The sequence below is a fragment of the Sinohyriopsis cumingii genome, chromosome 8 (genome assembly GCF_028554795.1).
Source record: "Sinohyriopsis cumingii isolate HCF-2022 chromosome 8, ASM2855479v2, whole genome shotgun sequence".
NCBI lineage: Eukaryota > Metazoa > Mollusca > Bivalvia > Unionida > Unionidae > Sinohyriopsis > Sinohyriopsis cumingii.
The window spans coordinates 73,039,533-73,327,890 of record NC_142968.1 but is presented as its reverse complement, the minus strand read 5'-3'; the positions used below and the strand labels follow the sequence as shown (position 1 = coordinate 73,327,890).

General features: G+C 37.3%; 2 protein-coding genes across 3 annotated transcripts; both read left to right on the top strand.

Annotated features, from left to right (window-relative positions):
• Positions 1–87,534: 87,534 nt before the first annotated feature.
• LOC149793805 (kyphoscoliosis peptidase-like) lies at positions 87,535–272,369 on the top strand. Of its 2 annotated transcripts, none has more exons than XM_089967803.1 (5): positions 87,535–87,724; positions 254,889–255,080; positions 256,316–256,431; positions 267,812–267,928; positions 269,044–272,369. In XM_089967803.1, the coding sequence occupies exons 1-5, from the start codon at positions 87,662–87,664 to the stop codon at positions 270,113–270,115; spliced, it is 1,560 nt and encodes a 519-aa protein (XP_089823929.1). In that variant the 5' UTR covers positions 87,535–87,661; the 3' UTR covers positions 270,116–272,369. The 2 variants fall into 2 exon arrangements, with proteins under 2 accessions (XP_089823929.1, XP_089823928.1); XM_089967802.1 differs by lacking the exons at positions 254,889–255,080; positions 256,316–256,431; positions 267,812–267,928; positions 269,044–272,369 and adding exons at positions 97,602–97,814; positions 99,223–99,338; positions 107,600–107,716; positions 108,556–111,924.
• LOC149793806 (kyphoscoliosis peptidase-like) lies at positions 146,341–212,314 on the top strand. Its single transcript, XM_089968910.1, has 5 exons — positions 146,341–146,364; positions 178,631–178,849; positions 179,918–180,033; positions 210,463–210,579; positions 211,717–212,314. The coding sequence occupies exons 1-5, from the start codon at positions 146,341–146,343 to the stop codon at positions 212,312–212,314; spliced, it is 1,074 nt and encodes a 357-aa protein (XP_089825036.1).
• Positions 272,370–288,358: the final 15,989 nt, after the last annotated feature.

Here is a 288,358-nt window from a genome sequence, read left to right as displayed (position 1 = left end):
ACTGATGAGATAATCCACTCTCAGATATGAGCAAATTCATGTGGGTGCTCTTAGGACTGATTGAATGTATATTTAAATTGTATTTGAAACAACTTCCAAACTCAATATCAAGCCCTAATAGTCATGGTTCATCATGCTAAAACTATTATACACATAGGTAGACATTTTCCGATCATATCCTAAACTTCAAAGCCTAGAGACAAGAAACGTTTGGAGGACATGTGCAATATTATTAATAAATCAACTCATCCATATATCCAGGATTGCATAATCCCTAAACTTTCATCAAAATGCTCAAGATAGCTAGTAGATTTACTTTGTGTTTTTTGCTTTGGAAAACAGTAACATTTCCAAGTCTGGACATATATTTGTTCACTCAGAAAGTGCTCTTGTGTTTACATCTTAATGAATCTCTCTCTCTCTTTCTCTCTCTCTCTCTCTTTCTCTCTCTCTGTCATTAAGAATATATTTCAACTCTAGTGGTTATTCATACACTTCTGCTGGGAACTAAGGCCAGCAAAGCGACAAATTTATTAAAATATATGTGATTTAAAATAAATTTTTATCTTTTTCAAATAATCTTGCTAAAATGTTTTTCTTATAAAATATATGTTGAAAAGGTAAATGTGTAAATCAAACATCGAACAAATATTCTCATGAAGGCAGTCACAGTCTCTAGGCTGAAAGTTTGTTTTGAAATCAATTTCATTACTTCTTTTTAACAGCTGAATGTGGTAACCATCTCTGATATTCTTCAACAATAACACCATCTTCAATTTAACTGCTGTGGTGGACATATTGGAATCCATATTGGCATCATTATTATTTAGGACCAAAAAGACATCATAAGAAGTCTTTTAGTGGAAATCCCATGTTGATATTACTTTCTATTTTGGAGGAGAACAATCTGGTGTATGCTCTTCATGTTAATCTTTAAATAATCCCAGCCCTTTCTTCTAAACATATGGATAACAAGTTGGTTCACTATATGAATTTGTGGAAAGCATTATCATATTAATGTCTACCAGTTTTTCTTTAAATCAGAAAATATTTTATTCTCATCATACTAAAAATATTTACAACTCTCTCTCTCTCTCTCTCTCTCTCTCTCTCTCTCTCTCTCTCTATATATATATATATATATATATATATATATATATATATATATATATATATATATATATATTATTGGATAGGCCAGATATTTAATATAAAGGCCTCATTGGTTGTTAACACCTGCTGTGTATCCAACTGTGTTTTGCTAACATCATCAGCATGCTAAACAATCATGAGCTCACAGTTAGCAAATTCCTCAGGAACGAGAGTGCAATGATCAGATGTTTACAGTGATAGTGTGTTTAAGCCCAAAAATAATTTTTATACCCATAAAAAAACAAAGTTTTGTACGGAGACTTCATTTATAATGCTATGGAAAGTAGAAGAAAGCAGGTTTGGATTACTGAACTATAATTTATACTCTGGAAAGCCAATATGCAGCTAGCAAAACTGCACGAGAAAAAGAAACCAAATAACTCTAAGAAACTACCCCTCCCCCACCCGGGAAAATCCATTTACAATGAGCTAGTAATAAGAACGCAAGCACCTTCCCCCCAACATGCAGTGGCCCAAATTCGCTATTTAAAATCCAACAAACCCAGACACATGTACTAAAGTTATATTAGCACCCCATGACTCCGTTCCAGCATTTGCTGGTAAAGAGTTGGAGGTGTCACACTGTTGTTCGTTTCTAAAGGTCATGGTTTGTAATTTATGTATTCCCCGTTCTCCCAATTTTGAATTTCATGTATGCATTTTTTCCTTCATGTCAGGTTGTTCTTTGTTTCATTTTGTCATATTTTTTTAGTTGTCCCTGCATGCTGGTTGTGAGATCTACTCCATTACCACCCGGTACGTAGGTCAGTTTCCATTCTCAGGTCAATACTTGCAAACACTAGTGCTTGTGAGTATTTTCTTGCCTTAAACCTTCCATGCATAAAGGGGCCCCGAGTGGCCGAGTGGTCTAAAGCGCTCTCTGTTACATATCACTGCCATCTCACCTCTGTCAGCATGGGTTCAAGTCTCAGATTCGGCCAATGTGGGTATGTGAGAAAGCTTGCCAGTAGCTTCTTGTGGGCTGGTGTTTCTTTCCGGGTTTTGTCTCTGGTTCTTCCTCCACCATTAATACTGGCCGCCATGTATAGCCTATCGTGTGCTGAAAAATGACATAAAACACAACAACAACAACAACAACAACAACAACATGCATGAAACTTAGGATCGAACTCCTTTTTCCTTTGCAGAAGTCAGGGTTAAAGTTTCCGCTACCATCCCCATTTTGTTATCATTATTATTTTAAAGTGAATTGCCATAGTCTTTAAAGTCTGGTGTGGTGCTATTTGTGTGTGTTGTGATGTAACTGTATGCTTAAAAAAAGATCATTAGAAATTAATTTAGACACATAGTGCCTCCAACACAATGTGCAGGAGAAAGTGGGCCGAAATCCCGCCAGCTGATGACAGATGGAAGACCGCAGGTGGTGAAGCCGAAAAGTAGTAATGGGGGCCACCATAGCCTCAATGGGAATTAGCATTACAGACCCCCCCCCAACTATAGCCTCAATGGAAATTTAACATGGAGAAAAATCGTGGGCCACTATAGCCTCAACGGAATTTAACATGGGAAATAGTCTTGGGCTATTCTAGCCTCAAGGGGAATTGAACATGGGAAAAAGTCTTGGGCCACTATAACCTCAAGGGGAATTGAACATGGGATTTTTTTTTTTAATTTTTTTTTTTTAAAAAAAGGGGTAGGCAATGGAAAGTCATTCTCTTTTCGAGAAATATGGGTGGCCCTGAAAAGGGCCCTTTGGTTTTTCTTCTTCTGCTTCTAACTCCTCAACTTCTTCCACCATCCTCTTATTTTTTCCATCATTCCTTTCTTCTTCTTTTCTGTTTCTGGTATCCAATCCGGGTGACCCATGGCTCGGAACTTCTCTTGGATTTTCATCCAGTTAGCGTTTAGTTTCTCTAGTTCTTCCTTTTTCTTTCTATTTTCTTTTTCTTTTCTTTTCTTTGACCACTTTTCTTTGATCTTCTTGACCTCTTCGGTCAGCACATTCCTCATTACTTCTTCCGCTTTCTTAAGCTTGTCTAAGCCCCACTTCACAAAATACCAATCTGTCCATTCTACAATGTCTTCTAAAAAACACCTTACACTCGTCACATAAACTATCGCTTCTTTCAACTTACCCACTTTCACATACGGTGGGTTAATTAAACCTCTGATTCTCTTCTCCTCATCCTCTATCATTTCTTTTACAATATCGATGGCTAAGTGGAGGCTTGTTACTTGTCTTGAAACGAAGTCTTTTGTCACTGCATGTCTCCATTCCTGTTCAAGCCTTTCTGCTACATTCAATCCATCCACCATCCAATACCAACTTCCCATAAGGTTGTTATACAAAGCTGAAGCTGCTGGCATCTTCTTGTTTGCTTATTCCGTAGAATGGTTTGAACGACGAATACTGTGGGTTCTTATAGTGAAAGCGCGGACTTGATGGAAAACATCCCCCTAAGACATAAAAAATTGATATTACCTAGATCATTACCAAACAACGCGCGGACGTGAAGGAAAACATCCCCCTACTTTCTCATTTCTTATAATAAAACCCAAACTATACTCTTCACATACGCTAAGAAACAATAAACAAACCCATAATCTACTATTCACACAAACTTACATGAGCAGTTACAAACACAAACACAAAAACAAACACACTAGGAAAAGAAGAGTTAGTGTTTATATTCACACTACTCTACCTACACACATCGGCAAATTAATAGTTATTTCTTTTCTAGAGTATTGGGTAGCCCTGGAAAGGGCTGTTGGTTTTTTTTTTTTTTTTGAACTCCAGATGCACCTATCTAATGATGGCACTTTCCTGGCCTGGCGCCACACACGCATCTTCTACTCCAGTCTTTCCAGTTGACTCGTTTGGTTGGGAGCGCAGAGGGAGGATGATTAACTTCATCACCCCAATCCTCTGTCTCTGGTATCTTGTAAGCCATCCTCTCTCCTATTTTCTTTTCCTCCTCTTCCCTCTGTCTTCTCTCCTCCTCTTCCTTCTTTATTCTTCCCTCTTCTACTATAGCCTCCGCAGCCAGTTCATTTAACAGGCGCCTGACATATTCCAGATGTATCTGGAGTTCAAGAAGTTTGCTTATTCTGGTATTCATTCTGGTGTTGATTAATCAACAAGGGTAGCTAGACTGCCCAGCGAGTTTCAATTTATAGTGAAAGCGCGGACGTGAAGGAAAACATCCCCCTAAAAACATAAAATTGATCTTACCTAGATCATGACCAAAAAAAAAAAAACAACGCGCGGACCTAAAAGAAACACACACTCACTTTGTATGCTACCCATTCCTATTCTAAAAAATTTTTTTCATTAACCACTTCAATAGACTATCCACATACACAAAGCAATCCAACCCCAAATCTACTCTCCCACACCTCAAACACCAAAAACAATCATCTTAATCTACTATTCACACCAACGTACGTGATCGGTTACAAACACAAACACACAAACACACAAACACATACACTCACACTATTAAAAAAGAGTTAATGTTTATATTCACACTACTCTACCTACACACATTGGCAAATTGATGGTTATTTCTTTTCTAGAGTATTGGGGTAGCCCTGAAAAGGGCTGTTTTTTGTTTTTTTTTTGTTTGCTATGGCAATCTTTTTTAGTTTCTAAGAATGCGATGTCCTCTGAGGATAGACTTTCTGGCGATAGGTCTGCTTCTTCGGAAAGAGAAGAAGAACTCTTTTGTGTCGATACGACAATCGACAAAGCCATTGTCAGGTTCAGGTTGCTGCTGCTGCTGTTGTTGTTGTTGTTGTTGCTGTTCTTGCTGTTGCTGCTGTCTCTGAAGTCTGTACTTCTCTGTCCATTCTTCTTTCTCCCTGTTCACTTCTTCTCTGAAGAGCTCTTCTATCAGGTCTTCAGCGACTTTTAGCATTCTCACATTCTCTATCTCTTCTCGGTTCGGTATCAGACTGTGTCTGACCCTATGCAAATTCACGTAGGCTTCGTTGAGCTTAGCTAGTTTGGAGCACATCTTCGTAGGAGGATGAGTCGACAATGGATGGTTAGACTGGAAACTGCCCCGGTTCTTAAAGTCAAAGCGCGGACGTCAAGGAAAACATCCCCACACGGTTTTCGAGCCGCAACGTTCAGTGAGTGTCATGAGAGGGATAGTAAGAAATTAAAGAGCATCAATCAAACATTCTTATAGCCAAACAAAAGACAAAGGCATTTTTTTCAAAACACAACATTTTTTATTCAAAAATCACTTAACACTAACCAACAACAACTCTAACATTTTTAACAATAATTCAACATTAATATCAAACATTTTTTCTTCAAAAAAATGACAAACATTTTTTCTTAAATTCACACTCTAATTTAAACAGGGCTGACAACGTTGTGAATGAAATTGTGATTTCCACTGTTGGAAGTCATTAGGCCATTGATGGACACTACGTTTCCTAGCTTGAGACAAAAGATAAGCATAATGGTCACAAAACCATCGATCTACTTTCACATCATTTCTTGAAGAAGAATGAGGATCAAAATGAGTCACTAAATGTTCTAAGGAATAGCCCAGGCTGCGATGATGCAGAAAATACACACAGTACTGTCCACACCCAAGGAATCTGTGCCTTGTAATTTCACATTATTGCATCGGGTGGTCTGAGCATTTCTTCTCATAAAGTCAATGATAGCGTCTTCCAAAGGGGGCAATCCGTACGAATCGAAATATTCCACACATCCTTCTTGAGGAAAGTAAACGACTACCCAGTGGGTTCCTGGGAGATGACTGTCGTCCGTGTTGATCACATAAGCTAGATGGTCTTGAGGTTTGCGATGAGGGAGTTCATCTTTAGCACAGACGACATGATTCCAAGAAGCCGTATACGAACTGTGGTTCAAAAGGTAATAAAGTTCCCAGGTATCCATTGTTTTGTGTGTTTTTTTCTTCTTCACAGGTAATAATAAGTCGTCAATTCGATCCTGACTTTTTGCTTGAAAATGTCTGACAAATAACCGTTTCTTCGTTTCGTCTCCTCACTCTGATTCAGGAGAGCTTCGATACGATGGATCTCTTGAGTGGTTAATGGTGGACAAGAATGTTCACGCAAGTCTTTATACCACTGATGCAACACGTCTTCGTCCGAGATGAGACTCCAAGCTTCGTCCAGATACTCGTCCAATTTTTCTTCTTGACTCAACATCAGTCATTTATCGTGTTGAATTTGACTGGGATGATCGTTTTGACATCCATAGCAATTTTTCTTGATCAATTCCGTCATTTTTTCGACCAAGTGTTTGGCAAAACAGCAGACTAAATGGGCTTCTTGTTCTGGCCATCTTGACTTCATCATGATATCTTCTTCGTCTTTGTCTTGGGATTCTTCTTCCACAGTTTCCTCACATTTCATCTTCAAAGTTTCTCCACTAGGTAAAGAGGGATAACAGTCTTCCATGGTTTCTAGTAATCTAGGATGACTTCTCTCAAACTGTTGATTTCTATCGTATTATCGAATTCTGCATACAGGATGACGTTCACTGTGTTCCCTGCATCCAGTGGACTCGCAAACTGAATTTCCACACGAATCTGGCCAGATTTTATCGGGTGGAAATGTCCCTCGTCGCTGCCTTGGTCTGGAGTGAAATCGAAAGCCCACAAAGCGTAGCCTCCTGCATAATCGTCGTACGTAATGCCGTGACTGGTGTTGGTTCCAAACTGTCCGGTAGGTTCGTACAGGGACAAGTACGATCTCAAATAATTCTTCGCGGCACCAAAGTTAGGCTCGAAAGGTCGGGTACACAAGGTCTTGCCATCGCGATTGACTTCATTCTTGGACACATTGTAATGATGAAAGTTGAAAGGATTTTCGTGGTAGGCTCCGTTGAAGGCTGAATTCTTGACGATACCAACAATCAAACGCTTGGGTAACTGTCCTTGGAACAGATGATCTTCGATCATGGATCGCTGTCCAGCAGGAATGGTGAATGTTTTCACTTCCACGCGTCGGATCGGATACTTGGCGGTCGTTCTGCTCAACGTCTGACTGATGTCGGTTCCCACTTTAGGTAACACTTCTAAGCGACGCACGTAGAGTCTGGCTTCTTCGATTTTGGTTTTGTAAGTGGAACCATCAGCAGCCATCAAATGGAAAGCGTCACTGCTGCGATTCAGTCTCAGGCGGACATCCACCCCGTTCAGCAAATACTTTTCTTGTAACCACATGTCCAAATGCAAGCGATCCATCAGTTCTAAACTACAACTTCCAGCAATTTTCTTTCGTCGTTCTACAAATCCCGTTGTATTTTGAGCATCCCCAGCAACTGTAATGCTATTGAACTTAGTCACTTGGTTAGGTTTCCATACCACGCAAGCATCCAGATGAGTGTTCTTGGCTTCTTTTCCGTACGTCAAGAGATTTTCCAGGTAGGCTCGGTAAGGGTAAGTATCCATGCTGCTGCTGACTAGTTTGTTATTCAAGTACAAGTCCACTTCGCTAAACAAGGAATGCATGAAATTATTGACGGGAGCTACTACATCATCATCGGCTAGGTCAGCGTTGGGTGGTTCGATCACTTTCACTTTCAAGTACAGGTAACTGCTATTCAGATCGATGTAATCTTCGGGCTGTCCTTTGATTTCAAACTCGATGGGAGCGGAATCGGTCAATGAGGACACGGGATGAAATTCCACCCACTGGGATTCTTGCATCGTCATCATGGTGGGGGGCATGGCAAACAGATCATGTTCCGTCTTGGAACAAGCGCAAGACTCTCGGTGCATCATTTTTTGTCTCTTTCTCAATAATCGAAAACGTCTAAGTCTCGAACGGTTCTTCTTTTCTTGGCCTTTCTAGCTTGAAGTCTGGTGAAAGGGTATTTTCTTCGTCGTCTCTTTCTGTCTTGTCCTTGCTGAAATCCTGACTCGGTAGCGTGCAGGGCATTTATAGGTGTGTCTCGTCGGCCCAAAAGGTCTTTACCCGTTTGCAGCAAGACATTTTTGCCTGCCCTCATGAAGGCTTCTTTAGGGTTTTGTTTGTCGATGATGACATTTTGGAGAAATTCTTTGCCTTGCGTCAGTGCAGCATCTTTCAAGGCGTGCAATCCGCGTGTCACCATCGGTTTTAACACCGGGGCCACCGAACGAAAGGCCGATTTTAACATATCTCCTAAACCGTGTCCTCGCTGTCGTGCAACCCCTCGGTACACTGGATACATGACTTACGAGTCGTGAGAGAACCGTTTTCGAGTTTCACCTTGACTTTTCCTTTGGTGAATGGAATATTTTGTCCCAAATCTCCTTTTATAGTAATGTTGACCGTGTCCAAATACGACTTGCTGACAGGCAAATAGTGAGGTGAACGTGGTAAGTGTTTCCACCTTCCTCGCCAGCGTTCGTGGCAGAATCCACTTTCAAAGGAATGACACGCAGTAACGGCACGGAGGTGTGTCCCACCACGTTGTACTCCACCACATCGGAATACACGAACATCAAATTCAGTCCTTGATTCAGTTCTACTGGGGTAAGAAATAACTTGGCAAAAGTCTCGTTGTCATAAATGATGGGTAATTCGCTTTTGTTCATTATGGTCATTCAGGACAAAATAAGAAAGACATGATTTTACCCTCCTCAGGGAATTTTATCAGGAAGCGACGAGCTGTTTTGTGGTATTCCAGGGTGACACTTTTTTTGGCATCCTCCAAAGCTCTCTGAAACACGCCATTAAACCTGGTGGCTATGGTGTTGACCAAATGTTGACCACTAAAATAATAGCCTGGAGGAATGAACAAGTGATAGGTGGTGTACTTTTGATTTTTTGTGCCAGGGGTGTTCTTGTCATATTTGCCATGGGTATCCAACCACTGTTGCACTCGCTCGTCATAAACTTCCACATCAAAAAAGTTTTGATTGGGAAGGACATTGAGGACTTGGGTCGGGTGAATCATTTCTACTAAAGCCACTTCCCAATGGGCTTCGTGATCTAAGGGGACGGCCTGAGGTAATTTGGCCGTGTAACAGCACAACGTGTTGTTGGGAAACACCTCCATGGAACTGTCACTGGGTAAGGTTAAGTAAAATTGGTTTTGGTGACTCATAATTCCAGAGTTCTGTGGCTCTCCGAGGGGTTAGTGGACGTCAGAGGCGTGTCTCCGCCCAAAATGGGGTTCTGGTTGTGGTTGTTATTGGAGTGGTGACTGACACTGGCACTGGACACAAGGTTCCCGTGGTTCCCGTTGGAAGAGAATTTCAGGGAGGGATTTGGAAGCAGGTAACCGATGCAATTGCTCAATAAAATGGTCCACAATTGTTTGTCTCCTTGTTGCAAACTCAAATTGGCGATGGTTACCCCGATGACACAATACACCACGAAGATTTGGCAGAAAAAGACGATTTGCGTTTTAGGCACACGTTCTCCGCACCACACCCACAAGGGTTGTTTCTGTAAATCTTGCACAGAAGAACTAGGTGAAGGAGTGGTCGACGTAGCTGCGTCTGTGTGAAAGGGCATGATGGTCACTTCTTTTTATAGTCGAAGACTTGCGAAACGTCGATCGAAGAATCAAAACTGGGTGGGTATCCTTTCCAACGTACTTTCACTTCTTTGACACGTCGTTTGCCCACTTTACGGGTTCTGCGTTCGAGAATGCTTTCGATGTCGTACACGTCGTCTTCTTTTTTGGTCACACGTTGTAACTCGGGCAAATAAAACGTTCCTTTGAGCACTTCTCCGTTCATGTCTTCCAATTTATAGACGGCAGGATGACGACCATGCACTCGTCCAGTGACACGAAACAATTCGGTCGTCCAGTTAGGTAAGTAACCTTTGTCGAAAGTGCGTTTGGTTTTACCAATGCGCACCCAATCTCCTACGGCCAACTCTCCACTTTTCTTGCGGACAGCCCTCGTCGGGGACGTACCTAAACAGGCGCTCAAACACCAACACTTCGTTCTCGGGAGTCACGTCTTGCGGGGCACGTCCGATGCTTCGATGGTAAGATTGGTTGTACGCTTGCACCAGGTGCGGTAAGATGTCGATGTACTTCAGAGTGTGGTGATGCGTAAAATATTCCACATGCGTTCTTTCAAAGTGCATTGAAAACGTTCCACGATGCTGGCTTTGGTTTCGGGATTCTCGGTGGTAAAAAAATGAATGTCACGTTTCTTTAATTCTTTTTGGAAAGCTTGGTTCAGAAATTCGGTACCTTTGTCCGTTTGCCATCGAAGAGGGTGACGACCGCTTTGTTTCAACACCCGTTGCAGGGCTCGCACTAACTCGCTGCTCGATTTGGAAGTCAAGGGCACGACCCAGGCAAATTTGGAAAAGACGTCGATGACACAAAACAAATATTTGTAGCCACGATTGTAGCTGGCCAAATGAGAGACATCGGCTAAATCGGCTTGCCATTGATGATCGATGCCTTCCACTCGGGTGCGACTTCTGGCAAACTTGCGTCGAATGGGTTTGTGTAAAGTGTAGGTAGCTTGTTCTTGTAACCATCGTTGCACTTGAGGTAAACGGGGACTTTTCAGTCGCGTTTTGGCAGCACGATACAATTTTTGAACTCCTGCGTAACCTGCAGGATGGGAGGGATCGAAGTAAATGCTAGCTAAGATTTTTCCATTTTTATTTTTTTTGTGTTTGTTGGTGTGTTAATAAGTCACCCACTCTTCGGTGATGCTACTTTGGGTGGGACGAAAGGGTGGTTTAGAAACGGATTTACGTGTCCGATGGGCTACGGGAGTAGAAGTCGAAGGTAGTGGTGGTGGAGGTGGCAATGGAATGGCTTTGGTCTTCTTTTCTTTTTTCACTTCTGGTTTCCCTGGGTTGTGGGGGACGGGGTCAACAAGGATGCAGCAATCTTACTCGAAATGGGAGCTGCTGACGGTGTTTGAAACACTTCTCGCATCTCTTCTTCCTCAGGTCTTCGTGGGGTAGCATCTCTGGTGACCCCTGGGGATGGTAGTAGTGGTGGTGGTGGTGGTAGTAGTGATGATGGAGCTGGACTTTTCATCAAGGTCTTAAAATCTTTCAAAGTGGGTAGAGCTGTTTCGTCTAAAGCTTTCTGGTGAAAGAGTTATAGTCGTTGCAAGAGTTGACCGTACTTTTGCGATTTTTCTGTTTCGGACAAATCTTGGCGATCCATCAAGGACTGCAATTCGTGTTGTAACTGGGACATCTCGCTCAAATTGGGATTGGGAGGCAAATGCGGGGTGCGTTGTTCTTGCCAACGATGGTATTCCATCCATCGTTTGTAAGGCACTAAAGCCAGTTTTCGTCCTTCCATGGGGTTGTCAGGGGTCGATTCTGAGATCTTGGGACTTCCGAGGGCCTTTTTATCTTGCTCCCACCAGTCCTCCCAACATGGTTCCCAAGACTCCTTTCAGTATGGGACCTAACAAGAGGGGTAAAATACCTCCACGTTGGACCAACATCTTCTTTATTTGACGAATGGGAATTTTCTTTTGAACCATTTGGCGAAGAACGTGACGATGTTTGCCTAAGCATTGTTTCTGGTGTTTGGACAAAGGGATCGTGCCTTTCAAGACGTTCAAACAACATTCGCACACGGTATCGATGACCTCTTTGGAGGCCGATTGAATGATTTTTTTTCGTAGGGGTGGAGAAGCTTTGGACAGGACAGATAACATGTCCCCATGTTTGACTAAACGTGGTGGCAGTCCTTTCCTTTTCTTTCCTTGGGGTTTTCTGGAGGGTGACATCTTTGAGTCTTCAGGAGCACCAAAAAAACACTGATACCCTACTTGGTAACACACCTTTTTTATACTGGAACGCGTCGCCACTGATTATCTTTACGTCGTATCAGTTTGAGGACAGGCATGACACGTCGTGCAGGGGTACGCAACGGACTAAATCGAGCCAGTTCTTGCTTGGACAAATCCAGTAAACTTTGTAACATGCCCGATCTTTCTTGGACTTTGATTTTGGGAGAAGGTACTTTGTGAGCAGCAGCCACTGCCACTAAATTGGAGGGTCCTGCCACTGGGGAAGTTCTTTTTGGGGTCATCAACGGAGAAGTTCTTAGTGTGATCAACGTCTCCAAGTACTCTTCAGTTCTTGGTGTCATCAACGGAGAAGTGGATGAACGTGAAGCTGTCGGAGACGCAGTCACAGCCGTGGCAGGTCGTGGTTTGCGAGTGTAAGGTTGCGTCCTGGCCGAAGTGCCTCTCTTGCGACTAGTTTTCTTCTGTGGACTTTTCTTTTTCTGGGGGCTTCTTTTCTTTTTCCGGGGTGGTGTCTGGTAAGAGGAGGGTCCCGCCACTGGAGAAGTTCTCCTTGGAGACATGGTCTTTTTCTTCTTCTTCTTGGAGCTTCGTTTGACTTTTTTCTTGGGGAGAAGTTTGGGGGCATTAGGATCCCATCTTAAGAGAGAGCGAATGATGACCCCTCCTAGAGTACCGCTCCCTCCAGGTTTCAAAATGATTTGTTTTTTGGTTTGAGTGTCGATGCGGGGATCGGCCAGTTGGACCAAAGCGACTTTGTTTCGATCGAAAAAGCGTTTGGTTTGATGAGGAATCTGAATGATTCCTTGGAGTATTTGACGTGCCGTCACCGTGAACCATCGTAAGACTTCTTTGAGACTAGCTTCTAAGACACGAGCTCGTATTTGTGGATTTTTTCCCGACTGATGCCATACAAGGCACGAATCAATTTGACGGGAAGATGCGACTGAAGGGACGTCATGTTGACGTTGTGTGAGACAGACGAAAAAGGGTCTGAGGTTTTTATAGATTTTTTATGTGGAGTGAAATTAAGTCGAGGACGGAGACGTGTACAGGACAGGCCCTCCGTCTTGGCACCAGTGGTGAAACAAGTGGGTACGAAATCGCAAATCCTCGGGGGTCGTAGGTTTCAAATCGACGAGTAAATAGGCGTGTGGAGTTTGAGTGGCATCGTCGTACGCCTGAGTCAGCCAAGGCGTTCCTAACTGTCTGGCTAAGACTTGCACTTGCAATTTGTCTCGAGGGCTTTTAAACAAGACCACGTAATGCGCATTGAGACTGATGGTGCGATGGGCTTTACTTTGTTGAAACAAATTTTGGGTGATGTAAACGACACTGGCATTACGGTGATGCCCTTTACGCGTGAACCAGTTTAACTTCTTCTTCGTCTTCTCCTAACATGTCGTCGAAAATGACCAAATGGGTTTGACGGGAGTCAGAGAGGATGCTGTCGTCTTCTTTAGGAATGCCTTCCACAAACACGATGGAATCGCCTTGACTTTCTCGCAAGAGGCTGTACGCCGATTGCCACTCTTTGTAACACCACACGATCCGTTGAGGTGGCCGATCCATCAAATGATGTTTATGTTCGATCAAACGTTTGACGAATTCGGTTTTGCCTGAACCGCTAGGTCCAGCAATGAGCATGTTAAAGGGATGGCGAAGATACAAAGCCTCCCAACTGGCACGATCTAAGTGTTCGTCGATGACTTTGACAGTAGAGGAAGAGGGAGCAGAGACAGCAGAGGTAGCCATAGTGTGAGAAATGTCACTTGTGACGCGAAAACAAACAAGACAAGAGTTTATATACTTTTTTCAGAACACGTTTATTGAATGTTTTTTCAAACATGAATACGAAAGACAAAAATACATAAAAGCCAAAGGCTTAAGTACAAGGATAAAAGGCACATGATAACCATTAACGTGGAATAAACACAAGTGTCTGTACAACAACATATTTTGGGTAATGTTCTAACCAGTTCTATAGTAGGGGGTAAGGTCACACAAGTGTCCTCCCGAAAGGGTCTTTCAGGCCTGTCCACGACAGTCCCGTCCTGGGTGACGGGTTCTTCTGGCACCGTCACTAACACGGGTTGAAAAGTAACTTTTTTCCTTGAACAACTCTCGTGCATACTGGGCCACTTCTTGGGTCCAAGCCTCAAAATCCCATTCTTTCCAGGCACGGACATCTGTCCAATGGGGATGTAAGTCACAAGCTACACACACATCGTCATACACGTCTTGGGTAGCTAAAAGTTGACGAATCTTTTTTTCCCGTAGAGGTCGAGAAGTATCCAGACGAAAACGCAAGGCTTTGAGCAAAAGGAGTTTTTCGTGACCATTTAAGGCCATTGAGGTGGTAAGTACTGATCGTAAAGAGTCCACAAAGAATCGGCTGGTAAACGAAATCCCAGAAAACAAGTCACTAAGACACACACCACTTGTCGTCCCAAATTGAATGGATACAGTTCTTGTAATAATCGATGGTAATGTTCCACGGTTTAAATATGGTCATTGAGTTCCTTCCACGGAATCTGTTGAATGACATGTGATATAATCCGTGGCATGGCAACTTGATTTTATAGTGTCTTTGTTTCGGAAGCAATAAAGGTAATTTCTAACTAAACATGTTCGTTCTCCAGTAGGGAATTTAAATGTTACATACTGTAACTGAAACGTCAAAGTTTGTCTAGATGTTTCGTCTTTTTCTAAGCAGATTCCAGGTAACAAATGTTGGTAATCCTTTAACTCGTCTTCCTCAATACGTTGCAATAAGTGAATCTCGAAGTAACCAAAATTACGAACGTCTAGTTCATCATCATTCACAAACTGAAAGTGTTCAACAAGGTCTGACCACTGAAAAAATTTCTGACGAATCAGTCCTCTTATACCATTCAGGCACCAGTGGTTAAAGATCTGATGACGTAACGGATGCAATTGTTCTTTACGTTTGACTTGTATTTTCACCAGCTCTCGGTAAATCCTTTCTCTCAACTCCTCAGGCAAGCCCAAAATGTTCTCTTGTAAAGTATCCATAAGTATATACACTGTTTTTGGAATCGTTGGGTGGTGGCCAATAGCCTCGTTTAACTTTGTGCCTAATGTAATATCCACTCATAATCAGTCTTCTTGTACTTTGGAACAGAGCATAATTTAAAAACGGTTGAATAACTTTGCGTTTGCGTTTCACTTGTATTTTGATCAGTTCTCGGTAAATGCGTTCTCTCAACTCCACGGGCAAAGCACGAATGTTCTCTAGCAAAGTATCCATGAATAGGTCATACTAAATCCTCTTTGGTCTGACACAAGAAATGTACTCTTTGCACAAACATGGTTTTACTTCAGTTCGAATTTAAATCGTTTAGTCACTAATCTACACATTACAATTCGTTCAGAAGTTTCCTCTTTCACTAAGTTGACATTGTGTTCAAGATGTTGGTAATTCGTTAACTCTTCCTCTGGAATTCGATGCAGTAAGTTTACAATGATGTAGTAGATAGAATCGTCCAAAACAAACCAATCCTTTTTAAAACCAGGGGATCGTTGATCAATGTCTGTCCAATGGAACACTTTCAATTGAATCAGTCATTGTATAGCCTTCAGGTACCAGTGGTTCAAACACCGGTGACGTAACGGATGCAATTGTTCTTTACGTTTCACTTGTATTTTGACCAGCTCTCGGTAAATGCGTTCTCTCAACTCCACAGGCAAAGCACGAATGTTCTCTTGTAAAGTATCCATGAACAGATTATGGTAAGTTACTTTAATGTCTCGGTCCCACTAAGGGTAAGTAATGACAATTCGGTGACCATCGAGCATGTTCTACGTAGGCCGAATCTTGCGGTTCCCAGTGGTGAAGTGACACACCGCAACTGAAGCACTTGACTTTATCTCCTTCGCCCAAGTAGAAAAATCCGGCTCTGGCTAATTCTTCGGGGGTCGGTCCTCCCAGATACTTAGGCCATTTTCCTTTGAACGATTGAAGACGATTTTCAAAGTCGCAGTATTCCGACAAACGCACAGGAAACGAATATTCGTCTTTCACAGGTTCGTTTCGATGAGGGTTGGGTGACATGAACAGGAGTTTGCTCAGGGCTGGATGACATCCTTAGGGGGTAGACGTGAAGGTGAACATTCCCCTTTAAAACGAAACCCAGTAAAATGTCCAAGAGGACGAGCGGCATCACTTTTGCATCCCTCAGGTTTGACACGCACAGCATCACTTTCCATGATAGGGGTAGTGACACTAAAGTTCCCATGATGCTTTACGGCATCGCTTAGGTCACAACGTACAGCATCGTACCCATCGCAAGGCTCACAATCGCATTCCACTTCAGAAGCCTCACACTTGAATTGTGCCTTTCTAAACAACTTGTTTTGTGTTTCTCTGAAAGTATTCATTTTGTTCGCTCGGTCTTGGTAGTCACAATGAAGTATCGATCTTGCCTACGGTTCCTTTTTATATACAGACCAATACCGACGTGTCAATACGGTAAGGTGAAATGACTGGGAAGTCGAAGTCGCTTCTGGTAAACGATTTGATAGACTTTTTCCAAGGGCCGACTGACGATGTTGTGAGTGGGTAAACGTACAATCTTGTTCGGTTGATAGGTGGTCACTTTAAAGTGTTCATCCTCTCCCGATTGCAAGGCTTCTTTCAATACCCCAAAGTTGACCACTCGATTGATACGATAATTCAGAGTCAGTCCTTTCACTTTGCACGTCGTGTGCACTTCTCCTTGTTTGTCACGGTATTCGTAGCCGTAATTTTTGGGACCGCCACTGACGAAACTTAGAATCTTGTCGTCGGGATGCTCGTCTGTCCAGGCTCCTAAACGGTCTCCTTCGATGTCAGGGTGCTGTTGACTCGGGTGATGAATGTAGATGCAACTGTCCGTGTCAAAGTACAGGACGCGTTCCCCTAACAGTTCTAAAGCTTCGTACAATTTTAAGCGATCATGAGCTGTCACGTAAGCCGCAATGATGACATTTCCAAAAGGGTCGTCTTGTACAAAGTCCAGATCTTCTTCGTAATTGACCAAGATCAAATCCTCGCGAACGACGTCCACGTGTTTCATGTATTTGGTTTTGTCGTGAATCATCTGGAAGTAGCGGGAAGGTTCTGTCAAATATTCCGTCTTGGGTAAACACGGTCGTTGTGCCATTTTAACCCACAAGCAATTTAACATCACTTTGGCAAACGATCGCCTGCCTTCCTTTTTCTCGATGTGGTCTAAAGAGATGCCTTCTTGTTCATAGTATTTCTCTTTGAATTTTATTTGGTCTTCGGGAGTGTGACACCAGAAAGGATAGCCGCTGGTTTCTTGCTTCAGTTTCAAAAAGGCATCCACGTAGTCAGCGAAAATGCCTTTCTGACTGGGGTCACCCTTGTGGTATTGTTGTGTCTTGGGAAAGTGGCAAATTTCGTACACTTCTAACAGTTGGTATCCCATGTCCAGAGCTTTGAACAATTCTACGCTGACCCAGGTTCCCGTCAAGGCATGTTCTTCCTGGGTGTGCTGACAAGGTTGGTCTTGGTTGCACGTTTCGGCACAAGTACGGCTCAAAGGAAACATCAGTTTGCCTTGACAATGGTGAGGTAAGACGGGATGGTATAGGTTCGTGGGAGGTAAAACTTTACACTTGATCAAGCCTTCGTATTGTCGAATGTTTTTCAGGTCGATGTGTTCCGTCAGCAATTGCGGGTGCCCGACAGGAAAGCGACAATATTTGCACACGTAGGGATACAGCGAACACACGTCCAAGTATTTGATTTCTTCTCCCTTCTCTTCGTCGGCTTGGTACAGCAAACAGGTGGCATTGGTCCTTCCTCCGTACAAACTGTCCCTAGGGTTCAGCGGGTCCATGAACTGGTAACTTTCCACGAGGCATTTAAACTCGGGATCGGTTTTCATACGGTGATCGTACTCGTGTTCCCACATTTCCACCACTTGGTATCCTTGCTGTTCCAACTTTAAGCGCCGCTGACATGTGTCCTGGTACAAGTCTTCCATGGTTAGTTGTAAAAACTGATTTTTAGTGCTACGGTCAGGGTAACAGAAAAGACATCCGTGAAATAAGCAACCGTTAAACTCGTACACGATCTTTGGGTTTTCTAAGTCCCAGCCATCGACCGAATACGTTCCGATGGTCTTTTCACCCCCTCCGTTGCAGGCATGCTGAATCCACTTGTCTTCCTTGTCGCACAAGTAATGTAACCAACGTAGGGCTTTGACCGAGTATTGACGTTTGACAAAGTTGGTCGTTTGAGGGCTGATGACAGCCACGGTGTTTTCAGGCAGGAATCGTTGTCGATACACTAAGGAACACGCTTTGGCAATGGTACAAGCTTCTTTCAAAGGATCGACCCCTCCGTGTTCCATGAACAGTTCTCGAAATTTTCCACAGCAACGCCGTAAAATGTCCACGTCGGAACGACAATACTTTAGCATTTCTTCCTGAAAGTCGAAAGGGTCCGAGGCGTGAGCCTGGTACCAAGCGTAGAAAGCTTCTCGTTGTTCGGTACGCATGTTGTCGGGGTCGTAATAGTGAGCCTCAGGTAAATGGGGTAGAACGGTGTGTTGATTGGCTTCCGTATTGAAAAAGTGTGGAAAGTACCCTTTAGCCATTTCTGTCATTCCAAACGTTTTAGGCATTCGACTCAAAGGCATGGCCAAATAGCTCATCGAATCTTTAAACTGTACTTGTCCCACTTGCATGAAAATGATTTTGGCTCCGTTCAAAGTGACTTTAGGACGCTCGGTGCCTTGTTCCGTATAGTATCTCAAAAGAAACTGTCCATCGTATCCGGAGAAATTGTGAGCCATCACCGTGGCATGACGATGACAATCTCCGTAACGTTCGATGTCCTCTTGGCTCCACATCTTGTCGATGGGGTCTAAGACCCATTGGGCAAAATCGGCTAACGTGTTCGGTCCCCGAAAGATTTTTTTCACGCCCTCCAGGAATCTTGCTGCAGTGAGGGCAATGACTGAAGATAGGTTCTTGAATGCACTTCTCGCACGCTCGATGAGCCACGCAGAAATTAGGAATGTGAATGCCAGTCTCTTGCATGTATTCGAAATCGAAAAAGATGAAATTGCCTTTCCTCTTGTGACCGTCCTCTTTCTCTGGTGGGGGTTGGTATTTTTGCACGTAGCATTGGTGTTCCAAGTCCACGATGTGGTGACAAATGTGACATTTTTTCTTTCCTCGACATACGTGTGCCTTGGCCTTATTGGTAAGTATGCCTTGTCCACAGGTAGGGCACAATCTCAGCAGTTGACAAGCACATTTCTTCTGTGAACCTTGTGTTTTCAAATGTTGTTGGTAACAGGTAGGGCTGACAAACGTGCGCAGACAAGTTGAACAAGGCACTGGTCCTTCGCTCAGACAGGGTGGAGAGGCCAAACATCCTGGGCATTTCATTCCACAATGTTTGTGTTGCTCTCGATTATTATAACCACGGTCACATTTCTCACAGTAATATCTGTATCCCAGGAATCCGGTGATGGTGGTAATGGTATCGAAATTGTCATCGTGATAATAAACATGAATGTATTTTCCGTCCTTAAAATCTTGGCCTCGAAACAACAGAGGTCCGCGCACTTCTTGAGGGTGCACTTTCAAGGTGTAGCGTGGAGCTAGGGCATCTTGCAATTTTTGCATCTCAGGAATGCCACAGGGTGTGTCTTTGGACAGGTCAGCTTGTTGCAACAGGAGTTCTGCTTCGTTTCGTTGCTTGGCTCGGTCCGATTGTCGAATAGTTTTCCAGGCTCTTTTCCATTCTGCCGTGTCGTTCTTGTTGGTATAGGTTCGTCCCACCACGATGGCTCGAGCTAAACACATCTGGTCTTGAGGATTGTGAATTTGGACAAGGCTACGCTTAATGCTGCGAAGCTCGTTCACCAATAACATCTTTTTGCGTCCGGTCCCTTGAGGAGGAGAGACGTGGGTCATGTCCAGTGTGGCTTTACCATCGGTGATGTCAAACTGATCATTAGATTGTTGTACGTGTTGAATCTTGTCCATGACTTTGGAAGCAGTCAATTCTGCAGGGGTGCTAAACTCGATCCAAACAGGGGATTTCAAACCATCGTGTTGTATGGAAAGTCTCAAGCGATCGTCTTCTTTGGGTTGACATTGTCGCTTGAGTGCGGTGTGCAAAGAATCCCACACCCCAGTGATAAACACTTCTGCTTTCTCTAACGGTACTTCAGCCTTGAAATCTTTAAACTTCACTGTGTATTTGTAATCCGTGGTTCTAAATTTTCTAGAGGAGCGCTTTTCCGTCTCTTGAATGGAATAGTATTTTTCAGGGTTGACTAAGGGTGATGAACATGGTTTAGAGGGTTCGGATTTTGGTTCACTCATGTCCTCTTCGAAATCACTGGCATGAATTTGTGCCAAGATTTCAGCCCTGGTACGAGGCGATAGATCACGTTTCTGCCTCTTACTTTCTTCTTCTTCTTTCTTCTCGAATGAATAGGATCGTTTCATCTTGAGTGAAAAACGTCAAATGACTCAAGTTTAATCACCATAGACTAATTTATAGTCATGGCAGACCAGCGTATATAAAAGGGTGTGTGTCTTGTCCTTTCACTATTCATTTCACTCTCAAGCCGAGCACAACGATGGAAGAGACTAGCCAAATCGAACGTTTCGTAAGAGCTTTGCGAGGGGTCATTAGAAAATTCTCTTCAGACCAGCCCACGGACTACTCTTCTTCCTTTGGAGATAAAAGTCAAGATACTTGCTATATCTGTCAGAAGAAAGGGCATTGGTCTTCAGAGTGTCCAGACCGTCAAAAAAGAAAAAAACAGGGGCTAAAAAAGACAAAAGTCAAGATACCTGTTATTATTGTCAAGAAAAAGGACATTGGTCTCCAGACTGCCCAAAAAAGAAACAAGAGGAGTCAGAAGAAAAGAGGAATTCTTCAGAAGAAGAGAGGGATTCTTCAGAGGAAGAGAGGGATTCTTCAGAGGAAGAAAGCAGACAGGTGAAGAAAAAGAAACAGGAGAAGAAAAGAAGAAGGGAAGAAAGTGAGGAGGAAGAAGAAAAGCAAAACCTGTGACAGTGAAGAAATTCAAAAAAAAAAGAGAGACTAAACAAGGAGACAGAAGAAGTCTATGAACTTTATATTACAGTGTTCTGTTGTGAATTGTGAATTAGATTGTAACTATGGATAAAAGAATAAATTAATGATATAAGGTAAGTGTCTTTGAGTTTTGATTTTAAGATAAGAACGTACACTCACACACTCATATAAACGTATTATAGTGGTAAAAATGGTTGTTCTTTTTTAGTTATTGGCAATTGAAATTGTATTCCTTTTCGAGAGACGTGGGTGGCCCTGAAAAGGGCCTTTTTTGGTGTAGGGGGTGAGTTTAAGCAATCAACTTTAACTGCCTTAAGCCTTTGCCACGGCCAAGGCCTACTTCTGGACTGCGTACTGTTGATGATGATGATTGGGTTGAAATCACTAAGGGTGGTACGGTAGGCTTAGTCACAGGGTTTACGTGTTTAGCTCGGGAAGGTCGTATTCTCTTCGGTCGTAATAAAGAAGTCTGATATATTTGTTTCAGACTCCTTAACTCCGCTAAAATGTCCAACAGTACCGTGACCGTTTGATTTTCACCCTCTTGTTTCTTTGCTGCTACTTCTTCTTGCTGTTATTGCTGTTGTTTTTTTCTTACCTCTTCTTCTTGCTGCTGTTGTAGGAGAAAAGCTTGTTCCGCTTCCTTTTGTCGTTGTATAAATTTCTCCAATTCTTCTTTCTGTCTCTGTCTAAAATTCTCCACTTGCGGTAATGAAGAAGGTAACGAAGGTTCCGGAACAAATTCTTGCGAGGTAAGAAAATCCACAAAATCCCAATTCACCTCTTCTGAAAGTAAGTCCGGGTTCCCTTGGGCAGTCTCCCCTGCTGGTGCACCCCAATGGATCGTTTTCTGAGTTTCCGTCATGTTGAATCACTGTCGCATAGATTGACTGCACATAAGCGCTAGCGAATCTATATAGACCACGTGACGTCACAGACTGCTCTCTTCGGATTGGATGCGGGCTGACTGAATTTTGTAACGCGTGTTAGGATTGGTGAATGAACTCAATCCGTTTCAATCCTACCTCTACCTATAAATAAGCGCAGTTCACTGCATTGATTCACCTGTTCTCGTCGCTTCAAGATGTGGACCACAGTCGAATCATCCACCCTTGTGTCTTCCATGATGTTTAGGACGGACATGCTCATGTATGTCCGGTCCAAGTGGACCGTCGTCGACAAGTCAGACACCAGTCTGTGGATACGAAGAGTGTATGTAGAAAGACAAGGTTGCCTCAAGAGGACACTGATTTATGGCCCTCGAGTAAGACGCAGCTTGAGGACAAGAAGATGCCGCAGATGCCCTTTATGTTAATGGATACATTAACATAAACCCAAAGGCCCTTTTCAGGGCCACCCATATTTCTCGAAAAGAGAATGACTTTCCATTGCCTACCCCTTTTTTTAAAAATTTTTTTTTAAAAAAAAACAAAAAAACAAAATCCCATGTTCAATTCCCCTTGAGGCTATAGTGGCCCAAGACTTTTTCCCATGTTCAATTCCCCTTGAGGCTAGAGTAGCCCAAGACTATTTCCCATGTTAAATTCCCTTGAGGCTATAGTGGCCCACGATTTTTCTCCGTGTTAAATTTCCATTGAGGCTATAGTGGCCCAGGGGGGGTCTGTAATGCTAATTTCCATTTAGGCTATGGTGGCCCCCATTACTACTCCGAAATCAAATTACCAAAGAAGACTGATAAGTGCACCCACATAAACACGCAACCTAATGATGAATGATAAACACATAAGGATCTAACATTAGGACATATACGAGTGAGTTATGCAAAATACCACAGGGGAGAATTAACAGAAAATAACCAAGAAATAGAGTACTAATTACAAACTAATTCTTAAACATAGGGCGAAATAAGAACAAATGAAACTTTTGAAAAAAGAATTTTCTTTACCTTGCCTACAATAAAAACATTGATACCCACGACAACAAAAACAACATAGTATATCTCCCTGGAAAAGCCATCTCAGGATGTGCTGGCTGAGAGGACATCAGACCACCTTCAAGCAAAAAATTGCATTAGAAAAATCATCTTGTCTATGGAAAGCCTTCCAAGGTGGCTAGTAAAATTACACCAGAAACTCTTCTAATTAGCATATTTTCCATCACGTCAGTGTGTTGGAAAATTTCAAATGTATATAATTTGAATCATTCTTAGTTGAACAATATTTTGCCATCACACCAAAGTGGATTTGGAATGGGCATACTGATATATGAATATAAAAACAGAAATTTCATGAAGGACGCAAGCAAAATAAAAAGGCATAAGGAAGACTTTTAAGGGCTCGAACTATGTGATAAAGGAAGATATAATGAAGGCAACATATGACTTCACAGTAAAAGTAAAACATGAATCTTTGTAAACTGTCATTTTTGTAATGGAAGAATAATGGGAACATGAATAATGATAAAAACTCAGATTCTAGATGAGAGAAAACCTGTCAAAACTAAAAGACCACATTCCCAAGTAAAATCTTACAACATAGTGCAATCTGACCAAGTATGTAAGTAAACTTATAAATTAGTATCATATAATTTTTAAAATTTAATATATGGAAGTGTTCCTTTCCTACAATATTTGTTATATTTTTGATACTAAATTAAATTGTTTGTAAAATAGCTTTTTTACCTATTTAACCACTAGTGGTTAGAGCACCTGCCTCGAATGAGGGAAGTCACAGGTTTGAACCCTGGACAAGTCATACCAAACACTTCTAAAAATGGTACTGACAGCTGCCTTGCTAGGCACTCAGCATTAACAAGTTAGTGTTAGGACTGGTTGGCCTTAAGTGTCCGGATAATGTGACTGGGTGAGACATCATGTTTCATGTCTACTGTATGATGCCCCAGTGATATACATCCCTATTAACTGCCACACTGCAGACATCATAGTGATATTACTGATCTTTTTTAAAAAGCTACATTAAAAATCCAAATCACACACACTCACACATTTAGCCTTCTTTCTATCTTGACAAGGAAGATAACTATTGTTAACCATGCAAAACTGTAATGGATGCCCCCAAATTACTTATTTTTTGCAATCATTATTTAATATAACTGGAGTTCTAGCTTGTGTACTTACAAGCAGAGTTAGAAAACCAGTCTGCTTTTGTTTGTACAAATCGTCTAAAGGCTTACTGTCAGACTAGAGAGCAATTAAAATCCACTTCTTTGATGCTGATCATGTATTACGAAAACTGGTCATGGGTGCAAGGGACAGTTTTTATGATAAAATTTAATGTTGCATAAACCTGCCAAACAAATTTTTTACATTAAACAATACATCAGTGAGGTCAAAGAGGGCCATAATTTTGGATAGGCATAATAAAGCAAAACATAAGAATATCACTCACTTGGCCTGATAAATCAATGGAAATTCACAGAATAAAATGTTTTTGCACCTTATCCCCAAATTTTTACATGCATTTTTCATGTTTGATGGCCTTCCATTTTTGAGAGCAATGTTTTGTGATGCTCACAGTGCACACCAGCCCTTTCCCTGGTTAATAATTCTGAAGAACATTGCCTACTTAATAGCTAGATGCAAGTCAAAATATTTTGTCATCCAAGCAGTTTTTGAGAATTCTACATGCCTTTAACCAATTTGTCTACTGTTATAACTGGCTAGCTCTGCTTCCTAGCTGACTATGGGTGTTTCATTGGCTACTAATTACTGTGCAGTGATTATATGAGGTGTACATGCCTCACATCAGTTTAAAAAAAAATCTAAAAGACCTAATTAACAAATATATCCATATCTTTAATTATTAAACAATAATATTTTTTTTAAAAAGTCACACCACAGCCTTAAGTTGAGAAATTTGCCATGTCCACTGCATCTTTAATACCTTGAGGGTGGGATTGGGGGTCGGTGAAGGGTAACCATTGGTAAGCCAAAAGCAAGATTTTTCACTAATACCAAATTAACAGCGATGAAGCAGACTACACAGGATGCATCATTTGGATTGCTGAGATATGTTAGATAAAAAGAAGTTACAAAACGCAAAGTTAAAAAATAAGTGACAAACAAGTCACAGCAATAATCTTATTAAATTACTGAGCATTGGTTTTACCATTTTAAAAACATTTAGATAGTTCACTTAACAACATGGACAATTCGTGTTTTAGGTATCACCTGTGACTCTGTTTACTTTTTGTCTTTCCTCTTTTCTCATTATCTTGTTTACAGTATGAATATTTATTTTATATGTAACCAAAGAATAACAAATAAGATGTTCACTATTGCAGTTTTGGAGAAGAATGTCTATGCAAATACAGAAATAAAGTACTCAGCAATGTCAAATATCATTAATTTTAAGAGAGGGACAATGGGTGAGTTATTGAGAATTGCCTCCATGGGTTTGGGGAGCCAAGTCAATAAAGGATGTTTTAAAAACCTGAAAAAGAATGCAATACTTAATATATCTATTGCAAGATTCGCATATTATAAAACAATGGGAGACATATTAGATCATGTTTGGTTTATGAATGTATCTTCAATTCCTTTGCATCCAACTCAAAGGGAATACATGTTTTTCTACTAAACAATAACTTTCAGTTTTCCATACACAGAGTAAAAGCAGATGTAAATGGCAACAAGATAGATTTAGATATTTCAGCTAACAATCACAGGTATACACTTATAAACAAAGAATATATAGTTTCACAGTATGCAGATGACACCACTCTCACCCTGGATGACTTTTCAAAGTCCCTTAAGTCAACTCTGTATGTTATCTACTAATACTGTAAATTTTTTGGACTCTGTATAAATAGAGGAAAAAAATTAAATGTGTATTTATATAAAGTACAATAAGGTACTGTGAAGAATATCATTTAGATTGGAATACATCTTATTTTAGGTATGTAGGTACATGTATCACATTCTCTATAGAGTTAGACAATATGGTCAAGCTTAATTATGAAAGCGAATTCAGAGAAGTTAAATATTTACTTTTACAGTTGTCGGTATGGCCTTGTTTATTTGATGCTTTTGTTGTTGTTGTTGTTGTTGTTTTTGTAGGGTTTTAAGAAATGTTTCAGCACATGGTAGGCTATAGATGGTGGCCAGTATTAATGGTGGAGGAAGAACTGGGAAAAACCCTGGAAAGAACCACCAACCCACGAAAAGCTATTGGCAAGCTTTCTCACATACCCACATTAGCGTAATCCGAGACTCGAACCCACGCAAACAGAGGTGAGATGGCAGTGATCCATAAGAGAGAGCACTTTAGACCATTCAGCCACTTGGGGCCCCTAATACTTTTGTTGAAAGGAAAGGAAACATTTAGCAGTTGTGTATACACATCAGTAAAGTAGAGTAATTTCAAAGGTAATAATGCAGTAAATTGTTAAAGTGCTCTTTGTCTCATATGAGATTAGCAATAAGAGAAAATAATTATTTAAAATAGTAACAGAATGCAAATATTGTCAACTTTATAAAGCTTGTAATAACAAGCAAATGTTTAATCTAGTGATAACATGCATATGTGCATGACCATATAAGTATATGTGTGTATATTGTCTAAGTGTTTGTGTTGATATATGTTTATATGCTAAATATGTGTACATGTAGAAAATGCTTATAATAAACATATGCTCTTTTTGTCACTCTCACTCTATTCTTTTTGTTTTGCACTCGCATTCCTTAAAAGACTGACATATTTGTCTCCCTCTATCTTTTCCTTCTGTACAGTAGCCAATATTAAGTTCTGTATTGGGCTTAAAATATAATGCTATATAGTAGTGTTAACCAATACTCCCTGTAAAGTCATGTGCCACAATGAATTATGATGTAGTCCGTCAGATGGTTCCCTGAACAACTGTAGTCTATGTTCAGGGAAATATAAAAACAAATGACCCTTTCTTTCATGGCAGTGGTGTTTTCCCAAATTGTTCTGTTAGAATTGTTGGCATAAGGTTGTATGACATTTGTGCAAATCAATTTTCACAGATGCATACAACAATTTTAAAATTTTGCAATGCAAGATTTTAGCTTGGATACTATATGTATTCGGATCCCTATCTTTAGGACAATATTTACAATCCTGTTATTATTATTCATATTAATTATTTAATATATTTTAAAATTATACAATGTGATCAGCACATTGTAATGCCAAATGTTACCTACCATTTGTTTGGTTATTTGATCTGATGCACATAAACTTATTTTTACTTAGGTCATTCTTTACCAGTAATGTTTCTATTGTCATAGTAATGTATTTTTTTTATTAGGATCTTACTTTTGTTGACATTGATGTAACCTAGGCCCAGTTCACAAGCATGCTGAAATTATTGTAATATTATGTACTTTAATGTAACATTGATTTGATACAGAGACAGAGAGCTTAGTTTGCAGGTTGGATACCGGCCTATGCCACCCTGGGTTAGCATGATATAGACAATAATGTGTTGAAAGTACAATAAAAAGGACAAGAAAATTGATACTGGGAAATGTCTGAGGCCCAAAAAGTATATTTAATATTGCACTATTATATATATATATATATATATATATATATATATATATATATATATATATATATATATATATATATACAAAAATTTGGGATTTAAAAAAAATACTCCAGGGGAAAAAGTGATAGGGGTCAGCAACAAAAAACAGAGATGGTCAGCTAACCAGAAACACACATATTTACTTTTTCTTGCCTAATGTAGTGATTTTTGCTGAGATGTGGCTTAAGCTTATTATTCTAAATGGCGAAATACAGGAAGGAAAGGTTACACTTGAGTGTGATGCAAGCATTAAAACAAAAACAACAACATTCAGACTGTTCTACAGTGTGAAATGGACATTTCTGACCTTGAATTTACATGGATAGAACAAAATAATACAGGGAAGAAGGCAGTAGCTGCATGAATATGATGATCACCTAATTATAACATAGCTGCTTGGGAGGAACTTGAATTTAGTATAGAGATAGCCCAATCCACTAAACTTAATTATTTCATTTCAGTAGATTTTAACTGCAAAAGTCTCTCCTTCCTGAATAAAAGAATATCACTGTTTTGAAACTTTAAACTCAGTTAATGTGTAAGGATATAGGAATGGTCCCAAATTTGGTTGGCTACATTTAATTCAAAGAAGAGTATCACAAAAAGGTACTCAAACTATCCAAATATTTATACATGGCTGAAACAAGCATGCAAGAAATTACTTAATGTAAACATATGGGTGTTATCTTTGTTAGTGATTCCTCATTGTACACACATACTCAATATATTCCTGACAAAACTTGCAAGGAAGTTTAAAACTTGAGAAAGTTTCAAATACAAACCAGATTGAGTCTCCTTGGAAAATGTTCACAATGGTTATATTTTATCAAGTTTTGGCTGAACTGCAGTCTCAGTTTCTTGAACCTAGAACTAATAATGACTTAATGGACAGAATTAATTTTGTGGTAACATACATATATACAGATCTAGTTAAAGCATAATAAAGATGGTCTTCCTTAGTAGATGTGAATGTAATAGTGCCACTGATGTTCTTGTTTCAGTTTATCTTTTTGTTTCTATTCAACTTAAAGAATGCTACAGAGAGCATACATTCTATGAATTCTGTAATTTTCATAAGTAAATGGTAGCTATTTTAAGTAAATTTATGACCTGGTATGTGTATCTGCCAAAAGAGACAGTCTCATTGCACCAGGAGTGACAGTCACATTGCAGTAAAGAGTGACAGTCACATTTCAACAAGAGTGACAGTCACATTGCAGTGAAGATTGACAGTCACACTACAGCAAAGAGTGACACTCACATTTCACCAAGAGTGACAGTCACACTGCAGTAAAGAGTGACACTCACATTTCACCAAGAGTGACAGTCACATTGCAGTAAAGATTGACAGTCACACTACAGTAAAGAGTGATAGTCACATTACAGCAAAGAGTGACAGTTACATTGCACCAAGGGTGTATGTCACATTGCTGTAAAGAGTGACAGTCACACTGCACCAAGAGTTGGTCACACTGCAGTAAAATGTGACAGTCACATTGCACCAGAAGTGACAGTCACACTTATTAAAAACTGATGGTCAAATTGCAGTAAAGAGTGAGTCTCCTTGAAGTAAAGAGTGACAGTCACATTGCACTAAAGTGTGTATGTGTGTGTGTGTGTGTGTGTGTGTGTGTGTGTGTCATTTGGATTTTTAATGTAGCTTTAACAATTTTCCAGTCATACTGCTACAATGTCTGTAGTGTAGTAGTTTATAGTGATGTCTAGCATTGGGGCATAATGTCACATTATCCTGACACCAGGCCGACTAGTCCTATCACTAACCTCTTAATGCTGAGAGCCAAGTGAGGCAGCTGTTAGAACCATTTCTGTAAGTCTTTGGTGTGACTCAGCTGGGGATTGAACCCACGACCTCCCGCGTGAGTCACATTGTACTAAGAGCAACAGTCACCTTGCAGTAAATTACCTAACTGGAAGTCCATAATTCATTAGAAAACAATAAATGGTTAATTGCAATCTACAAAACATGTACAGACTGTAAAATGGTGAGAATTACAGCAAATTCAATTTCTAAAATCAAGTGAAACATATATGTTACTCCTGCTGACACAAATGTAATATACTCTTGTGTTTGCATGAAGTTCAGGCATATATAATACCTTTAATTAGTTCGCCATTTTATCCACCATAGCATTCAATAATCAATAACAATGATACCGTGATGTTCAGAATCACTGCAAAGTTATAACACTTGTGCATGTCTAGTTTTAAAATGACTAGTAAGCACACAAACCTTAAGTTATCATGTTACTACATACTACTGCATACAGTATGAGCAAATATATTATTAATATTATTAATATTACTCTGTATCATATACTTAAGAATTAGTTTGCTGTTTTATCCACCATTGCATGCAATAATAAGTAACAATGATACCATGATTTTCAGAATCACTGCAAAGTTATAAAACTTGTGCCTGTCTAGTTTTAAAATGCCTAGTAGACACACAAACCATAAGATATCATGTTACCACTGCATACAGGATGAGCAAAGATAGCATTAATATTAATCTGTATTATGTCTAAGAGTAGCAGACAATGGGACATGTAATGCATTTGGCTTTATCCATGGCAGATATATTAGTTAGATTGCTTCTGTTCATGTTTAAAGCTTGCTTTTGAAGAAATCCATACTGTGAGTGAGACATTTTATGCAAAGTTTCAATCTATATGTCCAATTTGTACAGCTAGCTAAATATGCTTAGTGTTATGAAGTAAGGTTGAGGGGTAACTCACTGTTACCAATTTTTTAAATGATTAGCAATAATATCTGAATGATCAGCAGTCATTCCAGGTAATCAATACAGTACTAATACATATGACATAAAATAGCCAACACAAAACCCAAAACATTTAGAATTGAATGTTGTTTGTGTTCAAGATAGAGAGATTAGAGGAAATTGAGATTAGATTTCGGTTCAAACCTTAAAATGCATCAGAAAAAACACTTTTTTAAACATAGTTATAAGCTGTCATGAGACTGACCTTCTTGGATATATTTTCATATAATTTTTACATTTGGATAGAGAAGTGATCTATGATTTGTTTGCAAAACTGACAAGACACACGTTCTTAAACCTATTTGTTAGGATATTTTATGACATCAGCACTGTTTAGAGGAAAAGATACTGTTTGCTACATGTAATCGCATTAAATAAACTGAACTAATCAAAATTACTATATTGTTGCTATACATAATCATTTATTGTAGCAAGATATTGTTGTCTGCAAGTGTGTTTGCGAGAAGGACACTGATGCAGAAAATGTCATACAGTTTGAAAAAATAATAGCTACAGCATTATAGCTTTGAGTACAATGCTTATTTTTTATACTGGAGCATAACTCAATGAGAGAGAGAGAGAGAGAGAGAGAGAGAGAGAAAGAGAGAGAGAGAGGAATGGGTACACAAAACTTGTGAGGGCTGAGTGTTTTTTGGCTTAAAATTCATTTTGGTATGATAATCATATTAGACTAGACATGGTTCTGTATGTAAGTGGTTATGCCTGACATACTTGCTTGAAAATAATTAAATATGGTTCTGATAGCTTTTACTACTTTTTTTCTTGAATGCCTTTACTAAAGAGCAAGTTCCAATCTGTTATTTATTGTACACTTTTACACAGGTGTAGGGGAGCCATGCACATGAAATTGTTGATTATGTTTAGATCTTTATTGTCATCTTCTCTAAACAAAGGCTGACTGGGAACTACCAGCACTGATACTTTGAAAACCATGCAACTAAGGCAGGTGCTCTGATAATTAACAGAGATTGATGTATCATTGGACAATCAGGACCAGCAAATATATTTAGTAACACAGATTAGAGATAACTGTGGTTGATACTTGTACTAACAGCTGAACTAATTTTCAGCCTAACACCCTGTTGTGTCAAGGATATCTTCATTAACTAATTCCCATGGGCCAGTGTTGAACAGAGTCAGTGTTTGAACCCTGCTGCCTCTAATGTTAACCCTCTCCATTTGAAAAGAGCATCACCCTGAATATAGAATGAAGATGATGAGTTTTCTGTGCAGTTTATTAATTACAGTGAATTGAATAAAGGTATGTATTTCACTCAGCTGACAACTTATGCTGGTGTGACAAATTATGTGTGTGTGTGATTTGAATTTTTAACGTAGCTTTAACAATTTTTCAGTCATATCGCTATGATGTATGATGTCTGCAGTATGGCAGTTTATAGTGATGTCTAGCACTGCAGCACCATGACGCATACATGTAGTATGATGTCCCACCCAGTCACAGTATCCTGACACCAGGTCAACCAGTCCTAACACAAGCCTCCTAATGCTGAGTGCCAAGCGAGGCAGGTGTTAGTACCAATTTTGTAAGTCTTTGGTTTGACTTGATCAAACCCATGACCTCCCACATCCAAGGCAGATGCTCTAACCACTAGGCCATGAGAGCGGTCTTGAACAATGTAACCATTTGTAACTTTACACGAGCCTGACAATAATCAATATAACTACCATTGCAAATCTTTTAGAAAAGTAATCTCTAGATGCAATTGGGAACAAGAATTATGAAGTAGAAAAATTCATATACAAGTTATCTTGACAATGAAATGAAGTTCACAGTGATAAGACAGGGTATGGCATACAATAACTTTCTTTTATACGATATCAAGGTAGGAACTATAATGAGTTGATAAAAACCCAGAGGTTAATTCTGTTTTCCTTGTTAATGTAAGTATTTGTTCTTGGAGTCTGCTTCATTAGTTATTATATTGTTGACGCACAGAGCCGGATTTTTTGTGTTGTGCTTTTGTTGGTTTTGTCAGCACCATTATAACCAAATACTTTTCCCAAGGACACACCAAAGCAGTTAGCCCAAAGCTGGCTTGAGCAGACTGTCAAAGCTTGAATGTTAGGAACTTGAGTCTGATTCCCTATGAAATGAGCCATCACAGGTTGTTTTACTAGGTGAAATTACACACTCACACCACATACACATACACACACACATACATTCATAAATACATACATACATGCATACATACATACACACACAAATACATACATATATGCATCCATTCTTCCATCCATCTATCCATCCATCCATCCATACATACATACACACACACAAATACATACATTCATCCATCCATCCATTCTTCCATCCATCCATCCATCCATACATATATACACACACACATTCATCCATCCATCCATCCATCCACACACACACACACACACACACACACATATACATACATACATATAGTCTTTCCCATGCACAATTACAACACATTTACATAAATACATACATAGCCAATAATGATATAGACAGAATATGTGAATTTCTTGTACTTGGAATTGCTGTAAGACAGCATGTTCAAGTACAAAGTGTTACAAAGTGTGGAAAGTATCAACTACAATGAAGTTATAATGTCCTGAACATCTAATTGGGTCAATTATATATATATATATATATATATATATATATATATATATATATATATATATATATATATATATATATATATATATATATATATATATATATAATCTGTCTTCCCGAATTGTTTTTGCTTAATTGTGCTAAAATGTTTTTATTTTTAAAATCTAATTCTGAAAACTCCACATTCAGGTGACCCTGCACAGCTTCAGGGGAACAGCTGCAGAATCACATATCAACAGGTTTCTCTTTGTAGCAATTACAGTCAATTGGATTCCAACAAACTGACATTGATAATCTGAAATATGATAGCCTTCATGTCCTCCAGTCCAGTAGCTGGGTTTCTCATAAAAGGCAAACTGATATCATTTTGCCTGGTCATTTCTGAAACTCCATCCTTAGTGAAGTGACATAGGGGGTCCCTTCTATGATACAAGTCTGAGAGGGATCACACCAATAAACAGCAGAGCCAAATGGCACAGAAAGATAAGTGGGGGATAAAATACAATATGTTTGTTTTGAAAGATGTCTTGATGACAGAAAAAAGATACTTCAGATATCTGCAACAGCAGTCAGACAACATGCAAATGTATGTTTTCAATGTCATGATATTTGACAATTGATTTAATATTTTCTTTTAATTTGATAGTTATATTTTCAGTTGACTTTTTTAATCTTATATAATGTAATTTCCATAAACAAAATGACATCAAACTGGTTAATTCTAAACTCTAAGTAAATTACTTTCTTTTAAAGATGGATGAATATTTTATATGAGATTTTCCAAGTCATACGTTTTGTTTTCAATTTATACAGTAGATGTGATTAGCTATATTAGTTATGTATGTAAAATGTATTGGCTTTATCTGAGCTGCATATTGTGTTTTAGCTTAAGAATGGCTTTACAGATATCAGTAAATATTCTTTCAAGGTATTTTATATATGAATTTGATGTATTGTGACTAGTAGCACAATAATAACCCAAGCAGACCTTTAGTCTAAAAGACAATAACATCATTAGGTAATAAGAGTTGGAAGATATTCTCCACTTGGTCATTATGAAAGATACACAGTTGCAAGTCCGGTAATGTTAAATACTTCAACCATATATTTATTAATATTTGAAGCATTTGTGGAGAATTAAGTAAAAAAAGAACCTCTTCAATATATGCTATTAGTATTGGACACTGGTAGGAAGAATACAAAAGACATAATTTTATATATATTGGATAAATGATTATAAAAGTTCTTCATAACGAGGTCCTCAAACATAGACCATACTATAAGCTGGATGTGAGTTACCAAGGGAACTTCAGAAATTAAGAAAAAATCCCTTTGATATCAAGAAAACTGGTGGGGGGGGGGAGCGGTCATATGGAAATGTGCTGTTTATTGACCAATTCCTCATTTTACAATCATGTCGATATTAATTTTTAATAACGTGCTTTTCTAATGAAGTTGTTCATTATTCTGTTTAAATAACATTTATTTTCAAAATGTCCAACATATGAAAGATCGTTCCAATTGGTTTTGACAACCTATAACGTGTTACGAATTAATTAATTGGAATTAATAATAAGCGGGTTTTCAAGTTATCAGGGCATGAGTTATTGAGGGAGTGGTGTACTTTGTTAGCTTAATTCCAAATGCACACTTAGCTTATATTTTTGCAAATAAATGTTAGTGATTTTTCAGCATGTTCTGAGTAACTTTATTAAATTCCATTGTACAATTCAATACAGATCAATAAGGCCTAACATTTTTCCCCATCATATGTATCTTTATGCCGATGTAAAGTTTACAGACATTTTCTCATTTATGTAGTTGGTCTATGAGCCTTCTGTCTTTAGGACATTTGTGACCAAAAATTCAACATTTATATGCTTTAAAATGTATGTTTCTCAAGATTATATCCTTATTTATTTCATCTTCACAGATTTTATGCAGTTGGTTTTTAGATTAGAAGTCACAAATTAATATTTTTCTATCTTTGATTGCAGGAAGGAAAAGGATCAGAAAGCACAGACCAAGAGTTAGCTCTTGTTGAATACACCCACAAACTTTTGTATCTGGCCATTTTTTCCGATGAAAACACTTTATATTTTGTAACGAACCAATAGCAAAAGTGCAAAAAGAGAAATTGGCATACAGCAAAATGTCAATGAAGCTTGATAAAAAAGGCAAACATATTATATATACAGCTTATCTAGCATGTAAATTGTTTGGACATGTCACCAAAGATATAATTTCAATGAAAAATATTAACAAGAAGTGGCTGGAAACTAGAATAAGAAATTACTTAAAATAAATCTAACAATCTTGTCACTGTGGCACAAAACTGCAAAATTGATATTAATCATATGACAAAAGTAAATTGCTGTACGATCTGTGTGATTTATTTTCCTGTTGAGACCGATTTGATTCTTTCAAGACATCACTGTTTTGAGCAAAACTTACAAACTTTTTCAATCTTTAATGCTTAAATATTAAACTTATGACAATCTCTATAGGAAGTATTTTGTACTATTTTGTGAAGACAGTATATGCACACTTGTTACTGTTTGCTTCTTTACAAAGCTATGATTGCGCTATTTTAACCATTAGGGCTGTTCCATTTAAACATACATGGTACCCAGGGAAGGCAGTTTGCTTATACCAAGAGGTGCTAATGTTAAATGTGACTAGTTATAGATTTTATTGTGGAATAATATCTGGATACAAAGAAAGATGTCACCCCTACATAGAGTTTGTCATCCTGAAGATCATGCTAAGCCTTCTTTCTATGATCATTTGCAGACATGAAATATTGCAATAAATTCTTCCCTAAAAATGAAATCTCTTCATTTGGGTCACTTAAAAATAGGGTATATTTGATTATTGTCAGTGTTAGATTATATGTGCAAAAGTCCTCCAATTACGATGTTAAATCAGTTTACTTGGTAAATATATCGAAAATATAGGTCAATAAATGTTTATTCATCGTAAAATGGCAAAGTGATTGTCAGCTTTGAAATTTGAAATGAAAAGGCTTTACATGCATTGTTTGTATTAGTCCCATTGTCCAATTTGTGTGTCACGATTATAATCTGACTTTTCAGGGAGTATATGTCTTACAGTCATGAAATGTTGCACATGGATATTTTACCTGATTGTTTGTCAATATGTATTGTCAACATACAGTGCTTTTTATGTATCTTGTTTAAATTATGGCATTTTTTCTCAGCACACACCAAGCCAATGTATAGGTAATTAATCTGAAAATGTAATGTTAGCATAGGCATTTTAAATGGTTCAGTCTTATTCAGACCTTTCCACTTTGTATGGTCAGTGTAATTATCTGTTTAAGGGTCCATTTTATTTAAGGCATATTGGGTAGTAAATATAATATATTACACGCTTTCTGTAAGAGATGGCTTGCAATTAAATGGCACAGCATCGTAAGATATGTAACATTTCTTCCTGTCACATGGTCGTTTTTCAGATAGCATAGCCTTGTCATCATCAACTTAAAGCTGAGGTCTTCAATCCGTAGAGTTGTACCGTTGATGTGGCATTTGTAAAGTTCAAAAGCAAAATTATTTGTGAAATAGTTTATATATATATGATATATATATATATATATATATATATATATATATATATATATATATATATATATATATATATATCCTTCCTGAATGTTCGTTGTAAATATAATCCTTTATATTTTCATGCATGATAAACCATGGTTTCCCACCATGCCACATGACATTTGATTATAGATGTTGTAATTGCAGTAAGAAAACCTAGCATTTTGTGAGATAAACAAAGAAATTGTAACTGTGTAACCTTTCGGGCATGACAATTATCTTTTGCTGAATATATCTGACCATTTGCTTCTGTAAATGGTTATGTCCCTTTTTTACACATAGTGAGCAGGAACCCAAGTGTGCTGCTTTGCTCAGTTGGGCATGATTTGTGGCTGGATAGGGTAAAATAGCTAGTACAATTTAAACAAACATAATTTCTTAGCATTTTCACATCACATCAATGATCACATGAATGTTACACTCAGCAATGCATTATTCAATAACATTCTGAGAAAAAGAGGCTTTATAAAGTAAAAAGCAATATACGAAGGTGCTAGATAATCAAAAGGATGTTAATGATGCAGTCAAAATTAAATGTTTTAATGTTGTCATATGGTCAGAATTTTAACCATTTCTTAAGTAGTAGAGTTTGCAATGACAAAGTGAGTTGGAATAATCGTGCATATCCAGGTTAAACCCGTTATAACACGATTCTGCTTATAACGCTATGGCAGCATGGCTGGCATTTTTTATTTAAGTTACCTCTCTTTTGAACACTTAGATACATGTTCTCAGAAAAACTTATTTTTTTCTATCCCCAGCATATTTATATGATCGAGAGGCTAGATAAAATGGATGATATTGAAATTTCAAATGCACATTTTCTATGGGGAAGTTTTTCAAAACAATTGTTTACTCGTTCCAGCTTATATTGCGAGGTTAATCTTTGGACCCCGAAAATTGCGTTATAATGGGTTTTACCAGTATGTAATTGTATATCAAATTTACAGAGTTGTATACAGTGACACAGCTAGATACATAATGTTGAAAATAGAAATTCCAAATTTTGGGACGTGATTGGAGTTTGTATCATGTGTACAGCGCTGTCAGAATTTCATTTTTCCCCTTCTTTGTGAGTCCAGTCTAGTGTCATTGGTATGAATATATCATGGTGTTCGACAAAAGTGAGAAAAAGATAGGGAAACATTTTGTTATGATGCACACTTTTAAGTCTTATAATATACATGTTTCTTTATTTCAATATTTTGCTTATATGATATTTCCTTTTCCAGATGGGTATGATAACTTGACACAATAAGGTATTGGCATACATGGATATATTGACAGGTATGTAACATGCATATATACATACATAAGGTCGCAGGCATTCAGTGTTTAGTGTGCCATACTCATGTCAACAATGGGGTGGATTTTGGAATTACCATAGGATCAGTCTGGGCCAGCTACCTGGTCTGTCCTTGGCAAAATGACACTTAATTCCAGTTGCCACATCATTAAGTAACTGACCTTTTATGTTATGCCTTAAAGCACCAAAGCAAAATTAGCAAAGAATATACAAATGTGGTTATGAGGTTGCAATCCCAGAAGTTTCTAAAGGTGGGAACCAGGTAACCCAATGGTTATATATGCAAGATAGCGAAGATGTAACACTTAAATCTGAAAAGTATATTAAGTTATAGGTAGAACAAATGGGACCTTCTGTGATAGTTTCAAAGTTCAAAATCAAAGGTACGTCTTTAGACCACTCATAAATCGTGTCCTATAGTTAGTATATTGAACTGTGTTTTTATCTTGAACTGTTTAGGAGTTGCATGACACAGCGAACACACACATGCACACACAACACATACACTTACACAAGGACCTAAAATCCATTTTTTCTATACAAGGCATGTGGACAATTAAGAACCAGCATTCCCTAATATTAATTTTCTTAAAGCCCTTAGGTGCTCTTCCACCACCACAACCATCATCATCACTAGAGTTGTGACTTTCATGTAATGGAGTCAAGGTTTCACTCAGTACTTAGAACTATATGCCAAAATATAGAAGAGTAGAAACTTGACATAGATTTGGTTGATAGTTACTAATCATGCCCAGTTTTTTTATTATCGATTATTGATGCAACTAATGAGAAAGACATTTTCATTTTTTATTTAAATATATTTTATTAAATATTATTTACAGTTGGATTGTAAGATGTAACAATAATTATTTTAAAAGATTATTTTAGCACCAGATGTTTCCTATTTTAAGTGAAAATGCAACATTAATAGGAAAACAGAATATTTAGCTTCGAAATTTTCTACAAATTCTTTTATTCATTCGTCATTTTTTTATATATATTTTATTTCTGTTAGGTACTTGCAGTTTATCGTGACAATTGGAAATTAGTGTCTCCCTATGATAAAAGTATAAATTACACCACCATGTGTGATATAATGTAATTTTAAACATTCTTAATTTCAGCTTTTAGCAGAAGATAATATGGCAACAAGCTGGAATAACTAATAGAAGACCAGAGATAGATGCCTCGTACTTTGTCGATACAGTTGCGAAATTCCAAGGTAAATCAAGACAGTATCAACTCAACTAACGCCAATTAGAAAGTACTTACATGTTCATATATATATATATATATATATATATATATATATATATATATATATATATATATATATATATATATATATATATATATTACGGTAATTGCAGTTAAAAATTTTGAATCAATGTCATCTCAGTATTGTGTCATGTTTCGAAAATGAAATATTTGACAGGTATGTATTTGTCTTGGAATTCTAAACTGAGTAAATTTGTTACATTGCTTAGTATGTCTTCCTGTTCACACTCAAGACTGAAAGTTATTATACTAGTAACTGTTTTATGCACCCATAAAAGGATTTTTTTTAATCCAACAAGAAGTTAAAGTTACATGCCAACAAAAAGTGTTCGGTAAAATTTGAATTACTTGAAGACAGGAAATGTGATACCAAGATGTACGATTAACTGAACTATGTCATATCTTTTTGACTACTGGTGTAAGCAAAGCTAGATAGTATAGGCTGATTGGTCAGCCATACATATACATCTATTTGTTTGCAGACCTGGTGTCACACACGTAAAGCCTACTATTATGTACTAAACTTGCATTATCTCCACTACAGTATCTCTTCCGAAGGGCAGATTTAGAACGTGCATGATTTATATCATATGAATGATTCGCTCATCAATCTTAATTATTATTTCTAAATTGCCCATGAAGCAAATACTGTATTGGCAATTGGTTTTCGTAATATAAGGGAAAAAATAGGTCACTTACAGTATACTCATGGTGAACTAATAATTTTGTTGGTGTCTTTTCAATAACAGAAGAGTGTTGTTGTACATGTTACAATCTGTACAATAAACACTGTCACAATTTTACACGAACAGTTTATGTGGTAAGTTGGATTCCGAAAACATTTGCAAAAATTCAGTAAAATAACAAATCTTTTACATTTCCTGTACATCAGTAAAATACAGACAGTATTTAAAGGCAAAAGAGAACTTGAGCTTCCATCACAAAAGCCGATAGATATTATCACAAATTTTATATATGATGGCTTGATTAATACTATTATACTACTCTGCTTTTCAGGGTGTACAGTAAAAATGAAAGGCAACCCAGGCACTGAAAATTGCGTAATTGCTGCACTGCAGTTGGCTTTTCTTAACAATGAAAATGATTTCATATATTGTGAATGACATTTTAACCAAGCAGTCTGGAATTGAAATAAGAGTAATATAGGTCAATTTAAAACCATTACAAGTGCCCTTTTTATATCTATATATTGTATATATTGTTCAACTCTTGTCCATGATTGCAATGATCATATTTATTGAAGATATTGCAAAGCTAACCTTTGTTCAAGATTGTAGACTATCATCTCAGAAAATATTTGTTAATACGTTTACTTGGATTTGAGTTCAGGAAATTGGTTTTACCATTAGAAAATAAAATGTTCTTATTTGCCAGGTGGTTTGCTAAAAGGTAAAAGTATAAAGTAAACAGACCTTATAAATTTGATGAGTAAAGAACCCACATCTGGTCCTCTTATTGTCTTAGGTTTTTATATAAAAGTTGGTGATCAATTTTATATAAAGGTTATGATCAACATGGTTAACAACATATTCCTATTGTAACATCTGTCTAGTGGAATCTGTATTTTAGTTGTATTCAGTTATAATTTCACAGGATTTATATACTTCAATTATTCATTTGAATTGCAAAGTAATTACAGATGCTTTTGGACTTGATCACTCGTTTGGGATTAGTGTGAAATTTATTCAAGGACATTCGAGATTATATCATTGTGATACATCAAGATTATCACATCGGCACATTTACGACTGTAGGAAAATCAGCACACTCAAGGTCAGACTCGATTTGGAACAACACTGTAATTCATTTGGAACACTTTTTGTTTTGGGACATGTGACTACTATTTGGGGTTTATTTTGTAATATAAGCTACTTTTAAATTTTCACGTATTATGTGGAAATAAAGTATTTGTTTAATTTACTTGTTGGTTTCACTTTTTTCTGTTTAAGATCTTTGAGGCATAATACCTTTAAAGATCTTTGAGGCATAATACCTTTTAAGATCTTTGAGGCGTAATACCTTTTAAGATCTTTGAGGCGTAATACCTTTTAAGATCTTTGAGGCGTAATACCTTTTAAAATCTTTGAGGCGTAATACCTTTTAAGATCTTTGAGGCGTAATACCTTTTAAGATCTTTGAGGCGTAATACCTTTTAAAATCTTTGAGGCATAATACCTTTTAAGATCTTTGAGGCGTAATACCTTTTAAGATCTTTGAGGCGTAATACCTTTTAAGATCTTTGAGGCGTAATACCTTTAAAGATCTTTGAGGCATAATACCTTTTAAGATCTTTGAGGCGTAATACCTTTTAAGATCTTTGAGGCGTAATACCTTTTAAGATCTTTGAGGTGTAATACCTTTTAAGATCTTTGAGGCGTAATACCTTTTAAGATCTTTGAGGCGTAGTACCTTTAAAGATCTTTGAGGCGTAATACCTTTTAAGATCTTTGAGGCGTAATACCTTTTAAAATGTTTGAGGCGTAATACCTTTTAAGACCTTTGAGGCGTAATACCGTTTAAGATCTTTGAGGCGTAATACCTTTAAGTTCTGATCAGCATGCTCATCTGATTCAAAATAAAAGACTTTGCTCTGTAAGTGTTCTATATGTATGGTGTTATGAATGCAAATATAATTAATGTGAATCTTTGTAATACTTTAATCTCTGTAAGTGTTCTATATGTATGATGTTATGAAAGCAAATACAATTAATGTGAATCATTGTTATACTTTAATTTCTGTAAGTATTCTATATGTATGATGTTATGAATGCAAATACAATTAATGTGAATCCTTGTCATACTTTAATACCTTCTATTAGTTTAAAAATGGAAAGTTGGCATAAATCGTATCAGTTGGTATAGCAATTGCTTCCTGTTCCGTTTTTGTCTCGTCCTAACATTATCTTCACAGACATTCCTTTGGGTCATCATCATATACATTTAGGTCATTGTCACACCACATTAGGGTTATCATCAAATTTAGGTCATTCTCACACCACAGTTGGGTCAACATCACGAGTACATTTGGATCTTTGTCACACCACATTTGGGTCACCATCACAAATACATTTTGGTTATTACATATTCATATGGGTCATCATCGCACATACATTTGGGTCACCATCACGGATACATTTTGGTCACCATCACAGATACATCTGGGTCATCATCACATATACATTTTGGTCACCATCACAAATACATTTGGGTCACCATCACTAAAACATTTTGGTCACCATCACGTACATATTTGCATCAGCATTGTTATTTCATGTCTGATTTTTTTAAAATTATTGTTTTATCTAATGTCCTGTGAGCTCTTTCAATTGTAACATGTCATGTAAGAATAAACTTTTTGGAATGCTTACAAGTTGAAACATAATCAATTTGGATACATTGGATGTGGTACAAAAGTTGATTATTCTATGCATTATGTTCTTTTTCCACTGAACAGGATGATCAAAGTTTCAAAGTTGTTCCAGTTAATATGGAAAATTTCTTAAAACTGCCAGATTAAAACAGCTGCATTTTTTGGCATATGCATGGACACATGCACCAAACCATACAGACACACAAATAGAGATGTATTTGTGCCTTTTTCTTTTTTAAATAAATTTTGCTTCTCTAACTGTTCACTCTCTTACAAACATTTCTTAAGGATCACATCTGAGTAGGTCCACAGAAATCATCAACTGATTATACACGTCAAAATATATGTATTCTGTATCTTTATTCCAGGCTGTGCCTGCAATCTGTATATATAGTGCTCCTTCAGAAACATCTAAGAGACGTGGTAGTACTGTGGAACAGCCAAAGTATGCAGAAATAAAAAGTGAAGGATGTAGTTAATGGCAATCCGGATATTCATTTCAGTATTCCAGAAATAACAGGCTCGAATTGTACCAAAATTTGCAGCAAATAGGCTTAGCACTTTTCTGAATGATCTATTGTCATTTTTCAAATACCTAACCAACAGTTTGTGAAGGAAGGATGCGTTGATATCCTTCTCTATGTTTAAAATATGTTCTTTAGAAATAACGGAACCTATTATTATGTCGACTGCCATTTAATAGCAAGTGTTAAATACTGATGTATGCTGCAAAAACAAACGGGGCAACATCTTTTGAATTGTTTTCCTTTTGCATGATAAGCTCGTACTGTTTTATGTCGCCTGCATACTTGGTCAGAAAGCTCTAAAACATTCTGATAAATAATATAATCCAGGTCATTTTAACTTCTGTTGGTTTCGGAAACTAAACTTTCTTCTGACAAAGATAACTGTTGGTATTCCTGTGAAATAAGAGACTCGATAACTTGTTTGATTAGACTTGTAACATTTGTGCATATTTTCCTCCTGGTGTCAATATTATTTCATGCACTAAAATAGCAGTTTGTTTCTAAAATGTTGAATTAAAAATGAAGGGAATCTACTTTGACACAATACATTTTAATTTACATCAGCCTTTATACATTTATTATTTTTATTATGTAACCAAACAATGCATTACAACCTGTCATAAGCTGTTATTGCAAAGACTTTAAAGAACATGGTCTCTTAAGACAGGTTTATTGATACAAATCAGTTACAAGAAGCATTACAAAATGCTTCCTTAAGTCAGTGATGGGATAGATGCGTGGTGTACACGAACACAAAATATTTAATCTTAATAAACATTTTTTCAGGAGCAGAATCTCTGAGGCACCTGTGACAGAAGAGGAAATTCAGGACTTGAAGGAACTGTGTCAAACTAATTATATATAACTTGATCCAGATTTTGTTATGATTATACAAGAAGCAACAGAGACTTATCAGATACCAAATGCAGATTTTGTTAGGATTATACAAGAAGCAACAAAGACTTATCAGACACCAAAATGCAGATTTTGTTAGGATTATACAAGAAGCAACAGAGACTAATGAGACACCAAATGCAGATCTTGTTAGGATTATACAAGAAGCAACAGAGACTTATCAGATACCAAATGCAGATTTTGTTAGGATTATACAAGAAGCATCAGAGACTTATCAGATACCAAATGCAGATCTTGTTAGGATTATACAAGAAGCAACAGAGACTTATCAGATACCAAATGCAGAATTTTTCTGGATTATACAAGAAGCAACAGAGACTTATCAGAAATCAAATGCAGATTTTGTTAGGATTATACAAGAAGCAACAGAGACTAATGAGACACCAAATGCAGATCTTGTTAGGATTATACAAGAAGCGACAGAGACTAATCATACACCAAATGCAGATCTTGTTAGGATTACACAAGAAGCATCAGAGACTTATCAGATACCAAATGCAGATCTTGTTAAGGTTATACAAGAAGCATCAGAGACTTATCAGATACCAAATGCAGATCTTGTTAAGGTTATACAAGAAGCGACAGAGACTTATCAGATACCAAATGCAGATCTTGTTAGGATTATACAAGAAGCATCAGAGACTTATCTGATACCAAATGCAGATCTTGTTAGGATTATACAAGAAGCAACAGAGACTTATCAGACACCAAATGCAGATCTTGTTAGGATTATACAAGAAGCATCAGAGACTTATCTGATACCAAATGCAGATCTTGTTAGGATTATACAAGAAGCAACAGAGACTTATCAGACACCAAATGCAGATCTTGTTAGGATTATACAAGAAGCAACAGAGACTTATCGGATACCAAATGCAGATCTTGTTAGGATTATACAAGAAGCAACAGAGACTTATCAGACACCAAAAGCAGATCTTGTTAGGATTATACAAGAAGCAACAGCGACTTATCAGACACCAAATGCAGATTTCCTTAGAATTATACAAGAAGTATACAAGAAGCAACAGAGACTAATCAGACACCAAATGCAGATTTTGTCAGGATTATACAAGAAGCAACAGTGATGTAACGGATACCGAATGTAGCAGAAGACTTTGATACTGCTAGAAACTTTATTCTTTTGTCAGAAGTGATTACAAAACTGTATCATCAGATGTAACAGAACAAATTAAATTGAATTAAAATTATTATCCATACAATTATTATCTTTACTACCATGACATATAAAAAACTTTGCTTATTACATCTAATTATCTAATCTCATAGCATATAACAAGAATGACGGAAATCAGAAGCAAATACATATAATCTTGAACAAATATAATTAATATGGTCTTATGTATAATGACATAAACTTAAGATAGCAATAAATAGAAGAGAGGAACTGAGAGAGTGAGATGCAAGAAAAGGTTTTTTTTTTATTCTGACACATAGTTCTCCCTAAGTGATTGCCATATAATAACATGTAATTTGTCATACTGAAAAACAAGATAATCAGCATGATTCAAGGCTTGTAATGCCCCATCAAAAGGCATTCAGTAGTCCAAGCCAGTGTAATTGTTGTTTAATAATAATCGCTGGCTTAATGGAGGATAAAGGTTAATCAGCTATTGACACAAGTGCAAGTAGAATCTACATCTGCCAAGTTTTCTTTAATCAAAACAAATTAACACTTGTCACTAGATCATAAAAATAAGACTCTCCATCGACACTTGATGTTGTCGTTGTATCATGCTCTTAAATATGCCAATCCTAATATTGACATCAATACAGATATGCGTACAATTGAACCAGTATACAGGGAAATCAGATAAAAGTCGGTAGAAATGATAATATCTTTCCTGAACATGAAAATTCCTTGAAGTTTGCTAATATTGATGAAATTCACGAAAAAAAGAGCTGTGTGCAAATGCTTGATGACCGAAACAATTATATAATTGAGTCGTACATGATTGTTCTTATGTCACTTGTTTAGGCTGGAATAAACAGTAACACCAGAAAGAGTGAAAACAGCAAGCTTTGAAAAATATAATAAATAATTTATTTCCGTGGTCAAATACTGTACAAATGATAAAAATATGAGAACTTACGGTTTCAAATCCAAAAATAATACAATAATAATCCACGAATACAAATTTTGAAGTCCTAACATTGAAATGTCCAATGATTCCAAGTTTGAATCCAGATGAAAAAATCCAAGATGGAAGTCGATGACGTATGATGTAGCCTGTACTGTGTTGACGTCTACAGTTCCTTGTAGAAACATAATAATTAATTCTACGGTCTTGGAAAACCAAATAAAATTTTCAAGAAAGGTCCTTTTTCAAGAGTTCCTTATGAATATAATAATATTTCCAGAGAAACGATTTAATCTTCTAGAGTCCAAGTAATCAGAAGAAGAAATAACATCTAACTTCGTAAAGTCAAAATTGCAATACTTAAATACTGGTCAAAACAGAAGAAAACAACTTGACATCAAGTGTTTAAAAGCCCGGACTCTGAGAGATCTTTCTCTAAACATCATTATTTATACTAATTTTTTCGCAAATTTGGAAATGCCCAATTGCGAAATAGAGGATGACGTGATCATGTTTACATGTAAAGGTCACAAAGCTCCTCTATATCCTTGATAAGAACCAATCATTTTACTCCTAGAAAAGTTGTTTACTTGACGAAGATGAAAATTATCAGTGGCGTTACTGTTAAATGATCTGGTGATTATAGTTAGAAGACTGAGCCTCAGGTGTTTTGGAGCCGTCAGTTGTAGTCCTTATCTAAATATAGGGAAAAAATTTAATCACCGTCATTTAAGGAACCGCTAATTGTTGTCGGAGCCGCTAAGTGTTGCCCGTATAAAAATATAGGGGAAAATTTGGATCACCGCCGGGTACCTGCGGCTTTCCATGCCTGCGGATTTCCATAGCACCTCAAGGCTCACTATAGTACAAAATTGCTATATTAGAATGGTATAAAAAAAAATCAAAAAAAAAATCACGCGAGTGGAGATTCTACCAGGTGATAAATAGTATCAACTTTTTAAAGTTAATCATTTTATATACATGATTTAAATATAATATTTTAGCATAAACTATGACGCTGTAAAAACGTACAACTCCAGAAAACTTTCAGGTAAGCGATCACTACGTATTGACTAATACATGGCTATTCATCGATGTGATAGGTCAGCGGTGATGATGGTGTCACCGATGCAAACACAAAATGATTGACAGCTGGCGATGATTGAGTTTGTCGGACACACGACAGCAAAAGTCGAATATCAACAACCATATGCTTGGTTACATCTATAAATTGTTTTATATCCAGTATTGCAATACGACCTGCTTAATAACTTTTAAACAGAAACAAATAATATAAGCGAAACGCATATTTTTTTACACGATGTAACTTACCCATGGTTTGCATTGTGATCTCTAAATGTGTTCCAGATAATAGTGTGTTCGTGTCCTGATAATCTGTCCTGCTAACGATTAATTCATTCCCTGCACAGCTTCAGTTTGGGGAGAACGCCGCGTGGGAGTCTGCAACGTTTAATATAATATGTGGCGCATCTGTCTCGCGGATGATGGCGCCTGTAATGGGATTTTCCCCTTTGAAGACTCGACCTGTCACTCTAGCGGTACATTCGCATCGACTACAATCAGCATTCGGTATCCCTACACTGCAAATCTGTGTACAACCTGTGAACAGAATGAATGGAATAATAATAATAATAATAATAATAATTATTATTATTATTATTATTATTATTATTATTATTATTATTATTATTATTTTAAAAAGACCTGATATAAAAGAAATTAAACTTAGAGGATGAAAAAGAACAAGCTTTTAATTTCACTGCCATTGAGACTTTGAAGTCCATGCATGGTATCACAGATGTAATAAGTATCATAAATTTGGATTGGTTTACTGTTCTCGTCTTTATATGTTTATGTGTATATTCGGTTTCTTTATTTTAAATGATAATTATGATGCCATTGTACTAATAATAACCTGGACAGTTGAATGAATTGCAGTACTGAGACTGGGTAATATTGCTGAAGACACAGACTGCACTGACGTTGAGTTTTATGGCACAGCCTCGTCCTGGTTTGAATTCCTCTGCTGCAAGAAGTGGTGCATCCGTTCCACGATGACCAAGTGGTCTATTTTCCAAACCCTGAAAGAGACTATCAATGCCTTATTATATTGTAATCTAACAGATGCAGATTGAATGCCTTAACCATGGAGATACAGCGTCTATTGCATGTTTAGGTCCGAGACTGTTCAAATTCATGCTTAGGACAAATTATAGGACTTCTTAGGACATGTTAACACCTGCTTGTGGGTAAATAGGGATATTTTGCATTTGGATTTTTGATGTCAGCAGGGTCCTGAGTGGCTGAGTGGTCTAAAGCGCTCTCCGTCACGGATCACTGCCATCTCACCTCTGTCTGCGTGGGTTGGAGTCTCGGGCTCGGCCAATGTGGATATGTTAGAAAGATTGCCGGTAGCTTCTCGTGGGTCGGTGGTTCTCTCCGGGGTTTTCCGGGTTCTTCCTCCACCATTAATACTGGCCGCCATGTATAGCCTATCATGTGCTGAAAAATGGCGTTAATCCCTATAACAACATAACTACCTATAACAACAACATGATGTCAGCAGTATGGCAGTTTATAGATATATCTAGCATTGGGACATCATGCCGGAGACAAGTAGCATATGTCAAACCGAATCACATTATCCTGACAACAGGTCGACTAGTCTTAACATTAACCTCTTAATGCTGAGCGTCTAGTGATGCAACTGTTAGTACCATTTTTATCAATCTTTAGTATGACTCGGCCGGGATTCGAATTCGCGACCTCCCTCATCCATGTTGGACGCTCTAAACCACATTGACCGCCAGAGCGGCATATATATATATATATATATAGAGAGAGAGAGAGAGAGAGAGAGAGAGAGAGAGAGAGACAGACAGACAGAGACACAGAGATAGAGATAGACAGACAGAGATTTACTTGTGGTTAAATGTTTCTTTGAAACTTCAATTTGAAGTTTTTAATTAACATGTGCATGGAAATTTATGGTACATATGGTAAGAACTTAATAATTGTTAATATTGTTATACCACTAATGCGTACAACATGGGTAAAGATATAGCTTCATGGCTCGACACTTGTGCTAAAACGTCTGAGTGACAACACATAGTGTAAGAATAATACTAATATTATGTTTGGTAATATTTAGATTAGTCCAAATGAATCCAAGCCATTTTTTAATACGACACATATTTGCTTTCCGAAAAAGACATATGAACCCAAATGCGTGTCAGCTCTAACTAATATTGAATCCTCCAAAACCACAAATTTATTCAAAATAATGTTCACTGACAAGATTATGTGGCGCTAGGTTTTATTGGAGACTTGGGTGTTCGTATGAAATGTTTATTATTGATATACTCTTTCCAATCCAATCATCACACATCCATCCATCCTTCCGTCCATCTCTCCATCCATCTTCGATCTATCCAGCCAGCCAGCCAGTCATCAATCCATCCATCTCAGTAGTACTAGCACGTGACAAATGCATCTTAGCAACGAAATTTAAAGTGAAAATATAGGCATCTATATGAGTAAAGGATATATCTTCTTTATTACATTGAATGTGCATCATCCAGTCTTGCGATATGTGTACTAAAATGAGCTAGGGCACGATAATCGTAGTTGTAGTAACAAAGCCGATTATCTCAAAATCTAGATTAATCTGTCTTTTCGCAAGTCACAAACTTTCAGCATACAGATGACGTGATGGGTTTTAAAAGAATATGCAATCAAATTTGAAGTAAAATTACTTTCATGCATACCTTCCTGGCTTCGAATGCATAAATTAGGGACTGAATAAGTTTTAATATGCCCTATGTGATAAATCCCCAGACAGCTCATTATTCTAAATTTACTTTTCTCAAGTAAAATACTACACAGCTAAAACACTACAAATTAAAGAGAAAACATGGTATACTTAATTTGGCAATCAGCTCAAGTTTGAACTCTGATTCATTTTGAACGCTTTGTTCCGTAACACAAAAAATCGCGATTAATTGCCGCTTCTGTGGTAATGGACTAGGGATTTCTTTCCTATTTCTCTAGTGTCGATAACCTACAAAATTACTTTACACATATATGACTGATACAAATTCCTTTCTATATCTAGCCAATATATTGATAAGTCTCGTCGATAAGTACATCCCTCAAATTCTAATAGGGCGGTACAGTTATTTTCAGCTACAGAATGTATTTCATAATGCAAGCATTCCAGTGCAACTTCTACTATCATCTCACGACATGATTTTCTTACTGTCGTACTAATAACCGCACATAATATTTATCAGGTCTTTTTTTTCTTCTCTTTTTTGTTTCATTCTTTCATTCTTTATATATATATATATATATATATATATATATATATATATATATATGTGTGTGTGTGTGTGTGTGTGTGTGTGTGTGTGTGTGTGTACGTAGTCTGTGTGTGAGAGAGAGCGAATGAGAGAATGCCAAAGACATAGAGAAAGAAGAGAAGAAACGATATAGAATGTTAAAACCCAAGTTAGTGAAAACTAGCTGTGGAAGAACAGGGAGGATCCTTAAGATACATTTGCTTAGCGATTCAATTTTTTAAACAAAATGTAAAAGCAAAAGCTTATTATTTATTCAGTGCTAAATAATTATAAAAAAAATTAAAAGAAAGCAAGGAAATATGAATAAATTTATCAACGCTAATGGCACATAAGAAAAATGTGTAACACAAATGATCAAGTGATGATAAATTATTGTCAGAAATGATAACGCGGAACACACAGTAGCACTGTTCATGGCATGCACGTTGAGGTAGCTATATTGTTTGTTTGTCCTTTAATAACACGATTTTTATTACCTGACACATATGATCGTTTCATGATGTGACCTTTACCTAACTTTCCCACTGACGAAGATGACCTGATTTCATTACTGATTTATTCGTTTATAAATGTATTATTGGCCCAAAATTAGCTTACGTAACCTACCTATGGAATAAAACTGACACCTTAAGAAATGAGTTGATATATTTAGTACTTCTTATCCTCTTAACAGCCAAATGATAGAGAAATTTACGAACCTCTCGAATACGTTTATCGGCCTTCTTGAGCTGTCGTCTTGAGTAACGAATGCTGAAATGTTTACTCGAAGTCCTTACATAAACGATAATAATGGAACTATTCAGGCATCGTTTGCATTGGATCAATAATATATCGTTTTATGTTCCTACAGTTCCTCCATATGATTCAAAATTAAAACAAACTTGCTCATTATATGGTATTTTATTATGAGTATTAACATTCAAGATATTCTTTGTGTATTTTTATAAGTAATAAAATTAGAAAACTAAATGAAAGACTGCGGAGTATTGGTGGTGCATTAAAGCTTGGAGAGACACACGTAGTTAAAATTTGTATGCCCTCTGAAATGTTTAATACTAAACTAAGTTCTACAGACTGTCTTACCTGTATACTGTTACAATAAAATCGTATCGGTTCCTAATCTACTCCGCACAACATATATGTTATATTACATTGTGTACTATTTAGCTTCAAAACTATGGTAACTATGTTGTTATTATGGCGGAATTGTTGAATATGAGTACAAAACCGCGGAATCATCTTTAAGTTCATATCGATGAAATTACGGCCTTCGAAAAAATCAGGGACTAACAATAATTCAGTTTGTATAGCCTCTAACTTGTAATGAAAGAGTCGTGGAGTCGATACCCACCCTGGCCAACATGGGCCTACAGTGTAGTTTCGTCCTTGAGAAATGCACTGAGGCTACATTTCATATGCACGATAAAGCCAAAAGGTGTTGAAAGTTTGATTCGACGTGCCATAAAATATCAATCATAAACATGATCATCCACAGAGAGTAGGATAAATAGTGTTTGAGATTTTATTTATTACATAAAGACCATTCTCTGCTTTAACTCCTGCCATTCAAAAGCTACTAAATGTCCCAACACCGCTCTTATGGCCTAGTGGTTAGAGAGTCCGCCTCGGAAACGTGAGGTCGTGGGTTCGAACCCGGTCGAGTCATACCAGAGACTTACAAAAATGGTACTAACAGTTCCCTCGCTTGGCGCTCAGCATTAAGAGGTTAGTGTTAGGATTGGTCTGCCTGGTGTCAGGATAATGTGACTGTGTGGGACATCATGCTACGTGTCTGCGGCATGATGCCCCAGTGCTAGACATCACAATAAACTGCTCACTGCAGACATCGTAGCGATATGACTGAAACATTGTTTAAGTTACGTTAAAAATTCTAATCACACACACACACACACGATCGAATAAATAGATGCATACGTATGTGGTGATAATCATTAATAATAGTCTTAATAATACGACTTAATGGCGACAATGGCTTAATTTCTCAGTGGATGATGAGATTTCGATGTTTCAAGAATATTTATGTAACTTCCCGTTGGTTGGGCTAAATCATATGAATAGTCAAATTTGACGCAAACTGAGTAGTTTGATCTGTCATGTTGGGTCTATTGCGAAATAAAGTCGAAGTAGACGATATATATAAGAGCTGAGCGATCAGTTTTATTCTGATTTTGGAGTCATTCAGATTTCTGATGTTCCTGTTGTCAGTCTGCAAACGTGTTTTATGTTTTGCTATGATATTATTCGAGAAGAAGAACATTAGTTTCGACTATTCGGTGGAAAAGAGCATATTATTTGGATTATAATATTATTATGCAACTGTTATAAAATATTGGAAGGAATTCTGGACAACGCCATCTTGACAACGAGATTGTTCGTAAAAAATTTATAAAGAACTTTTCATTCATTTAAGACCTTCTTAGACCGTTATAAGGATTAATTTGGATTCACTTCATAATACTCTAAGTTCCTCTCACATTTTTCATAGCTTTGTTAAATTGTTTGCTAAGTTTTACAAACCTGTTGGTTATGTTTTTTTGTTACATTGCTTGTGACCCTAAAGTCGTAATAAAGAAAGAAAGAAAGAAAGAAAGAAAGAAAGAAAGAAAGAAATACAAGTGGCTCATTCGCTTAAATGCATAATACAGATTGTTCAAAGACGCTGAAACAATGTTCAGTGATTGATTCAGATAGGCATCCGGAAATTCTTTAAACATTTATTGACTTAGAGAGTGTATTGCAGTGAAATTTTAGAACACAAGCTTGAAAAGTCAATCTGTGATATTGTGCAAGGAATCTTTAAACCGCTGACGTTAACCGAGTCGTCACTGAGCGAGGAAGACATATAGATATATATACATATACATAAAGTCTCGTAATCGGCTTTGCCAACGGTGCGAGTTGTCCGCAAGTATTTTCGCGTGCGACTTAACACAGAACATATTGCTGTTTAAACACCCAAAGATTTCTGCTATGTTGACAAATCAATTCAGAATTTAATATGATAGTAGCTAGAATTGAAGCGATCACAGTTTGTCAGTTAAACAATGAATTTCCGTGTCGACTGTCAACAAACTCAAAGCAACGCACGTGGATAGAATAAAACCGACATACTTGTAATGTTAGGATTCTCTCCTCTGGCGGCATATTTGATCGTTAAACAACTTAATGCAATGGCAATGCATTATAATATCAAGATTCCTTCACGAGGAAAAAAAGTACAGGTGGTTGTCGATGAACAACAACAACATCGCCGCCATATTACAGAACGTATCGCAACTGATGCTGCAGCAAATGCATGACAAATGCAAATTCTAGAGTTTGAGTTACACAAATGTCGTAGTCATTATACAAGATTTTCATGCAATGACCCCAACTGAATAGGAAGCAGGTAAATACGGGCAAAACGTTTTTCAAAGATGCCTCCTGACATTATATTCACATTAAAACGCACAGACACCGCCGTTGTTTGCAATGAAGATTGCCGAGCTAAAGAATTTGTGCATCTCAAAGTATATTAAAACACTAGCGATTAGTAATTAATGTGTAAAATGATGACAATCGAGATTTTGAATAGGCGCTGCATCCACTGAGCGATATTAAAGACCATCATCGAAAATACTAGTAATACATGATAAAAAAGTAAGTCTGGCAACATTGAATTTTATGTACAAGTTACCAACATCATTAACTTTGAGCCATCTAACCCTGATGTGTTTGTTTGAAAAAAGGCCTACTGCCGGCACGACAGTCCATATAAGAAGGGATCTAATGACTGGTACGACTCTATTAGAAACACATATCAGGTAATTTTATGAAGATGATTTCGAATACCAAAATGAGTTTCATCAAGGGTACGCTGATTATCCACAAATCATGTAGCGCTGTTTGTCACCCGAAAATAGTTATCAACGTACCAGTTTAGAGATGTGGACGAATCCAAATGTAAGTTTACCGAATCTCCAATGATGTTTTCAAATCTTCGTACTATTAACAACTATGTAGTTCATGTACAAAAGCTGCTATTGTATTTGTATCTCAGAATGCGCATGCTGCGTGTCCACCGGGCGCTTGGATTTCGCTAGCGTGACTAGAAGGCGCTGTTTACACAAATAAATACAGACTTGTGTACAAAGGCCACAAGCTAGTTTGAGAAAGATGTAGTCAAACTGATGAATAGAGCCGTGTTTGGCAAACTTGAACGTGATAGTAAACAAAACCAACATCGCCTGCTTGTTGCTGACCCCATCTTTGAGTCACAGAATCTCTTTCATTGTGGACTCACTGCCGTACACACTGAAAATAATGAAACCAAAGCAGAAAAATCCAAGCTATGCTGGCGTGTCTGTTTAAACTTATTAATGTACGTGTAGTGATGTTATTGATTTTGTACACCATCATACCTTAATCAATTTTGACTGATTCAAGATTCATTTTCTTTCATAATTGTTGAGAAGTTCTATCATCGCAGATATTCTTCAGAGACTCCAACATACCAAATATGGCATTACCTATATTTGGATATATGAATTAGTTAACATGTTCATGACATTTGTTCTTGAATATATTGTCATGAACATAAGACTACGGAACTACTCCCCAATACTGTCAAAATATCTACACATGCTAAATTTATTTTAACCCATAATAAATATTTGGTGGGAAAAATAAAAACAAACAAGATATGAAAATTGAATGATCCAATGCCTTATTTAGATATATAAGCAAACTTGTTGTGTTATTATGCTTACTCGCTAAGACGTATAAATACCAGAGCCTAGTCCTTGACCTTGATATCAATCTGAGAAGTCTGACCGTTGCAAACAGAGAACGGGCGAATACACCTACGTGTCTAAATTATACTATTGTCGTAAGTTTAGTGAAATAAGGCATCTTAATCAGCAATTTTTTACTCGAATCCAGTATCAAGTTAATCTGGTTTTCAAACTTCTTCTAATAAGCGCTGATATGTTGCTGGTGACATGCGCGCTATTGGTTTAGAAACACTATCATATTACAAGATACGTTTGAGTGAACTCATTACCATAATTCATTTAGAAGTTGTGATAACACGAGAGTTAACATGTTGCCGTGCTGGAAGTATGAACAATACCGTTTTTATTCATGAACTGCTAAATATTTATATGGCTTTTAAGTGAAATATTTATGTTAATACACCCATACATTTGAGCAAATTAGAGCAGTATCATTTTAATATACACGTGTTTCTTAGTGAAAACTCCATGTCGTAACAAAATGGTGATGATATTTCGGAGCGTCTACATAACATGAATGGTTGGGCATTATGACGACCATTTCGGATGCTCAAACGTCACCATTTTTAGTTAGGACGTAACTGGACCCTATGATAAATGTAGGTCAAGATTCGTGCCAATCCTCTCTATTTTCTGGGCAGCGCTGTTCACAGAACTTGTTTTGAGTTACACACATCACATGGACGACTGATGAAAGCTGTTCAATGTTTAGACCACTAGAGCTAAAAATGGCAAGCCACTGTAAGTTTTTCAGATTTGAACACTGTTCCTACGTGATTGACAAGGGGAGCACACAACTAGAATGGACTCATAAATAAGCAATTGTCCACTACCGGTCCGTGTTTGTAAACATACCTTTCACTCAAATACGCATGTTATGACCTCTCTGGTACGTAGCCATACCTTCGATGTTAAACTTACAAAGTATCCTTTTTGACGTCATTTGCCTCCACCATGTTTGGCCTATTTACAATGCACCGCTGTTTCACGCTATTGGTCAGTTGGTATTACATTCTAAGGGAGGCAACTCATGAAATCCAATTGCTGTCTCTAGGACAATGCACTAAAATATCTGCTCGATCCGGCCAGGGTGTATTTGGGGTTATCATATCGGATCCTTGTTTAGCGAAGATGGCATTTTCTCCGATTGTTGACTTATATGAATATAAATTTTAATGTGATTACGTATAGCCAGTTATTCTGCCTGACGCATCTTTTCTCATCTAAAACACCTACTCAAAATAGAAAGAATATTTGTATGAATTATCGCATATCTTACATTAATGTTCCAAAATCTACCTTAATAGTCGAAATTTTAATATTGCCTCATTCAATAAATATATTTAAAATATGCATTATTTTATTACTGTCGAACATAGCCAATCTAAGCCAAAACTCACAGCTAATTATGCTGAGTACTTAATATAATTAGTATTATTAGTTTGTCTCTTTAATTAATTATAATAAGTACTTCCGATATTTCTCTATTCTTGTTTGATTAAGTTTGTTTCGAGATTGGTTCGTCGAGATCACAATACATTACTGACCTGTTCCAATATTGACAAAAGATGTTTGCGTTTGTATTAGTACTTTTTATTTGTCTATTATTAAAATCAAGTTATCAATATGTGAATAAATGCATCCACGTATAAAAGGTTAAGCAACAACAGCATATCTTTGCATTTATCTCTCTCCTCTGTATACTTTTCACGGATGATTTAACAAAGGCACTGAAAACAAACAGAACATACCTTTTTGTGTTTGAAAAATATTATATAATTACATAAGGAAATGGAAAGATTATATTAGGACACAATAATACTAACGATAATTACAAGGTGTAGGCGTGGGTGCTGACGAGACAGTGTGTGTGTGTGTGTGTGTGTGTGTAGATTAAATACATATCAACATTTGAAGTAGGATTTTCAAGTACAGATTATTTTATTTGATATTAATACGTTATTTAGCAGATAAGGAGATGCAAAAATATTAAAATAATCTTTTAGTTCGTATAATAAATGTCTGGTTCCCATCAAATATGACTTATCACTTTTACATCAATAGATATAGAATTTATATTATAATTTACGATCCGTCTAGCCTAAAGAATAACTCTCGTGTGTTATGTTTATAACACTGTACTTAGAAAAAATCTAAAAGAAAGTGATGGGAAGATTCCCGTTACAGCACACGGACAATCTCTGTTATATTATATATTGCTTCTGAAACGATCTATATTTATAGAACTGCAAACTAATCGCAATATAGTATGCATAATTTGTACAATTTTCTCCATGATGTAGGAACAGACAGACGCCATGCGCACAAGGGAGATAAGTATGACAAAAGAAAGCCTGACATGTATAACGCAATTCAATATTATCTCCAGTTGTTTGAAAGAAAATATAATCTTGTGTCTTGTTATAAACTTTTAAGTTGAAATGACATCATAATCAGTCTGCAGTTTGCTTCGGGTACTCGGCAATTAATCATATACTTCTAATGCATTGTGCAATTATTGAGATATGTGTGATATTTATTTTACAAAATGATCATTATGGCCTATGTGAATTAGCGATATACAAGGTATTTGATAATCATCGATGGGGTATGGAACAGACAGTACATTGTAAGAGATAATTGTCATCAAGTCATATATAATGGAGTACCAAGGGGTTATCTCTTTGGCATAGCCATCAAGATCGATAATAAAAAAAACGTTTGGCGATGCTACATTGTTGATGATGATCTTGTTACTGTGTCAGTTAACATTCATGACGATTTGACGTTAGTATCCTCCTGGGTAAAACAAAAGTATTTCTAAAACAAGTATATATTAAAACATCATAATGTAGCCAATTTTTTACGATGGAAACGCCGCTCTATACCGCGTGCTGTCTTGGTCATATGACAAGGTCAGCTAGACATTGTTTGAAACAAGTCGTATTTAAGAACTGCATGAAACAGGCTAAGTTAGATGCATTTAAGAGAGATAAAATTACATTAATATCGTCTTCACGAACAAATATATCGACAAAAGGAAAACTTAACGTTTTGTGTCAGGACAATATACATAGAGGATCTCAAAATGGTAATGATTAAATACTAAATTTATGAAACGAGTTGAATTATGAAGTTTGATTTTTCAACACAATATTGACATAAGCTTATGTCGACACATTTCTAAATAGACTTAAGACCTTCACCAATGAAGGGGTCTATAATCCATTTAATAAGGTATGCAACCTACCATGATTTAGTAGTGCATCCGAAATGAAACCAAATATATTCATAGTTCGCAATGGATAGAGAAGTAATTTCGAGGGTATGAGAGCAAATGCCAAAGAGGTTTCCGGGAACGAACTACTATAATAGTTCGTACTCTCATTTTATTTTAAGCCAATCCACCTTTGTGTTTCAGAATTTGCTTTACTATAGATAGGATCATTTATTTCGTAATAGGAATAACAAAACAGGGACATAATCGTGGACTGTGTAATCAGATTATTCTAAATTGACTACATACATTTCACGTAATTTGATGACAACGAAAATCAGCCTAAGTGGATATTTCATACACGATGTATGTTTTTGTTTGACTTGTGAAGATATGCTTACTGTTGATACTTTTGGAGTCATTTCGTAACTTTGTATTTAATTCACTATCTGTTTAATCGCCGGAAGACTCTGCAAGGCAATGTGCGACAGTGTTTGCTTGGCAATTGTATAATAGATTTCGTGTACATGAATGATTCAAAGAAAGAAACTTAAGGAAAAATGGTACAAAGTATTCGTTCCAATCCACTGAAGTAAACGTGTGGCGACGGTAAGACTATTAAAGTTATTTCATATCTGATTAATCAATCCCATTTATCCCTTTTCAAGGCTTCCCGAAATGTTTAGTTTCCAGAGAAGCAGTCAAGACATCATCCACACGATCTGCAATTCCGACTTGTGCAACTCAGAAATATATATAGCAGTTATTCAGTAAAAAGGTTGAAAAATGTAATGTTGACCAGAACGTGCACTGGAATATATTTATGGAACATTTTTTTTCTTCTTCTCTTTTATACGCTTCTAAGCAGTATGTTAACCATGTTACTTTCATAGTTAAACTTTCATATCATTTGAAGCAATATTTAAAACATTTAGTTTGTTAGTTGCTAATATTAAGTAATTATGTCAGCATTGCCAAAACGAATGCCGATCTTTCTTTAATTCAGCTTTGATATACTTTTGTGTTATTCTATGGACGGGTGCTTTATTACCTATACGATATTTACATGCCCTTTGGTGAAATCTTAGCTACTTAATAATATTAGGTCATGTATATTTGATTTAATTATATCTGATTTAATATATATTTATTACAATTTAATTGTTTGTCAGGTTTTTTTTTAAATTATTTTTAAAATTGCATGATATTGTAATATAAATTTATTCATTAGAGATGATACCTTTTTTTTAGAAAAAGAAAGTTTCACCTTGACTGTAAGTTCATAAACACCAGTTGTTATTTTAAATCCTGACCTTGCTTCAAAATTCGTACCAACCTTCGTAAACAAGATCTATCTTATTTTAAAATGAATGGTTGTTTCCAAGGTCATGATGGGACCTTGTCTTTAAGATATAAACAATTCTTTTAGATATTTTATTTCTTTGAGCAAAAACGATTGGCTTTCGTCAGGGTCACATTGGGTAAACGTGATCTGTAACAATTATTTGCTTCTATAAACTTCCAGAAGATGATCACGAGACCCTTGTTTATGTTTTAGAAAGCCCATATAACCCATATTTTGGAGAATTAATCTCAGTAGAAGTTAGGCTGTTAAACTGTTAGTTGTACGTTGTGCTGTTTGGAGTTATTTCAAATTACTTGCTTTGGAGTTATTTCAAATTGCATGGATTCAAAAGGATAAATTCTGCTATTTATTTTCCTGGAAAATACGTATGTTCATGTAATATTGTGGAACAAGGAAAGTTTTTTTTATTAAAATTTATTCAGTTATCATAAACCGGAGTGATACTTTACTTTTCTACAAGGAACTGTAGACTTGAACACAGTAGATTGCAGTATACGTCATCGTCTTCAACATTGAATTCTTCGTCGGAATTCGAACGTGAATGGAGTAGAACATTTTGTTATTAGGACTGCTAAATTTTTTATTCTCCGATTGTTTTTGTGTTATTTTTGGATTTGATTCAATAAGTTCATATTTTTTTTTATTTTTACAGATTTTTTCCAGGGAAATAAATTATAGTATTTTGAAAAGCGTGTTGTTTTCACTATTTCTTGTGTTACTGTTTATTCGAACCTAAACAAGTGAAATAAGAAATTGGGAGCTCGTCCTCTGGATAATTTTGAATTTTGGATAGATTATTTCAGAAATTTTCATTTTGAAATTTGAATTCCACTAATGTTTGAAATCTTAGTGAAATCGGCAAGCTTTTTCTAAACTGTCATCAAAAGTAGAAATATTTCTTTCAAATCCTACTTAGGAACAATTAGATCTTTTCAAAAAGATGATTTGATTCAACTTGCCAGTAAATACGATCTTTTTAAAGTAAAGGCTTCCTTAACGAAACAGGAAATAATACGTATTTTGGTTCAGTATTTGGTAGAAAAGAAGCTGTTTTGGATAAAAGTGATTAGATTTCAGTCAGTAAGTTTGTATCAGACTCTGACACAAAAATGGCGGAATTAGAATTAAAATACAAGATGGAATTGGAGTTGTGGAAGTTTGAGCTTCACAAAGACAAAGAAGAAAAATAAATGCAAATGCATTTGCAATTGGAAAAAGAAAAAGAACAAATGAAATTGGAGAAAGAGAAAGAACTAATGAAATTGGAGAAATGGAAAGAACATGTGAAATTGGAGAAAGAAAACAAACAAATGCAATTACAAGAAAAACAAATGCAGTAACTATATGAAAAAGACGAGAGAGATACAGGAAAGTGATAAAGAAAGGCAATTGCATTTACAAGCAGAAGAAAAAGAAAGAAAGACAAATGCAGTTGCGAAAAGAAAATGCGAATGAAAAGACAGACGGAAGAGAGGGAATATCAATGTAGAATGAAAGAAATGGAACTAGCAAGTGAAAAGCACATTCATACTTCAAATCCAAATTTAAGTTTTGATCAGCAAAGAATATTAGATTATTGCCCCTTTCCGAGAAAAAGAAGTAGAAAATTATTTTCCTTAGTTTGAACAAGTGGCTGAAAATTTGAAATGGCCAAGGGAGCATTGGACTCAATTATTACAATGTGTACTCACTGGTAAAGCTAGTGCTATCTACCTTTCACTGTGAGTTCAACAAAGTGGTGACTATGATTCGGTCAAAGAATGCATCTTAAGGGGTTACGGTTTAGTCCCTGAAGCTTATCGGCAAATATTCCGAAACGAGAGAAAAGAAGCTGGACATACACATGCCGAATTTGCTAGAGAAAAAGAGCAGTTATTTGATAGATGGTGCTTAGCCAAGAAAGTTGAACAAGATTATGAAAGTCTTAAACAACTTATATTACTTGATGAGTTCAAAACTGTATACATAATGACATTAAGTTTTATCTTGATGAGCATCAGAGTGAAACCTTGCAAAATGCTTCTAGTGATGCTAATGAGTATTGTTTAACTCATAAAATTCCTTTTGTAAATAAGACTTCTACAGAACAGTCCTTAGGCAGAAAAGTATTTCAACCTAATACAAACCCTTCTAAAACTCACACTGGTACAACGTTTGGAAATCAAACTTTGAAGAAACATGATTCAAGATTGTTTTCTCTTCCTGCGTGACCCTATTGCACGAAAAAGGACACGTTATTTCTGATTGCTACTAATTGAAAAATAGGCATCATAGGCATCAAAATTAAGACAAACCTATTCCAAATGATCTTATTTCTAAGAGGTCAAGGTCACGGTCATATTTTGAAAGCAATACATTTCTTGGGTCTAATAAACCCCATTCTGATTTGATTTTGGAGAATTATGAACCATTCATATAGAAGGGTTCAACATCACTCTTGGGTGATTCGACCCATAATATCCCTATTACAAAACTGAGTGACACAGTAGCTTCTCAGAGTATTTTATTGTCGGGGTACTTTTGCCGTTTTCTGAGAAGTCTTCTTCTAATGAGAGTGTTCTTATTCAGGGAGTAGAGTGCGGCTTTATTAATGTTCCTCTCAATGTGTAAATTTGTCATCAGACTTAGCCTAAGGACACGTGACAATCGGAACTGTCTGTTTTACCCGTTGAGGGCATGCATTTATTACAAGGAAACGATCTAGCTGGAGACAATATTGCGTCTAGTATAGACAACAGATGTAGCTGAGTATAGCAATTCCAGATTAGCTGTGTTTGTATCCGGATATTTGCGTTCTTTGATTCGGAAGAATGATGTTTTTGGTAGATGTTTTAAGTTGGGAGTCTGACATTTATTAACATTGATTTTGTAAGACGTGAATTTCTTGATCCCAACAGTATAAGACTGACATTTTATAGCAGGCTTGACCTTGACTTTGGATGCAAGTAAGGACACTCCACTCCCCAGATCTCTATCCATTGACGGATACTCTTAAAACCATTTGGAAAGAGTCTTGTGTGCTACATTGGCCAGTCCGACATAAGTAGCATTTTATTCTCAATGCCCCTTGGTTATTAATTTGGAAAGATAACCGTTATATTGCTTATAGGAGTAATAAAAGTTTCCAGAATGCGTGTAAGGTAGTTTCCCATGGTCAAAGTCAATAACCAATGAGCAATGAGCAAGCTAGACGAGAATTGCATGGGTTTATTAGGACTGATAAGATTCTTATAAAGTGATATGTTAACATGTTGACATATAAACACTATTCAACTGCATTCGCTGTCTATAAAGTGTAGCAACTATTTACTGTATGGTTCATGAAGGGTTTATATCACTCCCTGTAGAAACCTGTAATAAAAGACAATAATAGTTTTCTGTTGTCAAATGCTATCGTTCGTTTTTTCGAAGAAATGCATGTTTATTACCTGATTGTTTATTACTTCTTTCAAGATAAAATGCTTTCAAAACAAGGATCGGTGTAAGATATGAATAATATCAAGTTTAGAAATGTGACCGAAATGATACACATTGATGTATAACGGCCAGTAAATACGCGTAGACCTTGTCGAATTGTCTAATATTGAAAAGACCTTGTGCTTAGCTATCTCACGATAAAATCAATAGATCTAGCTTCAGATTTAGATACATTTTTTACTTCCCTGCACAACGCAGGTGTTTTAATAGTTTGTTAGATAGCCTATGCGGAGATTTTACCTTGGTTTGATCTTTCGGTTTAAAATATATCATATCGACAAAATTGTGTGTGTGTGTGTGCGTGTGATAGAGATAGAGAGAGAATAAAGGATAGACTCAAACCTGTATATAGCCACAGAAAGTCATCAGACGCTGCATGCAGTACAATTCACCGTAAGGCTTGTACCGGTTCAATAGAATTTATTTGTATCCACATTACACTTAAATAAACATCAACATACTATTTTGAAACGTATAGTTTGAGACAGCAATAAAAATGGCAAACCCTACACGAAATAGAAATGTAATTTTCCCATTGTGATACTGTTTCTGCTGCATTTGTTTAACAATATTTAACTATGTTTGTTTAGATTCCATCGACATGAGGGTGTATTTTCTTAGTATAATACAATCTGCGAATCATGTAACTACAATGAGTGATATGTTAAAGAAGCGAACATATTAGCAACAGTAATACAAGCTATCTCAGACAGCAAACAACCGTCGATATAAATATTGGAAAATGAAGAACAAGTTGATAATCGTGTACCTTAGGTGGGCGAATTAGGCAGTCGTGGCAATAACATGTGTCTTAATTAACCTTTCTTGCATTTTTATTTCATAATTTGGTATTGTTATGTATATCTGATTTAATTATATCTGATGTATTATATATTTATTTGAATTTAATTGCATTTCAGTTTTTATTTTATATTATTTTTTTATTACATGATATTGTAGGGTAAATTTATTCACTAGAGATGATACCTTTTTAGAAAGTAGTTTGACCTTGACGGTTATTTTATATACACCATGTGTTGAACTAAATCATGACCTTGTTTCAGAATTTGTAGGAACCTTCATAAGCAAGTTCTATTTCATTTTAAAATGATTGGTTGTTTCCATGGTCATGATGGGATCGTATCTTTCAAATATAAACAATGTTTTTAAGTTATTTCTTAGAGTAAATATTGATCGTTTTCTTCATGGACAAACCATGTAAACGTCATCTGTAATAAGTATTTGCTTCTATAAACTTCCCGAAGATAATCACGCGACCCTTGTTTACGTTTAGAAAACCCTGATAACCCATGTTTTGGAGAATTAATCTTAGTAGACTTTAGGCTGTTAAACTGTTAGTTGTATGTTGTGCTGTTTGGAGTTATTTCAAATTACTTGGCTTGGATCTATTTCAAATAACACGGATTCAAAAGAATTAGTTCAGTTATTTTTCTTTAAAATACGAATGTTCATGTAATATTGTGGAATAAGGATAGTTTTGTATAAAAATGTATTCACCTATCAGAAACCGGAGTTATAATTCTTATTTTACAAGGAACTGTGGACTTCAACACTACAGATTATAGCTTATGTCATGGTCTTTCATCTTGGACTCTTCGTCGGGATTCGAACGTGAAATCAGTAGAACATTTTGTTATTAGGACTACCAAAATATTATTCTCGGATTATGTTTGGATTATTTTTAGGTTTGATTCTATAAAACCGTAAGTTCAATTTTTTTTAATGTTTACATAATTTTTCCAGGGAAATAAATTATTGAATTTTGCAAAGCGTCTTGTTTTCACTCTTTCTTGTGTTACTGTTTATTCAGCCTAAACGAGGGAAATAAGAAATTGAGCGCTCGTCCTAAGGATAATATTGAATTTTGGATCGAATATGTCAGGAAAGTTTTTTTTTAATTTTGAATTAGCCATATGTTTGAAATCTTAGTGAAATCGGCAACCTTTTTCTAAACTGTCATCAAAAGTAGAAATCTTGATTTCAAATCCAACCCAGGAACAATTAGAGCTTTTCAAAAAAGATGATCGATTCAACATGCCAGAAAATATGATCTTTCTGAAGTAATGGCTTCCTTAATGAAACAGGAAATAATACATATTTTGATTCAGTATTTGATGGAAAAGAATGTTTTGGATAAACGGGCTTTACTTTCAGTCAGTATGTCTGTATCAGACTATGACACAAAAATGAAGGAATTAGAATAAAAATACAGGATAGATTTGGAGTTGAAGAAGCTGAAACTTCAGAAAGATAAAAAAGAAAAAGAAATGTGAATCATGTTGCGTTCGGGAAAAGAAAACGAAAAATGAAATTGGAGAAAGATAAAGAACTAATGAAATTGGAGGAACAGAAAGAACATCACATTGGAGAAAGAAAAAGAACAAATACAATTACAAGAAAAAAAAAATGCAGTAAAATAAAAGAAAGAGGAGAGAGAGAGGAAAAGAAAGAAAAAATGCATTTACAAGCAGAAGAAAAACTGAACGAAAGAAAATGCAGTTACAAAAACAAAAGATGCAAATGCAAAGAGAGAATGAAGAGAGGGAATGTCAAGGTAGAATGACTTAAATGGAACTGGCAAGTGAAAAGCACATTCATACTTCAGATCCAAATTTAAATTTTGATCTAGCAAAGAAAATTAAGTCAGTGCCCCCTTTCAGAGTAAAAGAAGTAGACAAATATTTTCCATATTTTGAACAAGTTGCTGAAAATTTTAAATGGCAAGGGAACATTGGACTCAATTATTACAATGTGTACTCACTGGTAAAGCTAGTGCTATTTACCGTTCACTGTCAATTTAACAAGGTGGGGACTATGATACGGTCAAAGAATGCATATTATGGGGTTACGAGTTAGTCCCTGTAGCTTATTGGCAAAAATTCCGAAACTTTAGTAAAGAAGGTCAACAACAAGGTCATGTCGAATTTGCTAGAGAAAAAGATCAGTTATTTGAATGATGGTGCTTAGTCAAGAAAGTTGAACAAGATTATGAAAGTATTAAACAACTTATATTACTTGATGAGTTCAAAACTGTATACATAATGACATTAAGTTTTATCTTGATGAGCATCAGAGTGAAACCTTGCAAAATGCTGCTCGTGCTGCTGATGAGTATTCTTTAACTCAGAAAATTACTTTTGTAAATAAGACTTCTACTAAGCAGTCTTTTTGGCAGAAAGGTATTCAGTCATGTACAAACCCTTCTAAAACTCAAACTGGCATAACTTCGAAATACCAAACTCCGGAGAATATTCATTCAAGATCCTTGTCTGTTCCTACGTGGACATATTGCAAGAAAAAAGGACAAGTTATTTCGGATTGCTACAAATTGAAAAATAGGCATCAGAATCAAGACAGACCTATTCCAAATGCTCTTATTTCAAAAAGGTCAAGATAACGGTCGTGTATTGAAAGCAATACATTTGTTGGATCTAATAAACCCCAGCCTGATTTGATTATAGAGAATTATGAACCATTCGTATAGAAGGGTTCTATATCATTCTCGGTTGATTCAGCAAAGCTCATCCCTGTTAAAATTTTAAGGGACACAGGAGATTCTTAGAGTCATTTATTGTCGGGTACTTTGCCTTTTTCTAAAAAGTCTTCTTGTAATGAGAGTGTTCTTATTCAGGGAGTAGAGTGCGGCTTTGTTAATGTCCCTCTCATTGTGTAAATTTGTCATCAGACTTAGTCTAAGGATCCGTGACAATCGAAACGGTCTCTGTTTTACCCGTTGAGGGCATTCATTTATTACTAGGAAACGGTCTAGTTGGAGAAAAGGTTGTGGCTAAGATAGTCTACAGATGTAGCTGAATATAGCAATTCCAGATTAGCTGTTTTTGTATCCGGATATTTGCGTTCTTTGATTCGGAAGAATGATGTTTTTGGGAGATGTTTTAAATTGGGAGTCCGACATTTATTAAGATTGTTTTTGTAAGACGTGAATTTCTTGATCCTAACAGTATAAGACTGACATTTTATAGCAGGCTTGACCTTGACTTTGGATGCAAGTAAGGACACTCCATTCCTCAGATCTCTATCCATTGACAGATACTCTTAAAACCATTTGGAAAGAGTCTTGTGTGCTACATTGGCCAGTCCGACATAAGTAGCATTTTATTCTCAATGCCCCTTGGTTATTAATTTGGAAAGATAACCGTTATATTGCTTATAGGAGTAATAAAAGTTTCCAGAATGCGTGTAAGGTAGTTTCCCATGGTCAAAGTCAATAACCAATGAGCAATGAGCAAGCTAGACGAGAATTGCATGGGTTTATTAGGACTGATAAGATTCTTATAAAGTGATATGTTAACATGTTGACATATAAACACTATTCAACTGCATTCGCTGTCTATAAAGTGTAGCAACTATTTACTGTATGGTTCATGAAGGGTTTATATCACTCCCTGTAGAAACCTGTAATAAAAGACAATAATAGTTTTCTGTTGTCAAATGCTATCGTTCGTTTTTTCGAAGAAATGCATGTTTATTACCTGATTGTTTATTACTTCTTTCAAGATAAAATGCTTTCAAAACAAGGATCGGTGTAAGATATGAATAATATCAAGTTTAGAAATGTGACCGAAATGATACACATTGATGTATAACGGCCAGTAAATACGCGTAGACCTTGTCGAATTGTCTAATATTGAAAAGACCTTGTGCTTAGCTATCTCACGATAAAATCAATAGATCTAGCTTCAGATTTAGATACATTTTTTACTTCCCTGCACAACGCAGGTGTTTTAATAGTTTGTTAGATAGCCTATGCGGAGATTTTACCTTGGTTTGATCTTTCGGTTTAAAACATATCATATCGACAAAATTGTGTGTGTGTGTGTGTGTGTGTGTGTGTGCGTGTGATAGAGATAGAGAGAGAGAATAAAGGATAGACTCAAACCTGTATATAGCCACAGAAAGTCATCAGACGCTGCATGCAGTACAATTCACCGTAAGGCTTGTACCGGTTCAATAGAATTTATTTGTATCCACATTACACTTAAATAAACATCAACATACTATTTTGAAACGTATAGTTTGAGACAGCAATAAAAATGGCAAACCCTACACGAAATAGAAATGTAATTTTCCCATTGTGATACTGTTTCTGCTGCATTTGTTTAACAATATTTAACTATGTTTGTTTAGATTCCATCGACATGAGGGTGTATTTTCTTAGTATAATACAATCTGCGAATCATGTAACTACAATGAGTGATATGTTAAAGAAGCGAACATATTAGCAACAGTAATACAAGCTATCTCAGACAGCAAACAACCGTCGATATAAATATTGGAAAATGAAGAACAAGTTGATAATCGTGTACCTTAGGTGGGCGAATTAGGCAGTCGTGGCAATAACATGTGTCTTAATTAACCTTTCTTGCATTTTTATTTCATAATTTGGTATTGTTATGTATATCTGATTTAATTATATCTGATGTATTATATATTTATTTGAATTTAATTGCATTTCAGTTTTTATTTTATATTATTTTTTTATTACATGATATTGTAGGGTAAATTTATTCACTAGAGATGATACCTTTTTAGAAAGTAGTTTGACCTTGACGGTTATTTTATATACACCATGTGTTGAACTAAATCATGACCTTGTTTCAGAATTTGTAGGAACCTTCATAAGCAAGTTCTATTTCATTTTAAAATGATTGGTTGTTTCCATGGTCATGATGGGATCGTATCTTTCAAATATAAACAATGTTTTTAAGTTATTTCTTAGAGTAAATATTGATCGTTTTCTTCATGGACAAACCATGTAAACGTCATCTGTAATAAGTATTTGCTTCTATAAACTTCCCGAAGATAATCACGCGACCCTTGTTTACGTTTAGAAAACCCTGATAACCCATGTTTTGGAGAATTAATCTTAGTAGACTTTAGGCTGTTAAACTGTTAGTTGTATGTTGTGCTGTTTGGAGTTATTTCAAATTACTTGGCTTGGATCTATTTCAAATAACACGGATTCAAAAGAATTAGTTCAGTTATTTTTCTTTAAAATACGAATGTTCATGTAATATTGTGGAATAAGGATAGTTTTGTATAAAAATGTATTCACCTATCAGAAACCGGAGTTATAATTCTTATTTTACAAGGAACTGTGGACTTCAACACTACAGATTATAGCTTATGTCATGGTCTTTCATCTTGGACTCTTCGTCGGGATTCGAACGTGAAATCAGTAGAACATTTTGTTATTAGGACTACCAAAATATTATTCTCGGATTATGTTTGGATTATTTTTAGGTTTGATTCTATAAAACCGTAAGTTCAATTTTTTTTAATGTTTACATAATTTTTCCAGGGAAATAAATTATTGAATTTTGCAAAGCGTCTTGTTTTCACTCTTTCTTGTGTTACTGTTTATTCAGCCTAAACGAGGGAAATAAGAAATTGAGCGCTCGTCCTAAGGATAATATTGAATTTTGGATCGAATATGTCAGGAAAGTTTTTTTTTAATTTTGAATTAGCCATATGTTTGAAATCTTAGTGAAATCGGCAACCTTTTTCTAAACTGTCATCAAAAGTAGAAATCTTGATTTCAAATCCAACCCAGGAACAATTAGAGCTTTTCAAAAAAGATGATCGATTCAACATGCCAGAAAATATGATCTTTCTGAAGTAATGGCTTCCTTAATGAAACAGGAAATAATACATATTTTGATTCAGTATTTGATGGAAAAGAATGTTTTGGATAAACGGGCTTTACTTTCAGTCAGTATGTCTGTATCAGACTATGACACAAAAATGAAGGAATTAGAATAAAAATACAGGATAGATTTGGAGTTGAAGAAGCTGAAACTTCAGAAAGATAAAAAAGAAAAAGAAATGTGAATCATGTTGCGTTCGGGAAAAGAAAACGAAAAATGAAATTGGAGAAAGATAAAGAACTAATGAAATTGGAGGAACAGAAAGAACATCACATTGGAGAAAGAAAAAGAACAAATACAATTACAAGAAAAAAAAAATGCAGTAAAATAAAAGAAAGAGGAGAGAGAGAGGAAAAGAAAGAAAAAATGCATTTACAAGCAGAAGAAAAACTGAACGAAAGAAAATGCAGTTACAAAAACAAAAGATGCAAATGCAAAGAGAGAATGAAGAGAGGGAATGTCAAGGTAGAATGACTTAAATGGAACTGGCAAGTGAAAAGCACATTCATACTTCAGATCCAAATTTAAATTTTGATCTAGCAAAGAAAATTAAGTCAGTGCCCCCTTTCAGAGTAAAAGAAGTAGACAAATATTTTCCATATTTTGAACAAGTTGCTGAAAATTTTAAATGGCAAGGGAACATTGGACTCAATTATTACAATGTGTACTCACTGGTAAAGCTAGTGCTATTTACCGTTCACTGTCAATTTAACAAGGTGGGGACTATGATACGGTCAAAGAATGCATATTATGGGGTTACGAGTTAGTCCCTGTAGCTTATTGGCAAAAATTCCGAAACTTTAGTAAAGAAGGTCAACAACAAGGTCATGTCGAATTTGCTAGAGAAAAAGATCAGTTATTTGAATGATGGTGCTTAGTCAAGAAAGTTGAACAAGATTATGAAAGTATTAAACAACTTATATTACTTGATGAGTTCAAAACTGTATACATAATGACATTAAGTTTTATCTTGATGAGCATCAGAGTGAAACCTTGCAAAATGCTGCTCGTGCTGCTGATGAGTATTCTTTAACTCAGAAAATTACTTTTGTAAATAAGACTTCTACTAAGCAGTCTTTTTGGCAGAAAGGTATTCAGTCATGTACAAACCCTTCTAAAACTCAAACTGGCATAACTTCGAAATACCAAACTCCGGAGAATATTCATTCAAGATCCTTGTCTGTTCCTACGTGGACATATTGCAAGAAAAAAGGACAAGTTATTTCGGATTGCTACAAATTGAAAAATAGGCATCAGAATCAAGACAGACCTATTCCAAATGCTCTTATTTCAAAAAGGTCAAGATAACGGTCGTGTATTGAAAGCAATACATTTGTTGGATCTAATAAACCCCAGCCTGATTTGATTATAGAGAATTATGAACCATTCGTATAGAAGGGTTCTATATCATTCTCGGTTGATTCAGCAAAGCTCATCCCTGTTAAAATTTTAAGGGACACAGGAGATTCTTAGAGTCATTTATTGTCGGGTACTTTGCCTTTTTCTAAAAAGTCTTCTTGTAATGAGAGTGTTCTTATTCAGGGAGTAGAGTGCGGCTTTGTTAATGTCCCTCTCATTGTGTAAATTTGTCATCAGACTTAGTCTAAGGATCCGTGACAATCGAAACGGTCTCTGTTTTACCCGTTGAGGGCATTCATTTATTACTAGGAAACGGTCTAGTTGGAGAAAAGGTTGTGGCTAAGATAGTCTACAGATGTAGCTGAATATAGCAATTCCAGATTAGCTGTTTTTGTATCCGGATATTTGCGTTCTTTGATTCGGAAGAATGATGTTTTTGGGAGATGTTTTAAATTGGGAGTCCGACATTTATTAAGATTGTTTTTGTAAGACGTGAATTTCTTGATCCTAACAGTATAAGACTGACATTTTATAGCAGGCTTGACCTTGACTTTGGATGCAAGTAAGGACACTCCATTCCTCAGATCTCTATCCATTGACAGATACTCTTAAAACCATTTGGAAAGAGTCTTGTGTGCTACATTGGCCAGTCCGACATAAGTAGCATTTTATTCTCAATGCCCCTTGGTTATTAATTTGGAAAGATAACCGTTATATTGCTTATAGGAGTAATAAAAGTTTCCAGAATGCGTGTAAGGTAGCTTCCCATGTTCAAAGTCAATAATCAATGAGCAAGCTAGACGAGAACTGCATAGGTTTATTAGGACTGATGAGATTCTTATAAAGTGATATGTTAACATGTTGACATATAAACACTATTAAACTTCATCTACTGTATATAAAGTGTAGCAAATATTTACTGTATGGTTCATGAAGGGTTTATATCACTCCCTGAAGAAACCTGTAATAAAAGACAATAATAGTTTTCTATTGTCAAATGCTATCGTTCGTTTTTTTTTCGAAGAAATGCATGTTTATTACCTAATTGTTTATTACTTCTTTCAAGAAAAAATGCTTTCAAAACAAGGATCGGTGTAAGATATGAATGATTTCAAGTTTAGGAATGTGACCGAAATGATACACATTGATGTATAATGGATAGTAACTTCGTGTAGACTTTGCTGAATTGTTTAATATTGAAAAGACCTTGTGCTTAGCTATCTTACTATAAAATCAATAGATCTAGCTTCAGATTTGATACATTTTTTACTTCCCTGCACAACGCAGGTGTTTTAATAGTTTGTTAGATAGCCTATGCGGAGATTTAACTTTGGTTTGATCTTTCGGTTTAAAACATATCATATCGACAAAACTGTTCGTGTGTGTGTGTGTGTGTGTGTGTGACAGAGATAAAGAGAGAGAGAGTAAATGATAGACTCAAACATGTAGATAGCCACAGAAAGTCATTAGACGCTGCATACAGTACAACTCACTGTAAGGCTTGAACCGGTTTAAGAGAATTTATTTGTATTTACATTACACTTAACTAAACATCAACATATTATTTTGAAACACATCGTTTGAGACAAAAATACAAATGTCAAACCCTACGCAAAATATACGTGTAATTTGCACATTGTGAAACTGTTTTCAGCTGTGTTGGTTTAACACTATTTAACTCTGTTTATTTAAATTCCATTGATACGATGATGCATTTTCTTAATATAGTACAATCTGCGAATTACGTAACTACAAGAATTGTTATGTCCATGGAGCGGACATATTAGCAACAGTAATACAAGCTATTTCAGACAGCAAACAACCATCGATATAGATATTGGAAAATGAAGAACAAGTTGATAATCGTGTACTTTAATTGGGCGAATTAGACATTCGTGGCAATGACATGTGTCTTCATAAGTTTAATATATATATATATATATATATATATATATATATATATATATATATATATATATATATATATATATATATATATATATATATATATATATATATATATTGTTGAACGAACATGAGAAGAACATGGTTATAACTTCTAATAATAAATACAACTATAATTAACCTTTCTTGCATATGCATTTCACAATTTTGTATTATATATATTTGATTCAGTTATATCTGATTTAGTATATGTTTATTTCAATTTAATTTTTTTCTGTCTTGAGTTTTTTATTTTTCATTACATGTTATTGTAATGAAAATTTAGTCAGTAGAGATGATACTTTTTTTAGAAAATAGTTTGAACTTGACTGTTAGTTTATAAACACCAGGTGTTGATCTTAATCCTGACCTTGATTCAGAATGTGTAGCAACTTTCTTAAACAAGTTCTTTATTATTATAAAATGTTTGATTGTTTCCAAGGTCATGACGGGACCTTGTTTTTAAAATATAAACAATTTTATTTTTTATTTCTTAGAGTTAAAATGATTGGTTATCGTCAGGGTCGCAATGGGTAAACGTGATCTGTAACATGTATTTGTTTCTGTAAACTTCCCGAAGATGATCACGTGACCCTTGTTTATGTTTTAGAAGGCCACTATAACCCATGTTTGGAGAAGTATTCTTAGTCGAAGTTGGGCTGTTAAACAGTTAGTTGCATGTTGTGTTGTTTGGAGTTATTTCAAATTTCTTGGACTCGAAAAAGTTTAATTATGTAATGTTGCTGGAAAATTCGTGTGCTCATGTAATATTGTGGAACAAGGACAGATTTTTTTATGAAAATGTATTCAGCTATCAGAGATCGGAGTGATAATTCTTTTTTCTACAAGGAACTGTATGCTTCAACACTACATATTCTCGCATACGTCATAGTCTTTCAACTTGGATTCTTCGTCTGGATTCGAACCTGAAACTTGTCGAACATTTTGTTATTAGAACTACTAAAATTTTATTCTCGGATTACTTTGGGATTATTTTAGGATTTGATTTTATAAAACCGTAAATTCATACTTTTTCATTTTTACAGAATTTATCCAGGGAAATAAATTATTGCAGTATGAAAATTTTGTTGTTTTCACTATTTCTTTTGTTATTGTTTATTCCAGCCTAAACAAATGACATAAGAAATTGGGCGCTCGTCCTAATGATAATTTTGAATTTTGGATAGAATATTTCAGAAACCTTTTTTCTGAAATTTGAATTCTTCTAGTTTTTGAAATCTTAGTGAAATCGGCGACCTTTATCTAAACTGTCAACAAAAGTAAAAATCATTTTTTCAAAACCTACCCAGGAACAATTAAATCTTTTTAGAATAGATGATTTGATTTAACGTGCCAGAAAATACGATCTTTCTGAAGTAAATACTTCTTTAACGGAACAGGAAATAATAAATATTTTGGTTCAGTATTTGGTACGAAAGATTGTTTTGGATTAAAGTGATTAGGTTTCAATCAGTAACTCTGTATCAGACTATGGCACAAAAAAAAGGAATTAGAATTAAAATAAAAGATGGAATTGGAGTTGAGGAAGCTGAAGCTTTAGAAAGATAAAGATAAAAACAAATGCAAATTCAGTTGCAATAGGAAAATACAATGAACAAAAGAAACAGAAGAAAGAGAAACAACTCATGACATTGGAGAAAGAGAAGAAACAATTGAAATTGGAGATAAAAATAACAAACAAATGCAATGACAAGTAAAAACAAATGCAGATACAATATGAGAAAGAGGAGAGAGAGGGGGGAAGAATTAAAAACAAATGCATTTACAAGCAGAAGAAAAATAGAAAGAAAGACAAATGCAGTTGCGAAAAGAACAAATGCAAATGAAAATAGAGAAGGAAGAGAGGGGATATCAACGTAGAATGAAAGAAATGTAACTAGCAAGTGAAAAGCACATTCATACTTCAAATCCAAATTTAAGTCTTGATCAGCAAAGAATATTAGATTATTGCCCCTTTCAGAAAAAAAAGAAGTAGAAAATTATTTTCCTTATTTTGAACAAGTTGCTGAAAATTTGAAATGGCCAAGGCAGCATTGGACTCAATTATTACAATGTGTATTCATTGGCAAAGCTAGTGACTATGATACGGTCAAAGAATGCATCTTAAGGGGTTATTGGTTAGTCCCTGAAGCTTATCGGCAATAATTCAGAGACTATAGAAAAGAAGGTTTTCAAACTCATTTCTAATTCGCTAGAGGAAAAGAGCAGTTATTTGATAGATGGTGCTTAGCCAAGAAAGTTGAACAAGATTATGAAAGTCTTGAGCAACTTATGTCTCATAAAGAGTTCAAAAACTGTGTACATAGTGATATTAAGTCTTATCTTGATGAGTATCAGACTGAAACCTTGGAAAATGCTTCTCGTGCTGCTGATGAGTATTCTATAACTCATAAAATTCCTTTTGTAAATAAGACTTTTACCAAACAGTCTTTTGGCAGAAACGTATTTCAGCCTAATACAAACCCTTCTAAAACTCAAACTGGCATAACTTCTAAAACTCAAACTTCGGAGAAGCTTCATTCAAGATCCTTGTATCTTTCTACGCATACCTATTGCAAGGAAAATGGACACGTTTTTTCTTATTGCTACAAATTAAAACATAGGCATCAGAATCAAGACATACATATTCCAAATGCTCTTATTTCTAAGAGGTCAAGATAACGGTCGTGAAAGCAATACATTTGTTGGGTCTAATAAACCCCAGTCTGATTTGATTATGGAGAATTATGAACCATTCATATCGAAGGGTTCTATGTCACTCTTGGGTGATTCGGCCATTCCTAACCGAAATTGTATGGGACACACTAGCTTCTTAGAGTCTTTTATTGTCGGGTACTTTGCATTTTTCTGAGAAGTCTTCTTCAAATGAGAGTGTTCTTATTCAGGGATTGGAGTACGGCTTTGTTATTATTCCTCTCCATTTTGTAAATATATCATCAGACATAGTCTCAGGACCTGTGACAACCGGAACTGTCTCTGTTTTACCCGTTGAGGGCATTCATTTATTACTAGGCAACGACCTAGCTGGAGACAAGCGTGTGGGTAATCCACTTGTAACTGACAAGCCTTGCTTGGATCAGAAAGTCGATCAAATCGAAAAATAATTCCCTGTTGTATTTCCAGCTTTGCAGTTACCAGATCTATGGCAGAAAAGCTCTTGAGAAAGATGATGATAAGGAAAGTATTCCTTTAGCTGACACATGTATTGGTCAGGCTTTTCATGAGGTCACTTTCACTCCTTGTTTGGATCAATATGAAGGTATTGATCGCAGTGATCCCTTTTAACGACTCTTTCACTGTATTCTAATCACGGTGATAAACAACAATCTCTTATCGTTGAATAGGAACAAGATCCTGAGATCTCTTGTTTGTTTCACAAGGTCATTAGTGAAACTGAAGCTACTGAAGTTACTTCTCTGTTATTTCATTACAAATGAAATTATAATGAGAAAATGGAGACCTCCCGAGGTACCTGCTGATGACGAATGGTCAGTGAACTATCAAATTGTACTTCCAAAACAATACAGATATGAAATACTTAGTCTCGCCCATCACAAAATCTTAATTCACTTCTATTGGCCAAAAATGTTAGTAAATACTGTAGAGCTTGTCATACATATCAAATGTTAGGAAAACCACATTAGAAAATTCCCAAGGCTCATCCACAAACCCAAGGCTCATCTACAAACTATTCCTGCCTTGTGTTGGTCATTTCCTAAGACCAAGTCAGGTAACCAATACATGTTGGCCATTATTTGTGCGTCAGGAAGGTTTCAGAAGCAATTACCTTGAGGAATATAAAATCTAAAACAATAGTAAAAGCTTTGATAAAGTCTTTTCCTCAATTTGGCCATTCTAACCATATATTTCCAAGGCTCATCTACAACATATTCCTGCCAATGACGAACCATTCAGTATAATTATGGTAGATTGTGCTGGTCCCTTACCTAAGGCCAAGTCAGGTAGCCAATACCTGTTGACTATTACGTGTGCATCAGCAAGGTTTCCAGAGGCAATTCCCTTGAGGAATCTAAAATGTAAAATAATAGTAAAAGCTGTGATAGTCTTTTACTCAATTTGGCCTTTCTGACTCTATCTAGTCGGGTCAAGAGTTACATTTTAGGTATGGAACTTTCCAGGTTATTATGCTTGAATTTGGCATTCAGCAATTCACGTCAAAAATGAAGTTATAGTTTGACAGAACGTTAATGGAGAGAACGTTTGAGTTTTGTAATAATGGAGTTCTGTCTCTTTCGCTCATTCTTCAAAGTTTTCTTCAGATTATATATTATGGTCCTTACAAGGTTAAGAAGAAAATGAATGAGTTACGTAATATATTAGTGTTCCTGTGAACTAAATAAATTATAGGAGTTCCATTATATTCAGATATTCAGATTCACACTGGGTAAACGTTATCTGTAACAAGTATTTGATTTTATAAACTTCCAGAAGATGATCATGTGACCCTTGTTTATGTTTTAGAAAGCCCATATAACCCATGGTTTGGAGAATTAATCGCAGTAGAAGTTGGGCTGTTAAACTGTTAGTTGTACGTTGTGCTGTTTGTAATTATTTCAAATTACCTGATTTGAATTTATTTCAAATATTTTGGACTTAAAAATGTTTAATTATGTTATGTTGCTGGAAAATACGTGTGCTCATGTAATATTGTAGAACAAGGACGTTTTTTTCTATAAAGATTGGAGTGATAATTCTTATTTATACAAGAACTGTATACTTTAACACTATAGATTCTCACATACGTCATGGTCTTTCCACTTGGATTCTTCGTTTGGATTCGAACTTGAAATCAGTAGAACATTTTGTTATTAGGACTACTAAAATTTTATTCTCGGATTATTTTTGGATTATTTTTGGATTTGATTCTATAAAACCGTAAGTTCATATTTTTTAATTTTTACAGAATTTTTCTAGGGAAATAAATTATTTTTTTAAAGCTTGTTGTTTTCACTCTTTATTATGTTAGTGTTTATTCCAGCCTAAACATATGACATAAGGGTATCAAATGTGGAAAAATATTTCTCATTCGTATTGTTTCCGTGACACCCAGTAAATTTGAAAATATTTTGACGGGATAATATTTCCTCATAGATATGTTGTCTAGAAGGAATAAGTTGATTAGTTAAGGTCAGTTTCTGGACAGAAAGCATACATTGTATATGACATTGTTAATAAGAAGTTTTGGTTGATGAATAACCTCCATAATTAGAATGACCATGAATTACCTTGCTATAGATGTCAATGCATCAATTGTGGTCCATAATATTCCATAATGAATAGAACTGAAATTAAGCTAAACCTCTAAGACTGAATTAGCCAAACTACTACATATTATATATGAATTACCAACAAGTGTAGTTTGTTCTATTGAATCATTTGTTTTATATTACATTCTTAATTTACCAAATGCACACCTTAGTGACTTAAATGTGTTATATAGTACGATAACATATAAGTAAAAGCGTGACACAATTAATATTAGTATTTATTTGTTACAATTAATACTTATTCATAATTGAAATAGAGAGGTTTATTTACAAGAGATCGCTTAATATGACAAAAATGTATTATATGATATGGTAGTGTGTGTATTTATTCCAATCTCATTATACTAAAGTCATCTTGAATAGTGCATGAAATGGTCAGTTGTAACTTTTATTTTATAGAGATCCGTCGACATCATACTATTTTTTTTACTGCATTTCAAGCATATTATGTCTCTTGGGCTCCTATTTTTATATTCTTGAATATGAAAAAATAGAACTCCATAACGTTCGACAAATGCATGTTTGTATGAATGAGTTTTGCATCTGCCTTATCAATATCCTTGCCTCTAATAATGGGTGCTTCTCAGCTTATTGTACATAACAGTCAATGTCAATACTGAGTGCTGGTTGTCTTATTGTACTTACCGTCTGTGACCATACTGAGTCGCTGGATTTATTGTACATACAGTCAATGTCAATACTTAGTGATGTTTGTCTCATTGTATGTACCGTCCATGGCAATACTGATTTCCGTTCGGCTCATTTTACATACAGTCTTTTGCAATACTTATTTCCGTTTGGCGTATTGTACATACAGTCAAGGTCAATACTGAATGACGTTTGTCTCATTGTATGTACCGTTCACGGCAATTCTGATTTCTGTTTTACTCATTATACATACATTCTCTGGTAATACTGAGTGATGTTTGTCTCATTGTGTGTACCGTCCATGACAATACTGATTTCCGTTTGACTCATTATACATACAGTCTCTGGCAATACTGAGTTCTGTTTGGCTTATTGTACATACAGTCAATGTCAATACTGAGTGTTTCCTGTCGGTCTGTGGTTTTTGACTTGCTTTTCGCTGGATTGGTCCTCCACCAATTATACTGATGCCTTGTGTAGCCTATCTTGAGCAGAGAAATGGCACTAAACCCAACACAGCAACAACAAAACTGAGTGCTTCTCGGCTTATTGTACATACAGTCCGTGGCAATAATGAGTGATGCTCGGCTGATTGTACATAAAGTCTATATCAATACTATGTGATGCTAAACTTATTGTACATACAGTATGTGGCAATAATCAGTGCTGCTCGGCTGTAGCAATAATATGTAATGCTTGGCTTATTGTACAGTCTATATCCATTAAGTCGGAAAACAGTCTTGTCGATGTGTTGTTATCAATATAAAGATCAGGATGTATGTGTGTATTTTGATGCTATAATAGAACCTGCGATTCACTTGGCTGCACGGATTGTCACGTTCATTCTGACAAAGCAATCAAATTGGCAACAGCGATGCATTTAATCTCAAACAGCAACCGATCGTTTCTATAAATATTAGAAAATGATGGACAAGCTGATAATCGTGCATGTTACGTAGGAGAAATAGGCAGTCGTGACACTATGCTTCAAATGTTCAAGTTAGATACTGTTGAACAAACATGATAAGAACTCAGTTATAGTTTCTAATATTGCATGCATTCATAATTAATGTATTGTGTCTTTGCTTCACTATTGTTTATTAAATGTGAAATAATGTTTCTCATCCGATGCCCAGTGCATTTAGTTTTTCATCAATGCATTAATAAGAACATTGTGACAACCTGGTAAATATGAAAATATTTTAAATCAATAATACATCTATAGAGAGATGCTGTCTAAAAAGAATAGATTGGCTGGTTAAAAACACACCGCGTATCTGATGTTGCTGACATTAGCTATGGTTAATGATAAATCTATCCATTAAGCCGACGGACCATAATGACTCGTATTATATTGGCCAATGCATAGATTGTGGTCGAGACTGCTCCAGCATGAATATAACTGAAATTAAGCAACACCTATAAAGACTGAATACGACTAAAATACCACATATACATTTTGAATTAGTAACAAGTTTGGTTTCTTCTATTGAATGCATTGTTTTAGTCTAAATTCAACAAGATGGCGCATTAGAAACTTAAGTGTGTCATCGTACCATGACATGCAAGTCAAAACTTGAAACTAGTAATATTGGTATTTATTTAGTACATTTAATGTGTATTTCTAACTGAACTAGAGTGGGTTATTTAAATGACATAGCTACATATCGCTAGAATTTTTGGATAGCGTATGATAAGGTAATGTGTGCGAATAGATTAAATTTGTATTTAGGTAAACAAAATCCGGAATAGCGCATGCAAAGGACATATATGACTTTTATGGGGTAGCGATCCCTCCAGGCCATACAATTCTTTACCGTATTTCAGCTATATTTTGTGTCTGCAGCTTCTAATTTGTTATTCTTGAATATGGAAACGCAAGATTGCAACGTATCGCAAGATGTGCTAGGAAAGTATATTTGTAGAAAAGCGATTTACACTAGGCTTTTGCATGTCCTTACCACCGATAATGGATGCTGCCTGGGTGATTGTAAATATCATCATCATCACTGGCGGCTCAGTCTCGAGGGACCATGCGAGTAATGTCCTTGTAGTATCGTCTGTCTCTTTGGTTTGGCAACGTCTGCTGTGGCTGTGCAGGCCTATGTGCGAGTCTCCCTATTGCACTTGGTGAAGATGTACTTGGAAGTCTGAATTGATGTGGTCACTGCTGCGCTTTTCTTTCTCTCACGTCTATCTTGCGCAGCTAGCCTCTCCTCACATCAGCGAATGATGTGCCCTTACGGACCGTCTGTCTCCAGGTGCATTGGTCCTCGGCCTGCACTTCTCAGTCGTTGGGTGAAATGTCGCATGCCTTCATGTCCCTTTTGCACACATCCTTGAAACGGAGTGAAGGGCGACCGACTCTTCTGATGCAAGTGGACAGCTTTCCATATAGTAAATATAGTAAATTGTAAATATAGTCCATGGCAATAAGGAGTGATGTCCGTGGGTCGGTGTTTCTTATCTTGCCTTCCTCGGGCTTTTTCTTCTAACAATGATACTGACTGCCATGCTTTTGTAGGTAATAAATACCATAACTTGATAAGCACAATACAAGAGTTTTACCAACGTAAATACCTAACTGTTCTGAAGCAGAAAGGATACCAAAAAGAGGAAATTACTTCAGCTACAACATCTCTCTATTACATTCACCCTTCTAAATAGCAAAACAAAACTAAAACCGATTATTCTAATTGAATCAACATTAAAAACACAAAATCAGTAAATACGGCTTCTGCCTAATTTTGTATAGTATTTGTTTTGAAAACAATTAATCGCTGTTAGAATATTAATATGGTGACGTGTTATTACTTGAAAAGAAACATCGACATATTAGGCCATCTTAGGAAACACAAACGCGATGAAAGTGTAAATATATTTAAACTGCTCACCAAGATGCCTACAAAATGAAACGTCTATTGCCTTCTTTTCAGGCTGTACGTTGTTTTCAGACGAGCAAATATGTACAGTTAAATATTTTCTTAATGTACCTGGTTGTAGGAAGTTTAAATTTATATAGAGGACATATGAGATTTGAAAGACGTTGGCAAAGAAATACATCCCCAAAAAAAGCTGCAGCGCAGAAAATGAAAAATAAAAGCGTATAGAGAAATTACTTTTAAAATCAATTGAATATTTACAAAATAAATTGCCACTACAAGAATTCACTACGAAAATATTTAAATAAAATGATGGGGCAAATGATGTTGTAACTAGGACTGTTAAAGGTATCTAAACTGATTAGAAAAACGATTTGTTGGAGGACAAAATTACTAAGGCTGAATAATAGCCAGTAATTAGCTGTTAAAGCTATTTTGTAACCAGCAGTAGCAATGCCTGTAATTATTCATAAGAAGATACATTGGGTGCCTAAAAATTAAACCAAATTGTTTAGTTCTAGTTAGAACATATTATTTATTATAGAGGCTTTGTAATTTACAATTTTTCTAGCATAATATGTTTTATATCAATATAAACGAAATATTCATTCAGAGATTTTACAATTCAATAATATAATTCATTGACAATTATCACAAAAAATTTAGTCTAATTCTTTTGTGCTTGATGATTGTGGCTCATTCAGTTTTTGTGCCATAAAATCGCATGAAATAAGATTTTGGTTCTGCATATAAACACTGGCGTTTTCTCCACATTGATGTGAAATACTTTATTCACATCTCGCTGATTGCCAGTTAAACACCAATTTATTGCAGATTTTATTTTTACTCTAGTTCCATTACCTCCAATGTTTATTTTTAATGCTACATTTGTAACATTTTACAGCTGATTGTAACTGTCGTACAACGTATCCTAAGACTTCGACATGAACATACCACGATAGCTGTCACGTATCGTTTAAATTACTAACAGGTGTCAAATGAAAATTATGAAGCGGTTTATTTCACAATATTCATCTTTCTACAGCGCCAAAGGTGGCTAGATTGCGCTTTTTACAACTAGTGCAAACAGAACTTTAGATATTGAATTATTTTAGCCGAAGTTGGGTAATTCATTTTCATTGATTACTTAGTGGATGCTTTTAACTGAAACATGGTGATCATGTGTCCAGCAAATAAAATTCGTATCTTATTTGAAATTATCCAAAGCACTAATTGACGTCTTTGAATATAATATATGAGATTTGTATATAATAATCACCATTTATGCTAATTTACAAGTTATTAGGCATTTACATTTCATATATATATATATATATATATATATATATATATATATATATATATGTGTGTGTGTGTGTGTGTGTGTGTGTGTGTGAGTATATAATTATATATATATATATATATATATATATATATATATATATATATATATATATGCACTGAAAATCAACTTTAACTTTTGAGTATTACGTCCATCAATTTTTTCTGTGATCTAACATATTATTCTGCAAGTACGTCCTGCAGGTTGTAAGTTTTTTACAAGTTATATGTGTGAACCATATGTTATTGTTTCTTGTGATGTTTTCGGATGTTCGTCATGTTTCCCTCATTCTTTGACCAACAATTTGCTAATCGTGCATTTTATACTTTTTTCGTATGCAATGGGTTGTTTGTCTGCAAATTATACATCTGTGACATTCTTTAACGTCGTTTTCTTATGATTCTTAATATTCTTTCTATAGTATTCTCTCCACGTGTCTCTAATTGACAATCGTGATTTTGGCTCATCATTGATTTTCCTGTCATAATGATTTCCTCTGGAAAAAAAATTAGTTCTGAATGCATATCTTTACTATTCATTCTTTTCTTTTTCATTGTTCAACGTTGTGTCTGTTTTAATATTGTTATACACAATTAAGGCTTGCTAGCAAAATATGCCATCTGGCGCCGCTTCGTTCAAGACTTTCAATTTGTAAAAGACTTAACCACGCAAAATGACTCGCCTGACTTTGCAAATCTTGTATTCTGATTGTACTTCTTTCCACGTTCCACACTTTAGATTTCTGTGTAAACACTCGACTGCATATGCTTCTGTCTCTAAGTAAGCTGCAAAATATTAAATATTTTCTTTCCATGAAAGCATTAGATGATTTCTTGTAAAGATAAACGTCTTCTTCAAACTGTATTGTTCCGGTTTCCTCTCTTTAAATGTATATAATAGCATTTTGTGCTTCTTAAAACTATTTGTTTTCACTTTTGCAGCCCTATCGTATTTTTTAGAAAATACACATAATTGCTAAAAGATTTTGTATCACAAAGTGTCCTTAATATTGGTCTCTTGTCAGCAGTGTCTTTAATGTGTAGTACATAAAGCACATTTTCGGGAAAACATATATCTCTCTTCTTGTGTCATATGTATGCAGTCTGCTCTTTTAACCATTCGACGATTCTGTTTATATTACAATACATTCTTACTTGCGAATGCAGCTGGCATCACAATCAACAATGGTCGCACAAAACAGTATAGAGCAGGTTTTACGTAAAAACCTAACATCACAGCAAATGGCCATGCCCTCGTGGCAGTCGACAAGTTCTTCACACCGCAGCACACTGTCACGCGTCATCGATAATGAAACCAACGCCATAATTCCCCCCAAAAAGTGTGGCATTTGGCAGATAACGTGCACATGAGTTGGAATGCAGACGGATCAGCCTACACTCACAACTCAACATCTAGAAAGCCATTGTGTTGCCGACCCAGTTGTTTTCTTGCGAAACCTGGACGGTGTAGAGATACCATGCCAAGACGCTGAAAGATTTTCATCTGAGCTGCACAAGGAAAGTGTATAAGATAAGATGATGTAATGTCAGGGTCCTAATCACTGATGTTCTCACACGGGCATGTGTTCCAGCCATCCACACTGCTGATGAAATCACATATAAGATCGGTAATCTACGTCACCAGAATGTCAGAAGAAAGACTACCAAAGACTTTTTACTGCGAGCTGTAGGAGCGAAAGCGACCTCAGGGTATTTAGAAGAAATACTTTAGCGACTCCCTCAAGTTCTCTATGAAACACTTCAACATTGCCACCGGTCTTGTGAAGATCGCACAAAATTATCTCGCCGCTTGGCCGTGATTCTTCTATACTGGAGCTGCAGCTGTTGAATGGAAACGAATGGTAACGGCAGAGCAGAGCGCTAGCTGCAGAAATCTCACAGCGGCAGAAAGTTTAAAAAATCCCAAAGTGGCATCTCATGACAAGTGTGTCACAGAGAGTTCAATGAAGAGTTTGATGAGCCATTCAAATACAGAAACCAAACCAGTTAGTGAAGTCATGGTCATTGTCTAACTCAAAGGACGAACAGCAAGCAATTGGACTTTCGTATTCGTGCCTTGTACCTTATATACTGATTTTGTCATTTAAAACACTATGGAAACATAAAGAGAAATCTTTATGTTCTGGCAAATTGTCGTTACGTTTTAACAGTAGTCCAGCAGGACTTCCGTCTATCAATACGAGATTCTATTTTAAACACGTATGAACGATTCGTAAATTCTTTAAAAGTTAACAATGACTTATATTTATGTAAAATTGCGATTTTAGTATGGCTAGTCCTCAAACGTCTGCTTTAGATATTGGGTCACCATGTAAGATATTTTATCTTAGCTTTTAAAATAAAATATATCTCGGTTTTGTTTAATTTAGTTGGATGTTTACGAGAACTTCGCAAGTATAGTTAAATTTAGCCGAATCATTTTGTGTACATTTACCCATATCAAATACGGTACTATTTTTCTTCCGACTTAATATAACGAATAATGCTGCTAATTTAAACATTATGATTAAAGAAAGTAATGGTAAATCATTATCGTTTTTAAGGCATTGCAAAATCTGTTTTGTTATATGTTTTGTCATCAACATAACATTTTTACTTGCTTATATGTTGCACATCTTGCTTTGACCAGACTTACCGCGACCAATCGTGAAATTAAAAAGTTTTATTCCTATATAACTGCATTGGTACAATCATGTTAAACTAAAGAAATGTTTCTAGCACCTCCATGAAAACTTAAATGTATACCCAAATAACTTCAGTTATTACAAAGCTGCGTATAGGTGTGAGGAAAACAAGCATTCGTAAAAGCCCATCCTCTCTCTGTCAGCTACCAATCCCTTGTGCAGCCACCTCTGCAGCTTTGGATGCACCTGGTCGCTCCAAAGGTCAGGATTCGTCACGTATTCCCGTAGTGACTTTGGAAATTTTCACCAGCAGGCTTTTACCTCAAATAAGCTGGGATGTCTCTGAATCTCTTTAATTAAATGGTTGAATCTGACCATCGCTTGGGGTCCCTAAGTCGAAGGGATATAACCTCTGAAACAATTCAAGTCGCATGCAGAGGACAAGTGTCTCAGAGCTTTACTGTGCAAGTCAGTCTTACATATCCTATTATCTGATGTGATGACTTGTCATATACTTCACCTAACTCATGCTATTGAAACAAATGTAGTTGAGAGCCGATCGACATTTGACGGCAGGAGTGACACACACACACGCACACACACACACATACACACACACACACACACATATATATATATATATATATATATATATATATATATATATATATATATATATATATATATATATATATATATATATATATATATATAACACCGTTCTTAGCATATTTAATAAGTATGTTGGCTCTTAAAACCACAGCAGTTTCACTATTCCACTAATTGTCTTGGCATGAATGCAATCTTAGTTCTTGCAGAAGGATACACATAGGCAATGCAGGAATTATAATTGCTAGATGTGTTTATGTACCTATTCATTATGTGTCAGTCCAGCCACCCAAAATTATTGTCATATTTAATTGTTCCTAGCTCCAGCAATTAGTATAGGTTTAATTCATCAGTCCCAAGTCTCCATGCATTGGTAGTCTTAAGCTACCTATATTCGATGGCTTTATTTAATGTTTATGCAGTTCTAATTTCGAATATTTTAACAGACCGTCATTATATATGTGAAGCAGCATATTTTCCCGGAAGCTTTGTCATTGTAAACTGTGAATCGAAGCAATACTGAAAAATAATTGGCTCTGCAAATGAGAAAACCCATAACATTTTACTGTTGTTTTCAATCTCAGAATATTTATCTTTAATGAATTAATTTAACCGCGAAGTAGACAAGCGCAAACATGTTCAATAATATTACATTTCACTATGGTTAGGTAGTTCTAATGTTAACACTGCTGATTCAACAAAAGATTAAGTTGTCATGCAGCCTATATGGTCTCGCTACTTACTTCCTTGTTTTGCATGGTATATAATTAGATAACACATATGACTTTGACGTGCATTTTGCCCTTATAATTGAAAGACAGCTGCGTCTCGATTGCAGTTATCTAGAGCTGATACCCGACAGGCCGTAGGGCTGATATGTGTCTCTGCATAAGTCAAGATAAAGTCGATTATTGATAAATAAAGGAAGAAGCGCAAACACATTATGGGATGTTCTTTCTCAAAATCAGATGTCGTATCATCAGAGGATGAATCTGGGCAAGGGAAGGTAAGACCTCATTGGTATCATCCATTTTTTTCTTCTTTTTAGGGGGTGGTGGTTTTTGTATTAACAAATAATCAACCATTATTAAATGTTCATGTACTTCTCTCTCTCTCTCTCTCTCTCTCTCTCTCTCTCTCTCTGTGCGTAAATGATATGGTGGGACTATGCTGCGAATATAATTTTGTTTCTAGGAATATTGTTAAAAACTAGTTTTTAAGCAAGAAATGCTGTTTCTAATAATACACTTGTTTGCAAAAATGCATAATATCTATTGTACATAATTGGGTCTGTATTCTAATAAATGTTTGTTTGTTTTTAGTTCATTAGTCCTATGAAATCACACGGTCCTTATTTTATTGTCCAATGTTATGGTACCGTTATGCAGCGTATTGCTATTTTATGTTTAGAAGTCGACATAAACAGTATAATTTTTTTAAGACAATAAATCAAAAGAGTTTTTAAACAACGCTTGATAATTGAAATACCTAGAATATTAATTCGAGCAAAATAAATATTTTCTGAAGTCATTAATAATGGACAGTATTGAAATACAAAATTTTAGTTCTTCACGATTTGAGCTTATGTTGTTTTGTAAACTGATTTGGGCATTAGCGCATTTATTATTAAATCCTTTTCCTGAATAAGATTTCAAAGCTCAGAGACTGATATAAGATTCGTTGTTTTCTATGCATATAATTAATTCAGTTCATTTTATAAAATTAAGCTCTAAAGATTCGCCAGCAAAGTGAATAATATATGAATGCTGCTTTACGGAAATCTTAGAGGCATACACATTCTTCGATGATGCTAAGTATAATATTTAACAATTGCTTATTTTTATACAAGGTTTTTTTTTTTAATTGTGTGGGACTGGCATACAGTATCGCTTGTTATGTTATACCTAGTATATTTAAATTCCGTCCTTACCTTCTTGTAACTCGTTATGTTTATAAATTGGTATATGTAACACCAGGATCGTTTATGCACACAATGCACCTGCCTCTATATTGTATCTACTTGCAAAATTCGATAATCTTTCAGTATACTATAATAAATATAGCAGGTAGATACAAACCCATGCGGCAGTTTATTGATTTGTAATCTTCGTTCTATATACCCATTTTTATGGATGACCCGAAAGTCCATAAGCTGATATGACGTTCTCAGTACCGTGCAATAACATTTGATACATATTGATGAAGTTGTTAAAACTTAAAAGTTCGGATAATAACGATGCATTTGCTGATAAGGTAGTAAATGTTTATTGATGTGTTATATTACTGTCATAAAAGGGCATGCAACTGCTGTTGTAAATCGTTATCAGAATAAACGTTTATAGGAATGAAGCAAATTCCTGGAAGCACAACAAGCTCCTGGAATCACGTATACGTAAACACGTTTTAATAGGTAGATAGATTGTTTAGAAACACTCAACCTCTGAAAGGTTTTGTCGTTATATCTGAGGTGTTTAGTCTCATACGTTGATATGTATAAGCATCGTTACTACTAGTGTACGTCTTCGGCGTAATTTTGCAGTTGGGTAGTAGGCTTTGTCTGTGACTGACCCATTATATGTGTCAGTTTTCTTTCTTTTCTTTTTTCTTTCTTTTTGATGATGCATGTTCTGGTGTGTGCATAAATTGGTGTCACTTATGTCAATTATAAAGCAAAACTCATCATCAAGTGTTCTTCTTCTTGTTGTTGTTGAAGGGTCTAACGACATATTTCAGCACAAGATAGGCTATACATGGCGGCTAGAAGGAAGAACCCGGGAAAACCCCGGAAAAGACCACCGACCCACGAGAAGCTACTGACAAGCTTTCTCACATGCCCATATTGGCCGAATCCTAGACCTGAATCCACGAAGACAGCGGTAAGATGGCAGTGATCCATAACGGTGAGCGCTTTAGACCACTCGGCCACTCGGGGCTCCTAATCATCAAGTGAGCCCATTATGATAATTCAACTTAAATATCAAATATCGGTTTCCCCTTGTTTCGTTTTATTTTTATTAACAAATTTTGATACCTGTAATCCAACTCAAAGACATAAGAATCAAATCCATCAGGTGGCAGGGTCCAGTTTCGTAAATTGACCCCTGGCAAATTTCTTAACTTAAGGCTATGGTGTGACCTTTTCAGCTATTATTGTTTACTATTTATAGATATGAATAGATTTGTGAACTAGGTGTTTCGGGCTTGTGTTGTTCTTGAAATTGATGTCAGGCATGTACACTTTCCATAGTTGCTCTGCAGTATGTTGATAGTGAAATACCAATAGTCGGCTAGGAAGAAGAGCTAGCCTCCCATAGCAGTAGACACGTGGGTTCAAGGCAAATAGAGTATCTCAAAAACGGCTTGGATGACAACTATTCTGAATTGCATCAAACTATTTAGCAGACAATGTTTTTCAAAATTTTCATCCAGGGAAAGGGCTTGCGTTTGCACTGTGAGCACCACATGCTGTCAAAAATGGCCTTTGGATGTGAAAAGTGCATGTATAAAATAGGGGTTGGTGTGCATAAACTTCTTCTGCTATGAACTGCCATTGACTTCTCTGGTCAAGTGAATACTATTCTTATTCTTTGTTTTAATATAGGTATCTAAAAAATATGGACCTTTTTGACCTCACTTGTGTATTTGATTTTTTATGATTTTTTATACTAGGTCGCAGATTGCGGTATTAAATTTGTGCATAAAAACTGGCTCCTGCCACCTCAGGTAGTTTGTCAAGCCCACTTTGAACATATTTTTTATTTGAACCATAGAGCAGATTGGCACTAAACGTTCTCTGTGAAATATGTCACGTGTGCAACATAAAAGCAGCAAGACCGATAATAGCAGATGAACACAGTATACTATCTGTGAAATATTGTATGTGTGCAAGCGTAAGGCTGCAATATAATGAATCGGATTAATTACTTTCTCAAATATCACCTCGAACAATGTAAATTGAAAATAGTATAGCTGTATGTAAAGCATCATGAACAGATTTTTTCGCCTCTTTCTGGTTTACTTTTAAGCTATAATCTTACTAAAATAGTATATACAGCAGATCAATCATTTTTACTTCCTTCTTGGAAAAGTAAACGAAAAGATTTAAGCTTATCGATATCTCTGTGCAGACATAAAGAAACGTAATAATTTTTGTAATAACATTTTGACGAATTTCGTATATCTAAGCTATATGCCTCTGAAACGTTTCTCGATTTTCATTTTATACTCATAATGCACACCAGAGTGACTTTAATAATTTGTGTGTAAGAGTCGTGGTGTTAAAATGTGATAGGCATTACCGCTTTTGTACTGGTCTAGGGCTAAAATTGTATAATGTGCCTAGTTGAGAGGCTATATTAAAAAAAAAATGAAAAACGAAAACTTTAGCAATAAAAAATCTACTCGAGAAACATAGATTTGCTAACATTATACTAAAGAATATGTGTTCAATGTTACCTACATTTTATTTTCTCACAACTGAAGTAGATGGAGCCCAACGGGAATAATCAATAATCGAGCTTAATCAATTCATCCCTTGGGTGTTATTTCATTGAAAAATCAATACTTAATGTTATTTCCAAATGATCTGGGGGCCCCGAGTGGCCGAGTGGTCTAGAGCGTTCACCGTTCCGGATCACTGCCATCTCACCTCTGTCTGCGTGTGTTCGAGTCCAAGGCTCGGCTAGCGTGGATACGTGGGAAAGCCTGCCAGTAGCTTCTCGTGGGTCGGTGGCTCTTCCCTGGGCTTTCCAGGGTTCTTCCTCCACCATTTATACTGGCCGCCATGTATAGCCTATCCTGTGCTGAAAAATGGCGTTAAACCCTATAACAACAGCAACAACAACCAAATGATCTGCTGTCAAATATAGAAAAAATCTTGAGTTGAAGTTTTCTTAATTCACTTAGTAAGAACATTATGTGCACATTTAAAATTCGATACATTACTTTCACTCCAAGATTGTCAATTTCTGGCCCGTATTGAGGTTATATCTTCCCAGCTAATACTTCCTTAAATCTTAGATATTTTTGTATCTCATATGAACCCGATTAAAGTTTTCTTTGAGTGTAGCTGGTGACTGTAGCGCACGTTTATGTAAAACAATTTCTATACTTATATAAATCCATATTGATAACTAGATAATATGGCTTCGAAAATAGCTGAATCTCGATATTAATATCATGTCCATATTCTGACATATTGAACATTCATACACCAAGTATCATATGGACCGTTAGGTACATTTATTTGTTTCTCTGTACGAAATTCGATGAAAATCTGATATGTAAAACTGTAACGTTTCATCATAACACACTAGCAAACAAACATGCTTTCTATCCTGGGAGGAGAGGGTCGTTGTCAGCGATTCGTTTCACTTTTCAACTATGTGATACGCATACTGAGCTAAATACATGCACCATTAGGGCTGTATTTAATGCTAGATAAAACTGGTCCACTCTAACATAGGCATTCCAGCGGTGAGATTGCGGGTAGCTCTTTTACTTTAAAAATTAAATCCTGTGCGACAGACCAAACTGAGGAGTAAAACAAGGTGCAAGTTATTTACACCTAGGAACCGAAATTAAGCGCAAAATTCAGTAACTATTCTTACACGCACACGGGTATTTACTTGACCGAGCGGTTTTAAAACCCTGGCGCGATTCTGGCTAGAAGTCATAAGTTTACCCCAACTTTCCAACGACTTCCATACAACTTCAGTTGTAAATTAGAAAGCTCGATGTTTCCATAATTAATGCAAGATCACACACAAAACAACCTGCCAAATATGTATCAACCGCACATCTGCATGTTTTATCTTCATCATGTTTCCGTACAGCCAACCGTTCGCGCCTTAGAAAATATACAAGTATCCCCTAACACTAGGATCTGTTTTATCTCCGCCACCTTAGGCTTGTTAATGTATGCCTTCCAGGTACATTTCGCCAATACAACTGCACCACATTTGCCCCGTGGCGACATAAACGGTATCTGCCAAGTCCCTTCTTATGTATTCCTTTGTGCAATTTACCGGTTTCCTACTGTAAATACTGTCCTTGCAGTCGAACCACCAATATACACCACTAGATTTTATTATGGACTATCTTACGACATGGACATTCATTCGGTTTTGGCCTGAATTGACTGCTAGTGAAACATGTCATCATGGAAATTGACTAACACTTCACACCGTGACGCTTGATCCTAAAAATTGGCTAATTATTTCGGGCTAGGAATATTTCCGTTGCGCCAAATTCCAACAATCACACAAGTAATCACACAAATCTAAGAATTGATTAAAACGGGACGTTATAACCAAATACGAATACACCATATTTATTACACTATTTTTATTATCAATACTTCTAAACGGGCGGCTATATACCATTTAACAGTCGGGGAGAAAAGACTATCATCATTATTGATCTGGCAATCTTGGTCCAATTATATTTAAGAAACCGCTTCAAAAACCATACAAACGAAACTGCCTTAAAACCCAGCAGAAAGGTAAAAGAATGACTTCCTAGACAAACTGTAATAATGTTTATAATGAAAAAATCTCTCTCGAGTGAAACAGAGACGTTAGTGAGGATATATATATATTTATATATATATATATATATATATATATATATATATATATATATATATATATATATATATATATATATATATATATATATATATATATCATGGACTTGGCATCCGTCCGTCTACGAGAGGCGATGGCGTAGCTCTTTTGGTTATTCTTCTTTCTAGCTCTCTTTTCCGCTTGTTTTATTCTTCTCTCTTCCTCTGCGTTTTGAACTCCCTGCCTGACAGCTAGACGCCAGCTGGAACGGTTGTTTGCACACCTCTCCCAGTCGTTGACATTGATGTTTGCCGTCTTCATATCCTTCTTGCAAACATCTTTGTAGCGCAGATGTGGCCGTCCAGTTGGTCGTGCACCTTCTGCTAACTCCCCATATAACAGGTATTTGGGAATGCGACCTGGGTCCATTCTCTTGACATGGCCAAGCCAGCGAAGGCGCCTCTAGCTGAGAATGGAGAACATGCTGTTCATGTTGGCCCGTTCTAGAACCTCTGTGTTGGGTACTTTGTTCTGCCACTGGATGTGCAGAATGCGCCGCAGACATCTCAGGTGGAAGCTGTTGAGTTTCCTCTCGTGTCTTGCATAGGTGGTCCATGTTTCGCTGCTGTAGAGAAGTGAGCTGAGCACGCAGGCTTGGTAGACACACAGTTTCGTCTTCTCTGTGAGGTTGGGGTTGTTCCAGACCCTCTGGTTAAGTCTGGCAATCGCTGCTGCTGCCTTGGCAATCCTGCCGCTCACCTCAGAATCAATGGAGAGTGAGCTGGAGATGTTAGACCCGAGGTATGTGAAGTTCTCGACAACTTCCAAATTGTAGCCTTCGATGGTGACAGAGGGAGGGGAGTCTGTGTCCTGTGCCATGACATTCGTTTTCTTCAAACTGATGTTCAGTCCAAATTCCTTACATGCATGGGAGAGGCGGCATACCAACTGCTGAAGTCCATCTTCCGTGTGTGATGTTAAGGCTGCATCGTCGGCAAAGAGCAATTCACGGTTGAGTACCTCTGTGACTTTAGTCTTAGCACGGAGACGGGCGATGTTGAACAGCTTGCCGTCAGCCCTGGTATGGATGTACACTCCCTCGCTGCAGTCCTTGAATGCATACTGGAGAAGCATGGAGAAGAAGATGGCAAAGAGCGTTGGCGCAAGGACACAGCCTTGCTTGACTCCGCTGATGACTGGGAATGCTTCAGATGTTGCGCCATTGAAGCACACTGTGCTGTGCATGTTCTCGTGGAACGACATAATGACAGCAAGCAAACGTAGGGGGCAGCCGATCTTATGCAGGGGTCTGAAGAGTCCACTCCGACTAACCAGGTCAAACACCTTCGTCAGGTCTATGAAGGCAATGTAGAGGGGCATCTGCTGCTCGCGACACTTCTCCTGCAGCTGATGTAGTGAGAAGATCATGTCTACAGTTGACCTGCCGGCTCGAAATCCACACTGGGTAGACGCGGTAGGCTAGGATCTGCAAGCGCGCCAAGGCAACAGGGGCGAAAGTCTTTCCGACAATGCTGAGGAGGGAGATGCCCCGATAGTTGTTGCAGTCGCTACGGTATCCTTTGTTTTTGTACAAAGTGACGATGTTGTTTAACCTGGTCTGTGATGACTTCGCCCGTCTTGGACTTGAGGAGGGCGGTCTTGTAGCTGGGGCGGGGGGGGGGGGCAGTCGCCTTTTTGATACCCTCATACATTCCTCTTGTATCCCCGGTGTCAGCAGCTGTCTGTATACTGTTGCAAAGGTTCAGCCAGTAGGTGCTGGCACAGCGGCGGGCTGTCTTCTGGGCGTTGTTCCTTGCAATCCTGAGGGCTTGTAGTGTTCTGGGGCTAGGTGCAGCATTGTGTGCCAGGAGGGCTTTCCTCTTTGCCTCAGTCACGGGCTCCATCTCTTCCCAGTTTGCCTCATACCAACCGACATTCTTTCGCTCCCTCTTCCCGTAGGCTGTGATGGCTGAATTGTACACAGAGCCACGGATATGGGACCACTCGGAGTCAATGGTGTCATCAGGTGTCACTTTGGTGAGGGCTTCCGTCAGTCTGCTGATGAACTGCTGTGTTTTCTCTGGGTTGCTTGCACAGCAGGTCTTGATGCGTGGGTGACCCTTCTTCTTGGCGTGGTGCAGCTTCTTGGGTAATATTCGCACCTTGCTGGCACGAGGAAGTGGTCCGTGTCACAATCGGCACTGTGGTAGCTGCGGCTGAGGAGGACACTGGCCAGTTCTGCACGCCTGGTGATGACGAGGTCTAGCTGGTGCCAGTGGCGTGAACGTGGGTGTCTCCACGACACCTGGTGGATCTCCTTGCATTTGAAGAAAGTGTTGGTCACACATAGGCTGTGGGAGAAGCACATCTATAGCAGTCGCTGACCATTCTCGTTGATCCTGCCCCTTCCGTAAAAGCCGAGACAGGTGGACCAGGCCTCATGGTCAGCTCCCACTCTAGCATTGAAGTCTCCTAGTAAGTAAAGGCTTTCATTGTTGGGGATACTGGATATTGCCTGATCCAGAGACTCATAAAACTTGTCTTTCTCCTCGTAGGTGGAGCCCTCTGCGTACACGCTGCAGATGTTGACCGGGCCTAAGGACGTTGACAGTCGGAGGGCAAGGATTCTCTCAGTACCTCATGATGGAGGTTCAATGAAGGCGATTAGCGTGTTCTTGACGGCAAAACCTACACCATGCTGCCTAGGTTCATCCAAGGGCGTCCCCTGCCAAAAGAATGTGTAATTGGCTTCCCTGATGGTGCCGTTGTCAGCCAGTCGGGTCTTTTGGAGGCAGGCAATGTCAATTTTCAGTCGGGACAGGTCTCTGTCAATGACGGCAGTCTTCCGTGCATCGTCGATCTGTTGTAGGTCAGCGGTCAATCCAGGACACATGGTCCTGATGTTCCAGGTTGCAAAACAAAGAGTTGGAGTCTTCTTATTTCTTCTTTTAGTCTTTCCTGATGCGGAGTTTTGGGGCCCACTTGTCGAGATGGTTCTCTAAGCTCCACGCACCCAGTGAAGCAGGCAGGCCATGGCGGGCAGCACCTTACTGACTGGGAGCTGCCCAGCTTGAGGCGGGCGGTAGCTGTCCAGTGAGACCTGGTGATCTCTCCCACCGTCAGAAGTAACCCCTGGCGCCAAGCTCTAGCCATTCGAGCTTTGACTTAGAACCGGTAAAATGCTACTTCTCGTGTTGTGCCGACGCCGTATGACGACGCTGGAGTGTCCTCTCCAGTGGAGCTATGAAGCCTGGGCAGGGTCGTATGGAGAATCAGCTGTTGCCCATGCAGCAGATCCCCCCCTCCACGCAGCTGGTGTGCCCAAGGGAACGACGAATGCCGATACAGCTTGGCATCAACGGCGTCGCAGGCGTTGCCGGAATGACGTTGAAGTCAAAGTCAGACCGCCTTAGGGACTCCATCTCCAGATTTTCTGTCGGGGTTTACTCCCTTAGCCTTTCCCATGAGTGGGTATAGCCACAAGGCAGCAGAGGTTTGTAATCGGAGTTTTCCTTCTCCTAAATGAGCTACCATCCAAGGTTTACGAGTCCCCATCTACCCGAAGGAACTGGTTTTAAGGCGCCAGAGGACCGCCTTCACCCCTTCTCCTGTTAGTGAAAAACATGGTCTGCCGGGCTTCAAATCTAAGCCACTCGCGAAGGCCAGGAGCTGGATTTTAGTTGACAGAGGCAGTTAGAGGCGCAAGCCGTATGGGGCATTTTGGAGGACTGGGGCGCTTGTCTCCCACTATATATATATATATATGCGACTGCTGATACTACAGTTTATGAAGGAATTAATAGAGAGAAAAGACAATTGACTCATAAAGTTACAGAATATGTTGGTTCCAGTATTTGTAACAACAAATTTTGAAGGTCAGACGATTAAGCTCCAATGATTGATTGTAAATGTCTTAATAAATAAGGTACCTGTATCAAATATTAAATCATATTTTATTTAGCAAATGACTAAATGGGATACAACATCAGCTTTCTTTTGAAATATGGAAGGGATGAAATGAATTTAAAGCCCAAGTTGTATCTTTTTCTACTACAACGATCAACATAGCTCCAATTATTTTGTAATGTTATTATAACCTCAAGGCACATGAAAAACATATAGTTTCACACTTCTCTCATATTACTTTTATATATCATAAGTTATATTTGCAGTTTCGTAGGGATGTTTCAATATCTAAATTGAGCAAGCAATCTGAAATTGTTAGTATATTTTCTTCTTTTTCAATTGGGAGAAAATACACAATTAGTTTGCTAAATCGTGCAAGTATTGTTCAAGTGCAGCGTGTATCCATTTTAGAGCGTTTCCAGTGTTGAAGTTCCACAACATACGTCAAAGACCAAGAAGCTGAATATTGTACCGTCCGTCTCCAGGAATATCAAGGATCAAGATCTCAAGGAAGAGGCTAATGTACATGGTGCTAAAGTTCCACCTCATCCTCCAAAGAACAAGAAGCGAGATATCGTACCTGATCCCAAAATCTTCAAGGATATCGATGAACATGCCCTTAAGGTTGGCGCAGCCTTAATCTATAAGTATAAGTGCACAAGCTGTCAGTTGAACCTATTTCCACTATACAAGTAAAAACTTAGACAACAAACATAAAGCGGACACTCTCTGATTTTATCATAAGTCCCAAATTAGATTAATCACAGTCTGCCAGCCCTGCAGAGACGACATGTTTACCCCAATATATATATATATATATATATATATATATATATATATATATATATATATATATATATATATATATATATATATATATATATATATATATATATATATATATATATATATATATATATATATATATATATATATATATATATATATATATATATATATATATATACATATATATATATATATATATATATATATATATATATATATATATATATATATATATATATATATATATATATATATATATATATATGAATTCAGAATGTAGACTGCCACCTATTACATATTTGTCCTAATGCAGGAAATTCTATTCCTTTTAAATGCAGGTTATCGAAAACTTTAACTCCATATCCCAATCAATTCGCTTTAACAAATACTTCGATGTAGTTAGTGCACAGGCCTATCTCGTATAACAAACATCTTTGGCTTTGTCTTTGTATCATAAAGATAACCTCCGAAAGAGATGTATGAAACTCACGTGAGTAGGTTATTCCCGGTATAACTCAATATGCCGTAAATGACTCTTAAAGTGCATTTACTTATATCCATATCAACGAAAGATGTTACTGCAATTTTAATTATTAGCCAGCTGAGTGGGTAGTGTTCCATACGCACGACATAAAGGATGTGGGTTCGAATCTTTCCAACCTAGGTCGGCTATTGTGATGTGTCGTAAGGCAAGGCATTTTCCTCCAATTGCTTCGATACTAAAAAACCTACTAGGCAGCCAAACCGAAACCAATTTAATTTAAGGCTAGGTAACGTTTTTGTATCTCTTACCACACTATGAATTTCCCTGTGTTTTAGCTACCACTGCGTCTAGATAATGAATTGCTCACTGTAATACGACCAATGAAAAACAAGTATTATTGATTGTATCTTGTGAAGAAGTGGGTACATAAAAAGTAGACAGCTTTATGATTACCGACTTAAATTTCGACGAAACTATGTTAGCTGCCTCTCAAAGGCGACAGTATAGTCAATAACTTTTTACTTGCGAAAAATTTCGATGAAACGTAAGGCACAATAGAGTTGGGGGTGATTCCGCAAAGTACCACTAAGCCACTAATCTTGTTTTCTTTTTTCCGTGTGAGAAAAAAAAAAACACTTATTAAAGATTCTGAAATTCAGTCTCTTGCACTTTATTTAAATCTGAATATTTGAGAGAACGCTGTTTATGTATATAAAACAAACATTAACTTCACAAATGTATTCTTCCTTTTTTAAATAGGCACCAAGTTCTCTTCGAAATTCAGTAAGCGAGCTAGTAAATTATCTTGTTAAACCGGCCAAAAATGATCTGGAAAGAGTCCGCGCTTTCTATCGTTGGATTACAGATAATATCAGGTATGTCAAATATTAATGTACAATCATTTGGTAGGTAGATACATTTATTACAACTGCATACGGACTAGAACACTGTAAACATACAGACAGTTACGGTTTGACACTGGAATTAAAGAACATCCGTTTTTTCTGCTAGATTTGCGAATAGCTTTCGACAGGTAATATAAGTAGTTTTCCATTATATTAATATTTATATATTCTTATTCATATATATACTAAATTTTGAGACTGAGGAAAATTTAAGTCATGCATCATAAACACCACCAGGACTGGGGATGGCCCCAAAGCGTTCGGGCTATTATAATGTTAAAATGCCCACCACGCCACACCGTATATATTTGCTCCCCCGAAGCCCCTAATATATCATTGTACATGCAATTAATTGTACAAAGAATAATTAGAAACATTATAATAATAATATTTATAATTGGTAAAATCAATGCAAAAAGCTTTTCAAATGGAAGACCGGGAACTCAGGTCATCATTTTGCAAAGGAAAATTGCTGGATGCATGCCGATCGTGCACGAAGGGTGGTGTTCCTGTTTCCTGTAACCATCACAGGGTTAGTGTGCGTCGAACACCATCATTGTTTAAAGATACGGTGGCCCAAAACTAGGGTACTTAGATATGGCAAGCCACTACAAACTCGTCCTAGGAACACTAATCTTGTTAATTTATCTTTAATCGTAAAGAAATCCGTAGGCAGCTGTCTCACCCCAAAAATTATGTACTGCCCCCAATGCCATAATTAGTATAAGCCGATGACCTATCTGGCGAGTGAAATACCAAGTTCACGGACAATGGGGGAAAACGTAACTAATACAAATTTTTTTGGACAACGTCGTCACCATCATGTCCATGCGTCCACTTCAATACAACCTTGATCTAAGACGCTATGATGTCGACGCAGTACTCCTGAAGTGAATATTTCTATGGCACAACTTAATGTTGGCTAGTGGACGGTAATCGCTATCTTAGAATATCGCGATGTGATGTTCTTAAGCGGCGGGAAAATGCAGTATTGAAATCCTCGATTTAGTGAGCACCATTGGAGACTTCCAATACGTTCCAGTAGGGTGTTTTTTCCAAGAAAAATCAAGTTAATTATTAACTAGCAAACTAACAAACTGTGCTGATCGAATATCAGCCCAAATGTAGTATAAACGCAGTAGCGCAAGTGGTATTCGGCGCCGTAATTTCGTTTGGGAATATATCATCGAATTAAAGTTTTGTCGTTGACTCCGACACATTTGTGGTCGTGCTCGGAGTCGTGTTAGAGCTGCTTATCCCACATTAGAATTCTAGCATTCTAATTCATTCACTATTATCAATTAATTCGTGGACCAGCTGAAAATATACTTATAGTTCCATGACCCAACCGGTGGATATGTGGGAATGATTTTCTACTTTATTCCACATCAATGACAATGCTGTATATACCTTGCAATCCCAATATACTCTCGATAAACACACTTCGCGCGCCTTATGAGATCTTCTTGACATTACATACCGACTTATGCAGTCAAATTTGCTTACGGCAAACTCGCAGGTGTCGTCAAGAATATTTCGACGGGCCCGTTTATTTACAAATACTATTTGTGTTTTTACTTTTTATTTATACTGGTACGATTCCTCACATGCCAACTTTTCAGTAAGTTTCCCTACTTCATCCTGCGTCAATCGGGCATTATCTTCTGCATCCATAGCGGCTAATAGTGTGCGTTCTGTTGTGGCAATCGTTTCGTCGAATGGTTCTGATAACTGGATATTAATGTGTTATGTGGTACACCGGTTCGCCTCAACGTCCCTAGAAGACGATGTAGTGCATGTGCGGATTCACTTGTCCGATCAACGGTTTCTTTCGTGGCTTAGCAAGTGGGCATTTGTTGGCGCGGTACATTCACGATGACGATGACATGTTGCGAATGAATTTGCATGCTAATGGTATCAAAGAACTCTATTAAACCTATTGTTTGGGACCTTTATATCTTTACGACGTGTATTTACTGGTCGATACACCAGTGGGACAGGTTTGTTTGAAAGTTTGTTTGGTGACGTTTAAATAATTATTGACGTAGCTTGTCGCGAATTTCTTTACGAGAAACCACAATTAAGTCATCGGGAGAACATGTGTCTCAAGATGTCATGCATTTCCTCGCTCTGTACTTGGCTGGATCTCAAACGTATTCTAGAATTGTCTCAGCGGCTTGTCTTTGGCACGATATCATCAAAACCTTCTTCGCAATAATCAAGCCAGATATGGGGATATTCAGTAGTAATCAGAGGATGCCGACCATGCCTTGCGCACATAATCATCGAGTCCTACCTGGTGTTCAGCCATGCCGAAAACTTTTACAGTCTCGCTGCTGGCACAGTACAGATAATTCCCATATTATTAATCGCGATATACATTTATTGAACATGCGGATGGGATCCACATTTGCACCATTTCACCATAAAGCTGTGATCAAGCTGAGGGGTAACTTCATTATCCCATTTACTTATGCTGACGAGTTTATGTGTGGGTGTCAAAAGAGTAGCATCAGAATCACTAAAGGTATATATTGCAACTATTGTTTTTGAAATGTTGCGCGACGACACAACCTTGTTATTTGATTAATGCTTGGCGAGTTCAATCGTGAGGTATAATCCGCAACTGCAATTCAATTGGAAATTCTCTTGCCAAATCAGTTGTATTCTGGAACCGATTTTTAATATTACCAAAAATATATTTTTTATCGTTATGCTACTGAATCCCTATTACTCGGATGCCAAACCATTATGATATCCCCTGGTGGTAATAACGTCATCATATTTTCGCGTAAGGTTCTCAGCAGCACACGGCATGGGGAAATGATGCGTCCAATATTAAAATAGAATCAATTTGCTAAATGTTGAGTACCAGGATTACTCTGGCAATAACTTATATGATTAATTTAAATTTATCACCCAAGATCGGGTCGATGTGTGGTCTTGCGTCCAGAGTTATCATGGCAACGGCATGTATGGAGAGTTTATGTTGAATATTACGAAGATTAACAGTTTGCTCATCAACTACTGGATCGCTCAAGGGTCACTATCTTCTAAGGTTCTGCAGCCAACGTGATTTATTCGACAGCGATTAATGTGCCTCTGAGGCGTTGATGCTACTACACCCTAATCCGTCAGTTAACTATTCAGTCACAGGTACTCGATTTCTGAAGTTATTTTATGGCTTACAGACAAATACAGAAATGCCATGTGTCGCAGAATATAAACCGAGTGGGTTTTGGATAAATGAATAAGACAAACACAATGTGATAAAGATGGAAATTTATGACATGAATTAATAAAGAAAAATATATGATGTAAAAATACAATGATTTTCTCACGCTCTCAACATACGATTGACTCAAATCACTCTACACAGCATTCACACATTGAAAATAAAACAAAATATAAAACAATACTAAGTACAGATCCAAGAAACCTCATGGACTGCAGATACGCTTCAAACAGTATTTTACACTAAAAGAGATATTCTCATAATCTTGAATATGAACTCTATTAAGATTCAAAATAATCTTATGAACACAACGAAGATTCAAAATAATCTTATGAACACAACTAAGATTCAAAATAATCTTATGAACACAAAGAAGATTCAAAATAATCTTATGAACAGAACGAAGATTCAAAATAATCTTATGAACACAAAGAAGATTCAAAATAATCTTATGAACACAAAGAAGATTCAAAATAATCTTATGAACAGAACGAAGATTCAAAATAATCTTATGAACACAAAGAAGATTCAAAATAATCGTATGAACACAACGAAGATTCAAAATAATCTTATGAACACAACGAAGATTCAAAATAATCTATGAACACAACGAAGATTCAAAATAATCGTATGAACACAACGAAGATTCAAAATAATCTTATGAACACAACGAAGATTCAAAATAATCTTATGAACACAACGAGGATTCAGAATAATCTTACGAACATAAAAATGCAATTAGAACAACAATTGAACCAAACGTATGCTTCTAGACCCCTTGTACAGTCGTCCGATTCCTTGGGTTGGCCCACACTCTTATCGGCCGCTCGCACCCTTTATGGATCCATCACATGTACAGTCATACGTATACACACGTACAGGCAGCTTACTACACCCTTTTTAATTCGCTACGTCTACGTCCATTGCACAGACATACGTACATATATACTTATCGACAGCACGCAGCCTTAAATACTCTGGAAACTTCAGACAGCTCTAAACAACTTTAGACAGCTTCAGACAGCTCTAGTCATATTCACAGCCACAATCAGAGTGACAGTCACAATCAGAATCATGACTACAATCACAGCGACAGACACTATCAGCTACAATAAAACCAAATTGGTCATAATAATAGTTTCTGTAAAATCTCTAGATATATGATAATACTTTAACCTCTAATAGTGACTTGTAATTCAAAGTTCAATACTGCGTTGTAATGAATCCATTATTACGCGATAAGACATTACAAACCGAATAAGCTTCGCATTTCAAATGAAAATGTAAATTTAACACTTACCTCTATGGCTGGAGAACAATGGAGAGCGTATACTCTTTGACGCGATCCAAAACGACCAGTGTCGGTTTAGAAATTGATCTTGCTTAAATCCAGCGGAGAGTGAGCAAAAGTCGGGGTAAAAAGCCCGTGCATATCATGTTATTAATGTTACTTCGTCACAAGTAATTTCTGGTGAGGTACATGTTAATACAGTCACTTACCTGGAAAAACACGTATTCACCCTAGATAACGTTGTGCGTATGTACAACGAGAAATAGTCGAATAGTTCTAACGCAAAAGTTATTTCTTTGCCTAATTCTGTGACAATACCTCCCCCCAAGAAAGAAAAAAAACTGTACGCATTTTTTTTAAACCCTCACACAATAAAAGAAAAATGACTACTAGTTATATGTTACAATATTTACACCGGTAATACTACAATCTGGCTTTTCTATGCTGGGTAAACATTTATCCAAATTTCCAATCATGCCCTACTGAAGTAGTCTGCCCTTATATTTTCAACTCCTCTTATTGCCTCTACACGGAAGCGATAGGGTTGTAGTGTCAGTGCCCAAAGCATCAATCAATCGTTAGCCACCTTGGCCTTGTTTAAATACAGTAGGGGTTGGTGATCAGTCTCGAGAACGAAATCTCACCCGAAAAGATGCACATGATACTTCCCAATTTCCCACACTACGGCCAAACACTGTTTCTAAATAACGGAATACTTTTTCTCCTTGGGTAGCAATTTCCTACTCGAGTAATCTACGGGTAACTTATTGTTATCTTGTTCTTGAAGTAAAACTGCTCCCAACCCAATTTCAGAGGCATCTGTTCTTAAAATAAAGGGTTTGTTAACATCTGGTAATTTTAATATAGGTGCACTGACTAGTTTCTCTTTCAGCGCGCAAAATGCTCTATCTTGTGGCTGTCCTACTCTACTTTGTTGGGTAGCCCCTTCTTTGTCAGATCAGACAGTGGGCTAGCAATGGCTGCAAAAATTGGTATAAACTTTCTATAAAACCCTATTAGACCTAGAAATTAACGAACTTGCTTTTTAGGTGCGTTCCTAATAGCTTCCACTTGCTTGGGGTGAGGTTTCAGCTGACCCGAACCACTGACCCTATGACCCAAACAATCTAAATCTGTACAGCCAATACTGCGTTTAGTGTTTCTCACTCTGAGGTTCGCTCTGCGGAGTCTATCGAAGAGTTCCCCGAAGACGGGCACGTGCTCACTCCTAACATTCGCGTACACAAATATGTCATCTACAAAGCTATCAACGCTTGTTAAATCTCTTAGCAACTTGCGCTTGAAACGACAACAGGTGGCACTGACACCTTCTAACCCGAATGGCATTACCTTGAATTGATATACTCCTTTCTGGGTCGCAAATGTATGGGATGGTTTGCGATGGCCACCAATGGAGACAAACAGGGTTTATACTTGACGTATTGGTTCTCGTCGACGTCTTCGAGAATTTCAGGAACGTTTGTCACAATTATTATGGATCAGATCATTAATGGTATTATTCCTCTCCTTCAGGTCATGGGACAATGCATTGAAAATCAGTGAGGTTTCCTGAAACTTGTTTACCGATGTCTATATCTTCAGTTTTGTTGCAAATGTAATTCTACGAGGCATCTGCGTCAGGAATCATAGGCATTCGAAAGTAAAGAACATGGATTTGCTCGATCGCAATCATAACCAGGAATACAAGTGCATCATTTAAAACTCAGTAGTAATCTTTATGGCTGAACCATGTCGAAATCCAATACAGGTTGAACATTTCTCGTGGATAAACCTTTAAAAATACACAGAGGAGTTGCTCATCAGTGATGATGACCCGGCTACTTTCTCGAGGTCGATTTATTTTATCCGTGGAAACTCAACGAGCAGCATAGAGATTACCAACTGGCACCAGAAAGCTTGGTAGTGACCGATAACATGTTGAGCCCTCACAGGCTGCAATTAAAAAGCATATAGGAAACAAAGCCAATTTAATTCCGTATTTCATGTGAAAAATAGTTAAGTGATTTATTTGTAGGAGTTGAGCTTTATATAATTAATTGTGTGCTCAAATTCGATCAGCGTGTATGGTTAGAGACCTTTCATCAGTTTTAACACTTCAAAAAGACAGTTACCCACCAGCAATTTCGAAAAAGATATATTTAAGCCAATGAATAATTATGTATTCAGGAAAATCATGGAGAATATTCAACGGCGAGTTGATGTCTATCTGATAAATGATCTCGTGCAGAGAAATAAATTAAGTGCCGATCCCATTTGACAATATGAAAATCTTTGATGAAATTTTAGTGGCGATCAGCAGAAAGAAAAAAAACAGAATTGATAATGAGGAAACCCATTCATTGTTTTTTTTGCGGTGTCGGAAATGTCAATAATGCTCATGTGCGATTTTCAATAAGGGCACATCAAGTTGTTGTCTACCGACACGGACACGTTATGAGTTACGAAATCAAAACCGATCATGTGTACGGGGATATGTTTTGGACAAGCATTTATTCCATTTATCCGGTTATCATAAACTAGTAAATTTCACAATGATTCGAAGAAAACGTCATCGGCAAATTTAAAGACGAGGCGAATTCAGTAACCGTAGTGGAAGTTTTAGGGTTGAGAAGTACGATGTATTCAGTCGAATTAGTAGGTGGATGTGTCAAAGAACACGCGAAAGGCGTATAACAATCTAATAGCGACATGAATTAATATCGACCTGTCTTAACTGAGAACTGTTAGAGGAATTAAAATATTCTCGAAAATGAATACGATCAGATTGATCAGATCGATATATCTTAACACATCTACATACTCGCTGAATAAAGTTGAGTTAACGTTTTTCGATGACAAACGCTATGTTCTGGATGATGGTGTTACAACACTGGCATTCATAAAGATATTAGAGAAATGATTGGAAATGATATGCTGGTGGAGTTGGAATTATTGTAAGCATATCGGTAATCGGGCTGGTATGCGCAAGATTATGGCAGGCGGTAGTCGGTGTTGGCTCTAAGTCGCTTTGTTTACTTTAGCTAAATAAAATATGGCGTTTTGCGCAGGAACTATAGTCCAAAATGAGAGATGTCGGTTCTGGCACATCAGGAGACAATCAAACCATGGTAGTTCCTTCTTACAATGAACTATTCTATAATAAAGTGTCATGTGCTGTGATAGAATCGGCATTTGTAAATGCTGCTCATTTTGTGGTCTTCCCCATTACACGTAATATCATTCTAATGTTTTTAATTAGTATGTGCATATTATAGGAAGAGTGGGGAATGATTTCAGGGGAGAATTTGCATTTAATGGGGGTTGCCCCTTGTAAAGTATATAAAATTAACTACATCTACAATGATTTGCTAGCAGCGGAAGAGAAACCCAGACCCACTGGGCAACGTAGGTGATCAATCGGACATTATAATATTCAAAAGTAGGTGGTGCCAACTATCACTTATCCTGTTACTTCAACCCTTAGACTTAGAAAGTGCAGACATTTTATATACAATACATAACTAGATTTTAAAATCTAAAATTCGTTTTCGGCATTTATCTTTAAGCAACGACCAATCCGGAAACCACCACATTTTGGACTGGTTGCATTATAGCATTTTGTCTGGTAGCATTGGAACAACGCTACTTAGCCAGAATGAATCTGCATTTGTATTTATTATTATAGTCATACATGTATAATTTCAGATATGATACGGATGGATTCTTCAGTGGATTAAAACGTTCATGTGATCCTGATGACGTTTTAAAATCAGGAAGATCTGTGTGCCAAGGATATGCAGATCTCTTTTCGGCCTTCTGCGGGTAAGGAACCATTTTCGAAAGCCAGCAGCTGTGCAAATACGTTTTGGACGAAATGTTTTAACTGTAACCACATAGATATCTACAAAAGAAACCATCCAATGCACTTAGTCTTATAGCGTTATCCTAAACATAAATGTTGCAGACTTAAATACAGAGCATATATTAACATGGTAAGGTAAATGTATAAAATTTATTCAAATCAGTATATGTCTTGCCATGTATATTAATTTGCATTTGTCAGTTGTTTCTCCATAACTATATATTGACCCTCTTCTAGATTCCATTGTTGTGTTTTACTGTTTATATAATGTTGTTTACTTGAGAAAATTAATTATTCTTTCATTTAAAATCTGGGGGTTAATCAGTCTTATTGTTGTGTTCCGTGTATCATGTGAGTGGCATTATTTGTTCAAATTATTATTTACTTGATATACAAACTGCTCATCTAAAATATTCCATAACTGTAGCATTAACTTAGAATTATAGTGAATTCAGACAAGAACATATTGGACTATTTATTGTAATACATAAAAGACTGTTAGCACATTTACATAATTACGGCCATTGGCACATTACCACGTTCGAGACTACAGGCAGATCAACATATTCAATATTGGAACTTGGAATATCACTGGAATTCATTTGGAACTTTATATATTCGGACTAGGCATAAAACGTTTACACCTATTTGGCGTTTAATTCCCAATATTATAATATCTTTATAAATGTTCAATTATTTGTTGAAGTATACAACTTGATAGTTTTCACTCTTTTCCTGTTACTACGATTAAGACCATTAGAGACATAACAGTATAGCTTATATTGTTTTATAATTGCAGACAAGTGAATATTCCTGTTAAGACAATAAGTGGACATTCGAAGGGCTACGGTTACGACCCTGAGATAGCTATAACCCCTTCTACGGGAACCGATCACGCGTGGAACGCGGTTTTACTGAATGGCGATTGGCGGTTTGTAGAGTGTACCTGGGGAGCTGGCCATGTGAAGGACCAAACTTTTAATAAAGAGTTCACTGAATTTTATTTCCTTACAGATCCAGAAGATTTTATCAGTGAGCATTATCCACGCATGAACAAAATCGAGGAGCCGGATTCTAATTGGCAGTTGATGAAAAAACCTATTTCACTTGAAGAATTTTGCAGACGAGTACATCTTAAGAGAACCGCCCTAGAGTTTGGAGTGATACCTGTATCACATACGTCTGGAGTGCTGGAAATTAAATCGGATGCTACCATTACTATCCAAGATAGCCACAAAAGCATAGAAAGCTGGATGACAGATCTTTCTCTAAGCAATGGTACAGATATGAACAAGTATGTTATGTCCTACATGCAAAACTCGACTACTCTGAATATTAATGTGCGACCAGCCGCCGCTGCGAAATATGTTTTAGAAATTTTCGCAAAACCTAAAGGAAAGGAAGACCATTTTCACAATTTAATACTACAGTATATTATTAACTGCAGCGATCCTGCAAAGCCCGCAAAACCGTACCCCTCAAGAAAAACACCGTGGGCATTTTGCCCAGAATATAGACAGTATGGATTTGCAGAGGAAGCCTTGACAAATCCGGTTTATACGGCAAAAAATGGAGAACTCATTATAAACATACCAACAACGAGACACGTGGAGGCTAGGGCGAAACTTCAGCATGCAGAACACAGAGTTGATAGTTCCGAGCACTACACACTGATTGAATCGTCTGCTAATAAAATAGTTGTTATGGTCAGGATGCCTACTGAAGGCTTCTACTCACTGGATATTATGGCAAAACGACCGTGGGAAGGCAGCGATAGCTACTGGTCATCTATTGCTTATCTGATTGATTGCCGAAAAGCCATGATTCCGTGCTACCCGTTTCCTGAATGCTATTACGGAGCTGTTGCAAAACACAATTGCCGACTTCTAGAACCCCTAAAAGGTCTTCTCCCGCCCAAATCGACCGTCAAATTTCGGCTCGAGGCTAACATTTTACGGAGGATTCTTGTATTGGAACAGAATTTAAGCAAAACAGGCAATGGTGTTTTTGAGGGAACGATAACTACTCCAGACACAGGCACGATAACTGTATATGGGTCAGAGAACGACAGCGGAAGCTTGGATGGTTTATATAGATTCTCTGTGGCTACTTGAATAATAGGTTTATAATCATTGTGTCTTCGTCAATGAATAAAAAACATTTGTTAATACACTGTAAATGGAAGGGAATGGTCATCCTGAAAGAACATATCATATGTACAAACTATCTGTGACAATAATAATGATAAAGACGCAGATCGTCCACAATAAATGAAGCTTAAGCAACGTAGTCGGTTAATCTGACGTTTAAAGAAACTCGAAATATAAACATCGTCCAGTTCCGTTTTCGCGCACGTTTCCCTCCATACGGTTTGTTTCTTGTACTTTGATATAAATTTTTCAATGACAAAACCATTCTGGGAAGGCAACCATCTATTTCTCTAAAATAATTCAATACTAATAGAAATTAATCTCATATGATTGGCGGATTTGTCATCAAATTGGGCATTTAAGGACCCCTCTTAATATTTAAGCGATTTTGTTTATAGACCTTATCTCGTTTAAGTACCTGACAGCTTAGTTCTTGATCACCATAATTAAAACATATCAGATTCACAACTTAGCATTGTAATCAAAAGGAAAGGTATTTGTACCTTTTTATATTTACTGGATAAATATATATTTCTCTAATATATCCTTGTCAATTAAAACTAACCATTGAGCACAAAGCAAGTATGTAGTCTCGCCTCGTGCTTTTTTTGTTAAACCAAGTTTCTCAAGAGCAATCCCAGCTCTAATGAAATTTAAAAGAAAAATACATTTCATATTTATTTATCCCTCATGACGTTAATCATTGGCGTGATGTCATGATTTTGTTTCTCAGATAAAATGCAACAGTGTGAAAATTGTTCTTGGATCAGCATCGTACGATTAGATTTTATTTCGATGATTGCTTTGTAGAAGCTTGCAGTAGTCTTTCTTTAGAAATTTTTCTGGTTCTGAAAGTACAGTAAAAGGCCTTGACATAAATTAAATCGAGTCAAGATAATGTAAGCAATCATTAATGGTTAAGCGGTTTGCGAATCCGAGATTATCGGAATGCAAATTCAGTTTGATCTTTAATTTCTACTCCTCCCCAAGGGATCTCAGAAGTTATGAAGTAAAAATAGATATACTAGCTCAACTAGTTTTAACGGAACAATTACATGTTTATCTATTCTTTACAGGGACTGGAGAAGATAAAATTCAATCCTCAAATACAATCTCATTAAACGTTTCCGGAAATGATGATTTTAGGACTGGGAAATATCCATGTGATGCTTCAGGAATTTTAATGTTAAATGTCATGCTAATGGTATGCACAAATACCAAAAAATACAGATTTTATTTTAGCCGTGTCAAATTTTCATTCGATATTTTATAGGCGTATTATAATTACGGAAAACTTAAAGGAATGACAAAGTATTGTGAAAATAACCTCAAGTTTCAGAAGTATTTATTGATAGATTTTTGTGTTGTTTTTGTGTTTTATTTTTATTTTATTTTTGTTTGATCTACTTTTTGTAAGGAAACAATTGTGGTATGATTTTATATTATTTCTTTTTCGTTCTCAACGTGACGCATATTAATGCGTCCTCTTGCGATTGATTTTTTGTGTGGCCAGATTATGCTTGTCGATACAAACGCTAAGTATCTTATACTGATATTCAATGTTTGTTCAACATGTACATCATTTTGCGTCGTAGGATGATCCGCTTTAACAGACATATAACATATAATCATATGATTTAATATGTCTTTGATCGGTTATGTGTGTTACTTTTAAGGATGAATAGAACAGAAATGATCTGTTGGGAATCGAAATGTATGTTAGCCTTAACTATTTACATTGCTTCTAATGCTTTAAGTTTCTATTTTTTATACATATATAAATATACTTTATAAAGAATAAGATATTTGGATAATTTAATAATGGTGTTTCTCATTTACACTTTCTATGAAATATGATAATGCAAAAGCTCATTTGTTCATGAAGCATGAAAAGTCACAAAAATCGTTAAAATCAATTTGGATGTAAATCGATATTTGATTACACTGAAGCAGAGTTTTATGATGATAATGTAACAATGATATAAGTGCAGCACAGGAAGTAAAATAAGTTTTGAATTCTTTTATCTTTAATTAATAGTACTCGATTTTTAGAACATTATTATAGGTTTACGAAACAACAACAACTACAACAAAAATATAAATAAATCACAGTATGTGTACCACTTAACCGAGAAATGTACCTTATAATGTCGACAGAATTTGCAACTTTATATCATTCATTATAGAAGTACAGCATATAATTCCCAACTAAAGTGCACTCATATCCTTACAACGAGCTATATTTTAGAAAGTTACTTGATCCAGACCAAATTCTCTTTCCCTCTCCCTCCAGATAAATGCATATTTTTCCTCATGAATGAGAGGGGAGGGGTAACTGAAAACAAAGAATTGTGATGACATTGTGTACCAAATTAAATTGGTTTAGAAAATGGGGATTAATAATACTTTAATCGTTATTTTCATAGGTCAATAATGATTCATGAGTGGACAGCACACAGTTGCAAGAGCATTGTTACAACAATGTTTATAGATGCGTATTATTGCGCCATGGGCGGATTACAGTTTAATATACCAATAGAGTATTGGTATATTTAATTGATTTATACCAACATTTTAAAAGCCATGCTATTTTTAATATATATATATATATATATATATATATATATATATATATATATATATATATATATATATATATATATATATATATATATATATATATATATATATATATATATATATATATTTATTATATGCTCATTTTTTCCGGTTAACTTTACATTGTCAGAATCGTTCAATATTCCCCGATAATGAACGCGCGCGACAATACACATATAGCATTCAAGAGAATAAAAGAACTACTTTCTATTGTAAACAAACAATGACGCAGACGCTCTGTAAACAAACAATGACGCAGGCCCTCAGCACTTTTGATTTGTAAACAAATCATGTACACTTGCGTAAGAGGCTGTTTACGTTGTGTTTGTTTAAATTCGTTTCTGAATGAACTAAAATATGTTTCGTGGACTGCAAAAAAAACCCCCACAGCTGTTTTGGCACATTCCGCGTTGACACAATGTTACGGATTTAGGCTAGCTACATTATATAAAAAACAGAAGATTATGTCCTTACAAATAACATACAAGTGACAAGGCATATACTGTCTTCTTTATCTGGTGATAAGAATGGCAAAATAAAATAAACTTACAGTATTACATCCTGAATTTCCTCAAAATGATTTTTCTTAATTCTGCAAATCCGAATTACATGACCCACGTCAACGGTTTTCAATATGGATTACACATTTCGAAATTGTGCTGCAATTTCGATGATATGTACAACTGCATCCTCCTTGCTGCACTCAGAATGAAATAAACATTAAATTAGATAGCGTCTTTTTGATAATTGCAAGAAAAATAACTGAAAGACTTCATATTTTTCCCACGTTATGATTTCAAACATTCAATGACAGAAACAGAAACACATTTGCAGACGTAAACACGCTTCTCCCGCGCCACTTCAATCCGATGTATTTCATGTATAATTTTCACAGATGAATCCAGTCCAAAATCACAAACTTTCTTCGAATCGAAACAAAATACCAAAATATATGCATTCCAGATCAAATGCGCATTCATTCACAATATGACTACAAATTTCAATCTTAACTAGACACGCCATTTTCTTTTGAAAGTTGTGTTGAGCGCGCGACTAAGTTCAAATTTATCTGGGTGGAGTTATGTGCGCATTAATAATGATGTCATTGTGTAATGACAAATCTGCGCTTGTGTATTTAGTCTGGAATACGGCATTCATTCATTTACGTTGTTTCTTGTAGTGTATTTTGTTTAATTAAACCTGAGGTAGAATAAAAAATGAGCATATGATAAAAGGTTACTGCATTTGTATGGGAAAATATAAACTCGTTTCGTCGGAAGGATATAGTGCACTCACAAGTTCGTGCAGTATTCCATCGCAAAACTCGTTCATATGTTCCCATACAAATGCAGTAACCTATAAATACCACATACATTAAAAATATGGGTCTGGAAAATTACTCACGATTTTAGCTTTATTTTTCTCATCTTGAAGTTACAAGGGTTCGTTTGTTTGACTCCAGCAACAGACACAAAAGCAACAACAAACAAAGATATAAAAAATCAAGGACAGGTTTATTCAATCATTTCTCATCTGTAAAACAGAACTACATCCTTTTTTTACCAGTTCACAGATTCAAATTTTACGTATAGAAATATACCAGTAGATAGAACAATAGTGGATATATCTCCATTATATAAAATAAGGTCATAGTTTACTAAAATTAAGCCTCCGTGTTAAAAATATCTGGGGGGGGGGGATTATCTTATTTAAAATTATGAATCCCACTTTGGGTTCCGAAATTCGTCTGCTTATGAGAACGTGTAGTTTAAAGACTAAGTTCCAAATTATTCTTCAAAATTTCATACATTAAATTTTCCTTTACACAAATTGTCTCTCTCATTTTTCCTGACCTAATCAATATTTATTCTAGAGTTTAATCTTCACCAGTCCTTTCTTATATTCTTATCCATCTGCGCACTTATCTTTCTACCCCTGTCTCCGCACGTGTAAGCATTCTGGTAAACAAAGCATGGATTGGTGGGTATTGAAAAAGAACGGCCAATCCAGATCGACCATGCTGACGGAGCATGACCTCACGACGGTAATACATACAATACGATGTTTTAATTCTTCTAATTTCACATCATATTAGACAAAATAATCAGTAGTGACAAACCAACCCGAATATATTATTCTCATCTTCGAACGTTTGTGCAGGTAATTTAATTTTAAAATCGTGTATTGTTCTAAACAAAATACGCGAACGGGTAGCGAGCATTTTGATGTACGAGGCGACATCTCAAAATAGCAACATTCTACTAGTATAACGTGTTGGGAATAAATTCAGCTGAACCTAAGATGCATGAATTAGATGTTTGTGTGTGTGTGTGTGTGTGTGTGTGTGATTTGAAGTTTTAACGTAGGTCTTAACAATTTTTCAGTCATATCGCTATGATGTCTGCAGTGTGGCAGTTTATAGTAATATCTAGCACTGGGTCTTCATGCCGCAGATATGTGGTATGATGTCCCACCCACTCACATTATCCTGACACCGGGCCGACCAGTCCTAGCACTAACATCCCAATGTTGAGCGCCAAGCGAGGCAGCTGTTAGTACCATTTGTGTAAGTCTTTGGTATGACTCGGCCGGGAATCGAACCAACGACCTCCAGCATCCGAGGGGTGTGTGTGTGTGTGTGTGTGTTATTCACAACCCCAACTGGACTTCCGAAACCAGGATATGCCGCCTTGGAACATTCAAACCAAACGGGTTAAACCAATAAGACTGGAAAAAGACAGCCATGCACATATAAGATTATCTTTTGTAGCCGACGCATTTTTTAAAAATAATATTCTAAATTTGCGTTTTAACCTATAATCAATACAATAACAATGAAATATCCGGGATATTATTTTCACTTACATAAATGTACATACATCTACCGATGTGATTATGGCTCATTGATTTCTAGGTCGATAAAATTGTAATCCAGCATCCGATTTAAAGTAGGCTAGTTGAAACATATTGGATTTAAAGGTTTAATTCCTGTAGAAACGGCCATTTATATTTTTGCAAAACCATCTGTTTTTTGTGTTAATTTGTTTTTCTTGTTTATGATTTGTACTTGCCTTTGAAAAAGATTCATTAAGAGTCGAAAGTGCTTCGGCTAGTTAGGGACTGATTAAGATAAATATGATAGACTAGGAACAGTGCAAAACTAGTATCTAGCTAGCCTAAGCGCTTTAGACTTTTAATTGGTCTTTTTCAAAGGCAAATACAAAACATAGAACAGACAAAAAAATTAAACAGACAAACCTTTGTCTTGTAAACTTTACATGACTATGACTTGTTGCTGATGCTGAAAGATATTTTATATTGACCTAGAATCTGACGAGCGTCAGCTGTTATTCTATGTAAATTTATGTACTCGCAAATTATTTCCCTGATAGTTCATTGTTATATTTGTAATGATATGTTACTGGGTGACTAATAAGCAAAGTTTTAGAATTATTGAAAAGAGAACATGCCGGCTGCAAAAAGGTAATTTTATTTGTGAATGGCTGTCTTTTTTATAGTCTTCTTGGTTTAAACCGCTTTGTTTAAATGTTCTAAGGCGACGTAACCAGCAAGAGTCCAGTAGGTCCTTTATGTTCTTTCTATATAATGTATTCCCGCCATATCTATCGGAGAATGGTGTTTTCATTACGTAATTTAGTATAATACCATAATACATCCGTCTGGTTCCTCGCTGATCCATAGTACTATTTTTTTCATTTGGTCAATATATACGCTTTACCGTTTATTTATTTATTTATTTTATTTATTTCCATCGTTTTAAACATGTTATGTCAATTCGTTAGTAAAATAGAAATAAGTATTATAAGCAGAAACAAATGCCTTTCATGTCATCTACATTCAAGTCTTTATGCTTGTATGGATGACACAAAATTACTTGTCTGATTTAAAATAGTTCTCTCCACCCATGTTAAGACGGTTAACCTATGAAAAAGTTATTGGTAGATTGTAATTTTATAACCTTTCGTCAGTGTTGAATTTATACGTTCCGAATATATTATCATTTCTCACGTAACATAATAGGTCTATCCACGCATGCTTTTTCTTTTTTTTTTTATTCCTTGCTTGATTTTAACTGAGTAATGTTTATGATGTATGAAAACTGTTATTGCACAACTCTCATAGCTTTTACGTCAGCCTAATTGCTTGTCTTTAGCATTATGTTTAAACAGTCGACAACACATTCCATTTGGTAAGTAACAAAATGTTCAATATTTCATTTTCCAGCAAATCTATTACTCTTTATTGCAGATACATTTCCCTCTTTACGCTTTATCTTTTCAGGTTCTCGCTCTTAAAATAGTTATCAAGCTTAAGAGTTGTTGATGTCAACTCCCCTTGCGTTTTCAATCCAAATTATTTTATTTTTATACTGCAAGAAGATTCATATATCTGACAATCCCTGGTTATCAACGGGACTTACATAAACGCTTTAGTAGTGTAATATCTTTATCACATACCGTGTTATATGTCAACAAACATTTCATCTAAAGAGTTTCGTATTCTGTGCACATTCCTTTCCATGTGTCCAGATTACAAAGGACCAGCATTAGACTGATACTTGTTTAAGCAACAGGACTTTCAGGATTGTATGATACATACTTTAAATATCGTTCCGTCAACAAGAATACATATACAAACATAAAGATAAAACTATATGTTCGACAGATTGCTTAAAGTGTTATCAACAGGATTGCATCATATATGGCAAGACCATTATATTTAGATTTTTTGGAAATTAAGAATGATTTCACGTGTATTTAATTTCTTCATATCAAAATGGTGAGCTTCAAACAGCTAATTTACATAATGAATTGAAAATCTGTGTTTTCATAAACAATTGTGGACTGATCTTGCAAACTTTACGCGATACTTTAGCTTAAACTTAGATTTAGTTGAATATAAAATTGTATATGTGCCCTTATCAAATCCATATTTATCCTTTCTCACACGTCATCTCTGCCGTATAGGCGTTATTTCTATATGCCTACAGTCTTGCCTTCCTACGGAGGCCGGCTAGTGCCACGTTGAAATAATTGTTTTATTTCGTAATTACGACATACTGTATCGTAATTACGACTTACTATCTCGTAATTACTAGTTAGCTATCTCGTAATTAACAAAGTGGCACTAACCGGCTTCTGTACCTTCATGTTAAACTAATTAAATATTTCTCTCGGACGACAATTAAATTTATAAGCATGTAGCTTTGTGCAATTATCTTACCGTGTAAACAACAATTCGTCTTATTTTTAAACATGTGAACAAAAATAAATATTTGCAACTGCCAATCGTTTTCTTTGATCTGCCAATCTCTGCGTGCAGCCGCCTCTAGTCTTCTGAATGCACCTCATCGTCACAAGAGACATGATTCGTCACATGTTTTGAGACTGCTCTTACGTTAACCAGGAATGGATGGTACATAATCACCTGTTAAACGCTGGAATTTACCACCAATCGGAGCCCTTGGTCGAAAGGATAGAAACTCTGGAAATAATTCAAACATATTTGATAGATATTTTTTTTATTTATTTATTTAGCTTGAGTCCTCCCAGCAGTAGCTATGCAGTGAGATTAAATGTTGCCATAGTCTATTAGTAAGCATATGTTTACTGCTTAAGTTATATCGGAAGAAAATATCAACAAAAACAAATGAATATCCATACAATGATAGTATCCACCTACGTCCGTCCAATTTGTTCAGTTATATGTAAATGCGGTGGTGATGTTAAATTTTTTCTGTTAGAAACCCTGTATGTATACAGGGCAGTATCCTTCCTGAGGAATATGCCGTGATGAATTGTGAAGTTAAACAGTACTGAAACGCACCTGGCTCTGCGCATGAGCAAATTGAAAACTTTTATTTTTTTTTAAAGCTCATATTAATTATTTAAATGAATTAATTTAGCCGTAAACCCACACATAAAAAGACGTGCACTATTTAAAATATACTGTGGCTCAGTATTCCATAAATGTATAAGTAGTGAAAGGGGTCACCCTAGGGACAATGGGAATTACCATTAAAAACACCCTTGGGTCACTCTGGGGACTATGTAAATTTAACATTAACCACCCTGGGTCACTCTAGGGACAAAGGAAATTTAACATGGGCAAAAAACTCTGGGTCACTCTGGAGACAAGGGAATTTAACATTGGAGAAAGGAAAAAAAATGTCTAGGGACATTCTAGGGACAAAGGCATTCGAACAATGGAAATTTAACATGGGAGATATTGCTGGGTCACTCTAATGACAATGGGAATTGAACATGGGGAATAGAGTTTGGGCCTGTCTAGGGACAAGGGGAATTGAACATGGGATTTTTCTTTAAAAAAAAAAAATTTTAAAAAAGGGGTAGGCAATGGAAAGTCAATCTCTTTCCGAGAAATGTGGGTGGCCCTGAAAAGGGCCTTTGGTTTCATCATCATCTTCTTCTTTTATTTCCTCCACTTCTGTAGCCATCTTCTAACTTTTGCCATCATTCCTTTCTTCTTCTTTTCTGTTTCCGGTATCCAGTCCGGGTGACCCATGGCTCGGAACTTCTGTTGGATTTTTATCCAGTTAGCGTTCAGTTTCTCTAGTTCTTCCTTTTTCTTTCTATTTTCTTCTTCTTTTCTATCTTTTGCCCACCTGTCCTTTATTTTCTCCACTTCTTCTTCTATCACCTTTCTCATCTTTTCTTCCCCTTTCTTCAATCTTTCAACACTTCTTTTGACAAAGGGCCACTCTGACCTTTTTTCTATCTCTTCCAAAAACCTTCTTACTTCTTCTACCTTCTCCAGGGCCTCTTATAATGTTCCCACTCTGACATAAGGGGGATTTATTAGCCCTCTCAGTCTCTTCGCTTCTTCTTCAATTAATCCTTCTATCATCTCCTTGGCTAATTTTAGTTCGTTCACATAGTGCACACTGGTTCTTAACCTCCAATCTCTTTCAATCCTTTCAACTCTATATTCACCATCCACCATCCAAAAATAAACATGCCTTAAATCATTGAACAGTTGGGACACTTCCATCTTCTTTTTTATTCTTTGTAGAATGGTTTGAACATCAAACTTTGTGGGTTCTTATAGTGAAAGCGCGGACGTGAAGGAAAACATCCCCTACTTTTCTCATTTCATATAATGTACTATCCACATAAGTGAAGCAAAATTTAACAAACCCCAAATCTACTATTTACACACGCAAATCATTAAAACTAAATCCATAATCTACTATCCACACAATCCTACGTGAGCGGTTACAAAACCCAAACTATACTCTCCACATACGCTAAGAAACAATAAACAAATCCATAATCTACTATCCACACAATCGTACGTGAGCGGTTACAAACACAAACACAAACACACAAACACATACACTCACACTATGAAAAAAGAGTCAGTGTTTATATTCACACAACTCTACATACACACATTGGCAAATCGATTGTTATTTCTTTTCTAGAGTATTGGGTAGCCCTGAAAAGGGCTGTTGGTTTTTAACTCCAGATGCACCTATCTAATGCTGGCACCTTCCTGGCCTAGCGCCACACACACATCTTCTTCCCCAGTCTCTTTTCACTCTTTTTTGGGGGATAGCAGAGGCGGGATATGTGGCTTCAGAATCCCAATTTTCTGTCTCTGGGATTCTGAAATTTCTTCTCTCCTTTTCCACCTCTTCTTTTCTTCTTCTTTCCTCCTCCTCTCTCATCCTTCCCTCTTCGACAATGGCCTCCGCGGCCAGTTCGTTCAACAGGCGCCTGGCATATTCCAGGTGCATCTGGAGTTCTAGAAGCTTTACAATTCTGGTATTCATTCTCTTCATCAATCAACAAGGGTAGCTAGACTGCCCAGCGAGTTTCAATTTATACTGAAAGCGCGGACGTGATGGAAACATAAAATTGATCTTACCTAGATCATGACCAAAACAACGCGCGGACCTAAAAGAAACACTCACTTACTTTTTTATACTACCCATTACTATTCTAAAAAAAATTTCATTAATCACTTCAATATACTATCCACATACGCAAAGCAATCCAATCAAACCCCCAAATCTAGTCTCCCCACACCTCAAACAGACAAAAACATGATCTTAATCTACTATCCACACCAACGTACGTGAGCACTTACAAACACACAATCCTATACACAAACACATACCCTCTCACTATAAAAAAGAGTTAGTGTTTATATTCACACTACTCTACCTACACACATTGGCAAATCGATTGTTATTTCTTTTCTAGAGTATTGAGGTAGCCCTGAAAGGGCTGTTTTCTTTTTGGTTTTTTTTTTTTGTTTGCTATGGCAATCTTTTAGTTTCTAAGAATGCGACGTCCTCTGAGGATAGACTTTCTGACGATAGGTCTGCTTCTTCCGAAAGAGAAGAAGAACTCTTTGGTGTCGATACGACAATCGACAAAGCCTCTCTCAGGTTCAGGTTCCTGCTGCTGCTGCTGCTGCTGCTGCCGCTGCTGTTGTTGTTGTTGCTGTTGCTGCTGTCTCTGAAGTCTGTACTTCTCTGTCCATTCTTCTTTCTCCCTGTTCACGTCTTCTCTGAAGAGCTCTTCTATCAGGTCTTCAGTGACTTTTAGCATTCTCACATTCTCTATCTCTTCTGGCTTCGGTATCAGACTGTGTCTGACCCTATGCAAATTCACGTAGGCTTCGTTTAGCTTAGCTAGTTTGGAGCACATCTTCGTAGGAGGATGAGTCGACAATGGATGGTTAGACTGGAAACTGCCCCGGTTCTTAAAGTCAAAGCGCGGACGTGAAGGAAAACATCCCCACACGGTTTTCGAGCCGCAACGTTCAATGAGTGTCATGAGAGGGATAGTAAGAAGTCAAAGAGCATGAATCAACATTCTTATATACAAAAGACAAAGTCATTTTTTTCAAAACCCAACATTTTTTATTCAAAAATCACTTAACACTAACCAACAACTCTAACATTTTTAACAATAATCCAACAATATAACATCAAACATTGTTCTTCAAATGACAAACATTTTTTTCAATTCACACTCTCCTTTAAACAGGGCTGAAAACGTTGTGAATGAAATTGTGATTTCCACTGTTGGAAGTCATTAGGCCATTGATGGACACTACGTTTCCTAGCTTGAGACAAAAGTTTAGCATAATGGTCACAAAACCATCGATCTACTTTCACATCATTTCTAGAAGAAGAACGAGGATCAAAATGAGTCACTAAATGTTCTAAGGAATAGCCCAGGCTGCGATGATGCAGAAAATACACACAATATTGTCCACACACCAAGGAATCTGTGCCTTGTAATTTCACATTATTGAATCGGGTGGTCTGAGCATTTCTTCTCATAAAGTCAATGATATCGTCTTCCAAAGGGGACAATCCGTACGAATCAAAATATTCCACACATCCTTCTTGAGGAAAGTAGACGGCTACCCAGTGGGTTCCTGGGAGATGACTGTCGTCCGTGTTGATGACATAAGCTAGATGGTCTTTAGGTTTGCGATGAGGGAGTTCATCTTTAGCACAGACGACAGGATTCCAAGAAGCCGTATACGAACTGTGGTTCAAAAGGTAATAAAGTTCCCAGGTATCCATGTTTTGTTTTTTTCTTCTTCACAGGTAATAATAAGTCATCAATTCGATCCTGACTTTTTGCTTGAAAATGTCTGACAAAAAACCGTTTCTTCGTTTCGTCTCCTCACTCTGATTCAGGAGAGCTTCGATACGATGGATCTCTTGAGTGGTTAATGGTGGACAAGAATGTTCACGCAAGTCTTTATACCACTGATGCAACATGACTTCGTCCGAGATGAGACTCCAAGCTTCGTCCAGATACTCGTCCAATTTTTCTTCTTGACTCAGCATCAGGCATTTATCGTGTTGAATTTGACTGGGATGATCGTTTTGACATCCATATCAATATTTTTTTGATCAATTCAGTCATTTGTTCGACCAAGTGTTTGGCAAAACAGGAGACTAAATGGGCTTCTTGTTCTGGCCATCTTGACTTCATCATGATCACTTCTTCTTTTTCCACGGTCTCCTCACATTCCATCACCAAAGTTTCTCCACTAGGTAAAGAGGGATAACAGTCTTCCATGGCTTCTAATAGTCTAGAATGACTTCTCTCAAACTGTTGATTTCTATGGTATTATCAAATTCTGCATACAGAATGACGTTCACCGTTTCATCAGGGATTCGGTTTGCAAACTGAATTTCTACTCGAATCTGGCCGGATTTTATAGGGTGAAAATGTCCCTCGTCGCTGCCTTGGTCTGGAGTGAAATCTAAAGCCCACAGAGCATAGCCTCCTGCATAATCCTCGTACGTAATGCCGTGACTGGTATTGGTTCCTAACTGTCCGGTGGCTTCGTAGAGGGACAAGTACGATCTCAAGTAATTCTTCTTGTCAAAGTTAGGCTCGAAAGGTCTGGTACACAAGGTCTTGCCATCGAGATTGACTTCGATCTTGGACACGCCAAAGTGTCGAAAGTAGAAAGGATTTTCTGCGAATACTCCGTTGAAGGCTGAATTCAAGACCATACCAAGGATTAGACGTTTGGGTAGCTGTCCTTGGAACAGATGATCTTCGATCATGGATCGTTGCCCCTTGGAAATAGTGAAGGTTTTCACTTCCACGCGTCGGATCGGATACTTGGCGGTCGTTCTGCTCAACGTCTGACTGATGTCGTTTCCCACTTTGGTAACACTTCCACGCGTCGTACTTGAGCCTGGCTTCCTCGATGACAGTTTTGCAAGCAGTAGTACCTATCAAATGGAAAGCGGCACTGCTACGATTCAGTCTCAGGCGGACATCCACCCCGTTTAGCAAATATTTCTCTTGCAACCACATGTCCAAATGCAAACGATCCATCAGTTCTAAACTATCTCCACTTTTGATTCTGTATCTTCGTTCTACAAATCCCGCATTGTGTTCTTTCGTCGTATTAATTTCGAATTCTTCAAACTGGCCTGCATCGTCAGCTTCCCATACCACACAGGCATTGAGATGAGTGTTCTTGGCGTCTATTCAGTACGTCAAGAGATTTTCCAGGTACGCTCGATAAGGGTAAGTATCCATGCTGCTACTGACTAGTTTGTTATTCAAGTACAAGTCCACTCCACTGAACAAGGAATGCATGAAATTGTTGACGGGAGCTATTACCTCATCACCATCCAGGGACGTATTATCCTCATCGACAACTTTGACTTTCAGGTACAAGTAACTGCTATTCAGATCGATGTAATCTTAGGGCTGTCCTTTGATTTCAAACTCGATGGGAGCTGAGGCTGTCAAAGAGGAGACGGGGTGAAATTCCACCCACTGGGATTCTTGCATGGTCATCATGGTGTGGGGCATGGCAAACAGATCCAGTTCCGACTTGGAACAAGCGCAAGATTCTCGGTGCATCATTTTGTTCTTTCTCAATAATCGAAAACGTCTAAGTCTCGAACGGTTCTTCTTTTCTTTGTCTTTCTAGCTTTAGACGTATGAAGTCTGGTGAAAGGGTGTTTTCTTCGTTGTCTCTTTCTGCCTTGTCCTTGCTGAATGCCTGACTCGGTAGCGTGCAGGGCATTTATAGGTGTGTCTCGTCGGCCCAAAAGGTCTTTACCTGTTTGCAGCAAGACATTTTTGCCTGCCCTCATGAAGGCTTCTTTAGGGTTTTGTTTGTCGATCATGACATTTTGGAGAAATTCTTTGCCTTGCGTCAGTGCCGCATCTTTCAAGGCGTGCAATCCTCGTGTCACCATCGGTTTCAACACCGGGGCCACCGAACGAAAAGCCGATTTTAACATATCTCCTAAACCGTGTCCTCGCTGTCGAGCAACCCCTCGGTACACTGGATACATGACTTACGAGTCGTGAGAGAACCGTTTTCGAAAATGGAGTTTCACCGTGACTTTTCCTTTGGTGAATGGAATATTTTGTCCAAGATCTCCTTTTATAGCAATGTTGACCGTGTCCAAATAGGACTTACTGACAGGCAAATAGTGAGGATGGACAAATTCGCGGTGAACGTGATAAGTGTTTCCACCTTCCTCGTCAGCGTTCGTAGCAGAATCCACTTTGAAAGGAATGACACGCAGTAACGGTACGGAGGTGTGTCCCACCACGTAGTACTCCACTACATCGGAGTACACAAACATCAAATTCAGTCCTTGGTTCAGTTCTACCGGGGCACGAAATAACTTGCTAAAAGACTCGTTGTCGTAAACGATTGGTAATTCGTTTTTCTTGATCATGGCCATTCTCATGTCCATGTCTCCGCCCAACATGTCAAACAATTCAGGACAAAATAAAACGGACAGGATTTTACTCCCGTAAAATTTCATCAAGAAGCGACGAGCTGTTTTGTGGTATTCCAGGGAGACACTTTTTGACACTTTCCAAAGCTTTCAGAAACACGACATTAAACCTGGAGGTAATGGTGCTCACCAAATGTTGACCACTAAAATAATAGCCTGGGGGAATGAACAAGTGAAAGGTGGTGTACTTTTGATTTCTTGTGCCAGGGGTTTTCTTGTCATATTTGCCATGGGAATCCAAGTACTGTTGCATTTGTTCGTCATAAACTTCCACATCAAAAAAGTTTTGATTGGGAAGGACATTGAGGACTTGAGTCGGGTGAATGATTTCCACTAAAGCCACTTCCCAATGGGCTTCGTGATCTAATGGGATGGCCTGAGGTAATTTGGCCGTGTAACAGCACAACATGTTCTTGGGAAACACCTCCATGGAACTGTCACTGGGTAAGGTTAAGTAGAATTGGTTTTCGTGACTCATAATTCCAGAGTTCTGTGGCTGTCCGAGGGTTACTGGACGTCAGAGGTGTGTCTCCGCCCAAAATGGGGTTCTAATTTTTGTTGGAGTGGTGACTGGCACTGGCACTGGACACAAGGTTCCCGTTCGAGGAGAATTTCAGGGAGGGTTTGGGAAGCAGGTAACCGATGCAACTGCTCAATAAAATGGTCCACAATTGTTTGTCTCCTTGTTGCAAACTCAAATTGGCGATGGCTGCCCCGATGACACAATACACCACGAAGATTTAGCAGAAAAAGACGATTTGCGTTTTAGGCACACGTTCTCCACACCACACCCACAAGGGATGTTTTTGTAAATCTTGCAGAGAAGAACTGGGTGAAGGAGTGGTCGACGTAGCTGCGTCTGTGTGAAAGGGCATGATGGTCATTTCATTTTATAGTCGATGACTTGCGAAGCGTCGATCCAAGAATCAAAACTGGGTGGATATCCTTTCCAACGTACTTTGACTTCTTTGACACGTCGTTTGCCCACTTTACGGGTTCTGCGTTCGAGAATGCTTTCGATGTCGTACACGTCGTCTTCTTTTTTGGTGACACATTGTAACTCGGGCAAATAAAACATTCCTTTGAGCACTTCTCCGTTCATGTCTTCCAATTTATAGACGGCAGGATGACGGCCATGCACTCGTCCAGTGACACGAAAGAATTCGGTCGTCCAGTTAGGTAAGTAACCTTTGTCGAAAGTGCGTTTGGTTTTGCCAATGCGCACCCAATCTCCTACGGTCAACTCTCCACTTTTCTTGGGGACAGCCCTCGTTGGGGACGTACCAAACAGGCGCTCAAACACCAACACTTCGTTCTCGGGAGTCACTTCTTGCGGGGCACGTCCGATGCTTCGATGGTAAGATTGGTTGTACGCTTGCACCAGGTGCGGTAAGATGTCGATGTACTTCAGAGTGTGGTGATGTGTAAAATATTTCCACATGCGTTCTTTCAAAGTGCGTTGAAAACGTTCCACGATGCTGGCTTTGGTTTCGGGATTTTCGGTGGTAAAAAAATGAATGTCACGTTTCTTTAATTCTTTTTGGAAAGCTTGGTTCAGAAATTCGGTGCCTTTGTCCGTTTGCCATCGAAGAGGGTGACGACCGCTTTGTTTCAACACTCGTTGCAGGGCTCGCACTAACTCGCTGCTCGATTTGGAAGTCAAGGGTACGACCCAGGCAAATTTGGAAAAGACGTCGATGACACAAAACAAATATTTGTAACCACGATTGTAGCTGGCCAAATGAGAGACATCGGCTAAATCGGCTTGCCATTGATGATCGATGCCTTCCACTCGGGTGCGACTTCTGGAAAACTTGCGTTGAATGGGTTTGTGTAAAGTGTAGGTAGCTTGTTCTTGTAACCATTGTTGCACTTGAGGTAAACGGAGACTTTTCAGTTGCGTTTTGGCAGCACGATACTATTTTTTAACTCCTGCGTAACCTGCAGAATGGGAGGGATCGTAATAAATGCTGGCTAAAACATTTTTTTTGTGTTTGTGTGTTAATAAGACACCCACTCTTGGAGGATGCTACTCTTTTTCTCTTGGGGTACTTTCTTGGATTGCAATGCTTTGCGTGTGCAACCGGCAATAGGTGTTGAAGAGGAGGATGTCTGAGCGGGGGATATCGGTTCTTGTTTCACTTCTGTCTTCACTTCTGTCTTCACTTTCTTTTTCTCTTGTGATGAAGAAGGAGTGGCCATCATCTTTTTAATCCATCCAATTCTGGAGGTAGGTGGTGTTGTTAACTTGCGTACTTTTTCTGGTGGAGTTTGAAACCCTTCTTCTTCTTCTCCTTTTCTGTCTTGGTCACTGGTAGTGGTGGTGGTACTGGTGATGGTGCTGGACTTTTCATCAAGGTCTTAAAATCTTTCAGAGTGGGTAGAGCTGTTTCGTCTAAAGCTTTCTGGTGAAAGAGTTGCAGTCGTTGCAAGAGTTGACCGTACTTTTGCGATTTTTCTGTTTCGGACAAATCTTGGCGATCCATCAAGGACTGCAATTCGTGTTGTAACTGGGACATCTCGCTCAAATGGGGATTGGGAGGTAAATGCGGGGTGCGTTGTTCTTGCCAACGATGGTATTCCATCCATCGTTTGTAAGGCACTAAAGCTAGTTTTCGTCCTTCCATGGGGTTGTCAGGGGTCGATTCTGAGATCTTGGGACTTCCGAGGGCCTTTTTATCTTGCTCCCACCAGTCCTCCCAACATGGTTCGCAAGACTCCTTTCAGTAAGGGACCTAACAAGAGGGGTAAAATGCCTCCACGTTGGACCAACATCTTCTTCTTTTGACGAATGGGAATTTTCTTTTGAACCATTTGGCGAAGAACGTGATGATGTTTGCCTAAGCATTGTTTCTGGTGTTTGGACAAAGGGATCGTGCCTTTCAAGACGTTCAAACAGCATTCGCACACGGTATCGATGACCTCTTTGGAGGCCGATTGAATAAGTTTTTTTTCGTAGGGGTGGAGAACCTTTGGACAGGACAGATAACATGTCCCCATGTTTGACTAAACGAGGAGGCAGTCCTTTCCTTTTCTTTCCTTGGGGCTGTTTAGAAGAGGGATGTTTTCTGGAGGGTGACATCTTTGAGTCTTCAGCACCAAAAACACTGATACCCCCGACTTGGTTACAGGCCATTTTTATACTGGAACGCGTCGCCACTGATTGTCTTTACGTCGTATCAATTTGAGGACAGGCATGACACGTCGTGCAGGGGTACACAACGGACTAAATCGAGCCAGTTCTTGCTTGGACAAATCCAGTAAACTTTGTAACATGCCCTATCTTTCTTGAACTTTGATTTTGGGAGAAGGTACTTTGTGAGCAGCAGCCACTGCCACTAAATTGGAGGGTCCTGCCACTGGGGAAGTTCTTCTTGGGGTCATCAACGGAGAAGTTCTTGGTGTGATCAACGTCTCTAAGCACTCTTCAGTTCTTGATGTCATCAACGGAGAAGTGGATGAACTTGAGGCTGCCGGAGACACGGTCACCGCCGTGGCAGCCGTGGTTTGCGAGTGTAAAGTTGCGTCCTGGCCGAAGTGCCTCTCTTGCGACTAGTTTTCTTCTGTGGACTTTTCTTTTTCTGGGGGCTTCTTTTCTTTTTCCGGGGTGGTGTCTGGTAAGAGGAGGGTCCCGCCACTGGAGAAGTACTCCTTGGGGACCTGGTCTTTTTCTTCTTCTTCTTCTTGGAGCTTCGTTTGACTTTTTTCTTGGGGAGAAGTTTGGGGGCATTAGGATCCCATCTTAAGAGACAGCGAATGATGACCCCTCCTAGAGTACCGCTCCCTCCAGGTTTCAAAATGATTTGTTTTTTGGTTTGAGTGTCGATGCGGGGATCGGCCAGTTGGGTCAAAGCAACTTTGTTTCGATCAAAAAAGCGTTTGGTTTGATGAGGAATCTGAATGATTCCTTGGAGTAATTGACGTGCCGTCACCGTGAACCATCGTAAGACTTCTTTGAGACTAGCTTCTAAGACACGAGCTCGTGTTTGTGGATTTTTTTCTCGACTGATGCCATACAAGGCACGAATCAATTTGACGGGAAGATTCGACTGAAGGGACGTCATATTCAAAATGTGTGTGTGAGACAGACGAAAAGGGTCTGAGGTTTTTATAGATTTTTTTGTGGAATGAAGTTAAGTCGAGGACGGAGACGTGTACAGGACAGGCCCTCCGTCTTGGCCCCAGTGGTGAAACAAGTGGGTACGAAATCGCAAATCCTCGGGGGTCGTAGGTTTCAAATCGACGAGTAAATAGGCGTGTGGAGTTTGAGTGGCATCGTCGTACGCCTGAGTCAGCCAAGGTGTCCCTAACTGTTTGGCTAAGACTTGCTCTTGCGATTTATCTCGAGGGCTTTTAAACAAGACCACGTAATGCGCATTGGGACTGATGGTGCAATGGGCTTTACTTTGTTGAAACACATTTTGGGTGATGTAGACGACACTGACATTACGGTGATGCCCTTTGCGAGCGAACCACAGTTTAATTTCTTCTTCGTCTTCTACTAACATGTCGTCAAAAATGACCAAATGGGTTTGACGGGAGTCAGAGACGATGCCGTCGTCTTCTTTAGGAATGCCTTCCACAAACACGATGGAATCGCTTTGACTTTCTCGCAAGAGGCTGTACGTCGATTGCCACTCTTTGTAACACCACACGATCCGCTGAGGTGGTCGATCGATCAAATGATGTTTATGTTCGATCAAACGTTTGACGAATTCGATTTTGCCTGAACCGCTAGGTCCGGCAATGAGCATGTTAAAGGGATGACGATGATACAAAGCCTCCCAACTGGTACGATCTGAGTGTTCGTCGATGACTTTGACGATGGAGGAAGAGGGAGCAGAGACAGCAGAGGTAGCCATAGTGTGAGAAATGTCACTTGTGACACAAAAACAAACAAGACGAGAGTTTATATACTTTTTTTTCAGAACACATTTATTGAATGTTTTAAACATGAATACGAAAGACAAAAAATACATAAAAGCCAAAGACTTAAGTACAACGATAAAAGGCACATGATAACCATCAACGTGGAATAAACACAAGTGTCTGTACAACATGTTTTGGGTAATGTTCTGACCAGTTCTATAGGGGGTAAGGTCACACAAGTGTCCTTCCGAAAGGGTCTTATAGGGATGTCCACGACAGTCCCGTCCTGGGTGACGGGTTCTTCTAGTACTGTCACTAACACAGGTTGAAAAGTCACAAGGCTCACAATCGCATTCCACTTCAGAAGCCCGACACTTGAATTGTGCCTTTCTAAACGTGTTTTGTGTTTCTCTGAAAGTATTCATCTTGTTCACTTGGTCTTGGTAGTTACAATGAACTATCGATCTTGCCTAGGGTTCCTTTTTATATACAGACCAATACCGACGTGTCCATACGGTAAGGTGAAATGATTGGGAAGTCGCAGCGTACATCATCGTTCCCATCGCAAGGCTCACAATCGCATTCTACTTCAGAAGCCCCACACTTAAAGTGTGCCTGCCTGAACTTGTTTTGTGTTTCTCTGAAAGTATTCATCTTGTTCGCTTGGTCTTGGTAGTCACAATGAACTATCGATCTTGCCTAGGGTTCCTTTTTATACTAGTCGCAATGCAGTCTCAAGCTTGTACATCGTTCTTTTTTATGTCTAGTTTTGGAAGGTACCGTCTCTAAGGTGCCGTCATACTTGTACCGTAGTGTCATGGGTGGAAAGGCCATAGAAAGGTAAGGGCAGTGCGAAGACCATCGAGTATGTTCCAGAATAGCTGAATCTTTGTGGATACATAGATCCATTCGTAACTTCAGTCCGCAAGCGAAACATTGTACTTCGTATCCCAATCCTGACTCAGGTCCCAAGTAAACAAATCGTGTTCTAGCTAAAACATGCGAAGTAGGTAATCCTTTCCTATCCGTAGGCCATTTTTGAAACGTGTCCAATCGACGGTCACAATCACAATAGTCAGGCAAGAAGACCGGAAAAGGGTGGGGTTTGAACTTGTAGTTCTCACTGGGTTTCTCACGCGATTCTTGTTGTTGCAAAGTCATTCTTCTGGTGAGTGGCTATCCTCTTACAACCAATGTTTTATACTAACGTGTCCATACGGCAAGGTAAAGAGGTTGGGAAGTCGCACTCGCTTCTGGTACACGATTTGATAGACTTTTTCCAAGGGTCGACTGACGATGTGGTGAGTGGGTAAACGTACAATCTTGTTCGGTTGATAGGTGGTCACTTTAAAGTGTTCATCCTCTCCGGATTGCAAGGCTTCTTTCAATACCCCAAAGTTCACCACACGACTGGTACGATAATTCAGAGTCAATCCTTTCACTTTACACGTCGTGTGCACTTCTCCTTGTGGGTCCCGGTATTCGTAGCCGTAATTTTTGGGACCGCCACTGACGAAACTTAGAATCTTGACGTCGGGATGCTCGTCTGTCCAGGCTCCTCAACGGTCTCCTTCGATGTCAGGGTGCTGTTGACTCGGGTGATGGATGTAAATGCAACTGGCCGTGTCAAAGTACAGGACACGTTCCCCTAACAGTTCTAAAGCTTCGTACAATTTTAAGCGAGCATGAGCTGTCACGTAAGCCGCAATGATGACATTTCCAAAGGGGTCGTCTTGTACAAAGTCCAGATCTTCTTCGTAATTGACCAAGATCAAATCCTCGCGAACGACGTCCACGTGTTTCATATATTTGGTTTTGTCGTGAATCATCTGGAAGTAGCGGGAAGGTTCTGTCAAATATTCCGTCTTGGGTAAACACGGTCGTTGTGCCATTTTACCCCACAAGCAATTTAACATCACTTTGGCAAACGATCGCCTGCCTTTGTTTTTCTCGATGTGGTCTAAAGAGATTCCTTCTTGTTCATAGTATTTCTCTTTGAATTTCTTTTCGTCTTCGGAAGTGTGACACCAGGAAGGATAGCCGCTGGCTTCTTGTTTCAGTTTCAAAAAGGCATCCACGTAGTCTGCGAAAATGCCTTTCTGACTGGGGTCACCCTTGTGGTATTGTTGTGTCTTGGGAAAGTGGCAAATTTCGTACACTTCTAACAGTTGGTATCCCATGTCCATAGCTTTGAACAATTCTACGCTGACCCACGTCCCCGTCAAGGCTCGTTCTTCCTGGGTGTGCTGACAAGGTTGGTCTTGATTGCACGTTTCGGCACAAGTACGGCACAAAGGAAACATCAGTTTGCCTTTGCAATGGTGAGGTAAGACGGGATGGTAAATGTCCGTGGGAGGCAAAACTTTACACTTGATCAAGCCTTCGTATTGTCGAATGTTTTTCAGGTCGATGTGTTCCGTCAGCAATTGCGGGTGCCCTGCAAGAAAGTGACAATATTTGCACACGTAGGGATACAGCGAACACACGTTCAAGTATTTGATTTCTTCTCCTTTCTCTTTGTCGGCTTGGTACAGCAAACAGGTGGCATTGGTCCTTCCTCCGTACAAACTATCCCTCGGGTTCAGTGGGTCCATGAACTGGTAACATTCCACGTTCAAATTCGGGATCGGTTTTCATACGGTGATCGTATTCGTGTTCCCACATTTCCACCACTTGGTATCCTTCCTGTTCCAACTTTAGGCGTCGCTGACAAGTGTCTTGGTATAAGTCTTCCATGGTTCGTTGTAAAAACTGATTTTTAGTGCTACGATCAGGGTAACAGACGGGACATCCGTGAAATAAGCAACCGTTAAACTCGTACACGATCTTGGGGTTTTCTAAGTCCCAGCCATCTACCGAATACGTTCCGATGATCTTTTCACCCCCTCCGTTGCGGGCATGCTGAATCCACTTGTCTTTCTTGTCGCACAAGTAATGTAACCAACGTAGGGCTTTGACCGAGTATTGACGTTTGACAAAGTGGGTCGTTTGAGGACTGATGACAGCCACGGTGTTTTCAGGCATGAATCGGTGTCGATACACTAAGGAACACGCTTTGGCAATGGTGCAAGCTTCTTTCAAAGGATCGACCCCTCCGTGTTCCATGAACAGTTCTCGAAATTTTCCACAGCAACGTCTTAAAATGTCTACGTCGGAACGACAATACTTTAACATTTCTTCCTGAAAGTCGAAAGGGTCCGAGGCGTGAGCCTAGTACCAAGCGTAGAAAGCTTCTCGTTGTTCGGTACGCATGTTGTCGGGGTCGTAATAGTGAGCCTCAGGCAAATGGGGTAGAACGGCGTGTTGATTGGCTTCCATATTGAAAAAGTGTGGAAAGTACCCTTTAGCCATTTCTGTCATTCCAAACGTTTTAGGCATTCGACTCAAAGGCATGGCCAAATAGCTCATCGAATCTTTAAACTGCACTTGTCCCACTTGCATGAAAATGATTTTGGCTCCGTTCAAAGTGACTTTAGGACGTTCGGTGCCATGTTCCGTATAGTATCTCAAAAGAAACTGTCCATCGTATCCGGAGAAATTGTGAGCCATCACTGTGGCATGACGATGACAATCTCCGTAACGTTCGATGTCCTCTTGGCTCCACGTCTTGTCGATGGGGACTAAGACCCATTGGGCAAAATCGGCTAACGTGTTCAGTCCTCGAAAGATTTTTTCACGCCCTCCGGGAATCTTACTGCTGTGAGGGCAATGACTGAAGATAGGTTCTTGAATGCACTTCTCGCACGCTCGATGAGCCACGCAGAAATTAGGAATGTGAATGCCGGTCTCTTGCATGCATTCGAAATCGAAAAAGATGAAATTGCTTTTCTTCTTGTGACCGTCCTCTTTCTCTGGTGGGGGTTGGTATTTTTGCACGTAGCATTCGTGTTCCAAGTCCACGATGTGGTGACAAATGTGACATTTTTTTTCCTGAACATACGTGTGCCGTGGTATTATTGGTACGTAGGCCTCGTCCACACGTAGGACACAATCTCAGGAGTTGACAAGCACATTTCTGCTGTGAACCTTGCGTCTTTAGATGTTGTTGGTAACAGGCAGGGCTGACAAACGTGCGCAGACAAGCAGGACAATGTATTCTTTCTTGTCCTTCGCTCAGACAGGGTGGAGAAGCTAAACATCCTGAGCATTTCAATCCACAATGTTTGTGTTGTTCTCGATTTTTATGGCCATAGTCACATTTTTCACAATAATAAACATATCCCAGGAATCCAGTGATACTGGCAATGGTATCGAAATGGTCATCGTGATGATAAAGGTGAATGTATTTTCCATCCTTAAAGTCTTTCCCTCGAAACAACAGAGGTCCGCGCATTTCTTGAGGGTGCACTTTCAAGGTGTAGAATGGAGCTAGGACATCTTGCAATTTTTGCATCTCAGGAATGCCACAGGGTGTGTCTTTGGACAGTCCGCTTGTTTTAACAGGAGTTCTGCTTCATTTCGTTGTTTGGCTCGGTCCGATTTTCGAATAGTCTCCCAGGCTCTTTTCCATTCTACCGTGTCGTTCTTGTTGGCATAGGTTGGTCCCACCACGATGGCTCGGGATAAACACATCTGGTCTTGAGAATTGTGAATTCGGACGAGACTTGTTTTGGTGTTGCGAAGGTCGTCCACCAATAAGACCTTTTTGCGTCCAGTCCCTTGGGGAGGAGAGACGTGGGCCATTTTCAGTGTGGCTTTACAATCGGTGATGTCAAACTGATCATTAGATTGTTGTACGTATTGAATCTTGTCCATGACTTTGGAAGGGGTTAGTTCTGCGGGTCTGCTAAACTCGATCCAAACAGGGGATTTCAAGCTGTCATGATCTATGGATAGTGTCAAGCGATCGTCTTCTTTGGGTTGACATTGTCGCTTGAGTGCGGTGAGCAAAGAATCCCACATCTCGGTGATAAACCCTTCTGCTTTCTCCAACGGTACGTCGGACTTGAAATCTTTAAACTTCACTGTGTAGGTGTAAGCCGTGGTTCTAAATTTTCTAGAGGAGCGCTTTTCCGTCTCTCGAATGGAATAGTACTTTTCAGGGTTGACTAAGGGTGGTGAACTTTGTTTAGAGGGTTCGGATTCTGGTTCACTCATGTCCTCTTCAAAATCACTAGCATGAATTTGTGCCAAGACTTCAGCTCTCGTACGAGGCGATAGATCACGTTTCTGCCTCTTACTTTCTTCTTCTTTCTTCTCGAATGAATAGGATCGTTTCATCTTGAGTGCAAAATGTCAAATGACTCAAGTTTAAACACCATAGAGTAATTTATAGTCATGGCAAACCAGCGTATATAAAAAGGGTGTGTGTCTTGTCCTTTCACTATTCATTTCACTCTCAAACCGAGCACAACGATGGAAGAGACTACCCAGATGGAACGCTTCATCAGAGCTTTACGAGGGGTCATTAGAAAATTCTCTTCAGACCAGCCGACGGACTACTCTCCTTCCTTTCGAGATAAAAGTCAAGATACTTGCTATATCTGTCAGAAGAAAGGGCATTGGTCTTCAGAGTGTCCAGACCGTCAAAAAAGAAAAAAAAAACAAAGGCTAGAAAAGACAAAAGTCAAAATACCTGTTATTATTGTCAAGAAAAAGGACATTGGTCTCCAGATTGCCCAAAAAAGAAACAAGAGGATTCAGAAGAAAAGAGGGATTCTTCAGAAGAAGAGAGAGATTCTTCAGAGGAAGAAAGCAGCCAGGTGAAGAAAAAGAAACAGGAGAAGAAAAGAAGAAGGGAAGAAAGCGAGGAGGAAGAGGAGGAAAAGACTGTGACGGTGAAGAAATTGAAAAAAAAGGAGAGAGTAAAAAAAGAAACAGAAGAAGTGAACGTAATTTATAAAGTGTTCTGTTGTAAATTGTGAATTGGATTGTAACTATGGAGAAAAGAATACATTAATTATATAAGGTAAGTGTCTTTGAGTTTTTGATTTTAAATAAGAGGCTACACTCACGCACTCATACACAGACACGTACTATAAGGGTAAAATGGGTTTTCTTTGTTGATTTTTGAGTTATTGGCAAATTGAAAGGCTATCTCTTTTCGAGAGAAGTGGGTGGCCCTGAAAAGGGCCTTTTTTTGGTGTAGGGGTGAATTTAAGCTATCAATTTTAACTGCCTGAAGCCTAAGCCACGGCCAAGGCCTACTTCTGATGATGATGATTGGGTTGAAATCACTAAGGGTGGTACGGTAGGCTTAGTCACAGGGTTGGCGTGTTTAGCTCGGGAAGGTCGTATTCTCTTCGGTCGTGATAAAGAAGTCTGATACATTTGTTTCAGACTTCTTAACTCCGCTAAAATGTCCAACAGTACCGTGGCCGTTTGATTTTCACCCTCTTGTTTCTTTGCTGCTACTTCTTCTTCTTGTTGTTGTTTTTTTCTTACCTCTTCTTGTTGCTGTTGCTTTTGCTGTAGGAGAAAAGCTTGTTCCGCTTCCTTTTGTCGTTGCATAAATTTCTCCAATTCTTCTTTCTGTCTCTGTCTAAAATTCTCCACTTGCGGTAATGAAGAATGAGACGAAGGTTCCGGAACAAATTCTTGCGAGGTAAGAAAATCCACAAAATCCCAATGTACCTCTTCTGAAAGTAAGCCCGGGTTCCCTTGGGCGGTCTCCACTGCTGGTGCACCCCAGTGAATCGTTTTCTGAGTTTCCGTCATGTTGAATCACTATCGCATAGAATGACTGCACACAGGTGCTAGGGAATCTATATAGACCACGTGACGTCACAGACTGCTCTCTTCGGATTGGATGCGGGCTGACTGAATTTTGTCACGCGTGTTTGGATTGGTCAATGAACTCAATCCGTTTCAATCCTTCCTCTCCCTATAAATAAGCGCAGTTCAGCGCAATCACTCACCTGTTCTCGGAGCCTCAAGATGTGGACCGACGTTCAATCTTCCACCCTTGTGTCAACAATGATGTTCAGGACGGACATACCCATGTATGTCCGGTCCAAGTGGACTGTTGTCGATAGGAGAGATACTAGTCTATGGATAAGAAGAGTTTACATAGAAAGACAAGGATGCCTCAAGAGGGTACTTGTGTATGGACCTGCAGTTAGAAGGAGTTTAAGAAGAAGAAGATGTGACAGATGTCGTCTATGTTAATATTAACATAAAACCAAAGGCCGTTTTCAGGGCCACCCACATTTCTCGAAAAGAGATTGACTTTCCAATGCCTACCCCTTTTTTAAAAATTAAAAAAAAAAAAAAAATCCCATGTTCAATTCCCCTTGTCCCTAGACAGGCCCAGACTCTATTCCCCATGTTCAATTCCCATTGTCCCTAGAGTAACCCAGCAATATCTCCCATGTTAAATTTCCATTGTTCGAATGCCTTTGTCCCTAGAATGTCCCTAGACATTTTTTTTTCCTTTCTCCAATGTTAAATTCCCTTATCCCCAGAGTGACCCAGGGTTTTTTGCCCATGTTAAATTTCCATTGTCCCTAGAGTGACCCAGGGTGGTTAATGTTAAATTTACATAGTCCCCCGAGTGACCCAAGGGTGTTTTTAATAGTAATTCCCATTGTCCCTAGGGTGACCCCTTTCACTACTTGTATACTACTGTTTAAAGGAATATTGTGTATTGTGTAGTGACGTACCCTATATGGTTCGATTAGTTACTTCATTGTTTGCAAAGAACAATATATAAGTATCGCTCGTATAAGCATGACATTCATATTACCTGTGTGATTAACATACAAGTGTCTATCAGTTATAGGTATCGTAAAATTATATTGATCTGAAAATTAAGGATTGTTAATAACTGTTCCCTCGAAGCAGCAGGACTAATATAGGTTTTTTTAAAGGTCATAAATACAGTCGAGTCCTGATAAAAGAAGACGAGGGGAAAACATATCATGGGCTGTTCAACGTCCGAATCAGTTGTATGGTCAACAAATCTTCAACCTAGTCAAGGGAAGGTAAGACCACATATAGCATCACATAGTAATTGTATATTCTGTTCTTGTTTATTTTGTGTGGGGGTGGGTGGGGGGCGTTTGGGGGGACGGGGGTTGTTTAGTACTTTTTCTTTAATAAAGCATAATGAAAAAAAGTATGCATCCCTACACTTTCTTTTTATGGACGACCTTCTCTCTTAATTTAAATAACATCGTCGGGCGTAACTTTATTTAAACAAAAAATGTTGAGAAAAAAATTTCTAAGCAATAAATGTTGTTTTTAAAATACTTAATTCCGAAAAAGTATCGAATCTATTCAAAGTTCGTTGAGTCAGTATTCCTGTGATTATACAATTGTTTTATTTTACTGTTCATTAGTTTCCTGAAGTCTTTTGTTCTCATTTCATTATCCTATACCGCAAACGTATCATTAACCGTTCCACTATTTTAAAATGAGAATTCAGCGTGAACGTTGTACACGAATGTAACAAAAATCTCAAACACGATTTTGCACAAATTAATTAATCATAGATATAACATAAAGTTATAATTAGAGGAGTCAATATTAATGGACTGAATTTAATGTCAGAACTTGTTTCTTCACACGTTGAGCTTACGAATAGTTTTTAATTTAACTGGACATTAGCACAAATCATTACAAAAAGATGAGAAAGGTACCGTTAATTAGAAACGATAAATCTGTTTAAATATGTTTGATAAAATAAGCTCATATTTCTTAAGGCAAGTAAAGAAAAACCTTTCTATTGCTTCGTGTTTGGGAACGTTTCTGAAATATAAAGTTTGCACGTGAACATTCCTGTTACTCACACCGAAAGCCTGAATAGATAGATAGATAGATAGATAGATAGATAGATAGATAGATAGATAGATAGATAGATAGATAGATAGGTAGGTAGGTAGATATAACGTAATGGTCCTCTTCTTACTTCGTAATGAATGTCATTTTCTAACACGAGGTATTTTATGGCACTTTTTTGCATTCTGTTATGTACACTGATTATCTTGTGTTTCTTATTAGAACTTCGCATTCTGAACGTTGCAGGACTTACTTTAAGGGTTAATACGTGTCACTCGGATAATTATGTCCTCTCTCTGGACTGAACAATAGAGCATATGCAAATGTAAATACCTAATTGAATGTCCTCACTGGCTGATAAAGACATAACATGTATAACGTCTTGAAATAAGGACACCAATGCTAATCAGTAGAAGATTAGACTAAGGCAGACTAGTTCTAAGTAATCGCTCTTAGAGGAATCATATTTTACAGCATGTCTTTTAAGGATACAATTCTGGATTGGTGTGGTTTTCAATGTATTCCTGTAAGAGATTCATTTCAATCGTTTCTGACATGATCCGTTTTAAGATTTTAGGAGAAATGTCCATGGTTATTATTTCACATAGTATTGCCTGAGCATGTCAACACTTTAGTGACCTTCTGATCCGTTTCTAAACAGATAGTAACACTAACTTATATATATATGAAGTCAGTCATACCTCAAGGTTTATGTTATTTACACTTCGTCATACTGTTACTGGTTGGATGTCCTTAATACAAGGGGTCCTAGAACCTGGGTGATACAAAAATACAGTAGATACATTTTAGATTGAGCGTTAGAAAGTCAGATTGAATCTGCCGCGTCAGGAACTATTGCACAACGCTTTTATACTCGCCCAACAGGACATAGAAAACAATTAGAGCGCTACGGACGCCACGATTATCGACAATGGACTCGTCAAAGCAACTTCAGGTCAGCGAATACGCCATTATACATTTCATGAGCTTCAATTTGTATACTATAGTCGCGGCCTTAAAATGTGTTTCGTGGGAGAAAGACTAAACAGCACAGCATTTATTGAATGCAACGGCTGCGTCCCTTTGTCTCTGCCCTAAAAGTTAGATAAAACAGCTCACCGATAAATATCTTTGATCTGCCATTCGTGAAACTGCGCTTTCGTTATTGCGTCTGATTACCCCGTAAGAGAACATATTGAACGCATATACCATAATGCATCTGTCTGGTTCCTTTCTGTGAAATGATCCATCATATTCTCTTTCATTTAGTGCATATATATGTTTTAATTTTTCTTGATGTATTTATTTCCAACGTTTATTTAAAATTTGTGTCAATTAGTTGATTATACAGAAATAAGTATTTTTGGCAGAAATATGCTTTGTATGTTTTGTTCAATATTTCCTTTTCCAACAAATTTACCACGTTCTTAAACTAGTTTTTTCCATCTCTAAGCTTTATTTTTTCAGGTTCACTCTCTTGAAATATTTATCGAAATTAAGAATTGTTGATGTCACATCCCCTTGAGTTTTCACTTTTTCAGCCCCACTTATTGTCTTTTTATACTGCTTACAGATCTAATATGGTTTACTATAACTGATTATAAACATTACTTATATAAGCACTTTTGTAGGGAAACATTTTTCTCGTATATTGTGTGAGATGGAAACATATTGTTAATTAAAGAGTCTCCGATTCAGTGTAGATTACTTTCGTCTTGTCCATATTGATTTAAATATCGTTCCGTCCATCTGAATACTTATACAAACATAGAGCCAATACTATACATTCGACAGAGTGCTCAAAGGGTTATCAAGAGAACTGTACCATATAGGGCAGGAACATTATATTTTTAACAAAATTGTTACGCCTTTTAAAAATTAGAAAATTTAAACATGATTTTACATGTATTTAAAATTTGTAAATCCAAATAGTTTTCAAACGCTAATTTACGTACTGAATTGCGATGTTAAGTTATCAATTTTTGTTTTCCATAAACAACTTTCTGTACTGATCTTACAAACGTTACGCAATAATTATACATTCACTTAGATTTAGTCGAATACAGAATTGTAAATGTGTCCATATAATATTCACAATTTATCCGTTCTCATACGTCCAATTTTCCAGCGTATTAATAATACGGATATGTGCTGCTAATTTCCAACCGCTCCGGTGGCCTAGTGGTTAGAGCATCCGCGTCGGATGCAGGAGGTCGTGGGTTCGATCCCGCGCATAGTCATACCAAAGACATATAAAAAATGTACTACCAGCTGCCTCGCTTGGCGCTCAGCATTAAGAGGTTAGTGTTATGACTTATCGGCCTGGTGTCAGGATACTGTAACTGGGTGGGATATCATGATACCTGTCTCTGTCTGTGGCATGATGTCCTAGTGCTATACAACACTATAAACTGCCATACTGCAGACATCATAACGATATGACTGAACTATCGTTAAAGCTACGTTAAAAATCAAAATCACACACACACACAAACACACACACACACACACACACACACAGATCCTTATTTCAATAATTTGATTGCTTACTGTAATCATGATTTGTCATCATCCTTTAACATTTTTAATATCGAGGTTTCAACCACATAGGCGTTATTTCTCTATACCTACGTTATCGCCTTGCTAAACTAGTGAAATATTTGTAACACCTCTCGGACAATAATTGAATGTACAACCATGTAGCTTTGTACCATTACCTTACCGTGTAAACAAAAATTCATCTTTATTTTAAAGATGTGAAAACAAAATATTTGCAACCGAACCTGTTATTGTGTTGTTTGGTAAGGACGCAGACTAATTGCCTTTATGATAAGTCTCTCAAATCCACCACCAAATCTCTCTCTCTCTCTCTCTCTCTCTCTCTCTCTCTCTCTCTCTCTCTGGACCATCATAGAAAAATACCCACAAAAAGCCGTTGATCGTGTTTGATTTTCGTCTCTCTAGTGACGATGTCCCTGATCTTAACGAATGATGAGAAAATGTAGTCACGCGAAACAACGAACATTTGAAAGTTAGCAGTGAGGAATAGCCAAAAATTAGTGTTTCGTAGCATCATTAATTAAACGATAATCATAATTTAGATGAACTATAAACACATTTAAATGTTTGAATGTTTGAATTACCTCATGCTGGGTTCTTATTTTGCTTAATTTGTATCTCCACTCGTGTAAATATGCTTGCCGCTATGTGAAAACGAGCTCATTGAATATTTACGCAGTTAACAATTTTGTGTTTGTAGTGCTCTACGTTCTTCATTTTAACTATCTTACGTGTTTAAGTAATAACTTTGTCACTACATCTTATATGTAATTAATCAATATAAATGAAAATAGAAGTTGAAAAAACTGCAAGAATCATTTCAATCAAATTCTTGTCATCGTTCGATTAAATATTACACAAATCTAAATTAGGCAGAAACAATAAGAAAACAGAATTAAATAAATTACCTTATACCATTTCTTTTTAATAGTCATGTACGCAAACCTCCGGATAGGTAGGTATACATGTATTTTTGTAAACATAAGATTTCCCAAATAAATGCACTTTGAACCTACCGCATGAATCTTGATATGTCTCAAGAGTTTAAGGTCGGCTAATACGCGGGTCAAGTGTTTGTTAGTGTTTATACCTGTTCAGTTTGGGGGCTGGCTTATGCGCGAACGGGGTTAATCTAGAATGCATACGGTATATATGCAACTATTTTTATTTCATAGACAAACCTTATGCTTACGAGCATTTGACACCACGTTTCACCACAAAGGTTTACTTGAGACTGAAAATTCATTTCAATTTTTGCAGTCTGTTATGAACAATTATAATATAATGTATTTTATTTGAACGTTGCAGGATTTAGTAAAAAGGTTAATACGTGTCACTCGGATAATTATGTCTGATCTCTTGACTTAACAATATAGGATATACAAATGTAAATACCTAATAGTTTGTGCTCACTGGCAGATAAAAACATAACATGTATAACGCATTGAAATAAGGTCACCAATGCATTAAGGCATGCGTTTTATGAATACAATTCTGCATTTGTGTGATTTTCAGTGTACTTGTACGGGATTCATTTCAGTCATTTCTGATATTATATATTTTAAGAGCCCACTGTACGATTTACAATTAGGAGCAATGTCAATGAATGTTAACAATATAATTTAACATTATTGCCTGAGCGTGTCAGCACATTAGTGACTCTCTTCCTGGTTATGCTTTTCACTATATATATTAAAGATGATTTTATCACCTGCATACAATAGTGCATTTTATTGTGAATATTAATAAGGTGATCGTGCACAAGGGTTTCTTACCACTTGTGATGTTTCTGATCCGCTTTTAAACAAATAGTAACACTAACTAATATTTATATATTTGAAATTAAGCGCCTTTCGAGCTTTCTACGCCCACAAATAACTCGGTATACTCATTAATATATTCTTCGTTTGATTCTTCAATAAGTATATGTTGTTGTTGTAGGGTTTAGCGATATTTTCCAGCACAAGATAGGCTATACATTGCGGCCATAATAAATGGTGGAGGATGAAGTAAAAACCACGGAAAGAACCACCGACCCACGGGAAGCTACTGGCAAGCTTTCTCACATGCCTACATGAGCTGAATCCGAGACTAGAACCCACGCCAACAGAGGCGAGATCGTAGTGATATGTAACGTTGAGAAATTTCGACCTATCTCGGCCCATCGGGGCAGAGAATATAGTTTGCGAAGCTAATGTTCAGTCAAGTCATATTTATGCCAATTCGCTTACAGTAGAAGAAGATTTGCTTATTTCAAATCTCGAAGGTGCTAGTAAAAGGTTGAATGGGTGAAGGTGTTGCCCAGAAAGTGCACAGCTCTTACGTCAAATCAATCTCACGACACCATAATGTGCGTTGTTGTTTCACATTACTTGGATTTAAAAGGATTAATTCCATTATTTTTCTTGAAAATACGTGTGATTGTGTAATTTTATGTAACAAGGACAGTTTTATAAATATTTTTTCCAGCTATCAGAAACCGTTTGATAGTTCTTGTTTCTACAAGGAACTGTAGAGTTCAACACTACAGGTAGCAGCATATGTCATTGTATTACATCTTGTATTCTTCGTCGGGATTAGAACGTGAAATCAGTAGAGCAGTTTGTTAATAGGACTACTAATATTTTATTCTCTGATTTTTTTTCGATTTGATTCTATAAAACCGTAAGTTCATATTTTGTTCTAATTTTTACATATTTTTTTCCAGGGAAATAAATTATTGCATTTTATAAAACTTGTTGTTTTCACTCTTTTTTGTTTTACTGTTTATTCGAGCCTAAACAAGTGACTTAAGAGATATTCATTTGTGATCCAATCCCAGAAGGCTTCCTACCTTTAGGCGACACATAATTTGGTACCTTCCAGTGACATCTTTGTATATTCAATATATACCAATCATTATTGTACCCTTTGAGGATATTCTGGGGGATATACTGAAATTAATGCTGGAAACCATGAAAAGGGAGTATAGAAAAGAAATTTAAATCTATTTTGTTTCGCCCATTTATTTTGGCACGAAGTTAAAACGATCTATGCCCATGTATATGACTTAGCATAATGGTCGGTGTGTATTGTTATGTATATTTAATTTGCAGTGTGTTTGCGACCTTTGACCCAACGTGACTAATGTTTGACGGTAGGGGGGGCTAGGGGGAGCGGTAGTTGTGCTGGACCAGTGGTAGGCAACCTCGCGTGCTAAACGTGGCACGTCAAGAGGTTTTGTATGGCACGCAAACGGCAGTCTAAAATCTCTATTTTAACAGCGCTACTCCTACTGGTGTCACGCGCTCGTTCATTTTGTAAATTATTCCAGAAAAAAGTGGTACGCTATGTAAAATAGGTTGCCGACCCGATGTTAAATATTTCAGTGAAACCTAGCATAACAAATTATGTACTTGTATATACGATTTCAAAATTAGCTGTCTAGGACTAGCACACAGTTCAACTTGCTGTATTATGCCTCAAATATTTATGTTAATTTCTTGCCCTGTATAGCTCAACCTGTCCATGAAATATATATGCCGCCCCCCCCCCCATCTTTTCTGTACGCAAGTCACTTACTAATATTTTCCTTCACAAAAGGGTCGCTACTTACTCGATATACCAATAAATATAGCATGTTGACGAAGGGCCTTACGACAGCCAATATACACATTTGGGTCTTCGGTCCATATGCTCGTTTTAATGGTGGCTCGTTCGTCCATAAACAGCCATGATGCCTTCAATACCTTGCAATATGTGGTAAATATTGACCGATCGTCGAGTTAATGTTGGAAACATATACATACATATCACACTGTTGTTGTTTTGTTTTTTCTTTCTTGGATAACGGTTCCATTAGCCGTTGATTTTGAACCAGACATCTTCATCTTGTTGTATTGTGAAAGATTAGTGTTGTTAATACAATGAAAAGGTCCTCTTCTCAAGGAATTTCAGTTGGTGATACGCGTCATTTTATGCATTTATTTGAACGTCGCATACTGTACGTTGCAGGCCTTAGTAAAAAGGTAAATAAGTGTCACTCATCGGATAATTATGTCTCCTTATTGGACTAAACACAGCATATACAAATATAAATACCCATGCCGATATCAACATAGCAATGTATTGATATACGGATAACAATGCTTATCGATGGAAGTTGAGTTGCGCCTAACTAGCTCAGCAGCAGAGGGGGCGAACCCTACAAACTGATAGAGGGTTCTAAACGTTAAAATAAGGCCTCCATCGAATCGAGAAAAAAGTCAATTAGACGGTAACGATAATTACCGGGCGAAGGCCCAATTTTGCTATCGCTGCGTCCTAAACGACTTTTTTTTGTTTCGATGGGGGTTTTGGTTTACGCGACGAACCCAACTCGTTGTCGTCGCCCCCTCTGCTGCTCTCTAGTTAAAAGTTGTATCGATACCGTGTTCGAGGATCATGTAATTTTATCGTTACAAATCCATGTGGTTTTGCCTGAGCACGGCTAAAGAAATGTTTAAACTTAGTTATGTCGATATCGCCGCTGCACCAGGTCTGGTGTATATTTCGTAACGTATGTGCGTCAACGCCGCTGAACAGCGCAAGGATGTTACAGTTGTCCCTGATCACTTTCGGGATTTGTGTATATCGCTGGGTTACACAAATCACATCAGTGTTTTTATGCCGGCCGCGTGAAAATATCCTGGGAGGATTTGATTGTTTGTCCAACATCACATCGTCGTACACAACTAAATTGTTAATTCTTCCATCAATATCATCGATACTTGGTGCTTCATCGATGTCAGTGATAAATTCAATAACATCATCGCTGTCGTTTAGCGACTTAACACTTTCATTAAAATCTTTTAATACGCTATAACACCGTTGATCATCCACAGATGGAGCTATCAAATATAGTTTATCCCATTTCATCCACTTCATTAATAAATTAAGTAACAACTGCGTCTTACCCGACCCAGATGGGCCTATAATAATCATTCGGACAGAATTTGGTAGCACTGAGTTATGTTTGATTGGCTCTCCTCGTTTTGTAGCAGAAAAGTCAGTGATCTCCATTAGATATATTATAAAATAATATGGATTTATATTGTGTGAAATGTAGAGCACGTACCCCAACTGTAGGCATAACAACCACTACAACAAAAATTAATCGACAAGCGCTTACAGGCAAGTGTGAACGATGCGGTACAAGCAAGTTTAGATTTATTCCGTCAACTGTCACAGACAGCGGTGGCGTGTCAGCGTCGAGTAAAAAAAAAAGGAGGTGATATTGAAGCCAAGTTAGGAAAATTACCAGGGGCTCCGTGGGCTAAATACCCAGGAGAAAAACATCTTCCGGGATATAATTACTGTGGTCCTGGAACCCGACTTGATATCAGACCTAATGACCAGAATCAGCCCAATCCAGGTGAGTATCCGATAAATGCCATCGAAGGTGCGTGTCATGCGCATGATGTAGCTTACCAAAGTAAGGATTTTCAACAGCGCCATCTCGCGGATGTGAAATTAATTCACGCGTTAAATGCCATCACTGATAAATCTTTCAAAGCAAACTTAGCATCCTGGTTAATAAAATCTGCAATGAAAGGTAAATTAGCGCTAGGTGCTGGTATATAATGGAGTCGATTTATTATTCCCCAAGCGGATACTGGAGAGGTAGCGCCGCAATTAGTAAACTTGCTGAAGCAGCAAAAGTTACGAGAGTTACTGCTAAAAATTGGTTATCCCGACAGGCAATATGGCAAATTTATCTACCGCGTCCTAAACAAATTCACTTTGCACATTTCGATGTTAGTGTGCCAAATGAAGTTCATCAGGCTGATATATTATTTCTGCCACATGATACCATTCGTCGCCGAACATACAAGTACGCGTCAACTGTAGTTGATGTTGCAAGTAGATACAAGGATGCGGAACCGTTAGCGACTTAAATAGCATCTGAGGTTGCTTCTGCGTTTGAACGAATATTTATCAACGAGGACCTGGACCACAAGGTGGTCTGCGATGGCCACAGCTGCTACAAGTTGATCCTGGCAAAGAATTTCAAGGTGCGGTATCATCGTTGATGAAGCAACATAACGTCACCATCAGACGAGGGCATACTGAAATTCACCGTGATCAGGCAATTGTTGAGCGATTTAATCGAACACTTGCTGAGCGGTTATTTGGATATCAATACGCGAAGGAATTTATTCAAGACAACAGATCTCGTGAATGGGTCGCAAGATTACCGAGCGTGATAGCTGCGCTAAATAATGAGATTACTCGAACAATCAATATGAAACCTGCCATCGCAATCACAAAAAAAATATATACAGTTACCCCAGCGTAATTTCCCGACGCAGCCAGCGCTGGGTGATGTCACTGTGAGATATTTATATGAACCAGGTGAACTTGAAGGTGGAAAAAAAAGAGCAACTGATCCTATCTGGAGTATCACTACACACAAGATATCTAACATAACAAGATCCACTGGCAGACCAGCAATCTACAGGTTGGATTCAACTGCTCCTCAACGTGGATTCACACGTGAGCAATTACAAGTAATTCCCGAGGACACACAATTACCACCCCGATCACTTAACTAGCACCAAGGGTGCCAGCTGCTGTTGAATTGTGTCTCTAACTATCTTTCTACTTGCTACTATCAAATCGTCTGGTTTCCATGTTTTCCAAAAGTCGCTCATTGAAGTTTCAGGAACCATCTCGCGTATAATTTCGCATTGAATTTTATTCGGTTGTAATCTGATTAATGTTTTAAATTCCTTCAATGTTGCATCAAGTGCTCTATGATCATCAAACACTTCTTCATAATAATCAATAAAATCTTGTAACCAATCATGTGGAGATGGCCCAAAAAAGGGTGGTGGCTGACCGTGATCGCCGCACATTATCACTGCAGTATTCGCTGTTAGCAGCCAATCCAGGAACAATTTTAATATATCTAACGGTACCGTACATATCTCATCCCAAATTATTTTCCCGGGAATATATTTTGTTCCCATTCGATCTGACGTCCACACACCGCCGCTGTATTTGAAAAAGCTGTGCCAAGTACAAGAATTAACTCCTCGTTGTTTCATCTCCCTGGCGAGCCTGTGTGTAGGTGTTAGCACAATCATATCTGAATTGAAAATCGAAGATTTTCCAAATAATTCAATCGCTCGAGTTGTCTTGCCAGAACCACCCGGTCCATTCAAATAAACGGTTTTGTGTCTAGTGATTGGATCATACACAGATGGCGCATTCGACATTTCTGATAATTCTGATTTACAATAATCATCCTTAATTGTAACATCAGCGGATTCACAATATCCATGTAACATCTCCGCTTTTATTCTCCAAGAACTCCATGATTCATCGTTGCTTGTAAAACGAGCCAGTGATTCTGAGTATCTGCTACTGATATAAAATGAATCCCTTGCAACTGTAACTGCAGTGTCAGGAAATCGATTTATCATTGATAGCAAATTTATAGAAACATAAGCCAGCATCGAAGATCTTAAATGTGTGTATTGAGGTGACTCTCCGTCAATATAACTTACAATTGTGCCCAACTTTTTCCCGTCGGACAAGAGCGCGTCCTCCCGATTACAAAATATATTTCTCGCAACGGCATCAGCAATTATAAAATCCAATTCGGCATCATCGATAATCAGCCGTGAATGATGTAGTTTATGATCATATGCGCCACCTTGAGTAAATTTACCGATTATTCTTCGTCCGAGATCTTTTGCTGTTTTTTCACTATTGCTGAGTTTGATCTTAAGAACTTTAGGAGCCTCATCAACAATGACATCCATGGGAGTATTTGGACTCTCTCGTGCATACTCGCTAATAACCTCATCCAAACTGATACGCTCCGGTGTTGGCAACCAAACTGAGGTCTGCGGTCGATATGATTTGATTGCTTCACTGACAGTTAACGATACCAGTATTCGGCTGTCAAGCATATATCGCAATAACACTATTGGTGTCCAGCGCTTTTCACTAAAGTGTCTGCCAAACCAAACATAACGGCACGGATGTAACTCTTTAGCAAATTCAAACGACGTCACACGAGCAAATCCTGTTAAATCAAAATCGGGTAAAGGACCGTTTATAGCAACTCGTGTCATCGAGTTCTTGGGATGTCCAAATCGCTTAAAGTATTCGCTGCACTCGCCCATCCCGAGAAAGCTTCCCGGGTAGCAAGCAATCATATCCACGGAAATCATATCCCGGTGGTCGTATCGGGTATTCCACAAACCGCCGTGTCCATACTCGACACAACTCAATTCTATATCCGAAAGAAACTTACTTCGTGTTGGTCTCCACGAATTTCTTTCTCTGGCGGTGTGAGCGGCAACACTTGGAACTGTAAAACAATTAACCAATAACTGCTCAGTGTTTTCTTCGATTTTCATATATTTCTCTGCGAGTTTTTTCATTTGTTGTTTCAACGACTCCGTTCGGTATAATTCACCGTTGGGTCTTACAAATTGATCATACTTGCCATCTTCGGAGCTTTTAAACAACCACATCGACACAGGGTTGTTGCTGCTTATCTGCTTGATAGCATCGAATATGTTTCCGCGATAATATTTCACAACACGATCCCGCGGAAATATCGTAACCGCGTTAGTCCAGGCGTGAGCGTTATGATCAATGATATTTATTGGAGCTCCGTTTTGATTATATTTCGATTTGTATAATACTTCCTCTGTTATCGTTGTTACGGTTATGGGAAATCTTAATGATTTTTCTAGCTCGGCAACATCGTTTATTGATGCTCCTGTGTGTTTGACTCGCTCAACCAACGCTGTTATCTTGGACTGTATTAACGCAGTCTGACCGTTTCCGCGCATCGCATTTTTTTTAAATGTTCTATTACACAATTCAGCCCCGATGACGTAGTCATCGACGAAGTCGTCCTCATCGAGGTGAGTTTATCAATTTTTGTTTTTTTTATCAAATAGATTCCATAAATTACCGCGGTCACAGGATAAGCTCTCGTGTAATATGGTTTATCAATCCCGGTCAGCATTCCTGGTTTGGAATCTTTACTTAACTGAATGGTCTTTCCGCTAGCAAGAACAGGGTCGAGTTTGTCACGGATAATCCATGTATCAGAATCTGCTTGCACAATAAATTTTATTCTGAGAAAATATTTGCGACCACCAGCAGTAAGATAATCAATAATTGTTTTCGCTCGTGCATCATTCATTGTAGCATCAATGACACCTTCGGTGTCGCGTATAATTTTAAATGACGACCACACGTGAGATGCACCATCGTCGCGGAATTCTTTTTTGGCATTTCTGATAATATCAAACAAATCAGTCAGGGCTCGTCTCCGTGAATCAGGGATTAGTCTGTCAAGATCGAATCTCCCGGCGCCAACTGCGGATAATCTTTCAAACCCCTCCATATTATATTTAAGGCAAACATTTAAATAAGAAATATTACATATAACATGAATAATTGCAAGTGGTTAAAAGTTGGATCTGTAACAGTCTGTAACAAGTCCTGCAGGAAGGAATTCTGCGGTGAACATCTACAAAGCATCAAACGAGGAAGCACAGGACCAATACCATGCATTCGATGTGGTATTGGGGTCAGAAGTAAAACGCAGTTGTGTGCAATGTGCGGAGGAAAGCGATACCGTGAACTCAAGCGATATTACAATAAAAAAATAATGGAGATGCGCTGAAATCCGAGAGCGATTATTTAACTAAGTTTTCAGACAAATTATAAATTAGACAAATATATTATTATATAAATGAGTCAAGAATTTGTCTCACATCCAACCATTAAGAATTATGAAGCATCTCGCGAGGGAATAGTTAGGCACTGTAGATTGCAAAAACCAGTTGGCGTTGTTAATAATTATGGTTATCTTAGATTTAAGGTTGCTGGGGGTAAAAGCTATTATAATCACAGAGTCGTGTTCGAGTGTTTCTTTGGGATAATCAAAGACGGTCTTGTAATTGATCACATTGATGGACAAAAACTTAATAACTCTCTTCAAGCCATCACGCAAAGCGAACATTCTACAAGAGGTGGCACTGGTAAATTTGTAAAAATTCCCAGAACTGTCAGATCTATAAACTTGGATACGAATGAAGAAATAATATTCCCATCTATGAACTCAGCTGGCAAGTAGTTTGATATTTGTAAATCCTCAGTACGAAAAGTCGCAGAAAAAATGTATAAATCCGCTCTGTCAAAAAAATATAATAATCAAAGGATTATTTTTCATTATCACGAGGATTTTTCAAACGGAGATAACTCCGTTAGGCATGTCTCATGCAATTAGTTCCCTCCCTTTGTGCAATAGGTAAATTTATTCAACGCGACTTAGCGGTATGTTCTTTACAGGTAACACAACGAGCAGACGGTTTTCTCTGTACAAGGAAGTAAATAACTTCCCCTTAACCTTAACAAAGGCAAGAATGATTTTATCCCTGACAAAGTCAGGGACAAAGACGTAATTGTCTATTTATCTTTTTTTTTCACAGATGAAATCTTTATTTTATTACACTTGTTCGGGTTTATGGTACATTTGTATTTTCCACACGATCATATTTAAGAAAAACAAACAAAACATTTTAAACAAATCACGCCTGAGCTATTTTTGAACTTTCAAGTGTTAGTCGGTTTATATACTATACGATCCTATTAGAAGACGGAGTCTTCGAAGTTCAACAGCAATCAACACCATCCCGTCATATCCGCTCATGGCGGATGCTTTTTGCATCATCCAAGGGTTGATTTTGATGGGATGGTATATCCCGCTGTTGAGTGTAGAAAATGACTCCGTTAGGATAAGTACTGTAAATACTATATGTTGTGCTGTCCTACTGTAAATAGTATATGTTGTACCGTCCTGCTGTAAATACTATATGTCTGTGTCGTCCTAGGATAAGTTGTATATACAATGCTGTAAATAGTGTGAATATACAATGCTGTAAATATCGTCCTATATATATAAGTTATATATGCAATTGTAAATATTGTAAATACTATATGTCTGTACCGTCCTAGGATAAGTTGTATATATAATGCTGTAAATAGTGTAAATATACAATGCTATAAATACAATGCTATAAATATGCTTCAGGGTCAAACGACCCACATTTTTTCTTTTAAATATATAATATTATATATATGAATTACGAAAATATCAATGATGTGATTGCTGCTATTAAAAAATTAGAAGAACAAGGATTTAAAATATCACTAAATTCTGAAACAATCATGTCTGATTTTGAATCATTACATGAAGCTTCATGCGCAGGGCGTTATATTCTTCCTGCTCAGTATCGATTTATAAAGATGATCCAAACAAATTTGTATAAATCGCTGGCTACAGTAGAAGAAGCACAAATAAGTGAATTTGTTTCATTGTCTCGTGCAATTGAAAAGATTAGGTTGGCACTGACGGGCGAGTATGAAATGAAAAAGATAATAAGTACTCGGATAAGGAAGTAAAAAATTTTATGTCCGTTGACGAAATCAAGGACGAAGTCAATGACGAAGTCAAGGAAGTAAATACCTCACCCTGACGAAGACAGCGATGAAGGAAGTAACTACCTCACCTTGATTTACTTGGAATTGAAACTGAAAAAATTCTATCACTTTTTTTTACTTCCTTGACGAAGTCGGGGTGATTTCATCGCTGACTTTGTCCCTGATTTTGTCCTTGATTTCATCAAGGTGATAATATTTCTCTTAGTCAGTGGGGTTTAAGGCAGGAGTGTGCATAATTGAGAATTTGATCTCTGCCGCATACTATTGCGGTAATATGATCGCGTCTGAGACTATCTAACTGTTGCTGTGTCAGTAAGAAGTCTTCGTCTCCGTATTCATCAATAATGAATTTAACGTGAATTTCTTCTTGTGCAAATGCAGCCTTGACTGCTTGCTCGAGCGCTTGTTTGTCATACACGAAAACATTTATGTGGTGGTACATATAAATCTAATCTAAGATCTAAATACGCGTATATACTCGAGGATTTGATGTATACCGCAATGCGCAATCACAATATGATCTTTGTTTAATACTTGTAGTTGGTTATCAGTCAGTATAAAATCGTCATTACCGTATATATTAATGATTATTTTTTCCGGGGTAACTTTTCCGGTTCTGACAGGGCTATCAAGAAGTTCTTTATTATGTATGAAACATTTCACGCGGTGATATATTATATAATACCCGATGATTAATTGTGGAAATCTCAGAAGTCGAAGACTTCCGCGATTTATTTGTGACAAGTCATGTTATAATTTATTGAAATATTTTTTATGTTGACGGTGACATTACTGCTATCATCATCAGTGCTATCATCATCAGTGACATCATCATCAGTGACATCAGTGACATCATCATCAGTGACATCAGTGCTATCATCATCATCGTTGTCAGTTACATCAGTGACATCATCATCAGTGACATCATCATTACATTTTTTCTTCAGGGACATTATTATAACATATTATTAATTGAAAAGGCTTGGCCCAGGATTTCACCCTGATTGAAAGTCCTAAGACTGAAAATCGTTTACGATTTCACCAGGAGACTAATATGTAGAGTTTCATTTCGCAAATCAAGGGGGTTCCCAGACTGGTCTGTCAGTGCGAAATTTATTCTGGTCAGCCACGGATTATGACATCGTAGATAGACCGGATTGATCGGCTCTTGCACAATCAGAAATCCAGGTGGTTTTTTCGGAGTAAATGAATAAAGAATAAATCCTTGCTGGGTTTGATTTGATACTGTCGTGTCCGTGCTGTAACTGCCATCAATGACATCACACACAAGATTGACCGCGACCACTGAAGTTACATTTACGATGCCCGGGGATACATGCCGGCCTTACCCTTCGGGGTTATTGTTGTGTCTGAGGATAGTTGGCTCCGGTAGTGTTTTTCTGTGTTGTGCAAGTATGTCGTCGAAGGACTCATTGATGAGGTCGGTGACTGATTTTCTTAACTCGGGCACGTTATATCCGGGAAATTTAAAATTTTTTAGAGTGGCTGTTGTCAACGAGTAGTCATCTAAAAATTGTTGTTTAGAATCAGTTTTATCGTTAATTATTGCCTGAATTGCTCGCTGATTAATATATTCCATGTCGGATACGAGCTGATTTAATATTTCGATTCGTGAAATGATTTCGCTGCGTGAACTTGTTATATCAAAAAGATGTAGTTGGAAATATTGCCGTAGTCGCTCTAGTTGTGTTTTATGCTCTTGATTAATGACTGTAAAGAATTTAAGAATATGATTGTAATTAAAATATAAAGCTACAGCACCTCCCTCTCATTCTATGAACTCCTGTTTTAAGGGAAAATTCCAAACAAACATACCAATGAATTCAAATTCACTACCCAACGTTTCGGTTTTTATTCTAAGTAAAAGATATTTGTATGACGGTGTAATTTCATGATATGATTGCTTGTCAGTGACATAATCAGACTTTTTAGTCTCAGGCGGTATTGGTTGTACCGGTGGAGCGACTTCAGGCCACCCTAACACTGTTCTGATTGAGCTGCTGTATATATCCACGGCGTAGTCTGGGGTGTTTATTTCGATCGCGGACGACAGCGCTGGCTCATGAACAGTTATTGCTATTTTGGATTCCTTTGTTGTGATATTTTTTATTCGACGTTGTAATTCCTCATTGATTTCTTCGATTTGATAGCTCCCGGTTGGTAACCCAATGACGTTCCAGTCTGGGGTGCCATCGGGTTTATTTTTATATGCAAATACCAGTGAATTATTTGCTGGCAATCCACCAAACGATTTTGATCTGATATTGGGCCAACTATGATATACTCTTAATTGTGCTAACGCGATTTCGCTTACTGGAATCGCAGTTGGAAAATTAATACTTAATTCTGGCTTAGTTGATGTTACTGTTAACAAAGATGTTCGTGCCGGGCTTGTATTTGCGACTATCTGTTGAAGTAATTCCGTCGATGTCGTTGACATTGTTATTTATCTGACGTCGTTTCAAATTGAGGTTCTTTTTGTAATCGTTGTACACAGATGCCATTTGCGCGAATTCAGAATCTGATATTGTTGTATCATCGAGACTGGATGATATCAGCGCTGACAATTTCGAGTAGGTGCTCGTGGCTGCGCTGTTTAACTTTTCATACTCGTGCAATTTTGTTAGCGCACACGAGGATATTTTTTTCGCGATGATATTAGCAACTCCTGCAATTGTCGTTGATGTTGAAACTGTAATTGTAATCGCGATTGCGGTCGTTACCGGAGTTAACGCAGACAATAGCACCCCTGTGGATGCAACTAACGCAGACACTGAATACACTATTGTGTCTAACACGATCACACGTCGATTGTATTTTTTTACCTTTGTTGTGCATTCGTTGATGGTATTTTTCAACTCTGACTGCCATTCGCGTACTTGATCATATCTGTATTGTTGCGCTGTTGTCGGTGACTGCGTCACTGCCGTTGTCATTTATTATTTTACGCAGTAAACAATTGAGGCGTCTCAGCTACAAATTCCAAACACCACCAGTAAGATGTTGCGGTTAATTTCTTGTCGGCGGCTTCCAGTATAAATGTTTCTTCGGCTTCCTTGTTTAATATGATAGTCACAACCCCGGAATATTTGTCAGTGGAATGTCTCCAGGGATATGTTGTGAAGATTTCAAATTTTGCAGCACTGAACACAGACAACCTGTACACACCAGTGGCTGTTGCTGTATATTTGATAGTATCATTTTGTCGAGACAATGTTTCGAATCCAGATGATATAGTACATACTATGTTTGTAATATGCCCGGGGGTTATTCCGGCTGGAATTTTAATCAGATTGGTTTTGTTAACGATATCAGGAATCCCCGCTACGATATCCTGCTGTGTTTGCTTGATCGTGTCAATGTTGGTCTTGATATCAGAAAGTTTCATGTCAACGACGAGCGGAGTGCCAAAGAACTTATCCGTGGCATCATCGGATTTTTGATAATTTTTGCGAAATCTTATAAAAGCACCCACGTGAACATCATACTCGGCCCGCAACGTGGTTAGTTTACCGTCAACGGCGCTAGCGCTTGCGTCAACATATTGTTTGTTTGCGGCATCTTTCGGGGACGTTGGATCCGCTAACACGGTTATTTTATTGTTGCCGAGACTGAGTTCGCCTGTCATTGCATCACCGGTATTTCTTAAACGAGTAACGAGTATATCTCCGACGGTTGTAAATAACGCATCAACATATTGTTTGTTTGCGGCATCTTCCGGGGATGTTGGATCTCTTAAAACCACTATTTTGTTACCGTTCATGCTGAGTTCACCTGTCATTGCATCACCGGTCTTTTTTACTGCAACTTTGTGCATATCATCTCGCAGCGCCGCGATTGATATCAGCGAATCTCTGATTTTTCCGCTATCAGTGAACACAGGGATGTTATCCGAAGTATATCCAATAACCCTACGAATTATTTCATGTCATTTGATATCACTGGCTTTTAGTTTTCCGTGCCGGTCCTGAAAAATAACAACCTCATCTGGGTCTATCCCGGTCAGACTTAAAAGATTATCGATTTCATCCTTGGTTGCATATTTTGATAAATCCACGTCGGTGCGCTTTACTTTTCTGTTGAGAAGAGATCTTCCGTAAATATCAACCATTATTTGATAGGAAACTGTTTAAATCGACTCGTGGTATACTCGTGCACAACTTTGTGAGGAGAAATCTTTGATTTCGAGATCGCATTAAGAACATTTAATACTTCACGGTCACATATCGGAGGATCGGTCAGTGTTTGTGTTGGCAGCGTTGAGTACCAAACTTTCCCTGACCCTGACTTTGTCCCTGACTTTTTCAGGGGGACGTCTTTTGTATATCGGAGAAATTCAACCGTTGGTGCTAACCCATACGAATCAAAATAGATAATTCCACGTGGATCGATCGCGTAAGCGACCCAGTGAGTTCCTGGACCATCGCTGTTATCGAGATTAATAATTCCGGTTTCTGGATTATTCGGTTGTTGTGGTAATTGATCTCGCATAAAGACTGCTCTGAAATTTTTTTATATTTAATTGTTTAGCAGCATCAAGTAAATCAAAATTGGACATCGGTGTGAAAACACTTAGAACCGTTTTGGGTACCATGATGGAGGAGTTCCTGGGAGTCTTAGACCCAATCCGTGAACGGATCGTCCCATTTTTTGTATCCCTTTCCTGTGGCCTTTTTCAGTGCCATTCCAGCAGCTGTTCCAACAGCTCCTAACGCGGCGGCTTTGGCAACAGCTAGGGCAGCAGCGGCTATCAGTGTTGGTATTGCTGCGAGAAGTGGAAATATACCACCTGTTTTAACCATATCTCGGACAACTGCAGGAGAGAAATCAAGTTGAGTCCCAGTCGTTGCTTGTTTTCCTTTATTGAAATGTTTTAGTTGGGTTTTAGTTAATGACAGTTTGTTTGGACCGCCCATTAGCTGATCGTGTTTTAGTGTTATTGCTGTCCCATATGTGCTCGCGTTCTTCGATTGTAATTTCTTGACCTGACCAGGAGTTAGAGTGACATTAACATGACTGTATGACATTTTATTTAATACGAGATTGATCTAATTGTTTACATATTTTGTACTGGTGCATCAGCGAATATCATTCGGCCGGCAGCACCTTCAAGCAACATTGCTTTATCGGAAAGTATGACCGCGATTGCTCTGTAATTAGCTATAGCTCCTACGTCTCTATTCACGGTAGCCCGAAAGTGAATATCAACGACAGACTGTCTGGTTAAATCAAGATGCTCTAACGAGAAGTAATAGATTGGGTAATGAGAGATAAAATCCAATTGTGATATTTGCAAACCAGTATCGATATTTAGATCACGCGCTAGATATTTCGTCAATCGTTGATATGCACGTGCAACATGATTATTACCAAAATTTAACAGTATGTTCTCAGACGGTTCTTGATGTCCGTTTATTCTCAGAGAAACGTCAGTGATACCAAGTTGATCAAATATCATATGCGAACGTGTTTCATTACCCACTCGTGCAACATCCTGAAGAGCAATAAAAATATGTCGCGGCGCGGCAACCCTCTGCTGTGATGCTATATGCCTTGTAAATAAACCGTTATTGGTACTTTGAGCACTATCTGTGGTTGTTGTAAGCCACGATAGCAGCACTTTACCACCTTGATCCATAAAAGAAAGCAGTCGATGTTCTTCAGTAATTGCAGGAGTCATTACCGGCATCCACAGTGATAGTTTTGTTATGTTTACCTTACCAGCGTCACCTAGAGGTCGCCATAGCGCATCATTGTCGTTGGCTTTTCTAACAAGTACGACCGTATGTTTTGCTGCAAAAATTACCTTTCTGACATCTCTGCAAAATCCAAAGATGTGCGACAGCGGAATGGCACATGAAAAATTTCTACGATTACCTTTCAGCATTTGTCTACGTGTAGCGAAACCTAAATTAAATTCTGTATTAGCACCACGAACCACCGGCCACACATCAGCGTCAGCGTTATCGGCAAAGTTTCTTGGTCGTCTAATATTGTACTGATCACTGTTAGGAAAATCAGAAGTGTCCTTGGCAAACATCATTGATGGACCGGCTGATCTTGTATAATCATCAGAATATCATGCTAGACCAATTATTGTTGTAGCAACATCGACATCCTTCTGAATGGATTCAATATTTTTTCCATCAATCATGTAGATAGCACTATCAAACAAGGCCATAATTCCGTTATTGACAAAACCGATTTTAACCTCAGGTCCGTATTCTGTGTTATCTTTTTTTTTTATAATTTCTCCTTCTACCTCAATAAATGCTTTAGCGGGCAGGAAATATCTACTTGTATCCTGAACCTGAAGTTCAATTCGTCCTCGTTCATTTGGTTCTCGTGCGTCATAAGAATAATACTGATAATCACGCACTGATTCATTTTTAAGGACCGGTTCGTTTATGTCGAATGCTGGGTAGGATTCCAGTTTAAACATTTTATTATAAAAGTTATCGTCTAAAACGAAGACCACAACCTGCCACCAAACTTGTGTTTATTTGTTCAGGATTTATCAGCGCTGCTAGTTTTTGATTTGAGGCTTCATTTATTACTTTACTAACATCTGCAGGCATGTCTGCGGTGGCTGGTAATTTTACTGGTGGTGGTTTTCTACGTATCAGTCGCGCTAGTCTATCCTTGATTGCCAAAAATGCTTTACCGGCAGCGCTACCAACAGCACCAGTAGCTTTATCTTTAATAACGTCAATAGCTTTCATTGATAATTGTTTTGCGATCGGTATTGCTTTAGGTGCCATCCTCGCGAATAAGCCATCCTCGCGAATAAGTCCCGAACAACATCGCCGAGTCCATTTCCATAAGTCATCCTGTATACGGGTACTCGTGAATTTACAACCCTGACCATGGTTGGTCTACGATGATAATTGTGTACAATCATTTTATTTAATTGTTATTTCTCTAATCGCTATCCACGAGTTCATCAATAAGTTCTCAGTAGATGCTAGTATCCATGATGCCACCTCGAAATAATCGCTGACAGATATCAGCCGCTTCATTAATGATTTCCGGAGAGTTGTTTCCGGCACGTCTTCCTCCGATGAGAACTTCTAACCGTGACACATCGTTGACGACGTTGTCGGGACAAGTAATTCCCAAACCACTGCCAGTAGCTACAGTGTCAGGTGTGTCGAAAAATTCTTCTGTTGTCTCCGTGTCTTTCTTAGATAAAGATCTCGCTTTTTTAAGATACTTCTCTTTTTTAAGTTCCGGCGAAGGAGACTGTTGTTGTTCTATCTGTTGCAGAGGTGGAGGAAGTTGATAAGAAGGCTCATGCTGGCGCGTTATTTGTTGTATTTTCTCTTTATAAAGACTTTTTACTTCTTCATCAAGACTTCTGTATTCTAAATCATTATCTCTGGCCTGTTTTTTGTTATTATATATGCGATATATCCACTTATTAAGATTGTCGTCGGTTGCCTTTTCAAAACCGGGGTTTAAGATACTGTGTTTATTAATTATAATATTTAATATTTTTTCAGACAATTTTTCTCTTTTAGTACTTTTAAGATCTTTAATAAAATCCTTCCCAAATTTTGCAATCAGTCCAATATTTTCCTTTATTGGTTTAGGCGCAAGTTCAGTACGAATTTGTTCAATGCCTTTAAGTATTTCTTCACCGACGGGTGGAGGTTGAGCTGCAGCTATGTCAGTTGGAAGGCCTCGAAAAAGTGTTTTTGTTTTTTTAGTTCTTCTAGCAATTTTTTCAGTTTGCGCTACGGTTTGTTTTAGCACTGGAAGAATACCCTCTGTTTTGTCGCTAGGATCTCCAGTAAAGCCCTTTCTGTGATCTCCGCAGATTTCTCAGTAGCTGTTGTGACGGGTTTAAATAATTGTTCTGCACCTGTTGCAAATTCAACTTGTGCTTGCTGCCGTTCTTGTAATTTTTGTCTCACACTATCTCGTACAGGAAGAAACTTTTTTATTGCTTCTAGTCGCTCTCGAGCTAGTCTAGCGGAATGTGCTTCTCCGATGTTGGCCATTATTGTTAACTTAAATTTTTAATTCACAGCAGCAGAGAGGGCGGCGACAACGAGTTGGGTTCGTCGCGTAAACCAAAACCCCATCGAAACAAAAACAATCGTTTAGGACGCAGAGATAGCAAATTTGGGCCTTCTCCCGGTAATTATCTTTACCCTCTAATTGACTTTTTTTCTCGATTCGATGAAGGCCTTATTTTAACATTTGGAACCCTCTATAAGCTTGTAGGGTTCGCCCCCTCTGCTGCTAGCTCAGTGTTTCAATCTTTTGGGGTACCACATTTTAAAGCATTCCTTTTTACTAGTCTGAGTCTGTGTTGGTGTGGTTTTCAGCGTGCTCTATGGAAGGGCTTCATTCAAATCTTATTTTAGAGTCCTAATTAGGATTTACTGTTAGTAGCACTAACCATGAAGGTCAATAACATAAATTCACACTGAACTGCCGGAGCATGTCAGCATTTTAGCGACTATTTGCGATTATGTTTTTCACCATATGCGGTTTAGAATACCAATATAGAATGCATTTTATTGTGATCATGCATATAAATATGGCAAGAGTTTACCACCACTTCACCATTTTCTGATTCGATTTTAAACAAACGTAAAGGAAATGCTGCATTAAAATGTTGAATAACATGCATTTTGAGAGAAATTATTACATTATTACGGAGGATTATATCATTGGACTTTTCTACCACTATAAATACAATAGTTTTCATAGAAGTTTGATCAAACATTTTATACACGCTTATGATTGACGTCGAGTACGAGTATGATTGAAATCTACATATTCATTAATAATTTTACCTTCCATCTTACGTGCTGAATTTGTACACACTACGCGACTAAGTTCAAATTTATCTGGACGGAGTTATGTTTGTATTAATAATGATGTCATTGTGTAATGAAAACTCTGCGCTTGTGTATTTAGTTTGGAATACGGCTTTCATTCATTTACGTTGTGTCTTGTAGTGGATTTTTTAAAATATATATTTGAACCTTATGTATAATTAAAAAATGAGCATATAATAAAATGGTTACTGCATTTGTATGAAAAGATATGAACTCGTTTTGTCGGAAGGATATACTGCACTACCAAGGTCGTGCAGTATTCCATCCCAAAACTAGTTCATATTTTCCCATACAAATGCAGTAAACTATAACTACTATGTAAACAAATTATGTACACTTGTGTTGTAGAGGCTTTAGGTTTAGCTTGAATAAATATGTTTATGAATAAACTTTTGCAGCTGTTTCATCCATTTGAAAGTATAGATAATCAAGTTAACGATGTGGACTAGTTCAATGAGTCAGAAACGAAACTTTCATACAAGCAAAACGAATAAACATGATATCACAATGCAAACAAGAAACGTGAGAGATGCAATAATTGCAAATACCGTTCTGATCATCGAAACAAGTTACTTAGGAATATATTCATATCTTTTCGCAAATAAAACAGTTAAGACTATGACCAGTACTTTCTAGTGTCCAAACACGTATATCATAGAAAGCCCATAGAGGCCAATATTTATCGCATATCTGTCACAGACCGACCTTGTTACAAGTGTGTCAAAATACTAGATTCGAGATAAAAGAAATGCAACTAAAGGTTTTGGTAGGAAACAAAATCTTAAAATCAGTAATCCAAGATGACGAAATGATATTATTTCCGCTGGGTAAATGCAGTGTTTCAATAGTTGTTTTTAAATTTTCCACGTGTAGCTATTTTGTTACAATGTTAGAATAGAGATATAAGACACGCTGTGTGATACATGTGTTAGCTGGATTCCCTTCAGCATCGAGATGCATGAGACAGGGCATAAGCATGCTTTTTGTAGCTGGTAATACGAATGGTAATAATACATTTATGCACATATTTATCAACATAGAAACAAACTTCATGCGCGTTCATTCACAATATGACTCTGAATTTCAATTTTACGTAGACCTGAACGATCATTCCTTTCTAAACTGATGCAGTGCGAGCGACGTATTGAAAAGATCGCTGGGCGGAGTTATATGCGCATGAATACTGTTATTGGCTATTTATGAATTAACGGTTGTGAATTTATTTTGGAAATATGCATAACTTTAATTACATTGTTTCTTGTAATATATTTTCTTTTTACGCTTTACTTAGTTAAAGAAACCGAGCATATAATGTTAAGGATCAATCGTCAGCTGTATAGCTGGTTTCAATTGTATAGCGAATTTTGGAGTTAGGCTGCTATCTTGGATTATGAGTACTAGGACTCACTAAAGTTTAGCATAACGTGTGCTGAGGTCGGTGGTGATTTTAGCACAGAGGGTGATATAGGTTTTATCGTGACGAGGGGCGAAAGCATAGGGTCCAAATGTTCTGCAGCGAATAAGCTGGTTCTTCGAGAATCCATCGACAGACTGGGAGGTGTGGCCATGCGCTGTGGCTCCTTGACCATCCGTAGAGAGCTCGAGAGCGGTGGAACCAAAAGTACTTAATGATGTCAAATAAATTACACGAATTGTATGTTCACTTGTTAAATAAATATACCACTTGCGGATTAGATAATATTCGTATTTTTCTACAATTTCTTTACTGCAATCACCATAAGTGACAAAATTATATTGTATTCATAATTACGTAAATACTATATTTTGATACCCTTGCTGGTATTCAAACTTGTCTTTAAACTCTAAACATCGATCATCCACTGCGGTTGGCCCATAAAGCAATCATGTTTATTTTATAAGTTCCATCTCAGGTGTTGTGATAATTACAAATTTGCATAGCCTGCATTTTTCTAATTCCTTCACTTTTAATGGCATGTTTGTCTGCGAATTATACATCCACCATATTATTTAAAATCATCGTCAAGTGTTATGATCTTTTTCATTGAGTTTATATTATGCACTACTTCCTTTTCGAATGGATCAGAGCGATGTTGGTATTAGGACAGAACTTTAATTAACAGTATTACGATTGAAATGTATTCTAAATTGTATTAAAAGTAATTTTTCATTAATTTATATTGAAAATAAAATTCCACTAAAATATATGGAGATAAAATTTATATATCTGTGAAATATAACTGTATGCTATTTTATAGAGATCGCACTTTACAAGCAGGTGCAGAAACCTATACAATAATACAATACATTTCGCTCGTAACTGAATATCAACAAATTGTCAGCAAAAAATGTACAATACATTTCGCTCGTAACTAAATGTCAACATTTATCAGCACAAAGTACATTTGCTCGTAACTAAAAATCAACAATTGTCAGCACAAAATACATTTCGCTCGTATCTAAATGTCATCAATTTTGATTTGGAGGGAAGCTGCAGAATATGCACATTATTAGTATATCAATATTGGATGCGTTGCGCCGATGGTACACAAGATGGCCATGGAAAAGTTCAATGGGCATGTTCCCACTAACATTGAGCAAACAAAAAACTGTATAAACAGCGAATCAGGCTTATGAAGAATTAATTCGTTGCTCCAGTCAGAACAGCTCTGTCTTTTCCTAACAGCGGCTCCGTACCTCATTCCCCAAAGATGTAGTCGTATCTTCACGGTTATTTGTGACACCCTTGTTCTGATAAAACAATATCATAGCATTGGCAAAGCATTAATTTGAATGCCGTACTGACCTCATGGAGTTAAAAGATTATCGAATGCATATATTTTACCATTCATTCTTTAATCTCTTTATCCAACTTTGAGTATGTAATAATGTCGTCTTACACAAAACAGTCTTGCTCGCAAAAGATGCCCCCTGTTTCCTCTTCCTTCAAGTCTTCCAAGTTTGTAAAATACTGGATCACACACAATAGCTATCTCGATTTTTCACATTTCGGTCAAATATTTTACGGAAGTAAATCTTTCCCAGACTTATTTGGTAGTTTGAAATTCTAATTATTCATCGACTTAAAATTAGTCGTTCCAAAAATAAACGTTGTCAAGAAGCATGTGTTATACTTGTTATCGCCTCGATAAAAATATATTTGGCAAAACGTGATATTTGTCACGGAATTGTATAAATCTATTGTTTTATTAAATACGTGTATTCGGGGTTTTTTTGGCACAGTGTTATCTGAGGTTGAGTTTTCTATATCTTATATTATTTAGAGCCATTGAGTTCGGTTCATCCTATGCGGAACACGAGCGACGTGCTTACGATGGGAAAACCGATATTTTCAAGCGCACAGACGATGTAGGGCAACATAGTCGGTGTAGAAATTAGCGTACTTTATAGCAAAATGTTACATTACAAGAAATCTTGTCAGTGAGCATTCTACATTAACGACCCGCGATCTTCAGCTGTAGATGTGTGTGAATTATATATTAGTTTTTTTATTTGTATTATAGGTTTTAATTATTGTACTACCACGCTTATTTTGCATTTTGGTAACTCTGACTTGTTTCGTATATTGCAATGTTATAGTCTATTTCCTAGTTTACTTTTACGTGATTTAACAGAACAATTTATATTTGCTATAACGTTGCATTTAGTAAGGGATGTTAAGTATTACAAGATTCTTATCGGACACATGTTCACTTCTGAACCTGTTTATCGCTTTGTATGGTTGTCTCGATAATATGAATCTAAACGAATTAACTCGAGTTTACAGTCCATAACGTCATTGGATATTAGTATACATGCTCGCGTCCTTTGTAGTACACGAATTTGGATATATTTTCAGCTGAGGGAGTGACTGATCGACCAGCTGAAGAGCTGAATATTTGACTGATTGATTAATGGTGGAGTGTTTAACCACTGACTGATTAAATGGTGGATTAACTGACCAGTGATTGAATGATGGTTGATTGAATGGTAGCCAAGTGTTGTGCTGGGAAAGTGACGGAGTGATATGCTGCATCTCAATGTATGCACCAAATTGAAGGTGTGGTTTGGCCTTGAGCTAATATATGTTCTATTATTCCCAGTGAGCTGCTTGCGTAGAGGACGTTGGCCGAAAGGAGACTAAGATTGCCAATTGGTAAGGAACCAAGGCTTCTGGACCAACGGGTTTGCAGAGAACAAAAGATTGTACGGATCTTTAAGCAGACTAGTATGGGCGGACCATTGGTGGTAGATCCCCAACCTCCCGTCATAGCGATGGGGCTGACCAGATATGTCTCATTTCATGATTTGAATGAAAACTCGTACATTTTACTGTTTGAGTAAAGCATATCATGTTTCACTGAACCATATGATTTATTATTATATGTGATAAAATTGTCTAAGTTTACGCGAATCATTGATTTCTTTGTGTGGAATCTCTTTAAATCGTAGATATATGTACTATTAAAGTTGTTTTTTGGCATTACACTGCATTATCAGGATTTTGCATATTATACTAATTGACCAATCTTTTTATTTTGTATGCACACAAATTGAACATAATCTTTTCCATTAAATCGTTCATAAATAAACATTGTAATTTTGTTACCATCATTCGTGGGGCCCCGAGTGGCCGAGTGGTCTAAAGCGCTCTTCGTTACGGATCACTGCCATCTCACCTCTGTCTGCGACGGTTCGAGTCTAAGATTCAGCCAATGTGGGCATGTGAGAAAGCTTGCCAGTAGCTTCTCGTGGGTCGGTGGTTCTTTCCGGGCTTTTCCGGGTTCTTCCTCCACCATTAATACTGGCCGCCATGTATAGCCTATCGTGTGCTGAAAAATGGCGTTAAACCCCACAACAACAACAACTACCATCATTCGTGTTCTTTATGATCAGACCACAATCCGGGTATCTTGCTTAAAAATTATCATCTAATTTTATTTTGAGTCACACTTTTTCAAGTTCTAGTTTTTGCAATTCGTTTGAAATACTCGATTAAACGTATTTTTTTTAATAATTATTTTTGAGTAGGATGCAAAGCATTGAATATATTCTTTCCCATCAACTCCTTGATTGATTTCTCGTATTAAAAAAAACGTACCCTTCAAACTGTACCTTTTCATGTTTTCGCTATTTAATAATCATTCTAAAAGCTTTGTGTATTTCTTCCCTCACTCAGCTGTCACTCTTTTAGCCCCAGCTTAATTTTAGAAAATACACATACTTCAGAGAATGAACATGTATCCTTAGTTCTCCTTTATATTGGTCGCTTCCGAATGGTGTCTGACTGCGACTGGTTATTCACGTGACTTGCATATGTACATTTGTGGAGAAATTTTTCTGTCAACTTATGAAATGTATCCAGGCTAGTTACCTAAACATTCTCCAATTCAATTTATTTTACAATACCTTGATACTTGTAACAACAACATCAGCATCAGTCTCACAAAGCAGTACCATGAAAGCTTTACGGAGAATCTACCATCACACTAAATGGCAACACCCTCGTGGCATTGGACAAGTTCACCTATCTCAGCAGCACACTGTCACGTTCAGTCCAAATTGGAAATTAAACCAATGCCAGAATTCCTAAGGCAAGTGTGGCATTTGGCAGATAATGTGCATATAGCTAGCACATGTGTTGGAGTGCAGATGGATCAGCCTACAATCACAACTCAAGATCTACAAACCCATTGCGTTGCCATCCAAATTGTATGATCGCGAAACATGGACGGTATTAGGACACCATGTCAATAAGCTGGATAGGTTTCACATGAGCTGCATGAGGAAACTGGCGAAGATAAGGCGACATGTCATGGTTCAAACACTGCGATTCTCACACGAGCATGCATTCCAACCAACAACACTCTGCTGATGAAATCACAGTTGAGTAAACCACCTGACAAGGATGCCAGAAGACTGAGTACCAGAGATCTTTTACGGCGAGCTGAAAGATGGACGCAATCTCAGGGTGATCAGAAGAAATGATTAAAACACTCTCTGAAGTCATTCATGAAACACTTCAGTATTGACTTTGATCCTTGGGGAAATTTCGTGTATTATCTCACCGCTCGAGGTGTCTCCTCTGTACTGGATCTACGTAGAAGAATTGCAATTGCAGCGGAAATCTCACAACTGCAGCACGTCCTTTACTGTTCAAAACATCCCATGTGGCATATCCGGTCATGTGTGCAACGGACAGCTAAGTGGACAAATGGACTTGATCAGCCACTCACATACAGAAACCAAATTAGCGATGTTATAATCATTATCCAGTTCAAAGGATGAACAAAAAGCAACTGGAGTTTCAAGCTTGTAGTAGAGATGCCTTTCATGCAGTCTTTGTTCATTTAAAACATTATAAAAACGTAAAGATAATTATTTATGTTCGAAACATTGTGACTAAGTAACTCGTCCACATTGTACAATTTATCAACTCTACTTTCAAATAGACGAAACTGTTGCTTTAGTTCATCCACAAACAAATCTAATAAACAGAAAGATAAAGTCTCTACTACGTGAATGAGCATGGTTTGTTTACAAAGTAGTTCCTAATACATTATACTAGTTATAGGCACACGTGTCGTGCACATGTGTTCAATATCAATTGTACCATGAACCGAATCACCGTACTTTTGGATATTCAATACTTCTAATGGATCAGTTACATTACATTTCACTATGGTAAAGTAGTCATAATGTATATGCTACTGATTAAACAGTGATCACGTTGTCATGATTTCCTTTAATACTTCCTTGTTTTGCATGATATGTAATTATATAGCACGTATTAGTCTGACGTGCAATTTGCACTTTTAATCGACAGATAACCGCGTTTCCGTAATAATCTGCTGATCGGAGTTAGAAGTCTTTTATTTCACTTTTGAAGGACTGTATGTACAAATTTGAAAACGCGCTGCATTAGTTGCCACCTTCCGACCCGTATTATATATGCGGAGAAAACTTTCAAAATCTTGGACAATTTGTATCTTATACAATCCAGAATATAATTTTAGGTGAGTTGTAGCTAGTGATTGTGACGTATCGTTATACTATACATCTATAAATCCACCTTATTTTTTGGTAACCATAGTTTCAAAAATAGCTGAATTTAGATAATGTTGCCATTTCCATGTTCTGACAAATGCAACTTCATAAAATAACAATCTTATGAATCATTAGGTATCTTTTTTTTTTTTTTTTTCTTTCTTCTTTCTCTATAGGAAATTTGAAGAAAATCTGATAAGCAATTTTACAAGTTTCATCTAACAATATAGTAAACACTTGTTTTCTATCATTGGGAAGAGGAGGGTTACTGTCAGTGATCTGTTTCACTTTCTAACCCCGCGGTACCCAAACAGAGCTAAATGCATGCTCCTTCATGTCGTTATTTAGTACTAGACAGAAGTTCTGTCAGAACCAATTCACTCCATCATAGGCATTGTAAAGGTGAAAATGCGGCATTCTCTTTCTCTTTAGAATATAATCCTGTGCAAAAGACGAAATTATGGAATAACACCCAGTGCAAGTTATAAATTATATGCTAAGATATGTAAATATTTTGATTATCAAGACGTCTACATGAAGGTTATCACAGCTATCAATCTATGTGTATATTTTGTTATTAATATACGATCTATATTCTAGTTTGTATTATTCAATGTTTGCGTTTTTATACGTGTGCAGTATAAACATTCCGGGTTTGTATCTTTACTACTGTCAATATTTTCCATCTACATTCAATACTTGTGATATTGGAATCATGCAACATCATATCTTCAAAATGAAATCCATGTGAATATTGTTATCGTTACACACGTCAAGTTGCCATCTCTAAATATTTTCTCTGCGTTCTGACAACTCAGTGGAAGGTACATGTAAATCACCATAAACAGTGAAGAAATAACACCTTATAAGTTGCGATATGGCATAACGAATGTTGCCATTAACATGTTCGCATAAGGCAAGTTGGAATAATGTAATGAATGATATCTGTTATAATACCAGCGTATTACAGGAAATATCCACTGTGAAGTTCTATGTGACCCACTGTTATACGTTGGGGTGGAATGCTCCCAATATTTATTTGAATTGCTATGGAATTCCCACCCTGGCTCGTTTTGTAGGAAGTGAAATTAGTTATAGAGAGAGGTAAAGCTCCGAGCCCCCAGTCAGCAATACCGACAATTAAATTAATAAGAACACAAAGGTGAAATTCAAAGAACAACAATTTAATACAAATTAAACGATATTAAATTCTCGACCAATATTCTTCCTCTCGACCATGTAATCTGTACAATAAACGTTTTATTAACAATAACATTTTGCATTCTTATCATTTAATATAAACAAATGTATCAACCTGTCTATTTGACATATTATTGTCCAAAAATGATGATTCTCTTTTTTAATGTTCTGAACAAAGTACGTACAAATAAATTAATTAAAAAAAGTTCTCACAAACTGATTAAATATTTTTGTCGTATCAATGTTTCCCGATGATATTTTCTGGTCACGTGATCCTGTCTTAAGAAGCTATTTCACGTGACCAGTCTTATAGGTATCCGGCAGACTCTTTGGTTACGAACATACGACTTAAAGTGATATCCGTGCACCGGCATCACTCTTTCGTTACATATGGACGATTTAAACTATTGTATGTACATCAGTATGACTCTTTGGTTACATAAGGTCGATTTAAAGTATTATCTGCACACCAGAATGACTCTTTGGTTACATATGGATGATTAAAAATAATATATGTATACCAGCATGACACATTGGTTACATTAGGTCGATTTAAAGTATGCTCCGTACATCGGCATGACTCACTGGTTTCATTGTGACGATTTAAGATAGCATCTGTACATCAAGATGGCTCTTTGGTTACATTAGGACCATTTAAAGTGTTGCCCGTTCATCGGTATGACTCTGTGATGATTTTCAGATGGTCGATTTAACGTATTATCTGTACATCAGTATCACTCTTTGGTTACTTAGTGACGGTTTAAAGTGTTACCAGTAAATCGGTATGACTCTTTGGTTACATATGCACAGTTTTATGTATGATCTGTACATCTGCAGGACTTTTTAATTACATATGGACGATTTAAAGTATTATATGTGCATCGGCATGACTCTTTGATTACATTGGGAAGATTTAAAGTATTATCTGTGCATCGGTATGACTCTTTGATTACATTGGGACGATTTAAAGTATTATCTATGTACCGGTATACTCTTTGATTACATTGGGAAGATTTAAAGTATTATCTATGCACCGGCATGACTCTTTGATTAATTGGGACGATTTAAAGCATTTTCTGTGCATCGGCATGACTCTTTGATTACATTGGGAAGATTTAAAGTATTATCTGTACACCGGTATGACTCTTTGATTACATTGGGACGATTTAAAGTATTATCTATGCACCGGTATGACTCTTTGATTACATTGGGACGATTTAAAGTATTATCTATGTACCGGTATACTCTTTGATTACATTGGGAAGATTTAAAGTATTATCTATGCACCGGCATGACTCTTTGATTACATTGGGACGATTTAAAGTATTATCTGTGCATCGGTATGACTCTTTGATTACATTGGGACGATTTAAAGTATTATCTATGTACCGGTATACTCTTTGATTACATTGGGAAGATTTAAAGTATTATCTATGCACCGGCATGACTCTTTGATTACATTGGGACGATTTAAAGTATTATCTGTGTACCGGTATGACTCTTTGATTACATTGGGACGATTTAAAGTATTATCTATGCACCGGTATGACTCTTTGATTACATTGGGACGATTTAAAGTATTATCTATGCACCGGTATGACTCTTTGATTACATTGGGACGATTTAAAGTATTATCTGTACACCGGTATGACTCTTTGATTACATTGGGACGATTTAAAGTATTATCTATGCACCGGTATGACTCTTTGATTACATTGGGACGATTTAAAGTATTATCTATGCACCGGTATGACTCTTTGATTACATTGGGACGATTTAAAGTATTATCTGTGCATCGGTATGACTCTTTCATTTCATTAGGACGATTTAAAGTATTATCTGTGCATCGGTATGACTCTTTGATTTCATTAGGACGATTTAAAGTATTATATGTGCATCGGCATGACTCTTTGATTACATTGGGACGATTTAAAGTATTATCTGTGTACCGGTATGACTCTTTGATTACATTGGAACGATTTAAAGTATTATCTGTGCATCGGTATGACTCTTTGATTACATTGGGACGATTTAAAGTATTATCTGTGCATCGGTATGACTCTTTGATTTCATTAGGACGATTTAAAGTATTATATGTGCATCGGCATGACTCTTTGATTACATTGGGAAGATTTAAAGTATTATCTGTGTACCGGTATGACTCTTTGATTACATTGGGAAGATTTAAAGTATTATCTGTGTACCGGTATGACTCTTTGATTACATTGGGAAGATTTAAAGTATTATCTGTGTACCGGTATGACTCTTTGATTACATTGGGACGATTTAAAGTATTATCTGTGTACCGGTATGACTCTTTGGTTACATTGAGACGATTTTAAGTATTATCTGTGCATCGGTATGACTCTTTGATTACATTGGGAAGATTTAAAGTATTATCTGTGTACCGGTATGACTCTTTGATTACATTGGGAAGATTTAAAGTATTATCTGTGTACCGGTATGACTCTTTGATTACATTGGGAAGATTTAAAGTATTATCTGTGTACCGGTATGACTCTTTGATTACATTGGAACGATTTAAAGTATTATCTGTGCATCGGTATGACTCTTTGATTACATTGGGACGATTTAAAGTGTTACCAGTACATAGTTATGACTCTTGTTAATATGGTATACAATATTATCTGTTAATCCGCATAACTCTTTGGTTACATATGGTCCATTTAAAGTGTTATTTGTAAATCAGTATGACTCTTTTGTTACATATGGACGATTTAAAGTGTTATCCGTACATCGGCATGACTGTTTGGTTACATCGTGTCGATTCAAAGCATTATCTGTACATTGGAAAGACTCTTTGTTTGCATATGGTCGATTTAAATTGTTATCCATTTATCGGCATGACTCTTCGGTTATATATGGACGATTTACGGTGTTATCTGTAAATTGGCATGTTCCCTTTGGTTACATATGGTCGATTTAATCCGTTATCTGTAAATCAGTATGAATTTTGTATTACTTATGGACGATTTAAAGTGTTATCCGTACATCGGTATGACTCTTTGGTTACATATGTTCGATTGAAAGTATTATCTATATATCAGTACGACTATTTGGTTACATATGGACGATTTAAAGTGTAATACGTGGATTAGTATTACCCTTTGGTTACATTGGGACGATTTAATGTGTTTCTCGTACATCAGGATGGCTCTTTGCTTACATATGGACGATTTAAATTAGTTATGTACATCGGTATGACTCTTTGGTTACATATGGATGATTAAAATAATATATGTATACAGGTATGACACTTTGGTTACATATGGTCCATTCAAGTAATATCTGAACACCGATATGAATATTTGGTTACATATGGACGATTTAAATCTCTATGAGTCTTTGGTTACAAAAGGCCGATTTAAATTAATATCTATACATCGGTATGACTCTTGGGTTACATATTCTCGGTTTAAAGTATTATATGTACATCGACATGACTCTTTGGTTACAATGGGGATATTTAAAGTAGTATATGTACATCAGTATGACTCTTTGGTTAGATTGGGGAGATTTAAAGTAGTATCTGTACATCGAGATGGCTCTTTGGTTACATATGGATGATTTAAAGTGTTACTCGTACATCAGTATGACTCTGGTTACATATGGTCGATTTAAGTATTGTCCGTTCATGTATGACTTCTCGGTTACATATGGACGATTTAAAGTGTTCTCCGTACATCGACATGAGTTTTTGGTTACATATGGACGATTCAAATTGTTCTAAATAAATTGGCATGACACTTTAATTACATATGATCGATTACAAGTATTATCTGTACATTGACATGACTCTTTGGTTACATTGTTCTCCGTACTTCGGCAAGACACTCTGGTTACATAAAGACGAATTAAATTAGTATCCGTACATGGGCATGACTCTTTGGTTACATAAAGTCGACTTAACACATTATCTGTACATCGGTATGACTCTCTGATTTCATATTGACGATTGAAAGTATTATATCTACATCGGTATGATTCTTTGGTTACATATGGAAGATTTAAGTTGTTATCGGTACATCGGTATGATTCTTTTGGTTACATATAATCGGTTTAATGTACCTTCTGTACATGGACATGATCCCTTGGTTGCACATGGTCGAATTAAGATCTTATCTGTTCATCTGTATGACTGTTTGGTTACATAAGGTCGATTTAAAGTATTATTTATACATCGGCATGACTATTTGGTTACATATGGGCGATTTAAAGTATTATCCGTACATCAGTATGATTTTTTTTTTGGTTACATATAGGCGATTTAAGGTGTTATCTATACATTGGCATGACTCTTTCGTAACAATTGGACGATTTAAAATATTATCTGTACATCGGTATGACTCTTTTGTAACATTTCGTCGATTTTAAGTATTTTCTGTTCATCGGCATGACACTTTGGTTACATATGAACAGTTTACAATTTTATATGTACATCGGTATTACCCTTTGGTTACATCATCATCATAATCAGTCTCATGACCTAATGTGGTCGTCGAGGCACTGTGCTGCTGAACATCTGACCAGTTCCCTCCACTTGTCTCGATCATGTGCCAATGCCCGTGTCTCAGCAAAACTTTTTCTGGTCCATTCTATGATGTTGTCAGTCCACTTTTCTCTCTGTCTACCTCTCCCTCTGCCACCCTGGACGCTGCCCTGCAGGACTGTTGTGGATATATTTTGGATCTAGTAACATTGTAATACCAATCCAGCTTTCTCTTTTTGACGGTGATGAGGAGGTCCTCATATCTGCCTACTCCACGCCTGATGGTTTTACGCACTTCTTCATTTGTGATGTGGTCCATGTAAGAGCTGCCAAGGAAGGTTATGTAGCATCAAAGTTCAAGTGACTGGATTCTTCGTTGTAATTCTGCTGTCAGGGTCCATGCCTCACATGAGTACAATAAGACTGAGATGACTAGAGCTCGCAATAGTCTGATTTTAGTTTTTAAACAGATATTCTTGTCTCTCCAGATGGGTCTTACCTTTGACATAGCTGCCATTGTTTGTGCTGCTCTTGACACAATTTCTGCTCTTGATCCCTAATCAGTGATTATGGAACCAATATATTGGAACTGGCTCACTGTTTCCAGCTCATGTCCTCTGACTTTAATCTTGGCTGAGATTTGTTTGCAACTATTTGTCATCCGCTTTGTCTTCTCAGCGCTTATCTCCATGTCAAATCTGGAAGATGTTTCATCCAGGTTCTTCACTGTGGCAAGCTCGTCTTCACTGCCTGCCAGCCCATCAATGTCGTCTGCGAAGCGGAGGTTGGTGATGTTACACCTCTAATGCTGACGGTCCCACAGTGATTTTCCATGGCTTCGCTCATGATGTCCTCTAAGTAGATGTTGAAAAGCGTGGGTAACAGGAGACAGCCTTGACGCTCTCCCACTGTTGTCTGGAACCAGTCCCCCACAGAACCTTGGGCAATTACTGCACTGGTAGCCTTGGCGTACAGCTGCTTGATGGTATTGGTTAACGTTTGGCCCATGTTATACTTCTTCATTGTGGCCCACAATGCCTCATGCCACACTCTGTCAAAGGCCTTTTTGAAATCTATGAACACATGATAGATGTCTTGTTGGTGTTGTGAGTACTTTTCGCACAGAACCCTGAGATTGAATATTTGTTCAGTTGTGCTTCTTCCACTCTGGAACCCAGCCTTTTCTTCAGCAATTATTTCTTCTGCTTGTGATTTCAGTCTGTTCAAGATGATCTTCAGCATTACCTTACTAGCATGGCTGATCAAACTGATAGTTTCGTAATTTTGGCACAGCTATAGATTGCCTTTTTTGGGAAGTGCTATAATCAGTGAATTGGTTACATAGGGATGATTTAATATATTATCTGTACATCAGTATGACTCTTTGGTTACATATGTTCGATTTAAAGTATGTCTGTACATCGGCATGACTCATTGGTAACATATGGACGCTTTACAGTGTTCTCCGTACATCGGCATGACTCTTTGGTTACATATGTTTGACTGAATGTATCATCTGTACATCGGTATGATTCTTTCTTTACATATGGACTATATGATGTATTATCTGTACAACAGTATGACTGTGGTTACATATGGTCGATCTAACGTGTTATCTGTAAATCAGTATGACTCTTTGGCTACCTATATTCGATTTAAAGTATTGTCTGTACATCAGCATGACTCATTGGTTACATACGTCTGACTGAAAGTATTATCTGTACATCGGCATGACTCTGTCTTTACATATGGACGATTTAATGTATTAACTGTACAGCAGTTTGACTCTTTGGTTACATATATTCGATTTTAATCGCTATGACTCTTTGGTTCCATACGGTCTATTTAAAGTATTTTATGTACATTGGCCAGACTCTCTCTTTACATATGGACGATTTAAAGTATTATCCGTACATCAGCATGACTCTTTGGTTACATGTCGTTGATTTAAAGTTTATCCGTACATCACAATGACTCTTTTTTTTTCAAGTATTATTTGTACATCGGCAGGACGCTTTGGTTACATATGGTCGATTTAAAATGTTATTTGTACATCGGCATGAATATTTGCTTACATATGGTCGATTTAAAATAGTATCTGTAGATCGGCATGACTCTTTGGTAACATATGAACGTTTTAATGATTTTCAATAGTTCAGTATGACTCTTTGGTTACATATATTCTATTGTTATCCGTACATCGGATCGGTATGACTCTTTGGTTACATATGGCCGCCTTAAAGTATTATCTGTGCATTGGTATGACTCTTTGATTACATATGGGCAATTTAAAGTGTTATTCGTACATCAGCATGCATATTTGGTAACATACGGACGATTTAAATCGGTATGACTGTTTTTGGTTACGTATGGTCGATTTAAAATAGTATCTGTACATCGGTATGACTCCTTGGTTACATATGAGCGATTTAAGGTGTTTTCTCTAAATTGGCATGACTCTTTGATTACATATTGTCGATTTAAGGTATTTTCTGTACTTCTGTACAACTCTGGTTGCATGTGGACGATTTAAAGTATTATCGGTTCATCAAATGACTTTCTTCTTAGATATGGACGAACTGATTTCCGTAGATCGGTATGACTATCTGCTTCCATATGGACGATTTAAAAAAAATAACCGTCCATCGGTGTGACTCTTTCACATGGGCAACACAAGTTTGTAGTAAAACCTGCTGTTCTAACGAAGCAAGGTGACCAACAGTTGTCACACTGAAGATACATCTTATCATTGCTAACACAGGTTTCTGATTCCATATAGTTGTTGGAACTACTAAAAATTGACGTAGGTGTAACTCGTTTTTCGGCTGTATATAAACTATTATTTTGAAAGCTCGAAGAAAGAAACATTTATTTTTTTCCTTGTCTTTGTGAATATTTTAATTATGTATCCGATTCTTCATCCCTGAGACATTATAGACCGGATCCGTGGATAATTTCTATATTATTAGTATGTGCAATATATTTTACGGAGAGTCGTTTACAGAGAGTGGTGACAAAAATAATGGGACATTATTTTGTTATAATATTCGTCATGCTAACAACATGCAGAATGAATTGCGCTATATTGTAATTTCTATGATGTGAACATCTTACCAGTATGATGCTTAAAACGTTTCTAACAAATAAAATATGACAAGTGCAAGGCGGTCGTTTGAACTCCAAAATACACAGTTCTATGTAATTTATGTTCAAGAACATATAACAGCGGATGTATAGAATCAAAACGTTTCTTGCGCTTTTATTTCCTGATGCCTTTTTTTCAGTCCCAATGTGATCCAGACTAAATGTGTTTTTTGTCTTCTTTTCTTGCCTATACTGTATTTACATATTTATGTATAGATGAATACGCAATCAGTTGCTTAGTTATTTTATAATCTAACATGCTGTCTTTTCAGTGTAGATGTTTTATAATAATAAAAGCTGTTTGTTTAATGTTTCTTTTCTGCTGTGTTTTGTGTACCTGTCTACACAAACTGGTTGAACTGCACACGAATATAAACTAATATATATTTTATAATAACTATATACTAGTTTTACGCATAGTAATATATATTATTTATAAAACTACGACACGTGGCTTTTCTATACGTATTTCTTTGTTGGGAATCAATAGGATATCGAATAACATCAAATCAGGTTAAATTGATGAGATGCTAGAAGAAACATGATGAAAAGAATATTGATAGCAAGAACTCCCTAGCTGAGGTTGGTTCCCAACACTTGTGCATAACGAAGCCGATAGTGACGTTTTACGGACGTTTACTGGTCAAGGTTATGTTGGTAAGATCAGTAAGATATTTAATAGCAAATTATATCAAAGAAGTACCGATTAACATGACAGAATAACATTGAGAACAGTACCACTCAAGACTTTTGTAGTATTCATTATGAAAACATAAGATAAAAACGAAACTACTTTGAGCGGCATATATATATATATATATATATATATATATATATATATATATATATATATATATATATATGCGATTGCTGCTACTACAGATTTATGAAGAAAGAATTGAAAGAGAAAAAAATTGACGCATAAAGTTACAGAAGATGTTGGTCCCGGTATATATATATATATATATATATATATATATATATATATATATATATATATATATATATATTAAGGTCAGACGATAAAGCTGCAATGCTTGATTGTAAATTAGCAAATGACGAAATGGGCTACAGCATCTGATTTTCCTCAAAAATTATAGAAAGGATAAAATGAGTTTAACGTTCAAGATGTCTGTGTTTCCAGTACAATGATCAAAATAGCTCCAATTATTTTGTGATGGTATTAGAACTTCAACGCATACAGCAGAAAGATAGTTTTCCACTTTTCTCATAGTATTATTTTTTATCATAAATTATATTTGCAGTTTCGTAGAGATGTTTCAATTTCTAAATTGAGCAAGCAATCTGAATTTTTGGTTTATTTTCTTCTTTTGCAATTACGAGAAAATACACAATTAGTTTGGTAAATCGTGCAAGTATTACTTAAGTGAAGCGTGTATTCATTTTAGAGCGATTCCAGTGCTGAAGATCCACAACATACGTCAAAGACCAAGAAGCTGAATATTGTACCAGAACCATCCGTCTCCAGGAATATCAAGGATCAAGATCTCACGGTAGATGCTGTTGAGCATGGTGCTGAAATTTCACCACATCCTCCAAAGACAAAGAAGCGAGATATCGTACCGGATCCTAAAATATTCAAGGATATCGATGAACATGCCCTTAAGGTGTGTGCCGCCTTTATCTATAATAAGTATAAAGTGCACACGATATCAGTTGAACCTGTCACTAGTCATAAATGCATGTAAACACTCCTTATATAGGGGAAACTAAAAATGTGGACTGCAACTTATGACATCTTTGTCCTATAGTAGAAAATTCCATTCCGTTTAAATGCGGTATATTGAAAACTGTAACTCCAGATCCATGGGGAAAATTAAGTCACTCAAATAAATACTTCGATATAGTCCACCTGTCTATGCTGCATAACAAACAGTTTGTATTCATGTCGCAATGATAACCTCCGATATAGTGTATAAATGCACATGAGTAGGCCATTCCTGGTTTACTCCATTATACCGTAATGACTCTTAACGTACATTTACATATATACATATCGATGAACGATGTCATTCCAAATATAATTACGAGGTGACTCGGTGTTTAGCGTTGCATAATCCCGACATAAATGATTTGGGTTCGAATCTTTCCAGTGTGGGTTACCTAGCGTGATGTGTCGTAAGGCAAGGCATTTGCCTCAGATTGCTTCGACACTACATAACCTACTTGCAAACCAAACCACAACCAATTTAATTTACGGTTGGATAATGTTCTGTATATATTACCTTACCATGTATTTTTTTTTTATTTTTTTTTTCTATTACTGCATTTAGATTATTAATTGCTCATTGCAATGGCAAATAAAAAAAACAGGTAACGTTGATTGTATCATGTAAAGAAGTGGGTACATTAAATGTAGACAGTTTTATGCGTAGCCAAATTCTATTTCGATGAAGCTATGTCAATCGCCTTTCAAAGGCGATTATACAGTCTATACCATTTTGTTTGCCAAACAAACTATGAAACTTAAGGCACAAAAGGAGGGTATAATTCGGTAGTGTTTGACTAAGCGACTAATCTTTTATCTCTTATTTCCTTGTGAAAAATCCCACTTATTAAAGATTGGGAAATTCGGTCTCTTGCACTTCATTTAAATCTGAATATATGAGAGTACGCTGTCTATATTTACAAAATAAATATAAACTTCACAAATGTATTCTTCCTTTTATTAATAGGCGCCAAGTTCTCTTCGAAATTCAGTAAGCCAGCTAGTAAATTATCTCGTTAAACCGACCAAAAACAATCTGGAAAGAGTCCACGCTTTCTATCGTTGGATTGCAGATAATATCAGGTATGTCAACTACTAATGTACAATCATTTGGTAGGTATATACATTTATTACAACTGCATACGGACTAGTGCATTTCATAATAGCAGACAGTTTCGGTTTGATATAGGAATTAAAGGATATCAGTTTCTCTGCTGGATTTACTAATAGCTTTCGACTGGTAATATAAGTAGTTTTCCACTATATTATCATGCAGTGAATGAAATGTCTCAACACTTTAAAGTTCATAGGCAAATGATAAATATGAAAATGAGAGTTATTTTCACCGCCATTTTAGATATCTTAATATTTATCTATTCATATATATATATATATATATATATATATATATATATATATATATATATATATATATTCAATAAAATTTGGAACTGAGGAAGATTTCAGCAATGCATCGTAAACAGCATCAGATGTGGGATTGTTGCCTCACAACGTTTGGGCTATTTTAATGTCAAAATGCCCACCCACATCACGCCGTAGATATGGGTTCCCCTGCGGCTACTAGTATATCATTGTACATGCAATTAATTATTACTAGGGGGGCACCCCTCAGTCAACTGTAACAAATTAACCTAAAAGGTGGCCACACATCTTCCTTTATTCAAAGAATAATTGGAAACATTTAATAATAAAATTATTATTAATAATAATAATAATAATAATAATAATAATAATAATATTTATATGTCGACGCAGTACTCCTGAAGTGAATATTTCTATGGCACAACTTAATGTTGGCTAGTGGACGGTAATCGCTATCTTAGAATATCGCGATGTGATGTTCTTAAGCGACGGGAAAATGCACTCGATTTTGTGAGCACCATTGGGGACTCACACTACGTTCCAGGAGGGTGGGTTTTTCGAAAGAAAAAAAGTGAACTATTAGCTGGTAAACTACCAATCCATGTTGATTCAATATCAGCCCAACTGTAATGCGAACGCAGTTGCACCAGTGCTATTTCGGCGCAGTAATTTCGTTAGGGAATATATCATCAAATTCCGGTTTTTGTCGTTGACACCGACACCTTCGTGGTCGTGTTCGGAGTTGTGTTTGAGCGGTTGATTCCATATTGGAATGCTAGCATTCTAATTCAGTCACTATCATCAATTAACTCGTGCCCCAGCTGAAGGTATATATATATATAGTTCCACGACACCACCGGTGGATATGTGTGAATGATTTTCTACTTTATATACTCCCAATAAACCCACCCTTCACCTGCCCTATGGGCTCTTCCTGGCAATAATTGCTGACTTATGCAGACAAATTTGATCACGGCAAACACGTATGTTTCGTCTAGAATATAATGTCAGGCCCGCTCGTTTACAAATAATACCTGTGTTTATTACTTATTTTATACTTGGACGATTCCTCACGTGCCTAATTTTCCGTAATTTTGCCTACTTGATCGTGCGTCAATCGGGCGGTATCTTCTGAGTGCGTAGTCAAATGCTTCCCCAATCGCTTCGTTGATTTGTTCTGGTAGCCGGACATTAATGTATGTGGTGGTACATCGGTATGCTTCAGCGTCACCCTTAAGACGACGTAGTGCCTGTGCGTGTTCACTTGTTACTGCGGCGATTTCTTTCGCGGCTTTAACAACAGGGCAATCGTGTGATCGAGTTCCGTGGTCAGATGTTCACGGGTCGATTGACATGACTGTAAGTGTTGTCTATTAACTGCATCTCGCAGTGCTACGTATCTCTGAAATACTGCCAATAGCTCCTATGCTAGTCTTCTGTTCGATTCGTCTAATTCATCACTCCTATTTACTAAGCATTTAACTCAGGTTTAATGAAAAAACTTTTTCACTGATTATATCTTTTTAACGCCAATCCTTTACCGCACAGGCGTTGACATAGATAAGGTAACACACTTTGGAGGGGTCTCTGTTGCCTGTGATTTTTTTTAAAAACGATTTTTATAATCCGTGCTGCTGAAATATCATGTGCCCTCAAGATTTGTATGAGTATTCTAGCCTACATCAATGAACACAAATAAGATAGAGGCCTTGTCCCTGATGACCTTTGGGACAATTTGCATTGGAGGGGTTAACTTGTGTTTCCAGCATAATATCGTCGCACACCACATCGTTATTAATGAAACCATAAATGCCGTTGATGAACGGAATTTCGTCAAAATCGCATAATGAATTTAACAATCTCTGTTAGAGCTCTATGTTTATCGCGCGAATACTATTTGGCGAGGCCTCATGATGTCTTACCGGTATAGGATTTTTGTCGTTGAAAAGTCAATTATGTTAAACTCGCCTGACATTTTCTCGCTCTGTGCTTAGTTGGATCTCGAACGCATTCGAGTTTTTAGTTACCGCGGCAACTTGTCTTTGGCACGATATTATCTAATAAACGTCTTCGCAATAATCGGCGTGTTTGCGAAACCAGACATGAAGCGATTCAGCAGCAACTGGATTATGCAGACCATGAATTACACACATAATCACCGAGCCCAACCTGATGCTCAGCCACCATGAATTACACACATAATCACCGAGCCCTACCTGGTGCTCAGCAATGCCAAAACCTTTTGCTGTCTCGCCCCTGGCACACCCAACTTCATTATCGCATTTACTTATGCTGGCGAGCTTATATGTGGGTGTCAACACATTAACGTCAGAGCCACTGAAGTGATCTTTGCACGTATTGTTTTTCAGGCGGCTCCGCACTCATTCAGATACACACATTTATCACGCTCGATTTGATAGTTCAACGATGGTCTCGTTGATTATTTGACGAGAGGTTACCAATGGCAATATTTATTGGCCGGTTAATTTTTCGCGGATTCTCACAGCGTACTTACTGTTTTGGTTTTAATTTTCCAGTATCCGTAAGGAACATAATATTCAGGCAGAGATATGCACCGACGTTTGTTATGGTGTTTACGTTGTTATCCAAAGTCAACACATCAGGGTAATAATTTCAACACTAGAGTATTGTCTAACAGTTGCAAAGTGCCGCAGCTTGATGCAGATTGAGTCTGAGGCGATTATAAACACAGTATCTTTATCATTCACCAAGCGAATCTGTTTATCATGGTCAACAAGTTAATGGCAGAATATCTGAGCACTTACACGCTCAAATGGATATTTAGCGGAGATTCTCCTTCATTGTAAGAAATTATATCCATTCCCCCACCCCCGAAGACTTTGCAACGTTTTGCTTTTGTGCAAATATACCTTCATGTACAGTGTACTTGAAGGGTAAATCAAATTCGGCCGGGTCTGTAAAAAGACTGTTACTCAGATGTTGGCTGTCCACCGATGCATCCGAGGTAAATTAGTCTATGATTGTGCTGCCAAATTCCTTGGCGTCGGAAGTTTCCTAGTTGCCAAGTCTGACAGCTCAAGTAGCCCGATTTTTTCCTGCAGGAAATATGCAGTTCACACTTCATTATTAACGCGATCAACATGAACCTCACCAACATCAGGGCAGTTAATTCAACGTGTTTTTCAATTTCCCATTGCGACTGGGTGAGTCAAAATGACGTCCAAACCACACAGGAACAAGAAGATGGAACTCTCTGGAAAATTCAAACGAGTTAATTTCGTCGAATCCAGTTAAATTGATTGAGACCTGGTTGGCATCGACATCAATTAGAACCCCTGTTCGTTCATTGGTGGGATGGCCAAATCTTGTAAAAATAGCGCATGCAATCTCCATGCATGAAGAAACATCCGGGTTAGCACACAGCAAGGTCGACGTAAATGCAATCGGTGTTACAAAGACCACCAGGACCATACTCCAGATCATCGTACGTCCTCAAGGAACACGTTGCAGGTTGGCTGCCAGCTGCGTTTTGCGTCAGAAAAGGTGCGACAGAAGGGAAATATGTTTAAATGAAATGCTGACCTAATCGCGGATCTCGTCGGGGCCTTTCGTGTATTTCTATACGATGTTTTTCAACTCAAACATATACGGAGTTTTACCACACACACCAACCCCGCATCTGTTACATGAGAAAGGATACCACCCCGTCTTACAAGATCGACATCTATTCGACAACATAAATTTACACTCTGGTGACCATATTTCAGTAGTACAGAAAAAAAAGTACTGGTTCTAGCACAGCATATGACACCATATAATAAACAGAATCATTTTATAAGGAGCTACCATGTTTTGATTGTCCCCAAATGCCAGTACTGTCATCTCACGTTTGGACTACAGTTATGGAACCCAACACGTTTTCAGGTTTTATGCGGGTGAAGTGAAATTAATGTTGTGGTGCCAACCCGGCGCCCTTGTGCCCCGATTGCCACCGACAGTGTTACATGGTGGTGGTGTGAATTATTTCCAAAAGTCGATCCTCACTGATACAACAATTGCTGTGTTTCATGATAAGGTCCTTATAGTAGGCAATGTGAAACGTTCTTTGGTCGTAAAGTTTTCTTATTGTCCTTCCGTGAGACACTTTATCAGTCTCGCGCCCTATGACATTTGTGAGAGTCAAATTAAAGGCAATATCACTGTCGAGAAGCTACGCGTTAATGATGGCATCCTCGAGATCTTTTACTGTTTTCGATGATAACGTGGGTGAGGTACCGTGTATCAAACATCACTCTCTTCTTAGGATTATAATAATTTTTTTTTAAAAAGTTAAAGTAAGCGCTGTTCATGAACGAAGCGATTGGAGTGATACCCGATTTTTACTATACCGTGACTGGATAATTTTGTTTTCCAAAGTCTTTAGTAACTGTGAATTAACAGGAGATATTCACGTCATTTCTAAAAACGGTGGCGATGGCCTCGTCAACCAATTCTGGATTTTGCAATATATGACGTAAGTGATTTATCAATTTTCCTACATTTCTTATTTTATTATTATCATAAAATTAACGATAATGGACTTCATCGACAGCTGAATGAATTTCATCTCAACATACCGCGTACAACAAAGCAGCCAAATAGTATGAGCTTGTGACTGTGACCATTGGAGTATCGGACTTAGCGTATCGTGACAGGTTATTGTCCTTTTGGGAATATCGAGTACATCATGGACAAAACATTATCACCAAGCAAATTTCTGCGATATTACCCTGAAGGTGGGGGTCTTTATTTGAACCTTTCCTGAGAATTCGCACCGAAAATTATTGGGCTGTAGCGTTGTAGGTTATGATATTTGTATCGACGATGCTCCCGGTTCTCAATACTCCCCCAAAGGTTATAATGTGGCGAAAGATAACATTTTAAAATTTTATTACTTGAATTTAAATGGGACTTTTTGTGGCACACAGAAGCAATGCCTGATTATTATTATTATCCTCAAGTGTTTATCTTCTAACCCCATCACGACCATCATCATGTCCTCATACTCGTACTCTAAGCCGACATGTTACCAGAAATGTGTATCCCCATAATCGCGTAATTTTGTATTGCCGGAATTTTTTATTGCCGGAATTTTTTAATGAACATTTTGTCCATGCAATCAACGATCTTCCTTTACGCGTGTCATCATCGTCTTTCAGTGCCAATTTATATCTTACTATATCAGGTTTTCACATAGGAGTCAACGACACCAGGATGAAGTTCATGTATGATCAATCGAACAATTCTACTATATTTAAAGACGACGAAATATTTGTTAATGGCTTCTTGCAGATGCTTATGTCTCATTTCCATCATTGAAACGAATGATAGCGATTGCGCATCCTACAGAAATTCCGAGTGGGCTACGGCAGGCCATATTTCAGCTGAATTCCTCCCTTTCTTAATAGTAGCGTATATCTCGCTAGTTGATTTTAGCACATGGAAATCATTTCCAGCGCTAGAAGCGTACTGAAGGCATGAATCATCAAATAATAATTGGTACAACTCGAAGGCTTTTTCAATAATTCAGCCGTCTTAGATGTACTAAATTATCTAAAGTAAACATTTAACTTAAACCTGGATTTGGTGGTATTACCGAAAACGCCGTGAGATTAAATGCGAAATATCTTGCCTCGAAATACCGCACCTAAAATTTAAGCGTCTACTAACCTCAAATTTACAATACAAAAAATACCCGTATGCTATCATGAAGTTTCTAGATCGAGATGTGTGTGGGGACTTTGACCTGTATTCAAACATTTGAGGTGACGCCAGCCGTGATCAATTTGTTTTACTATCTGATCCGACTGAATGAATAGAAAAAATGAAATAAGCCTTGTTAGAAGCTGAATATTATGACGAAGATGAAAGTGAAATTCCCAGCGATTACCAACGTAACCGGACAGTATGCTAATGTTAGCGGTACTGCTTTTAAATTGGCACTTATCTTCGTATTATTTGGTAGTGACTTCTGTGGACATCATGGGAATGTAGTTGCCACAAGCAATTTCATATCGTTAGATATAAATAAACCCTCATTGTTAGCACTATAATATACCAACCTGCCCTGGAGCTCTGCTGCTTGGGGATAATTATTTTGCAGTCCATAATGATATTAGTCCCATATTTAAATTTCCTCTCTTAAACAATGTAATACATATATTTAACCGAGTCGTATAATGCCGTGTCTAAATACATCCAGCACAGAGAGGGCTGTTTTGTGCTTTTCTCTGGTCTGGATAAATGTAATAGCGATTCGATCCTAACAGATTATTGCAACGGAGTGACTTCTCAAGATTTCAAACACTGTTATCACTTAGCTACCTCCACCTCGAAACAATGTTTCATGTCGTTTCATCATGATGCTGAAAATGTAATGGAGTGATATCGAACATATTTTGATGAATTTATGTTCACACAAATTAGCTGAAGTAGGTCAGACACCGATGACACGCTTGATCAACTCACTTCAAGGATAAACGTGGCTAATGCAAAACAGAAGGATTTCATAGAAATATTTGCCAAGCTCGAAGAGGAAAGAATTCGTCAGGATTAAACCACGATCGACTTTCTGGCTGATATGTGTAAAACAAAATTGGGTGGTGAATATAAAAAATAAAAAAAGATAGAAAATTATCTACGAGTACATGCGAAGATTATTTCAAGAGTACATGCGACAAAATGAACGAAATTTTAACCGAAACTAAAATAAATTTGAAGAATTCATTTTTACGAAAACAAGTTTAAAAAATAGGTGAGTACTATGAGACGGCTAAAAAACAGGATTGCCTTAAACCTTACTCCGTTCCTATTTTAGAATTAAGTAATAAAGTAAACGCTACATTAAGTAGTCATGGGAGCAGCTCTATACCAAAATAGACAAAGACCGGAACGAGGATCCATGACAGATATAATACCCGTGAGTGACGGGTTACACTACCAGCACGCGGCTGAGGTTGTCATCGGCAAAAATTGCTCATTGCTTCTAAACAGGCGGATAATACAAGTACAGAACTCGATAACGAATTGGCAGAAATCCTAAACCATCTATTAAACTAGAAATTAGTGACGCGCAATCAATGCCATATTTTGTATCGGGACCTGACTTCTTTATAAATCACTAAGCTAAAAGTTCTGTTTAAATCTGATAATTTTCTAAAACTTATTAAATACAGAAATGTCGCTCGATGACAACGTTGTTATTTGATTCTCGCTTGGCGAGGTCGATCGTGAGGTACAATCCACAGCTGCAATTCGATTGGAAATTCTCTTACGAATCAGCTGAAAGTTGGAACAGTTTTAAAATATTACCAGGAAAAATAAACCTTATCAGTCGGATTCCAAACCTGGTGGTAATAACTCATCGATATTTTCGCGGAAAGTTCCCAGGTGAACAGCTAGAGGTCATAATGCGCCCAATAGTAAAATAGAACGGATTTACTAAACTTTGAGTACCAGGATGACTCTGGCAGTAAATTACATGATTAATTTTAATGTACCACGTACGATCGGGTCGATGTTTGGTCATGCGTCTGAAAATATCATGGGCAACGGCGTGTACGGAGAGTTCCGTTAAATATTACGAAGATGAACAGTTTGCTACTTGATCGCTCAAGGGTCGCTATCTTCGATGGGTTCTGCGTCCAACATGATTTATTCGACAGCGTCTAAGGTGCCTCCCGGGGCGTTGAATCTACTCCTGCCTAATCCGTTAATTAACTATTCCGTCACGAATAGGTACTCGATTTCTAAAGTTATTTTATGGCTTACAGACAAATCCGGAAATGCCGTGAGTAGCAGCAACGAGTGAATCACGTATCATTCGCATGTGCGGTGCAAACCACATAGAGATGCACAACGTTTTCGATGTGCAAAATCACATTTCGTAAACGCCTTTGATCTGTGGCGTGTATTGCACACTATGCACATCTGGCGAAACAGCCTCACGCAAAATATTTTGAAAGGGATAAAACGTTATCAAACCATGACGGCAAAGCGTGCAGCGTTGGTCAATGTTTTATCTACGTTATGTTTCAAAAGTAGTACAGTATTACAAGGGATATCGTTTAAGACGTCTGGAATTACTCTCCCACCAAGCTGCAGAATTGGAAGCTACTTGGTCAGCCTCTGCCACAAGAACTTCAGTCAGTCAAAAACGCGTGTAAAGCTATGGGCAGATATGTTTGCCTCTCCACGAGCATTTCGATCACACCGACGAAGAGCGAACCTCATGCGTTCTAGAGCACTCTCGAAAATGTTACTTACTGTCGGAGTAGATTTTATCAGACTTAGAAAAGATTGTTGACACTGATTGCACTGCTACAGATGCATCCACAATCACAGGGGTAATATATGGATGCGTCTTTAAAAGATTATGGTGCTGATTGTTAATTCCAGATATTTCTTTTTGAATCATTAGAAATTATAAATGATTGATAATTCTGCATGAGTGATTACAGAAATCATATATTGATAAAGGATAATATATAAAACCATGTATTCAAGAGTCATACCCAAATACCTGAAATTATACTATGATAACCTCGTCGACGATTCCAGCACGGAAAACGAGTATGTCGAGTACTTGGAATTAAACATGATGAAGTTGAACATGCTAGATCACACGAAATAAAACAAACAAATGAGACGCAAAACGAAGGTGCGTATTTCTTACCTCATAAAGCTCTCTTGGAAATTCGAGGGAAAATTCAGACTAATTCCGTGCCAGCGACAAATTTTGCCAACGGTGCTCAACTCACGATGCAAAATAGCGGGTGGTCGTTATTCACACCTCCATGATACCAATTGAATAATCAGACCGCAGAATAAATCAAGGGATATTTGCAATGGGCAAGTAACATCCTCTCATTCAGCGATCATTACATGAGGTCTCGCTCCACGAGCGTGTGGTATAACAGGGGCACAGGTAAGGAATTGCTACGGCTGCTTCTGCTTCTCACTCCTGTTTTGGGTAACGGTGATGCGCTGACGCAGAAAATTGCAGGTGTAATTTTAATTTTGCGCTGCAATGTAATTATAATGTTCGATTTGCAAATGGAAAGGCTTTGAGACAGTTTCCTGCTGATTCCACTGTGTTCAATGTTTGGCGTGTGTCATCACCATTGTTTATAGGGACGTCAAAATACAAGATGATGCACGAGCGGAATTCTCCGCACAATACATGCATAAGTCGCTGCACCTACTGATGGACAGTTTATTCTGATCTGGTTACCGTTTAACATGCCTAAAGCCCCCCACACGCGATGAAGCACGCGCTCAAATTAGAATCGATATTTGATAAATTCACTAAACTATTTATTTCGGATTTTCATGCAGTAGTTAACGGCGGCTCAGGTGACCAACACCATGTGTTTGTCACCTTAGCGGCCGTAAACGGTTGCATGAAAATCAGAAATAGAGTTTTTAGTCAGCTTTATTTGCACGTTTGTGTGGTTTATCAGCTAATTTTGATATCTCTAATAGAAACTTCACTCGGGTATTCATGATGCTGATGGAAGCCATGTCTTTAAATATCCCGACCGTCTCAAAGATTCCTGAGCGGATATTGAAATGGACAGCAGCCCGTGTTGAGGATTATACTTGTTATGCTTTTGTCACCTCTGATCGGTTCATGGCTGTGGATCGGTTCATGGCAAAGGAAAATAAATGTGATTTTGTGACAGCGCAGCAGTCCAGAAAGACAAATATGGTGTAAAAGATGGATACTAGCATTTCTAAACACCAATATTGTCTAAAAACTATTTTATTTATCCTGTATGATATGCCACAGCGAATCTGCGAGGAGGCACAAAACGGGCCTATCCATTAGTGGTGGATATATTGTTTCAGCAATTTTCCCTGTGATTAACGACTCTTGGTGCTAAATTTTAGCATTTGTGTTATAGCCTATCGGTGTAATTTTAGCTGGCGGAGCAGCTTCGGCAGCTGCAGGGCGAGCGTGGATCCAACTGAGTTGCTCTGCATAATGGTTTAACAAGAAAGGGAAATAGAGCTAAGAAAATGATCATCACAGCAGCAGGGAAGTTCTACAGACCAGACTCCCAGACCAAAATAAAGCCTCCTACGAGAACTTTCTCCGTAGAAGCCTCAGATTTCAAAAATAAGCCTTCCCACGAAAATTAATTTGCGTAAATTCGTTCCCGATTGCAATTTTTGTGTGCAAAATCAATGATTCTGGACAAGTAAAAAACGAAGATTTTAGGGGGGGGGGGGAAATTTATTCTGGTGTCGATGAAGTTTGCGAAGTTTGGCTGCGAGTCTCATGAATAAATTTGATCAAGACCGATTCGATATCTACTACGCGGATCGTGAAGATTAATCGTGATAAAACCATGCGGTGTTGCCTGGGCGCGGCTGAAGAAATTTTTGAATTTGTTTATGTCCATATCGCCGTTGCACCAGGTCTGATGAATATTTCTCAGCGTGTGAGTATCGACGCCATTGAAAACCGACAAAATGTTACAATTGTCCCTAATTACCTTTGGAATTTGCGTATATCGCTGCGTCACGTAAATAACATCGGTGTTCTTGTGTCGGCCACGCGAGAATATCCTAGCCGGATTAGTTTGCTTATCCAGCATAACATCATCGAAAACGACAAGATTATTAACATCACCATCTAAATTTTCCACGGATGGGGTTTCATTGATGTCTGTGATGAATTCGATCGTGCCTTCGTCGGTATTGTCGCTGAATTCCTTTAGCACTTGATAACAACGCTGATCATCAACGGACGGTGCAACCAAATACAACTTATCCCATTTTAGCCATCGCATTATCAAACTTAACAACAACTGCGTCTTTCCAGAACCAGACGGACCAATAATTATCATCCTAATCGAATTTGGTAACACCGCGTTGTGTTTCACCTGCTCGCGTCGCTTCGTGGCTGAAAAATCAATTACATTCATGTTACTAGAATACATGGATCTATATTGTGTTAAGTGTCGCACGCGCACAGCTACGATAAATCCAACCGAAATCGTCACACGCAATAACAGGAACGCAATTGCAGGAGAATGCGAAGTTTGTAAGACGCGCAAATTCAGATTTGTAAAAAAAAAGATAGAAGAACCGGAGGAGACATTACCGCCTCCATGAAAAATCTACCCGGGTTGCCCTGGGCGAAATATCCCGGAGAGAAGCATCTACCAGGATACAATTACTGCGGACCTGGTACGAGGCTCGATATAAGACTCAACGATAATAATCAACCAAATCCCGGTGAAGATCCAGTAAACGTCATCGATAACGCGTGCTACTATCACGATCTTGCGTATCGCAGCGGAGATTTACAACAAAGGCATCTCGCTGATATTAGGCTAATTCATGCAATAGACGCGATTCCTGACAAAAGTTTCAAAGAAAAATTGGCAACTTGGTTGATAAAAGGCGCGATGAAAGGTAAATTAGTATTCGGCGCTGGTAAATAATAATGGAGCAAATATATTATTCTCCGCGAGGTTTTTGGCGAGGAAAATCAGCAATAGCCAAACTCGCCAAGGCAGCAAAAGTAAAACAGTCCGTTGCTGAATCGTGGCTATCGAAACAGGCAGTCTGGCAAATTTATCTTCCCCCACCTAAGAAAATACCGTACGCGAGTTTCACCGTCAGTGTCCCTAATGAAGTCCATCAGGCTGATTTAATGTTTCTTCCTTACGATACCGTCGACGGAGTCACATATAAATACGTGTTAACGGTTGTTGATATCGCAAGCAGATACAAGGAAGCCGAGCCGTTATCGAATAAAACAGCAACGGAGATCGCTAAGGCGTTTAGCGAAATTTATTCACGATCTCCATTAACATGGCCGAAGCTTCTCCAGGTTGATCCAGGTCGAGAATTTCTTGGCGCGGTTACTTCACTGATGAAAAAGAATAATGTTAAAATCCGTCGCGGTATTGTAGGTGTTCATCACAATCAAGCTATCGTCGAAAGATTCAATAAAACGCTTGCAGAACGATTATTCGGATACCAGTACGCGCGTGAATTTATTCAAGATAATCGATCTCATGATTGGGTATCGAGGTTGCCTCATGTGATTAACGCACTAAATAACGAGACAACGAGAACAATAGCAATGAAACCTGCAATTGCAATTACAAAACCAAATATACCCCTAAAGCGAGATTCCACAATTCCGCCTGTGCTAGGTAGCGTCACGGTCAGGTATTTATATAAAGAAGGCGAGGCCGAAGGAGGAAGAAAAAGAGCAACTGATCCAAACTGGAGCGTTACAACACATAAAATATCCGCCGTAACAAGATCATCGGGAAGACCGGCAATTTATTTCCTAGATTTGCTAGCGCCACAACGCGGATTTACCAAAGAAGAATTACAAATAATACCGAAAGATACTCAACTACCGCCAGCGTCATTAATGTGAAACCGAATTCTACCTAACTGAGATAATTTTCTTACTCTTGACACGGCCAGATACACTAAATTTGACCAGGAAATTCTATCATCGACAATCCAAACTTGTCCATCGACGGTTAATCCCTGCGATGAATGTATCGTTGTTGCATATCCTAGTTTCCATGGCGATATTTCTGCGTTTATCGCGTCATTAACAAGATTAATATCAACAAGAATAATATCGTTCAGTACCAAGATCTTTTCCTCTCCGCAGGGTAAAGTAACACTGATATTTTGTTTCCTGGTATCAGCGGGCCTGTAACACAACGGCACCTGCAATGTTGGAAATTTCTCGCAATGCAGCTTGAATAACATTTCCTGAATAACATCACGAACAATTTTCCTACTAGCAACAATCAGATGATCGGGACGCCACAAATTTAGAAAAATATCCATCGGAGTCTCGTCGATTATTTTTCTCATCACATCGCATTGAATTTTATTCGGTTGTAATCGAATTATTTTCTTAAATTCAGTCAGTAAAATATCATCGGATCTATAATCAGCGTCGATTTCCTCATAATAGTCAACAAAGTTCCTGAGCCATTCGTGAGGAGATTCACCATCAATCGGATCAGGCTGGCCATGATCTCCGCACATTACCACGGCTGTATTTTTCTCCTCCAGCCAGGTCAGGAAAGATTTTAATACAACTAAATTTACTGTGCAAATTTCATCAAATATTATGATCCTGTTGATATATTTATTTCCCATGCGAGCCGAATCCCATAATCCACCGCTGTATTTGAAATAACTGTGATACGTGCAAGAATCAACGTCGCGTTGCCTTATTTCTCGCGCTAATCTGTGAGTTGGAGTCAACACTATCATATCAGATTTCGCAAATAAATTTATCGCTCTCGTTGTTTTCCCGCTACCACCAGGACCATTCATGTAAACGAATTTACTACGTGAAATCGGGTCAAATGCAGATGCAGCCGTCGATATTTCCTCAAATTTATCTCGATGAAATTTATCGCAATCTTCGACATCGGCGTCCTCACAGTAATCTAGGATATCCTCGTTTTTTATCCTCCAAGTTCCCCAAGAACCATCGGCGATTAAATTATCCAGCCTATACTGGTATTTCTTATCGATATAAAACGAGTCCGTTGCGACCCTTACCGCGATATCAGAAAATTTATTTATCATCGATAGCAAATTTATACTCACATAAGCGAGCATCGATGATCTCAAATGCGTATACTGCGCTGATTCTCCATCGAGATAAGTGATTACGGTACCTAATTTTTCTCCGTCAATAATAATATTCTCTCTGTTGCAGAATATTCCTCGCGATACCGTATCGGCAATAATAAAGTCCATCTCGGCATCATTGATAAATAACCTAGCGTGTCGGTGTTTATGATCAACGGATCCTCCTTGAGTAAATTTGCCAATTATTTTTCTTCCAATATCTTTCGCGTTTTCACAATCCGTCGGCAACCACACTTCGGTTTGTTTCTTGTATGATATAATCGCCTCGCTAACCGTCAACGATATTAACATTGACGAATCCAGCATATACCTCAACAAAACCGTAGGGACCCAACGACGCTGAGATAAATGCCGACCAAACCAAATATAACAAATTTTATGTAAATTTTCAGCAAACTCGAATGAAGTGACACAAGCGAATCCTGTCATGACAAAATCAGGCAACGGTCCGTTAATTGCTACCCTTGTCATTTCGTTGGTGGGATGGCCAAATTTAGCAAAATAATCTGCACAATCACCATATCCGAGGAAACTTCCAGGATAGCACGCGCTCATATCAACGGAGATCATATCTTCGAAATAATATTTGGTATTCCACAATCCACCATGGCCGTATTCGATACAACTAAGTTGAATATCAGTGAGAAATTCATTCCTTGTAGGTTTCCACGAATTTCTTTCTCTGGCAGCGTGAGCAGCAACAGATGGAACAGTAAAACAATTTGTCAGTAATTGATCAGGATTTGACGAATATTTCACCGCGATATTTTTCATAGATTCATGTAATTTTTCATCTCGGTAAATATCTCCTCGCGGTAATATAAACTGATCATATTTTTCTTCGCTCGAGAATAACCAAACTGATATTGGATCAGATGCGGCTAATATTTTGATATATCGGAACATAGCATCAGAATTATCCTTTGCGCCTTCCACGGGATAAAATTTAACAGCGCGATTTCGCGGAAATATCATTACCGATTGTGACCACGCATGTGAATTATGATCAACAATTTCGATTGGAACTCCTCGAGATCTATACGGCGAAGAATATAATATTTCTCCCGATAGCGTTTTCACGGTAATAGGAAATTTAAGTTTCTTGCTCAACACAGCAACATCGTCAATCGATGCGCCATCAACAACTGTCTTCGCCCACGCGTTAATTTTATTCAACCTCAACTGAGTCAGACCAGATCCACGACGAGCGTTTTTCATGTGCTCGATAACGCGCTCAGCCACGCAGTTTATCATCGGTGATTCTTTCATCGCAGGTAGATTTTTCATGTCAGGATTATTATTTAGCCGATAAATTCCATAAACAACAGCACTAGAAGGATACGCCCTGGCATCATAAGGACCATCGATTCCCAATAATAATCCTGGCTTCGAATTTTTATCAAGAATAACATTTTTCTTACCGCCACGTATTGGATCTCGTTTATCGCGAATGATCCAAGTGTCGTCAGGCATTTGTGCAATAAATTTTATTCCAAAGATAAATCGCTCTTCCTTGTGTTCGAATTTTATATGCTCGATTATCTTCTTGGCCCGTTCCAGATTCATCGTAGCATCAACAGCGTTAGTTTTCCACGTCGACCAAACATGAATCGCCCCATCATCGAAAAATTCTTTTTTAGCGCGATCGACCTCAGGAATGATATATTCTGCCTCATCAAGATCAAATGTATCCATTATTATATTTTAGACAAATGTTTAAATTATAATGAATAAATGTTCGTGGATACCAATCGGATCAACAAAATCATGCGACAAATCCTGCAGAGGCGATTATTGTGGCGCTCATATATATGCGATTCGACGAGGCAGTAAAGGACCACAGCGGTGCTTAGTTTGTCAAGTTGGCACGCGAGGAAAAACTCGATTGTGTTTATCCTGTGGAGGGAAAAATTATCGAGAATTGCGCCGATATTATGAAAAAAGATCCTCGTCGATAATAACTTGCGAAGAAGATTATATTAATCGATTCAAGGCAAATTACGATTTAAACAAACAGAATATTGTATATGGAACTGAAATCAACGATTCCTGCAATGAAAATGACATGCGAGTATAAATCTCACCCAACCATCGAGGGATACGAGGCGTCATCAGATGGTATTGTCAGAAATGCTAAAACAAAGAAACGTGTTGGTAAAGTTATTAATTCCGGTTATCTCATGTTCACAGTCGGTAAGAATAAAAAACAAAGAAAAACGAATTATTTATGTCATCGGTTTGTATTCGAAGTTTTCAACGGACCAATAAAAATTGGACTTGTTATCGATCATATTGACGGAAATAAACTCAACAATAAACTTTCCAATCTTCGGGTTGTAACTTCGAGCGAAAATTCAAGATCCGGCAATACCGGCAAACATCCGAAATACGCCAAGGCCGTCAAGTCGATAAATCAAGAAACGGGCGAGGAGATGATATTCGAATCGATGAGCGCAGCTGCGAAATATTATGAAATTAACTCACGATCGGTGCAATTTGCGGCAGAGGGAATTCAACATGCGACATTTTCATATAATCTCGGCGCGTGGATCAAATTTTCCTATATTCCGATAATATTTGATTCGGAGAGTGACGAAGAATAATTAAATATTACAAAATTAATATAACATGAACGAACAAACCATAAATAACATCATCGAAGCTATCGATGACCTGAGAAAAAAAAATATAAATCTTCCATCGGAGTTGGACGCGAATAAAATCCGATCTGAATTTGAGACGATTGTTCAGGGAAAACTCGAATACAAATACACGCTGCCATCCGAACATAAATTAATAAAGAAAATCCAAATTGCGATGTATCAATCGCTAGCTACAGTCAACGATGATCGCGTCGAGGATTTTGTTAAATTATCGACGCTAGTGGAGAAAGCCAGATTGATTTTATCAGACGCATACGAGTAAAAAAAAATTACAAGTTCACGCGTCAGACAACTGAAAAAACTTGTCGATGAGAGCAAGGCCAAGGAAATCGCAGACTCTTGAATTTTCCTGAATATTTTCCGCAAACAACAAAAAAAAACAAAAATTAAAAAAATATATTAATTTTGAAAATTTCCCTGGATTTTATTTATTTTTTTGGCCTGTTTTTCCCTGGCAGACAGATTCTCACGATTTGAAAATTTCCCTGGATTTTATTTATTTTTTTGGCCTGTTTTTCCATGGCGGATGGATTTACGATTTCACCAGCAGATTGATACTTATCGTTTCCCCGCGGATATCAAGCAAATTTCCTTTCTGATCCGTCAGTTTGAAATTTATCTTCGATAATAATCGATTATGACATCGCAGATAAAACGGATTCACCGGCTCCTTTATTATCAAATAACCCGGAGAAGCGCTAGGTGAAAACGAATACAATATAAATCCCTGCTGCGCCTGATTTGACTCTGACGAATCAACATTGTAGCTGCCCTCGACAACATCCGCGTGAAGATAAATCGCGATAACTTCCGTTATATTAACGATACCTGGCGAGATATGCCGCCCGCCTTTGGTCGGATCATTATCGTGTCTGAGAAACAGCGCTAATTGTTTTTTCTCTGCCCACGCGGCGTGTAATTTCGGAAATAACTCATCGATGGTATCAGTGAGGGATTTTCTCATTTTATCAACGTCGTAACCGGGAAATTTGAAATTTGGTAATGTTTTCTCGGTTAATTTATGTAATTCCATGAATTTTTTCTTATTGCCTGAATTTTTGATCAATGTAAATTTGGTAATAGGAAGAATATAATCGCCGATTGATATATCGTCGATGATTGCCTGAATAAACATTTTATGATAATATTCAAGATCGTTCGCAATTCGATTCAAGCGTCTCACACGTCTTGGGAGATAATCACACCAGCCTGTTTTATTTTCGATACATTCATTGAAAAATGATCGAAAATAAGAAAATAGCATCTTATGTAATATATTAAATTCATTGATGGTTTTTTTTACATAATCGCCGTCCATTGGGGTTATTATAATTTTTTTATATTCACCAATATCTATCACTGTATCCGCGGGTGGGATTTTGGGAAGAACCAACCATGAAACATTTTCCACCTTAAAATTAAAAGAAAACACAATACGACCAAGTTTATGTTGCTCCATGAGATCAAGAGCCTTATTGATTATATCAAAGCTGGATGTAGGGAATGATCCCGAAGCCTCGTCGGTGACAAAGTCGGATTTTTTTGGTTCTAATGTACTTGGTAAATCCAACGAGGTAAACCCGGGAGTTGTATCATCTGATGTTTCCACAGGAGGAATTTCGGGCCAACCTAATATGGTCCTAATCGATGATTGGTAAATATCAACGATATACGGTGATTTCACTTCTATCATCGATGATAGTGTTGGTTCGTGCGCAGATATTTTTATTCCCGGAGTAGCATCGCCGGTTATATTTGATATTCTGGTGGTAAATTCCTTATCCAGCTGATCAATTTCGTAACTTCCTGTTGGTATACCGACATATATCCAATCAGGTGTTCCATCGGGTTTGGTTTTGTTGGCAAAAACAAGTGAATTATTTGACAATAATTTACCGAATGACGTCGATCTAACATTAGGCCAGCTGTTGTAGACACGCAATTGTGTTAACGCAATTTCTTTGACGCTAATTGGTGTTGGAAAATTGATGCTAAATTCAGGCTTGGTTGAGCTTAATGATATTAACGTTGTTGTCGGCGGTGTCGTGTTTGTCACGATCTGGGCTAGCTCGGACATTATTAATATTCATTTGTTCAATCTCGGAGTAAATACCGATCATTGCTGAAAATTCTAGATCGGAGATAACACCATCGTTGAGACTCTCCGAAAGCAGCGATGATAATTTTGAATACGCGTCATTGATCTTGGTTAGTTTGTTTTTGTATAATGATAATTTCTCACTCGTACACGAAGATATCTTTTTCGCGATGATATTTAGAACGCCAGCGATTGTTGTTGTTGACGAGATTATTATCGTTGCTACGATCGGCGCTATTGTTGTTACCGCGGATAAAATTATTCCAGCACCAGCGACTACCGCGGATACCGTGTACACAGCGACGTCAATGATAATTAATCTACGCTGGTATTTCTTTATTTTTGTTTGATACTCGTCGAGGAGCTTTTTTAGCGAATCCTGCCATGATCGCGCCTGATTGTAACGGTAATCCGATGCAGTCATTTATTAGTTAATTTACCTGACTAATTGGATTCAATGTGATAAATATTCGAATATTGCATGATAAGGCGTTGGTTCTGTCGTGGTTCTATCTGGTGGTTCTATTGTAAATATTTCCCTGGTATTTTTCTTCATGGAAATAATAAAAAATCCAGGATAATATTCATGAATTTCATGAAATCTGGTTGTTACCTTAAATTTTATCTTGGAAATATATTGTACTCGATATACGCCATCAAACGGCGCGACAAAAGTATCAAGATTTCCAAGGGGCGTCCATGTGACTCCCTTTGTTTGTACCACAAGTGGCATAAAATAACTAGTATCTTCTGTCATTAATTCCACTGGTGTATAAATACGCGCAAATCTTCCAAGGTTCATTGACGATATTTTTGTGTTAATATCGTTAATTTTTGTAGTTGCGTCGAGAAGTTTCGCGTTGATTTCTTGAATTTTTCCGTCGTTCACTGATGTATCGACTTTCTCATTTGCTAATTCTCGTACCACGTTAATTTCATCGTTAATTTTAGCAATATCTTCGCTGATTTTTTTTGTTTTCTCGTGGAGATCATCGTGTGATGTTTTATCGACTTTTTCGTTTACGATTTGGCGTACCGTGTTAATATCATCGTTGATGGATTTTGTTTTCTCGTTGTGCGATGTTTTATCAACTTTTTGTTTTATTAATTCACGCATTACGTCAATATCTACGCTGATTTTAGTAATATCCTCGTCGATTTTTCTTGTTTTCTCGCTGAGGTCGTTATGTGATGTTCTATCGGCTTTTTGAAATATTAATGCACGTGCCGATTCAATATCTTTGTTGATTTGTGCGATATCTTCGTTTATTTTCTTTGTTTTCTCGGTAAGATCATTATGTGATGTTCTATCGGCTTTTTGAAATATTAATGCACGTGCCGATTCAATATCTTTGTTGATTTGTGCGATATCTTCGTTTATTTTCTTTGTTTTCTCGGTAAGATCATTATGTGATGTTCTATCGGCTTTTTGACCCATCGCGGTATTTATTTTGGTAATTTCCTAGTTGATGGATTTTATTTTCTCGATGAGATCGCCGTGTGTAGTTGAGGAGGTTTCGATGAATTTTTTTATATCCTCATCGAGTTTTTTATTGAGATTTTTTGATGTATCGTCTAGTTTTTTAAGATCGTTAGTTAGCTTGGTAAATCTTTTTGTCACTCTATCCTGAAGATCGTCGTGTGATGCTTTATCAGCCTTTAGAAGCATCGCCGCTGATAGTTCCCTGTCGGATTTTTCTACATCCGCGATATTAGCCTTTAGTGGCAATACCGCTAATAGATCGGTAATATCAGCTATAGATTTCAACACTAATTCTGATTGACGAGTAAATTGACTGATATGATCATTATATTCGTCTCGCTTGATTATATCAGTTATTTTCACGTTGCTGGTTTGTAATCTTCCTTCGGTATTTTGAAAAACAGCAACTTCGCCAGGGTCCACCTCTGACAGCGATAGAAGATTGTTAATATCGCTCTTGGTTGCGAACTTTGATAGATCGACGTCAGTCACTTCTGCTTTTTCCTTCCTGTAGATAAATCTACCGTAAATATCAACCATGATATTTATCTACGGCGTATTCAAATACAATTTTGTGATACGGACCGGATGATTTTGAAATTGCATCGAGGACGTTAATTGATTCAGGGCCGCATATTGGTGGATCCGCTAATGTCTGCGTTGGAAGTGTCGAATACCAAACCGGAAGTTTCAGTGAAGACACATAGTTGATAAATTCATTTGGCGGTGCTAATCCGTACGAATCAAAATAAACGACTTCGCGAGGATTAATCGCGTAGGCAACCCAGTGTGTGCCAGGGCCGGTATTTTTATCGAGATTAATTATTCCTGTCTCGGTATGGTTTGGTTTTTCTGGTAGTTGATCCCGCATAAATACGCCTCTGAAAAATTTTATTTTTTTATTCTTTGCTTCGCTAAGTAAATCTAAATTTGAATAGGCCGTGCTAATCTTAGGCCGGATCCGTATGGGGGGCGTCTTAGATAAAGGCCGGATCCTTTTTGTTGTTTTTGCAACATTTTCGTGATTAAGGGATAGAAAACGGGAAGTAATCCCCCCTTTTTTTTACGGTAGCCACTTCCTGTAACTTTTTCTAATATTTTTTTAGCCCCGAATCCACCCAAGGCCGATACTGCGCCTGTTAGTAATGGAGCTAGTAAGGGAAGAAAAGGAAGAATTCCGCCTGTTTTGACCATGTCTCTGATGGCGCCTATAGAAAGGCTCACATGAACACCGGAATTTGCTGATTTGGCCTTGGTAAATCGTTCACGTTGACCTCTAGTTAGCGACAGTTTGTTAGGTCCACCGTGAATCTGATCGTTTTTCAGTGTTAATTTCATACCGCATCGCTTTGATATCGCTGATTGGAGCTTTTTCATCTGACCCGGGGTCAGAGTTACACTGACGTGTTCGTATGGTATATTAATAATCGCTTAGTCTAAATTTGGAATTTATCACATATTCTCGACAGGAGCATCGATGACTCGCATTCTGCCGCTGATTCCTTCCAAGATCATTGTTCTATCACTGAGGATTACCGCGATGGCTCTTGCTGCTCCGGCTGTGTTAATTCTAGCTTTGAAATGAATATCGACAACGGATTGTTTTACCAAATCGAGATGCTCCAGGGAGAAGTAATAGATAGGATAGCGAGTATTAAAATCCAACTGTGATATTTGCAATCCGGTATCGATATTTTGATCGCGGCCCATGAAACTTAGTAATCGATGATATGCGCGGGCCGTCGAAAAATTTTCAAAATCGATGGCTATTTCCTCGGATGGTTCTTGCTGGCCGTTTATTCTCAGTGAAACGTTTGTTGCTGCAAATCTATCGAATATCATATGACTGTGAAGTTGATCGTATCTGTTTGCGTTTTGAAGAGCAACAAAGATGTGCCTAGGTGCCGAAACACCTTGTTGTGACGCAATTCGCCAGGTAAATATTCCGTTGATATTAACATCACAGGAGTCGGTCATCGTTGTCAACCAGGACATGACGGATTTTCCGCCTTGATTCATGAATGATAATAATTTTTCTTCCTCGAATATCGATGGAACTATCGCTGGCATCCACAAGGTAAATTTAGTTAGGATTACCTTACCTGCATCACCTGCTTCTCGCCAGATGGCTTTGTCACTGCCAGCAGCGTCTCGAACGAAAGTTATCGTGTGTTTTGCCCCGTAGATAACTTTTCTGAAATGCCTGCAAAATCCAAAAATGTGAGATAGTGGAATTGCACAGGAAAATCTTCGTTCAACCCCAGTCAACATAGCTCTTCTCGTGGCAAATCCAAGGTTATAATTGGGATTGGTGTTAATAATCATATCTTCGACGTCAGCAGCAGCAGCACCAGCGTTATTATTCGGTCTCCTGACGATATACGGGGTATGATCAGCGTTATTAGAATTATCTTTGGCGAACATTATGCTAGGACCAGCTGATCTGGTAAAATCATCCGAGTATCTGGCCAGGCCTATTATCGTCGTTGCTATATCAACGTTGTCCGTAATTGATTCGATCTCTCTTCCGTCGATCATGTAAGTGGCACTCTTGAATAATGCCATAATGCCGTTGTTAACGAATCCGACTTTAAAATCTGCTCCAAAGTTGGTATTATCGTTTTTAATAATACTCCCAACAACCTCGATATATGCCTCAGATGGAAGAAAATATCTTGTTGTATCGTGGACTTGAATTTCCAAGCGACTATCAGTATTTGGCGTCACTGCGTCGTACGAGAAATACTGGAAATCTCGCACGGATGAGTCCCTGCCTACAGGCTCGTCCATGTCGAACACTTCATTTGACACTTGTGCGAACATTTATTATTAAGAATATCATCTAAAACGAAGACCGCTGCCTGAAACGAAGCTTGTATTTGCAATTTCATTTGCTAGATTTGTCTTAGCAACTTCATTTGCGAGATTTGTCTTAGCAACTTCCTGCGCTATATTTGTCTTAGCAACTTCCTGCGCTAGATCGTTTATTTTTTTATTTGCCGCGTCGTTTATGACTTTGCTGATTTCGGGTGGCATTTCTCTGGTGATAGGCAATTTGACGGGTTGTTTTTTACGCATTAAATTTAATATTTTACTTTTGACAACATTGAAGCCTTTACTGGCCAAATTACTGATACCAGAAATGGCAGTCTCGCCGATTTTTCCTATTGCTTTTAACCCGAGCTGTTTGATCACGGGTCCAATTTTAGGTATTATTCGCGTAAAAAGACTTCCAATAATATCGCCGAATCCATTACCGTGTATATATCTATATACGGGCAATCGAGAGTTTACTACGCGGACCTGTCTGGGTCTGCGCTGATATTTGTGAACAATCATTGTTATTTCAATTGTGTTGTTTTAATCGATGAGCTCATCGACAAGTTCCTTGTAAATGTGAGAGTCGATGACACCACCGCGGAATAATCGCTGACAAATATCCGAGGCTTCGTTGATTACTTCGCGAGAGTTATTTCCAGCTCGTTTTCCTCCGATTAATACCTCGAGGCGAGATACGTCGTTGACAACACTGTCAGGGCAAATGGTATATCCGCTTCCTGTCTTTGGTTTTGGTGTTGATGGTTCGTTAAACCACTCCGTTAACACGTCCTTCTCTTCCTTTTCTTTTTCTTTTTGTTTTACTTTTTCTATAAATTTAAAATATTCGTCATCACGTTTGTAAGGTGGTTTTTTACTAGCAAAATATATCCATTCGATATATTTGTTTTTTTCAAGAGGTTTTCCACGAACACTGGGGTTTAAATATTTATCCCTATCATCATAATCCGCGGCAATATCTACTAAATTTTCTCCCCTTGCGATTTGTTCATGCACATCACGGGTAAAATTAATTCTGATAGCTTTATGAAGATTTTCATATAAGGACTCCGTAGTTTCTTTCTCTTGTTGAGTTGATTTTTGCGATATCCCCGAAGATTTTTTTTCCTCTTTTCTTGCTTTTGCGAAATCCAGAAAATCACTATAAAGAAAACTTGTTTTCTTCGCCTCAGGTAAATTATATTTAGCTCGAAATAAATTATTATACCAAGAATCCCGCGATTTAATTTTTTTCAATCCCTCCTCCGTTAAAAAAACTTTTCTATTGTCAAAGGAATCTTCGGCAAATATAGCAAATATTTTAATATCTTTACCAAATAAGTCAAATTGTTTTTGCAATATTTTCCAACCGTCCTCGGTAAATTTTTTTTTTATTATATCTCGAGGTTGAATATCTTTATCTTCCTCTTTTTTTTCTTCTTCTTCTTCCTCTTGCTCTTGTTCTTCTTCTTGCGCTTGTTCTTGCCGTAATTTTTGATCTTCATCTAATTCTTCAGGAATTTGCCCCGTCCTCAATTCTGCTTGTGCTCGTGCTTGTGCTTGTGCTTGTTCTTGTTGTGCTTGTGCTTGTGCTTGTGCTTGTGCTCGTGCTCGTGCTTGTGCTTGTGCTTGTGCTCGTGTTTGTGTTTGTACTATTCGCTCCGGCAATAATCGAGTGTGTTGCTCAATGTCTCTCGTCATAGGAATAAGACCGCGCTTCCTAAGTTCCTTATCTTCCTTTTTATCGCCGTATGCGACTTGCTCGATTGCTCCAGTGACTGGACTCAACAACTTTGACGATATCTCAGTAATTCCATATTGCGAGTCTTCGTAATCACGAACTTTTTTCTTAAATAATTGTTTTGCCGGGATAAGTTTCTTTACTGCCGCTAACTCTTCTCGCGCTAATCTGGCAGAATGAGGCTCTCCAACTCTACTAGCTTTCCGACTCATATTATTTTCAACTGTATTGTTTTAATGCGAGGTAAAATTAGGATTAGCAGCCAAATCTTGACAAACTTCGTCGACGGAATAAATTTCCCCCCCCCCCCCCAAAAAAAATCTTCGTTTTTTACTTGTCCAGAATCATTGATTTTGCACACAAAAATTGCAATCGGGAACGAATTTACGCAAATTAATTTTCGTGGGAAGGCTTATTTTTGAAATCTGAGGCTTCTACGGAGAAAGTTCTCGTAGGAGGTTTTATTTTGGTCTGGGAGTCTGGTCTGTAGAACTTCCCTGCTGCTTCATCACTTTGCCAATTTAATTTGCCACCACGGGCTACCGTACTAGAAGGTTAAACGCTAAGCATTTTTTAAATGTTAAAATTTGTTCAGAAGAATAACATACATTAGAAATAACAATAAACTCATGCTTATTACCCGTCCAATCACCGCATTAACAAAAGGCTAAGAAAAGTTTAATCCGTTAACTCTTCGCAAAATGATTAGAGCCCAGTGCGCTGTTTGTGGAGCAAAGAAATCTCAGGTGGTATCGGGAAAATCTGTGATAGATAATTTTGTATATAAATCATGTATATTGTTTGTAAAACATCCATGCCCACTGTTACCGCAGGTGTCCTTGAAGATTCTCCGGGTTGAATACGGGCAATGACAATATCAACATAGAACGTAATGTGAGTGTGTGAGAAGATGTGTCAGTTTAAAATTGTCTGAGGTGTTATCAATATTCATAAAACATTGGGAAACTCCCGAGGCACAAGGTAGATAGGACTTTGCCTGGACATACACGGGCCCATATAACCATCTGGAAAAACTCTATGAAAACGATCAGACGCTACCCGTGCAAGAACCTTATCATGGTGTGGATTCATCTGCGATGTGACACAATATTTGCTACTGGTATCATCCGGACAATATGGCTGAACGCGACGAGGTGAATTAAAAGAACTGAAGCCTCAAAATTTCAGAAAGCGTCTCTACTGAGGTTTTGTGTATGGAATCATTCGCTTGGGTTATGCATTTACAAAATAAAAAGGTGCTTCGATCATTAACGCCTTAAATAAAATATAAAAGAAGAAAAAAGCAAAATTATTGGTGGATCGTGGCAGAGGAATTTATAGCAAGTCCGTAACTGACTGTCTACAAAAAAACAACATCGCGATATACAGCACTCAAGATCAGGTTCAAGACATAGTGATTGAGTGTTTTAACCAGACGTTACAAATCTGCGAAATGGAAGGAAACGAAAAGTGATAGACACGTTATCTTTCACATCACTGAAATTTAGAGTGGAAGACCGGTTAAGGGTTAAGGAACAGTAAGCAAAAAAACAAGTTTGACAATGGATACACACCATATTGGACCGAAGAAGTTAGTGTGATCGAAAAAGTTTACAAAACATTCATTGTCACCTACACGCTGAAAGACGCAGCAGGAGAACCTACAGAAGAATTTTTTTTGCAAGCAGGAACTACAAGAAAACGACATGGAAATTTTCAAAGTGGCAAAAGTCAATTCGATCAAAGAAAAAATCCACTCGTCAATTAGTTTGATTATCGTGAAGAAATATAATTAGTGTATTAACACTACGGCGTTGAAGACGCTAACGTCTTCTAGGTTGGCGTGTTGTGATTACTCGTCCGACGATGTGCTCAATGTGTGTAACATGCTTACATCTTCACTCCGACATTGCGCCAGCGCAACATAGTTTAAACTCTGACACGATAACGCCAACGCCAGTGCCATTGTGGTCACTAAGTGCATGAGGCGATTACATTGTGCCAGCGGAGCCGAAATATATTTTTTGAAACGTTTTTGTCTGAGAAACCCCTAGCATTATCATCGTGTTCTAGTTATCCCATCGCATCAAAAGAAAAAGTTTAAACACGTATTCAAATTTAATAAATTTAATTTGGTCTGGAAGCGGAGTGTGCGTGATGCTGTGGATCAACTTGTAAAATTGATCTCGTTGTTTGCTGTCAGACTAAAGCGTTTGAGTTTATTTAGGACGTGGTATTGCTACTTATATCGCTGCACTGGCTGCTGATCTTCCGCATAGACAAGACGTTCTGGTTTGATATCGGGCTTATCTGTATGTGACTGCGCTGATTTCGTCCATGTACCGTAGTAGATGCTCATTGACGGGTTCTTGCAGCAATTCCACATTAGGAAGACTACGAGGATCAAACTTCGCTGCATCCTTTATATCATTTCCGATTTATTTCATTAACAAATATTTAGAGATAAATTTCTAGTAAGAGCAATATAGTTACGACAGTGCTTCCATCCCTTTACAGGCTTCGATAAGAGCTTTTATATTGCTTTTTGTAGAACGCCATGTCCGAATCAGGACTGTGCAGGTTTCTAGCTTCTCAGTAAGCGGAACATCATGTTTTTATATCAAATTGATACCCGCAACCAAGGACTAGCACGAGATGGAATCAAATTCAGTCACTCGGCCACGAGCTCTTTTCAAAGAGTCATATTTCGATATTAAATCGATTTACAGGAAATGTATCGGCAGACATAGAACAGTTTAATCAGCTCGTTTCGGGGTGGGTGATGGTGGGTGATGGTTGGAATAACGGGAAACATAGCCAATACGGCAAACTGCAGTCTGTTGGGGGTAACCTACTGGTTACCGCTGCCCAATCAGGTGCAAAACACAAAACAAAAGCTTTGTCAAAGTTGAAAACAACGATCACAAATGTCCATGTGGGCGGTATTATCTACACTTTATTGCAGGGGAAAAAATGCGTGACAGGCTAAAACATTACAAAGCATACGAATACAATCTCAGTGTTACCGGAATTGAATTTTCAGTACCGATTGGAGACATTCCTAAATTTACAAAATAAAAAACATCGCCGACAGTATCCAGACGATGATATTGGCCAGTGGAAATTATGAAACCTGCTTGGGTCTTGTATACTTTCACAAGGACGGCAACGGGGTGTTCGCTTGGCTACATCGTGGCTACCTATGTCACATTTGCTGGATTAAACATTTGTCGAGGTTATTACATAACCAACCAGTAAAAGCGAACACAAAAGTTATTATTGTAGAAAATGTTAAACAAGGTTCAGAAATTAGAGGATACTCAAAATCATAGCCTTGATTGTGGAAGTGTCATGACAATGAAATAACCCAATGAAAGCAGCGGTAAAATAATATTTAGTACTTTTCATTGCCGATGAAGATTCCTATCGTCATGCAGTCTGATATTTTTTGCGCTAATCATGCCGGTGGATGATGGAAATGAATGCATTTCTACCGATGATAAATTATACACGATTGCGTATTATCAGCAGGTGCCGTGTAGTTTTGCATACCAAATCGCTTGAATCAATGAATATTATGAATATTATAATTCCGAGGTCAAACTATATTGCATTGAAAAATTCGTGCCGAATATACTGGCAGATGAGGGAAAAATATATTGTCTTACCAATTGAAGTGATTTTTACTAAATTAAACGCAGTCGAATTTGATGCCGCTGTAAACTGCTCAATCTACAAAATAGTTTGCAAAAGATCGTGTGAGAGATCACTGTTATCACAGCGGCAAATACAGAGGAGCTGTTCATAAAATATGTAATTTGCATTTCAATCAATCTTATTTTATTCCCGAAATGATGCATAATTTGCGAGGATACGATTCGCATCTGATCATTATCCTTTCAAGTTCATGAACGATTTCAGTTTGATAGGACGTTTGGAAACTCATTTACAGATTCTAAATTTACAGAGGCGGATTATGCTCATGCACTAAAAATATGGGATGGGTTTGGGATGGCCACCATTGGAGATGGTCAGGATTTATACCTGACGTGTTGGTGCTCGCCGCTGTCTTCGAGAATTTCAGGAAAGTGTGTCCCAATTAGTATGGATTAGATCCTTGATTGTTTTATTCCTCTCAATGTTTATCATGGGTCATGGTACTGAACATCAGCGAGGTTACCTTAAGTTTGTTTACCGACGTCAATATCTTCAATTTTGTCGAAAATGGAATGATCATAGTCATTCGAAATCCAACAAAATTGATTTGCCCGATTACGATCCTAACGAGGAATACAAGTGCATTATTTATCTTACATAATATTCTTTATGAATAGGCTATGTCGCAACCTATACCGCTTGTACATTTTTCATGGTTGAACCCCTAAAAGCTCACAGAGGAGTTACTCTTTAGTGATGATAACCTGGCAACTTTCTAGAGATCGATTTATTTTATCCATAGAAACTCAACGAACAGCAGAAAAATTACCAATTGGCACCAGAAGGTTTAGCAGTGACCGAGGACATTATGAACCCTCACACCCTGCAGTTAAAAAGGCATTATAATGCGGAGGTGGAATGCAGTGCGAGCTCAAATTCGATCAGCGAAAATGGTTAGAGACGTTCATCAGTTTTAACACTTCAAAAGAAAACTTTCGCCACAAGATATTCCAATCATTCTTCGGCAACGCTAGGAGGAATTAATATGTTCTCGCAAACGAATACGATCAGATTGAATTATCTTACCTATTTAAATACTCGCTGAATAAAGTTAGGATAACGTGTTACAAAGATAAACGCTACGTTATGGAGGATGGTCTTACAACACTGGCATTCATAAAGATGTTAGAGAAATGATTGGAAATGATATGCTGGTGGAGTTGGAATTATTGTAACCCAAACTAGTAATCGGGCTGGCATGCGCAAGATTACGGCAGGCGTTAGTCGGGGTTGGCTTCAAATTGCTATGTTTACTTTACCTAGTACGTGAAATATGTTTTTAGCGTTTTGTGCTGGAATTGTAGTCCAAAGATAGAGATGCCGGTTCCGCAACATAAAGGGACGATCATGCCATGGTACCTCCATCTCACAATGAACCATTATATGATAATGTGTCCTGTGCTGTAATAGAACCGGCATTCGTACATACAATTCATTTCGTGGTCTTCCCCATCACAAGTATTAAAATTCTAATGTCTTTAATAATTATGTGTATAGTATAGAGATAGTGGGACCAAACTTCAGGGGAGATTTCGCATTTAATGGGGGTTGCCCCTTGTAATGTATATGTAATGAATCACATGTACAATGATTTACTAACAGCGACGGAGGAAACCAGATACACAGGGTAACGTGCATGATCAATCGGACAATAAAATAGTCAACAATACTTGGAGCCACTCGTCTTTTATACCGCTGCTTTAAACCTTAGATGTGTATACATTTAATGTACGAGACACAACTTAGATTTTAAAATTTAAAATTCTTTTTCGGCATTTATCTTTAAGCAACGACCAGTCCGAATACTGCCTGAAACTACATTTAGATCTGGTTGCATTATAGCATTTTGTCTGGTAGAATTGGAACAACACACCTTTGCCAGAATGAAGCTGTATTTTTATTTATTATTATAGTCATACTTGTATCATTTCAGATATGATACGGAAGGATACTTTAGTGGCTTAATACGTTCATGTGATCCTGATGACGTCTTAAAAGCAGGAAGATCTGTGTGCCAAGGATATTCAGATCTCTTTTCGGCCTTCTGCGGGTAACGAACTATCTTCCAAACCCAGAAACTGCGCATATACATTTTGGACGAAATGTTTTCACTGTAACCACATAGTTGTCCGTAATGGAGACTATTAATATGTGTTCATTTACTCTGTCTTTACACTCCAATTCACTTAGTTTTATCGCACTATCCTAAGCGTAAATGTTAATGTAAAAGTAAATGCAAAAAAGTATTTAAATCAGTATAGGTATTGCTATGTATATTTAATCTGAATTTGTCAGTTTTTTTCTCCGTTAGTATATGTTATGTATAATTGTATTTTGGACTTTTATTTGTGCAAAGTCAAGTTAATTGTGTACCTGACCAGTAAGGTTTGTTTTGTAAATGACAAATATGTTGTTAATATTTCGCTATGAGTGTGACTTAAATATTAGGAACATTATCAATATAAGCATTTTTATCTTATTCTGGGTCTAGAACATTGGATTCCCCCATGGAATATTTTTTTTTATACCTGATGTGGACCATGTTTATTATTATAATTTTAGTAGCAGATTTTATATTGTTGAAAATTTAGCAATTTCTAGAAATGATTCATTGAACCTATTCCTGATTTCACTGTTGTGTCTTATTTTTTTCTATGATGTTGTTTACTTGAGAAAATAAATGATTCTTTCATTTAACATCTGGGGATTAATCAGTCTTATTGCTGTGTTTCTTATTTCATGTCCGTGGAATTATTTATTCACATTATTATTTACTTGATATTCAAACTGCTCATCTAAAATATTCAAGTATGGAACTTTAATTTAGAATTATAGTGAATTCAGACAAGAACATATTGGAAGATTTATTGTGATACATAAAAGAATGTTAGAACATCTACATAATTACGGACACTGGCAGATTACCACGTTCGAGACTACATGCAGATCAACATATTCAATATTGAACTTGGAATATCACTGGAACTCAGTTGGAATTTTATGAATTTGGACATGTCATTAAACGTTTAGACATATTTGAGGTTTAATTCGCAATATTGTACTATCATTTTAAATGTTCAATTATTTGTTGAAGTTTACAAACCTGCTAGTTTTCACTCTTTTTCTGTTACTTAGGTTAAGACCATAGAGACATAATAGTATAGGTTATATCGTTTGACAATTGCAGACAAATGAATATTCCTGTTAAGACAGTTAGTGGGCATGCAAAGGGCTACAGTTACGACCCAGAGATAGCTATAACCCCTTCTACGAAAACTAATCACGCGTGGAACGTCGTTTTCCTGAATGGCGATTGGCGGTTTGTAGAGTGTACCTGGGGAGCTGGCCATTTGAAAGAACACACATTTAATAAAGAGTTCACTGAATTTTATTTTCTTACAGATCCAGAAGATTTCATCAATGAACATTTTCCACGTATGAAAAAAACCGAGGAACCGGATTCTAAGTGGCAGTTGATGAAAAAACCAATTTCAATTGAAGAATTCTCCAGACGAGTACATCTTAAGAGCACCGCCCTAGACCTTGGAGTGATGCCTGTATCACATACGTGTGGAGTGCTGGAAGTCCAATCGGATGCTACCATTACTATCCAAGATGGCCACAAAAGCATAGAAAGCTGGATGATAGATTTTTCTCTAAGCAATGGTACAAATATGAACAAGTATGCTATGTCCTACATGCAAAACTCGACTACTCTGAAAATTAATGTGCAACCAGTCGCCGCTGGGAAATATGTTTTACAAATGTTCGCAAAGCCTAGATGAAAGGAAAACGATCATCACGATTTCATCCTACAGTATATTATTAAGTGCAGCGATCCTGCAAAGCCTGCAAAACCGTACCCCTCAAGACAAACACCATGGACAACAGCTTCCACTGGGGATTATACTTGTTATCATTTTGTCACCTCTGATCTTTACATGGCGTTGGACATCCTCAAAGTAAATTAAATGTGATTTTGTGGCAGCGTTGCTGTCCAGAAAGACAATTATAGTATAAACGCTGGAAGTCTGAAATAGAAACATTTATAAAATCACTATTGTTTTATCCTGTATGAAATACCACAGCAACTCTGTAAAAGGGCATGAAAACGGGCCTATCCATTAGTGGTGGACCTATTGTTTCAGCAATTATTCATGTGATTAAGACTATGTGTGCTAAAAAATTCAGCATCAGTGTTATTACCTATTGGTGTAGTTTCAGTAGAAGGAGCAGCTTCGGAAGCTACAGGGTGAGCGTGGAGGCAACTGAGTTGCTCTGAATAATGGTTTAACAAGAAAGAGAAATAGTTGTGCTATTTCAAAGCGGATGATCATCACTTCGCCAATAGTCTTTGCCACCACGGGCCACCGTACCAAACGTAGAAACGCTATGCATTTTTGTAATGTTACATTTGTTCCAGAATAATAACTTACATTACAAATAGCGAAAGTTATTTTCAGAAATGTCATACCTTCATGCAGGATAAACTTTGTTAGCGTCGCAAAAGAAAAACATCAACGCAGCAGCGCAATGTAAAAACCACAATCGAGTAGCCTCTTTATCAAACGGTCCTGATCAACTCATCCTTATTACCTGTCCAATCACCGCATTAAAGAAAACACGATGACGATAAGAAAGGTTTAATCCGTAAACTCTCCGCAGCACAATTATTCCAACAAGCAGGTTTAATCAAACCGTTATTACCCGGTGTGGATGGGTCGATACTGTTTGGACTTCTGGGCAATATTTTTTGGGGGAGAGTACTCAAACTTCCTGTAACAGTTCTGGGCCGTCGACAAAAGAGGACGAGGAGTGACGTCACCGAGGACAAGACCACGATAGTGACCAACCTCGAGTCACAGATGTCTTTAGACACTGGTAACCACAGACCCTTTCTAAAGTCGACATCGAAAAAAGATTAGCTCTCATGGTTAAGCATTGCAGATGTTGTTTTGTTTCAAAATACAAAATTCCGGATCAAATTCATGTGGAGGAAAGCTGCGTAACTAATATTCAAAATTCTTACAAGGGAAGGGGACGCACTGTGTAGTGGTAGTCAATAGATCCTGCTGAAGAGGATGTATAATATTTTGATTCTTTGATTTAACCCCTCCAGATATCTGAAAACAGGCGCCCCTAAAGGGGCTGTGTATAATTCATTTTAGATTCAAGGCATCGATTACAGTACCAGTGGTTGGCATTGTATTCAGTATATCAAGGATGGGTACAGCGGTACATTGCCTGTGGAAACTATTTTAAACTGTATAGAAAGTTGGTAGTATAAAAATGAACAATAATAGTTTGTGGTCCTTACGTTGCAGGACGAGAAAGGAAAACCTGAATGGGATAGAGGTGACTACCAAAACAATCAAAAAATGATCAGAGCTTAGTGCGTCTCGGTTGGTATTGGGAAATACTCTGGTCGACAATTTTATATTTAAATCATGTATATTATTTGTAAAATATGCATGCCTATTGTTACCGCAGGTGTCATTGAAGGTACTGCGGGTTGAATACGAGCAATGACAATATCAGAATAGAACGTAATATGTGTGTGTAGTAATATGTGTCAATTTAAAATGATATGATGTCCTATCAACATTCATAAAATCATTGGGAAACTCCCGAGGCACAAGGTAGATCGGACTTTTCCCGGACATAAATACACGGGCCCATATAACCCCCTGGAAAAACAACTCCATGAAAACGACCAGACTCTACCCGTTCAAGAACCGTATAAAGGCGTGGATGTGACTGTGATGCGGAACGATATTTGCTACTGGTATCATACAGACAATATAGCTGGATGAGACGAGGTGATTTTAAGCGATTTTAAAGAGTTGAAACCTCAAATATTTAGAAAGCGAGTCCACCTTGGTCTAGTGTGAGGAATCATTCGCTTGGGTTATGCCGTTACAAAAAAGGTGCTTCAAACGTTAATGCTTTGATTAAATGTAGAAACAAAACCAGGAAAATTATGGGTGGTTCATGGCAGCGACATTTACAACAAGACCATAACGGACTGGCTACAAAAAGATAACATCGCGTTATAAAGCACTCAAGACCAGGTTCAAGCAGTTGTGATCAAAGGTTTCAGCAGGACGTTAAAATTCCGCAAAATGGAAGGAAACGAAAGTGACAGGCGGGTTATCTTTTACATAAACAATAAACAAGTTTGAAAAATGATGCACGCCAAATTGGACCGAAGAAATGTTTGTGATCGATAAAGTTCACAAAACATTCCATTTCACCTACATGCTCAAAGATTCAGCAGGAGAACCTATTGAAAGTATTTGTTTTACGAGCAGGAACTACCACACAAAAAACCGACAAAGAAATTTTCAGTGGAAAAAGCCATTTCGACCAAAGAAAAATTCCACACGTCAAATGGTTTGGTTATCCTGAAAAATTTAACTAGTGGATTACCACTGCGGCGTTGAAGACAATGACGACTTCGAGGTAGGTGTGATGTGTTTACGCGTCCTACGATGTGCTCAGTGTGTTTAACTTGACTCCGACATAGCGCCAGCGCAAAATGGTTTAATCTCTGAGGCGATAACGCCAAGAAAATCGCCACTGTGATGACTAAGCTCATGAGGCGATTAACCGATGATGTGGAAGCACATTGAGCCAGCACAGCAGATGTAACTTGTTTGAAACGTTTTAGTCTGAGACACCCATGTCATTTCTCAGCGTGTTTGAGTTATCCCATTACGAAAAAATAAGCTTAAACACGTATTCAAATTTAATAAATTTCATTTGGTCTGGGAGCAGAGTGTGCGTGAAACGGTGGATCAACGCGTAAAATAGATATCGTTGTTGTGCTGTCAGATTAAAACGTTTGAGTTTATATCGGAGGTGGTATTGCTACTCCTGTCGCTGCACTGGCTGCTGATTGGCAGCCTAGACATGACGTTCCGGTTCGGTGTCAGGCTTATCGGAAAGAATCAGTTCGGGTACGTAAATCAAACCTTTATTCGCCAGCGCTATGATTTCGTCCATGTACTTTACCAGATGCTCATTTCCGGGTTCTTGCACCAATTCCACATTATTAGAAAGATTAAGATGATCGAACTTTGCTTCTTTTGTTATATCATTACCGATTGTTTTAATTAACAGACAATACAAGAAATCTATTAGTTGGAGCAATAGAGTCCCGAAATCGCTTCCATCCTTTCGCAGACTTCGATAAAAGCTTTTATGTTGTTTTTTTAAAAAACACCATGTCAGAGGAGGGACTGCGCTGGGTTCTATCTTCTCAGATCGCGGAACATCATGTTTTGTTTCTTCAGATTGATGCCCGTGACCAAGGACGAGCACGAGATCTAATCCAAATTAGCCACTCGGTCTCGAGCTCTTTTAAACGCGTCAGATGTCGATATGAAATCGATGTACAAAACATGTAAAGACGGACATAGGTAATTTAAAACAGCTCTGTTCAGGGTGGGTAATGATTAGAATAGCGGGAAACATCGTCAACACTGCCAAATACATTCCCCTCAGGGTAAGCTTGTGCTTACCGCTGCCCAGTGAGGTGCAAATACAAAAAGCTTCGTTAACGTTGAAAACATCGACAACAAATATCCATGTGGGTGGTATTATCCACACTTTATCGCGCGAAAGGTAATCTTGACAGGCTAAAACATTACAAAGCCTACGAAAATACTCTCAATGTTACCGGAATTGAATTTCCGGTGTAGATCAGTGACATTCCCAAATTTACAAAATAAAAAACATCGATAACAACTTGCTTCTATGCGGCAGTTTCGCCGGCAGTATCCACAAGATTATGTTTGCCAATGGAAATTATGAAATCTACATGGGTCTCTTGTACGTTCACAATGACGGCAACTGGGTGTTAGCTTGGCTACAACGTGGCTACCAAAGTCACAATTGCTGAATTACTTATTTGTTCCTCTCCTTGTCTATCATTGGACACGGCACTGAAATCAGCGAGGTTACCTAAAGTTTGTTTACCGATGTCGATATCTTCAGTGTTGTCAGAAATGAAATTCGAGGAGGAATCAGCGTCATTATCTCATAGTCATTCGAAAGTCAACAACAGTGATTTGCCCGATTACGATCCTAATGAGGAATACAAGTTCATCATTTTCATAGACTAATAATCTTTATGAATAGGCCATGTCGCAACTGATACCGCTTGTAAATTATTCGAGGATGAACCCGGAAAACTCACAGAGGAGTTGCTCATGAGTGATGATGACCCGGTTACTTTCTCGAGGTATATTTATTATATCCGTAGATACTCCAAGAGTAGCATAAAGAATATCCACTGGCACCACAACGTTTAATAGTGACCGAGGACATGTTGAAACCTCACACCGTTCAATTTATAAAAACATTACAATGCGCACGAGAAAACACGGCAAAATTAATACCAAATCTCATGTGGAAAATAAAATCGGTACGTGATTCATTACAAAAAAAAACTCAGGCATTAGGAGTCGAGTTTGATAGAATTCATTGCGAGCTCAAATTCGGTCACTGAATACGGTTAAGACTTCCATCAGTTTTAACACTTCAAAAAGAACATTAGCAACGAACGATTTCGAAAAACATTTCTTTAAGCTGATGAATAATTCTGTATTAAGAACAATCATGGAGAATAATCAAAAACGATTCGATGTTCAACGGGTCAATGATGTGGTGCAGAGATATAAATCAATCCCATTTGTCAGCATGAAAATCTTTGACGCAAATTTCGAGGCGAACGACAGGAAAAAAAAACGAGTTGGTGACCAGCAAACCCATTCAGTGCGGTTTCACGGTGTTGGAACTGTTGAAAATGCTCATGTGCGATTTTCAGTAAGCGAACATCAAATCCCGTTACGGCAGCAACGCCAGGTTGTTGTTTACCGACACGGACAGCTTATGACTTAATAAATCAAAACCGAGGATGTGTACGGGGACATGTTTTTGGATAAGCATTTTTTCGATTTTTGCGATTATCCTAAAACGAGTAAATTTCACAGTGATTCCAATAAAAAGGTATCGGCAAATTTAAGACGAGGCTAATTCAGTAATCGTAGTGGAATTTTTAGGGTTGAGGAGTAAGATCTATTCGGTCAAATTAGCAGTTGCGGATGTCAAAGAACGCGCGAAAGGATTATAACAAATAGCGACAAAAATCATTATCCCCCCAATTATTATCTGGCAAAGCTTGGAAAAATTAAATGTTCTCGCAAATGAATATGATCAGATCGAATTATCTTACCTATTTAAATACTCGCTGAATAAAGTTAGGTTAACGCGTTATGAAGATGAACGCTACGTTATGGAGGATGGTGTTACAACACTGGCATTTATAAAGATGTTAGAGAAATGATTGGAAATGATATGCTGGTGGAGCTGGAATTATTGTAACCCAAACTAGTAATCGGGCTGGTACGCGGAAAAACTCACTGCTGGCGGCAGCCGGGGTTGGCTCCAAATCGCTATGTTTACTTTACCTACGTGAAATATGTTATGGCGTTTTGTGCTAGAATTGTAGTCCGAAAATAGAGATGCCGGTTCCGCAACATGAAGGGACGATCATACCATGGTACCTCCATCTCACAATGAACCATTATATGATAATGTGTCCTGTACTGTAACAGAACCGGCATTCGTACATACAGCTCATTTCGTGGTCTTCCCCATTACAAGTATTAAAATTCTAATGTTTTTAGTAATTATGTGCATAGTATAGGGAGAGTGGGGCCGAACTTCAGGGGAGATTTCGCATTTAATGGGGGTTGCCAATTGTAATGTATATGTAATGAATCACATGTGCAATGATTTACTAGAATCGACGGAGGAAACCAGATACACGGGGTAACGTGCGTGATCAATCGGACAATAAAATAGTCAACAATACTTGGCGCCACCCGTCCTTTATACAGCTGCTTAAAACCTTAGATGTGTATACATTTAATGTACGAGACACAACTTAGATTTTTAAATTTAATTTTTTCCCCGGCATTTATCTTTAAGCAACGACCAATCCGAATACTGCCTGAAACCACATTTAGAACTGGTTGGATTATAGTAACTGGTCCGGTAGCATTATACAACACACCTTTGCCAGAATGAAGCTGTATTTTTTTTATCATTATAGTCATACGTGTATCATTTCAGATATGATACGGAAGGATACTTTAGTGGCTTAATACGTTCATGTGATCCTGATGACGTTTTAAAAGCAGGAAGATCTGTGTGCCAAGGATATGCAGATCTCTTTTCGGCCTTCTGCGGGTAAGGAACTATCTTCCAAACCCAGAAACTGCGCATATACATTTTGGACGAAATGTTTTCACTGTAACCACATAGTTGTCTATAATGGAGACCATTAATATGTGTTCATTTACTCTGTCTTTACACTCCAATTCACTTAGTTTTATCGTACTATCCTAAGCATAAATGTTAACAGACTTAAATACGGAATATATATCAACATGTAAAAGTAAATGCAAAAAACGTATTTAAATCAGTATAGGTATAGCTATGTATATTTAATTTGTATTTGTCAGTTTTTTTTTCTCCGTTAGTATACGTTATGTATAATTGTATTTTGGACTTTTATTTGTGCAAAATCAAGTTAATAGTGTACCTGACCAGTAAGTTTTGTTTTGTAAATGACAAATATGTTGTTAATATTTCGCTATGAGTGTGGGTTAAAAATTAGGAACATTATCAATATAAACATCTTTATCTTATTCTAGGTCTATAACATTGGATTCCCCCATGGAATTTTTTTATACCTGATGTGTACTATGTTTTGTTTTATGACTTTAATAGCAGATTTTCTATTGTTAAAAACTTAGCAATTTCTAGAAATGATTCATTGAACCTATTCCTGATTTCACTGTTGTGTCTTATTTTTTCTATGATGTTGTTTACTTGAGAAAATAAATGATTCTTTCATTTAACATCTGGGGGGTTAATCAGTCTTATTGCTGTGTTTCTTAATTCATGTCGGTGGGATTATTTATTCAAATTATTATTTACTTGATGTACAAACTGCTCATCCAAAATATTCAAGGATGGAACATTAATTTAGAATTATAGTGAATTCAGACAAGAACATGTTGGACGACTTATTGTGATACATAAAAGAATGTTAGAACATCTGCATAATTACGGCCATTGGCACATTACCACGTTCGAGACTACATGCAGATCAACATATTCAATATTGAACTTGGAATATCACTGGAACTCAGTTGGAAGTTTTGGACATGTCATTAAACGTTTAAACATATTTGAGATTTAATTCGCAATATTGTACTATCATTTTAAATGTTCATTTATTTGTTGAAGTTTACAAACCTGCTAGTTTTCACTCTTTTTCTGTTACTTAGGTTAAGACCACAGAGACATAATAGTATAGGTTATATCGTTTTACAATTGCAGACAAGTGAATATTCCTGTTAAGAGAATTAGTGGGCATGCAAAGGGCTACAGTTACGACCCAGAGATAGCTATAACCCCTTCTACGAAAACTAATCACGCGTGGAACGTCGTTTTCCTGAACAGCGATTGGCGGTTTGAAGAGTATGCCTGGGGAGCTGGCCGTTTGAAAGACCACACATTTTATAAAGAGTTCACTGAATTTTATTTCCTTACAGATCCAGAAGACTTCATCAATGAACATTTTCCAGGCATGAACAAAACGAGGAACCGGATTCTAATTGGCAGTTGATGAACAAAACCAATTTCAATTGAAGAATTCTCCAGACGAGTACATCTTAAGAGCACCGCCCTAGAGCTTGGAGTAATACCTGTATCACGTACGTCTGGAGTCCTGGAAGTCCATTGCTATAGAAGATGGCCACAAAAGCATAGAAAGCTGGATGATAGATTTTTTTCTAAGCAATGGTATAAATATGAACAAGTATGCTATGTCCTACATGCAAAGCTCGACTACTCTGAAATTTAATGTGCAACCAGCCGCCATGGGAAATATGTTTGACAAATTTTCGCAAAGCCTAGAGGAAACGAAAACGATGAACACGATTTCATCCTACAGTATATTATTAAGTGCAGCGATCCTGCAAAGCCCGCTAAACCGTACCCCTCAAGACAAACACCGTGGGCATTTTGCCCAGAATATAGACAGTATGGATTTGCAGAAGAAGCCTTGACAAATCCAGTTTTTACGGCAAAACATGGAGAACTCATTATAAATATACCAACAACCAGACACATTGAGGCTATCGCGGACCTTCATCATGCAGAAAATTTAGATGATAGTTCCAAGCACTACACTCTGATTGAATCGTCTGCTGATAAGACAGTTCTTAGAGACAGGTTGCCTTCTGAAAGTATCTACTCGCTGGATATTATGGCAAAACGACCATGGGAAGGCAGCGATATGTACTGGTCATCCAGTGCATATCACATCAATTGCCGAATACCCATGATTCCGTTCTATCCGTTTCCTAAATGTTACTACGGAGCTGTTGCAAAACACAACTGTCGACTTCAAAAACCCCTAAAAGGCCTCCTCACACCGAAATCGACAGTCAAGTTTAGGCTAGAGTCTAACATTTTGCGGACGATAATTATCTTGGAGCAGAATTAGAGCAAAACTGGAAATGGTATTTTTGAGGGAACGATGAGTACTCCAGACACGGCACAATAACTGTATATGGACGGTTTATATCGATTTTCTATGGCGACTTGAATTGTATGTTAACAATCATTTTCATCAATATATAACATCATTTGTTAATGACGCAGTTAATGGAAGGAAATTGTCATCCTGAAAGAAAACACCATGTTCAAAACCTATCCGTCAAACTAATGGTAAAGACAGAGATCGTCCACAATAAATGAAACTAAAACAACTTTGGCATAATTTGACGTTTTAAGAAACTTTTAATGCAAACTATGTCCAAATACGTTTTCGAGCATTTTTTGCATCAAGACTGTTTTTTCTTGTACTTTGATACAAAATTTGTCAATGACAAAACTATTTTAGAAATACTGCCATCTATTTCTCTAAACGTTTCGATCCTAAGAGAAATTATGCTTATAAAATACAATTTGAAACATTTACAATTTCACGGGATAAAATCTTGTAACGACGCTCCAAATTCTGCATAGTTAAATACATTATTACACATTCTTCCTGATCCATATTCATCCAGATCTCCTTGCCATATGATTTGCTAATTTTCATCAAATTGGGCCCTCAAGGACCCCTCGTAATTCATCAGATTGGGCTATCAAGGACCCCTCGTAATTCATCAGATTGGGCTATCAAGGATGCTTCTTAATTTGTAAACGATTTTGTTCATAGGCTTTATCTAGTTTAAGTACCTCACAGCTGAGTTCTTTATCACCATAATTATAAAATACAATTCACAATTTAGCATTGAAATCAGAACGAAAGGTGTTTTTAACTTTTTATATTAACTGGATAAATGTTTGTATGTCTAATAGATCCTTGTCAACTAAACCCAACCATTCAGCGGAAAGCAATATCTGATTTTGAGATATGTAGTCTCGCCTCGTGCTTTTTTGTTATGAAAAGGCTGACAAAAGCAATCGCAACAGTAATGAAAATAAACAGAATATGCATTTAAGATGCATTTATTTCACATGACGTGGATCACTGGCACGGTGTAATAATTTAGTTTCTCAGATAAAATGCAATAATTTGAAAATTGTTCTTGGATCCCTATTGTACGTTTTAATTTTATTTCGATCATTGTTTTTTAGAAAGTTGCAGTATTCGTTCTGTACAAACATTTTGTTCTGGTTCTAAAATTACAGAAAAACTTCTTGACGCAAATAAATTGAGCCTAAATAATGTAAGCAATCATTAAAGGTTAAGCGGTTCAATAATCCTAGATTATCAGAAGGCAAACTCAGTTTGAGCTTTAATTCATACACCTACCCAGGGGATTTCAGAAGTTATGAAGTACCATTAGATAGACCACCTCAACTAGTTTGAATGGAACAATGACATGTTTACCTGTTCTGTACAGGCACTGGAGAAGATAAAAATCAATCTTCAAATACAATCGCATTAAAAGTTTCCGGAAAAGATGATTTTTGGACTTCGAAATATCCATTTGATGTTTTACGAATTTAAATGTAAAATGCAATGTAATGGTAAATAAAGGTTTTATTTTAGCCGTGCCAAATGTTCATTTGATTAATTATAGTTGTGATATTAGGGCTGAAAACTTAAAGGAATGACAAAAGTTTCTGAAAATAATCACGAGTTTTATAAGTAATTAATGATGTAATTTAGTATTTTATTTTTTGCTTTTAATTGTTTGTTTTTATTTTGTTTTCTTTTCCATTGTTGGGAAGCAGTTGTGACATGATTTTATATTATTCATATTTTGAAACGATTGTGATCCATATTAATATGTCCTCTCGCGATTGATAATTTGCCCGATTATGCTAGTCGATTCAAAAGCTACATGACAGATATCTAATATTGATATTCAAGATCTGTTCGACATGTGCATCATTTGTGCTTCGAGGATGATTCGCTATAGCAGACATATAACACCATCTACCTACAATCATTGCTGATATTCTGTCCTTGATCGGTTCTGTGTGTTACTTTAAAGGATGAATAGAACAGAAATGATATATTAGCCAGTGAAATATATGTTAGCCAACACCATTTATATAGCTTCCTTATAATGCGTGCAGTTTTTTTTTTGTATTCATAAATATTCATACTTTGTAAAGAAAAAGATATTTGATTAATTTAATTTTAGTGCTTCTATCTATAAATTTTTTTTTTTTTTACACTTTTATGGATTATGATGATGCAACACATTGTTAGCAGGAAAAGGTACAAAAAACGGGACCAGTTGTTAAACTTTAAAATCAAGTTGGACGTGAATCAGTATTGGATTACACTGAATCAGAGTGTTATGACGATAAAGTAAAAATGAGATATGTGCAGCACAGGAAGTAACATAAGCAGAAGGTGGTGATTTAAAAATGAGGTTACACAATTTGATGAGTTTTATTTAGAAACGGTTTTCAGAAATATTCAATTGTGTGAATTGTTTGAGCAATCCTTATTGTGCCAGATAAATATCGGTATATTCTTTCCTCTTCTGAAATGGGCAGTTGTACCTTAAGCATGTTGAAGACATGAGTATGTTTCTTATCGTTCATGTTCTTTAATAGGAGTCGGTTTTTGCTTGATAGAACAAAGCACGATCTTACATAAGAGTATTGAATCATTTGATTTACCAAGATTTTCTAGATTTGCAGTGTATAGCTTACATCTTTGATCATAATCTCATCTCTTCTGACATTTAGTATAGGATTTAATGATCATCGTTGGGTATTTATCGACGTGTAAATTTTATCTGATCACTTGCAAAATAAATAAAGTCCTAAGGACTTTATCTTAACTTTGTGAGTGAAAAGGTAAACTTTACACATCGATAAATACCCTACCGTGATCATTTAATCCTTATAATTCCAATTTCATCCTTTCTGTCATCAAATTAACTTATTTCTTAAAGAACGCATTTCAATTTAAGTAGCGCGTACTTTCCTTTCATTGGCCGCTTCACATTGCCCCATAATGCATAACTTGTACAGATTCACGCGAATATGTCGACTACTGTCACAGTTACGTTTATTCGGCAACTTCATACATCTTAGACAATGGGTACTGATGGTTTCAACACATATAGTTCATTTACAACATTCTTGTTCAATTTTAATCAGTCCCATCTGCTACGTCAGATGACCATGACTTTACATAATAACAGCTGCTACGGAACGAACAAGTGTGCTAGATTAAATTTCCAATCAAACCTTAAATCATAATGGGTTTTATCAATGAACAACATGGAAATATGAACAAGATGATGCATCCCTTACTAACATAAAGCTAACAAATAAATTGTATACAGGAATAACATTTGATATGATACTGAACAGCGTTAATACTTGTGAAGACTCGTTCAGTGATCTAATGTCAAATGAAATGCAACTACTGTCAGTCACGTTTATTCGGCAACTTCATACTTTACATCTTAGGCAATGGCTACCCGTGGTGTTAAGCACATTTCTTTTCATATAAACAAAATAACATTCTTCTTTAATTTTAGTATGTTCTATACAGAAATAGCATTTTATATCTTTTTCATCAGCGTTATTACTTAACAAGACCCTTTGAGTTAGGCCTATATAATGTGAAATTAAATGTTCAGTTATTAAATGTAGATTTGCTAGCAAAACCTGTCATATGTTTTGTTTGGTTGCATACTTGAGTGCTGGTGTGCTGGAATGAATTATTGACTACACATCCAAAACAATTTAAATTAGATAAACAATCACGTTTATGGATTATTATATACCTTTTTCAATGGTGTTCAGTCACTTTGGTGGAGATGGCAGTTTTACCATTTAAAAACTGTATTCAGTCTTTGAATAATGGTCTCATAAGTATTTGTTTTTATTTTTGTGTAAGTGGTCATATTCACTCCATGCCACCAACACCAACACACTTTTTTTAAAATAAATAAAATAACCATTCAAAACGCCAATGCCCCATTTTGTGTTTCGTTTAGTAGCCTCTCTATATTCATTTATTTCAATAGCTTTTAAGATCGCCTCAGGTAATTTCTTAAATGTTGGTTTTTATCCCTGAGCGGCCTAGCAATTGGCTTGGGCAGTTCCCACGCTATTATTGCTGTTGTTGGACATAGCTAGGGTAACTGAAGTTGTTGTTCTATTTTCAGCGTTTGTAACATCCATAGCATTATCGTCAAATCCATCTTCATCTGTTTCAATCGCTGCATTTATTTCTTTTAACTCCTTGTCATCTAATTGTTCAAAAAACTCCGCAGAAAATTGCAGCGATAAATCACCGTAATCGGCCATTTTGTGTGACTATGTAGCAGACGAACTCCAAATTGTAAACTATACATTTCAATTAAATAATATTTGAAGAAGTACAAAAAGGTTAAACTTTGTATTTATTTGCTGAATAAGAAATTTAAAGGATGAAACAATCGTTCACTATTGTGTGTCTGCAATGTTTATTTATACTGCAAACAGTACCAACATATATTAGTACTCCGAGAATTTATAGATATGTAAAAAAATCCAGATCAAAATCACGTGACCGTTTACAGCCATCGTATTGCAAACAATCCGTTTCATGAATAATTTTTTTTTAATTACTGGAAGGTAATTTTGTATTTTTATATTATTCACTGTTCTTGGAATGAAACTGATTCAACTCGTCTGGATGAATCTGGTAATTAATTCAGTTAGACCAATACAGCTTGATCTTTTCTGCTGAAGAATGTTATCTTACAGGATAAATAATTTTCACCCAAACCATTTTGATTATACGGTAAGTAAATTGAAAATTTACCCTTCAGTTTCTGCATTTGTGAATATCATATATATTTAAATCTTGACCGTTTATTGAATTTTATGTTTTGCATATATTTGTTATCTGTATTCTGTTTTATTTGAATTTCAGTGGAATAACTAGCGAAATAAACATAATACACTCAATACGACACTCGAATTAAATCTAACTATATACAGCACTTAAAAGCAATGTCTCGTCATTAATTGTAAATAAGTTGATACCTAGAAACAACAGAATATATATATATATATATATATATATATATATATATATATATATATATATATATATATATATATATATATATATATATATACCACATCCATTAAAAATAACATGGTCTTTGAAGTGTTGGCATAAAGCAACTTGATATACCAATAGTATCGGTATATCAAATTGTGATTTGCCCATGGCGTATGAATACGCATAATGAAGATGTTTTTATAGCTATTATACTCTCTAAACATGGATATGAATTTCTTACAATATTACATTTATAAAGGAAAAAATAACAAAATAATGATTTTCTTGTAAAATATTTTATAGAAACTAACATTTTTATACAAAAAAACAACAATACTCAATTCAGGAAATAAATATTATTAAGCTCCACCCTGTGTCGTCTGCTGTCATCTCTGTCAACACTGCTGTTTCAAGTCTCTCCCTCTGGCAAAAATCAAACACTGCAACTCTGTGGAAAAAAGAAAACAATGACATCAAATAAGGAGCAGGATCAAGAAGCAACATTTAATCTACTAAACTGTGAGTTAATTGGAGAGTTTGATAGAAACATGGCTGAGACATTTGTGAATGAAAATGATCATTGTGTTAGGGAAGACAGATTTGTACACCGTGAGCCTGATGATATACTAAAATTTATAGAAAGTAAGCAGAATTCAAACACTTTAAAAAAGACACTTTTTTGATGTAAGGTTAGTGACAGAATTCTTGCAGTCAAAATATGAATTCAGAAAGTTAGACAAGATAAACCCATCTGAATTGGATCAGCACCTGGCTTGTTTTATACTCAGTGTTATGAGGAAAGATGGATATGAGTTTGAAGCGAACAGCTTAAGAAGCATCATCAGCTCCATTGATCGCCACCTTAAAATCAAGAAATATGCAAGTACAATCATGAGAGGAACAGACACAAATTTTGCATTAACAAGGGAAGCTCTTCGGGCTAAGCAAAAAGATTTAAAATCTAAAGGAAAAGGAAATAAACCCAATCGGAGTCAGCCGATCACAGATGAAGAAATAAATGCCTTGTATAGTAAAAAACTAATGGGGATGGAAACACCTGAAGCCATTGTTAACACATTGTGGTTTAACAACTCTGTACATTTTGGTTTGAGGGGAGTGACTGAACATTACAATTTGAAATGGGGGGATGTTACACTAAAGAAAGATGTGAATGGACTCACATATCTTGAACTCAATGAAAGGCAGACAAAAACAAGAACATGAGACAATGTCTAGGACATCAGGGATATTAATCCTATGACGTATGAAAACAAAAACAGCAAAGAGAGAGATCCACTTGCTATCTACAAACGGTATGGTGAGCTAAGACCAGCAGACTTTTGTCCACGTGAAGATCCTTTCTATATTGCGCCCAACACTATGCCAATCTCAGCGACAAACCCAAAATGGTTTAGGAAACAAGTCGTTGGAATTAACAAACTTGGAAGCATCATGAAAAAAATGAAAGAGAAGGCAAATATTACAGAAAGAAAGAAATTAACAAACACAAGTAGCCGCAAGTACTTAATTCAGAAGTTAAGAGACAAAAACATTCCCCCAACTGATATCATGCAAATTTCTGGCCACAAAAACGTGCAGTCTATAAACAGCTACTCAAACATTAGTGAAAAACAACAACAGACGTATTCCAATTACCTGAGCAACACCGGCCACCCAAGTAATGATGACGTTAACCCCCACCCCCACAACAAAGAAATTTCCAGCTGCACAGCTGCAGACTGCAGTATATCAAGTTCCCAAACGTGTAATATTCAGCAGAATAAGATTGTCAGCAACCCATTCTACGGATCAAACATCACCCTACAAAATATGTTTGTTATGAACCTAACGGAAAACATGAACGAGATCCCTAACTGGGTCAACTTTCAACAGGCGAATTCTCAAACAGGCCCCACACAGCGGAAACGTAGGAGAATTATTGAAAGTGACACTGACAGTCAGTATGAATAGCGAAATATGGACATAAATAAATATCAATGAAATGTGGTTATGGTTAAATTGTTTAATTACCTATTGTTCCTTCATTATTTTGACATTTCCGGCTCGAATCGTACGGTTGCTATCGATGCAAATGGCCTCACTGTTACTGTTCATGATTACGATGCAAATTCAATGTTTGCATGCACATTATTAACAATATTTTGAATGTTAACTATCAGCCTTGTGTTTTCATTTCATTTCATTAATATTGCTAAAGGAAACATATATAAATTAATATGAATGAAGTGTACAGGAAATTTTGAATAACTACAGAACTTCATTTTTGAGCGTACATACATGCGAGGGGTTGTGAAGAGTTCACTCCCCTAAAGTGCGCTGTTTGTGGCCGTCAGTTTTATCTCCCATATAAAATGAAAACTTTGATGTGGTATAAATAAAATATATGTATAGTATGTACGCTGTATCAATGATATACCACGAGATGTATACATTTTTCAAACAACAGAATATATATATATATATATATATATATATATATATATATATATATATATATATATATATATATATATATATATATATATATATATATATACTTACATTTCATTCGTTTCTTGAATTACATTAGATTATGTACCAGATTGTATGCTTGTTTGTCCCAGAGGAAGTGTGGAAATGCATTTTGAGCATGTGTACACATTGAGCATGTAGACACATGACAGGAATCCAAAGTATATCAAACAGCATCACTATGCATTATGCTCAATTTTCCAGCAAAATTAATATTACAGCCAAAATTAAATTTGGTCATGTGCTTTCAAGAACCATAACACGCTCTTCAGGATCATTTTCCCATCCTTAGCACCTCAACGAGGTTGATGACTGTCCTGAATCCTTAGTACCTCAACGAGGTTGATGACTGTCCTGAATCCTTAGTACCTCAACGAGGTTGATGACTGTCCTGAATCCTTAGTACCTCAACGAGGCTGATGACTGTCCTGAATCCTTAGTTTCTCAATCTCAACGAGGTTGATGACTGTCCTGAATCCTTAGTACCTCAACGAGGTTGATGATTATCCTGAGTGTTCACAGCTTTGAACATCAACACTTGACTATGTGTCATATGATACACGTAATTATGTCGACTGAAAATGAGCATACAGCTGGATGTTCTGGTATTACCATGTCAAATGGATTACAGAATTGTGCCGCTCATAACGTATGTCTTCGTCAGATATGACGCCACCTATAACCATACATAATGATATGACATCTGTTTTCTTAATTATTTATTTTGCATCCAAAGCAGACAGACAATACATCTATGATTCCGACCTTACAGTCATACTAATAATATTTAAGTTATGTTTGGGTGAAAGGAGATGAAAACATAGCTTGTGATATTTTACCAGCAAAATGTTTACAAGAGAACGAAAGGGTGCGGGTTCCAATTCTACAATTCAATCAGTTGCCTGTACCGGCTACAGTGGTGTGTCCTTGGGGAAACAATTTTACTACAATTGCCTTAATACCGATTAACCTTGTGTTCCTATGCCGTAAAACACAAAATTCAGTAAAATCCAAATATTCCAGTTTGCAAACGCCCGACAAAACAAAGTTAATATCCAGCCTGTAAAAGTTCCTCCATTGAGTTAGGTATGCTACTCTGATCAATAATTAATTGTTCTCTTTCTTCGAGTTCTGTTTTATGAATTCCAAATTTAGACCTTTCAGTGTATCCTCTGTCAAGTAATACTATGTTTAACCCTACGTTTGACTAGTTTCCTTCCATACGTGCTTCATTTCATCAGACTTTGGGTCTTTCGATTTGTGAATGCATGAGTGTACGTCATTAGTCAGTTCTACTTCTGAAGTGTATATTATCTGAAAAGTCAAAATGCAGAAAGTTCGCCATTTTTTGCGTTTGTTCCTTTAAGTCAAGAATTGTGGTTTCTTTATGGCAATGTCAGTTAGAATGACCACATTGCATTATTAATTGAGCTTGATATATCTCCTTTAATATGGTTACAAAGGAGTTAGAAACGTTTTAATGTTTTAAAAAGTTTCTACGAAAAGAGTTGTTTCTCCAGCGAGTCAAATTTATATAAAATAAATACCACTTGAAATATCTTGTCAAAGTATTTTTATTATTAGTAAGACTGAATAAATCTTTGATTTTGAAAATGTGTTGCACTCCAGCGAAAATTCGTTGCAGGTACTTCATCATATTTATTTCAGTTAAATATTACCATTCTTACTTTACGAGCCATGCATGATCCTCAAAGTCTAGATACACAATTATAGCAACGACAATGGGTAATGGCTTAATATTAAATTTATGAAACTTTTTAAATAGATTCCATCTATTGTGAAACTAGACAGCGAATCCTGGAATGCATTGAGCACGCTTGTTGAACAGTTTCTATTTTTTGTAGAGCGTTTATAGAGGAAAAAGATGAATTACTGTTTACTCTGGCTTACACAATGCACCTGACCATTCTTGCGCGTAAAAAGAATTGCCAAGGTGCGAGTTGAAAGCAACTGAGCCACGGCTGCTCCCACATAGAGTACTATAACCATATCATATTTTCCAATATTGTATGCATTTAATAACAACTAGTAACGTATCTAACGACGGCACAACGCCATATAAAGGGTAGGCATAATGACCAAGGCATCCGAATGTAATTTTAAATCAGTTTTTATCCAATTTCTCCAGTTCTTATTCAGGTGGCGCTCACCAGATAATATGTACTTTTGAGAGAGTGACGTATGTAAGGTGAAGTAGTTTGCATTTAAAACATGCACAGTGGAGAGAATGTTTGCATACCTCTATGCTACATTAATTTAATGTGGATGATATTTCTTTTGGATATTGTACTTTTGGAAATTTTACATGATTTAAGCACACTGCTAACTAAAATGACTGCTCCCTTGTGTTAAAAAATCAGTCTGAATTAGTCTAAATTACACTATACATAGCAGCTATTAAAATAAGGAAAATTAACTTTGCCAGACTAGACAATACCAGCTTCTGAAAGTGCAATGAATGAATTACCAAATATATAAAATTTAAAAAAAGTTATCGGCTCTTTTTTATACAATTTACCTCTGAAGTTCAGGAAGTGAAAATGACCAAGTAGAGCTAGCACTTTTTTGAAAGATGCACATTTGAAGTAAGGCCAAGCTGTATACTCTATAACGTATAGTACACCCATCAATCATACACCAACATAAAGGGAATTAAAGGTTCTTTGCATTATACCTCAGATATACAAGGTCTTTTTTAAATAGCCAGTATAACCAGTGAGGAAAGCCGGGGACATTCTTTTTCTTTAAAATCCTAACCCTATGCAAAATGTGAAACTGTATAGCGCCACCTCAGTGACATTCTTATGTTTGCCATGTGATACATATATCATAATATTACATTTGAAAACAAATAAATGAAATACATTGTTTCAGTTTTGTGTTTTATAAATAAGCTCCTTTTTGATGTGTTTCAGTTAAAATTAGCTCTTGTGTCATGTTCTCCATTGTTGTTGCTATAATTATGCATTTTAATCCTTTATTGAAATATAATTTGCTGATGAAAGAGTCAACTTCATTTTACCCTAAGAGATGAGTGCCGAATTTTTTACAGACTTTATCCATACTACACAATCATATGACAAATGCAGTCGAGTCGATTCAAACTGAGCGGCTGCGTCATAAATTGGTCAAAGAGATTACATTGTTCTGCTAAGCTAAACAATTTTTCTCCACATACTTCCACACATGGGGATAGATAGTATGTGCTTACTAACATATTTCATGCATTCTCAGAGAGAGAGAGAGAGAGAGAGAGAGAGAGAGAGAGAGAGTTTATAATAATGACGGTATTGCGCCATATGCATAGATTTATATCACAACGAACCCATAGCTGTTCCGTCTAAATTGTCAAATATACACAACAAAAGTTTTTCTTACATGACAATGCTATGGTCATATAACAAATGTAAATAGTCTAACAAAGACGTGATTTCAATCGTATCGAGGCCATAAACCTGTACATTTTAACAATTAGGTGTATGACAGGGTTCCTGTGAGACACGCTTCTGTAATGTTCTGTGTACTGTTACGATAACACTGGTCAACAGTGAAATCATTACTGACTTGAAAAGGCCCTAATCTGTAGTATTTTGGTGTGCCGAACACGAATATAACCGTGAAAAATTTGTATTGGCTCTCGTTTTGAAGATATTCATATACCTCATTTTCTATGTTTCACTGTGTAAATTTCTCCAGTAGGACTGCAGCAACATCCGGAATAATGATGTAACATTGCATAATACCATCATGCTCACATCATCCACAGTTGATTGCATCATTTTCTGATGCAATGCAATACTAATGCCATGCGGCTGCTGAAGTAAGTTGACGTCAGCAGTGTACTATACATGTGTAGGCCTATTATACTAATGCCAGGCGGCTGCTGAAGCTGACGTAAGCAGTGTACTATATAAAGCCCAATCAGATAGGTTCAGCATTTAAAATATTTTAGACGCTGTGCGAGACAGTTCAAGCTACTGTTACATAAAACTTATTATTTTATCCATTTACGTACAATAAAGAACAGTAATGCCTCGAAAGTGTGTTAATACCGCGGACAATTTTTGCTATATTTGTGGGGAAGTGACATTTGCCAACCAGAAGAAAAGTATCAATTCTCAAGTGAAGAAGGCATATCATCTTTACTTCGGATGCAAGGTTGGTGACCAAGACAAGCCTTGGGCTCCGCATATATGCTGTGCTACATGTACAACACAGCTTTCACAGTGGTTGAATTGCAAAAGGTCATCAATGCCGTTTGCAGTACCAATGGTGTGGAGAGAGCCAAGCAACCACCTAAATGACTGTTACTTCTGCTTGATTCCTCCTCTTTCCGGCGGAATAACGAAGCGAAAGAAGTCGAGAATAGTCTACCCAAACATTCCGTCTGCATTGAAACCAGTTCCACATGGTGAGGGACTTCCTATTCCAGAACCTCCAGCAGAATATTCTCTTGATTCATCTGACGAAGACAAAGGTGAGTCGACCTGTTCTTCTCCTGGTCCATCAGCATGCAGTGATCCAGATTTTCACTGTGGTGCATCATCAACCCCACACAGAATAACACAGGAAGAACTAAATGACCTGATTCGTGATTTGGACTTATCAAAGAACAAGGCAGAATTGCTAGGATCAAGACTCCAACAATGGAATCTTCTAGAAGAAGATGTCACAATTACTGCATATCGAAAGCGCCACCAGCAATTGGAGCCTTTCTTCAGAAAGGAAAGTAATCTGATATTCTGTTCCGATATTGAGGGCCTCATGAATGCTTTAAAAATCACTCATGACCCACAAGAATGGAGACTATTTGTGGACTCTTCGAAACTGAGTCTCAAGGCTGTGCTTTTGCACAATGGAAACATTCTTCCATCTATTCCAGTAGCGTATGCTGTCCACATGAAAGAGACATACGATAACTTAAGGCAGCTACTGAATTCCATTGAGTATAACAAGTACAGCTGGCACCTCTGTGGTGATTTGAAGGTAGTTGCCCTTTTAATGGGACTGCAGCAAGGATATACAAAATACATGTGTTCCTTATGCGAGTGGGATAGCCGAGCAAGGGAAATGCACTACATGAGGAAGGAATGGACTCACAGGCAGAATGTAGCCATTGGAGAGAAGAATATCCAACACCCAGCTCTGGTTGAGGCTCAGAAAATCTTGCTACCACCCCTTCACATCAAACTAGGTTTGATGAAGAACTTCGTGAAAGCCATTGACCGGACTTTGCCAGCATTCCGATACCTGCATGAAAAATTCCCTCGACTCAGCGAAGCAAAGATTAAAGAGGGAGTTTTTGTGGGTCCTCAGATTCGAGAGCTTTTCAAAGATGACCGGTTCAACAACTTGCTGGAAGGTGACGCGAAACAAGCATGGAATGCTTTTCGCCTAGTTTCTACAAACTTCCTCGGAAATGTTAGGGCAGAAAACTATAAGGAACTAGTAGAAGACATGTTGATGAAGTATAAGAAACTTGGCTGCAATATGTCTCTAAAGATTCACTTCCTTCATTCCCATTTGGATTTCTTTCCTAGCAACTGTGGTATTGTTAGTGATGAACACGGCGAACGTTTTCATCAAGATATCGCAACAATGGAACAAAGATACCAGGGAAAATGGTCCACTACAATGCTGGCTGACTACTGCTGGACACTCCTCAGAGATGCTCCCGAACAGCTGTACAAGAGACAGGCGAAGAAATCTAAGATGTAGTCAATGACTTGATTTTTTATAGGTAGGCTATTACAGTTGACCTTTTACTATTGGAATGCATTTCGTTATGTAAACATTAATTTCTTGCAGATTACAAAAAACTAGAGCCAATTTTGCAATTTGACTGTCATATTCGTGTTCAGCACATAAAAATTGATAAGAATTGACTAATTTTATTTCAGTAACATGACTTTTGTAAAAATTTGTTGTCCAGTGTAATTGATCCTGCAAAGGTAAATTTTTGTTTCTATGTACATTTGGCACACCCGCTGTCTGTCTGGTCGAGTTATATTCATGTGAAGTATAAATTACTTGAGTCAATGTAAATATGCCGTAAAACTGGGGTCAATAACATACATTTCTGAAGACGTCTACACCATGCCCACACCTAGAGTTACCTTCGAGCTTTCCGTATTTCGAATTTGAGACTACAACTTATCAGGTTTAAGTAGACATGGAATAAAAATATATAGCGATATCCCAAATGATATGAGGTTCGAAATCAGCAGCTACAATTATTTTAATTCGCTGTAAAATTGAAATGGATCTCATTGAGACTGGTCACTTGCATCTAACCCTCCAGGTTGATGACCTCAAGAGATGAAATAGGGATGAGGGATTCTGGCAAATATTAAAAGTTAAATATGTTACATTTAGTCACATATTTGAAAATATTAGCTCAGTAAACTGATTATTTTGTGTATATATATATATATATATATATATATATATATATATATATATATATATATATATATATATAAATTTATATAAAGCTAAAAACAAGTGAGAACAATTATATCCTGTAATATGCCTTCAAACCGAAAATGGATTGATGGTGTATGGATGGAAAGAATGTACTTAACCAGAATCACAACAACGAAAATATTTGCTTAGAAGATTCTAAATAAGAACAGAAATAAAGATTTTATGAATCAGTCATTGATATTAAAAAATATTTGTAGTGGGCGGAGAATTTGCTTATTTGAAATCTCAAAAAAATCATAATATAAAATGAGCCACAAACTAGAGAGAAATAGTTGTTTTAACCAGATAAACAGATCTATTAAAATAATGAGCATAAACGAAACTCAGACTGTCGCTAAATGTTTATTTATGTGGACTAAAACAGTAATTTAAAAAAAAATTGAACAAAAAAGTTATACTACTCCAATATATTGAAGTGTAAATTATCCAAGTATATCCAACGATTATTACAAGTGTGTCCGCAATGCTTATTCAAATCGACAAAATTACGCTGTAGTTGGTAAACAGGTGGAGAATTTGAGTAAAGGAACTAAAAGTGAGTGTGATAATGGAAATGTACACGCGCAAAAAGGTAAATAATTGGCAAACGAGTGTTGCCGATAACGTTTACTTGAGAAAATAAGAAACATCAAAATTGAAATTTACATGCACAAAAAGGTAAAAAATTGGCAAACGATTATTGCCGGTAACGTTTACTTGAGAAAATAAGAAACATCAAATTCACCGCACGAAACTAAGATGGATTTAATATGTTTATGAGATCAAAACTGCAGTTGTATACATTGTACGTCAGCAAGATCAGAAACATATAAGGGTGATAAAATTGAAACAGTTACCTTCTGATATAGAAATGTCATAGATATAGTCCGAAGTGTGTTACTGAAACATGGACAATTGCATTAAATTTTGTGATAAATGTAAATACTATCATTCCACAAATTAGTTAAAGGCCGTCTAGTAATTTCAAGGATAAACAAACATCTAGTCTTCGTCCCTCACAGGCTATTCAATATACATGTATATATATATATATATATATATATATATATATATATATATATATATATATATATATATATATATATATATATATATATATATATATATATATATATATGTGTGTGTGTGTGTGTGTGTGTGTGTGTGTGTGTGCTAACTATTTTATGTTTATTCTTCTCCAAGTAAGCAATGCTAGATATATAATGCAACTCTGAGCAACTAAGAGATTCTGTCTTGACATACATACATATAATTTTTAAGAGGTTCCCATAATAATTTTCTCTGAGATTTTCATAATGTGTGCAAATAAAAAAAAATAGCACGATGCTTGTCTACTGCAGGAGAAAAATTGTTTCGAGAACCACAATACCGAAACGATTTGAAGCAGTATCACTATATTGTCTAATAGAATGTAACAAAATGTTTATGGCCGGAACATTTTAGGGGGGGGGGGGGGGAGAGAAAGAGAGAGAGAGAGAGAGAGAGTGCTTTACTGATATTAATTGGTAGACCTATGCATTTCGATTGATGTTCTCATTGTTCTACTTGAGATTATGCAGGGTTCTGCATTTACCTTAACTTGTCATGATTCGTGTATGGTGATTCTAAAGCTAATGTATTTGTTGAATATAGTATAGTGTTTCGTATTCGATGACCACACACTAAAAGGTATACCATAATATTTAAAATTAACCAAGGATCAATATTCCTTACGTATACACTACTGTTTCAACAAATAGTGTGTTGTCAGGCGACTTTTATGGTTCCATTAGATATATCTTTGTTTTGCAGAGTAAATATAAATATCGTACGTATAGGTACGACCTGAATGTTGACCGAATAATTGAAAGTCAGCTGCGTTTCAGTTTTGGTTATCGTGCGATGCTCATCTTCTGACAATTTAGGACTTTGCCCTCCAAGCCGTAGGACTCGTATTCGTTTCTGCAAAGGTTATAAGTCAGTCGATCTCTGATAGAAAAAAAGGAAGAGACTAAAGCATATCATGGGTTGTTCATCGTCAAAATCAACTGTAGTGTCAACAAATGTTGAACCTGACCAAGAGAAGGTAAAAAGCATAATCAACAAAGATAAGATCTCTGTACTTCATTGTCTCTTTTACAAGCTTATCTGCCTAATGTTAATGACATGCTCTGACTATAATGAGAAATATCATTCTTCCAGTAAATCTTGTTTAAAACTAGTTTCTATACGTTAAATGTTATCTCTAATAACGTATTTCTCTGCTGAAAATGCCTCAAATGTATTCAAAGTTCATTGGGTCAGTATTCATAAGCTTATAATATTGTTTTCTATTCCTGCTCATTAGTTTACTGGTGTTTCTTAGTTATTATTTCATAATGTTCTGCAGAATCGTCATTAATCTTTCTGCTAATTTAATTTGAGAAATTGGCATAAACGGTGTAAATTAATAAAGAATAAAATTCGAATACGATTTTGCACAAAACACTCGATAATGGACATAAATATAGTTTTAATGGACTGAATTAAATGACAAAATTTGTGTTTTTCACACATTGAGCTTACATATCGTTATAAATTTAACTGGTCATAAGCTCAAAGTTATAATGAAATCAGAATACGAGTGGAAGGCTCAGAGAATGACCAAGGATAAAGTTGGTGATGTACGTACCATTAAGTCAGCTCATTTTTCCTTAAACAAATAAACTCTAGTTACATGTCAGTCGAGCGAATAACGGGCTTAAATGCACTGCTGATACATTGGTAACCATAGAATCATCAAAAATATCTGATGAAGGGTCTAACATTAAAAATTGTGTATTTGCATGTACGATTTCAAAAATAATTGACTGTGACTATAATGCAGTTCCACTTGTTATAGTATGCAATGTTAAGTTCATTCCCTGCCACTTGTAACTCGACCTGTTTTTTTTTTTAAATCGGTATGGATCTCCGGTCTGTTTCTATGTATAAATCACAAGCCGCTAATTTTCCCCTCATAAAAGCATCGCTACTCACTATTCAACGTAATGTAGCAAGATGTAACATGGTGATCACTTTTTTCTCTCTTTTTTTGTGGGGGGTTCTCTCTCCTTTTTGATCTTTCCAGACCAGTTAGGGAGGCCCTCCTGCCCTGCATGTTTTGGATTGCTATTTTGTATGTTTTGCTGTCGTTTTAATGTTTTCATGAATAATAGTTTTATTGTTTAAATTACAAAATTTAATTTTTTTTAAAATTTGTTTAATTTAATTTTTTTTCCATTCTAAGTATTCATCTTTGTTAAACCAGCTTTCTACATCCATCCTTCGTTCTTCATCCTCTTTTTGTCTTCTTTTTGGTGATCACGGGCCTCATGACAGGTTATGGATCGGTCAGTCCACCTTCAAAATGGTATATATACTTCGGTCAATATACGCCCTTATGAGTGACTCGCAGTTCTATAAACTGCCATGAGACCCTAAGCACAGTCCAATGTTTGCTAATTATTGACCGTTTGTGGAGATAAATGTTGATCATTTATATAAAACAATTTTGACATTTTCTTTTAGTAAAAAGTGTTACAATTTGAAATGACCTATTTCTATCACTGTCATAAAGTTGTGAAATCAAGTGCTGTAATCATTTTTGTTAAACTTCATCAAAATAAATGTGAATATAAACACTTGTTTATTACAGAAAGTATTTGTACAACAGAAACGAGAATATTTTGATAAATTTTGTTTTACATACACTCAAAATGTGACAGGTACTATTACCTTCTTTGAAAAAAAGAGCAAATATACCTTTCGAATTTTACTTCATGATCTTGCCTTATACAGTGAACATCTTTAACTTTTTAACATATTAGATGCACATGTTTAGACAAGAAAGAAACAAACTGACCAGCATTCTTAAGAATTATAGAATTAAGACAATATGACTAATTACAGACATTAGTAAGCATGCATTTAGACTAAGACAACCTAATAATTGCCATTACCGTCTTTAACAACTTTTAAAAAACTCTAAATATAACTTCTTACTATTATTATGGTGCGTACAAAAATCAATTAATTTTGATATGTAAATACACACATATTATATATATATATATATATATATATATATATATATATATATATATATATATATATATATATATATATATATATATTAGAGAGAGAGAGAGAGAAGTCCAACTCTCGCGTCTGACATGACTTATTGGGTATCGGATCGTTGGTTTTGGACCTGAAAGGTTCGTTTGATTGTATTGACAATAGGTGTTTATTGTATTGATGATTAGCTTAAAACCTGATTTACTGGACTCATTTTGACTGTATTTCCTTCGCTGCTATTGAATACATGTAGATAAAGAGCGTGGTTGACTGAATAAAACAACCAATTGCACATCAAAGAAAACGAATTGAATAAATCCAATTGTATTTTTAGTAGACTGAAACCATGCATCGGCCACGCGACTATGTATCTTTGGTATGCAGCAACTATGCCTACTAGTACCTGGCACCAGCTGACCCAAAACTGTGACATTATTATTTGATCAATCTTACGGAAAACAATTTATTCCTTAAATATAATATAATACTATCATACAGGTTAGATAATTTTAATTCGAATCCAGGTCTGAGGTTACACGGCACTCATCGCCTTGCCTGCACGCACCAGTCCATATTCTATCACAACTAAGGATAAATCACCAAAAAAAGTATTGTACTCGTCGAGAATTACAAATATACTCCAAGCAGAACGGAAAGTACTATCCTACTGAGAGAGAGAGACAGACAGACAGAGAGCCAGAGAGAGCGGGCTAAATGATTACTCTAGTATTCTAGTTATTCCTATTTATATAATGACTCCGGAATGACTGTGTACAGATGAGATATAATAAAGAGAGTAACTTGGGTGTGTCTGCTACGCATGGATGCTTTCTATGCCACCGACAAATTATGTTATCATTGTCAAGCATTCTCCTCTAGGAGCCAGGGATTGAACTGTCCGTTCTGTTTGCTCTCTCTCTCTCTCTCTTTATATATATATATATATATATATATATATATATATATATATATATATATATATATATATATATATATGTGTGTGTGTGTGTGTGTGTGTGTGTTCGTGTGTGACTCTGTGTGTGTGTGTTAATGAAAGCTCCTCTTCCTAATCAACTTCATTTTCTTATAGGGGTCCCTTTTATATAGGCTTTTGTATTATGTTATATATACTGATTATTTTCTTATTTACCTACGAAATCTATGTGTAAGATAATTGTCACTTATCTTATAGATGTATCTAATCTTTCCACTGTATAATACAGTACACACACAAATACAAATACCTAATGCAAGGGTCGGCAACCTATTTTACATGGCGCACCCGTTTTTTTCCCGGATTAATTACAACATGAACGAGCACGTGCCACCATTAAGAGAGTAAAACTTAAAATCAGGCTTTTTGACTACGCTTCGCGTCCCACACAAAACCTCTTAAGTGCCGCTATATGGCACTCGTGCTGTAGGTTGCCGAATACTTGACCTATTTCTATGTGCACCCTAAACTTTGAATGCATAACACAGACTATGTATTGATATATGGATAACACTGTTAATCAATAGAAGATTAATTTTGCACTGGACTAGTTCTCGATGTCGCGTTTGGTGGAATCGTTTTAAGACATGCATTTTTATGAGTCCAATCCTGTATTCGCGTAACTTGTGTGCTCTCTCTACATGAGTATTTTCAATTTGATTCAAAATTATATATTTTGTCAGTAAAGCATAAGAATTTTTTTTTTCGTTGTTTAAATAACGATTAGCTGATATATAAAGGACAAACCTTCTCCTCCCCACCCCCAATGCGTTTTGGGACGTACGTGCAGGAGGAGAATGCACAGGTAACTCTTGTATGTACTGGTCCTTATCCATTTGTACATTACCTTTTCTTCTTTCTACACGATAGCTTAGGTTTCACACCATATCATCAACTGTTGACAAATCTTGTCAAGGGGACAGTTTTTATGCACAAATGTAATGTCGTATTTATTGGCCTAGTATAAAAAATCATAAATAATAAAATACACAAGTGAGGACACAAAGATCCTTATTTTTGTATAGCTATATTAAAACAAAGCATACTAATATTATCAACTTGACTAGAGAAGTCAATGGCACTTCATATCATGAGAAGTATATGCACCTCAACCTCAAATTAGGGCCCCGAGTGGCAGAGTGGTCTAAAGCGCTCTCCGTTACGGATCACTGCCATCTCACCTCTGTCTGCGTGGGTTCGAGTCTCGGATTCGGCTAATGTGGGCATGTGAGAAAGCTTGTTCGTAACGTCTCGTGGGTCGGTGGTTCTTTCCGGGGTTTTCCCGGGTTCTTCCTCCAACATTAGTAATGGCCGCCATGTATAGCCTATCGTGTGCTGAAAAATGGCGTTAAACCCTACAACAACAACAACAACCTCAAGTTTATACCTGCATTTTTCACGTCCGAAGGTCATTTTTGACACCATATCATGCTTACAGTGCAAACACAAGCCCTTTTCCAAGATGATAATTGTGCATAACAGTGTGTACTAAATAGTCCGATGCAATTAAAAATAACTGTCATCCAAGCCGTTCTTGACATATTCTACGGGCCCTGAACCCACGTATTTACTGCTATGGGAGACTAGATCTTTTTCCTAGCTGACTATTGGTATTTCCCTAACTACATCAAGGGTCATAACAAAGCGGCCCGCCGGTCACATGCGGCGCGCTAAGCCATATCCTGTGAGCCGCAAAATGATTGACCTGATGAATCACACGAGATTCAGAAAGCAATTTTGGTACGGTACTGAAATAAAACCGCTTCTGTTCAAAAAGTACACTTATTACCTTCATCAAAAGAGGGTATAAAAACTTGTTACCAAGCCACGGCCTTTATCATTAGTGATACAACAATTGCCGTGCAAGGAAATCATGAACAATATTCAGACTATGGTGAATTACCAACGCTTTTTACGAGAACTGAGTCCAATGAATTTGGTTCGAGATGTGGTGCTTGTGTTAGTGACTTCATTTCTGGGATTTCGTTTACCAGCCCATTTCATGTGGGCTCTTTATGATCTATACAACACAGTACCACCAAAATTATAAGGGTGGTACCTTTAAATGTACACCAGAGACTCATTCTGTTAAAACCTTGCGCCTTCTTCTCGATGCTTCTCTACCTCTACGGGAAATAAACATTCGTCAACATTTAGTCACTGAAGATGTTTGCAGAGATGTGTATGTAGCTTGTGACTTAAACACTCGCTGGGAAGATGTAAGTGACTGGAAGAGTCATGGCTTCGAGGCTTGGACAAAAGAAGTGGCAAACTATGCCAAAGGTTTGTGATGATTTACTTCAAACGTTCAGTGAAAAATTAACTTTTAAACCAGTGATAACCCCAGTGTCAGAAGAATCTGACGCCGAGGAAAACCACTTATTCAGGACAGGACCACCATCGACATCAACACAGCAGAAAGATCATTCCGGGAGAATCCCTGTGAGACTGTGCTTAGTGTAGAGACTCTAAGAATACTATCCAGTGTCCCTTGGACACCACACCTTCGTCACAAAAATGTTGTACAGTGACTTGTTGATATTCCACTTTGATAAGTCTGATGTGTATTTTATCGATGTACTTAACCATTTGGCTTTTCCGTATTTGTGTCCTTCGTGCTCCATTTTTAAAATGTTTTGAAACAAACATGTTCTGATAAAAGATAAAAAACGCTTGTATTGCCTGTGATCGTTTCAAAAATGACATCCCCTTCACTTTGGCTACCTCTTCTGTCTCTGCTCCTTCTTCCACCACTTTCAAAGTCATCGACAAAAAATTACATCGTTCTAATTGGGAGGCCTTGTATCTTCGCCATCCCTTTAACAAGGTAATTTCTGGACCGAGTGGGAATTCGTCAAACGTTTGATCGATCATAAAAATCATTTGATTGATCGTCCTCCTCAAGGTATCGTCTGGTGTTACAAAGAGTGGAAATCGGCGTACAACCTCCTGCAAGAAAGCCAAGGCGACTCGTGTTTGTGGAAGGCATTTTTGATGAAGACCACGGGATCGTGTCTGACCCCTGTCAAACCCATCTGGTCATCTTCGACGACATGTTAAGAAATTAAAGTGTGGCTTACGGGCAAAGGGATTCATCCTAAAGCCAGTGTCATTTACATCATCCAAAATTTGTTTCAACAAAGTAAAGTCCATCGCACCATCAGTCTCAATATTCATTACGTGGTTTTGTTTAAAAGTCCTAGAGCTAAATCGGAAGTACAAGTGATAGCCAAACAGGAACTCCTTTTCTGAATCATGCGCACGACGATGCCACACAAACCCTTCACGCCTATATACTCGTGTTTTTAAGACCTACTACCCCCGATTATTTTCGATCTCGTACCCATCTTTTTCACCACTGGTACCAAGACGGAGGGCCTTCGTGTACACGTCCCCGTCGACTTAAAATAATCTATAAAGACCTCGGACACTTTTGGTCTGTCTCACACACCGCCAACATGACGTCCCATAAGTCTTGTCCTCCAGACAAACTGATTCGTGCCTTTTACGGCATCAGTCGCGAAAAAAATACACAAATACTTGCTCGTGTCTTAGAAATCAGTCTCAGAGGCGTCTTGCGATGGTGTACGGTGACAGCTCCCTCTTAAAATGGGATTCCAATGCCCCAAAAGTCATTCCCAAGAAAAAAAGTCACTCCCCGACAAAAACGTACCTAGAAGAAAAAGAGCATTGGTGTCAAGACCAGGTCACAGCCCCCAGAAAAAGAAATGTCCCCAGAAAAAAAAGCCCCCAGAAAAGACCCCAGAAAGCCCTACTCGCAAGAGAGGCAATGTGGCCAGGACGAAACCTTTCATCCCCAGACCAGGGCCTGCAGTGACGGTGACTGCGTCTCCAGTAGTCTCATGTTCTTCTACTTCTCCGTTGCCAGCCAAACACAATTTGACACGCGTCTTTCCCAATTTGATGACAAAATGGAAACCCGTGTCTTCAGGAACTTCTCCTCCAGCGGTGACACCCTCATCCTCTTAGCAACTGAGGCAGCTGCTAACCAGGCATCATCCCCCAAAATCAAAGTCCAAGAGAGATCGGGCAAGTTAAAGAGTATACTGGATTGGTCCAAGCAAAAACTGACCCGATTTAGCCCGTTGCGTATCCCTCAACGTCGTGTGATACTTGCCATGAAGATGATATGACGGATCGACAATCAGTGGAGACGCATTCTACCACTATAAAAACGACCTGGGGATAACAATGGGTATCACTGTTTTTGTGCAAAAAGATGTCACCCACCAGAAGTGCACACCACCGAATGGTCGTTGTCATGTCCAAAACGGAAAAGGAAAAAGAAAAAGACAGTCTCGTTGTTTGACCCGACATCTGAGAAAATGCTTGGCCTTGCATTGACGTCTACCCCAGTAAAGACCCCAGCGTCCAAAGAAAAAAGAGCAACAGCCAAAGGGGAGGAATTGTTAATGCGATAACCAGAGAGTTGTCAAACAAATAGATCACACGCTCAGCCAGCTATACAAAAATACTACTTAAAACAAATAAGATGAAAGGAAGTGTGCCAAGTCATCAATGTCATTGAATTTTTTGTGCATGCTCCTGAACGCATAAAGATGTCACCCGCTAGAAGTGCACATCACCATCACTGTTCTCCCGTCCAACAAGGAAAAAAAGGACAGTCTCGTCGTTTGACCCAACATCCGAAGAAACGTTTAGCTAAGCATCGACGTCTACCCTAGAAAAGACAATATTGTCCAAAGGTAAATAAAAGCACTCAAAGGGGAAGATTGTTTGACAATATAGAAAGAAAAGTCGTCACATTTTTGAAGCGATAGTCAAGGAGGTCGTCAAAAAACTAGTCCCACAACATTTGACCTACTTAAACAAATAAGAGAAAAGGACGTGTGCCAAATCATCGACGTCAGTGTATTTTTTGTGTGTGCTCCGAAACAAACAAATATGCCACCCACTAGAAGTCATCCCTCTACTACCCTAAAAGGAAACAAAAGGAAAGGATTGTCTTCTCGTTTACCAAGTATTGGGACGTGTTGTCCGCTCTGTCCAAATCCCCTCCACCCATGAGAAAACATCTCACTCAAACAACCTCCAAAGACGTCGTCGATACCGCGTGCGAATATTTCCTGAATGTCTTGCAAGGAATGATAGCCTTGTCTCAGCATCAGAGAGAATGCTTACATCGATCGACACATTCTTCGCCAAATGGTCCACAAGAAAATAAACATTCGTAAAAAGAAAAAGATGTTGGTGCAAGGTGGAGGATTTGTTCACATGTTGTTTGCAACTATGGTGAGAGGAGTATTGAGAACAATGCATTCAGGACTGCTTCACAAGGGATAGTTCAAAGATTAAAAAAAGGATCAAGAAGATAAAAGAGACCTCTGGGGTCAAATGATCTCAGACGTGACCTTTTGAATCTGACGAAAGGACGAAAACTGACTTTAGTGCCTTACAAAAGATGGATGCAATTCCATCGTTGGCAAGAAAAACACATTCCACATTTACCTCCCAACCCTTATTTGTCCAAGATGTCGCAGTTACAACACGACAGTCGTTGATGGATCAACGCGATTTGTTAGACACGGATAAATCTATCACCAGAAAGCTTTATATGAAACAGCTCTGCCTACTCTGAATGATTTTAAGACCGTTATTAAACGTCACCACCACCACCCCAGTGACCAAGACAGAAGCAGCCCCACGGATGCCTGATGATAGCGTCCTTGTTGAACACTTCCCCCACACCCCAACGAGAAAAACTCAAAGCTTAGGTTAAAAATAATGATGTCCACTCCTCCTTCGACAAACGTGAAAAATAAAGAAGGGAAACCAGATGTGAAAAAGGAAATCAAGACAAAAGGCATCCCATTACCACCACTACCACCACCACTACCCTCAACGTCTACGCCCGTGGCACGTTGGACACGTAAAGCCGTTTCCAAACCACCACCTCACCCCGTCCAGAGTAGCATCCGTGAAGAGAGGGTGACTTATTAAAGAGAGAGAGAGAGTCCTAATGGAGAATTTGTTAAACAACATTTAATACGATCCAGCCCATCCTGCGGAATAAAGATGAGTTCATAAATTGTGTCGTGCTACCAAAATGCAACTGTAAAATGTCCGTTTACCTCAAGTACAATGATGGTTACAAAAACAAGTCATGTACACCTTACACAAACCCATTCGGAGAAAATTTTCAAGAAATCGCACCCGAGTGGAAGGCATCGATCATCAATGGCAAACCGATTTAGTCGATGTCTCTCATTTGGTCTCCTACAATCGTGGCTACAAAAGTTTGTTTTGTGTCAAATTTGCCAGGGTCGTGCCATTGACTTCAAAATTTAGCACTTAGTGCAAGCCCGAAAATTAATGTTGGAACAAAGAGGTCGTCACCCTTTTCGAAGGCAAACCAACAAAGGCACCTAATTCCTTAACCAAGCTTTCCCAAAAGAATTTTAAAATAAAACGAGACATTCATTTGATCACCACCGAGAATCCAGAAACCTAAGCGAGCATCGTGTAACGTATTCAACGCAAATTGAAATAACGCATGTGGAAATATTTTATGCATCAACACACTCTCGAGTGCATAGACGTCTTACTGAACCTGGTCAAAGCGTACAACCAATCTTACCATCGGAGCATCTGATGCGCTCTCGAACAAGTGACTCCCGACAACAAAGTGACCATCTTTGAGCGTCTGTTTGGTACGTCCCTGACTGTGGCTGCCCCAACAAATGTGGAGTGTTGACAACAAGAGGATTGGGTGTGCATTGGCGAAACCAAACGCACTTTCGACAAAGGTTACTTACCCAACTGGACCACCCAATTGTTTTGTGTGACTGGACGAGTGCGTGTGGCCGTCACCCTACCGTCTATAAATTGGAAGACATAAACGGAGAAGTATTATCAGGAACGTTTTACTAGCCCCAGTTACAACGAATGACCACAAAAGAAGAAGAGATGTACGACATCGAAAGCATTCTCGATCGAAGAACCCTTACAGTGGGAAGACGACGTGTCAAAGAAGTCAAAGTACGTTGGAAAGGATATCACCCCAGTTTTGATTCTTGGATCAACGCTTCGCAAGTCATAGACTATTAAAAGAAGCAACCTTTATGCCCTTCAACACAGCCTCAATCACATCAGTAACCACTTCTTCTCCTAGTTCTTCTCTGCGAGATTTAAAAAAGCAATCCCTATGGGTGTAGTGTGGAGAACGTGTTCCAAAAAACGCAAATCGTTTATGCCAAATCTTTGTGGTGTATTGTGTCATCGGCGCTGCCATTGCCAATTTCAGTTTGCAACAAGGAGACAAACAATTGTGGACCATTTTACTGAGCGGTTGCATCGGTTACCTTCTTCCCAATTCTTCCCTGAAATACTGTAAAGGTAACAATGGGAGTCTTGAGACCAACGTCAATTACCCTCCCAATAGTCACAATAACAACAATCCTCTTTTAGACACTCTTCTGACTTCTAGTGACCACTCGGACAGCATAACTCTGGAATTATGAATAACCAATTTTACTTAACTTTACCCAGTGACAGTTCCATGGATGTGTTTCCGGACAATACTTTGTGCTGTTTCACGGCCAAATTATCTCAAGCGATCCAATTGGATCACGAAGCCAATTTTGAAGAGGCTTTGGTCAAAATGATTCAACCAACACAAATAAAAAATATCACTGAAAATCAAAACAGTTTTGAGGTCGAAGTTCTGAACGACCAAGTGCAAGAATACTTGAATGAAAACGAAAGTGTAGATGCTTCTACGAAACGACCAGTGTCCCCTATGCTCAACGGTACATCTATTTGTTGAAAATGTATGCAGGCTATTATTTTAGCGGTCAACATCTGGTAAACATGATTGCTTCCTAATTGAATGAGCTGTTTGGCAAAACCTTGTACAAAGCGAGATTAAGTGTGACCATCGAGTAACATAGAGTGGCTCGTCGACTAATGATGAAATTTTTGATGCCAAAACGTTGTCCATTACATTTTGTCCTGAATTGTTTGACAATTTGGGTGGAGACCTCAAGATGGTCAAGGATTCGCTCATAACAGCCATTAACAACAACTTGAATTTAGCGAAGTTTTTTATTTCGTTACTCTGTAGAACTGAACCAAGGATTATATTTGATATTCATGTATTCTTATGTGGTGGAATACAACGTGGTGGGACACACATCCGCACCGTTACAGCGAGTCATTCCTTTCAAGCCGGATTCTGCCACAACGAATGACAAGGAAGATGGAAACACCTATCACGTTCACCGCGAATTGGTACATCCTAACTATTTTCTCGTCAGTTAGTAGTGTTTCGACAGTGTCAACATTGGCATAAAAGGAGATCTTGAACAAAATATTCCATTCGCCGAAGGGAAAGTTTCCGTGAAACTCCATTTTCGAAAACGATTCTCTAACGACTTGTAAGTCATGTAACGTGTATCGAGGAGTCGCCCGACAGCGAAGACATGGTTTAGTAGATATGCTGCAATCAGCGTTTCGTTCGGTGGCGTGTGTTTTGAAGCCGATGGTGACACGAGGATTGCATGCCTTGAAAGATGCCGCTTTGATGCAAGGCAAGAATTTCTCCAAAATGTCATCATCGACAAACAAATCACCAAAAAAAGCCTTCCTGAGAGCATGCAAAAATGTCTTGCTTCAAACTGTAAAAGACATTTTGGGCCGACGAGAAACTCCATTAGATGTACTGGACGCTGCCCAGTCAGGCATTCTTGCTTCCCTGACAGCAAGGACAAGGCAGAAAGAGAAGACAAAGACAACTCCCCCAGAGGACTTCACGCACCCAGAGCTAGAAAGACCAAGAAAAGAAAAACCGTCCGAGAATTAGACGTTTTTGATTATTAACTAACAGAGAGAAATAAAGCATGCACCGAGAGTTATGCGAATGTTCCAAGTCGAAACTGAATCTATTTGCCATGCCATCCACTACGATCACGATGCAAGAACCCCAATCAGTAGAATTTCATTCAATCTTCTCTTTGACGACCTCATCCCCCATCGAATTTGAAATCAAAGGACAGCCCGAAGATTACATCGATCAGAATAGCAGCTACCTTTACCTGAAAGTCAAAGTGATCAAAACCGACGACACCGCTCCGGGAGCCGATGCCAGAGTAGCTCCCTTCAACAATGTCATGCATTACTTGTTCAGCGAAGTGGATTTGTACTTGAAAAACAAACTAGTCAGCAGCGACATGGATACGTACACTTACCGAGCGTACCTTGAAAATATCTTGACGTACGGAAAATGTGCCAAGAACAGTCATATGGATGCTTGCGTCGTATGGAAACCTGACACAGCAGGCGAGGACAAGCTTAACGATACAGTCCTGACAGCAGCTGACGATCCTCACAATGTGGGCTTTAAGGACTGTCGAAAGAAAATCATGCAAGGATATTGGTTAGAACTGATGGATCGTTTGCTTTTGGGTATGTAGTTCCTAGCAAAGTAATGCTGAACGCGGTGGATATTCGCCTAAAACTGAATCGTACCGTTTTCCATTTTGTGACCGGTGCAAACGACTATAAAGCCATCATCCAAGAAGCCATTTTTTTATTTATTTTTTTTTTATTTTTTTTTATTAACCCCGTAATAGGTTGATCAATGGGTTGGGGAACCATCCCAGGGTCACCTTACAATCAAACATTTTTGGTTATCAGATAATCTAGGGATAATAAATATAATCTACAGAGAAAGTAAAAAAGAAAACACACACACACACACACACACGCATATACACATGCATATGGCACACAATCTAGGTGACATGGCCTTTGTGATATTACAGTATTTTGTTCCTGTTTACCATCAAGTCAGAGACAAGTTACATGTTCATTGTTGAGGTCCATTTTTGAATTGGTCCTCTTTTTTATGTACCTTAGCAGTGTATTTTTCAATGTTCTTATGCATTGCAACTATTTGCTTAAAAGCAAAAATAGAAGGATTTTTCATATTGAATCTGCAAGTATAAATATAATATTTTGCCAAAATAAGCAGAAAATTACCCAAACTGTCCAGTTGTTCACTTCCTAAAAATGTTTCTTTTTGGGCAGATGTACAATATTTGGGCAAAAAGATGCAAAAACTTCTATAAAACGGTACCAAAACTGTGAAGTAATACTGCAGTCATAAAAGAGATGCTCAATACTTTCAGTTTCACTCTTACAGAAAGTACATTTGTTGTCATCAAGTATGTTAATTCTTTTAAGAAAATCATTAGTAGCGATTATTCTATGGATCAATTTAAAGTTGAAAGAGATCAACTTGGTATCCTTGGTACAGCATTTTGCCCGGCTATATATATCAGACCACTCCTCACTACTTATATTTTTATTAAATACTTGCATCCAAGTTTCTTGCTTCGCAGTGTGTTGCCTTTTAGCTTCCTGCAAAAGATCTTTGTAAACGAACTTGAGTGAATCTTGTTTTCGCAAATTCGTTATTTTATCCTCCTGCTTATCAAAATTATTATGTACTAGGTGGTTTTTTATGGCATCTTTCCATGCTTTAGGAATTCTGGATATTAAGGAGAAGTATTTCAAGAAATCATCGCTTCCAGTTTTTTGTTTTATTATCTCAAAAGGTATTAAATTACCGTGATCATCTACTAGATCGTTTAGAATTTCAAAACCAGCTTCTGTCCAGGATTTGTATTCATAGATCATTTTAGGGGGGACAAAATTTAAAATACTCATGGATAGATACTCGTTAGGACTTTGCGGTTCTTCTTTCCATTTAGATAATGCCAAAATTACATCTCTCCAAAAATTGTTTTTAATGAACTTACTAAATTCTTCTAATTTCCTTCTCCCTAAATTCCAAATATTCTTTTTATTTCTGAGTATAGTTGTATTGACTAAGTTCTGCCACGTTAAATTTTCCTTTTCCAGCAATCTTTTAACCCATCTTATCTTAATATACCAGAAGCCAGACTCTACGTGCGACGTGTATATGTGTTACCTAAAATGGGAAGCGACATCAGTCACACTTTCAGCAGATCGATTGCTAAGTATGCGATACGACGAGTGGAAGTGAAAACCTTCACCATTGCCGCTGAACTCCAATCCATGATCGAAGATCATCTGTTCCAAGGACAGTTACCCAAACGATTAATCATTGGCATCGTCAGCAGCGAAGCCCTCGACGGAGCCGCCACTGCCAATCCTTTCGAGTTTAAGCGCAATAGAGTGTCCAAGATCGAAGTCAGACATTGTTGAATTTGACTGGGATGATCATTTTGACATCCATAGCAATCTTTCTTGGTCAACACTGTAATTGTTTCCGCCAGGTGTTTGGCAAAGCAGGAGACTATATCTTGTCCTTGTTCTCGTCATTTGGACATTACCATCACCTCTTCGTCTTTTTCTTTGGGTTCTGCTTCCTAGATATCCGTCCATTCCATCGCAGCAAGACCTTGTGCACCAGACCCTTCGAACCGAAGTTTGCCGAGAAGAATTACTTGAGATCGTACGTGTCCCTGTACGAAGCCACGGGACAGTTAGGGACCAACACCAGGCATGGACTTTCGTACGACGATTATGCAGGAGGTTAAGCTTTGTGGACCTTTGATTTCACTCCAGACCAAGGCAGCGATGAAGGATATTTAGCTGCGTGTGGAACTTCAGTTTGCAGAAACTCTAACCGAGACATTAAACGTCATCTTGTATGCCGAATTCGACAACACTCTAAAAGTCAACTGTTCATGAGAAGTCATTCTAGACTATTAGAATCTATGGAAGAGTCTTATTCCTCTTTAAATGGTGGAACCTCTTTGGAAATGGAAATGGAATGGAATGATATCTAGGAAGCAGAACCCAAAGAAAAAGACGAGGAGGTGATGGTAATGTCCAAATGACGAGAACAAGGACAAGATATAGTCTCCTGCTTTGCCAAACACCTGGCGGAAACAATTACAGGGTTGACCAAGAAAGATTGCTATGGATGTCAAAATGATCATCCAGGACAAATTCAACACGATAAATGTCTGATGATGTGCCAAGAAGAAACAATGGGCCAAGAAAAAATGGGCGAATATCTGAATGACACTTGGGGTCTCATATCGAAGAAGCAGTGTTGCATCAGTGGTATAAAGACTAGTGCGATCATGACTCCCCTCCATTGACTGCTCTAGAGATCCGTCGCATCGAATCTCTCTTGTCACACAGTACGCAGTCGACGTGAAGAGACGTTTACTTCACAGAGATTTTCAAGCAAACTGTCAGTATTTTGTATTGATGACTTATCATTACCTGTGAAACAAGAAGAACAAACAATACAAAATGGATACCTGGGAACCTTTTGAAACACAGTTCGTACAACGCTTCTTGGAATCCTGTCGTGTGCGCTAAAGATGAACTTTACTCATCGCAAACCTAAAGACCATCAAGTTTACGTCATCAACACGGACGACAATCATCTCCCAGGAACCCACTGATTAGCGGTTTACTTTCCCCACGATGCCTGAGTGGAGTATTTTGATTCGTATGGATTAACGCTTTTGTAAGACGACATCATCAACTTTATGGGAAGAAATGCCCAGACGACACGATTCAATAATGTGAAATTAAAGGGCACATATTCCATGGTATGTGGACAATATTGTGTGTATTTTCTTCATCAACGCAGTCTCGGAGAACATTTAGCGACTTATTTTGATCGTGACTCTTCTGGAAAAGATGAAAAAGTCGATAGATGGTTTTGTGACCAATATGTATATCTCTTGTCTTTAGCTAAGAAACGTAGTGAGCATCAATTTCCAAATAGCCTCCATCAGTGGAAATCTAATTCGACTTCACAACGTTGTTAACCTTGTAAACAATATGTTATTTGAAGAAATAAAATGTGTTGGTGTCATAATATGTGTTGGTTGTTTGTTGGTTGAATAAAATTTTATATAAAAACAAATGATTGTTTTTGGTTTGTTTAAATAGTTTTATATCACTTTCTATGCTCTTTGACTTCTCTCTATCCCTCGTCATGAGCGTTCCTTCCAAACAACCGCAGGGATATTGTCTATCGCTTCCACGCTAGAGCCATATAATGCAGGGCGGTCTCCAGTCTGGTCATCCATTGTTAATGCGTCAACATGTAAAGATGTCTTCTGACTGGCAAAGCTAAACGAAGCACACGTCTATTTGCATCGTCATGCCAAAGTCTGATGAGATTGAAAATGTCCGGATGCTGAAAGGGGCACAAAACCTGACAGAACAGGTCTTTAAAGAATAAATAAAAAATGAGCAAGAAGCATGGACCGAGAAGTACAGAGTCCAGAAACAGCAGCAGCAGCAACATCAACATCAGCAGGAGCCAGGGAGAGGCTTTGCAGATTTATGTCTTGTTTAATTTATTGTATTCACTAACATGTTGGCTATCTAAAGAATACAGGTAATTTAAGTGTATATGTATAATGGCAGCTGTTTAATCTTTCTGTCCTGCTGTGTTTTTTGTACCTGAGTACAAAAACTAGTTGCTCTTCACTTCAGACGAACATAAATTGATATGTATTTTTATAATAACTGTATGCTAGTTTCATTCATTTCACTAGATATTATTTATAAAACTGCTACAATTGGCTTTTCTATGGGTAAGTATTTCTTTGTTGGGAATCAATAAAATATCAAATAACATCAAATGAGTTTAAATTGACGAGATGCTAGGAGAAACATTATTAAAAGAATGTTGATAGCAAGAACGCCCTAATTGAGGTAGGTTCCAAAAATGAAGCTGACAGTGACGTGTTACGGACATTTGCTAGTCAAGGGTTTGTTGGCAAGAATGGTAAGATATTTAATAGCAAAAGCTATCAGCGAAGTAACGATCAACATGATAGAATAACACTGAAAACAGTACCACTCAAGATTTTGTAGTACTCATTAAGAAAAGATAAAACGAAACTAACTTAAGCCCCAGCAGAAAGGTCAAACACGACGTCTAGATAAACCGTATTAAGGTAGATGATGGAATCCCTCTCCAGTGAAACAAACATAAGTCACTGCGGATATATATGAGACTGCTGCTACTACATAACTAAATAAATAAATAAATAAATGAATAAAGAAAGAAAGAAAGAAAGAAAGAAAGAAAGAAAGAAAGAAAAAATTTGCGCATTAAGTTACTGAATATGTCGGTTCCATAAATGTATACCATCAGATATGTGAAGGTCAGACCATTAAGCTTCAGTGCTTGATTGTAAACTTTCTTAATAATTAAGGTACCTGTATAAAATATTAAAACATATTTCATTTAGCAAATGATGAAATGGGGTACAGCATCGGATTTTGTTTTCGAAAATATAGAGAGGATAAAATCCAAATAAGTCCAAGGTGTTTATTTCTCCAGTACAACGATCAAAATAGCTCCAGTTATTTTGTGATGTTATTAGAACATCAAGGCACACAGCACACACATAGTGTCACACTTCTCTCATATTATTTTTATTTTTTATTTTTAATAAACTATTCTTGCAGTTTCTTAGAGATATTTCCATTTCTAAATTGATCAAGCAATCTGAACTTTTTGATATGTTTTCTTCTTTTACAATTACGAGAAAATAGACAATTAGTCTGCTAAATCGTGCAAGTATTGTTCAAAAGGAGCGTGTATCCATTTTAGAGCGATTCCAGTGTTCCACAACATAAGCCAAAGACCAAGAAGCTCGATATTGTACCAGAACCTTCCGTCTCCAGGAATATCAAGGATCAAGATCTCAAGGAAGAGGCTACTGCGCATCCTCCAACGACCAAGAAGCTAGATATCGTACCCGATCCAAAAGTCTTCAAGGATATCGATAAGCATGCCCTTAAGGTGGGTGCAGCCTTAATCTAACAAGTATAAAGTGAACACGCTATCAGCTTAACCTGTTACCAAAATACAAGTACAGATTAAGACTATATATATATATATATATATATATATATATATATATATATATATATATATATATATATATATATATATATATATATATATCCTAATAGTAGAACGGTCAAATACTTACCATACATCAAATAACCTGAAGTCAACATGTAAAATGTCACTCTTTATGTCATAATGAATTGAAACACTCGTTTATGAGGAAAAAACTAAAACTGTACACTGCGACCTGTTACATCTTTGTCCTAAAGTAGCAAATTACATTCCATTTAAATATGGTATATCGAAAACTTTATCTTCAGATCCCTGGAGAAAATCAACTCACTTTAACAAATACATGTACTTCAATACAGTCCACCGGTCTATAACAGACAGTTTAGTCTTCATATCGTAAAGATAACCTCAGATAGTGTATTAAACGCACGTGAGGAGGTTAATCCAGGTATAACCCAATATACCGTAATGACTAACCGTACATTTACATATATCCCTATCAATGAAAGATGTTATTTTGAATTTAGTTACGTTAATTTGGTTAGAGTTCCACACTCACGACATAAAGGATGTGGGTTTGTATACTTCAAGCCTAAGTCAGCTAGCGTGTTGTCCCTAGGCAAGGCATTTTTCTCCAATTGCTTCCACACTAAATAACCTACTTGGAAACCAAACTAAAATCCATTTAATTTCCGGTTGGATAATGTTTTGCATATCTTAGCACACTATCAATTTCCCTGTGTTTTTGCTATCACTGCATTTAGATCATTATTAGCTTAGTGTAATATGACAAATAAAAACCAAGTAATGTTGATCGTATCATGTGAATAAGTGGGTACATAAAATGTAGACGGCTGTATTCGTAGCTAATTTTTATTTCGACGATACTATGTCAGCTGCCTTTCAAAGGCGATCACATAGTCAATACCATTCTGTTTGCGAAACGAACTATGAAACTTAAGGCACAAAAGGGGTGTATGAATCCGTAATGTACGACTATGCCACTGATCGTGTTTTTCTTATTTTCTTGTGAGAAAAAAAAAAAACACTTATTAAAGATTGGGAAATTCGGTCTCTTGCACTTTATTTAAATTTGAATATTTGAGAGTACGCTGTCTATATTTACAAAACAAATATAAACTCTACAAATGTATTCTTCCTTTTAATAATAGGCGCCAAGTTCTCTTCGAAGTTCTATAAGCGAGCTAGTAAGTTATCTCGTTAAACCAGCCAAAAATAATCTGGAAAGAGTCCGCGCTTTCTATCGTTGGATTACAGATAATATCAGGTATGTCAAAGACTAATGTACAATCCTTTGCTCGGTAGATTTTTTATTATAACTGCATACCGACTAGTGCATTTTAACCAGCAGACAGGAACTGTCTGACATAGGAATTAAAGAATATCCGTTTTCTCTGCTGGATTTACTAATAGCTTTCGACTGGTAATAGAAGTAGCTTTTCACTATATTATCATGCAGTGAAGGAAATTTCTCAACACTTTAAATTTGATAGATAAAAGATAAATATGAAAATGAGATTTAATTTATTTTCACCGCCATTTAATATATCGTTATATTTATATATTCCTATATCTATATCTTCAATACAAATTTAGACTAAGGAAGATTTAAGTCATACATCGTAAACAGCATCAGGGGTGGGGTTGGCGCCACAAAGTTCGAGCTATTTTAATGTCAAAATGCCCACCCAGGTCACACCGAAGATCTGGGTTCCACCGCAGCTACTAGTATATCATTGTACATACAATTATTTGTTACATGGGGGACACCCCTCAATCAACTTTTAAAAAAAAGTTTGACCCACATCTTCTGTTATGGAACGAATAATTACAAACATAATAATAATAATAATAATAATAATACATAATTGGCAAAATCAATGCAAAAGGCTTCTCATTTGGAAGACCACGAAACGACGTCCGCAGTGTGCTAAGGAATATTGCTGGATACATGCCGATCGTGCACGACGGGGTGGTATTCATGCTTCATGTAACCATTGCAGGGTTAGTTTGCGTGGAATAACTAAATTGTGCAAGCAACATGGTGGCCCTAAACTACGGTGCTTGGATACGGCAAAGCACTACGAACTCGCCATAGGAAAAGTAAACTAGATAATCTAACTTTAATTGCGGGAGAAATCCGTGGCCAGCTGTCTCACCCAAGATTATTTATCACCCCAAAGGCCTTAATTGTTATAACCCGATGGCCTTTTTGGCAATTGAAATACCAAGGTCACGGACAACGAAGTAAACTTTACTCAACAAAAACCCCTTGGAAAACATTGTTAACCTCATGTCCATAGCGCCACTCAAGCATAACCTTGATCGAAGATGGTCCGATGTCGACACAGTACTCCTCTGTAGATATTTCTATGGCACAACTTAATGTTGGCTAGTGGACAGTAATCGCTATCTTAGAATATCGCGATGTGATGTTCTTAAGGGGCAGGAAAATTCGGTATTGAAATCTTCGATTTTGTACGCACCGTTGGGGACTCCCACTACGTTCCAGTAGGGTTGGTTTTTCCAGGAAAAATCAAGTGAATTATTAGCTGGTAAACCACCAAACGGTGCTGATTGAATACCAGCCCAACTGTAATACAAACGCAGTAGCGACAGTGCTATTTCGGGGCAGTAATTTCGTTCGGGAACATATCATCAAATTCCGGTTTTGTCGTTGACAACGACACCTTCATGGTCTTGTTCGGAGTTGTGTTTGAGCGGCGGGTCCCATATTGGAATGCTAGCATTCTAATATAGTCACTATCATCAATTAACTATAATATATATAGTTCCATGACCCTACCGGCGGATATGTGGGAATGATTTTCTACTTCAATAATAAAACTGTGCCCTTCCACATCAATTGCTCTATATACCTGTCCATTCCCAGTGTATTCTCGAAAAAGGCCACTCTTCGTGCGCCTTACGGGCTCTTCCTGGCAATAAATTATGATATATGCAGTCAAATCGCCCATGCGAAACCCATATTTGTCAAGAATATTTCGTCGGACCCGCTCGTTTACAACCACTATTTGTGTTTTTATTTTATTTTTTATTTATTGTCGGACGATTCCTCACATGCCAACCTTTCAGTAAACTTGCATACTTCATTGTGCTTCAATCGGTGGAATCTTCTGCATACATAGCGGCCAATGCTACGCGTTATTCTGTCGCAATCGCTTCGTTGATTTGTTTGTGGTAGCCGCACAAAAAGGCACACATTAATATCTTTGGTGGTACCCCGGTTCGCTTTAACGTCACCCGGAAGACGAAGTAGTGCCTGTGCTAGTGCCTGTGCTGGTTTACTTGTTCCTGCAGCGATTTCTGTCGTGTTTTAAACAACGTATTAATGAAGGGCAAATCAAATTCAAGGCTGTAACTCAAACGTTGACTGTCGACCGGTGCACTTGAGGTAAATTTCCTTATGATTATGCTGCCGAATTCCTTGGCATCGGAGGTCTCACAGTTCAAGTAGCCTGATCTTTTTCTGCGGGAAATATGCAATTGACACCTCAGTATTGGCGCGTCCAACATGAACCTCTCCAAAATCAGGGAAGTCCATCCAATGTGTCTTTCGATTTCTTCTCGCGACCGGGTGAATCAAAATGACCTAAGAACCACATAGGAACAAGAAGATAAACGAATCTGGAAAAATCAAACTAGTTAATTTCATTGGGTCCAGTTAAATTGATGGAGACCTGGTTGGCATCGACGGGTAGTGTCCATTAATTAGAACTCCTGTCCGATCACTGGTGGGATGGCCAAATCTTGTAAAATAGCGCACGCATTGTCAATGCATGAGGAAACAAGATCGACGTAAATGCAATCGGTGTTACAATGACCACTAGGACCATACTCCAAGCGAGATCGTTGTACGTCCTCCAGGACCATTTTGGGGGTCGGCTGTTAGCTGTGTTTGCGTCAGGAAAAGTGCGACACAACATAAACCCGTGTTCATGAAATGTTGACCTTGTCGTGGATCTCGTCAGGGTCTTTCGTGTATTTCTGTGCGATATTTTGCAACTCTCACAATGATAGCAGTCAACTTTCGGTAGCACAAATTGATGTAAAGCGCCCTACTCCCACACAAACACACACCAAAACTCACCACTTTCAAAAGAACCAAGAGGCTTCTGGTCCACGCTCGCGAGTTTGCTTCAATCGCCAGAATGAAAAACCATTTGTCGATGAAATGGAAATTTTAGCGATAACAGTTGCACGTGTGCGTTATCTTCGATATGTTTAATGGTGCTGTAGCAGTCGAATATTTCGGTGAACGTTCAAGAGCATTGAAGTCGTTCAGTTCAGCGCCACTTTCTTTCACACACTGATCTCAGTGAGCTATCTCTGTTCTATTTACCCACTACCACGTGCTGCGTCTGTGAAATGCTCAATAACACGCGAGGCCACGCAATTGTTTTTTTTCCAGTGAACATCGGTTCCAGTGCAATGTGATTGTGTTTTTTCATCAAATACATTTCATATACAACTGTGTTGACTGGATGTGCCTTGCTGCAATGGACGTCGTTTATGTCCGTCAGAAAAAAAGGGGAAAACCTCGACGTGATAATTAACGTATTGGTTCATTTTAAACTCTGATCATCCATTCACTGCTGATACTATCATAGATAATAAATTTAATTCTGATATATTGGAGGAGTCGGGGCAGCATATCAGCGATTCATCGAGACCGCGCATCGCCCATGCTAGCATCAACAATGCCACGTGGTCCCTCCTGTTCAATCATACATGTGCAATACACGTAAGTAGCGCGACCAACTTCAACTTCTCTTGCATCACATAACTATATATGTAGCTCTGAACATTGCTTGGACTATTTAACCCATGTGACACATCATTGTATTAATCATAACGAGATATAAAGAGCCCAACCAGTTCGATTTGGAATAGTCATCGAAATTCTTTCTCAGTCAAAATTTACCATTTTTTTTCTCTTCATGAAGAATCTTTGCCAATGGCTAGTGAAGAACATTTAGCTGTGGATTTGTAATGGGTATTTTCTTCCTGCAAGCAGAGCAAATTTCATTTGTGCCCAACGAGCACGTTTTCGTACGTTTTGATATTGTCATATATATATATATATATATATATATATATATATATATATATATATATATATATATATATATATATATATATATATATATGTGTGTGTGTGTGTGTGTGTGTGTGTGTGTGTGTAACGATTTCTTCCAACATGCTGCGTTGAATAGTATAAGCTCGTGACGACGACCATTAGAGGATCGGAATCAACTTAGCATGATAGGTTGTTGTCCATTTGGGTATATCGATTCGATTGTGGATAAAACATTATCTCCAAAACAAACTCTGAGACATTACCCTGAGGTCTTTATTTCAACCTGTACGAAGAAAGGGCACCGAAAAGTACTGGGGGTACAGTTGTGGGTTATGATATTTGTATCGATGAGAGCCACGGTTTTCGATACTCCCCCAATGATTACATTGTGGCGAAAGATAAAATTGTAAAACTTAATTACTCGAATTTAAATGTCCTTTTGTGCGGCATGCAGGAACATTGCCCGAATAGTATTATCATCAGTTACCTTACCTGGCCTTGCCGTTTCCCCCATTGCGTCCCAAACTTTATTTTTTGGTTTTCAGACAATATTCGTATAGCCAGCTTGATTTTTTACCGCATTACAACAAACATCTTGAAAACCACGCTTTTGTTTGATACAAGGATGAACCACAGTTTGTGGGTATATTTTTGGGAGAACGACAACCGAGTAGATTACGATTGCACCGACAAAAAATCGTTTTGCTTTTTGTTTCGCCAGAATTTAGCGACGGATGTGATTGTGTACACCAAAAAATAACAAATTTCAAACGACGACCAAATCCATTTGATTTTCCCTGACCTAAAAATAACCGCTTACATTCCGTTCGAGCTCATAGCTTTATCATTATGATGTGGACCGCGACGATGAACATCACCACTGTTTATCGGTACGTCAAAACACACACTGATGCTCGAGCGGAATTCGTCTGATAGTACATGCATACAACCGCTGCACCTGCAGATGGACAGTTTATTCTGAGCTGGTTATCGTTAAATATGCCTAAAATCTCCCCTTCGATTACACACGCGCTCAAATTAGAATCGATGTTTGATACATTTACTCAAATCTCTATTTCAGACTTTCATGCAGCAGTTTATTGTGTCTCAGGTGACGAACACGTGGTGAGAACTGACAAATTCGTTGAGTGAGCTTCCAAGGCACGTTTGTGTGGTTTGTCAGCTAATTTTAATATCGGTAATAGAAATTACACTCGAGCATCCATGGTGCTGATGGAAGCCATGTCTTTAAAAATCCCGTACGACTCAAATATTTCGCAGCGGTTATTGAACTACAGTGTACAGCAGCCCCTGCTGGGTATTATACTTGTTACGCTTTTGTCATCTCTTACCGGTGTATGGTGTTCGACGTCCTCAAAGGAAGATAAAGGTGATTTTTTGACAGCACAGCTGTCCAGAAAGACAATTATGGTGTAAACGATAGAGGTCAGAAATGCAAACATTTCTAGAAACCACTATTGTCTGAAAAATATCTGATTTATCCTCTGTGAAATGCCACAGCGACGCCGTAAGACGTAACAAAAATGTCAGATCCATTAATGGTTGATCTATTGCTTCATCAAGTATTTCAGTGATTGAGACTCTTGGTCCTGACGTTTTAGTATCAGTGTTATATCCCATTGGTGTAGCTGCAGCAGAAGAAGCGGCTTTAGGAGCTACAGGGCAAGCGGGGAGGAAACTTTGGATAATGGTTTAACAAGAAAGGGAAATAGCAGAGCTATTTCTAAGAGGATAATCGTCATTTCGCCAATTGGCTTTGCCACCACGGGCTACCGTACCAAAGGTAGAAATGCTAAGCATTTTATTAAATAAATGTTAAACTTTTCCAAAATAATAGCACATGTTAGAAATAACGAAAGTTATTTTCAGAAATGACATACGTTGCTGCAGGATAAACTTTGTCAGCGTGAAACCAAGTGTCGATTAAGCTCGATGCGGCTGCAGTAGCCCCTTTACCAAAACGGTCCTGATCAACTCATGCTTACTATCCGTCCAATCACCGTATTAACAAAGCACGCTGCTCCTGAGAAACGTTTAATCTGTAAACTCTCCGCAGCACAATTATTCCAAGAAGCAGATTTAATCGGACAATTATTAGCTGGTGTGGCCAGGTCGATACTTTCTGCACTTCTGGACAATGTTGTAGCACAAGAGGACTCCAACTTCATGGAAAACGTCTGGGCCGTCGAAAAAAGAGGAAGGAGGAGTGACATTACAGAGAGCAAGACCACGATAGTGGGCAAGCTCGAGTCACTGATGTCTTCAGACACTGGTGACCACAGGCCCTCTTAATTTTGATATCGAAAAACTATTAGCTCTTATGGTTAAACATTTCAGATGTTGTTCTTGTTTTCTTCAGAAAATCCAATGCCGGATCAAATTCAGGCGGAGGAAAGTTGCGTAACTAATATTCAAAATTATTACAATTGGATGGTACGCACTGTGTAGTGGTAATCAATGTTCCTGCTGAAGAGAATGTAGAATATTTTGATTCTTTGGTTTACCCTCTCCAGATGATACGATTCGATATCTAAAACAGGCGCCTCTAAAGGGACTGGGTTTAAATTATTTGAAATTCAAGGCATCGATGACAGTACTGGTGTTGGTATTGTATTCAACGTATCAAGGATGGGGATGGTGACAAATTTCCTGTGGAAATTATTTTAAATTTAATAGAAAGTTAATAGTATAAAAATGAACAGTAATTGTTTCATAGTACTTACGTTGCAGGACGAGGAAGGGAAACCTGAAGTAGAGACTGCAAAAAAAAAAAAAAACAATCGCAAAATTAGAGGCCAGCGTGCTGTTTGTGGTGCAAAGAAATCGGGAAAAACTGTGATCGATCATTTTGTTTGTAAATCATGTATAATTTTTGGTAAACATATTAATCCCTTTTTATCACAGGCGTCCTTGAAGACTGCAGGTTGAATACGAGCAATGACAATACCGAAAATATAACGTAATGTGTGTGCGTGGGAAGATGTGTCAATTAAAAAATATCTCGGATGCTATCAATATTTATTAAATCATTGGGAAACTCCCAAAGAACAAGGTAGATTGGACTTTTCCCAGACATAAATACACGGGCCCATATTACCCCATGGAAAAACAACTCCATGAAAATGATCAGACTCCACGCGGTGAAGAATCTTATAACGGTATGGATGCGGCGACTGCGATGCGGCTCGATGTTTGCTACTGGGATCATCCAGACAATAAATCCGAATGCGATGAGGCGATTTTAAGCGATTTAAAAAAGTTGAAACCTCAAAATTTCAGGACCACGTTTAAGTGTGAGGAAACGTTCGCTAGTGTTATGCCTTTAGAAAATAATAAAGGTGCATTGAACGTTAGCGCCTTCAGTAAAATAGAGGAAAAACCCAGGAAAATTATGGGTGTATCATGGCAGCGAAATTTACAAGACCGTCTCGGACTGGCTGCAAAAAATAATATCGCGCTATACAGCACTCAAGAACACGTTTAAACCGTAATGATCGAGCGTTTAAACAGGACGTTAAAAATCCGCAAAATGGACGCAAACGAAAACTGAGAGACGCGTTAATTTTTATATCACTCAAATTTAACGTGGGAGACCGGTTCAGACCGAAGAAGTGTTTGTGATCGATACAGTTTACAAAACAGTCCATGTCACCTACACGCTAAAAGACTCAGCAGGAGAACCTCTGGAAGGTACTTTTTACGAGCAGTATATGCAAAAAAAAAAACGACGAGAAAACTTTCAAAGTGAAGAAAGTCATTTCGAATCAAGAAAAAATCCACTCGTCAAATGATTTGGTTATTTTGAAAAAATTAACTAGTGGATTCCTACTGCAGAGTTGAAGAAGCTGACGTCATCGAGTTTGGCGTAATGCATTTACACGTCCGACGCCATGCTCAGTGTCTTTAACATGCTTGCATCTTCACTCAGACATTGCGCCAGGACAAAATGGTTTCATCTCTGTGGCGATAACGCCAAGTCCACTGATGTGGTCATTAAGCACAGGAGGCGATAACACCGATGATATGCTAGCAGATTGAGCCAGCACAGCAGAAACAATTTTATTGAAAATTTTACTCTGAGACACACCCTGTATTTCTCAGCGTGTTCGAGTTATCTCATCACGTTAAAAATAGTTCAAACACGTATTCAAATTTAACTAAATTCCATTTCGTCTGGGAGCGGAGTGCATGCAATGGGGTGGATTAACCCGCAAATTTGCTCTTGCTTTTGTGCTGTCAGATTAACGCGTTTTAGTTTATTTCGGAGGTGGTATTGCTACTTATTTCGCTGCACTGGCTGCTGATGCGCAGCCTAGACAGGAGATTCCGGCTCTATATCGGGCTTATCGGTAAAATTCATGCACGTAAATGAAATCGGTATTCGCCGGCGTTATTATTTCGACCATGTACTTTAGCAGATGCTCATTGACAGGTTCTGGCGCCAATTATACATTAGGAAGATTACGAGGATCAAATTGTGCTGCATCCATTACATCATTACCGATTTATTTAATTAACAAACAATTAAAGGAAACAAGTACTAGTAAAAGCAATGGAGTTCCGACAGCGGTGCTTCAATCTTTTTGCATATTGTTTTATAAGAACGCCATATCAGAAGCGGAATTGCGTAAGGTTCGAGCTTCTCAGATTGGGGAACATCGTGGAGTCTTTTGCAGACTGATGTCGGCGACCAAGGGCGAGCACGAGGTCGAATCATATATAGCCACTCGGCTATAGATGTGCATAAAATGTGCAATTTGCATTTCAATAAACCGTATTTTATTCCAGAAATGATGCATAATTTGCGAGCATACCATTCGCATTTGATGGTCATTCTTTCGCGTTATTAACGATTGGAGTAAGCTTGATAGCACGTCTTTACCACCTAAAGAGGAGTTTTGCAGCTTAATTACAGATTCAAATATTACCGAGGCTGATTATGCTCATGAGCTAAAACTATGGGAAGGGTTTGGGATGGCCACCATTGGAGATGGTCAGGATTTATATTTGACGTACTGGTGCTCGCCGATGTCTTTTAAATATTTCAAGAACGTGTGTCCCAGTTATCATTGATTAGATTATTGATTGTATTATTCCTCTCCTTGTTTGTCATGTGACATAGCACCGAAAATCAGTGATGTTAACTTAAGTTTGTTTACCGATGTCGATATCTTCAATTTTGTCGAAAAAAGGCATCAGCGTCATTAATCATATGCATTGGAAAGTCAACAACATTTATTTGCCTGATTAAGATCCTATCGAGGAGTACAAGTGCATCATTTATCATGCTCTCATAATCTTTATGAATAGACCATGTCGAAATCCAATTAAGTCACGGAGGAGCTGCTCATCAGTGATTATGACCAGGCTACTTTCTTGGGGTCGATTTATTTTATCCGAGGAAACACCATGAGCAGCATAAATATTACCCGCTGGCAGCAGAAAGTTAAGTTTCGACCGAGGTCATGTTGAGCCCTTACACACTGCAATTAAAAAACCATTAGAATGCGGAAGAGGAAACACAGCAAAATTACTACCTAATCTCATATAAAAAAATCGTTACGTAATTCATTACAAAAATCTCAGACATTAGGAGTCGAGTTTGATAGAATTCATTGCGAGCTCAAATTCGATCAACGAATACGGTTAGAGAACTTCATCAGTTTTAAGACTTCATACAGAACGTTAGACACTAGCGATTTCGAAAAAGATTTCTTTATGCTAATGAATAGTTAAGTATTCAGAAACAGTAATGGAGAATATTCAAAAAGCTAGTTTATGTAGAACTGCTCAATGATGTCCTGCAGAGAAATAAAGAAACTGGCGATCCCATTTGTGAGCATGAAAATCTTTGAAGAAAATTTAGTGACGATCAACTAGGAAAAAAACGAGATTTGATGAGGAAACCCATTTATTGCGTTTCCCCGGTGTTGAAACTGTCAAAAATGATTTTGTGCGATTTTCAATACGGAAACATCAAATCCCGTTACAGCGGCAACACCATATTGATTACAGGCACGGACAGATAACGTTTTCCGAAATCAAAATAGGGGCTGTGTATGGGGACATATTTTCAGACAAACAATTCACAATGTTTCCAATAAAAAGTCATCTGCAAATTTAAAGAAAAGGCCAATTTAGAGAAGTTTTTAGGGTTGTGGAATAAGATGTATTCGGTGAAATTAGCAGGCGGATATGTCAAAGAACACTCGAAAGAAGTATAATAAATAGCGACTAAAATCACTGTCCCCCTATCATTTCGCAACGCTAAGAGGAATTAAAATGCTATCGCAAATGAATATGATCAGATCGAATTCTCATAACCTATCTACATACTCGCTGAATAAAGTTCGATTAACGTGTTACGATTACAAACACTACGTTATGGAGGATGGTGTTACAAATATGTTATAGATGTGGTTAGAAATGATGTGCTTGTGGAGCTAGAATTATTGTAACCCAAATCAGTAATCGGGAGAGGCGCTGGTACACGCAAGCTCACTTCCGACGGTAGTCGTTTTGTCATCAAATCGCTATTTTTACTTTACCTACATAAACTTTGTAATGGCATTTTGTGCAGGTACTGTAGTAGTTCCAACAAAGAGTTGCCGGTTCTGGTGTTGTGATGTGATGTGATGTGATTCGGATTTTTAACGTAGCTTTAACAATTTTTCAGTCATATCGCTACGATGTCTGCAATGTGGCAGTTTATAGTGATGTCTAGCACTGGGGAATCATGCCGCAGACATGTAGCATGATGTCCCACCCAGTCACATTATCCTGACACCGGGCCGACCAGTCCTTACACTAACTTCTTAATGCTGAGCGCCAAGCGAGGCAGCTGTTAGTACCATTTATTTTTGTAAGTCTTTGGTATGACTCGGCCGGGGATCGAACCCACGACCTCCCGCATCCGAGGTGGACGCTCTAACCACTAGGCCACCGGAGCGGTGCCGGTTCTGGCACATAAAGGGACGATAGTACTAGGTACGCGCCTTCTCAAAATGAATCAGTCTATTATATAATGTCTGTGCTGTGATATAACTGACATTTTTACATACTGTTCATCTAGTGGTCTTTCCCATTATATGTGATACTATTGTAATATTTATAACAATTATGTGCATAGTAACGGGAGAGTGGCCTAACTTCAGGGGAGATTTTTGCACTTAATGGAAGGGTACCCCTTGTAAAGTACATGTAATTAATTGCATGTACAATGATTTACTAGCAGCGGCGGAGGAACCCAGATGAACTGGGAAACATGCGTGATAGATCGGACATTAAAATAGTCAACAAAAGGTGGTGCCACCCACCTCTTATATCGCTGCTTTAAATTTAATGTACAATACACAACTTAGATTGTCATTTATCACTGAAGTATCGACCAATCCGAACACTTCCGGAAACCAAATTTTGAACTGAATGCATTATAGCATTTTGTCTGGTAGCATTTGAAAAACACTACTTAGCCAGAATGAAGCTGGATTTGTATTTATTATTATAGTCACATGTACAATTTCAGATATGATACGGAAGGATACTTCAGTGGCTTAATAAGTTCATGTCGTCCTGATGATGTTTTAAAGACAGGAAGAACTGTGTGCCAAGGATATGCGGATCTGTTTTCCGCCTTCTGCAGGTAACGAACTCTCTTCCAAAGCCAGCAACTACGCATGTACATTTTGGAAGAAATGTTTTAACTGTAATCACATAGTTATTTGCAAAGGAGACCATTGCTAACATTTACTCAGTGTCTTTTAATTCCAATGCACTTAGTGTTATCGCAAGATCCTAAACATACATGTTGACAGACTTAAAGAACTTATATTAACATGTTAAAGTAAACATAACAAAGTATTTAAATCTTTATATGTATTGCTATGTATATTTAATTTCTATTTTTATAGATTTTATCTCCATAATTATATGATGTGTATAACTATTTTGGACTTTACTTTGTCCCAAATAAAATTAAATGTGTACCGGACCAGTAAGTTTTATTTGAAAATAAATAATCCATGTTAATAGTTCGCTATGAGTGTGGGTTAAATATTAGGACCCATATCAAAATAAACATGTTTATCTTATTCTGGGTTTAAAATCTTGGATTCCCCCATGGATAAAACAACTTTCATAACTGATGGTAACTATGGGTTTTGTTATAATTTTAGAAGCAGGTTTCATCTTGTCCATAATTTTCTAGCAATGAATCTTTCACCCTCTTCCTGATTCCATTTTTGTGTCTTAATTTCGTATGATGTTTTTTACTTGAGAAATTAATAATTCTTGCATTTAACAACTGCGCGAGAATCAGCCTTTGTGTTGTGTTATTCAAATAGTTATTCACTTGATATATAAACTGTTCTTCTATGATATTCTAGAACTGGAACATTAATTTAGAAATATAGTTAATTCAGACAAGAACAAGTTGGACGCTTTTTTGTACTACATAAAAGACTGTTACCACATCTACACAATTAAGGCCATTGACAAATTACCACGTTCGAGACTACGGGCAGAGCAAAATATTCAATATTCGAAGTGGGAATATCAGTAGAATTCAATAGGAACTTTATACCTTTGGACTAGTCCTACAACATTTACACTATTTGGGATTTAATTCACAATATTGTAAGATCTTTTTAACTGTTCAATTATTTGTTGAATTTTACAAACCTGCTAGTTTTCACTCTTTCATGTCAATTAGATTAAGATCACAGAGTTATAACAGCTTATATTGTTTTATTATTGCAGACAAGTAAATATTCCTGCTAAGACAATTAGTGGATATGCGAAAGGCTACGGTTACGACCCTGAGATAGCTATAACCCCTTCTATGAAAACCGATCACGCGTGGAACGTGGTTTTCCTGAATGGCGATTGGCGGTTTGTAGAGTGTACCTGGGGAGCTGGCCACACGAGGGAACAAACGTATACCAAAGAGTTCAAAGAATTTTATTTCCTTACAGATCCAGAAGACTTCATCATTGAACATTATCCACACATGAACAAAACCGAGGAGCCAGATTCAGAATGGCAGTTGATGAACAACCCAATTTCAATGGAAGAATTCTGCAGACGAGTACATCTTAGGAGCACTGCCCTTGAGTTTGGAGTAAATCCTTTATCCCATACGTCTGGAGTGTTGGAAGTCCAATCGGAGGCCACCATTACTATCCAAGATGGCCACAAAAGTATAGAAAGCTGGATGATAGATTTTTCTCTAAGCAATGGTACAAATATGAACAAGTATGCTATGTCGTACATGCAAAACCCGACCACTCTGAACATTAAAGTGCAACCACCAGCCGCTGGGAAATATGCTTTAAAACTTTTTGCAAAGCCTATAGCAAAAGACGAAGGTAGCCACATTTTAATACTTCAGTATATTATAAAATGCAGTGAACCTGCCCAGCCTGTAAAACCGTACCCCTCCAAACAAACACCATGGGCGTTTTGCCCGGAATATAGACAGTATGGATTTACCGAGGAAGCCTTGGCAAATCCAGTTTTTACGTCAAACAATGGAGAACTCATTATAAACATACCAACAACCAGACACGTTAAGGCTATCGCGAAACTTCAGCATGCAGAAAATAGTTACGATAGTCCCGAGAACTACACGCTGATTGAATCGTCTGCTAATAAGATAGTTGTTAGGGTCAGGCTGCCTTCTGAAGGTTTCTACTCCCTGGATATTATGGCAGTACGCCCATGGGAAGGCGGCGGTTTGTACTGGTCATCCATTGCATATCTGATCGATTGCCGAAAACCCATGATTCCGTTCAACCCGTTTCCTAAGCAAAACAACAACTGGTTTTTTTGAGGGAAAGATAAATAATCCAGACACAGGCACAATAACTGTATATGAATCTGAGAACAACAGCGGATGCTTGGCCGGTTTATATCTAGTTTATGTGGCTACTTGAATATGTAAACAATCATTTTCATTCAACAGTAGATAAAATGATTTGTCAATGAACTATTAAATGGAAGGAAATTCTCATCCTGAAAAACACAACATGTTCACAAATTATCCATAAAAAATGGTGAAATCACAGATCGTCGACAATAAATGAAACTTAAACAACTTTTTGGTTTAACCTGAGGTTTAAAGAAACTCGAAATGCAGATTATTTTCTTGTATTTTGATACAAAATTGTAAATGAAAAAAATATTTTTAGGAAGAACGATATCTAGTTCTCTAAAAGTTTATATCCTAATAGAAATTAGTCTAAGAATACTTATAAGATACATTTTGACACATTTACAATTTCGCGGGATAAAAGCTTGAAACGATTCTCCAAAACCTGCACATTACACATTCTTCCTTATCCATATTTACCTCCTTGCCATATTATCTCTTTGCCATATGATTTGCTGATTTTTCATCAAATGGGGCTATCAAGGACCCATCTTATTTTTTAAACGATTTTGATTTTAGACCTTACCATGTTTAAGTACCTCACAACTGAATTCTTTATCACCAAAATTATACAATAAAATTCACAATTTAGCATTGCAATCAAAAAAAAATTTGTCTGCGCCTTTTTATATTCATTAAATAAATATTTATTTGTCTAATAGATCCTTGTCAACTAAACCTAACAATTGAGCAGAAAGTGAAATATGATTTCCAAATATGTAAAGTCGTACCTCGTGTTTTTGTTATGACGAGGTTCTCAATAGCAATCCCACCAGTAACGAAATTAAATAGAAATATGCATTTAATATGCATTTACCCCACATGACGTGGATCATTGGCGTGGTGTAATAATTTATTTTATTAGATAAAATGCAGTATTATAGGGTTGTAGAACTTAAAAGAATGACAAAGTATTGTGAAAATAACCACGAGTTTCATCATTATTTACTGATGTATTTTTTGTGTTTTATTTTGTGTTTTTAAATTTTTTGTTTTGATCTTGTTTCATTTTCCTTTGCTGGCAAGAAGTTGTGGCATGATTTGATATGATTCCTTTTCGCTTATTTATTTGCCAGGTTATGCTTATCGATACAAAAGCTACATGACATATCTAATATCGATATTCAATATTTGTTCAACATGTGCATCATTTTTGCGTCGTAGGATGATTCGTTTTAGCAGATATATAACACCATCAACCTACAATCATTGTTCATATTCTATCATTGATCGGTTATGTATGTTAGGTTCAAGGATGAATAGAACATAATTGATCTGTAGGCAGTTGAAATATATGTTAGCCATCACTATTTATATAGCTTCTAATGCGTGCAGTTTTCTTTAGTATACATACATAAACATACTTTGTAAAGAACTATTTGGTTAACTTAATTTTGTTGCTTCTATATAATACACCTTTTACACTTTCTATGGAATATGAAAATGCAAAAATCTTTAGCAGGAAAAGGCACAAATAAGGGAACAGTTGTTTAACTTTAAAATCAAGTTGGATGTAAATCAATATCTGATTACATTGACGCAGACTTTTATGATGATCATATAAAAATAAGATATGTGCAGCACAGGAAGTAACATAAGCAGAAGGTGGTGATCTCGAACTGAGAATATACAATTTGATGAATTTTATTCCGAAACGGTTTTCAGAAATATTCAATTGTGTGAATTGTTTGAGCAATCCTTATTGTACCAGATAAATATCGGTATATTCTTTCCTCTTCTTATAAAAAAGACAGGTGTACCTTAAGCAAGTTGAAGACATGAGTATGTTTCTTTTCGTTTATGTTCTTTGATGATAGTAGATTTTGCTTGATAGAACAAAGGACAATCTTACATAAGAGTCTTGAATCCTTTGATTTACCAAGATTTTCGAAATTTGCAGTTTATAACATACATCTTTGATTATAATTTCATCTCCCCCGACATTTAATGGGAGGTAATTTTGTATTTCTGTAGTATTCACTGTTGTGGCAATGAAACCTATTTGACTCGTCTCAATGAATCTGGTAACTGTGTCAATTAGACTATACAGCTTGATAGTTTATATTGTCTTGCAAGACAAATATTTGTCACCCAAACCATTTTGATTCTACAGTAAGTACATGGAAGTTTCCTTCAGTTTCTGCATTTGTGAATACCTGACCGTTTATAGAATTTTATGTTTTGCTTAGATTTCTTTGCTTTGTTTTGTTTTGTTTAAATTTCAGTGGAATAACTAACGAAATAAATATATTACACTCAATACGATTTGCAAATTATATCTACAGAACTTACAAGCAAAGTCTCATCGTCAGTAAATAAGTTGAAACCAACAAGCAACAGAATGAGTATATATACTTCGATTTCATTTGTTTATTGAATTATATTAGGTGCTGGATTGCATGCTCATTTGCTCCAAGGGAAATATGGAAATGCATTTAGAGCATGTAGACACTTGACAGAAATCCAAAGTATATCCAAAGCATGTTGTTCTGATATCACCATGTCAAATGGATTACAGAATTGTGCTGCTCATAACATATGGCTTCGTCAGATTTGTCACCACATATAACCATACATAATTATATGAAATTTGTTTCTCTTAAGTATTTATTTGGCATCGAGAGGAGACAGTCAACAAATATGTGATACCGACCTTGCAGTCCTACTAATAATATGTATATTATGTTTGCGTGAAAGGAGACGAAAACATAGCGTGTGATATTTTACCAGCAAAATTTTGCAAGATATCGGCATTCAATGACATATTTTCCTTCACTATAACATTTCCGTCGTTTGTTCCGAGCTCCATGCAGGCCATGGATTATACCAAGAGGTATTTAACATTGTGGTAATAATTCTAAGTTACACACACTGAATTATACTGGATCAAACCCTGTACGTGTACGTTTACAAATATACTTGCAAGATTATTAAATTTCGTTTTCAATTCTTTTATCACGTGAACAATTAAGCTGCATTGAAAAGTTGGTACACGTATTATGGAACACAAGGGCGAAATATTAATTCAAACGAGATGATAAATAGAGATGTCACCAAACTGTCTATCCGTAACATTAATCTTGCGTGATTACATATATATGTCTTGGTACTGAATAACCTTGTGCTCCTATATCGTAAAACACAAAATTCAGCAAATCCAAATATTCCAGTTTGCAAACGCCCGACAAAACAAAGTTTCTTGTCCAGTCTTTAGAATTTCCTCCCAAAAATTAGGAATCTCTCTCTGTTCAATAATTGTTCTCAATCTTCGAGTTGTGTTTTATGAATTTTACAGTTAGACATTCAATGTATCCTCTGTCATATCACACTTTGTTTAATCATACTTTTGACTAGTTTCGTTCCATACGTACCTCATCAGAAGTCGGGTATTTTGATTTGTGTTAAGTGCTAATTCATCTTTCAAATACCATTATTAAGCCATCAACTCACTGCCTTAGATTGCTTGAATATTTATACATTCTTTCCGTTCTCGTTCTGATAAACTCTTTAATTGTACTGAAATATCTGCATCGGATGTTGTAACAACAACACAGTAATAATAATTTGCAAACAATTTAAAGTTACTGACAAATAAGTGTAGCAAGCACAGTTTACCTTGATTGTCCAGTATGGCCTTTTAACTTGCAAAGTAATGCATGATTTTTAATTAGTACCAACTAGTAAGGAATCATCCGTCACTGAGAATTACACCAGTTCGACTATGACCAGACTCTGTACATTTATATCCAATATCAAAGTCTTGTGGCGTTGGTAAATTTCTTAGTAGCCTTTGTTTCGTTTCTTTAAGAACGTTTAAATGCTCGCTTATGGAAATAGTTCCTGGTGTTTGCGCCACTCCTCATATGCGCTGTTGTACCACTCTCATATTTAAACCAAAGATCGGTGAGTTTAGATGCCATCTTTTATAATACCAATAAACAGTTGCTCAACTGATTTGCTCTTGGCTATCTTTATCATTACAGCTAGAACACTCTCTGTTCTAATCATCAGAGGATTCTTATGAATAACAATCCAGGCTTGCTTCAGATGAAGTGGATGATTTACTAATTTCATGGACTCTTATATATTTCCCCACTATATTATATAAATTATCAATTTTTTTCTGTTCATTAGGCCTCACTAAGCATACAACGCTGCTCTTATAAGATCAATACTAAGGTGATAAATGTATTAGTATGTTCCGCCTAAGTGTCTGAAAACGTATATAACGTCATTTGATCTTCTTTCATAAATCTGTATGTTGCGTTCAATCCAAACAGTGTTTCACGTTTTCAGCAACATTTTATAAGACAGTTATTCCATTTTAGAGACCTCCATATATTCCATTAAAATATTATTAGGGTCGATAGCTTGCTGGAAAACAACTAATTGTAACCTCTTTCATATGACATTTATTACAACCATGGTAATGAGTGCAGTCCATATCAGTCTAACGTTTTCTTGATCAACATAAGATCAAAGATTTTGTAAAAATATGGTTCGTCGCACCATAGCACTTAAGCAAAAGAAAACTAAGTCAGGATAAGTAAAATGTAGTAGATTTATTTTATATAGACATTGGAATCACACAGTATATACAATTTTATATATGTATATATATTGTTTATTCATCTATGGGTACTGACGTGTACCAATACTGCAGAAAGGTACAAGTTTACAATGCCTCTACATTACTCCACAATTTATACAATTCAAAACATCTCATATGTGTGGCTTGTAAGGTTAATAATTCCCCTTCTTTACTTTCTTGTACATGCATATATTATTACATATATTATATTTGCTTTGGGACTGTTTCCCAGGATTGGAGACAAGATTTTCCAAGTATGTCTCCATAGATGGAGACATATGGTAGTTTTGAATATGTTTCCAAACAGGATGAATTCATCTAATATTGCTATCGGTGGTTTAATTCAACTTCAATAGTACCTGAAGCATTGCCATAGCCATGTTTATAGTGTTTATTCTTTGATCACAGCCGCTGAAGTCGGTGTTTCAATGTGTCAAAGCAGCTCCCATCTGTCGATGCAATCGTGTTTATATACAAATACGGTAGCTAATGAAACTCCGTCAACCAATCAAAACGCGTAATGCATCCCACGTCGTGAAGTAGTTTCAATACCTCCACATGGAAAGTTTGGTACTGAAATGAGATCGCGAGTCGGAATGCAGCTAAGTGTACCAGAATTAAGCATGTTAATCAAAGAATCATGAAAGAGACACATTGATATTTAACAAAGTATACACCAAGGTAACAAAATATAGTAATATCAAGACATAGCATGTGTAATGTATTTCAAAACGTACCTCAAACGTGGCAAGTTTCCATAGAGTGACAGCCTTCGGTTACATGAGGTTAATCATCGTTCTTCTCTACATCACGACACATCGCGAGGGAAGGATGTATTTGCGTGACTTTATTAGAAAATATGAGGACATACGACTAAATATTCGTTACATCAGTTACAACGATTTTCAGGACAACCTTAGATCAACCATACCATGCCAAACGATAAACTAGAAAGTTTACAGGTCACTTGAAATGATACATACTCCAAAGATTATCCGTGCTGCCTCTCTGTAAATGACGTCGACTTTGCATCACCATATCGACTTTCATTTTCATAAATTCACGAACTTAGTTTAAGCTGTCTCCTCAGTTATTTTATAAATATTTTTCCGGTACTAGGGATAGCGCGTCGGTTTAACTTTCACGGCCAATGTCCGTGTTAAGATAGTAATAAAGGAAAATCCGTAGTTTTTAGTTATGCAATGTGCGAAAAGACACGCGAGTAACTCTCGCCTTAATCAGCTGATATCGAAAGTGACGCCATTAATTACTATTCCATAACATTCTTAAGCATATCCACACCTGGTCCCGTGAAATGGTAAGCAGAGACAGTCATGAAATTAATTTAAGGTCAGCCAGATATTTGCAAGCGGTATCCCTAGTAAATACTCAAGGTATTTTTCGATAATAAAAACAGGTTATTGCTCGTACTGGTACATATATTAAGCTTGAGTTATTGTCGCTTTGAAATTATGCGCTCCGATTATTAACATATTGCTTAATTAAATCAAAATAGCTTAATTTCTCTTTTTGAATTAATGGATGCTAAAATAATTTGTTTTGTTTATTGGCTGTGCCTATATATAGCTTGATTATCGATTGACGCTTAGGAATCGTACCATATACAACTTCAAGAACGTGTATGCGTTGGCACCTTCTTGGATCATAATCTGTGGGTTGTACAACATACGTGGCTTTCTTGCTAGCATGGGCACAAATCATGAGGGATAAAGGCTATGACCTATTCAAGGAGACGTAGGAGCAAAACAAAGTCAAACATGGAAAAATGACACTACTGCTTTTCAGCCATAAGACTTGTACTAACTTTAATAGGGACCAGTTAAAGTTAATTTACCCAATATTAAATGCTATATAATTGTCTGCGGCCATATCCATGGTACCTTACACACGACTGTGGCATCAGTTATACATATAATTGCTAATTTTAGGTAACCATTTCATCTGTCTTTCAAATGCGAGAAAAAAATCAATAGCATTTTTATGCAAAATACATGAAGAAACTTAAGTTACAAAAAGGTGGTTGAGATTCCATTGTGCACGTTTATACCATTGATCGTGTTTTCTTCTTTTCTTGTGAAAACGGCATTTATTATAAATTCGGAACTTCGGTTTCTTACTCATTGTTTAAATTTCAATATTTGACTGTACGCTCATTGCATTTGTGTAAAACTAATGCAAACTCATCAAGTGTAATCTTCCATTTACTAATAGGCACCAACTTCCCTTCGAAGATCAGTACACGAGCTTGTAAATTATCTCAAAAAAGACAGAAAATATTATCAGGAAAAAGTCCGCGCTTTCCTTCGTTGGATTACAGATTATATCAGGTATGTCATACACTAATATTTAATTCATTTGTTGGAAGATACATTTAATACAGGTTCATACCAACGAATGTAATTAAAACAAGCAGATAGTTACAGGTTGACATGGGAATCAAAGAAATCCGTTTTCTCAGATGACTGTGCTAATAGTGGTCAACTGTTTATGTAAGTAGTTTTTCACTAGAGTATCCTGCAATAAAGAAGATAACTGAACACGTTCAAGTTGAAGGACACAAAACAAGTATGACTTTGGGACAGAAGTTATTTTAACCACCATTTTGAATCTCTCAGTATTTACTTTATCTATTTACGTTGACCATATTCGGATACAAATACTACACAAAGATTTCAATGAAAATTGGCCTGATAAAGATTGAAATCATGCCAATTTAATAAATGGAATGTGCAGTATTTATACACAGCTTGGATAATAAGATCTACAGTTCTTATTTGGCATTTACCAATGGATATAATGACGGGATCTATGAAAACTGACAGTGAAACATTCACCAATCCGAATAATGCAGGAACCCAAACTTTGGATTAGTAGCGTAATTCCGAAATTGTTGGTACAAACATATTTAGCCAGAGTTTTGTTCACATGTATAGTCATACCTATATAATTTTAGAAATGATACGGAAGGATACTTCAGTGGCTTAACAAGCTCGTGTGGTTCAAATGGTATTTTAAAGACAGGAAGATCTGTGTGTCAAGGACATGCGGATCTCTTTACGGCTCTCTGAAGGTAAGCCACTATTTTTAAATGTCAGCTGCTACATATATATATATTTTGGAAGAGAGCGTAAACCGTAACCATATAGCTACCAGAACAATAGGACATTAATGTATATATTCATTTACCTAATGTAGTTTCGCTCCAATGCAGATATTTTACTCTATATCATATTTATCATAAAATCATGAACGTACCTGAAAATATTCATTGTTAATTTGTTTAACTAAAAGACGTATTAACATATGAGAAAATAAATCATGTGCTTAAATCAGTATGTGTATTGTAATGTTTATTTTCTTTTATAATTGCAGAGAAGTAAATATTCCCGTTGAGACGATTAGTGGGCATTCGAAGGACTACAGTTCCAGCCCTGCAAAAGCTATAACTCCTTCTACGAAAACCAATCATGCGTGGAATGTTGTCCTTCTCAATGGTGATTGGCGGTTTGTAGAGTGTACCTGGGGAGCTGGCCATGTAAAGGAACAACAGTTTCACAAACAGTTCACAGAATTTTACTTTCTTTCAGATCCAGAAGATTTCATTAGTGAACATATTCCCCGCATGAACTAAACCGAGGAACATGATTCAAATTGGCAAGTGATGAACAAACCAATTTCAGTGGAAGAGTTTAGTACACGAGTACATCTGTATATCGCTGCACTAGTGTTTGGAGTAATTCCTGCGTCCCATTCGTCTGGCGTGCTGCAGATACAATCGGACGAAACCATTGCTATCCAACACGGACAAAGAAACATAGAAAGCTGGAAGATATATTTCTTTCTCGGCGATAGTACAAATATGAATGATTATACCATGTCTTATATGAAAAACCCAATAACTCTGAAAATTAATGTACGACCAGCAATCGCTGCAAGATATGTTTTACAAATTTTCGCAAAGCCTTTCGGAAAGCAAACAGATTTTCACGATTTAGTAACTGAGTACATAACAAAATGTAGCGATCCTGACAAGCTTGTGAAACCATATGTCTCTTGAAAAACACCTTGGGTTGTTTGCCCAGAATACATACAATAAGGATTTGCTGAGAAAGCATTAGCAATTCCGGTGTTCATCGCATAAAATGGAGAACTCACTATAGACATACCAACAACAAGACAAGTTGTGGCTATGGCATGCAGATAAAAGATGTAGTTCTGGATATTATAGCAAAACGAGTACATTTTAAGAGCACCGCCCTAGAGCTTGGAGTCATACCTGTATCACATACGTCTGGAGTCCTGGAAGTCCAATCGGAGGCTACCATTACTACCCGAGAAGGCCTCAAAAGCATAGAAAGCTGGATGATAGATTTTCTCTAAGCAATGGTACAAATATGAACAAGTATGCTATGTCCTACATGCAAAACTCGACTACTCTGAATAGTAATATGCGACCAGCCGCCACTGCGAAATATGTTTCAAAATTTTTCGCAAAACCTAGAGGAAAAGAAAACGATCATCACGATTTCATACTACAGTATATTATTAAGTGCAGCGATCCTGCAAAGCCTGCAAAACCGTACCCCTCAAGACAAACACCATGGGCATTTTGCCCAGAATATAGACAGTATGGATTTGCAAAGGAAGCCTTGACAAATCCTAGTTTTACGGCAAAAAATGGAGAACTCATTATAAACATACCAACAACTAGACACGTTGAGGCTATGGCGAAACTTCAGCATGCAGAAAATATAGATGATATTTCCGAGCACTACACACTGATTGAATCGTCTGCTAATAAAATAGTTGTTATGGTCAGGATGCCTTCTGCAGGCTTCTACTCCCTGGATATTATGGCAAAACGACCATGGGAAGGCAGCGATAGCTACTGGTCATCCATTGCATATCTGATCGATTGCCGAAAAGCCATGATTCCGTGCTACCCGTCTCCTGAATGAGAATTACGCGGCTGTAGCAAAACACAATTGCCGACCTCTAGAACCTCTAAAAGGCCTCCTCCCGCCAAAATCGACCGTCAAATTTCGGCTTGAGGCTAACATTTTACGGAGGATCATTATCTTGGAACAGAATTTAAGCGAAACAGGCAATGGTGTTTTTGAGGGAACGATAAGTACTCCAGACACAGGCACAATAATTCTGTATGGATCAGACAAACAGACCGGAAGCTTGGACGGTTTATTTCGATTTTATGTTGCTGCTTGAATTGTATAACTAAGATTGCCACTACATCCATATAAAAAAATCATTTGTTAATGACACAGTAAATGGAAGGAATTTCTGATCCTGAAAGAACACACAATGTGTACAAACTATCAATGAAATAAATGGTACAAGACCAATTTCATCCACGTCAAAATGAAACTTGTAACATATGTCGTTTAATCCGACGTTTAAAGAAGGTCGAATTATAAACTCTGTCCAAATACCTTTTTGCGCATGTTTATTCATCGACGTTTCGGTTTGTAATTTAATGCAAAATTAGCAATGATAAACTTCTTTCAGGAAGACTGCCACCTACTTCACTAAAAGGTTCCATCTTAATCGAAATTAATTTAACGCTTTTTATTAGATATCAGTTTGACACATTTTTACAATTTCAGGAAGACTGCCACCTACTTCACTAAAAGGTTACATCTTAATCGAAATTAATTTAACGCTTTTTATTAGATATCAGTTTGACACATTTTTACAATTTCGCCTGAAAACGAAGTCCTAAACCACGCCCCAAACCTGTACAGTTGTAAATAAATTAAATTATTACACGTTCTTCCATGTTCATATTCATCCCATCCATCTGCAATATGATTTGTTGATTATTCATAAAATGGGGCTATTAAGGATACTCTATCATTTTTAAATGATTTTATTTTTGGACATTGCTTCATTTATGGTACTTTATGGTTGAGTTCGTTGTTGTCATAATGAAAAAATACACAATTGACAGTTTAACATTGCATTCAGAAGCAAATGTGTTTGTACATTGCCACATTTATTCAGACAATATGGTCTTTTTCCTCTAATTTTTCCATGTCTATTAAAATCACCGTAGAACACAAAACAGTATCTGATTTTCTGGTGGGTTAAGACCCACCTCGTGCTAAATTTAATTTGATAATGTTCTTAATTGCAGTCTCACCAGTAATGAAATTAAATAGAGACAGATGTTTAATATTTGTTTGTCCCAAATGACGTGGATCTTTGGCTATGTATAAAGATTTAATTCCTCAGATCTCTTGCCATAATGTGAAATTCTTATCTGATCAGCGTCCAGCCGTTTTAGTTTTATTACGATGGTTACTTTGTGGAAGCTTGCAGTATTCGTCCGATACAAACTGTGTCTGCGGCTCTCAAAGTAAGGGAAACAAATTATTGCCCCAAACATAATTTGAGTTTTGATGATCTAAAGAATCAGTCTACGTTCAATAGCTACTGATTGCTAAAAATCCCCGAATATCGTCGCGCGTAATACGCAAGCACTCTCACTCCGATCGTGACTCCATACACCGACCCAAATTAGATCAGAGGCTATGTAACACCATTAGAGGGATTGGTGGTGAGCATGTAGTTTGGAATGAGACAATTAGCCTTAATTAGATTACAATTTTATTCTCAAATATACGTTCCCAGAAGCATATACATTTGTATACAGAAATATGTTTTATGCTTTATGAATTTCAATATTGAAGGCCAATGTACCTTTATATCCAAATACCAATAAATAGAAGAAAAAACATTTGTTGTGCAAAATCTTCCCTTGATTATAAGGAAGGATAGCTTATTTACAAGACAAAGTTTTGTAAAGATAACCAGTCGTTTTATCACAATTTATTATTGTAGGTCTTTCTTGTTGTTTTGTTTGCTTGGGGGGGGGGGCATTTTATGGGTGTACCTTTCTGGGCGGGGTTTGTTCAATTTTTTTATTATTTATTTTTCGGTACAATTTTAACTCATTTTGAAAATTATGTTATGATTATTTCTTTGCCAGATAATGCCTGTCGATACCAAAGTCGATTGATATATATAAATGTGACAGAATCATTGTTCAACACGCGCATCATTTTTTCTTCGTATGCGTTCGGACGATTGGCTTTTGCAGACCATCTAAAACAGTGTACCAAGCAAGGCTCACATTCTATCATTTTATCTATTTCTGTGTTACTTTAAAGACTGAAAGAATAAATATGATTTTCGGCAGTTCAAAAATATTCAAGCTTTCACTTAGAACGCGTGCAGTTTTTTTTTTTTTTGTTTTTTTTCTTCAATACATATACTTAAGAGTTTAATGGGTTTTTTTCTTGAGTTTCTCTTGTTATAAACTGTAAGTTGCAGAATCACAGCGTTGTGTAAGCTGCGAAAGTTGGCAACTGACAGTTTATTCCAAGATAAACTCAGGAAAAACAATTTTTATTGGTGGAATTTTTTCTAATTGTATTAATTCTTTAATTTATATTTTGCTTTTTTAAAAGTAGATCATTTTAGTTCAGAGTCTCATTTTAGCGTATGAGTTTTTGGTGAGGGCTTCTGCTACGTAGCTATTTATAGAAAATGGGTTTTTCCATTTGATATTTAAAACAAAATATATGTTGTGTTTGACATACAAAATGACTCTTGTATTGGATGATTTCAGGGACGAGTTCAATGTGACTCGGTCGATTCATTATTATTCAGACTTGTACGTAACCAATTTTAATTTTTTTCAGATCTATCTTAGTATTATTTAACTGTTTAACTACCTACATAGGTTACTTTAAAAAAAATTAAGACTATCAGCAAATGGTTATAGTGATGGGGGGGGGGGGTCCAATAATAAAAAACTGTGACATTGACATTGTTAGTTACGATGGGGGAGAGCCGAATCTATATCCCAACCACTCGATTCCCACATCATAACTTTCAGGGTCCTTGTATTACATTATAGGACTATAGGACCAATTGTTATAACATTAGTCTTTGGCACACACAACCAATCCTTATATCCATTTATATATAGTTTTAATTTCATTTCTAACGAGTCTCAATGTAGTTCTTCATGGTAGACTTTGAGTTTCACAGCACTGCAATAGGGGTCTACATAAGAGGTTTTACTCTTTTAGAGGTTTAAATCTGTTCGGTTTCTGATCACAATTCCTTTTTGCGGGAGTTAATTCGTTTTAGTTTGTGATCGGCCTGCTATTCAAATGGCAAGTGACTAAAGCTTAGTTAACTCATTTGGAACGCTTAATAATTCAGCTTCTGAAATATCGACCAGTTCAGAAAGACAGGAAAGATATTGGTGGGTCAGTGTGCTCAGTGGCATCATGTATGAATTTAGAAGAATTTTTTTTTAGAATTGTGCCATTTCGAAAACATCAGTTGCTTGCAGAATACCGGTGGCACAACAGGCTAAGATCTAGGACACATGCAGATTTATTATAAATCAAGTCTCAAAGCAATCATTTATTTCAGAGAAAAAATAGAAAGATTTGTATTTGATTCCGTCAAAAGCCAATTTATTCAATTTTCAGAATAAAATCTAACCCAACAAAATTTTCATTTTGTTTTAAATGCATGCAGCTTGTATGCCTTCTGTTCGTCGTATACATTAGTCACGTAGCACTTGACTCTATTTATAGAAATTAGCATAAAGGAGATTTCCATAGAGTCTATACATCTATCAGCTAATGCAATTGCAATTATTTTGCAAATGATGACAAATTCAGTAAATTTCATTTTGGAAGAGACATAAGATCGTAGTTACGAGAAAAGAAAAAAGATATTAGTTCATGTAATAAGATGAGGCATAAAATCTGCAGCAGATCTTAAACTTTAAAATAAAGGTGGACAAAAATCAACACTTGAGCAGATTTTGACGATTATAATATAAAAATGATATCACAGGAAGTGAAACAAGCACGGGCCTATAAATTAGAAAGAAGAAGGATATAATTTAATGAATTTTATTCAGAAACGGTTTCAAGAAAGATCAAAATATCTGAATTGTTTGAGCAATTATTAGGGTGTCACGACTTTATAGTCATAAACAAATATAAAAAAGCGAAAAGCAACAAGTTGTTTGTAAAATTTAACAATGAATGTTTTCCATTGAATACGAAGTGAAACATTTAAAAAGAAATTACAGTATTGAGAATTAACTCCAAATGGTCTTAAAAGTTCTACCACAAGTCCAAAAGTATAGAGTATTCCAAACGAATTCTAGCAGTGTTCCAAATGAAGGCCAATTTTGAATATGCTGATGAGCAAGTAGTCTCGAATTTAATAATGTGTCAACAGTCTTGAATTATCACAATGGGATACACTGACAATGACCCTTACAATCTACAACCGTGAACAAAAAGAAACACACAATGCGGATATACATAGCAATGGACGCTGATAAATATGGGTATATTGTGTGATCTTCGAAAACAGGTAGATTGACCTTCTGCAAACTTTAGACATGACTATGTTTCGACAATGCACGACCTAGCACAAGAGGATGGAATTGTTAGACTTGCCAAGATTTTGGAATGTACAACACACATCTTCATTTGAACATCTCTTCCCCCCGAATTTACTGGAATGTTGTTTTGCATTTTTATACTATTTCTTGTTGTTGTAGTTGTTGCTGCTTTCTGTTTTCTGTTAGGATTTTTTTTTGGGGGGGGGGGGCGGGAGGGGACATTTTCAGCACATGATATGCCTGAATGCACTTCTGAGTTTTTAGTAAGACTGTAGAGATGACATAGATAACGGGAATCCCAGGTTTTCTAAAATAGATTACAACGTCACTCACTATGATTACTGATCTAATAAAATAATAGTATAGCCAAAATGTACCTTGTTTATTCAAGACAGGAAAAACTGTCTACATTTTAGATTTTACAATACACATTGAAAGTAATTCATGAACTTGAAAGTCTTAGGTAAGTATATGAAGCCTATTCTGTATTCCGAAGCCAGTTCAAGAGTACATTCAGTATTCAGAAGCCAGTTCAAGAGTACATTCAGTACTCAAAGGCCAGTTCAAGAGTACATTCAGTACTCAAAGGCCAGTTCAAGAGTACATTCGGAACTCAAAACCATATCAAGATTGCATTAAGTATTCAAATAAAATTTCAGGAATACATTCAGTGATCAAACAACATTTCAAGAATGCATACAGTACTCGAAAACCACTAGGCCACCGCTCCGGTGACCTAGTGGTTAGAGCGTCCACTTGGGATGCAGGAGGTCATGGTTTCGATCCCCGGCCGAGTCATACCAAAGACTTACAAAAATGGTACTAACAGCTGCCTCGCTTGGCGCTCAGCATTAAGAGGTTAGTCCTAAGGACTGGTCGGCCTGGTGTCAGGATAATGTGACTGGGTGGGACATGATACCCCTGTGCATCACTATAAACTGTCACACTGCGGCCATCGTAGCGATATGACTGAAAAATTGTTAAAGCTATGTTAAAAATCTATATCACACACACACACACACACACTCGAAAACCAAGTTCAAGCATGCGTTTAGTATTCAAGTATTAAAGTTAATAATTAAAGAATATATTCAATATTCAAAATCTAATTCAGGAATGCGCAATACCAGGAAATTAATAATAATTATGACAACAATGCAAAATCATCATTATCATCAGCATTAATCTCTTGATTAGTGGTTTCGACAAGGGCCTCATTCTTGCCAGATATTTATCACAGTCCAAATATCTATGCATTATGCGTTGAATTAACTCTATCTCGTGTTGTTGTTAAAACAAGTGCACTATATAACTTTGTGACTATGGCTCTTGTACAGGCCATTTTGCCTGTTGTTTTCATCCCAGTGAAAGCAACCCACTTCAAAATCCATTAGTACTAGACTTCCACGAATAATTGTGCAATAAAAGTATTTATTGAATACTTTGCAGACGGGGTTTACATTCAAATGTGTTAATTTTATATTGCTTGCATTAGACTGTTTATACTAGATGATAAATTTATAACTGACGATCATGACATCGTGTAATTGTGATACAGGAAGAGATGTGGTGCTTGAAAATAAAGAGTCCTAGAACATATTGAAAAAAGACTTTTCTCTACGTTGCCCTATTTGGTGATGAGTAAAATATGAAAGACTTGTCCACACTTGACACTCGCTATGAAACTTCTGCGTGTATCTGATTTATTGAAGAAGTGAGTTTTAATGTATCATTATGCGCACTCGGTGCAGAGTTCGATACAGAGGAAGACGATATAATCAATGTTAGGTTAAATATTTAGTATAACAAATGGTTGTTAATATGAAAATACCGCGTCATACTTCTGTTACTGATACTTACGATCATTCCTCCTTTAAAACTTTCTTTCTCGAGAATAGTTTGGCCATAATCACACGAAGTGTAATCCTGTTAGCTAATTATTCCAACTGCTGAGTATCAACGAGTTAAATTGGCAACAATATGAATCAACCTAGTATTAATAGGCGCCCTATTTTATTTTCTCTTATAAGAGATCAGCTGTGGTTCCTCTTTCACAGTTATTATTACGATGTATCGGGCAATCTTAACGCAGAATATCGGGAGGCATATGAAATTGAGTAATGTTTATTAATACTAGATAACAGTAGCATATTACACATACAAACACAACAAAATAATGCTGTTTAAGCGAACGCAAAAGGTGAATTATTTCATGCATCAAAAGTGCAAAATGTTAGGCCTTTTTTTCGAGTCATTAATAAGAATCCATTTTGTTTCATGCTCTAAGTAACTGGGAAAACAGTATACAGTTATAGTGCATTAGATTCCAACAGATGCATGCATGTTCTGGAAGGTTGCCCTATCATAACACACAGACCCTTATGTTGCTTTAAAATAAAATATTCGCCTGTACATGTGTTGGACTGCAGGTTCGTAGAGAATGGAAAATGCTAAACAGGATTTTAAAGGCATATTAAGGAAATCGCCATCTACATCGTCATCAGTATTATCATCATCATCGTTGGAAATTTCTACAGCTCTCTCGTCATTGTGGACGTTAGGCTTTTAAATTTATGTTACTTCGTAGCTTACAATTGACATTCCCTGAAACATGGATTAAAGTCTATATCTTAGTATTCTTGTTTCTTCTTTTGAAAACAATAATATTTATTTGGCTCTGAATATTGCACATTAAATAAGGCATTTATCAATGAAAAGTGACGTGTCTTTACTCAAATATTTAGAAACAACTTCATTATTGACTATGACTAAAACCTCAATGATAAATGCTTCTTTTCAGAATTCCTTGAACACTATGTAGACTGTGTTAAGATGTAAGTGCTGGTCTGTCAAACAATCCATATGACAAGATACTAATGTACAGGAACAGCTATCAAATTTGTGATTGATTTAGTGCATTGTATGCAGGATTCGCTAGAGCGGGAGACTGGGTAATCGATGTTAGGTCAAATGTTAGTCTCCACTGCAGTATCGATTATTTATATTTTTATTCATTTATTGTTATATATTTAATTTGCAACAAAGCAACCAGCAATACGTGAGATTATAGCACCCTAAAATATACTGCTAGAAAATGAATCTCTTAATTTGACTAGCTTAAACAGTTAAACATGTTTCACAAAATGAAACCAAGTCTTTTTCAGTTGTACTGCTTCATCCACTTTGCATATAAGCCGAACAGATCAGATATTTTCATGTGATTTTTTACAATTATCTTTCTCATTTAGCGTTTTTACGGGTTACTCCCTGAATACAAAGTGGGCTCAGACCCTTTGCCTGTTCAGTTCCCATGGCCCATCATTACAGTGCCTCGTTTGCTCTTCGGACCCTTCTTCAAATCATCATTCTTGTTTGTTTCCTTTCGGGACCCGTAGAAGACACATCAGCGTGTCGCAGTTATTTCCTTGACTGTCTTCTGTGTTCACGATTTTGCATGGCCAGACGTGAAGATAGTGTGGCTTGTCACCGTACATGTATATAGTTCTAAAGCGTGATTTGAACCAAACCATTCACCGACCCGTGAATCTCGCATTATGTTTGATACGTGCAACCCTGCGTACTGCAAATATCTTATTGATAATTTTTATTATTTAAATCAAGTCAATATATTATCTGCAGCTGCCGAATTATTCATTTGCTCTTTGGGTATACCAAGGCCGTTTACATTTGCCTCCGTTTCGGTTCGAAGCCAATTGGAATCATATCAAAGTTAATTTTACCATATATTTTCATCAGTTGTTTGTCAGCACTGAACTTTCATTGCATCATAATAACAATAGTAATTCATATCCTATTTCAGAGATGAATTCACAAGTGAAGTTTTTGTCATAGGTTATCTGGCATTTTTTTGAGAGGCTGGACTATGTTTAAAGCATCGCACATTGGGTGAAGGATTTCACAATTGGATCATCATCAATTTCACATTACTCCCTGTTTTACTGTCTCCGAAATACACACAGACAACAGAATAAAAAATTACCTTTAAACCAACACAGAAAATGCCTAAATATATCTCTTGTATCACCACCATTAGGAGACAGGAAAACATGCT

What these genes read in the sequence shown, in the direction of transcription:
- LOC149793806 (XM_089968910.1), top strand. Translation starts at nt 146,341, where the DNA reads ATGACCAGAATCAGCCCAATCCAG. An exon ending in TGGATTGCAGATAATATCAG is followed by an intron (nt 180,034 to 210,462) that starts GTATGTCAACTA and finishes GTATCATTTCAG; the next exon opens with ATATGATACGGAAGGATACT. An exon ending in CTCTTTTCGGCCTTCTGCGG is followed by an intron (nt 210,580 to 211,716) that starts GTAACGAACTAT and finishes TGACAATTGCAG; the next exon opens with ACAAATGAATATTCCTGTTA.
- LOC149793805 (XM_089967802.1), top strand. Translation starts at nt 87,662, where the DNA reads ATGGGATGTTCTTTCTCAAAATCAGATGTCGTATCATCAGAGGATGAA. An exon ending in ATGAATCTGGGCAAGGGAAG is followed by an intron (nt 87,725 to 97,601) that starts GTAAGACCTCAT and finishes TATCCATTTTAG; the next exon opens with AGCGTTTCCAGTGTTGAAGT. An exon ending in TCGATGAACATGCCCTTAAG is followed by an intron (nt 97,815 to 99,222) that starts GTTGGCGCAGCC and finishes TTTTTTAAATAG; the next exon opens with GCACCAAGTTCTCTTCGAAA.